Raw genomic sequence first — 288,358 nt, 5'->3', positions numbered from 1 at the left:
CAGTGCTTGCTTTCCTTTTGCCAGTCACCAGAAGTGGCTGTTTTTTATTTGAGTTATCATCCCAGCTCAATTTCTAGTTCAAACCGGTCACCGCTACAGCAGCCATGCTGGATGGGTGTACTCAGACGCTCTCTCTATGTTGACGCTGTGAGTGTGTGTCAGCAACTTTCTGACAGTTGACCTCCTGTCCAGCAGCAGCCACCAGGCCTTCCTTCTGCGGTGATTGGGTTGTCCCAGACTCAAAGGGGTCACCCCTTTTTTCCAAGTAGAAGGAGCTGTATTCTGCTTGATTCTATGAAAAGTCTCTTTTCCCCCTCTATTATCTCCCTTAATATAATGGGAGTACCCTGAAAATGAAGTACCATACATACAAATGACAGATGTTACACCAGTAAATTGTAGTGCATACACAATTAGTTGGAAATTGTAGCTTGACCTAATTTCTAAAGCAAGTGCACGTGCACAGAACATACACACACATGTGTCTTAAGTTGTGACGATTTTAAGCTTCTAACACTCAGGGATCAGAACACACAGAAGAAATGTATGTGTAGTAAATAGATATGATGAAAAAGGGGTTAGGGTCCCATAAAAAATTATAATATTTTAAACATAGTTTTCAAAATAAGCCACCCAATTCCATACAGTGTTAATTGTTTTAAAACAATTTAAATTCTGGGGAATTTATCTCACTCTGTCCTACTTATATTTGCTGATTCAAATCTAGTGCCTCTTTAAACAAGTATTTACTTTGTGCAAGAAGAATACAGCAGAATTCCTATATCAATATCTAAATAAATACCTATTTTGCATATCTCCTCTGGAAACAGAGAACAGAGTTTCTTTAATTTATTAATTAGGTGCCTTATTAATCATCAATGTGCAAAACAAAATGTATTCTGAATATCTGTAACATGACATTAAATTTTAAAAATGCTTAACAACTTCAGACTTCAGGAGCAATGCTCCTTGACAAATCTGAAATAAGCCTCATTTTAAATATTGGCATCTTAAAATTTTCAGTGAAGGAAGGTGCAACAGCATACTCTGAAGCTCATTCATCTTCTTTTCCAGCTTTTAAAACTTCCACCCAGCTTCTCCTTCTGAAAATAAAACATGACAAAGTTTCTTTCTTATCTAATTGCACGTGGAAAATCCATTCATCCAGGTGTGAGAAAGCTTGGCCCCAAAGGGACGGATCTTAAAGCACCGAGGAATTTGTGCTGTGGATCTCTTTCCTGTCCGTTGCCCCAGGGAACTTGCTCAGGACCAGATGGAAGAAGCGTCTGGTGCTTCACAGGGACCAGGGACTTCCTGGTCTTCCTCTCCTTCCACACGTGTTTTACCAATGCCACTTCCATCAAGCATAGCAGGTGTTGCCTACCATGACCTTGGGGAAAATTGCATTAGTGATTCAAAAGGAATATTTTTTTAAAAAAGACAAAGCACACACAGAGAGAACAGAGGAAGCAAGAAGGAAAAAAAAGTAAGAAAAGGGTGAAAAAAGGTTAAAAATAGAGACATGGAGGGAAAAGGATGGAAAAAAGAAAAATACTTTGCAAAGGCTGGCATACTTCGCCATTTCCTCATGAAAATTACAGCTGCATATCTTTTCCAATCTTTTCTAATAATTTAACTTTCAAAATGTTACTCAGAGAAGCAAACGCATTATTTTAGACAAGTATCTAGTTCTTTCAACATATGTATAAAAATGGAATAATTCTCTTCTCTCTCTCTCCCTCTCTATTTCTCATCGCACTTGACTTCTAACTTCATTGCAAATAGCAGCACTGATTTAAAAAAAAAGACAGCCTCTCCTTCCTGTGTGAACACAAGAGTCCTGCGTTGCACTGTGTTTCCTCTAAACCCCTGTTGCTAATAGTAAATCTTTTTGACAGTTGTTCTGGTGCTGCTGATAAGACTTGCTATTAGGTCTTTAGTTTCTTTGTGTATTGAATTTATTGGGGCGACACTGGTTAATAAGGTTATTAATTGTATACAGTTTAGATGATTATATAACAAGTCATCTGCATATTGTTTCATGTGTTCATCACCCCAACTCAAGTCTCCTGCTGTCACCATTTATTCCCCTTTTACCTTCTTCTACCTCCCCACACCCCCTTTTCCCTCAGGTCATCATGGTCATCACTGTACTGTTATCTGTGTCTAGGAGGCTTTTTTTTTTTTTTTGCTTAATCTCTTCACCTTTTTCACCCAACCGCACAATCTCTCTCCCCTCTGACACTTGTCAATCTGTCCTCTATGAGTCTGTTTCTATTTTGTTTGTTACTTTATTTTGTTCATTAGATTCCATACACGAGTGAAATCATATGGTACTTGTTTTTCTCTGACTGGCTTATTTCACTTAGTATAATGCTCTTTGGGTCCATTCTTGTTGTCACAAAGGATAAGATTCCTTAATTTTTACTGCCGAATAGTATTCCACTGTGTAAGTGTACCATAGCTTTTTACCCACTCACCTACTGATGGAAACTTGGGCTGTTTCCAAATCCAAAGTATTGTAAATAACGCTGCAATGGACCTAGAGGTGCATATGTGCTTTCAAATTAATGTTTCCAGGTTCTTGGAATATATTTCCAGAAGTGGAATTGCTGAGTCAAAAGGCAGTTTCATTTTTTATATTTTTGAGGGCCCGTTTTATATTTTTGAAAGCGTACTCCTTTCCACAGTGGCTGCGCCCGTCTGCATTCCCACAAACAGTGCAGAAAGGTTCCCTTTCTCCACATCCTCGCCAGCGCTTGTTGTTCATTGACTTATTGGCGAGGGCTATTCTGACAGGTGCGAGGTGGTAGCTCATTGTGCTTTTAATTGGCATCTCTCTGATGATTAGCAACACTGAGCACCTATTGGCTACCTGTATGTCCTCTTTGGAAAAGTGTCTATTCAATTCCTCTGCCCTTTTTGAATTAAATTGGGGGGGGGGGGTGTTGAGTTTTATAAGTTCTTTTTATATTTTGGATATCACCCCTTATCAGGTGTCTGTTTGGTGAACGTGGTCCCCCATTCGGTGTGCTGTCTTTTCACTTTGTTGGCGGTCTCTTTTGCTGTGCAAAAACGTTTCAGTCTGATGCAGTCCCGTTGTTTGGTGTCGCTGTTGTTCTTCTTGTTGTTCCTTCTTCCTTTCCTTTGTCCCCAAATGGCAGGAAAACGTCAGCCTGCCTTCAAAGGAGTTAAATAAGTTAGAGCAGTTTCTTGCCTTTCAGCCTATTAAGAAGTGTTTACTTTTTTCTACCCCTGTTATTCTGTAGAACTGGAGATTTTGCAAGAGATCCTACATAGAATATGATATCCATTCACTTAGTATTTCGTTTATTTGTTTGTTTAGTCAATGCACATTTATAATATTATATTCTAAGTGTGGTTTTCTTTATTCCGGAGGCTTTCCAATAGAAATACAAAGGCACTCTCATGTATGTTATAAATAGTGCTTTCTACAGTAGTCCCAATTATCTGTGTGGTGTATATCGATAAAACTAAATCACGAAGATAAAAATGCATAGTATATCTTTATTGTATTTAGTCATTTGGAAACAAGAACTGTGAACATTGAAATATTATTTTTTTAGCTTTAAACAACTGAAAGTTCTCGCCTGAAGCAAAGCAGGACGGCGTTTCTGGTCTGCAAAGGGTTAGCTCCACTCTTTGGTGGGGAGACATTTTTTACCAGCACTATTTCCAAGTCACTTCACCTTTCTGAACCTCTGAGAAACGAGGATTCCTGACGCGATGAGGGTTAGAACCAATGCTTTAATCACTGAATCAGTGCTGTCTGTTTTGAGAGTGACAGCCTGGACGGTGGTCTCTGGAGCCAGACTGGCCACTCAAGAAGTGTGTCACCTGGCGCAGTTTTACCACTATCTCCAGGTCTCGATTTCTTTATTAGGAAAGCGCCCAGCGAAACACGTGGCATCAGAGACGTGAGGTAAATCAGCAGTACAGCAGAGAAAGTTTTGTTTCTTAAAAATCACTTTGTGTCAAATTGAGGAATCTGAGTTTAGTTGCCTCAAGTTATATATATGACTTCATATGTTGAAATTCCCCTTTAAGATTTTTCTCTCGTGTTTCAGTACTACATACTTTTCCTTACAGCTCTTCAATTTCTTTCTTTATTCTTTTTCTATTGGCTTACTTGCTCCTTTTCAGTAATTTGTTTCCCTCTCTCATGTAGAAAAACATTGCTCAGTAAACTATGAATTAATTGAAACCAGGAATTATAACTTTTTTCACCTTTGTAGTTCAGTTATCCAATATCATCTTATTAATATTAAATATTTCTTATATGCTAAATGATTCAATGAATGAATGAGTGATTGTGCAATTCTGAATAGATGTGAATTAAATAGTGTCTTTCAGAAGAAGTCACATGTGAACAGAAAGCTACACCACTGTGCTATGCCAAGGGTTAATCCTCAAATTGCAGAATTTCAGAGATAGTTGGGAGGAATGGTTTGGAGGGAAAGCACACAAAGTGTATTTTCTGTTAGGCAAAATAAGTGACAGAATTAGTTTTAATACTGTTTTGTGGATACAACTATAATTTTTCCTTTATCAGTGTCTAGGATTTAATTAGCTTACACATAGGATATTAGAAAAGTGTATAATTTCAGTTTGCTTTGTTTCATGCATGTGTTCCTTCCTTTTCATTCCTTTCATCAGTCCACCTATCTCTTGTTAATGCACATGAGTGGAATACTCACTACACAGGAGTGCTCTTCTGGTTCTGGGTTGACAAGGGTGAAAAATAATAACTTATATTCTAATCATTGTCACTGAGAGATTTTTGAATATGACAGGGTATCTTAGCATCTAAGAAAATTAAATATAATACTAATGCCTTGATAAATAATTTGAAGAAAAGCAATAAATTTTATAAAATACCATAAATCAAATACAGATTGTTTATTTACTAATAAGTGCATTAGTATGATGCTTAAATATTAAAATATTCAATATCATAATAGGTGGAAATACTTCTGGAATTTACTGATACAGGCTATACATTTCTAAGTTCTTAAATAAACTCTGAGGCAGTTGTACAAACAAAAGATACAAGTATCTCTTAATGGAATTATAGAGTTTATTAGAAAAGGGAAATGATTATGAATCTTTAGATAGATCAGAATTAGGAGATGAATTAGGGAATATTTATTCCATAGAAAATAGTATTCATACTACACCACTAAAACTTAACTGCCTGAACTAGCAGTAAATATATCTACATAGGTAACTCTCAGCCAATGACTGATGAGAAAAAAACAATAATTAAATAAAGTATAATATGATGTGTAAAATTTAAATTCGCTGTATACAATCCTGTACGCATTCTTTATTATTTATTTTCATACATTTCTTTTATTATTTTTGTGGAAGTAGCAAGTAAAAAACATTTAAAAAATTGTTTAGAAACATTTGCACCAAGTTTATAGAATAATAGTTGGAAGGTTATATATGATGGATTTCTAGGCATTAAGGATGATGGGGTGACCAGTTTCAGTAACTCACTGATTTACAAAGGAAATAATAAATACTGCAGAATATTAACCTGTGCTTAACCTGGGGTTATTACGTAGTATGTGTTATTCAATATGCTATTTTAATATGTCTGATAACTCATATTTATATAAAAAGTGAATAGAAGGTAGAGAGGAAAAGAAGAAAGTGAAGGCAAATATTTTCATTTTTCTGAGAACAGGATTAGCTAAGAGTAACACAGAGTCAGGGCAGGTTTCGTGTATCATGTTTCACGTTTACTCCCCTAAGAGTAGGTAGAACAATAGGCCATGTGTGCTAGGTGTCTTTACCATATTTTGGAAAGTGAATAATTGAAGAGGAAGTCCACCAGTAAAACTCACACCAAGTTGCAATTTCCCAACTTGTGACGTACACAGCGCAAGAGAGCTGCCCGGAAAAGTTTCCCTTTCAAATTAGCACAAAAAATGCTATAAACACCAGTGTATATCACTAGTGAGTCTTTCCTACTAGTGTATAGCATTAAGGAATTTAGGGGGGGCAGGGGCTGGGGCTGGATGGAGATGGATAAAGGTGGGGGAAATCTGTACCAGTGCCAACAGTAAAAGAGAATACAGAATGGTAAATTGAACTGTTTGATAAAGATGCCCGTTAGTTTGGCTTAAGCCAATTAAATAAAGTTTTAACGCACAAAATTGTTTCCAGGTTTGTAGATGCCAAGTTCTCTCAGACCTTTATTATTTCATACGAATTGTCCTTCTGCTTACATCATCTTTCTGATTTGTGACCAAGTAAATTGTAAGTCATTGCTAACTATTTAACCCAACTTCTTTTTCTCTGTTTAGTCTCTCCTTTTCTGTGACAGAACAACCATTTCTTTTCAGTCTTCCCATAATACTTAGTGCTTTCTAAATCATTATCACACAGAATTTGAATTGTCAATTTATTGACAACTTATTTATTTGACTTATAACTCTGGTATATTTGCTATTTTAATTTATTTTCTCCTGATGATGTAGTGCAGGTTTGAATACACCTCAGACACCAATTAATGTTTTGTAAGAGTCAGTACATGATTTTTGGATGGCTCTGAATGCAAGTGGTGGGTGAAGCAATTGCTGGAGAACCCATTACACAAGGAGAGCATCTCAAGAGAAAGGAGAAGTCCAAGGGAGGAATTTTAATAGTCTACCCTTGAAGTAATTCAGAAGAGGTATCAATGGAGAATATTTAAAAGACACAGACTGAAGACAGTATGAGAAGATCGCTATTGTAAAGAATAAGTTTGAAAATGCTTCTAGAATGGAAGCTAAAATTATAATAGAATGGTACAGAGTATCAGTGTGTTCTTTATTTCAATGTCTCTGGTTCTATTTTGTTTGTTTGTTTGTTTTGTTGATTAGGTTCCACTTATAGATGAGATCATGTAGTATTTGCCTTTCACTGCCTGGCTTATTTCACTTAGCATAATGCTCTCCAGATCCATCCATGCAGAGGGAAGGGTAGAGGGAATTATAGGAGGAAAAAATAAAATAATTAAGTGATAAGAAAAACTTTAATGAAATAAACACAGTGAACACTGCACATTATGACACTGTTGTGAAAGTAAAATAATTCAAAGAAAAAGAAATATCTTAAAAGCAGCCAGGGCGGTTGGGCAAGGGGGACCCGTTACCTTAAAAGGAACCAGGAGAAATTAAAAGATAGTAAAGATTGCACCATCCAAATACCAGCCAAAAAGCAGTGGGTTTGGTAATGCAATTTACACAAGAAGAGAGAACAGAGACAAAAACACACAAATTATTTTAAAATCAGAAAAATATTTTAGTGCTGTCTCATTAACAGAATGGATAAGACCTAATCATTGATTAAATAATTTACCTGAGATAGAAAGGAGAGCTTTAGCTTTCTGTTTTGTTTAGTGAGATAGAGATAAGAAAGGAAAACCAGATTTTTAGATGTTTTGAGATGATAAGAGATGATTATAATGAGTTCAGGTAAGGATATATACATGGAGGGACCCCCAAAATACTGAAATCATCTTCTGGAGGGCGGGCCCCTTATGGGACAGGCTTCCCCCACTAGGTGAGTGTTCTAGGAACCCGTCTGCCTCATGTACCAGCTGGCATTGCTATGAGAGGCCATGTTTGGCCTCAGTGAATTTTTTTGAAGACTCTTTCAAGGTGCTTGCCTATTTCATGATGAGTGATTTATCAGCACACCTGCCCACACCATGCTGAGTGTTCAGCAGTTTTTCACCAAAAAGCAGCAAGACCCTTGTGCGCCACCCTCCCTATTCACCTGACCTTGACCCTGAGTGACTTGTTTGTTTGTTTGTTTGTTTGTTTCCCGGGATTTTAGAAGGCTTCAAAAGGAAGCATTTTGCCAGCGTGGAAGATGTGAACTAAAAAAATGGCAGACGCGCTTAAAAGGCATGTAAATCAACAAGTTCAAAAACTGTTTTGAGCAGTGGAAATAGTGCCTCTTTAGGTGTATTGCACCAAATGGAGAGTACTTTGAAGGTGACTGAAGTTTAAACATGTCAGAATAAATACACAAATTTTAATGAATTCTGGTTTGGGGGTACTCCCTTGTGTATTGAATTGAGCTTTCCTGGGGTTCACGATAGAAGTCTGGCCTGGAAATGTAATCTGGGGGTTCCCTGTGTGTACTATGTACAACTGAAAGACAGGGACTAGCTTCTTGGGTTCGTAGGAGCAGAAAAGGGAGAGAGAGCAGAGTCCCAGAAATGTTTTGACTAATTTATAACCATGGCTACAGCCAATCTTATTAGTGTACACTGTCAAGTTTGCTCAAAAAATAAGTCATGTAATACAAACACACTCAACTTCTTATTTAAAAGGCAATATAATGCATTTTTAGGAGTAAGGGAATATCTTTGCCTATATATCTTGCTATTACTTTTTAAACAGCTAAAGATACAATCAGTATGCAAACAGATTTGGGCAAATCTTGCTATTTGCCCATACACAGATTGGGCAAATTAGCATTTTAACACATTATGAAAATATTTGATAAATAATAACAAATGTTTCTTAGTATTTTTAATGAGATTTAATTTGACTTACATTTTCACCAAATATATATATATATATTCGTATAACAAGGAATAAGAGAATATCTTGATATATATATATATCATATATATATATTTCACCAAATATATATATATTGGTATAACAAGGAATAAAATGTGGATAGCTGCCTAGCTGATTTCTAGTTGTTCCAACAAGCCAGTGGATGGAGAAAGGAAGAAATTTAAAATATAAGCTTGAAAGTTCTGCAAATTCTCTGTTTTCTGTATGTATTTCACTAGGCTTAGCATAAACACAGTCCATTCTGAAGACAGACTCAGGAAAGCTCAGTTTACATCACAGAAAATGCTACTCTCAACCGTGCTGAACAATAATACCACTTCCCCTCATTGAGTTTTTGCTTAAGGCCTTCCCTAACTCACTGAATATATTATGTTCACATTTTTACAAGTATCAACCCTTGAAAATAACTAAAATCTACAGGGGTGCCTCCACTTATTAACTATTTAGTTAAATACAAATAGGGTACTACTTTCAAAATTAGGTCATTATTAGGACATCATTAGAATTTCCCCATCTCCCATTTTCATGGAGTTTTTCCCATTTCTAATATCTGATATTGTTCATTTGGAACATGAAAGTATGTCTAATATTTTGAAATAATGTCATTGGCTGTACAATATTACTACTCCACAGTTAATGTTTTCATAAAGTCACAAACACTTAATCATGAGAAAAAATGAAGTATCGCCATGTTAACTTTCCATACCTAAAAGGGAAGGTAGAGAAAATAAATGAAGGTTAGAAGATTTGAGTTATATGAATAACGACTTAGTCTTCGGGAAATCCAAGTTTGAATTGAGGAGTCTTTTCTTCCATATCAGGAAATGACATGTTTGTGGTTAAGACACCGGCCATTATTTTGATTTTATTAGTTATATCGAATCTCTTTTCCTCATGACGCTGTCTCGTAACAGTTAAGGGAAAATAAATTAAGCCCCTTCTCTCTAAGGCCATTAAAACATTTCAGCTCAGAAGGAAGTGAGATGGGCCTTCAAGAATTAACTTCAGCCGTATCTGCTGGAACCTTCTCTCGGGCCGGCGAAAGTGCATTCCTGTGCATTTCCACTTAAGCCCTCTGCCAATCTCAACGCTTACTCCTGAGGGAGGAAAAACTTCCAGAGCTATTTTTCATTTAATTTGCAAGGACATCCTGTTTAGGTACTTATCAAAAGAACAGAAGAGTCGATGCCAAATACCACAAGCCCTAGTTTAGAAAACGTAATGGGTTAGACTGAAGTAATAACCTGCATTGAAAGGAACTGGCGCTCACTTCCTTTATATTTAGAAAATAGTCAGAAAGTATGGCTTTTAGGCCTACATGCTTTTTAAAAATAAAAGCACTTTGTTCTATATACATGAAGGGATTTCAGGGGGAAAAGCTGTTAACCTTTCTCAGGACGGTGGCTGAATATTTTAATGCACTAGCAACGTGACCCTTTGCGTGCCAAGACAACGCAATGAAATTTAAACACCGATTTCCTTGGAAAAGAAATGATCTACTCTAAAGGTTTTTTAATCAGCTAGGATGAGTATCAAAAAAGCTATTACAGGAAGATCACCGTACCTATCTTTTTTCACTGTGTTCTATTCTTTGTCATAGTGAATAGTTAATTTAACTCTATTTAATTTTACGATTTAACTAAAAATTACATTGATTGACTCTTAATATTACTGTTGGAAAAAATGCCATATAGGATAAAAGTAGCTCTGGCTGGTGTGGCTCAGTGGATTGAGTGCTGGCCTGTGAACCAAAGGGTCACTGGTTTGATTCCCAGTCAGAGCACGTGCCTGGGTTGTGGGCCAGGTCCCGAGTTGGAGGCAGATGAGAGGCAGCCACACATCGATGTTTCTCTCCCTCTCTTCCTCCCTCCCTTCCCCTCTCTCTGAAAAATAAATAAATAATGCATTTTAAAAAATGAAAGTAGGCATATTTTGATTTTAAATAATTTTGTATTTGAGTCACAAAAAGATCAGGCACGATGTCTTTGCTTTTTATTACACCGGAACAATAAATTATAACCGGAATATAAAACCTATTTTAATTCAACAACCCAACAGCACACAATCCTTTCTCCTGTGTGTAATACATAGGAATGTGTGCTGGGGAGGTTCATGGGAGCCAACATTAGATAACATGTAAAAAACATCTGCTCAGACTGGGCGGACTTCATAACTCATTTTGATTATCACCATACAAATAAGACAGCAGGTTAATTTGCTTAAAAGTTTTTATTATTTTGGTAATGTCATTTGAGTATTGAGATACCCAAGAAGCTTTTACTGAACATTTCTTCAAGTTACATTTCATTCACAAGTTGAATCTGTAGCTATACAAATGACAAGATTACAATAATCATTCAAGGCAAATGGTTCCTACTAAATATTACACCACTATTGCTCATCGCCTTGATTCTAAAGTCTTAAAGAATTTTTAGGCTTTAAAATTTACCAAAGCACCCCTTACATTTTTTTAAAGCTACAGCAATATTGCTCTCCTTTTTTACTAAATAAAGACTCAGAGAAGCTCTATCCTAATTAAATAAGTAAAACTTAGACTAAGGGTAATTAACTCCCCAGTCCAGGGCCTTTTTCTTGTTATACCTCTCGCAATTAACATAGCGATGGTTTCGTTTTGCTTCCTTCTCAGTGAGATTGACTAGAATGGACCTTGTAGGTCGAAATATGGACTCTCCGGTGAGTCTGGCTCACGCAAAACAAAAGAAAGAAACTCAGAAATAAATTCTATCGAAGCACACAAGTTCTAGGAAGAAGTACTTCTGTTCAGAAGCAAATCACACATGTAAGAGAGGATAAATCTAAAAACCGTCAATTTCAGAGGGTTTACTGGTCAAAAGCCAGGAAAAGTATAGGTGGCAAAGTGCGAATAAAGAACAGTCTAGCATCAGATTAGGTGTCATTTTACAGCGAGCTACGACTTGCTCCCTGTCTCCAGTCTGCGTTCAATGCATCCAAACCTGGTGCAGCAAAGGTACGCTATGGCTCACACATAGGATAATCTGGGCCTAGGGGAATAGAATTAAGATGGTTTAATGAAGGAGGAAGGCAAGTGGCATGGGTGGCGCTCAAGAAAAATTTCCTACTTTTCAATAATATTCATACAGAAAAAGGAAGCACCTTGAATGCTTAAAAGATCTGCCAATTATATTGGGGTTTTTTTGTCTGACTCTACCATTAAAGCATCCCTTTTCATTGCAGCACTAATGAATGGATAAAGAAATAGTGTAAATAAATAGCACGGAATGCTACTCATCCTTTAAAAAGAAGGAAATACTAAAACATGCAACAACATGCATAAATCTTGAGAATGCTATATGTGAAATAACCCAGTCACAGAAAACGAAGTACCACATGAATCCAATTACCTAAAATAGACAAATCACACACTCACTCTCCCTCTTTCTCCTTCTCTCTCTCTCTCTCTGCATGAGAGATTCTGATTTCCACTCTGCTCACTCTGTAGCTGCAGACCTTGGAGGGGTGCCCCGCTTTTTCTTACCCTTCTTTACCTTTTACATTCGAGTATTATGTCATTTCTCATTCTAGGTGATAACTATGCATATACATTTCATTCTCCCAGACTGTGACATTTTGGAGACAAAGATTATATCTTTTCCATTTTCATGTTCTTTACCTTACACAGCATGAGAAAAATAGCAAATGCTTAATATAAGTATGTTTAATGAATGAAGATTTAAAATAATCGAGTTATTTTATTTGTCTTGACAAACACCTCACAGCTAGATATTTTCAAAGCTATAGTGATCTGACTTGTTACTTATTTTGTTCCACTAATCGTTTGGCCATGTTCAGTAAAGAAATTAAATATTTAAAGTTCTTTGTTCTGAAGATATGCAGTGGAAGTTCATGAAGATTTTAGTGCATTGACAAATGTACTGAATGAGTTTTCAAATGCCGCCCAGTTCATTTCGACCTATTTCAGGTCACGACCTTCCTTGCATTTCTATGTTAAGCAACTAACTCCAGCCAGAGCCCTAGTACAGGTTATGCCACGGTGGTTCACAGACCGTCCCCTCTACTTTGAGTTTCTCTCACTTTAGTCCCATTCGGTATCCAAAGCCAAATGAAATAAAATGGCTTAAGAAACTTAATATTGTCACAATTTCACTCAAAACTCTTTGGTAACTTATGCTTTCCTAAATTAAATAGTAATTCTCAATCCTTTATTTTCAACTCCAAGATATCAATAGCTGTGAAAAGAGAAGAAAATATATGTTTGGGACAAGTCATTTGAAGCAATGCCTGATTTAAATTGAATTAAGACTCTTTAGTCATGTGTTGCACTTAGCGTGAATATCAGTACGTTTTATGGTAGGGATAGAAATATATGTGTTTATAATGTTCTGCCTCTGGTGTTTCACACATTTGGTACACCTAAAATGCATCATATTAACAACAACTTTCAAAAAATGGAAACAAAGATAGCTATGATGTGTTAAAAATGATTACTACCTCTGTGATTTTCCTCCTCCAAATTCATACACAAGCATAATAATTAAAGACAGATCAGACAAATTTTATTTGAGTGGCGTTACCCAAAATAGTTGACTAGCACTCCTAAAAATGTTCATGGTCCTTATAAATGTGGGGTGTCTGACCAATCATCACAGCCAAGAGAAGCCTACGGACATGTGGAATCTCAATGTAACGTGATATTTTGGATGGGGTCCTGGAGCATGAATAAACATTAGGTAAAATCTAAGGAAGCCTGAATAAATTATGGACTTTACTTAGTAGTAATAAATCAACATTGGTTCTTTAAATGTGGCAAACATACCATACTAATGAACAATATTAATAACATTGGAAATGGTATAAACTATATGGAAGTTCTCTCTACTATCTCCACAATTTTTCTGTGAATCCAAAATTGTTCTAGGAAATAGAGCCTAAAGAAGTAAAAATGTACTCACAAACGACCATAATACACATTAATTAGTCTTCAAAAGTATTTTGTTTTTTGATAAAATCTGTACTAAGTTAGAAAATACTTTTATATGGTACAAATAATTTTTGTCTATGGAAGGGAAACAGGGCATAACTGGATTAAACATCCAAACAAATATTTTAAAATAACAAAAGGAAAATATTTGTCATTCTGCAACAGTTAGGGGCAATGTACAAACTAAGCTTGTTTTCAGATAATTTAACACAGCTGTCTCTAACTAAGCCAGTGTTCTGGGCAAGTTTCAGAACTTTTTAAATTGTTTATAAATTGAGCAAACAAAGCTGCCCCAGCCCATTCACAATTGATTCCTCAGTCTTTTTTCGGTACTGAAGTACTGCAGCTCCTTCAGAAATGCTGCTGAGGTGGGTGTCTACACGGTAGGTTTCCAAAGTTCTGGTGAATCCGCCTTGGATATTCAAACGTTAAATGAATATTGTTTATAGACACTATGGAGAAAGGAGAATTCAGTTCAACTAAAAAGATAGGTGTGAAAAGTGATTTTTATTTCCTCTGCTCTTATTCAATTTCCACTTTAGTTTTTGAAGATTGGCCCTAATATTTATTTAAGAAGCTGCAGAACTAACTATATAAAAGGATGATCTGATTTTTATATCGTTTCTTCTATTTTTATTTTATTTATTGTTTTTCAGTTACAGTTGTCTTGCTTTTTCCCCGTTGCTCATCCCTACACCATTCCCCCCACTCCCACAGTCAACCCCCCCCATTGTCAGTGCCCATGAGTCCTCTATTCCCGTTCCTTTGCTTGCCCCTTCCCTTACTTCCCCCCATTATCCTCTTCCCCACTCCCCTCTGGTCACTGTCATTTTGTTCTTTATTTCCAAGTGTCTGGTTCTATTTTGCTCATTTGTTATACTCAAAATGGATAAAAGACTTAAATATGAGTAGTGACACCATAAAAGTCCTAGAGATAACCATAGACAGGAAATTTTCAGATATTTCACACAGTAATATTTTCACCAATGTATCTCCTTGGGCACAGATGACAAACACAAGGCCTGCCAGCCGAATCCAGCCAGCCCTCCACCTTGTTTTATCAAACCAGCTCCTTGTTTCTACCCTACAGCAGCACTGAGTTCCTTGTCCCTTAAGGAGCAGTTACATTTATACAGTCCTAAAATTACATTCAGCCCTTTGAATGCAACTGCGATGCTATTGTGGTCCCCAGTGAAAATGAGTTTGGTACTCCTGCTAGGGCAAGGGACATAAAGGAAAGAATGAACAAGCGGGACTACACCACACTAAAAAACTTCTGCACAGCTAAACTTTCTTCTGTTTTTACATTTGAAATAAGAGTTAAGCCTTGTGAAATTATGATTAGAGTTTACCTGCCTCGTGCCTCACCTTTATTCCAATAGCTTAGAACACAGGTGGGAAGTTGTGTGTGATTGCCTTCTTTCCAGCAAAGGTCTGTTTCAATCGTACGGAATGTTGGTCATACATGCAAAGAAGGGCTGAGCGGTGCTCTGCTTTCTTAGGAAAAGAACAAAAGCCAACTCCCCACTATTACATTTTGAGTTCCCTCTGAAAACGAGTGATTATAGTATTATCAGAAAGAAAAAATATCCATATAGTATAATCCAGAAAGGAAAAATAGCCACACCTTGATAAGCCACAAAAATTTTATCTCATTTTTGTTTTATCTAGTCCCTTAGCTTCTCTCCATCCCTCCAGTAGTCCAAAGTTGTGTAAGAAAGCTGCTGATGTTGCATTGCCTTAATATGCACACAGTGTAAAATATACACAAAATTCATAGTATGCAGATACATCTACCTTTCTGTACAGTATTCACAAATATATTGTTATATATTTATGTGTGATAAAAACAATATATAGCATGTATAAGGTACTACATAACTATATATTAAATATAGCTATATGTTATAAATAACTATATAACACTATATTAAAATATTTATATAAACATGTATTATAGATATTTATATATCTAAATCTGTAAGATTCTTACATTTGCTCTGCTCTTAATAATTTTTATTTTACTTATATTGTATTGCTTTTTGTTTATTGAAATCAATGTTTTTCCTAGGAGTATAAGTTATACTTATAATGTTTATTGACATGTAAGATACTAAGTCGATAAAAACAAAAATGACTAAAAGTCACAAAAACCTATTCAAAAATTTAAAAAACATATATTAGGGGACACCCCCAAAATGGAATTTATTTATAACACATTGTGTATTTAGTCTTACATGTTTAAACTTCAGTCACCTTCAAAGTATTCTCCATTTGATGCAATACACCTATCAAGATGGTTTTCCATGGCTGAAAACAGTTTTTGAACTCGTCACTTTTGGTGCCTTTTAGTGCTTCTGCCTTTTTTTGTTTCACCTCTTCCACATCGACAAAGCATTTCCCTTTATGAACTATTTTCATCTGGGGAAACTAACAAAAAAAAGTTGGGGAGGGTGAGATCGGGTGAATATGGAGTGAGGGTCACGGGGCTCATACCATCTTAGTCAAAGGCTGCTGAACACTTACAGCAGTGTGGAAAGGTGCACTCATAAATCACCCATCATGAAATGGGAAAATGCATTCAAAGAGTCTTCAGAAATAATTCTCTGAGGCCAAATACAGCCTCTCACATCAGCACGCAAGCTGGCACACTGATGCAGATGGGTTTCTAGAACACTCACCTAACAGGGGAAGCCTGTACTACAAGGGGTGCACCCTGCGAAAGAGAATTGTTTCTTGGAGATCCCCCTCATAAAATAATTTAATTTAAAATTAGCATAAGCACATATTTCCCCATGAGAGGTTAAAAAAGTAACTCTGTCCAAGTCCAATTTCTGGCTCCACTATGAGGTCGCCTTGGACAGACTTCATAACTACCCTTAGGTCCAATTCTTCTCAGTAAACTAGAGGTAATAGTGTATACACTCTCTCAAATTATTCAGGATTAGTGTGATAAGACATCAATATACTCAACCAGAGTGTGTTAAGGAACCCTATCAAAAATGTGGTAAAATCAAGGTTGTGAATAAATTATTCTGATTCTTGCCAATTACTAACAATTGAAGAATATGTCAGTTTTTTGCAAAAGCCTAGTGTTACAAAGGCCAAATAACAATACAAAGTCTTTCTATACAAATAACATTTTACTGAGCAGAATATGTTATTTTCTAATGTCTCTAACTTTCTGTTATAGATATTTTCCCCATAATTGAATGGTTATAAATTAACACATACTGACTTAATTTATTTATGTACATATATACAAAGTAACTTTCTTGCTTTGCTTCTTGTTCCTCTTAATTTCTCTCTTGCATCAACCATTTGCTTCATAATGCCTCTTATTTCCTGCATTACTCTAATAGGAACTATTTCAACTTACATAAATTTTTAAATAACGTCAAATATTGAAAGCTCTGTGCTGATTGTACTCATCTTGTAGCAGGTCATTAAATATCAAGGGAATTAATGCTCATGAACAAGTTAGCAACAAAGCCATCGTCCATATACATTTTGTATTTCAAGATGATGTGGGATAAGGAAGGAGTCCAAGCTAAAATTTGTGAATGTGAGCGCTTATTGGCTTCTTATGAATTATAAATTGTTTTCCTTCTAGAATCAGGCTTAAACATGACATCTGTGATGAGGTAAACTGCAAATAATCAACAAATTCCAAAAGGATTTGCAGGTTAAGAATATTTTTCTTTGTTTTACACTCATTTAAATTATCCTATAAACTCAAAAGGATCTATTTTTATTTCTTTAATTTAAATGTTTAATATTCACTTGAAATATTTGTAAATGCACTGACAAGGTGCAAGAGTAGTACAAAGAATTCTCATATATCCCTCATCAAGAGGACTCACCGAAATTTTACCAACTGTGCAATTACATACTTTTTAGCAGGAGGATTCAATCCTGTATCACTGCACTCAGCTGTCATTCCTCTTCAGTGTTGTTCACTTGGAATAATAGTTCTTGATCTTCATGAATTCAACAATTTTGAAAATTACAGGCCAATCTCTCTGTAGTATTTCTCTCAATAAGGATTAATCTGTTTTCTCAAGTATCATTTAGGTTAGGCAGTTTCTGGTGGAAATACTACAGGGTGATGCCCTATCCTTAAGACTCCTGTGAGGCAGTAGAGGATACAAACTTGTCCATCAAAGTTGTCTGAACTTCGATCACTTGAAGAAGGTTGCCAGTCTTCTCCAGTGTGAACTAACTCTTTTCACCTTTGTAATGTTTAAGTATTTTGGAGGACCGAATTTGAGATTGTGTGAATATTGCCATCCTCATCAGAAGCGTATATCTCAGTTTTAGACTCCCTTACTGGTCGTTATTTGCATTCGTTATTAATACGATAGTCACCACCTTTTCTATTTATATTTTCTCTAACCCATGATGACTAGGTGATTTTCTAATTATATTATCCCTGCAAAAGTTGCTAGTTGACATTGTATTTTCAGGAAGTCGTTCCTCTTCACATTTATTTATTAGTGTGTTCTAGATTTGACCCTTCGCCTGTCTTGGACTCCCCCTTTCGAAGAACAAGAAACCTGACCTTGCTGCAGGCCCCAGCTCTCAGCTCTCTTTCAACCGCCCCTCCACAGTAGGTGGCTGCTTCGCCCACAGCGGTGCCTCCTTCTTAGGGGCAGCCCGTACCCAGGGACTGGTCAATGTGGGAGTGTACAAGTCTCCTTGTCATATCTTTTTTAAAAAAAGATTTTATTTATTTATCTTTAGAGGGGAAGGGAAAGAGAGAAGGAGAGAAACATCAATGTATGGTTGCCTCTCATGAGTCCCCTGCTGGGAACTGGCCTGCAACCCAGGCATGTGCCCTGACTGGGAATCGAACCACGATAGTGTGGTTCTCAGGCCTGAGCTCAATCCACTGAGCTACACCAGCCAGGGCCTTGCCGTATCTAAAGGATCCATCCTAGCTTGAGTGTTCCCCTCAAAACAGCTGAACTCTTTGTTGTGACTGCATCAGAGTGCAGAGCCTTCCTCTCAGCAAGTCTGCTTCCACAGGTGCTATCTGTGACTTGGAGCAGGCTCCCCGGGGAATCCCAATCTACTAGGGAGAGTGTTTGTATCTTAAAAGTTAATCATTACATCTTTCAGTATCAAGAAGATGTAGAGGTAAGTTAGCAGTAAATACCTATATAAGCAAAGCTGTATCTAAAGTTTCTTATCTGGATTTAGCAGAATTACTTTTGGAGTCTATCCGCCCTCACAGTTACAGAGTATAATTGAATACATCAATTTTAAAATTAACTCCAATCTTTTCTAATGAAATTGACAATTATTTTATTCATGAGTTGGGTAAAAATAATTGTACATAGAACACATATTACAATGCACAAAATAGTGCGATATTTTTTGAAACGTGAGAAGGCAGACCAGGGACATTTTTTACATTATCCTTTGATGTACAGCTTAATGTTTAACAGCAAGTGTTCTGCAACCAGACTGCCTGTGTCGGACACTACCTTAGACATAAGTTTGTGCCCCTGTCAAATTACTGAGCCATCCTTAGCCTTATTTGTGATAGGATACAAATAGTGCACTGCACTCGGAGTCTAGAGAACATGTTGAGGATTTTGGATTTTCACATGCCTTGTGATCTTCACTACCTTTTCTTCAATTCTCTGATATCAAATATGCAGGAAATTTTACATATGCAGAATGCATGGGACGAGCTCATGGGAGACCTCCTAATATTCGATACAGCAGGCATTCAACAAGCGGCACAAAGAAAGAGTGGAGAGATGCAGCGTGGTCTTGGCGTTTGTCTCACAGGGATACTGGAGCATCGTGCAGGTAACAATGGTGATGCGCATGTCTTCGTTCCCATCTGAGTCACGCAAATTAGTGACTTCTGCCTCGTCTTTGGGTCTGTTTCCATTACTCACAGCAGCCCTCGTCGAGCTCAGCACTACTCGTGTCTGTGCCAGTGGGACAGTCACGAAGAAGATTTCGTCTCTCTGTCAGAAATTACTCTAAGCATAGAAATTAAAGTGCATAGTTTTCCTAAAAACATGTTCCAAGCCCTCAGGATATTTCTATTTCTATGAACTGCTTCATAAATCTACAGACAGCTGAAAGTGCTGTCTCCTCCAAGACGAACATCCTGCCTAGGATTCCACCGAATCCCCAGCTGCAAAAGGCCTGCAAAGACGAGTTAATGCCTTCTGTGGCTGAGTGGAAATTTTATAATCCTCAGTGGCTTTAGGCTGGCAACAAAACACTTTCAACTTATATGTGCAAGAAAACGTGTCTTGAAGTACTAATTATATCATGTCTGCTTTTTTTCATCCTCATCTTGTAGTTCTTCAGCATCATCAGTGGTGTCTGTACAAGAAACAGTATTATTAGCCCAGATATGGGGAGGAAAATCCCCAAAAGCAAACAAACAAACAAATAAGAGACTTTTATATTTCATAAATACACTTTTTATAACTTTTATTTTTATTTAATTCTTGTTCAAGTACAGTTTTCTGTCTTATATTCCCAGCCCTGCCCCCCCAGTGCTCCCCACCTCCCTCCCATTTCTGCCCCCACCTTAGTTATTGTCCATGTGTCCTTTATACTTGTTCATGTGAGTCCTTCCCCTTTTCCCCTATGATTCTCTCCCCTCTCCCCTCTGGTCCCTGTCAGCCTGTTTCATATTTGAGTGTCATTGGTCATATTTTGCTTGCTTGTTTGTTTTGTGGTTTAGATTCCTGTTAACGGTGATATCATATAGTATTTGTCTTTCACCGCCTGGCTTATTTCGCTCAGCATAATGCTCTCCAGTTCCACCCATGATGTTGCAAAGGGTAGGAGGTCCTTCTTCCTTTCTGCAGCATAGAATTCCATTGTGTAAATGTACCATAGCTTTTTAATCCAGTCTTGGAGAAAGCTGAGGATTCAGCTTAATAATAGATTTAAAAAAATTAGGGTAGTAAAGCCACTTGTATCTGCTCTTTGGGGAGATGAGTTGAAGTTCACAGAGAGGAAGAGAAACTGTGCCCTTAGGGTGTTCTAGAGGCAATGAAATTTAACTACTGACCCTGGTTAAGTCCTGGCAAGAGGAATGGGGGGAGAATGAAGAACTTCTGAGCACCTCCTCTGCTTACCCAAAACAAGAAAGTCTGATGGTAGCAGAATAAAGTCCACAGACCAGCTCTCACCATCCAGTGCAGAGCAACTTCAGGCCCCCTTCGTGGAGGCCACTTGTCCATTCGTAGCCTCCCATGTTGTACCTCAATTGTTCAGCAAAAACAGAACTTGTCTTTCTAACATTCTCCTGAGCCCCATCTAACTCTCTCACACCAACCACGTCTCCCTTTCCCTTCACTGTCCTCACTCTGGTTTAGAATAAAAGATCCAGAAAGAAAATATCATTCACATCACCTGAGTGGTTGCAGCTGGGACATAAAGGGAAAACTAGTGCTGGCTCCTGAGCAGGACAGTGGGGAAATCCATTTGGGTTTCAAATGCGTCTGTATGGTGCTCTATCTCGTTACTCAGCCTTAACCACAAAAAGTAGTTTCAAAAAATCACTCGTGCTTTGCTTTTCAGTCTTGCTATGCAAAATTATCTCTGATGCATTTGTATGTAAGAAGAGATGGCAATACATTTAAAAATATGTGTATTTCACCCTGGCTGGTGTAGCTCAGTGGCTTGAGCATGGGCTGAGAACCAAAGGGTCGCTAGTTCAATTCTCAGTCAGGGCACGTGCCTGGGTTGACGGCCAGGCCCCAAATATGGGGTGTGCAAGAGGCAACCACACATTGATGTTTCTTTCTCCCCTTTCCCCACTCTCTAAAAGTAAATAAATAAAATCTTTAAAAAAAATTTGTATATCTAGATATACATGCATCATAATTGTGGCATACTTAAAAAATTGCTAATCAACACAAAATATGTGTAACCTCAGTTACATGCCTTAGCTAATTATTTGAATATTGCTGAGGTTGTCAGGGAAAGGAAGGAATATGATAAGCTGCAAGATCCTTTCAATTTCTAAACCTCCATCTTTGATTTAGGATGCAGGCTCTTTTGGGAACTCACAAAGTTTTAAATTATATTTTCATCACGTAAATTTAACAAAGCAAAAGAATATACCTGCTTTATTTTAAGGAATCTTAGAATGTAGGAACCTTGAGTAGTATTCTTAAAACACGTGAAACAATAGAGGCCATTTTTCTTTAATAATTTGACACAAAAACGTTGCTTATACAAACAACACATTGCTATATTGGTGCGTTTAGCTGCTTTAAGTAAACAGCATAAAGTGTATCCTGTGCAATAATTCTTGATTTAGTCGAGGAATTACAATGGAATGTTTAGTCTTCCCATATGTCCTGAACTGTTCATTTCCTGTTGCTTTGCTGGAGGCAAAGCCAAGGAATTTCAGTTTTCCTGACTTTATTGTACATCTGCTGGTTATTGCGTCTTAATCGGACTTGGTTTGTGCTGACCACACAGTGACCTACTAGAGCTGTTTTCCTAGCATTTCCCGACATTAGCAGCAACACCTGTTGTTAAATACATTCAATGCTCTTTGGAGACTTTTCAAATATCTCGAAACCAATCTAATGTAGACTATTAGTAAATAGTCGTAAGTTAGTGTGAACTGCATTAGAGAAAAGGATGTGGTGGGCTCCAATCTATTCATTGATTTCAGTTTTTTAAATTAAAGTTGTATCTCCACATGGCTTTTGGATTTATGTACAATTTGGCTTACTGTATATACTTATCAGTCTATATACTTATTTCACATATCAACTATGCAGTGTATCAAAACATTATGCAGAAAACCTTTAATAAACTATGCACATATAATCTAGATTACTTCCTTATCTGGGTTTCCTACAGAGATCACTCACAAATGTATAATGAGAACAGCCCAATTTTATATTCAGGGAAGAATTAATTTACATGGCATCTGGAATTCAATTATATTTTAGTGTATAAGGTTTGATGATAAAAAAACAGAATAGTTGGAGGTTTTTCAACATAATGAGCTCATTCAGGATTTAGTTAAAATTTCTATCCTTTTAGTTATAATCATCTTTTAAAATGCATCTTCTTTTGTATACACATGTATAATTTTTGTAGCTATAATATGAACTCTGTGGCCACTAATTTTCAGCTGTGCATCAGTATCTGGTCAGCAGCGTGAGATCCAGGCTTTTTTGGAGTTTTTTTTTCAGAGCATATTATCCCTCAAGCCACATTAATAATTAAGGGATTTATTTGATGGGACCAGAGATAGATTTGAGATAAAGGGCTCATTAGTGACTGCCATGCACACACACAGACACACACATACAACCGCTGTCTTTTCTACCATTGAGAACTGGACAGAGAATGGGGAAGCTATTCCTCCCACTGCCAACTGCTGAATCCCGAGGCCACTGCTACAACCAGGAATCCCAGAAAAGCTGACAGTCACCACGACCAGCTCTTGTCACCAGCTTCAGATCATGGAGACTTTCGCATACGCGGTCAACAGCTGCAGCTCTGCCTCTTGGTAGATACAAACCCAGCGACTTTTTACCGCTCTTCCGCTAGGACTGCCTCAGGAAAGTCAAGTATCTCAGGAGAGTGGGCAGCCGATATGTCACCTGCAGCGGAAGTGTGACCTCTGGCCACTTTGGCTTGCCAACTATTGAGCAAGTGCGTCCAGGTTAGCCAAATTGGGATGATACCCAGAATGTCAGGAGTGACTGAGAAATAGTTTTAACTTCCCAGACTTTGCAAGGCAACACACAATGGAAAGAATTGGGAAGACCATCTCTTGTGTGTGGTCTTAAAGACACAGGTATTTAAGTATATGGTCATATCCACATAAAAACACTAAAATCAAATTACTGTGTTTTGTCCCTGAGGAAACCAATACTAAAGGAGTTTAAATAGTTGTAATACAACCAAACCTCCGTGATTTCCACTGCACTTTATTTTTGCCCCTACCTCCTCCTGTTCAAATGGCTGGCATTTTTCCTTTGCTCATCTCAAACAGATAACTTTTTGCAGACACTGTAAATAGCAACTGAGATTTCTCCGTATCAGAATTGAATGAACAGAAGTTAATGCATAGAAATCAATTTTCCAGCTTTTAATATTTGCTCTATCTTTTTATTTAACAAATTCAAAAGACAACATAATACATTTATGGGAATGTGATAAGTTAGTGAATTAAATTGTGTCAGTTACTCTTGTTATAAACATAGGTATATTTACACTTATGAAACAATGAACAATTATTGGTTTTACTTTATTTTAGAATCCTATTTTTGGCCTATAGATATAGGCATAAAAATAAACAACATCTTTGTAGTGGTAAAATTAAGAAACAAATATCTGTGAACTTGAAGAAACTAAAGGACCACAAGATGACAGGCAAAAACCATGAATGGCTTAAGGGATTATAATTTCATGAAATTTATTCTGGAAAAGATAACGTTTTCTCCTATTCCATTTAGGTAAAAGTTAACAAAGGAAAAAATATTTGGTTTACTTATGTAACATCATCCTTATTCCTGACATGTGTCTTTAATAAACTGAAGGTGTTAGTTAAGGAGAAGATTCAACAAGTCTGGTTATAGGTACCAACCCCACTGTACTTCAAAATCTCTCCCCAAATTGCTTCAGAGTAAAGACTCTGAATCCAAAATTAAGTATGATTATGAGTTTTGTTAGCATTTAAATTGTTTAATGTCTCTTCTTCCCTTTTATTTACTATCTCAATACTTTTATTTGAATTAGTCCAATTTCTGCTTTAAATGTAACATTATGAGTTTTCCATGAGGATTTTTTATTGGCTTTTCAAAGCTGAAAGAGTGAGCAGGGCTATCTTATTTATTTGGGCTTACATGTAAGTAGACTATAGAGATTATAAGAAAAAGAAGAAAAGGAAAAAGTGAAAGTATGACAGAATAACAGTATATAAAATTCTATACATATATAGCAATGATTCCATTTATTAACATGATAATAGTTTTATTAATGAATAGCCTGGCAGGACCCGTTTTCTTTCTTTGGAAACAGTAACACAGACTATAACATACTGACACATCGCGGAATGGCACTTTTACTTGTTTTATAAACTTTGCTATGAGTAAGATTGTCTTAAATTTTTCCAGATCTTTTCAACTATGGTTTCTTTTGACCTTTTCTTCTTTAGTTTCTATTTTTAAAAAAAGATATCTGTTCATTCTCTTAGAGGTAAAATTTCAAGTATTAAGAAGGAAGTATAACATTTATGAGGAAATACTCAACCAGCAAGTTTAAAATGATCATTTTAATGGAAGCCATGCAGCATTTGGTAAGCCTATGTTAAGTAGGGCCTCATGGCAGGTCTCTGATACCTTTTGATCATCCTTACTTCATGTCATCCCCTCTGGAAGCGAGCACGTTGCCTTTGGTGTAATCCCTTCCTCCTTTTGTGTGACGTGGTAAATCCTTCCATATAGATGCCAAAGGGCCAAACAGATGCTTTCTTTAACTTGGGTCAGAGCCAGAGGTTTATCTCATGAAGAGGCTGAACCATGTGAATGCTCTTGCTTGAGTCTTTGAATACCGAGCACACTTTCTTTTTACAAAGATGTAACCTTAACACGTTTTCTACTCTGAAACCATTCTGAACTTTCCCTCATTCTCTTCACTTTGTCCTTATTCTTGCCCATTTCCGAACCTGGTTTTAGGGTCTTTGGTTGACTTGTTTTAGACCTCTGATAATATCCCCTCCCCCTGCCCCAAGTAGCCAGACTCACCTTAACCTTGCAGCTGAAGAATCCTAAATCAATCAGAAATGAGTGGCAGGAAAAATGAAATATTACCAACAGATCCATAGGACATATACAATATTTGGAGTTATCCATTCAAGAATGGATGAAAGAATGCTTCATTCATTTTCTAGAATGGAAAGTAATAGCATAAAGCACAGCAGTGAAATAATTTATGTATTATTTACTTGAGCCAGAAGTTTTTGCCACCACAGAAAGTGATAAAGAATATTACAGACCAGAGGACCACAGGATAATCACTGATAGTACACTGGGTGAAGAACTTAAATCAAAGACAAACAAGTTCTTCAGGGAGCAGATAAAAGGAGAACTTCTGTGAACATGTAAAACTCTCTTAAGCCTTGTAGTGCAGAGTTGGGATTGAGAAAACAAAAGGAAATCTATGTATCATGATATGGGTTGCCACGTCACAATGCTAGTGAAATTTACAGCCTACTGAATTACAGTCTTGACTGAGAAAGAATGAAGTGGCTGAAATGAGGACATCTTTGAACATATAAAATACCAGAAATGGCACAAGTTTTTAACCCTTTGGAGACACCCACCAACAAAGTTCTCTGGAATGGGGTAAGAGAGACAGAGAACTCTAGGAAGTGATATGACAGAGATCATGAAAACACAGTATCTTACAGGTTCGTAAGTATTTGCAAGTATTTTGACTGTTACTCTGAAAGGTTGTGAGTAGAGAAATGACATGACTAATTTACTCTTTATATGATTTCCTTGTGTCGCTCTATTATAATACATAGGAGGGACAGACTGGAAGTGCAGAGGCCAGTTATGAGATTTTTAAATAATTCTTGAAAGCAAGGATAGTGGTTTGGATCAAAGGGATAGCAATGGAAGTCATAAATGGTTATACCAGAATATATTTTAGAGGGCAGGTGAGTTGTTTTCTGAGGAGGTGTTTTGAATAGATGAGTTGTTTTTGAAGAAGTGTTTTGAATAAAGCTGGTGAAGGGTGATTTGAAGGTATGTGGCCTGCACAACAGCACACATGGAGTAGTAGACCATGTCTAGAAATGGGGAGCCCAACAGGGTGAACAGTGTCTGCCGCTGGGAAGTCAAAACTATGAGGTTCCATATTGGGCTTGTTAACGTGAGGTTTCTAGACCATCATATGACCATGGCATATAGGTAATTGAAATTACCTATAGAGTTATAGGTACTTACCTATAGAGTTATAGGTAAGACTGGAATAGAGTTAAAGGTTTCAAAATGGAGATATCAGTGTAGGAGGCATTAGCATATAGATCGTTTGTTATACATAATGAAACACTTTGGAACTCGGTCTCCACATCTGTAAACATGTAGCAGTGAACTATGTAACGGAAATATCTACATCTGCATAGTGTAGAAAACCTTCTATGGTCAGAAACCAGTTATTTATTACAAATAACAACAAGCCTCCAAAAGGGCCATGCAGCATGGATTTGGCTGTCTGAGAAAATCTGAAGGACCCAGACTTCTTCTTGATTCAAAAAAGTTACCTTTGTCATGCAACATCTGTCCTCGTGGTCACCCAACCTCGTGCTGAATTCCACTGAAGAGAAAAAGAAAGAAGTGTATGAGCAAATACAAGAAAAGCATAACTCTTTAGAAATATCCACCAATCACTGACAGGTCTTATTCACTACGAATAGGTGATTTGTCTACCCACAGCAAAAAGAGAGGCGAGAAAATGGCGTAGTTCAGCTGGAGTCGACACATTGAGGAAAAGGGGGGACTGGATGCTGCCTGAACATCCAGTGATACTGCCACAAGCCACCGTCGTGAAGTTTAATGGTAAGTCAGAGGCAGTTGTGATCCCCCGCAAGTGGGAATCATAATCATTTGGAGTAGTTTTTCATAGTACGTCCATATACGGACTCGCTGACATTTACTTATTGTTCTACGTGGCATGCTTCCTTTTTGAATCATTTATTACTCAGGTACATGGAGGCGTGAGATACATTATCAGCCATTTTTTGATCAGCCATTATCAGACATTTTAAATCACCCACTAGGTGATCTAAAAATCAGGACAATATAAACACAAAAATATATACACTTTGGACCATACAGAATAAGTAAATAGTGCCTTTCAGGTGCTTTTAGTATAATAAATATCCAAAAGAACAAATTTCTACCAGTTGTTAAACACGTCTTCTGCTCCATCTCTGATGTTCTTGCTGGAAGCACATTTCCACATTGTCATTACGTGCCCTGTGGTTATATGATGTATATTCTTACAGCTGCAGGAAGATTTCTCAACAGGCAATGCCCTGTTTCTCAGGAGAGAAAAATCAAAGCATCTATTCTTCCAAATTCCATGACCTTCTTCAATTTGCTTCCTTAAAACACTCACACGCCCATGCACAAATGTACACAGAAGCTGGAAATATTCTTCGGATTCCAAAGAAAGGGGTTATCATAATTATAAATGAAATGTACCTTGTAGAAACTTGCATTGATGGACCAAAAAATAGAATATTGTATTTTTAAATCATTTTTGATTGATGTCCGAATACAGTTGTCTCCATTTTCTCATCATCACTTTCCCCTGCCCCTCCCCACCCTGAACTTGTCTGTGCTCAGAATTTATCTTCTGAGTAAAGGAAACAGGCAAATGTAAAGGTGATTGAGATATAATTCCTCAGAGTATGTAGTTCTACAAGCACATAGACAGACACAAAACCCAGACTTGGACAGGTCAAGGAAGGTTTAATGGAGAAACAATGTCTAAGGGAAAGACATAAGAGAAAAGTTAGCATTTTCCAGAACTCCTACTTATCCATTCATGCGGACACCGGCCCTCAGTGTCCTCAGCATTATGGATGAGATGAAATAAATTCACAGGGACTACTGAGTCCTGTGGAGGAAAAGGGACAGTGTGACCTCTCTCAAGGGGAGAGCAAGCCTCAGAGTGCCTCGGCCATCCTCTCAAAAGGAGAGGGCCCCAACCCTTGCCTTGAGAGGATTTTATTGGATTCAATTTGCATAGGAATACAGGGTGTATACCTAAAGCTCATTAATCATTTTCAGGCAACAAGGATGAAACAATAGATAATATACAAAGAACTCTGAGGGCCTATTTTGTGTCAGGGTCAGATAGCTAAATGGCCATAAAACTTTGGGGAACACACTCACTTCCCACTTGGACCCTTATCACTTAATTGAGAGCATTATAAACAAAGCACGTTTCACAAGATTTTACATATTCTTTCTTAGGCCTGATCGCCCTAGGGAACCTGCCCTTTCTAGCACAGGGCTGCACCCACCACCGGCATTGTTTCAAGCTTAAGTCAGGCAGGGGAAGTAAGGCAGCCAGGAGATCAGAAGACTTCTTGCAGACAGAATGAGGATTCATGCTATGTCAAAGCCAAGGGGCAAGGGTCCATCGCCCCTTTTCTGTGGCCCCCAAGTCCTTCCCTGTTGGCCCCTCATGATCATGCCTGTCTTAGGTCATCCCTCTCTTGAGGACTCTTACCTGTCATTGGCTGATGGATCAAGCATTGGGGGCCAGGCAGGGTGAAGTAAAAGAGGCAGAGGCAGCGCTCCTGCCAGGGAGATAAGCTTTGTCTCCTTAGTGGCTTATGGTCTGAAGGGCACCCACTCAGCCTTAGCCATGGAGAGGTTACAGCTCCTGAAACCAGGCAGGGCCGTTCCCAACAATCCATCATACAAAACATTCCACTCCACACATAAAACCTGTCTAATTAACTATTTCATTTCATTTCTTGTTACCCTGATAAATATGTGATCTGCTACAAGTCTTGATTTCTGAAAGTCTGTGTTATTTTTGTTGTCCTTAAAGATAAAACTACCAGTTATTTTCACCAGAAAAATAGGTCTATTTGGGAATAGCAGGGAATTGCAATTTGCAACACAAATGCTACAGCCCAAATTATAGGCAAGTTCAAGTGAAGGAGAGGAGGAACTTGAGAGAGAAAAAGAAGGGAGTTGTGACGGGTTGTTTTGAATAAAAGTCCACTCGAGGAAAGCGAGAGTTCAAGGTAGTGACAGTTTCTCCCTGACTGAGTTGCCAGGCCAGGAAGGAAACCTTCCTTCCTCCACCTGGAGAAGGAAATTAGTGTGGATTTGACAGTGCTTCCTGTCGTGGGCCATAACTGAGGCGCAGTGGCGGTGCATCGGGGCTTCCCCTCCTGCCTTCCCGTCTCCATTTTACAGAGGTTTCCTCTGACTAAATGTCACATGCTCAACTCTTGTTCTCCCAAAATTTCAAAACTTGAGTCTGCCACAGGTGCTGTAATAAGAGTTTAATAAAGAGCGAGTGAACACAACCCCTTTCCTCCCTCCAGCTCCCACCCACACCCCAGCAGTTTCCCCTAACTTTTCTTTCTTCCTCTCTTTTTTGCCCTAAACACTAGTCCTCCCCCTCCTAATAAGGTTCAACATTCTGTTTCATATGTCCACGTAGACATATTCGAAGCCTAAAATGATTGGCCATATCTTTTTTTCTCATTACTGAAACATGTTTTATTAACATCAGATGGCTCAGGCCCCATATTTATATGTGTAATATTACCAAAATAATATATTAAAATGTAGGTGTTTTAATGTCAAATCAATTATTTGCGCACTCACTAAAAACTAGTTTTAGAGACACATTTTATCCCTTCACTTTTTCTTGTAATCCTAGGTGAAGATTCCATTTACCAAAGGCTCTCCTGGAATATTCAAATATAAAATACTTCATATTCTTTCCTTATTTTCTTTGTGATTATTGACTATTTCCTTCAAATTTTAAATAGATAGGGATAAAAGAGTTTAACTGCTCAAAGAATTGTTTTATTCTAGCTTCCATCCCTTTAAATTGACATCTAAAATAATTTATCTGTACACTTCAATACAATAAAGCACCCCTAAGTGCTTTGTACTATTTTCTTTTTTTAACTTCCTTGGAAGTTGCTAATTACACAGAAATGTTTTGCAGTAAATCCAATAATTTATTTTTCATCTAACTCTTTCTAACATTTTATTTTAGTGAGTTATTTCATTACCTCTAAATAATGTTAAAACTCCTCTGCAGCTTCCTATAAATTTAAAACTAATAAGGATCTTAAAACATATCTAGTCTAATGGTTTTACTTTGTAGATGTGAATAATGTTGTTGAGAGATGAAATAATTTATTCAAAGTTATGAAGCTTTTTTTCAGAACTAGGACTGAAAATAAACACTGCATTTTCTTCTTTAGTATAGCATCAGCAATGCCACCTGCCCACTTACGATTGGATCTCCTCTCCAGCATGCAAATGAGGGAGGGATGCAAGGTTCTCACATGGAGTCCCTGGATTTGTATCTCACTGACGGTATTTCAGAATGTGATACTCTTGGCGCTGCATTCAAGATCTCTTTGGAGAAGATCCAGTCAGCCAAAACATGGAATGAAAAAGAAGAGAATAAATAATCTCTGCCATTTATGATAACACTTTAAAACAACATGGAACTTAAATATATGTTTTGTTGAGATTTTTGGAGGGTTTGGACTCTACTTAGTGAGTTAAAAGAAACTGTGTATATGTTATACATTTCTTAGACTCTGTTAAAATCCATAAATCTTGTCTTTATTTCCTTTTGAGTGACTTATATTGATGTTTCTAAATGTACTATAAATCACTCTCAGTTTAACTCTTAAAATCATATGTTTAAAACACTCAGAATTATAAAGAAAAGGATTTGAGCTGTGTTAGCTGTATGTGCTTGGGTAAGTCACCTTCAGTCTGAGTTACATTATCTATTAAAAATACAATAATTTACAAAGATTCTGGAGGATTAAATGATATAATGTATGTACATGCAATTTTAATTTGTAAAAATGCATAGGAAATATCAGACTTTATTACTGTACATCCATCTTTCCCAAGATTCTGTGTCCACATATCTAACTATATGACTCCATATGTTTCTCTTTTCCACTATGTAATATCAGCCTCCAGAAAGCACTAAGATCACCTCCACGGGGAAGCTTCTTGTCACATTCTCCGCCCTACCTTCTGGGAGAGAACATAGAAGTTCCATACACCTTAGTCCAATAGTGCATTATCCAGTCCTTTGTTTAGGCAATTCTTTTATTATTTAAAAATGCAACTCCTTGAATTGAAAGTTTCCTAGTGATTTCATTTTTTTCTTCCATTTTTTAACCTAAAACTTTGTGAAGACTGAAGCAGACATTGGGAATCAACAATACATTCATATCCCTTTCTTTCTAACAACTATAACCTTGAATGCAGTGCACTTTCCATTCTTTTGTAGTTTTAAAACTCGTGATTTTTTTAAATATTCATTTTATGTAATCCAATTGCATCTCTATTTCACCCGCTGAAACAAGTAAAAACGATACCAAAACTAGAGGGGAAAGCACACAAATCTCTCTCCAATTTTCCCCTTCAGATTCAAAACTATTTTTCACTTTTTGTATTAGTACCTTCTCCAGTCTTACCTTCAGTTCTTCCCCAAATCATCTAAGCAATGAGAAAACCATTGAAGAATGGTCAATGCAAGTTAGTATAGCAACATATAAGACTGGAATAGAGTTGATTAAAAGAAGCTGTCATAGTTTTCATTAACATGCTATTGACTTTGGAGTGTCTATGAAGAAATCTCCAAGTTTCTTACCTTTATATTTGTTAATATTAAATTAATACCAGTTCAATTATCATTAATCTTACTAATAGTTGTATTTTCATCATATTTTGTATTTTAATACATATTTTGTATACCTTTACCAAGCTCTTCATATACAGTCTCATTTAATGTTGGTAACTGCCCTACAAAGTTAGTTGCCACACTATTCTTTTGCAGACGAGAAACTGAGGGTCAAAAACTGGAAAAGTTGACCATAACCACCTAACTCACACAACCGTGAGGGTGGACATGGGGGGGCCAAGACCTCACTCCAATCTTTCTGACTCCAGATGTCAAGCTCTCACTTACTATTCTATATTTTTATCAAGTGTCAAGAGAAAACAAAGTATAAGTATTTATGTTCTGAGCTAATTCCAATATATTTATGGTCTTCAGAAATTAACTTCCCTTGATATGACTTTCTATATACCTATTTGTAATTAAAGTATCCTTCACATTAATTAATTTAATTTCCAAAAATCTGCAGCATAAAGTAACTCATTTCCTGCCTCATTTTCTTTGGTACCAACATTTTTCTATGGACTTTTTTAGCCACGTCCCCAAATTCTTGACTCAGCATCACTAGTTCTTTTCTTACTAGGGATTACAGAAGCATTGGAATTGGGTGCCTGCAATGCTCAGCTAGTTCAGCCTTCCAGGGAGAAGTGGCGAGTGCTCTGGCCAGGAGGGCAGCTGAGCCCCGGGACAGTGTGGCCTGGGAAAGCCCTCGCTCTGCCAGCTTCCCCTAACCGATGAGTGCTGAGCACTCCATGAGAGCACATGTTCAGTGTTTCGGATAACTTCCCATGCTGCGGTTTCACTTAGGAGCCTCAGATATGAGATTTTAGACTCTGTAGAATTATATAAACGTTGGAGGCAGAAGGAATATGAAGTGACGTTGATAATACTGACTGAAAAAATTGAAGAACACATTTTATTTGTAGCGAACTTTAAATTTTGCAATGAACTTTCTTTAACATGGTAATGTAAGCTCATTCCAAGCCAATGAAGTAAATAAAACGTGTTTTCGTACTTTTTTTTACAAATGGAAAAACTAAGGGGTTAGCTGATTTTTCTGAGGTAATATTCAGTAAGTTGCCTGAGCCTTAAAACATATGTTTACTTCCTGTTCACCTCATAAATCACTTGTACTTCATATTCAAATGCTCGAGAAATAGAAATTCGGTGATCTCCTCTGAACCCTGAACCTCCGAGGGGGCACGGAAATGTTACCCCCAACGGTTGTTAGGCAGGTGCTCCATGAAGTCAAACACAGCATTTCACAATCGCTGTCTCCTGGGTCCATTTTACTACTTACTGTCTCCTCTCAGAATACTTCAGCCAGGTCCACGTTTCTTCCAAGTATGCCTTTCAGATGATGGCGGAAAACAAAAATAAAATTACTAAGGAAAGACAGAAGAAAAGAGCATTAAAAAATGAGTTCTGTGTAACTTAGGATATAGATGAAATTCCACACTTTATGCTAATTGACAAATAGAGGGCTCTTATTGAATGGCGTGGTCTTTCTCAGTTTAGCAAGGTACTTTATGATGGAAAGAGAAGGAATAAATCACTTTCTGACTATCTTTTATCTTCGGTGCTCCTAGCAGAGTGGGTATACATAAAGGAACCATCTGTATGACTTTAGGAGTTCAGCTGAATCTTTTCAATTCTTAAGGGAAGGTGGAAATAGAAACAGTTATGCTTTCTATTTAGTTCATGAGATTTTGCTTCAAGCTTAGTTTTTTTCAATAAGTGATAGTTAAAATTAATAGTATTCAATATCTCACCCCTCCCTGGGGAAAGTTCAAACTACTCTCGATGCCTTTTCAGTCCACATTACCTGGTCTCACATCTATAAAAACTCCCTTGGATCCTAGTGTTCTTACTATTCCAAAAACATTTTTATATCTGGGCCTTTCTATTCTTGCTCAGCTCATATTAAGTGCTGCCAGCTCCAGCCGTACAACTGTCATAAAGACACCCTGACTCAGCTCCTTATTCTTTAAATCTTTGCATCTGCCATGTGTCCATGGCATTAACTGGCACTCCTCTATCATTCAGCTTGGGGTTTATACATTTTCTGCTGTAGGTAGCTTTTTTTCCCCTAGGAGCTATGCCATGTCTTTTTTGTCCATTTGAGACAACAGAATTCCTTTCAAACAAGGTGTGGTTGTAAGTAAAACTGCTACCACCGTGTCCACTTCCCCCACCACAGTCCACTGTGGAGCCCGGTTGGATTTCCCACATCACCGATGACAGCGCTTAGCCCATAACAAGCTCCTGATAAATATGCAATTGAATGGGATTCAATTTCTCCATGAAAGAATAAATATGTATTTTTAGCTATCCTGATACTACTGAAAAAGTATTAAAGGCATTCACGAGAAATCAAAATTAATCTCCTAGCCTAGGCAGCAATGAGTTAGCTTATCATACTATTATGCATATAGATACCTGAAGCTTATTTTACAAAATTGAAATTCATTTGGGGAAAAAAAAGCTAAGCTCATAAAACCTACACAGCAGACACTACACCACATTCCTGGGTAAAGCAAGTGTCCTTTTCTCTTATTTACAGCAAGTAATTCTAGACTAAACTCCATTAAGCAGAGACACTTTGATGGGGTCTTGCTGTGCACAAAGTGCTCACCGTAAACACAGAGATGGAGGCAGGAAGTGGACATCAGCAAAACCACACACAGGGAAGTATATGGGCCACCACAGTTTCAACAAAAGTGATAACTACATCTAAAACGGTAAAGACTCTGTACAGGCTTGTGTAATATAGGCTCTCTTGGTAACATAGGCTCAATTAAAAATGATACCACCTCATTTTTGATGGTGCCACGTTGAATGATAGACACAGACTTCATTTTCAACCAGAAACAGAAGCTCATTTACAAGTGCTACTTTAAAAAAAATCAGTGTTTGCATATGTAATTGATAAATGATCTACGGTACTACCAAAAGTCATTTGAGTTTTAACTTCATTCTCCATGTTTATAAAACTTTCAGACTATTTTCTACCCACTAGAAAAGCATCGCTATACTTCATAGTTTCCTGTTATACGGTCCTGATATCTTTGCTGGACTAGGAAGCATATGGGTGTGTGATTTATAACCTTTTGAGACACACTAAAATGACTCCCTAAAGCGAGTCGAATGATTTAACTTCAAATTTCACTGGGTGTTCTTCAAAAATATTTTCAAAAACGTATCCATTACTTATGTTTTAAGCTAAATGACCTGTTTTTAAGGACCACTTTAGTATGTGAGAAATATCTCATTTTATGATTACAATTTAACTGACACATCTGGGTTGCCTCTTTTTACTTTCAGGTTAGTACAGAGAAATGTTCTTGACGGATCAGGGACATCAACGCTATGCGCTGGTACAGCGTCATTAAATGAACAGACCCTAGACAAGAGCATTAGTCTATCAAATAGACTCCTGTAAATAACATTTTGGTTAAAAAAGCTTCTTCCGGGATATCATAAGACTTTTTAAAAAATAAAAAAATAAGTGGGAAAGGAAGGTGGGAAGGGAAGGAACGGGAGATGATCTTTGATTTTTTTTCACCAGCTTGAGGAGAAAAGAATAGATGATGGATGTCGATTCCATAGCAACCTCAGTCAGGCCCGAGCTTCTGTCCTTTTTCCAAGATTGAACACAAGCAGAGGGGAACAAGCAAGAAAGTGCACAAATTTCATATAAGTGAACCTGTGTTTTCTGCTTCTGAAGGAGAGTATTTAACTTACATACATATTACCAAGCCCACTATATTTTATGTTAATTTCTTCAGGAAAGACATCATGCATATTGTAAATATGCATTCAAATGGTTGAATTAACCTTGGTATGTTGTTGCTTTCATTTTGCCAAAGAAAAGTAAATATTCTGATTAGTAATAACATTAAAAGTTACTTTTCAGTACTTAACATTCTCCTAAGTTAAATACACAGAAGAATCAACTTTAACTTCATTCTATGTCCCAATCTCCATTACTCAGGATAATATTTTGGAGCTAAAAGAAAGAGTTGGTTTGTAGAAGTTTGAGCTGACAGAATGGGGAAATAAAGAATAATATCGTGAAATTCAGACATCTGTTTAGATGAAGTACAAATTATAAGGGCAAATTAGAAAAAAAGATATTCAGGCCTTTATACATTAAAAGCATTTACTTTACAAAAAGTAACATGCCGTTTCTCCATATCTATTAGAAAAAAACTAAAAATATAATTTACTATGTTGCTTAGTATGAAACATACTTTACTATGAACAATATTATATAGAAGTATTCTAGGTAAACACAGATGTGGAACAAATAAATCTAGATAATTTCCAGTGTATTAAAATGAAACAAAAATTCAAACCCCTCAAAAGTGCCCAGTGCATTAATTTTTTTCATTCTTACCGGAGGACAACATTTCATTGTCTTTAGAGAGGGAGAAAGGAAGAGAGAAACACCGATTATTTGCCTCCCATACATGCCTGGGCCAGGGATCCTAGGTACCCAGACCAGGACTTGAACTCACAACCTTTCAGTTTTGTCACAACACTCCAACCAACTGAGCCACACTGGCCAGGGCCCAAAATATTAACATTTTTGAATTTAGGCCTTAGAGCTGTGTCGGTAATGAAGTTACTTCCAAATTATTCATGACTGTTGAAGTATATATCAAAATATTGAATCGCTTGATTTAAAAAAATTTGTTGTGATCATTGGTATCAACACCATTTTAAAAAATAAATTTGGGGTATCTAAAATATCCTTTGTGAATCCTTACTTCCCTTAGTCCATACTGCCTTGCTCCCAGATGCAGGGGTGGGCATATGGTCTAGGTCTGTCTATTAGAACATCTAGACTACAGTGAGGAGTTCATACTAGACGTGTGATTGGACCACATGGATTAGAATAATCCCAGGATTACTGGCAGCCTTCTGCCTGCACCAAGAGAGAGCCTACATTAAAATGAAGCAGTGTTTCTCTAAGAGCGTTCTTTGGACCACAGTATCCTAGTCAAATGGATACTTGTGAGACATGCAAATCCAGAGGCTTTGCTCCAGACAGATTGAAACAAAAGCAATCTACTCATACTGTCCACATTTTTGCCTACATGATTTTATTCACTAGCTTCTCTATGACTTCATGTAATTATACATTTGCTGTGTGTTTGAGTTTGGTTCTTTTCCAAGGACTAATTCAAAAGTTTTCTCTCTCGTTAAGCCATTCTTATTTTTTTAATTATCTTCTTTGAATTTTGTTTTCACTTTCTTGGTGCCACTATGAGCATTTAAGATGACTCAGATTGTGTTGTTGTTATTTATGTGCCTATCTCATTTACTCCATTAACTTAAAATCACTGAAGGAACACAAGACAAGCTTATCCACAACTGTAACTCCAGACATAGGTGTTGATGAATGGATATCCAGATATGCAAAGTTTAAAAGAAACTAAGGTAGATGGATGGATTCGGAGGGCCAGAAATAATTCTTTTAGGCACAAACTAATTCTAAATCCTTTTAAACATACATCAGTATTCCTTTCCGATGCTCTTTACAGATTAAAAATTCATGAGATTAGTTACTGCATTTATCTTTTTCTGAAAGATATTTTCTGTTCTAGATGATCAGATAATGGATTTTAACTTGCCACGCATTTCCCATGAATGGTGACTATACCCCTGGCCTTTCACAAGCTGAAACAGAAAGAACCTTGGACAAAAGTGGAGGTCACTTCTAGGAATAAGCTGCTTTATCTATGAGCAAGGCTCCTAACCCCTAGATGTACCTGAGTTTCCCCCTCAGTGTAATGAACGCATTTCTCCTAGACTTAAAAAGCTGTGATTTATGTGTGTTATCCTGTGGCTAATGAACAAGGCAAGTAAACATATGTGTTGAAATTTAGAATACAAAGTTTATATTTTAATACATTTATAAATATATCCAGTGATTTCGTGAGTTCCTTACAATTTGGAAATGTCTGGGACTGTGTTAATATTGTAATTGAATTCAACTAATAATTGAATAACTATCTCCCAGACCTGAAGTAGGTAGGGTAGCTCATGTAACATGGAGCAGTTAAGAGAGACTATTAGATGGGAAGTCTTTTTTTTGAACACCCAAACTATTAAAAACAACAGGAATCATACAATAAAAGGGCCTGAAAGCCATTAAAAGGCAAAATATTACATGGGTTGTATAGCTAAAATTTGACTCTGTCGAATTATAAAAAAGGGATCTTGAACAACTTCCTCTGTACAACACTGGACTAATCATAATGTAAATTTAACTTCATATATGTTCATACAGGTTAGGACACAAAGAATGTTTGGAAATTAGTTACATATTACAGACACCAGTGAATATGGGATGTGAACCTTGAACAATGATGTTGACAAATTAAACACTGGGGATTTAAAAACATGAGAAGACTTTAAGGATATACTCTAAGTGAAGACATTGTCAAATCCCATGATGTGAAAACTTAGGAAGAGGGGTGAGGTGTCTAATACTGACTAGTTGCCTGAAAATGAATACATTGGGTTTAGGAAAAGAAAAAATAACGTCTGCTTCATTTTCTCCTTTCACCATCATGTGTTATTCATTCCTAAGTGTTTAGGACCAATACCACGTCAGGCACAGCGCTAAGAACCAGGAAAAGAGCAATGAAGGATGTGGAAAGAGATTCTGTGTCTACATGAAGTTAGTACAGGTTGGGGCAAAAGTAGGTTTGTAATTGTGAGTATACAGACACAGTTTATTCTTGCATTATTATTTATTAATTATTGTATTATATATTATTTTTCTATATGAACTGTAAACCTATTTTTCCCTACTCTGCATGCTATTGAATGTTTACTTTTTAAAGATTCTAGCTTATTAAAGTTCAGAGAGATAGTGGAACTATTAAAACCAAGAGTGTAGACTGTGAGTATAGACAAATTATCCTACACTTGCTAAGGGAGCTGAATTAGTTGTTTCTATCACTCAAATCCAGGATTATTTTCAACAAAATCTAGAGAAAATACAACTCAATTTTCCCGACTCCTCAATGCCACACCTGTGTTAAGAACACCAAGCATACAGACTGCAAGCTTCTTCGTGACGTTTTGCCTACCCCGGCTCAGCCTCCTCTTTCTGCCCTCCCCTAAACTGTAGGCAACAGGCTAGTTACAACGAACTATTTACATTTTTCTCAAACTATTTTATTTTCTATGACTTTACCTAAGTTGTTCCATTTTTTAAAAATGCTTTTCATTTTTACAAAATTAGAAAATCCTTTCTTTGACATGTTTCTGGTGAGGATAATAATGAAATAAAAGGGAACATCATTATTTTAATAAAGGGTGAAAACAAAATGCCTACAGCCAACTTCTATTCGAATGGTGAAGTATTGCAATCTTTTCGACTCTGAGACTGGGAAAGACACTGTATGGGATATCTATCTAGTGCAATAAAATAAGAAAAATAAACTAATTCACATCTACTTGTACATAGAAAAGTATAGTTAATATAAAGATAACTTATTAGAATTAATAAGTAAAATTGACAGAGTGAATCAATATAAGACAATTGCATCTCAAAATATCTGCCTTTAAAAATCAGAAAATTATCCCTGGCTAGTGTAGCTCAGTGGATTGAGCACAGGCCTGAGAACCAAACAACTGTGGTTCGATTCCCAGTCAGGGCACATGCCTGGGTTGCAGGCCAGTTCCCAGCAGGAGAAGCACAAGAGGCAACCATACACTGATATTTCTCTCCCTCACTCCTTCCCTTCCCCTCTAAAGATAAATAAATAAAATATTTTTAAAAATTAGAAAATGAAATTTTTTAAAATTTCATTTGAAATCAAAAATACCTAGACACTAGGTACCAAATCACTATCTAATAAACAATATTCCAAATCCTTCATGAAAAATTAAAATCTTCTTTTTTAAAGAAAATTTAAAGAAGAGTTCAATAAAAAGACGCACAATGTTTATGAATTGGAAGACTCAATGATGAATGTCAATTACACCCATATTGCTTAATAGAATTAACACAATTCAATAGTCACAGCAGATTTGTGTATGTGTGTGTGTGTGTGTGTGTGTGTGTGAAAACTGACCAGTTTCTTGGTGTGTTCACTCTGAAGATTCATTAAACTTTACACATAAGTTTTGTATACTTTTCTACATTTACATTATACTTCAGTATTTAAAAATCTAAAACACACATACTTCTGAGGAACAAATATTTATTTCATTCATTCAATTTTTTTCTAAGAATACCTTTTTTTTCTGAACACCTGAGAATGGGGTTTCAACTTTTTGTATCTTTATTGCAGCAACTTTTAAATAAGGTGTGGAATGCAGGCTTCTTTTTTAGCTCTGCTCTGAAATGAGGTTAGGTGAAGTATGCTCTTTGGCATTTATGAATGGCAAACAAGAGGAACTTTTAATACAAATGTGTTCTGAATGTGTCTTTGATCTGTTGAAAGCTTTTAAGATAGATGCTCTCATTTTATATATTTCTCCCATTTTTTAACCTGTTCTCCCCATAAATTTTCAAAGTTAATTATAGCATTTGCAACCTGATGTTGTAAGATAACTTTAGGCAAGTGACCAGAGAAATTCCCATTTAAACAAATGAATTATTCAAAACATAACCCAGATATCAGCTGAGATTAACTGGCGCTGCGAGATTTCGGGCGAGCTGGCTCCAGTCCTCACGGCAAGAGTTACCGTGTATTCAAACACCCCGAAAAGCTTTCCGTCAGTTTTCCAAGCAATCCTGCCTTCACACTGTTTTCTCCTTCCTTTGGCTCAGCCTTTCTAGTATCTTGAGTAATGACTGTCCTCTCTTAGGTTGTCTGAGTTTTTCAATCTCCTTGTTAATTGCATGAATTCGCACTTCAGTAATGTGCTCAGGTTATTCATAATCATCAACTGTGATCTCCTGTTAACATTTGTCTTGAGCTTTGAAAATTATCTATGTCCGTTTGCCTCCTCCAAGGGAATGTTGGGGCTCAGATTGGGTCAGTCACATAATTCGATGCCCCAAGACAAAGGCCCTGTTAGTAATGCTGACTATGCTTTTTATCTCCACCTAGCATTTCTAATGAGGATCAATAATCACGTGAAAAATATTATCTAACTATACATTTTCCTCTTCAAAATACCACACTGCAGTGATCATATGGTTGACAATAAAGACTAAAAAAAATGACGAAAGTTTGAAATAATACAGAATTTCCTTTGATCATGATGTATTATATTTGAAATAATAAGCAAAAATGCATTAGGAAATGCCCACATTTACTGAATGTAAAAGTAACTTTCTAAAGAGCCCACATATACAAGAAGACATCATAGTAGAAAATATTATATCAAAGTTTTGAAATAAATGACAATAAAATACTCCTACCAAGAGCGGTTCAATGTACTGAAACAACAGAAGAACTTTTACATTTTTAATGCATATATTAGAAAAGGAGAAAGGTACTAAGCATCTACCTAAATATATTGTAGAATGGAGAACAAAATAAAATTTAAAAAGGAAATAATATAACAGTAGAAATTCATAAACCAAATAGAACCAAGATAGAAAATCTGTTTCTTAGAACATAACAAAATTGATAAATCTGTCTGAGAATGATTTTTTAATATTATAAATTTAAAACATATAGAGAAATTTTTTAAAAAGACAAGTCAAAATAGCCAATATCAGATTATCAGATATTTAAAAGATACTGGGAGCATGTTGTAAACAACAACATGTAAAATATAAAATAGATGAATCACTAAAAAAATACAACTTAAAAACTGAAAGAAAACAGAAAACTTCAAAAATGCTGTAAACCCCATGTTAACCATTCTTCCATTTGGCTGTATAATTCTTCTCTTTAAGCTTTCTGGAACCGTTACACATTTTTCAGCCTTACTATTGAGTAAAATATGTGACTATAAATAGTTCATGCAATTTTAATTTAATGGAAGAAAAAAAAAGAAGAGTAAAGGCTAAGGAAACCCATGAAAAGGATGCGAATGATACTTAGTCAACAAGAGAAATGACACAATGGGATGTGTGTTGCACAGGTTTTTACCACTATAAATTTATAAACTGTAAAGCTTTGACCGGAAAACTCCCCACAGCATTAACTGTAACATTGTGTGGGTCCCTCTCCTGCAGTGGTGCCCATATGGTCCTAAAGCAAACAAGATCTTTAAGAATCCTTTTAAATAATATAAAACCTTTGCAAGACAAATAGGAGTAGTAAATGAAACTCCTTGTAAAGTTGAATCTTAGAACCTGATTTATCTGAATTCAAGTTAAAAATCTACAAGTTTTGGAGGGTACAAAGGCATGTAGAAGACTTTGGTGTGTGTGTGTGTGCGCGTGTGTGTGTAGTAGTGTTGCTGTATGCAGTGGTACAGAAAAAAGAGGGGAATAAACTAAAGAGAAAAACAAACCTTTAGAACTAATCAAACAGGTATGGGAAATCACACTGAGCTAAAATAATAAATGCACCTAAACTAAGCTAAAGATAGAATTTGATGTGTGATATATTGTTATCAAAAACCGTGTCAAAGCATTATAATTTGTAGATTATGATTATGAATCTATAAATAAATACCCAAGTTGTCTACATATGTATATAAGTTTTATAACAGCAAGGGAAACCTTGTGACTATATGAAAAAGAACCTACTTGTTTTAGATTAGGCAGAGATGGGAAATTGAAAGGGGGAATACGATAGAAGGCGATCTAACTATGGGCACTCATGTTTATTTTTTAATAGTGCTTTTCTCACTTAATACAAAAAATCATATGTTAAATTAATCATGTCGTATCACATCATGTTTTTCACATGATATATAATTTTTGAAAAATAGTCTTTAAAATGGACAGATCTGAATTTTACCTGAAACTTTGCCACTTATTAGTGATGTCCTTTGGCCTGTAACTAATGTCTTTGTGTCTCAGTTTCTTAGTCATTATATTATGTTCATCCCAATCAGTGAACATAAGAGGAGCCGCCCTATCAGAGAGGAGTTTACGTCAAAGTCGTGTGAAATAGACTGCAGCACCCGGTAACGGATCACTAGCTGGCAGCAAACTTTCTTCTCTTTGCGCAAAGGAGAAACCACTGGAACATCATTTAATCAGGTGGGTCTGGGAAGCAACCACCATTGGAATTCTCAGGCCAGATTTTGATTAATTTAGGAAATTTAACAAAGAAGATGGCAGCCCATCGTATCTCATTCAATCCAGATAAAATCTGGGGACATAACTTGTCATTACAGCCAGGTAAGTGAAACCAAGGAGGCCGCGCCAGACTCAACCTTGTGGCCACCCCTCGCTGGAAATGTTGTCTTCAGATTCAGCACATGTATTTGAGTCTGAAGGGAGAAAGAAGGTGTGAGGTGATCAAATCTCATGAAATGGACTTCTGAGAGCTTAGCCTTTCTCACCGAGAATTGTGCACCAATTTTGGCACCTATTGGCCAAATAACTCCAGGCATCTAGATAGCTCCAGGGTAGAAGGAGGGGTGGGAGGGAGCTAACAGTACGTTTAGGGAAAGAAAATCTTTCTCAAGAAAACCAGAGTTAGGAGAAGGGTGTTCTCTTTTACACCATCCAGTAGTTTTTAAGCATAAAGTTAGAAAAACTCTTTTAAAACAAATAAATCTCAAGGCAACTTTAATACATAAAACTACTTTACTTAAAGGAGTGGCTGAGGAGACACAGTTTACTCTGGACCAAAAAATGTCATTGATCAATGATAATTAATCAACCATAGTTTCAACTTTTGTTCTTTTAAAATCATGCTTATACTTTAAAAAAGTAAACAATGCTTTTAAAATGCAAATACATGCTTTTAATTATTAAACCTATTCAATATATCTGACTTCTTTCTTATTTGTTTAACGTGTATTAATCTTATTCTGGAAACTGCAGTGAAAGTGTATTCCAATTAAAGTTAACAGACAACACTCTGGTTATTTTTATTACATCACTTACTCCCCTGTAATATTGACTTTCCAGGCAGAGATTTTGTCATTTGTTTTGATGTAATATAACCCATCACAGAAACTGGGCTATTGGGTGCATATGGTTACAATCGTATGCATATGTGGAAAAATCATTTTACCTTTAATCCATATAGCTAAGAATCATTCATTTACTTAAAAGAAAGGCTTTCAGGGGAAAAGAATATAGTATTACTGAAAAAAACTTATAATACATTTCTAAAAGGGGCTGTTAAAAAATAAAATTCTCTTCTATTTACTTTAACAGGTTGTAGATATGCAAAATTTACCTATGAAATTATTTAAACTCATGCTTGGGATTCTACAACGTGTATTTTAATGTAACTTCAGTTTCAAATTCACCCTGAGAAAGCATCCTAGAAGCATCCTTTGTCTCTGCAAAGTCATAAAAAAGGAATTATTTTTTTTAAAGATTTTATTTATTTATCTTAGAGGGGAAGGGAAGGAGAGAGAGAGAGAGAGAGAAATATCAATGTATGGTTGCTTCTTGTGAGTCCCCTGCTGGGAACTGGCCTGCAACCCAGGCATGTGCCCTGACTGGGAATCGAACCGCGATCGTGTGGTTCACAGGCCCGCGCTCAATCCACTGAGCTACACCAGCCAGGGCAAAAAGGAATTATTTTTAAATAACTATTTCTAGAGATACCTGACCTCAGCATTAAAGAGTCAATGCTTAATAGGTTATTGGAATTTTTCTCCATTTTTTTAAAGAATCACTACATTGGCTATTTAGTTTTAAACATCCCTCCATAGTTAGCCATTGTCATATAGTGACTATTTCAATCAACATTTATTATATGTAAAACCATGCGTGCACATGAGTATATGAATATGTATTTTATTTATATATCTAAAAAATTATGTTAGCATAAACATACATGTCCCTGGAAAAATATATCTGTGCATACACACCTGGGGGACCCCAAGAAAAATGGAGTGGTCTTCTGGAGGGCTGGGCCGTTGTAGTGCCAGCTTCCTCAGCTAGGTGAGTGTTTAGGAACCCGTGTGTATCAACATAGCAGTTGGTGGTGTTGTGAACGGCTTCAGTGAATTTTTTTTTGAAGACTCTCTGAAGGTGTTACCCATCTCATAATGGGTGATTTAACAGAGCCCCTGCCCACACCGTGCTGAGGGTTCAGCAGTCTTTGACCAAAAATGACTCCATGCCCCACCCTGCCTATTCATCCCATCTCACCCAGAATCACTTTTTTTCCCCCTCTGATAAAAAAAGTCCTCGAAGGCAAAAGTTTTGCTGATGTGGAAGAGGTGAAACAAAAAACCTGAGAAGCACTAAAAGGCATCAATATTGAAGAGCTCAAAAGCTGTTTTGGGCAGTGGGAACAACATGTCGATGGGTGTATTGCATCAAATGGAGAGTCGTTTGAAGGTTTACACATGTAAGGGTATAATAAATACAAAATTTTTATAAATAAACTCTGGTCTTGGGGATCTTCCTTCATATACATGTTTCTTTTGTTGAGTTTCCTCCATTATATTTCACTAGTGAAGAAAATTATGACACTATTTGATGTGGCTCTAAATGTTTACAGAAGAATTATTTAAGAAAATGATACATGGTGAAGGTAACAGCCGTTTAAAGGAGGCCAGGGTTTCTACACTCCACGAAAACCGGTAACTATACTATGGGTCACAAAAGCCACGTTTCTTGCTGTCAGAGACAGGTATTAAAAATAAGGAAACGTGAGAGACAAGAATTAACCTGTGGTGGTGTACTGAAATCAGAAATATTAAGATAGGTATAATTTTTAAAAAAATTAAATATGTACAGATACTTAGACATTAATGTAAATGCATGGGAATATGTGTGCATAAATATATTTCCTAGCTCAGATTATTCTAAAACGAATCACACCTTAATAGTAATCGAGTTCAATGCTCAGATATCCACTTCTAAATACCATTTTCTAGTAAAAAAATGAATGCTTCTAGATCTGAGGCAACGGATGTAGAAGAGAAACTGGAAACATCAGTCATATGATTGTGGAAAGTAAGAAAATTCTCAAAAGAGATAATGCCATGTGACAAGAACTCAGGGGCCATAATCAAAATGCTACCAGCGGCCAAAGTTGGGACATTTTTAGCCACAAAATAATAATGCTAAGTAATGCATCAAATCCCATGAGCTAAAGTAAATATCCATGAGTTTACATTGCTATAATAAATAAATGGATGATGGACAGATAAAATGAGAAGGGACAACTTTTTCATGTAGCACAATTTGAATGTATAGGGAAAGATTCTAGAAATACTACATCGCCATTTTTCGGACACACTGAAATAATTATCCTAAGCGAGAATATTAACAATGTATGCTAAACTTAGCTCAGGAAAGTTGCAAAGTATCTCCCCATAAGATACATACTATTAATTAAAAGTAGAGAACAGTAGTTGTGGGAGCAGAAATTTGGCAGACACTACCTTATCAAACTTATCAAGTTGAATATCACTACTAATGAGGCATGTTGTCATTAGATACCTGGTGTGATAGGACGCACTGAAAAAGGTGCAACTAATTTCTGTGTTACTCTTGCCAAAAAACATGTGAGTCAGATGTAAGAAGTGTAAACTAAATGCAATGAGTCTCTATTGCTTATTAGGACAGTAAAAATGAGTCAGTGGAACTCCTGGCAAGTTTGAATAAAGAATCTAGGTTAGTATTGTTTCAATATTAATTCCTTAAGTTTTGTCATTTTACTATGGTTATGCAATTTTTAGCATGTGGAGAAGCTGGGAAAGAATTTTCAGGAAATCTTACTATATTTGCAAATTTCTGTGAGTCTGAAATTACTTCTAAATAAAACGTTTTTAAAAAGCAAAAATAAATCAAATCACTAGCATGACTTCCGTCTCTTGGTTGGGACCTGACTGCTCGCCAGCTATGGTTTCAAATGTGTTGGTTTAAAGATACTAAAATATTAGGAGTTTTATATAAAGAAAAAAAGAATTTAATGCACAAAATAAGTTCAATATTCTATGCTTTTATTTGGTCGAAAGTATTTTAAGTTAAAATATTTTAAGGAAATTTATTACCACAGTTGCATGGTTAATTTTTAAGTTCATGTTTAGATTTATCTGTAGCTTATAATTTTAAACTTTGTTACTTCTTCCTGTCTTTTATGTAAACTTTTCATAGTTGAATAAAAACCCAGGACAGATTAGGAAATACTAAAATAGAACAAGTTCTTGTCATTGTATCCTTTCCAAATAAAGTTATCCCAGTATACGATCTTTACAGGCAAGCCCGATTTGGCAAAGAAACTAAGTATAAATGTTTGTGTTTCAGACATAGAGTAAATTATAAACAGTGTAGCAATTTCTTATGATTGGCAAAGAACAAAGCATACCCAGGTCTTGAACGTTCCATATAGTTTTATTCATATTTATCTTCAGTTAAGCATTTGCTACATGTGAAGGCAATATTGGAATTGAGATACAATACTTACACTCAAGGTTTTGTGTAAAGCTAAAAAGAAGATAACATCTTATTTGATAGCTTGAACTGGTTGGAATTTGACGAGTTAGAATGAATAGCTTCACTTGAAAATCTTAATCTAGACAGTCAAAATTTAGATGGGTAAACTTCCTGATTAATTCCAGATTTCAACTATTTTCATTCCAAATTACCTCCCTGCCAAGATAATGATAAAGCACAATATAGATCCGTACAGGCTTGGTTTTGGAAAACTTTCTGTTGTTTAAGGTTAAAAATAAGTTCACGATGCTTAAACTTCAGTTGTACTTGGTAAATGTATCTTTTGTCAGTTTCTAATTGCCAAACATCTTGGGAAATAATCCTCGCAAGGTTTTGTCATTCACAGTGTTGTTTGTAAGATGAATTCCAGTTGGCTGTATTTCACAGCACCTGCAGCTTTTGGAAATAACTAAAATTTTCAGTTGACATGTCCTAGTTATCAATTTATGTTGCAAGTTAAAGTCCGTACACTTGTGAGGCATGCTGCCCTTGTTCAGAAGACTATCCAATGATGAAGGGCAAATAAAGTCAGCCAGTGATTTACATCTTGGCTCAAGAGGGAAAAATATATAAAAGTAATGCTTGAAACTTGACCTCAGCTGTTAAAGAGAAAATGAATTACAAGACTATGTAGAAGCATGTATCTTAGCTTTTTTTTCGTGTTGTTGACGTTTCACTGGGGATTTGCAATGAGATAAGAATACAGGAAAATATATTTGGGGATTGTGTCAAGTATTAAGTTTATCTGGATTGAAATACTTTCAGGAAATAACAATCGACTCTACAGTCAGTTTGGAGGCAAAAAAAAAAAAAAAAAAAAACGCTTTAAAGCTGTAGACATTTTGGACTCCAGATCTTTCTTAAACTACAGCAAAGGACAGTCAAAGGGGCAATTGTAGGTGCCAAGTTCTGGGCTTTGGTGGCTTGTTTCCCTAGTGCAAACCTAGAAACGTATAAAAGAAGTTTGCTGAAAAAGAGGGCTGGAAGCACGGGTTACAAAGAATGGCTAATGTGCATGTGAAAAAGGGGAACATTTGTCTTCAGAATGTGTCAGTGACGAGACACACCTTGAGAAACCATGAGGAATACTGGTGGAAATATGTACTTCCAGGGAGGTGTGAACTATTTCTGTCTTGATTCCATGCCATGAGGGATTGCTTGACACTTAGAAGGCATGTAGCAAAAACGTCTTTAAGAGGAAGAAATGTAGTCCCATCCTCTGATTTTTCTTTACATTTTGGATCTAACTTTAACCATAGTACTTATGACAAATGTTGAGTTGTCATACAGCATGCTACATGTTGAGAGAGAATAGAATTTTGAATGGGACAGATACGGCTTTCAATCAAATTCTATTCACTGGTAGTTTAAGAATTTAGGAGTTTCACTGAAGTTCATTGAGCTTGAGGAAATTCCTGATCTCTGAACTGATATTTTTTTAAAAAAACAAACTACAAACAAGAAGTAGCATACAATACTTAATATAAACTGGGATGAGTAGATTGAATAACATGAACTATGAATTCAGAGTAGAGATATAGAATAGAATAATTACAAATTTGGAGAGAGAGATTTGCTGAAGAAACTCACCTAAATGAAGATGTTGTTGTAGAAATACAGCAAACGCAAATTCACTTGTGATTTAGGCAATAGTACTAGGGTTTCCAATGCATGAGAAAGGCAAACTATTATGATCTGAAATGGTGATAAATATTTAGGATTTATTTGGGCAACTTTCTAGCACAGAACAAGGTAGATCATGGCTGGCTCTTAGTATTCTATTCCTGGAGCAATGCGGGGCTGTTAGACATGAAAACTAGGCTGATGGGGAGCTAAGCAGAATCTCTGTCCTTCTGACTCTCCACAGAGAGTAAGAGAAAGAAAGGTGGTAGGAGCAGTTTTGGAGTCCAGCATATCACTGCAGGGACCACAACCCAAAGACTGATGGATAGAGAGAGACTTAGAAAGCGTTGTGAGCATCCAGCAGTTATGGGACCAACCAACAGAAGTTGGAGCAAACCTTTTATCTCTACCCACCAAGTAGAGGACAGAGATGGCGGGGGGTGGGCTAAGGTTGTTGCTATGGTTTCCTCTTGGGTTGTGTTGGGTTCTGTCTGTTAGGGACAAAAATGAGAAGAGGCCTATGGTCACAGGAAGAAGAAATGGTCATAGTGTGTAATTCAAATTTCAGCAGAAACCAAGGAAAAAGCAAATGTCTAAACACATATAGAATGTCTTCTACTTTAGACCCCCATTTCTAAGACATGCAGCAGAAAGTTTTCAGAAGAAAGAGGAAGCTTAAAGATATACAAAAATCAGAGAAGAACATTTAATGTTCAGAGAGATATTTCAAAATATGGCTGGCCTTAAGTTGTGACAGGCCCATTGAACTGAATTTGACCTTCTTGGCAATTTATAACAAAAGATAAATACTCTCAAAAAGTAGAACTTTTGTTTATCTAAATTCGATCATCAACATTATTCTTCCTGAAGTCAGCATCAGTTTTCAACAACGGAGAATGTACTCAGATATCTCTATCCGGAGACTTGCCTGCGTGCTTCTGGGTACCCGTTCTCTCCCTCGTGCTCTAAGGGAACTCAATGGAGTGGGACTGACTCCCTCCGTGAAACAGCTCAGTCGTACTCGGATGAGCGTGTTTGCAATCTCGCTTCATTACGGCCTTTATGACTTACATACATATTATCTCACAACTCACACGAGATATAACTTATGTTTTCTTGGTGAATCTTTTCTTGTTTTCATTATGAATAAAACTATGTTCCAAATTACAAAATTAAAGCTGTACTTATGTAGAAAAAAACTATTCTATGCCAAGCTCTGTCTTCCCATCACCCAGCAACGCTTTTTTTACATTAACAATGGGTGAGTCTCATGTTAAGACTCATTAACAAATTTAGACTGAAGTTCCAGTTCTTAGAAACTCTCCAAAAGATTCAGTTTATCTATAATTATATGTGCTTTATAGCACTTGTTGTAGACCTGGAGATACAGACAGTAATTCTACTATTCCTTAAGAAGTCTCTGTGACTTGATGAATTATTTGGAACCCAATATACATAAGGAACATAAAAGTAAACCTTTTTGACAAGTTACATGACAAAGAATGATATCCCTACAGTTCTCACAACCTATTTCTCTCAGCTCTTAGTCCAAACTTCAGCGTTAATTTTTAAAAGAAACCTAATGGTGAATTTTAGCCAAAATTTCAAAGGGGACAGGTGAGCAGGAAAGTTCTTCTGATTCCCAACTAAGGCCTAGTCTGTTTGCTTTCCTTTTCAGTTAGTTGGTCCAAAGGCTTGCTGTGGTAGGGTATTTTGGATTCTCTTGATGATAGAGGTACGACCTTAAGTCAAATAGTTCCTGAGCGTATGAGGTAAAATATAAATCCAGGCCTGCAGACTCCAATTCTGTAGCCAAAACATATACTAAAGAGCTTAAATGACTAATCCTTCGCAGGAGAGTTATGTAAATCTGGGTTTGACTCAATAACCAAAAAGGCACCCAAGTGAGGTTCCCTTAGAGAAGAGCTCCTTCTGACGTCAGTGGAAACGGGACTCTGTTGAATTCAGGGTAGGGTTCTAAATGTACATTCCTACTGCCTGATCATATTTCTTTGTAATCTCTTAATATTTATACATAGAATGCCAAAAAAGTTGAGTGTGTGTTAATCAGTTCCTAAAAGGATTAGACCTTGACTTTAAGTATTAAGCCTTTTCTTATCTTAAGCCTGCAGTTCTCCTGGAATCCTAATTACTAACATAGCCCCCTGTGCACGCAGATGGTCACAGGGAGGAAGTTCCTCCTTCCTTGACCAAAGTAATTTATTAGTTTGTTGGCAGATTACACTGGGCTGCTCTCTCTGCTTATCACAGTTCATGTCTTCAATCTGCCTGAGGAGTGTGTATTTTGTACTTGTAAGGTCATCGTTTTACCACAAGCTCTAGCCTGTTTGTTTGAACAAGGGCAAGTACGTGCTCATAGATCATTCAGCAAACTTATTAGTTACAGGGTTGGTGGTTAATAAAGGTAAACAGGCCATCTACACAGTACCTGAGGAAACAACCTCAGAATTCCTAGCCTGTCTTCACGTCCTACCACCAACACAAATTTTATACAAACTTATTCATCATCAGGTTTATATACATGCTGATAGTTGGTTATCTTATTAACGTATCTGCATCGCAATAGATTAAATTCATGCAGAATTGTTTGTTAGAAGTTAAACGATAACTATGACCAACATACCTACTATTCATGAAATGTTTCTAATTTTATCTTAACATTATATATACTATTTTAATGCAGGAGTATAAATTGATGGGTTTCTTCAATTTGTTACCTATTAAAAAGGTATCTGCTTTTATATGTCCTGAGTCAGTTAATATTTCTGTGGTCTTCCACATAATTTTAACATTTGACATTTAATATCCAGTCTAGTCATACCTATCCTTACAAAAATTGAAAGATGGAAAAGTGATGAAAAATTCCTTCTAATAGTTAAATCAATTCTGATCAAAATTCTATTATGACTTGGTGTGTTTCTAAAAGCAATCAATTGCTGTGTCCACAACTCAAGAACATTAGAGCTGTGGAGACATGACATAAGCAAATGAATGAGAGATAATGTGGATTGAGGAAACAGCTCAAGGTGAAAAAATACTAATTTCCCTTTCCTTTGATTTTTTTTCCTCAAATGCAAAAATCGCAATTCACTATTGCCAGAGCTCATTGAAGAGTGGCAAGTTACTAGTTGCCAGGGACTGAGGTAATGAAACCGGAAATGCCGGTGCTCCTGCTGCCTGCCACCTACCCGACCCAATAAGCAGAGACAGGGGTTGTATCCTTATGGTCACCTTACTCAGATCCTTGGTGATCTGAGAAGATGGCAGGTTTGTAGCCTAACAGACTGTCTTAAATTTCATTTGAAAATGGCCCTTTTTATAAGGAAAACAAACTGTTGGTAAGGGGTTTGGAATTCAGGGAAAAGTTAATTGGATTAAAAACCAGCAGCATTCTCCCTCTGGGTGGTGGTCCTCTCACCCAGAAGGACCCTGGCTATCATTTTGATTGCTCAAAGTCCTCCTGGTGCACAAAGTTGGGACTGCTTATGGTTTCAGGAGTCAGGGTGGGTCACATCTTCAGCTCCTGGAACAATAGCTTTTACATGCATTGAGTACTAAACTTACCAGCTATTAAACTAAAATTTTCCAACTTTGGAGTCCCCCATCAAGTAGTAGAAGGAATTGCTTCCTTCTTTGGTTGAATAATATGACCTACTTTTACCTACTTTTCAAAGACCATGTGGTCTACAAGGCATTCAGGAGACTAACTTAGTGACCAGAGCAAAACGGTTTTTATGATTCTGCCTTGGGACTCTTTATCTTGAATACATTCCCAAGATCATGTCACCCGCTCTTCCTTTTGTCCAGTCTTATTTTTTTCATATTTATTTTTAAAAAGTTTTGCTTTGTAGTTTAGTATTTTAAATGATTTCAATTCATTACCATGAGAAATTCTATTTATTGTTAATTTTATTTATATTTTTAATAGCAAAGCATTTGGATTTCTTACTTCTTGTGTTTTATAGCTTTAAGTTTTCTACCTGGAAAGTTTTATTTTTCCTTATTATCACTTTATTTTGTTACATTTATTCTACATTGTTATTTATTTAATTACCTCTTGTTCACTGCTTTATTTTTACCTTTTAATTTCATCAAAATATCCCTTCAGAGTATTTAACTTTCTGTTTTCATTTCTCAATTTTTTATTTTAATTTTGTTGCCTCATTTTATAATAGCTTTAACAGAGTAGTAACAGATGAAAGAAGTAGTATAGAACATTATACCATTGTTTATTCATTGAGAAAAATAATATTATATGACCACAAGGTATTAGGCACAATATTCTGGAGAAATAAGTGAAGCATCATTTATTCAAGCTTTCGAATTTCTATCATCATCTCAATATCGTGGATTGGGTGCAGTTTCTCCCAGCCACTTTTTCGAGACTGAGAGCCCCCATAACACCGAATGGGATGTCAAGTCGATGTCCTAGACCAGAGTCTTGGTGACGCACATGCAGCTTCAGGAAATGCACTCCCCTGATTCTCTCCCAACAAGAGCGCCCAGGCAGGGCCATAGGCGGACCTGCTGGTGAGCATGCGTTGGCCAGTTCATGCTGTGTTCTTTTCACGAGGATCTCTAGGACAAATGTCTCGCAGTGGGTGGCCAAGCTGGCAGTCGTTGTTCTTCTGAGTAACTTACTGTATGTGCATTGTGAATGACAAAACTGACTACACTTCCCTTTTTGCCTGGACTATGGAAAATAAATTTGTGCCTCACTTCTTGTAATTTTGTAACATGAATTTATAGTATAAACTTGATGTACTAAAATTTACCCTTGGCTGCCTCTTTCTCATTTTTTTTTAATCCTTAAACTCAATATGCTATTATTTCTTTAGTGATTAGTATCCTTTATATGCTATTTTATCTCTCTTATGCATTTCGAAACATGCTTTAAAATAATTTTAAGAGTGAGGGAGGGGCCTCACTCTTTTTTTTTATACTATAAAAATTTTTAATGGAATGTGTATTTTTGAGCATAAACTGCTTCGTCTACCACCACTGGCATGAATAGCATACTACCTCATACTAAAATATGGTGGCATTTTAGTTTAATTGATTCTAGAGCAATTCTGTGTTGCTACAGTCATAGCAACTAAGTGTTTAGGATTCATGTGAGTCTTCATTTCTAACTTTAAAAAATGATGTAATGAATATTGTTCCTAACATTCATCTACATGGGATGGTGTACTCAGGGCAGTAATTTAAAACAGCTTCTGCTTCCTATTTTTGTACCTCTTCTATTTCAATACCCACTAATCCAAGGCATTTTCCCCCAAAGCACTGTTTTTCAGAACTCAATTGACATTCACAGACTTTTTGCCAGTTTACTATTGTGAGGTTTGCCTACACCTTTCTCTGTCACCTTGGAAAGCAATATTAAGTATTTTTGCTACAACTAAACATTTCTAGATATGTGTAGTGAGGAACAGACTGCTATGAAGTTAACAGGGAGAGACAAGCAGAGGGAAGTTTTCAGGGAAATCTGCATCAAACCATTTCAATTTAAACTTTTCAAATTAATTTCTGCTGAAATGAATGGAGTAAAATTATATCTCTATTATCTTGCATATCTCTAAATGCCAGGCTGTACCTAGGAAAAGATTCGATTAGACCTGAAAGGCCAATTTCTTCAGGGAAATGCCTGGAGCACAACCTCCTGTAATCGCTCAACCTGACCGTACAGGGAGATTATTCCCAAATGTTCAGCTTGGGTGAGAAGATTCCTCCCTTCTTCCTTTGAGCTCAAAGACACAGAGACTTCCACTGATCACACAACCCCCAACCCCTGAGAATCCCAGCGAATGAGCAGGTCAAAGCTTCTCCTCCTCCTAAGGAGAGTTAGATATATATCTGTATTATTTAAAATGCATTTAAAATTTAAGTTTAAATGCATCCGTGTTCACAACAGTCTGGAAAGTTGTGTAAATTTTTTTTCTGGAAGATCTCAGAACTTCACGTGGAGGGGTGTAGAAGGTAAATTTACAAAGCTTTTAAATATAAGAAATTCTTGTCTTGTGAATTTCAATTCACATCAGTTTGAATGCAGTCACCACAAATTATTTCATCCTAAAATCATTCTTTTTCAGCATAAAAATGGCATCCTGTGTTGAAACCAAGTATTTCATTGGAATAAAATTAAATGGTTGAAAATATAATATTAGCACTTTAGCTACACAAATTAATTGCTTTCCACAGTATAGTCTGCTGAGTCACATTTGACATTTACTACAGATTCTCTATAAAATTATTAACTTCATTCCATCATATATAGATGGCTTGGGTACTATCTTTTGGATACTTGCATGTTCATGCTGATGAAGACAGCTATTTCCTGCCCCTTCATATACACGCTGAAGACCAAACTCTAGAGCTGTGCATGCCGGGTCCTTCCAAGAGCCCCACTGACCCCCTTTCTGCCCACACTGGCAGTCCCATCACTGTGGTTTGCAGTCTATCTGGGACGTCCTTGTTCCTTGTGCATGTCAAATACCAAAGAAGCAAAATGCCTTGATCACCCTTGTTACCTGGATTTCCATTCGTAACATCTCTCTTTTGTCATACAATATACATGAGGGGGGACCCAGAAAATGGAATTCATTTATAAAAAATTGTGTATTTATTCTTACATGTGTAAACTTCAGTCACTATTAAAGCACTCCCCCTTTGATGCAATACACCTAGCCAGACTTTTTTCCACTGCTCAAAACAGTTTTTGAACTCGTCAATGTTGATAGCTTTTAGTGCTTCTATGGTTTGTTTCACCTCTTTCGCGTGGTAGAACATTTCCCTTTCAGGACATTTTTCATCCAGGGAAACAAACAAAAAAAAATTGCTCCAGGTGAGATGAAGTGAACTGGGAGGGTGGGGCCACTGGTCCGAACTCTAAGAACAGTGTGGGCCGGTGTGCTCATAAATCACCCGTCATGAAATGGGCAAACACATTGAAAGAGTCTTCAAAAGAAACTCTCTGGAGCCGAATGCAGCCTCTCACAAAAACGCCAGCTGATAAACTGATACAGTTGGGTTCCCAGAACACTCACCCACTGGGGGAAGCCTGTGCTACAAGGGGCCTGCCCTCTAGGAAATAATTCCAGTTTTTTGAGGTGCCCCCTCATATGTGCGTGTTTTTATTTTTTCTGTTTTTCTTTCTTCCTTTTCCATGTTCCAGGGTTTCGTCTTTCAGCATTTCCTTTCCTTTATATAACTTCTTTTAATATTGTTTCTGAACTGCCAATAATAAACTTTCTTAGTTTTTCTGCATCCGGAATAACCTTGACTATTTCCTGAAGACTATTTCCCCAGGATGTAGGATTTGAAAATTGAGGCGTTTATTTTAAATTGAAAAATGTTGAACACTTCTGTCTGTTTTCAGTGGTTTCCAATGAGAAGACCACTGTCATCCAAATTGTTCTTCCTCTGCAGATAAGGTGACTTCTCTCTTTCACTGCTTCAAGTTTTTCTTTTTTTCCAGAAGTTTGAATATGAAGTTTCCTGATGTGGACTTGTTTGGGTTTATCCTGTTTGGAATTCTTCAGCTTTTAAAACATCTATGTTTCTGTCTTTTGGCAAATTTGGAAGGTCTTCTACCATTGTCACTTTGAATACTTTTTCCACCCATTTTTCTTTCTCCTCTTTCCTGGAAATCCAATAACAAAAATCTGAGATCTCTTGTTATAGTTTCAGAGATCAATTGTTGTATTTTCTTCTCTCTGTTTTTCAGATTGGGTCACTTCTAACATTCTATCTTCAAGTTCACTGATTCTTTTCTTTATCTTTTTCATTTTACTTCGAGTTCATTCATGGTGGGTTTTATTAATTACTATTATTTTTCATTGTATTTGTTTCTAAAATTTCCATTTGGTTACTCTTTATCTTCCACTTTTTGCTTACACTTCTATCATTTTACTTGTGTCTATAATTGCTACTGTTGCCTCTTAACGTAATTACTTTGATATCTTTATCAGATCATCTTGGTGTTGACTTCCAATGAAAGTTTTTTATCATCTTATTTGAGATCTTCCTGGTTCTTGATATGATGGGTGATTTTAAATTAAATCAGACACTTAGGGTATTATTTTGTGAGTCTCTGCATCTTATTTATCCTTCTGTTTCAGAGGACTTCCTTTGCTACCACTCTACCAGTGGGAATGAGAGGTGCCTTTTTGCTAGGTTAGAAGTTTTGATTCCCTGATAGGTCTTCATTGACACGTGAGCTAATAAGGGCTCCTTCTCACCAGTGGGTGTAAGGAACGATTCTGGCTCCCAGCTGGGCCTCCACTGATCCCTCTTAGGCTTGGTGCAGAAGCAGCTCCTCATGACTGCTACCTGCCCTCCATCTGCTGGTGGCTTTCAGTGACACCATGGAGGGTAGCCTCAGTGCTGTTGGGGGGGGGGGTGATGACAGCATCCTCTGACACGCCCCCAGCAGGAGGAGGGTAGGGTGCTCCATTACTGCTGGATGGGAGTGAAAGTAAACCTTTCAGGAGTATTTTAAAGTTTATCTTACATAGAGTTGCACATTTCTTACTTTGTTTAGCCTAAATTTTTTATCTTGTTTCTTGCTAATGTAAATGGAGTTTTGCTTACCACTATCTTATCAAGTGAGTTATTTTCTTGTGCATATGAAGACTATTTATATGTGTACATTACATTTATATCCTGCTACTTTATTGGAGGTTGAGGGCATCCTTGTCTTGTTTCTTATATTAGTGGAAATGTCTGTTGATTCTACATTAAGTAAGGAACTGACTTTAGGACTAAAATGTATGCATTATATTATGCTAAGAGTCTCTGAAAACCTCTGTTTTCTCAAGTCATTTTCACAACCAGGGAAAAATATTGAATTTCTCAAAACCTTTTTAAGTACCTAAAGAGATTTTTTTTAATTTATTTATTTTAATTGTTGTTCAAGTACAATTTTCTGTCTTTTACTCCCATCCCAGCCCACGCACCAGTGTTCCCCACCTCCCTCCCATTTCCACCTGCCTTAGTTTTTGTCCATGTGTCCTTTATACTTGTTCCTGTAAACCCTTCTTCCCCTTTTCCCCTGAAATTCCCTCCCCTCTCCCCTCTGGACACTGTCAGCCTGTTCTCTATTTCAGTGTCTTTGGTTATATTTTGCTTGCTTGTTTTGTTGTTGTTGTTGTTTAGGTTCCTGTTTTAATATACTTTATTATGTAGATTTACTAATATTGAGCTGACCTTAAAATTCTGGAATAGATTCAACTTTGTCATAGCTTATGCTTTTCTTAATGTGACCTTGAATTCTGTTTGCTAATACTGTATTTAGTACTTTGCACCAATATTAACAGGTTATATTGGTCTGCAGTATTCCTTTATCAGATTTAGGCATCAATTATATATATGTGTGTGTGTGTGTGTGTGTGTGTGTGTGTGTGTGATATATATCTTATACAAATGATATATGTGATATATATATATATATGTATATATATATATATATCTTATACAAATAAATAGAAAGTGTACATTCATTTGGAAATTGAAGATGGTTCTTTAGGGGAATCTGGCCAAGGAAAAATGGCCTGCAGATACCACCAGTAAGTGTGGCTTTTGCAATAAAATCGCCACATCCACACTTGCTTATCCTACTATATGGCCATGAAAACCTCTTGCTGAAATGCATTGCCCTACTTTAAACGAATCTTCCAACTAACATTTGAGTGGATGCACAGGGGTCAATGCAAGTGCATAAAAGACAGATATCAGTGCCAATAAACAGGAAAAAAAGTGGAAATCAAAGAAAATAGAAGTAATCCTAAGAGCAAAATAAAATTACAAACAAAATTATTATTAACACTCTCAGAAAAATAAGAACAATTTTCAATTGAATAAAAAAATCAGGATGCAATAAAAATTCAGAGAACAAAGAAAAATAAATTCTAAAACCTAGAATTGTTGAAAGATTAAATCAAAGAATTATTCAGAAAGTAGATAATATGCTAAGGAAATTTAAAATAGAAGAGAAAATATAATAACATTAAAGATGCAGTAGAGGACATGCAAAATTGAACCAGTAGGAAAACTCAAACATAAAAAAGAGGAAAAAAATAGAAAATTACCAAAGGAATAGTCAAGGCAATTTTTTCAAACTGAGAATATCCATTTGTAAATTTCAAGGACTCACTAAATACTCAGAAAAAATACATTTAAACAATAACTACACCAAGGCAAATCATCAGGAAGTGTAAAAAATAAAAAAAAATAAAAAAAAACAAGAAAAAAGAACAGATCCCAAAGACTTCTGGAAAGGAGAAAAATAATTAACACAGAAAAGAGTAGATTGAGCATGATATTAGATGTGATTCTTCTCAATCACAACACTAGATGGCAAGCATAAATGAAGAAACTTCATCAACATTCTGTAGAAAAAGTCTCCAATCCCAGTGTCAATACTCCATCAAGCTATTAATCAATTCTAAGCATAGATCAAGGTTACATGTCAACTTAACAAAACTCCTTTCCCTTGCACTATTTTAAAGAAAGCTAATAGGAGATATGCTCCCAAGAGAAACACACTAAGAATGAAGAGAAGTCACAGCTGTCAGGAAACAGGAGATCCAGTCGGATCAGAGGAAGATTTACAGGCAGGACGCTCCAGGATGAGAGCTGTGCACTATGCTCAGAAGCCAGTGCAGACCAGAAGAGCAGAGAGGAGAATTCACAAATGATCTCTCCAGCAAAAATTACAAACTAAATAATGGCCTGCTGTGGAACTCAATTTTATACTTGAGATGTAGAGTTGGTTGAAAATTAGTGATAGGTACAAGAAAAACCAAACAGAGAAAGAAAGAAAAAAAATGTTGTTTACTCCAGAGGAAACAAAAAAGTTGTGTAAAAGTTAGGAAACCCTGTTATAAGACTTCATTTTTAAATCCAATAATAGCTTTTAAGTATGAAAAATAAATATTGATTAAAATTGTTACAGGATAATATTGAAAGCATTGGTATTGGGTTATGTGGCTAAGGAAGAAGTCAGGTAAAATGACTTGAATGTAGAATTTTTATAATAGGAATTTAATAGAAAATGTGTAAAGTGAACACTCCAAATGTAACAGCTTTGATATGTAATATATAGAGGTAAATTCTAAAAGAAATAGCTAAAATAATATAATAGACTCCAGAGTGGCTGAAATCAGGACACTCGGGGACAAGGCAAGAGCCTTGCCATTGTTCATCTGTGATTTATTGGATCATTTAAATATTGAAACTGAGCACATATGACTTAGATTAAAATAAAATTTCAATTTTTAAATAGTATACAAGAGAAAAATACATGCACTTTCAGGTTTGCAAAAGGGAAGATAAAATTAAAAACTAAAAAAGAAAATGGCAAATACGCGTGTAAAAATTATCCAGTCTGTGGACCATCATATTCTTTTTAAAACAAAATGTTTTGATTATTGATCTGAATACATTTCTTGCTGTAGTGCTTTCAATTGTTCACTTTTGTTTCTGTGGCTAATCTAATTTGGTCTGGAGTTTTGCAACTTCATGTGCAGGTTTGACCTGGAAGAAAGGATTTTGGAAAAGACAGCTAAAGTCCTTTCCTCCAGTGCTTTTCAGGGGGAAAAAATGCACATAGACACACATGAATTTATTTATATAAAATTACATATAAATGATAAATATAAATAAATTCTATATATAACTGCTTAATTATACAAATATATACATGCATATTTTGCTTATTGGCCTTCCTCTGTTGCCAACCTGGTTCTTATTCACTCTTATTCTTTTCCCTTCACATCTTTCAGCTAACCCCCAATCCATGAAATTTATATTAGCAACTTAGTATATACTGTTTCTGTTTTCCCCTGTGCACATGCAACATTGTACAGCAGGTACATATGAATATATATAGTCTTGAACCTATATACATATAGACACATAAGGAAGGGTTTGTCATTAATTTATAGATTCTTACTGTACATATATTTTTTTAATTTCTTTCCCCACTTATTAAATCATGAAATTTATAAATCAGATAAATTATTCCTTTAGTAGCTGAATAACCTATCACTATACAAAAAACTATCTTTACAGTAACCATTTTCCTAGTGATGGTAATTTATTTATTTTACTATTTTGCCTTTAAAACAAGACTAAAACAAAACAGCAACCTTTTTTAAGCAACTTAACATGCTATGTTAATAAAATTAAATTGAACAAACTAAGTGTTTAATTCAATAATAAACAATCTTTTTATTGTATGTCACTGGCTAAGTTGTTTTTCTCTTAAGTTTGTGGTAGAAAAGCAGATACACCTTACTCTGTGATGAGAAATGCAGCTTTCAGAAATGCAGCTGAACGAAAGGGTCAATAGTACTACAGGGGTCTCCGAACAAGGAGGAAAAAAGTATAGCTGTTGAGCAACTGCCAACAAGCCGGCCACAGAAAGGGGAAAGGAGATGCATCGTATGGGCCTTCCATTGAAGCTCTTCTCCAGCTCTGCTCCTATAGAATAAGAATTTCAACCCCTTTGTCACATAACCTATCCCATGACTGTGTTCCTCTCACAATGGCAGGACTGAAGCTAATGCCACTCCCACTTCCGTTCCCCTTCCCTCCTTTCCGCTGCCATCTTGTCTGCTCTTCTCTCCTGTCCTCTCCTCTCCTCTTCACTCCTGTCTTCTCCTCTTTTACTTCCTTCTGTTCTCCTTTTAATTTTCCCCCCTTCTCCGAATATTCCTTTCAGATCCTTTTCTCCATCCCTCTTCATACAACCTTCATTTAACCTTGCCCTTTCAGCAAAAGGAAAGGATATTATCAGCTTTCTCACAAATGTTTTAGAGATTAAGATTTGTGTCAGACAGATTCCACATGACACATACTTAATTCATTCCCAGATGTATAAATTGCTGAGCAGCTATATCTGAATAATGACTTATGTGATGACTAAACCCTTCTCAAATTAAATGTGGATTACATTTCCCTCCTTTCTGCAGGAAAAACGAGCCATTATTTATCTACCGATACAAAATGAAGTTGGTGAACGCTAATGTAGACCCAGGCCAGAAGTAGTCTGACCAGATCTGTAGTAATGGTACTATTAGTCCGTACCAGAGATGACCCCAGAAGTGGTGGTGGGTGGAAATAAGAAAAATCTATGACTAAGAGAAAGGATCCAAATGACAAAAAGTCTAGCTTGTGGGGAATAGGAAGGAAGTGACACCAAAGGGAAAGCAAGTAAATATATCTGGAATGTAACAAATCAAGGAAATACAGATATCAAATGTAATCAGGAAGAGCCGAGGAGAAACCACGTTAGAAAGAGTTCTAAGCTGGAAGTGGAGGCCATTATGTCAAAAAACCTGAGTTAATGAACCCGAGTAGTCAGAGCAGCTTTGAGTTTCAAGATAAGATGGCAAGTGAGTCAACAGTTTTAACTCCAACTTTGGAGGTGTGTGTGCAACCCAGACTGAATAACCTTGCATGTTTACACGGCCAGAAGTGGAGAACGTCATTGAGGCAGCCTGGGTATGAATCCATTTGAAAGTCCATACACTTGGATTAATTAGAATGTCTTCCAAATCTGTATGAAATGGGTTCTCCGTTCAAAATGCAGTCACCCTCATACAATTTACACCAAGTCCCTTTTGTGCCCATGGCATTTTATGGGAGGTGACTGGCATGCTGCATTTCAGAATGTTGATTTGTCTATGATTTGCATGGTGATAGTGTGAATGAGAGCCACAGCCCACCTAAATACCTTTTTGTTGGACACTAGCTCTGATTAAAAAAAAATATGTTGACCGTTACTGCTTTCTAAAAAAAGCGATATTATTATAAAATGCAACATTAACACAAAAATTGTAACATTTTTTATAAAATTTCAAATTAGAAACATTGGTCACTAGCTAAGTAAGAATGGGAATTTATGGCCTGAAGGCGTGCTTTAGAAAGCTGTTTTCTGTGTGGGTAATACTACTGATGGGGTCATTTAGCTAATAATGGGCACTTGAAGGGTCCATGCGTGAGTCAATAAGACTTCTTAATGCGCTCTCTTAATGGACCATTTACTTTCTATTTTGAGGGTTATCAAGGCTGCATTATTTATTTAGCTACACATTGGATTTAGAAAGTAAGCTCTCAAAGCCTAGCTGTGCGTGGTGTTTATTGAGTACCTACTCTTCTAAACTCTTAAATATAATGCACTCGTGACATGCCCCTTCCCTTCTAATAGCATGATTATATACTGTTTTTAATATACTTATTATTTTTCTATTTGATAATATAATTCTTTAGCAGCCATATGGGAACCTCCGCGCAGCTAGTTAAACCTGGAAAAACTCTTAAAGGGAGCAATGTGGGTGAGCTTTTTCTCCCTTGAGCCACAGGAGACTGTTAACTACTTTTCTTTCTGTTAAAACTCATTTCCCTTCCTGGTTCCCACTTTGTCTAACATTTTATTGTAATGTTCCTGGAATCTATTTTGTAGAGGCTTTTTTTGGCCATAACTGTGTGTTGCAGTTTCCATTAATATTGTTTTCTCTTAATGAATTCTATGCCTTTCAGAAAATGATTATACTTAAATCTTTTACGTTGTGCATCCTTCTGTATGTAACAGAGTATTAGAAAAACATAAAGGACACAAAAGGTTAAAGCATCACAGCCTTGAGACTAAATAATGTTTACATTTTTAGTTGTTTGTGTAAAACTCTCATTGGGGCCAGTTTTCAGTTTTATCATAGAACGTCATCTCTGAGAAGCTATTTCCACTAGCTTCCATCTCCCACCCAGTTCTTGCTTATAACCATCTGAATCTTATGGACTCTGGGCCCTGGCAGGATTTGTTTGGTTCTTAGTATTTCCCCCAACACTTTTCCGAGTCTTCTGCTCTGCTGCCATTAATCAAACAATTAACAAATACTCAGTCCCCTTGGCTAAGCTGGAAATGCTACACAAGACAGTAAAATTTGAGTAAGTGCTTTAAAGGAGCATGGAGACTAATTAAGGAGATAAAAATATCTTAAATGAATCATTAAGAACTAATTACCACCATTATATAATAATACCCTACTTTCAGCCCACTTGCTTTAACTAACTGCTTTGTACACATCATCTCAATTAATGAGTCTGAGCCTGGGGACTCCTCCCACCTAGAGCTCAGAGGCCTTTCTGAGGCCTTTCTGCTTACACAATCGAGGCATCTTTTTGCTGAATGTTCCAGCACACACCCCAAACTAATTATGCAAAGGGAGATGTTAGTGTTGGATATAATAGCCGGGAAGGGCTCTGTGGAAGACACACGATATGAATTATTATCAAACATTTCATAAAAATCTGCTATTAAATATGGGAGAAAGTAGTGCAGCATAAACACATGTGTATATCTATGCGTGTGCTTTAAAGACTGACCTGCAGAAGAGCTGTTTTTGCCACGCAGAAATCAAGTTCCCGAGAATGCTGGACGACATCCGAAAAAGCAGTAGAGGCTGCAGTAAAGACCACACGACCACACGCCAGGCCAAGAAAACACGCCGTGGTTCTTCAGAGACAATGGCCACAGGATACCGAACCCATCCAATGACCGAGTGGAATTCCACGAAGGTGCTAGAACGGGCCCCAAGCACACACAAGATGTGTGGGACAGGAATATACTGAGCACATAATCCAAACCAGCAGCGGCTGGACAGAGCTTCGTAAAATGAGTGATGAGGCTGTCCGTCACAGAAAGAGCGTGATCACGGGAGGCATGACAAAGAAGATGGCTTTGAGCAGCGTGTTAAGAAGAGATGACAAAAATCGCTCCATGGGGAACACGTGGGCACAGAGGCGGAGGTTGTGCCAATGTGTACGGCCCACGCCGCCCGCCATCATCACTGGATATGAGAAATGAAGATGCTTAATCCTTTCTGCGGCCCACCAGGGTTCATGAACATGGTGACTTTAACACTCACTTTTAAAAACATTGTACAGACGTTCAGTTAAACATTGTCAAGTTAAAGGATGATTTAAATATGAGTTGCATTTCCAGCCAACATGTCGGTTTGGTCTGAGTTGTATCTTGGTCTGAGCTTTCTCATTTGACTTTGCTGTGCCATTTTATCAACTAGTTTACGAAGTCCGCGATCGTCATAACTTTCGCCCTCCAGACACAGCCCACGGTCAGCGGGCTCCATCCGGCGTCCCTCTCCTCCCTCCCGGAGCGCCCTTGCCGCTGGTCTTCCTTTGCAGGCGGCCTCCGCTGCTGCTCCGGACCCCTCTGCGTTTTCTCGGAGCCAAAGGAAAGGGGGACCATAACAATGACTTTTATTCACTCTTATTTGATTTTGAATTATTTGGTGGACTTCGCATATCTCATAATGATAACTCGAAAAAAAAGAAAAGAAAGAGAAAACAATTGGGATACAGCACCCTCAATACAAGCACTAAGAACTCAAAATATATTCTATCAAAAAAAGAACTTTTGAAGAACCCCACAGCTGATTTGGGTAGTTCCCTTATTCGGTGAGGCTGTGGAAATAGACACACTAATAGTAACCACACAGTAGTATAATAGCGTGAAGTGTTTTTTAACATGTTAAATAAATATTTTTGTTTATTTCTAATTACACACTTATATTTGGATGGTATCTGTGTGTTTATGTATACTAAGACACTAATAATTAGACATGCATAAAGTTTGGAATTCATTTAAGAAACATCTAATATTTAAACCTTATTATATTTTAGGTTTGTTTACTTTTTAAATGATTTTTGAGCCATTCATGAATTTCAGTTAACCTAAGTGTTTGGGTAAAATATCTCAATATATTGTGATAATTTTATTATTATCATTAGTATTCTTATTGGTAAATCTGGGTCCAGAATACTTTTGATACATTTGCTTATATAAGTTATTCTTAAAAAAAGATTTAAAAAAACTTTGGTTTCTTCTATTTCAAGATGAATAAGCCCAGAAACGAACCATACACTTTCTCCGCATCTGCCATCACCCAGGTAGGAATATCTGCGTTCCAGGGCGGGGTAGGAACCACAGCTGCTCTCCACGGCCCAAGGCTGTTTTTCTTTCTCTTTTGGAAATCAGAAATCTCTATCTATTCCTTTCTTATAACTACTAAATAACAAAGATGATGTAGCCACACATACAAAGGTAACACAAGAGTAGAATTCTGAATTTCATGACAACAGATAAAAAATTAAGATTAGTCATGAATAGATATGAAACGATGTCTCTGCTAACTTAGTATAAAATAAACATAAGATAAAAAACCTACAGTATTGTTAAAGTAAATATTTTTTTAGATTAAAGAAAAATAAGAAGAGTTTTTCATTGTGAAACTTCATTAAATACACAGGCAAAAAGAAGAAAAATGTGAAGTAGTGTGCTGAAAGCAAAGGGGACAACAGGGTACAAGCAAAAGGCAGAGTTGAAAATGATTACCTGTAACTTGATCTCGTTGCAGAGATGCATCATCTCACAGATTATATGGATTTAGTAAGTAGTCATTCTTAACATGTTATCATTTACTCAATGGATATTTATCAAAAGCAGTCAGTCCTAAATGTGATGCATCACAAAAATAACCCCACAAGTAAACTCTTGGAGTCAATTTCAATCCTTCTTGAACCCGAGTTCAAACTAAATTAATATATTAAATTAGTATATTTCCAGTAGGGAGTTCTTAAATTTGCACTAGTTCAGGACAAGGTTTTCACAGGTCCACATTAAACAAACTCAAACAAAGTAAAACACAAAAGAAATTTGGACGAATTTTTATACATGCTTTCATTGAATTTTTAAGCAGGTGGAACAATTTTATTTCACAGTTGTCTTTAAAACCACAAAGTCACTGTGTTCTGCATATAAAGACATTAGTACAAATAACTATCTAGAGAAATATTATATAGGCCCTTCAAAGAAAAGTGCTTCCCATTACATGGGTTCAGTAAAACTATTTGGAAAACCACCTAGACTGATTCCTGAGGGTACATTCTTCCAACTTTTGGTGTAAAACAGCCTTTATTTTATAACATATGGTGATAATAAATGGTAGAATTTAAATTTTCTTATTTCCAGAAAAGATCAAAAGTCTATAAATTTAAAGAAAAATGTTAATATTCAGACAAAAATCCTGCCTGTTGCAGTTCAGTGCTAGAAAATACAATTTCAACAGAGCGCAGTAACCCTACAAGTAGGAGTGAGTATACGACACTGTTGGAACAGAGGCAGAAGGAATCGTCTGTCTTAAGGTGCCAAGGGAGAATTGGAAAAGGATATGGCACTAATCTGGTTCGTGAACGATGAGTGGAATTCGATGTTTAAAGAAGAGAAGACTATGCCAGGCAGAGGGTACAATGCAAAGTCGTGAAGTCACAGAAGGTCATGGGCTCTTTCCAAGAATGGCTAGCAGTTTGATGGGGCAGAAGAATAGGCAGGAGTATAGGCAGGGGAGGAAAGTACATCAGAGGGGAGGGGACGGGCCAGCGGGAAAGAAAGAGGACAGAGTAAGGCCAAGACGGCAGGCAATAAAACCTCTTACAGTATGCTGAGGAATTTAAACTTTACTCTGTAGCCACTGGCGGTGCTGATACACGGCAAGTTTGCTAGTCAAAGAGGTCATACTGGCACTGTGACGGGCAGATTTGAGATAAGACCGAAGTGTGAGAGAAGAAGTACATAACTATTGTAAAATTTTGGTACAAAGGATGATGAGGGCCTTGAATCAGGGCATCGGGAGGGAAATCATAAAAATAATAAATTAGCTCTTTTTATTCAAGAGCTAATTGAGGGGCTCGAAGTAAAGGTAAAGAATGGAATCCTTACAGGTAAAAGACAATCGTCATTGTTGAAGATAATGTTTAAAATTGCAAAATCTAGCAATGCCATGGTAGACAAACTTTAAAAAGGAAAGTTTGTGCCCTGGCTAGTGTAGCTCAGTGGATTGAGTGTGGGCCTGCGAACCACACGATCGCGGTTCAATTCCCAGTCAGGGTACATGCCTGGGTGGCAGGCCAGTTCCCAGCAGGGGACTCATGAGAGGCAACCATACATTGATATTTCTCTCCTTCCTTTCCTCTCTAAAGATAGATAAATAAAATCTTTAAAAAAAAGGAAAGTTTGTGAGTGTTTCTGGACATACTGTGATTAAGCTCTGTGGAAGAACTAAAGCATATTACTGTAATAGGTCTCGCATGATATATGTCTTACATAAAGTAAAGGAAAATAGCAGAAAGACCCTGAACAGCTTATAAAACTCCATAATAGAAGTAGGGGAGTTGACTATCACTCTGTTGTATACACTTGCATTTTTCTGATATTATAAAACAAAAACAAACATTTGCTACCTCTTGCTATAGTACATGTAGTGAGTGAGTTAATTGGTATAATTCATCAGCATTATGCTTACATTTTGCCCTTGACAAACTCGTTCAAATTCAAAATCAAAGAACATCTTTTCTCATACAGACATTTTTATATTAACCAAATACTGTTATGTGTTCTTTCTATTATTATGTACTGCAAAGATCACGGTTTATCAGTAAAGTGTGGTAATCTGGTTGTCAGTTTTAACTTCTGTATCCTTGAAAATGCCACAATGCACAGTCTAATTTGCATTGAAACCAACACAGATCCAACTAATGAGACACTAAGTTTGGCTTCTTGTCCAAACGTTGTTAAAATTGGATGCCTCACTAAAAATCATGCCTCATCTCACACAAATGAATCTAACTGTGAAATACTACACCAAGGAATAAAATGTCTTCTTGAAATATTAAATTTGGGGGGTGACATTGGTTAGTCAGATTATCTAGGTGTAAAATGTACGTTTCTGTGACACGTGATCTGTGTGTTATACTCTGTGCCAGTCACCAAAGTCAAATCATCTTCTACAAAAGTGTATTTTAATTACTAACCATAAATTATAACAGAAAATGCTTCAGAGTGTACAAGGAAATTTTCTATATTTTATCTCCTGAGAGCAAATATATTTTATCTTCTGAGAAACCCATGAAATATGAAACAAGAGCAACATCATCAATAACTGACAAATAGCTCTTGATATAAGCCAGCACTTGACTTCTGTTAAATAATTTCATCTCATAAATCTATGAGGTGAGAGGTAATATTGTACCCATTTTACAGGTGACCAAACTGGCACAGATTGTTTAAGAAAGTTTGTTCTGGGTCACACAGCTTGTTCTTAATCACTTGGCATGTGGTAGTCACTCTATAAAAAAAGAATATTTGTCCCATTTTACAGATATGGAAACTCAGGTGCAAATATTTTTTCAATTGCTAATCTATGAATTTCAGGCAAAAGATTTATATTCTGCATGAAATTTCTGCAAAGCGAATGGCATTACAAACAGTTTTTAATACAATTATTAAAATAAGGACAATAATGACTTACCATTTCCATCATATAATTTTGCTATTGCCAATTCTGAGTTTGAAATGGACTAACATCAATGTAATATGATTTAATATTACAACTTAATAATTGTATTACTTTATATCGTTCAATTGTACTTCTTTTAACAACAAACATAAATTCTGTTTTTTAATGTGTGCTTTTATGTACAAGTGACAGTGTATGATTATTTTCCACTTCAAGCATTCAATCCGAGTCATACCTTCTAACATGGACTTAGCCTTTGTGACAAAGGCTTTCCTCCAGTAATTTCAGAAATTTAAATTCTAGTAACAGAAAAGTTCAATAGGATGCAGCAGTTTTTATTGTTTCAAAAATATTTGTGTTGGAAATCTAAAAGACTGTGCTTGGAAGAACGTACCCTAAAGAAAAGGAAAAAGCAGTTGGAAGATTTGGAACTACTATATAGGTATCTCCATGATTATTTGTTTCTAAGTAAAAAAAGAATTCATCTTCCAAATCTTAATATAATTTGTCGTCCAAACCTGGATGAGAAACCTGATCAGCAATCTCAAATATTTCACAGTATCATTGATAATCCAATTTTTGTTAAATCTAACTTAATTTTAGTCTTTTAAGAAAAAAATAGACCCTTAATATGTATAAATTAAATGTTTACTATATCAGGAACTTTTATTCTGAGAGTTCACACATATCAGCTAACTGTATTTTCATCACAATCACTCATTCCCAAAAATGCACCTGTATTGTAAATACCAAACTTATAGAAAAACTTCTGTTTCATCTTGGGTGGTCCCTCTGCCCAGGTTTGATTAAATATGTCTTTTCACAACAGGTGACTTTTTAATTGTTTTCTTATGGCAACCCATTTATTCTTCAGGCTTTGTTTGGCTTGCATTAGTTTTCAGAGTTAATGACCATGTGTGAGAACATGCTGAGTACAGGTGGCCAATGGTTATGCTGAGAACGTGGGTGTTACAGCAAATGCAGCAGGCAAGTGATTTAACTTCACCAATTAATAGAGTGGTGAACGGTTCCCTAACCCTCAAGGCCTTTCAAACAGAAAACAAGCTCGGAATAAGCACTTGGTAATGCAAGTATGAAATAAAGAATAAAGAACCTTGTTCTTTGTATTTTCGGGCTTGCTTTCTTTAGTGGGTTAAGTCTTTTTCCCTTGCACGGCTTAAGGGCTCAAATCGACTTTTTCAGAGTGGCTTCTTTATTGTGTGGCCAGTTCTATTAGTGAACTTGATGCTTTCTTCCCTCTGACTTTTGCATCTCGTTGTTCTTCTGGAAGCCTAGGGGGCCGGCAGTTGTTTATTTCCTGGGGCTGCCTCGTTTATTTCCTTTTGGCCAACAGACAGGGGAATGGAATTACGATAATAAGGAGCATGATAATCTCTAACACGCAAAATAAATTCTAGTTATTAGTAATCCTTAAAACCAGTTGAAGAATAGACATTGTATTAGGAGTAAAATAATTATGCCCAGGCAATCCTGACTGAAGAGAACCAAAAAGCAAACTGAGATCTTCAGTCCACATATGCTGGCAGAACCTTGCACCCAACACAGAAAGAGCTTTTCCACTGGGCTCAACTTTTTTTTTTCTTTCCTTTCTGACAAAAGGCACATTTGTTTGCAATTAGCTTAGGTAGAGGAAATAGCATCTGAAGTCTTGTTTTCCCATTGGAATGACCCCTGTGACCTCCTATGAAGACACTGGAAGTATCTGTTCAGTCTTAGCTATGCAATGGGGTGAGGCAGTTTCAACAAGTGCAAACGCATCTGCCAAATATTTGTAGTTGCCGAAATTGTGCAGGGTCCATTCTTTGGAAAAAATCAAGTATGTAAAGGTGTTTTAAGTATAAAGGTACTGAATTCAACTGCAGTACCCGTCTTGGGATACAGTAAAAACTCTTGATGTGTACTAAACTGAGAACAATTATGTTCAGTACCAATGAACATAACAGGTTTCTACAGCGTCACTAGGATGATCTGTCAAAAAAGGTCGGATGATGGGAGTTGCAGACATGCCTGCAAGGAGCTGAACTTTATTTTAACCCGATGAGGAACCATATAACCTATGCAAAATCTATGCAAGCTGTTCTACAACCACTTTCCTTTCATCACATCAACTAATTCCTGTATTACTATCTGACAGAGAAAGGGGGGGTAAAATTTTATCGACCTTTCTAATAAATAGTCAAATATCTGAAATAATTGTAAAATGTTAGATTTTTAGATATGGCAATTCAGATTCTCCATATTGTTGTGGTCACACTTTAAAATTTTGAACACAGATAGTATTTATGCTATTTTCCTCACATTTTTTAATACAACCTAGAATTCTGACTTCTATTGATGAACTTCAGCGATTTTGTTTCTGTAAAACTCAACCAACAGGACTTCATGGGGGAAAGAAAGCTTGAGGCGGAAATACTTTAGGAAAAACAAACTTTTGTCCCACCTTCCAGAGCCTCGTTCCCAGTTAATTCAGTGTTGCATGAAACATACCTGTTCTTCCCAGTATCCTCATTTGAGAAATTTAGGGAGAAAATAATAAAATGAGGACAGGAAGAAGGTGGTTCTCCTCTCCCAGTTTTCCAATATGGAGATTTCTCTAAAGGTAAAGTTATAACATTGTCGCATTGAGGCAGGAGCCAAGATCTCTATTTAGGCTTGGACATGTTCACTAATGCGACCTCACAAGTTCAAAGTAAAAAGAAAGTTTTCCTCCCATCTTGTTAAGAAATCTATGTTAACCTTTCAATGTCCTTGAGAATTCACTCGAGTAAATTGGTAGCCAAAAAAAATTCTTTGTTAAATATAGCTGGTAAAAATGTAGGTATCTACCAGAAATTAAAGAAGGAATGGATGGCCGGGAAGGTTTAGTGGCTGAATTAAACACCTGAGACAAATGTCTTTTAAGTATATTTTGCCAGTCTTGCCCTATACCTTTCTTCCTGAATTCAACAATTCCTCTGATATTTATTTGCCTTATAAAATGTCACCGTCCCTTCCAAGTCAAATGAGAAGACCCTCCAAAACTTTTCCTTTTCTTGCAGGAATGATTTAGTCCTTTTTATCTCCTTGTTCTCTCACATACGTTAAATAGTTAACCGGGGCCCTGTGGACCATTTTGAAGAGATTGGTTATCTTTAGAATACTGAGTTTTCACAGGTAATAAATAGTATGGTATAGCTGTCCATTAATTTGTTATCATTAACTTTCAGTAAAGTTTTCATGGTTTTCATAAAAGGCTTCCACATCTTTTGTTAGATTTATTCTGATGTTCCTTAGGTTTTGCTACCATTTTAAAGAATATTTTCTAGTTATAGTTATTTCAGATGATATATGGAACTCCAATTGATTTTCAGTATAGATTTGCATCCATAAATTTCACCAAAACCTCTTTTTAATTCTAAGAACATACCTGTTTATATTGGAGCTTTGTTTTTTTCTTGTTGCATAACAAATTACGCCGAAATACAGTGGCTCAAAGCAACAATCATTTCATTACATCTCTCACTTTTTTAGGCCACATGGGCTTTGAAGTGTCCTTCCTTATACAGTTAGTGTGTTTTGATGTCAAAGTTAAATGAGGATCTCCAAAACGCTCTCTGGGAGAGCACCAGTTTTGGCTGCAATATGGAAAGAGCTTCGAGGTCATAACTCCTTTGTCCCAATAATGAAAACGATGGAAAAACTCTAAATCAATGATTTTCCATATACCCATCAGAGAACTGAGATCACAAGGTAAACGACGGCCTCAAGATCTGCAAAGAGAAGTGAATATGTGTTGTCAGAGCCGAGGTCACGTTAACAGCAGCAGTAGCCATGGAAGACAGTGATTGGGCTACAGTGCAGTGAGAGCTGACTACAACAGAGAGCTGTAAGACACACATTCCATGTCAGAAGGAATTCTTAGGAAAACTCAAAACCAACAGGGAAACTGAGAAGCTGAAATCCCTGGCGCCTACAGAAATAGCACACACGAACACTGCTCAGTCTCTAGGCAGAGGAACTTCAAACCTGATAAAAAACCCCAACTACCTCAGTTTCTATTACCTGACACTTCATGTCTAGCTTCCAACAAAAAGGTGCAAGACCTGAGAAAAGGCAAGAGAAAACGCAATCTGTAGACACAAAAAATAGTATCTTTGAATCAATTAAAACCAAGTGTTTCCTTTTAGATTCTCAAATAGGAAATCTTTGAAACTATGATATGTTACAGCTCTCGTGGAAAAGAATACAACATGTAAGAACATATATCCCGTAGGCAGAAGGGTGGAAATTCTAAGAAAAAATAAAAAATAAATGCCAGAAATAAAAAAATATGTAAGAGAACTGAAGAATGCCTTTGATCTCTCATCAGTAGCTAGGGCATAGATGAATAAAGGATCAATGTGCTGAAATATATGTCAACAGAAACTTTCCAAACTAAAATGTATACAAAATGAAAAAAATAATATTCAAGATCTGTGTGACAATTACAAAAGCTCAATATATCTGTCTAAGAGTAACAGGAGAAAAAGAGAGAAAGGAGCACAAAAGGTATTTGAAGTGGTAATAAGCAAGTTTTCCAAAATTAATGACAGACACCAAACAACAGATCTAGGGCCCTGAGAACGCCAAGCAAGATGAATACACACCAAAAATCGACACGTGAGTACATCTCATTCAGATGGCAGAAAATACTGAAAAGAGTTGGGGAGTAAGGAGAGGCACTTCTTGGAGGAACAAAGAAAAGAAATACATGAGCACTCTCATCAGAAATCATGCCAGTAAGAAGAAAGTAGAAGAAAATAAAATGTTGAAAAAAAATAACTCGAACCTGGAAATCTGCATTTAGTGACATTATTTTTCAAAAGTGAAGGAGAGGGGAAGATAGTCTCAGACAAACATCAATCAGGAGAACTTTCTGCCAGCAGGCCTGTCTTGCAAAATATAGTAAAAATAGTTCTTCCGGGAGAAGGAAAATTATATATGTCAGAAACTTGGATCCACATAAAGGAAGAAAGAGCATAAGAAAAAAGAACAAATGAAATTAAAATGAAATATTTTATGTTTCTTATTCTTAGTTACTCTAATCTGTAACTTCAAAAATAATAGCAAAAATGTATTAGGTATAAGTAAAATAAATAATAGAATGTGTTAAGATGGAGCTGCAAATATTATAAGGTAATAACACAACATGTTATTGCATTAACTCTAAATATATTTGGAAAATTCTAAAGCAAAAAAACTGTTTAAAAATTGTGGAACTTATATAATTGATCCACAGGGAAATGAAAGAAATGGAATCACATCAAATGACCAAATATAACCAAATAACACTGACTGCTGTGAGTGCAATTATAACCAATAACGCCGAATGCTGGTGAGGATGGGGAGCAGCACTGAAACTTTGGAAGACAGTTTGGCAACTTTTCCAAAACTAAAAATACTCTTACCATATGATCCAGAATCATGCTTTTTGGTGTTTATCCAAAGGAGTTGAAAACTGATGCTCATTGTGCTAAGATAGTTATAGAAGTTCTAGCCACAATTGTCAAAACTAGGAAGATGCCCAGATGTCCCTTTGGTAGCTGAATAGATAAATAGATGGTGGTATGTCCATACAAAGAGATATTATTCATCACTAAAGAAAATGAACTATCAAACTATGAAAAAATATGGACTTTTGTGTATTACTAAGTGAAAGAAATAAATCTGAAATTGTAACATACTGTATGCTTCCAACTACATGACTTTCTGGAAAAGGTAAAACAATGCAGACAATTAAAAATTAGTGGTTGCCAGTGGCCTGGGGCCCAGGGCATGCTGAACAGGCAGAGCACAGGGAATTTTCAGGGTGGTGAAACTACTCAGTATAATGGCAGATGTGTGCCATTATATGGTTGTCCATACCCATAGAATGCACAAAGCCGAGGGTAAATCCCAAGGTACTATGGACTTTGGATGATGCTGTGTCAGTATAGATTTATCAAACATAGCAAATTTATTACTCTGGTCAGTGATGCTGTAGTGGGGAGGTGAGGTAGGTGTGGGGGCAGGAATGTACAAAGAATCTCCGTTGCTTCTGTTCTGTGGACTAAAACTGCCTTAAAAATAAAATATTTGAAAGGCAGAAAATAAGGAGATAAGAACAAGTACAATTAACAGAAAACAGTTACAAACATAACAGATATTAATCCAACTACATAAATAATCATATTAAACAAAATGATCTAAATATATCAATTAAATATGCCAACAAACTGGACAACCTAGACAAAATGGGTAAATTCCCAGAAACATATAGTCTTCTAAAAATATATCAGGAAGAATCAGAAAATCTGAATAGACAGGTTACACATGGTGAAACTGAAGCAGTAATGAAAAAAAACTCCCAACAAACAAAAGCCCTGGACCAGATGGCTTCGCAGATGAATTTTACGAAACATTCCAAGAATGCGACAGAACCAAACAACTAAGGGACATTTATACAATGAAATACTACTCGGCCATTAAAAAGAAGAAAATTTTATCTTTTCTGACAGTATGGATGGACCTGTAGAACATTATGCCAAGTGAAAAAAGCCAGTCAGAGAAAGACAAATACTATATGATTTTACTCATATGTGGAATCTAATGAACAAACTGAACTAACAAACAAAATAGAGACAGACTCATAGAGAGAGAGCAGGATGACAGGTAAGGTGTGGCAGACTAGCAGGGGGAGGAATTGAGCAAAAATGAAAAATGGAGTCGTGGACATGAACAACAGTGTGGTGATTGTTAGGGGCAGGGAGGTATAAGGGAAATAATTGGTAATAGAAAAAATACAACAACAACAAAACAGAAAAAGACAGAATAACACCTAACAATGTAGTCTACAAATGATGAACATGGTTAATTAAAAGTCAAAGGATGAAAAATGATATTCCATGCCTGACTTGACCAGTGTGGGCTAGTTGGTTGGGGCATTGTCCCATAAACTGAAGAGTCCTGGATTTAGTTCCTGGTCAGGGCACATGCCTGGGTATAGGCTCATTCACCTGCGCAGGGTGCGTGCAAGAGGCAACCAATGTTTCTTTCCCTTTGTCTCTCCTTCTATTCCTTCTCCTCTCTCGAAAAATTAAATAAATAAATACATTTTTAAAAATATATAAAAGAATGATATGTCTATATTATTTTCAGGGAAAGCGGACTTCAGGACAAGAAATATTATTAGAGAGGTAATCCATAATGATAATGAGGTCATACTAAAATAGGTGGGTCCCAAATCCAATATTACTAATATCGTTATAAGAAAAAAGACACGTGAATACAGAAAGAGAGCAAGAAAGAGAGAGAAAAGAAAAAGAGAGAGAGAGAAGGAGAGACTGTCATATAATGATAAAGGAAGGCATTGACTGGAATTATGCAAATAGAAGCCAATGAACACCAAAAATTGTTGGCTAATTGTCAGAAGCTAGGGAGGTACAAAGGACAATTATCCTATAGCAGGATTACTTCCATACCAAATCAAAATAAAATATTTTTAAAAAACAAAGGACTAATATCTGCCAAGAATTTATAACAACGATATTCTTTAAGACAATATTAGCAAATTGAATTCAATGATGTACCAAAAATAAAAATAAAAAACAAGCTACTATACATCATGGACAAGCAGAATTTATTCTAGATGTGTAAGTTTGGTTTGACATTTGAAAATCAACTCATGTAATTCATCACATCAACAGGCTAAACAAAAAATTATATAGTTGTATTTAGAAGTACAGAAAAGCATCTGACAAACTGTAGCCCCCATTTATGATGGGAAAAACTCAGCAAATTAGGAATAGAGGAGAAATTTCTCAACATAATTTTTTAAAATTTTACACCTAACATCACACATAATGAGAAACTAGATACCTCCCTCTGAAGCTGTAAATCAAGAAAATAATCTCATATTCAGTATTGTACTGAACCTCCTAGTTAGTGCACTAAGACAAGAAAAGAAAATGAAAGGCATACAAATTGAAAAGAAGAAATTAAAGCTACCTGTGTTTTATTTACATAAAATAATTATCTACTAACTGTCTATGTAGAAAATTCCAACCAATCAACAACAAAAAAAATCCCAAAATTAGTAATTATAATATAGTTACAGAATATGAGGTTATTATATTAAAAACAATTGCATTCATATACCAGCAATGAATAATTGAACTTTGAAATTAACAACATAATACTATTAGCATTAGCATGCACAAAGAGAAATAGGAATAAATCTTAAAATTATGCACAAGATCTTCATAAAAAAACTACAAGACTCCAATCAAAGAAATTAAATATCCAAATAAATGAAGAAATAGTCCATGTTCATAAATATCAAGACCCAATACAGTTAAGAGGTCAGTTCTTCCCCAAATGATTATAGATTGAACAGGATCCCAGGATGTTATTTTGTGAATATTGACAAGCCATTTCAAAGTTTATGTGGAAAGGCAAAAGATTCGGAATAGCCAACATAATGTAAGAGAGAAAAACAATGTCAGAGGACTGATATTACTCAACTTCAAGACTTACTGTAAAGCTATAGTGATCAAAACTGCATGGTATTAGTGAAAGATAGGCTGATTAATGGAATAGGATACAGAACCCAGAACTAGACCCACACAAAGATACCTGACTGACTGACAAATTAGTAAAGGTAATTCAATGGAGAAAGAATTGTCTTTTTAACAAATGGTTCTGGGACAATTGGACAAATACATGAAAAACAAATGTTTTAAGGAATCTAGACATTGACCTTAAACCTTTTACAAAATAAACTGAAAATAAGCCATAGTCTAAAGTGCAATTTCACAAATTAACCTTTATTAAATTATTTTTATGACAAAAAGATACTATTAAAAGAATAAAAAGACAAAGTACAGACTGGGAAAAATATTTACAAAACACATCTAATAAAAGACATACATCCAACACATACAAGTAAGTCCTACAATTTAACAATAAGAAAACAAGTAATTTAATTTACATATGGGCACACTAATAAACAAACACCTCACCAGAGAAGATAAACAGATGACAAACATATGAAAAGATACTTAGTATAGTGTGTCATTGGAAAATTTCAAACTCAAACAATGAGAGATGTCTACAAACCTATTAAAATAGCTGAAATGCAAACCACTGAAAACATCTAAAACATTAAAACAAAGCAATGCCAAACTGGTGAAGATGCAGAGCAAGATGGAATATCCTTCATTGCTGGTAGGAGTTCAAGACAGTCCAGTGTTTGCAAAGCCCTGTGGCAGTTTCTTGCAAAGCTAAACATAGTTTTACCATATGTTTACCTGATCGAATTGAAAATTGATGTCCACACAAAAATCATTAAACAGTGTTTATAGCTGTATTTATAATGATTCAATCTAGAATCAATGAAAATGTTCTTCAATAGGTGAAATGATATACTGTGATATGTCCACACAATGGATACAATTCCATGATCAAAAGAGCTATCAGTCCATGAGAAGACATGGAGAAAGCTTAAATGCATATTGCTACATAAAAGCAGTCGGTCTGATAATTCCACGTGCTGCATTATCCCCATGATATATGACATTCTGGAAAAGACAAAACTAAGATGGTAGGAAAAAAATTAGTGGTTGCCAGGAGCTGGGAAGTGAAGGGATGAATAGAATACACAAGGTCAGTCTGGAAAAAAGTCAAGCCATTGTTCATATAATGAGAATGGTTTGTTCAACATTGATGTATCCTGGCAGCCAAGGAGAGTGGACTGGAATGTGCATGTGTGAACAATGACGACTTCACTGTACTGGTCAGTGGGGGCAGGATGCTACTGAGTGAGCATGTGTACTGTGTGGTGGTCACATTCAAATGACCGAGTGAGCAGAGCAACAAATCTGCATCAGATTTTACATTAAGCTTGAACATTGCTCCTCAGAAAGTATTCAGATGATTATTACACCTGTCTTCACCTGTTTCACTCATTTTCCCACAATCCCTTTGCTCTGCCATCATCAGTCCATTCCCTATATCTACAAGTCTGTTTCTGTTTTGTTTGCTTACTTATATTGCTCTGTAGATTCCACTTATAAGTAAAATCATATGTCATTTTTCTTTCTCTGACTAACTTATTTTGTTTAATAATACCCTCTAGGTGAGGGGTGTCAAACTCATTTTCATCGGGGGCCACATCAGCTTTGCAATTGCCTTTGAAGGGCTAAATGTAATTTCAACTCCTTAACAGTTAAGGAGTAGTTACATTTATACAGTCCTAAAATTATTTTGGCCCTTTAAAAGCAACCGCAAGGCTGATGGGGCCCCCGGTGAAAATGAGTTTGACATCCCTGCTCTAGGTCATTCATTCTGTCACAGATGGTAAAATTTTGTTATTTTTTATAGCTGTTTATTATTCATATTTTGATATTATTCTTAAAGAAGACCTTTGAACAATTCTTGTAATACTGGTTTGGTGGTGATAAAGTCCTTTGGCTTTTTTTTTTTTTTTTTGGCTGGGAAAGTCTTCCTTTAAAAATCCTCCCATTCTAAATAACAGCTTTGCTTGGTAGAGTAATCTTTGTTGTCAGTCCTTGCTTTTCATCATTTTGAATATTTTATGCAAGTCCCTTCTGACCTATATAATATTTCCATTGAGAAATCAGCGGACAGTCTCACGGGAACTCCCTTGTAGGTGACTAACTGCCTTTCCCTTGCTGTTTTTAAGATTCCCTTTATGTATTTAACCTTTGGGATTTTAATTATGATGAGTCTTGGTGTGGGCCTCTTTATGTTCATCTTGTCTGGGACTCTCTGTGCTTCCTAGAGTTGCACTCGTATTTCCTTCACCAAGTTAGAAAATTTTTCTGTCATGATTTTTCCACATAAGTTTCTAACTCCTTGCTCTCTCTCTTCTCTTTCTGGCATCCCCAGGATGCAAATGCTGGTGCATTTAAAGTTGTCCTAGAGGCTCCTTACACTATCCTTATTTTGTTTTGGATTCTTTTTTCCTTTTGTTGATCTGATTGGGTCTTTTCTTCTCTCTTATATTTCAAATGTCTGAATTCATTTTCTGCTTCATTTTCTTTACTGTTGAATCATCATAATGTATTCTTCATTTCAGTTCATACATCCTGCATGACTGACTGGTTCTATTTTATTGTTTTCATGTCCTTTTGTATGCTGTCAAAGTTCTCACTAAGTTCCTTAAGTACCCTGATAACCACTATTTTGAACTCTGTGTCTGATAGATTGCTCATCTTCATTTCATATAGTTCTTTTTCTGGAGATTTTTCCTGTTCTTTCATTTGGGATCTGTTTCTTATCTCCTTATTTTGACTGCTTCCCTATGTTTGTTTCTATTTATTAAGTAGAGCTGCTACATCTCTCAGACTCAATACAGTAGTCTAATGTAGTAGGTGTCTTGTAGAGCCTAGTGGCACAGCCTCCCCAGTCACTCAAGCTGAACACTCCAGAAGCACCCCTGTGTGGGCTGTGTGCACTGTCCTATTGTAGTTGAGCTTTGATTGCTGTTGGAAGGCCACTGGGAAAAATTGATTCTCTGTCCAATCAGCTCTGAGGACTAGCTGGGACTACAGCAGAGAAGTTACCGTGCATGAGCCAACCTTATGGAGCAGAACTTGCTTCAATGGGGCTTTGGTGCTTGCTGAATCCACTTCTTGAGTATAGCACTCATGGAGTGGGTAGAGTTGCAGTTCAGTGTGATCTGCAGCTGTCCACCAGGTGCTCTGAGGCTACCAAAGAGGTGCAAGGTCAGCCACTGACTAGGGCAACCTAACACAAGCTACAGAGCAGTGGGTAGATGACTCCTGCTTGTGCTGGACTTAGAGGTGACCAGGAGAGGACGAGCTGAGAACCATGCCAGCTGCCACTAGTGCTGGCCCTTAGCAAGAGGCACAGGGGTACACAGAGGCCAAATGCCACATTTTTTTAAAGATTTTAGGAAAGTCCAAAGTGTAAGGCAAGAGATTAAATTTGTACAGAAAAACCATTGGAAATAGCTTGGGTGGGCCTTCAAGGTGGGCAGGAAAGCGTCTCAGGAAATCACTAGGGCGGGGCATTGTTCCTTTCCTAAAAGGAACAATGGCCTTTGCCAGCACTTCTGTCTGAGAGAAAGCTGCCTCTCCAGCTCTCCAGCTCAATATGGCTTTTCTTCTTTATGAAATCAATGTAGTATATTACTTAGTATCCAGATTTAGTAACTATAAAAGAGTCTCAAGTAAAAATAACTTAAAGATGATAAAAGTTCATTTCTTTCTCATTTGTAGACCAGGCATGAGGAGTATGACTCTGGTATCGAATCTGTTCCTAGTTCTTTCTGCCTCATTGTACCTCCATTCTTAAATTATACCTAAGGGTACAATATTGATATCAACACTTCTGCATGTAGAAAAAGGGTAAGAGGTGAAACCAGATATACTTCTTTTTACTTAAGAGAACTGACTAGCAATTAAACACATCACACCATCTCACATCCTTTTGGCCAGAATTCAGTCCCACGGAGGCATATATTTGCAAAGTACCCTGGGAAATTAGCTGTTCTGGGAAAGCACGTGCCTATGTTTAAAATTTGGGGGGGGGAAATTTATCAAAATACTCTTTCTGGGAAGACATATTTCTAGGCAAAAATTGTATTTCTATGGCAGAAGGAGAAAATACATACTGGGACAATATATAGTCCTGACACATGTGGCAAATTATAAAAATCAAGTTGCTACTGTTAACTAAGGTGCGCATGTCTAGAGTGAATGCAGTTAGCTCACGTTGGATCACCACTTTTTAAAACAATCCTAATAAGTTGCTTTGCTACTTATTTGGTTAAAGAGTGTTTTCATGAGAAATATGGGCCTATAAGGTTCATTTCTCATACTATCCCACTCCGTTTTAGTATCAAAGTTATACCAGTTTCAAAAAATTGACTATGGAATGAAACTCTCCTTAATTTTTTTAATATTATTCATTGTCAGAGAAAGAGAAATCAACATGGATTTGTTGTCCACCTGTTTATGCACTCATCGGTTGCTTCCAGTATGTGCCCTAACCAGAGATGGAAACCACAAACTTGGCATTTGGGGCCAGTGCTCTGCCCAACTGAGCTACGTGGCCAGGGCCTGAAACCATTTTTTTAAAATTCCTCTCTTATTTGTGTATTTTTTATTGAATTTATTGGGGCAGCATTGGTTAATAAAATTATATAGGTTTCAGGTGTATAATTTTATAATAAATCATCTGTATATTGTATTATGTACTCACTGCCCCTAAATTCCATGTCTACATATATATCTATATAATTCTAACATCTATATAATTCTAATATATTGGAATTATTTCCTTAAGGCTGAGTCTCTTTGTTTTATGGATATCCTACCAATTTAAAATTACTTCAGTTACTTTTTCTGACCACATAGGAAACCTGAATAAACACAAACTAAAACGAGGGTTAACTGTTTTTCTTCTCCAGCTGCCAAGTTGAAGACAGGTTTTAGTTGTTTTGCTGTTGATTTAGTTTTATTTTGCAGTCACTTTCTGCTTAGCAGTTTTATTTCCCTTCCACCCTCAGGATGGCAGCGACATCGTTTCCTAGCTTGACACGAGGAGCCCTTCATTTGGGCTCCAGCCCCAGGTTAGACATCGCCTCCTCACTCTCACTCCCATAGAACTATCAGAACACGCATTCAAGGTATTCAGGGTTTTTTTCAAGTAATGATTAAGGTAAGGCAGACTTGGTTGTTCATCTTCCAGCTAGATACTCTCCATTTCACATTTGTCCTCAGCGGGATCTTTCCTGATTGCCACCTCAGCAATACAGCTACCAATACGTTTAGTCTTCCGGCCGTACGCACATGCGCACACCCACACACCCTCATGATAGCCGTTTCAAGGGGAGAAGTCGGTCAAGGCGTCAGGTCTAGTTTACAGCCACGAAGAAGTGGCAGACAGCATCTAGTACATTACTCCTCTTGCTCCTTCACTCCAAGTTTCTGCCGTTAGATAGGATTAATTATGTAACGTACATGTATCTGTATAATTAAATCATATACTACTTTAACCAAAATGTTTAAGTGAACAATAAAAAGTAAATGAGAGTAAATTTCCAGGTAATTACTTCATTTGTATATTTTAAGTGAATATGTTGCGTAAATAACACACCTAATTGCATGACCTAGTTTTACATAAATCTTTCAATTCTCACTGTCGGATATAGAAAGCGCCTTCTACTCCTGAACTTGCATTCAACGAACCTCAAAAATGTCCCCAGTTGACCCTTCTCTAGTTGTCTCTGCAAATCTCTCCCTCGGTTCCTGTTTCTCGGCATACAGTTTGGTCTACTGCCCAGAGCAGTCCCTACCACTTCATGAAAATGCACCTCTCTCACGCTTTGTTGCCTGTGATACTGAGATACTATCTGCATGGACTGGTTTTTATTTTTATATCCAACTACCAAAATCTTACTTACCCTGGGTGTCTCTATAGCCACTCCCTCATCTATATTACCAAAACTCGCTTCAAATACCTTTCAAAATCATCTCGTGATTCACATTGTAATCATTGTTCCACATGCCTGTCTCTCTAAACCATGCCATTTCTGACAACAGAGACCATAGATAGATCTCACTGGACTCTCTCCCTAGGAATCTAGGACTTTACTCAATGTATTTGTCATTATATGTATCTATATAGACAAATATATATATATATATATCAACTATATTTTCCTTTCTGTTTCTTTTTAAACCAAAGAACAATAAATATAGATTCCTGAAGTTGTCCATATCAAGTATTGGATATATTTTTCATTGAGACTTCACTTAATAAGATAAAATAAAGCAAAGGAAGACAAATACAATAAAAAAGCACAGAGGACACTCAGAAAACCACAAGGGGATTTTTACGAGTGGAAGGATTTAGGCTGAAAGGCAGGAATCTCTCTGGGCCTCTCAGAGCTATGCAGCTGTACTGCTGGCTGAGGTCTGTAGTTTAAGAGATATTTTCTAGGTCTGTTGTTGTTATTAATTTGAGGAGAAGAGGTCTCTGTAGAGGAAAAAAATCCAGGATTTTTTGTTTCCTTTTCCATCACTCACAGTCGCTGTAATGTCAACACCATTTAGGTCAAATTTCAGGCATTCAAAATGTGCAGCTTCGTCCAGCTGCAAGAACTAAAAGTCTTCTACAGCAGTATGGCCTGACCAATAAAATATGTCTGAGGGTGTTAGTAACAATTAACAGGTGTGGACCTTCCCCAGAAAGCTTTCATATGACTTGAAATGTATAAAGTACTATACTTGGATTTCATAACAATTGCATGCAAGCAAATATGTATTTTTTACTAATGGATCTCAAAGAATTGAAGCTATTCTGCCACATATATTAAACCATGTAAATACATGTTAGAAAAGGGCACCTCGGCACCTCATCAAATACTGTGCTCACTGGACAAGGTCATGGACTATGCTGCCCAACAGCCTGTCTCTGAATCTCTTTTCTTCCGTTACCAGGCAGGTTAAAATCCTCTTCAAATTACTTAGTCCATCTAACTTTTGGTTTCATCATATATAGTGGAGATGAAAATATCACTGAAGTTGATATTGTGAAAATTCACCATGGCAACCGAGGTATCAGTTCTGGCCCAAGATGAGCAATCATTAAATGTCAGCAATTGTTTTTAAAAATCATTTTATTATTATTAAATCACAGACAACCCCGTGTTTCCACCACATGTGTTTTCTGCTGTCTTCATCTTCATCATGCTCACTAGTAGCTCATTCATTTGCTCTTTTTCCTGGCTGGGAGCCACACCCTTCCCTTCCAGTCTGCCAAAATCCACACAATGAATCAGGTCAATCATGCATTTACAACCTGCCTACGTTTTCCTCCCCTTTGTTCTTCTGTTATTTCCACTTTACCAATCCCCACATTTCAGATACTTCTATTGCCCAATTTCCCTTCCCATATTTGTAAACTGAAGCAAGTCACCAAACAACAATGACCGAGTCAACTGTTGTATCTCAGAAATTCTTTTATTTATCACTTGTTGACTCCCTGTTGCATTCCTAACTGCAGCTGTTCTGAATGTTTCCGCTCTGCTCAAATCCCTAATCCCAGCCCTCCTCCCTTCCTTCTTAGCACATAACCTCACCTCCTACTGAGAAAATTGAAACCATCCCAACCTAGGTTTACACAATTTCCCTCCTCTTTCACTCCAAAAGTCTGTGTGTCTTTCTCTCTTTGCCTTTGCATTGACATCAGGAAATGATTCCCTCTGCAGGGAAACAAGATCATGCCCTGGTGGAGTGCTTTGGGTCAGACTAAGTTAGGTGCTCTGTGTTGACATGGTAGGGCATTGACAAGTTTTCCAATTTCACAGCTTCCGTGTCTTCATCTCTGAAATGGAGGTGATAATTTCTACATGTAGGGTAGCAAGAATAATTAGCAGATTTTGGCAGATAATAAACATTTAAAAATTATTGCTATTAGTATTTGAAAAGCCAAGGCTCTTAAACCTGCATTTTTGAAGTTATCTGTCTTAATAAAGATGATAACAATGATGGTGATGGTGATGGTGATGGTGACAAAGGTAAATAACATTTCCTATAGAGTTACTATCTCAATGATCTCTTTTCTTTCTTAATTATTTAACTCAATCCAGTCCATTGGACATTTCTGTCTTCCTTACACATGGTCAAGTGTTTCTTTTTCTTTAAAAGAAAAATAAAAGGCCTGCCTTCTTTTCAACCAATAATCCCATTATCCAACTTTTGGCCAGTATTCTTCAGAAATGTTTCTACATTAAATGCCTTTCCATCTTTTCCAAATAGTTCTTATAACCCTTTAATATAACTTCCTCATTCTACTTAAAGTACTCCTTTAAAAGCATCATTGAGCTCAAGCCAGCATGGCTTAGTTGGTTGGAGTGCTGTCCCACAAACTGAAAGGTGGTGCGTTCAATTCCAGGTCAGGGCAAATGCCTATGTTGTCAGTTTGGTTGCCGGCTGGGCACGTGCAAGAGGCAACTGATTGACGGTTTTTTCCCCTCTCTCTCTCCTTCTCTTTCCCACCTCTAAAATCAATAAGCATGTCCTCCTCGGGTGAGGATTTCAAAACAATTAATTATTAAAAGCAGCATTGAATTTATGCTTATCCAGTATCATTTCCTCAATCGTCAGCCTCAGCCTCTCTTGTAGCTCTTATCCTGACTCACCCACTTCCTTCTTTGGTTGCTATAACTTTATACAAAGCTTATTCTCTTCTTCCTTCTCTATATTCTTTACTTGTTATTACTTTTACTATTACAAAAAGTTAGGCATTTTTTAAATGTTTTTCCTCGGCTTTATTTCTGTATTTTTCCAGAGCAATCTCATTTATTCTAGAAATTTAATGATTAGACTGCCATAGTTAAACAATTTTATATTCTGTACAACATGATTTTTAAATTTTTTTTTGCCAATACAGGACTAGTTGTAAGTATTTTCAATTTGGTATTCACCACAGTGTCTCTTTTTTCACTTTTTAAGTTTCATTGTCCTAATTACCTCAAAATACCTGAACCTGAAAGTCCTCTGTAAATTGAGCATTAAAAAAACAGAAATTTATCTTATGTCATGGAAAAAAATCTCTTCTTTGAGTTCTTTATTTCACATTCAAGTACCGTAAGCTTGAAATAGTAAATATCTAGAGGGTTCTGGTCAAGAATGTGATGTAGGTAAATGTGGTTCTCGAATCCTCCCACAACCACATCAAAATTTCAACTAAACTACAAAGCAGCCATCAACTAGGGCCACATGAAACCAGCTAAACAGAAAACCTACCACTAAGGATGGGAAGAAAAAGCCACCTCAAGAATGGTAGGAGTGGCAAAGACACAATGGGCTGGTCCGACACCCATGTAAGATGGATATAATTCAGAGGAGATATCTCAACTGTGGACTTTCTCCCTAAGGACTGAGGGATCCAAGCCCCACACCAGACCCACCAACCCAGGGTTTCGATGCTGGGAAGAGAAGTCTCAATAACTTTTGGCTATAAAAACCAGCAAGGATTGCGGCTGAGTAAGATGGAGGTCTTCTTAAGACTCAGGCGTGTATCTTAAAGGGCCCATGCATGGACCTATTTGGATTCATTAGCTCTGAGGCCAGCACTGGAACACCAGGGACATATGGGAAGGAACTGAACTGTCTGGCATGGGAGTGAAAGCTGGAGTAGCAGCTTTGTCCCAGAGAGAAGTGCTGGCACAGGCCATTGTTCCTTTTCTGGGTGCTCCTTCCACAGATTTGACAGACAGGCCTCATATCTGAGTTTCCACATCTGAGTCTCCAAAAATCTGACTCACACTGCCCTCCCCCCACTATACTGATTCTCTGAGACCCCATACAACCAAACTTTCAAACCCAACCCAAATCATTTCCAGCAGCTTTTCAATACTAATAGCCTGTCTTGGCCCATGCTTCACTTTCCTAAAAATCTCTCAGATAAGCAGCATCTGCCTCAGTGTGCAATCTACCTCCCACTAAGTGGCCCCAAGCCCAACACTAGTGGCAGCTAGTCTTAGTTTGCATCTTAGTTTCTCCTGGGCACCTCTAAGCCAAACACATGTACTAGCCATGCTGGGCGGCCCCAGGTAGAACACAGGTGGAAGTTGACCTTGGCCTGTACCTTCTAGAAGGCCCAAAGCTACCTCCACAAGCAATACACTCAAGGGTCAGACTCAGTAGGCACCAGAGATCCCTGCCGCATGGGCTTGGCCTTGCACAGCTGATCCTCCAAGGTGATCCCACGTAGTTCTTCCTGCCAGTAAGCCTAGGAGAAATCCTTCCCATTACCATGGGTCCTCCTCCCACATATTTGGCCAATAGGCAATCAATGCTCAACAACAGAAGAGTGTACACAGCCCACATAGGGATGCACCTGGATTGCCCAAATTGTCTGGTCAGCGAAGCTGTGCCACTTGACCCTACAGAATAACTACTATATCAGACCACTCTACCAAGCTCAGGAGACATAGAAGCTCTGTTTCATACACAGAAACCAACACAGACAGACTGCCGAAATCAGGAAACAAACAAACTTGTCCCAAATGAAAGAAGATAACAAAGTTGAGGAAAAGAACCAAATAAAATGGAGATAAGCCATCTACCAGATGCAGAGTTCAAGACACTGATTAAAAGAATCCTCAGTAGCCTCAGTGAGAAATTTAACAATGAGAAAGGAAACATAAAAATGGAACTTGAAAACGTAAAAAAATAACCAGTCAGAAATGAAGGCTACATTAATTGAAATGAAGAATACATTATAGGGAATCAACAGTGGAATAGATGAAGCAGATCGGATCAGAGATTTGGAACATAAGGAAGCAGAAAACACCCAAACAGAACAGCATTTACAAATTAAAAATTCAAAAAAGGATGGTATAAGGAGTATCTGAGACAACTTCAAGCATACCAACATTCACATCTTAGGGGCGCCAGCTGGAGAAGAGAGAAAGCAAAGAATTAAAAGTCTATGCGTAAAAAATAATGACAGCAAACTTCCCTAACCTGATGTAAGAAATAAATGTACAAGGCCAGGAAGCACAGAGAGCCCCAAACAAGATGAATCCAAAGAGGCCTGGACCAAGACACATCATAATTAAAATGACAAAGTTTCAAGACAAAGAGAGATTCCTGAAAACAGCAAGAGAAAAGCAGTTAGTTACCTACAAGGGAATTCCTGTAAGACTATCAGCTGATTTCTTGCAAAAAAATTTCAGGCCAGAGGGAGTGGTATGAAATATTCAAAGTGGTAAAAAGCAAAGATCTAAAGTCAAGATTACTCTATCCAACAAAGCTATCATTTAGAAATGAAGGAGAGCTAAAGGGTTTCTCAAGCAAGAAGAAGTAAAGTTCATTACCACCAAACCAGTATTACAAGAAATGTTAAAGGGTATTCTTTGAGATGGGAGGGAGGTTTGAGGGATGGGTGGAAAAGGTGAAGAGGTTAAGAAGTAGAAATTAGTAGTTCCAGAATAGTCATGGAAAAAGTACTGTGAAGTACAGCATGAGAAATATAGTCAATAATATTGTAATAACTGTGTATGGTGTTAGATGGGCACTAAATTTATCAGGGTAATAATTTAGTAAGTCATATAATGTTTAATCACTGGGTTATACACCTGAAGCTAATACAATATTGTATGCCAATTGTAATTGAAAAATAAAAAATGATTTAAAGTAAAAAATAAGGATATTGTATCAGCAAGAAATGTTTATCGGCCTGTACTCTAACAAATCTTCGTTCATGGCTATGAGCAGGAAAGAGTGGTTCATGAATTCTTAGAAATTACAGTCTAATACGAAGGCACACATTGAACAATTAACATGAGTGTTATCAATATCAGAAAGGGAGAGTACAAGAGATCATGAAACTTTGTATAGCAATGAGATTAGATTGGAGAGCCAGTAAAAAAGGCTGTCCCTTAAAGTAACCTAAAGTTATGTATGGCAGGGAAGCAGAAGAAGAGGAAGAACACAAGCAGAGAGAAGAGTATGTATGGGTGTCCTAGCATGAGAACAACATGGGGAACAGAATAACATGAGGAGAGTGATTTCAAAGGAAGTGAGAAGAAATATAATGTTAGAGAGTTACTAAGCCATGTTTAATTTTGGCAATTTGTCCTGAAAAGCAAGAAAACCCATTAAGACTTTTAAGTGAAGAACTAAAAAAGACCCATTTGTATTTTTAAATGTTTTCCCCAGTTTTATTGAGATATAAGTGACATATAGCATTATCAAATTTAAAGTGTACAATGTGTTGATCTGAATATACTTATATATTGCAATCTGATTACAACCCTAGTGTTGGCTGACACCTCCATCACATCACATAATTATCACTTTATTTTGGTGGTAAAAACATGTAAACTCTACCTTCTTAGTACTTTTAAGTATATAATACAATACTGTTAAATATACTTACCATCCATAGTATGCATTAAATTTCCAGAATGTTCATGCTATAACTGGAAGTGGGTACCATTTTCCCAAGCATCCTCCACCCCAAGCACCACCATTCTACTATCTATTTCCACAAATTTGGCTTTTTGGAACTCCACATGTAGGTAATATCATGCTGCATTTGTCTATATCTAACATATCACTTAGCATAACATCCTCAAGGTCTATTCATATTATCATTAAAGTAAGGGTTTCCTTCTTTCCCATGATTGCATAATTTTCAATTTTGTGTATAATCTTTTTCATGTATTGATCTTGACAGACACTTAGGTTGTTTCATATTTTGACTATTATGAACAATGCTGTAGTAAACACGAGAGTGCAGCTATCTCTCCAATATTTATTTTATTTCTTTTGTATATATACCCAGAAGTGAGATTCCTGGATCATAATGTAGTTCTATTTTGTAACTTTTTAAGGAAACTTTGTGCACTTATTTCTGCATTTTTCACAACCTCCACAATACATTGTTTTTATGATTGTATTACTCTATCAACAAGTGCTTCCTTATCTCCACATCCTTGCCAACACTTACCTCTTGCGTTTTTGATGATAGCCATTCTAGCAGGAGTGATGTAATATCTCATTGTGATTTAGATTAGCTTTTCTTAACGATTATTGATTTTGAGCACCTTTTCAAGTACCTGCTGGCTATTTGTATTTCCTCTTTAGGAAACATCTATTCAAGACCTACACCCACTGTAAAATTGGATTATTTATTTTCTCATTATTGAGTTGTATGAGGTTTTATATATTTTGGATATTAACCCCTTATCAGATATACATATGTTTTGTAAATATTTCCTCCCACTCTATAAGTTGTCTTTCATGTGTTAATAGTTTCTTTTGCTGTGCAGACATTTTTTGGTTTGGGGACGTTGTGGCGGGAAATGCAGACAACTGTAGTTGAACAATAAAATAATTTTTTAAAATTCAATTATTTATTTTTGCATTTGTTGCTTGTGTGTTTGATGTTAAATCCCCCAAAATGGACTAGCCAAATATCAAGAAGCTTTTCCCCTATGTTTTCTTCTAGTTTTATGGCTTCAGATCTTATGTTTAAGTCTTTAATACATTTTGACTTAATTTTTGTGAATGGCATAAGATAGGGGTTCAATTTCATTTTTCTGCACATGGTATACAGCTTTCCCAAAACTATTTATTGAAAAGACTATCCTTTCCCCATTAAGTATTCTTGGCTCTCTTATCAAATATTAGTTGACTTTATATTCATGAGTTTATTTCTGGGCTCTCCTTTCCACTTCATTTATCTATATGTCTATTTTTATGCCAGTACTATGCTATTTTAATTACTATAGTTTTGTAACCTCGTAAAATATCAACAGCATAATTTCTCTAGTTCTGTTCTTTATCATAATTTCTTTGGCTATTTGAAGTCTTCTGTGGCTCCATACAAATTTTAGGAGTTTATTCTTAAAATATTTTATTAAGTTTATTGGGGTGACATTGGTTAATAAAATTATATAGGTTTCAGGTAGACAGTTCTATAATACATCATCTGTATATTGAGTTGTGTATTCGCCATCCTAAGGCAAACTTTTTGTCACCGTTTATCCTCTTCTATCTGCGCCACGTCCACTTTCTTTCTGGTCGTACCAAACTGTTGTTTGTGTCTCCTAGATACAGAGAACAGATGGACGATGGTCAGAGGGGAGGGAGGTTGTGGAACTGGGGAAAATAAATGAAAGGATTAAGCAAAAATAATCATAGACAAGGACTGTTTTTTTTTAAATTTCTGTGAAAAGTACCATTGAAATTTTTATAGGGATTGCATTGAATCTGAACTGAGACATTGTCTTTGTTCTCCTAACCATGACCTGTGTTTTCCTGTGTGTACGTCTAAGATCTTCTTTCTAGCCCTGAATGAATGTGGAAATTTTCATGTCACTATTTTTCAAATATTTTTCAGCCACACCCCTTCCCCTGCCTTAGCCAATCATCATAGCCAATTGCATTTTCTAATTGCAATTATAATTAGATTTTTTTAAGTCATCCCAAAGCTCTCTGATATCCTGTTTATTTATCTTATTGTATATTTTCCTTGTGTGTTTCATTTTGCATAATTTCTGTTGCTGTATCTTCAAGTTCACTAATCACTTCTCCTGCAATTTACAGTCTGCTGTTAATAATATTCGATGCATTTTTCATCTTAGACATTGCAGCTTCCACCCCTAGAAGTTTGGTTGTGTTTTGATAGTTTGTCCACAACTGCTTACATATTCATTTTTTTCTCTAGCCTCTTGAACATATGGAATATAATTGTAATAACTATTTTAATGTCCTCGTCCACCAGTCTGGGTTCCTTTCAGTTGTTTAATTTTCTCCTCATTATGGGTTATATTTTCCTGCTTGTTTGCATGACTGATAATTTTTTATTGGGATCAGACATTGTTCATTTTACCTTGTTAGGTCCTGGATATTTTTGTAATTCTATATTCTCAACCTTTGTTCTGGGACACATTTACGGTACTTACTGAAAAATAATTTGGGAGTTTTGAGACTTACACATAAGATTTGTTAGGTGGGTCTGGAGCAGTGCTCAGTCTATGGCTAATTATTCACCACTATGGAGGCAAGATTCTCCTGAATACACTACCAAATGTTCAATGAATTATGAGGGTTTTCAGTCTGGCTGATGGAAATAGTGCTTATTCCCAGCCCTCAGTGAGCTCGAGTTACTCTAGTCTAACCCTTCCAGGTGGTTCACTTCCAAGTCTCAGGTAGTTTTTCACATACTTCCACTGATCGGTGCTCTGATGAACACAGGAGGGACTCCTCTACAGATCTCCAGAGTTTTTTGGTTCATTTTTTTTTTCAACCCATGTAGCTCTGTTATCTCCATACTGTTTTGTAAACTCCAGCTACCAGGTTCTCCATGGGCTATTAGTCAGATGTGCCTCCACAACTCAGGGACTCTCCCAGGCTCTGCCTGTGATGCTTCTCTTTGCTCTGTGGCCTAGAAACTCCCTCAAGTCAGTAAACTTAGTCAATCATAGGCCTCACCTCATTTGTTTTCATTCTCTAAAGAGTCGCTAATCCTCTGTTGCCGATGTGAGATATCTTGAAAAACATGACTTCATTTATTTTGCCCAGTTATTTGTTTCTCTGCCCTAGAAGGATAAAAACAGTCTTTGTTACACATTGGCCAGGAACAAAAACTTCTCTAAAACATATTTTAAAAAACTGGCACAATTTTCATATTGCCTTTCCCATTCATGGCGTGAGAACAATTTTGACCATTGAAAGTTGCTTGGATTAACCCTCCATTTCCAAATTTTAAGCTAAAAACTATATTAAACTCCTTGGAAAATAAGTAATGTGTACCTTCCTAAAAATTTTAAAAGATGCAAAGCATGAGATTCCTGTTACATTCTCATTTAAATTACCTATTGGTTGGTGTATGTGATGATTCTCCTTCTGTTTGAGAGTCATCATAAACTTACTCAGCTGTTTACTTGAATTAAAAGTCAACACATATCCCACAACCTGTCATGAATTTATAGATCTTTCAAACACAGTTTCAATGATATCATTCTCATAAGACCTGGAGACCATGAATTACCAGTTACGCATGATTTTGTCAGTTATATTGATGGATAGGAAGATAAATCTTGGAGCTCAGTACTTCTTTCTATAAAGTTGCTAGTATTCTAATAGTTTAGAAATGTAGGTTAGTTGATTAGGGGTAAAAAAAATTACTGCACTTGAAAATTTCACCCTAGTTATAACTCTTGTGATTTTAGAGGTTATATATATATATAACCTCTAGGTTATATATATATATAACCTTTTAGAGGTTATATATATATATCACTTTGGATATGGGGTTCAAAACAAACCTATTTATCCAACTGACCCTAAAATCTGCCACTCTTAAGTAGGCCCAGAGCAAGAAGAGGCCCTCCAGCTTGTTCAGGTGCCACTGTTCTGCCATCTGGACTTTTAAAAGTCCAGCAGCACGTTTACATGTATAAAAAGAAGAAGCACTTCGGCTTGTACATATATATTTTTTTAAAAAAAGAAGTTGTGTAATCAAGCCCATGATTCAGTGCAAAATTGTTGTTTAAAAAAAGCAGCCCAAAGAAATGGTAAGGAGTAAAACAAAAAACAAGGCACACAGAAAACAAAGTTAAGGATGAATCAGAAAAATAAAAAATAAAGGGAGAGTGGATTTTTCTGGATGCACATTCCAGTCGAAGTCATGCTCCAAACCCAAACTGCATCTGTCCATCTCAGTTTTCTGGAACAAACTCCCACTCACTCAGACCCACCCAGCCTTGACAAACAATTCCTTTTCCCCAGACATTCTTATCTCCCACGCTTAGAACAGCATCACATATCACTTGGAATCTGTGGTGCTTTTTATTTTGAACATCACTAAAACATGTGCCTCTTAAGCAAGAGGATAATCACTTTTCTCTCTGCTAAAGTATGTGCTTCTATTCTACAGCTCATCCTGCAGGAAATAAAATCTGGGACAGGAAACTAGTCAGCACTTGCATCATCTCCACGTAGCACGTCCAAAGTGCAATGTCTTCCTAAGGGAAGGACAGCATGATGGGGGTCTTTAATGGAAGCCAAGAAATAGAAAGTGTGAACATAAGAACCATTTACTTTAGGTGATATTCTATGAGAACTAATTGAAAGAAGACAACAAACCTCCCTGTCTTAAAGAATGCTCTTTGGAAAAGTAAACTTCTTAAAGAGATCTCAGCTCTATTTTTTCAATATATGGTTAAATACATACTTAATACACCTAACAGTGTATAAGTAAACAAAACTTTATAATGGCTTGCTCCACATTATTTTTCTAATTTAAATAATCACTATTTTTTAAATGAAGATAATCATTTAATGATGGGTAATATGGATACTATTTTCATTATGAACTTTAAATTATAATGCTTTTTGGAGGTGCAGACTGGTTAAAGGAAGGTGAAGGGATTAGCCAAAGAATATATATGCATGACATATGGACATGGACAATGGTGTGGAGATTGCATGAAGTGGAGCTGCTGAATGGAGGGGGAAGGCAGAAAATGGGACAACTATAATAGCATAAACAACAAAATAGCCTTTGAAAGAAATAAATTATAATGCCTTCTGATACAACAAGATGAGATCTTGGTCTCCTAGTCTTGTTTGGAGGGTAAACACTTCCCATATTACAGGATAAAAAAACAAAACATAAATCTGTTTTTATTCTTGTGATAAATATTTCAATAGACATGCAATTATTCTTCTGAAAATGCAGTTAAATGAGTATTTACTATTGCTATCAGTGTACTTTGTCATAAAATGCCATGGAAGGAGAACATGTTTGCAGATACCTAGAATTTCTTTACGTGAACAGAGACCTGAACTAAGTGCTCTATGAATTTATTCAAACTAGACTCTCCCTCTGCTTCTATTCATAAATTTTCCCAAAAGTATAGTTCTCATAAGCTTTTTCTAGAGAACTGGAAAGATTTGAGTTTGAGATCTAGCATCTGCATTTTTATTTTGTGATTAGAAAAAAATGCATGAATGGTTCTGCACACGATACTGGCAGTAACGAGGCACCTCTCTGATAGATTACATGAAATGCTTGGTTTTGAACCTGGCTCGTAAGGACCGATTGAAAAATAAAAGTTCTCAGATTGTGCTCCTCTTCTCTTCATCTTCTCCATCATCGCCAATTTCTCTCCATTCCTCTCTCCCTGTCCCTTTTTCAGTCACTGTCATTGTCATCATCCTTTTTCTCATGACTTATCTTTGGGGGAATATTATGAAAATAAATAACACAATGGCAAATGCATCTACCTACACTTTTTAAACATAAGACATATAGGTCGTTATGTGCAGTAATCCTATTGGAACTACTCAGGAGAGATAATAAGAACCATTTCAAAATACTTGGGATTTCTAAGGGATGGAAGGAAACAGGTGGGAATGCAATCGCACTAGGGGACACTAAGGCGTCTGTCCGTAGGAATGCAGCCCACTGACTTGGTAATGGGCACTGTTCAGAAACTGCTTTGTAGGAAACATGCTTATTGGCTTCTCTGTATCTGTACACGTTTGAAATGCCAGAGACATTCCCTAGAGTGAGATAACTCTTTAATAATGACCTGCTGGGGCCCCTAACAATTTGGAGGTTAAGCAGATCCAGTACCAGAAAATAACTATTTAGAACTAATGTAAGAATGTGAAAACTGTAAAAGATGCACTGGAATTCTACAATGGTGTTCTGTTGTTAACTAGTATCTCAGTAATAGAGTGGAGAAGAAAATGAGGTCCTTAACCAAGAATAGCTAAGTTAGTAGTTTTTATTTGGACTAATCCAGATTCTCTTTTGCTCTTTTCTGCACTTGCTGCATGGCCAAGTCTGAGCCCTGAGGCTCTTTTGAGTGTATTATTCGCTCAAGATAAACACTCCATGAATGCCAATGCTATTATTGTTATTGAACTGTTATATTTATTGCTGATACATTTTTACTTTCTGTGGTTGGAAAATCTTTTTAAATACAAAAATACCACTATTTTTCTAATTATTACAATTTTGGACCTCAACCATACCAGAAATCTAGAAGGTTTAACTGCTGTAGTACAAAACGTATTTGTCACAGGCATGTCTGCAACTGACTTCTAGGAAATTTCTTCTAGCACTGAGATGAGAGCTAATTTTTTACTCTCTGGTTTTGGTGAAAATAAGATAATCATCCACATTCAGTATTTGACCAGTGGGTTCCCAAATTTGGCCATGCATCAAAATTGTACCACTTTCTGCTTCTCAACTTCAGAGATTCTGATTCTGTAAGTCTTGGGTGGTGCCCATATTCACTGAATTTTTAAAAACATTTTCTATAATTTTACTACATGATAGGTATAAAGGTCAAAAACATTATCTGAAAGTCAGTTATCTTTTAGAAATAGGCCCTTTCCTACATGACTGCTTCTCATGCCCTGCATTCAAACAATCCCTATTCCAAAAATTGTCTGTGTGCCCTTTGACGCTTTTTGTTTATTTCACACACTGTAGTCTGGCAACTGTATATTACACCTGAAATCTGATTTTTAATATCTACCCTATTTCTTCCTGCGTGGCTATGAATTTAATGGGGAGTATTCTCCGAATGAAGGGTAGAGACAGCATTCTGATGCTTCCTTGGATAGATTAGGAAGAATTGCATATCACAAAAATAAACATGCAAGTGACTTAACTTCATCCCAAGGTGCACAAAGCTACTCAAATGGTCTACAACACTAAGTGAATGTGATTTAAATACATACATATGTAGTTTACAACAGCAATAACAAAAATATTGTTACGGTTGATTTACCCAGAGGGATGTTCTGGGAAACCTGAAAACAGTACCCAAGGAAGCAAGCAGTTCATGGCTTTGTGTAGCTTTTTTCTTAGAGTGTCAAGGTTTTAAAAGGGCCAGGATATCAGTCTGACATTGTGAGTGGTTTGCTCATGACATCAGGAATTAGACTTGGGGTTATCTGTAGGGCTCTGTTTCCTGCCAGAGGACACTGTTTGAATTTTAACTGGGTGGGAAGATAAGGAGACAGACAAAGCCCACATGTGGATTTTACAGTGACACAGACAACAGCATAGACCTCCTACTCACAGGCCAATGTCATTGATGGCCTGGAGACAAAAATCCTGGGCGAAAGTAAAGAAAACATTTTTATTTGAAAACAGCATGGTGCTCGCTGCTATATTAGCTCTTTCCCTAAATCTCAGGATTCCAGAAAGCAGATTCTATCTAGCTCCACCAGGGACACATTTCACCAGGGGACCATGTTCCCTTAGTATGCTGAAGACTTTCTTGGGTAATACTTATCCCCCCACATCTTGGAATTTCTTAGGTAGTTTACCTAGATTTTTTGCAATTTGCTATTCTTATGTTTTATCACCTAGGGTAAGCTAGAGGGTTTGTTCAGATATTGAATTGACAGCCTCTAGACTATGCCTTAAAACCAAGATAAGCCTAGAAGAGTATAAAACTGCCAGATAAATCACACTGAAATAAAATGATTCATTTGAATGTACATTGTTTAACATGATCATTGCTTTTGTTCCCAGCACAAGACTTCATGTAACTCTGGGCATTAGCACCTAAAGGTGGATCATAACTTGTGGGTTGTTTTGATGCCACAAAAGCAACTCAATTCTCACATCAAGTTCTTCAAAGCTACAAATATTTTAGTAACAAAAACCAAATGAAACATTATAAAGGCTCTTAATATGTACATAGGTGCTCTCAATGGCCTCTTCAGGACAGCCATAGAAGATAGGATTCTAAAAAGCATGACTCAGGAAGAAAGTAACAAGTAAGAAAAGTAAATGTTCTACCTTTGTTTTTCTACTACCACAGTTGACCATTTTCCTCTCAGAATTGTCTGTCTGAGATGGGTGGGTATTATTTTCTCTGCAGAATGTGTATATATACATGAACATAGACATACATAAACATACATATATAATATGTGTGTATACCTATAGTATTTATATACAACTGTTTTCACATTATTTGCAATTTTTAAAATAATGAAATTAATTTTTATGTGCCAGAAATATATCATGAGCATTTCTAAGGCTTCACAGTTATAAATAATTTCCAAATTATGACTTCTCTCATGAGCGTTAACTCACTGGGATTCACTTTTACTTGATGGAAAATTAACATACATATAACGGCAGAAGGTCTCGATTGAAAAGCACCCAGACGTAAAGTAGATTCCCTTTCATTTCCTCTCCCGTGGCACTGACTTTGATTTTGGAACACAAGGTATGAATTTATAACACGATGTGTGATTGAGCAACAGCTGTCAGTAATTCAACGCAGCAAAAGTTGTAATGAAACTTCACATCGTGAAAAATGTGCTTGATTATTTTTCACCGCACACACCCAAATCGATCTAGGTTATTGAAACACCTGGCTCAAGTTTTCGAGTTTTTGCCATCCTGAAACCTTATCTCACATAGTTGTTTTTACAACGGGAGACTACTCAGTAGTTTTGTTCATGAAATTATAGATTAGTTTCTCCGGTGAGAGACTGTTCTGTTACTATGTTTTTTATATTGAGATATTTGCTGCTCCCTGAAATATAGACCCAAGTGATTAAAATTATTTTTTTCATTGAATGAGTCTTTGTGAATGAAATGGCACATCAGTTTTTAAGAGTTGATATATATATATATATATATATATATATATATATATATATCAAATTAGTCTAGTTTTAAGCTGTATGTGTTACTATTAAATGAAAAGTCAAGAGAGCTAAATTCTTCAATGCATGCCTGGACAGCACTTCTGCATTCCTGCTTGATTTCTGCTTTAAAAAAAGGATTATTACTGTGAGATTCATAATCAGAGATATCAAAATGCCACAAAGCTTTCTGAGATCAGGTAAATATTCAGTATTGCTGTCCCCAGCTTAAAATGAAAAGTACCAGAAAAAAGAAACAAATAGAATATTAAAACCCAGGTGCTGAACTTCTAAAGAAATGATGGAATCACTGGGTATCAAATGAAATAAGTATAGCAACCTGACATTTTGTTAAAAGTCATTGTTACATTCTTCAACTCATTCACATTAATAATTCTTTTCACAAGTGAATAAACGTATATAACATACACATTCCACATGGATTCATTATCTTTTGGCTTCTGGATTAGGAACTTCCCCCAAATTATTTTTATGGTGAAGACAACATTTAGATAAAAGTGCTTTTACAGCATAAGAGTGTCCTTCCATCTCAGCACGGAAGTTATTAAGATATAACAGTATCTTGGTTCAGATAAAGACAGATCCACAGAAGACTGTTTCTAAGGGATAGCCAAATAATTGTCAATAAGTCATCCACATGTAACAGGTTCCCTTGTCTCAGGTGGCAAGGGGGTAGGGGGAAGCCTACAGGGTAAAGCAAGGCTTAGAACTGTTATCTAAGAGGGGGCTAAACTCAATACAAATGGAGAGGGGTCACTGGCAAAAGGTGGTGACCTTTTACAAAGAATGACTTAAATTTAACATAATCAGATTTAGTGCTTTGTTCTCATGGGCTATGATTTTACAATTGGGCAACTCTCAGTGTGACCTCCTTCATTTAACAGTAAAGTAATAGATTAGGTAAGAATAGGTGTAACCACCGTGTAACACTGTTGACTGTAGTTGTAAACTGTGATGAATTACATTGTTACCAAAATAAGGTTTAAAAAGCCAGCCCTTAAGCTAGTTGATAAAAACAAGAGCAGTTTCTCTTCAATATGGTCTATTGTATCATTAAATAGTTCAAACACACTGAAACATGTAAAAAAATATATTAAAACTTTATTTTACAAATTCACTTAGGTTCGGGATATTTTAATATTTGCCCTATGTGTTTTGGATCTTATATAATCTTTTTATTGTTTTCCTTCCTGATTTACGTACCTCCATCTATTTTCTGAGGTATTCAGTAACCTAAGTTTGATGACTCTCATTTTGATGAAAATTGTATACTTTTACTATATATCTATGCAGCCATAAATAATGTTCAGTTTTATTTTGAACATTTTAAAACTTATAGAGTGTCATACTTAATATATTCTTTTAATCTTGCTTTTAGACACTAAAAATTATACCTCTAAAATTTGTCCATATTGATATACATATTGTTAGTTCATTTATTTAATTGCTGTTCACTGATATACTGCATTAATATTTCTCACATCAGTTATTCTACTGTTGATAGACATCTAAATTATTACACATTTTTATTATTAAAACCAAACTAAAGTTTCAATAAATGATTTTGCATTTTCATCATCATTGTTTGTCTGTTTTTTTTTGCAAATATACTGCAGCTTTAGGATCTAGTGCTTATATCTAAAAGTAGAAAATGAAAATAGATAGTATAAATAACTTCAGCATTAACAAGAAACTAATGATCATTCTGAATCAATAATTCATGAGTTACTATTGTTTCACAACATGCCAGATTTATTTTTCTTTATTAAATGAGTACAAGTTTTCTCACTGTTTCAATCTGCACTATTTACATTTATTGAATGTTTATTGGTCTTGTTTATTTAATTTTCTAGGAATTGCCTGTTCATATCCTCTCCCCAACTTTGCATTGTTTTTTGTTTCTTTTCTTCTATTGATTTGTATGCATTTGTCTCTGTGTATTTGTGTGCACCTATATATTTTAGCTATTCCTCATTGCAGGTATGAAAACCTTTTGAAAATCAGTTTTTGCTTTTTAACTTTTACAGTGTCTATTCATATGTAAATGATCCTTTTCATAAATTATCTCTTCTATCCCCAAAATATAGAATATATCTATTCAAGTTAAAACTTTCACTGATTATGCCTCTGTTTTCAATTTTTAAGCTATCTTTATTATTTAGTTATTTTTTCATTTTTCAGTATTTTATTACTTTAAACATTTTTTAATCTCAAATTGTTCATTATTATTCCCAGTAAATTTTGTATATTAACTTGTTTTCTGTAGTCTTGCTACATTAGCTTATTACTTCTGTAAGCACATCATTTAGGATTTTAGCATGGATGATTATGTCATCTGTGAAAAAATCATAGATTTTTTGTTTGTTTTTCCATTTTTTGCACTGTCTAGGATCAGCCTAGTTTGCTTCACTGCTCACTTACATAAACTCTTAAAATTTTTTAAATGTATTATTTTTATGGATGTTGTATTGCCTCGCCCAACAAAAAATACCCACTGGTTAAGAAAAGATACATTCTAGGAACTAATTTTTTCAAGGTTATGCTTCAGTACTTTAAAAGATAGAAATACACACAAGAACAGATGTTACTGCCACGTCGAGATACTAAATAGCTGAGCTAGTTGCTCCTAATTATTGATAGTTTGTGACAGCACTAGCCTTGGCTTCTCCGAGAGCAGAGTGGACAGCAGGAACACACGTGATTTATTCACTAAGCATGATCCATCGCTTCCTGCGTTTAAGCTGCAGGCACTCACACTGCACAGCGCCATGTCATTCAGCAAGAACGGGTCTGAGACAGGAAGCACTTTAGCATGTTTACAGAAATATCTTTTAAAACAGACGGAACTACCAGACAACCCCCTTGTACAGTCCTCACTCTAAGAAACTTGGGTAAAAGATTATCACTCCACACTCACGAGAATCGATTTCGGAGACTGACAGTTGTTGCAGACTGATGTTGAACTTCCTTTTTTTTTACATTGAATTGAATTTCCTGTGGGCTGTGAATACACTAACATTCACCAGGTGCTTTTTCCTGACTCTAACTAATGATTTTTCAAAAGCTACACAATATTCCCCTTATGTTTTTATCAAGTATTCTGTATATACAATGGAGAATATTGTGATTGATAGTTGTTTAAGAAACCAGCAATTGAGGAAAGGCCAGCCTGATAACTTTTATACATAAAGTAGTAATAATATTAATGATGATATTGACGACATTTGTTTGAGTACATAGTAAATGTCAATCATCTTTCCAGCATTTTGGATGCATTATACCGTTTAATGCTCAACAGAAATTCTCTGAAATAATTATTTCCATGTCACCAATGATTATGCTGGCACTAAGAAATTTTTAGTACACTGCCCAAAGTGACATGGAAATTCCTGGAGCAGTAATTTGACATTAAACTATGGGAATCCAAGACATGAGTTCTCAATCACTTTGTTAAACTGTGTTTTTATTTCTCGCATACCTCCCATTCCAGGAAATAGCACATGGATCCATCACCAGAATGACAAAGATCATTTCTACAGGAACAATTTCTAAACTCAGTTCCAAATTTTAGCACCTTTCTAAGCTGCTAATCTGCATTTCCTGATGCCTAGAAATGCTCGCCACACTAACACCTGTCTACGCATACGGTGCCATCCCCTTCATAGACTCTCAAATGCTTCTTCACCTTTTCTTCAAACACATTCCAACTCCAAACATAACTTATAATTCATCTTCCTCCAGCCTCAGACAGAACTCTTTTCTTTATCTGAGAAGCCACCATCTAGAAAAGAGAGGAAATGTGGCTGTCGGGGGAAGTGACAGGACGTGGCTTGGGTAGTAACGATGCAGGCAAAATCGTGCGGGCAAAGTCTTTGTCCACTCCCAGGTGTCTTTGTCCTCATCTCCCAGTCCCAGTGCACAGACAGGTGCTTTGCTCTGGTGCACCATACTCTCCTCCTTTCTCCATTGTAAGCATGTGCTCTTGGGAAAAGATCTAATAACAAAAACAAACAAACAATGGCACAAACAGCAGTTAGCTTTTTACTTGCAAGTCTATTCTACTGTGTTTGAATTGTAAGACTAAAATACAGTTCTAATGACAGAATTTTATTAACCACAATGCCAATGGGTAGAGATGTGACTGAACCAAAGAGCTCTTTGCTTATTTGATTTTACACTCATAAGACATTGCTTGATATTCCCACATTAGCACATTCTCAATCAAAGATCGGGACAAGAGCAGAGAGATTTAGAAGTAAGAGTTCTCCGAGGGGTATTGTACACAGTGATGACGGAGGCTATTTGAACAATGACTGAAAGAGTCCCTGGAATGTCAATAGTGTTGTTCTCTTGAGAATCACCAAATGGATGAATGGATTTGAAGTGGTTGGTGAAGGAGCAAGTGAAAAAAAATCGAATTCTCACTTCATATTAACATCATTACCAACAAAAACCATTGATTACCAGGAATCTTAAAGAAGTTGGGAATACAATTGTGCATAGCATGACTTATTAAAGTTAGAATTTTATTACTACCATGCCTCAGCCTCTGAGCACTTCTTACGGAATTTTCTTGAGTATACAATTTTGTGTGAAAATATGTTTGTGTATGTGTGTGTGTGTCTGTGTGTGTCAACTCACCTGGAGATTTAATGCTTCTCAATAATCTTTGATTTCCCTGAAGCAGTCTTCTTTTCTACTTTCTCAAAAATTATTTCAAATGTTAAAATTTTTCCACAAGTCTCCTGTTCAAATCTCTTCCTCTAACCTATTCAACGAAAATCATCTTGAAGAAAACTTAGGTGATCACTGTTGGAACTATTTCAAATTTCTACCCCAATTTTACAAATGCATCTACACTTACAGCTATCATGCATTTTCTTTTCCTTTTTTGCCTGAATTATAAGTTATATCAATTTTTATTTATTTAATTATTTTTCAAGTACAGTTTTCTGTCTATTACTCCCATCCCATCCCACCCCCCTGCTCCCCCTCCCTCCCATGTCCACCCTTCTCAGTTGTTATCCATGTGTCCTTTATATTTGTTCCTCTAAATCCCTCCCCTATTTCCCCTGAAATTCCCTCCCCTCTCGCATCTGGTCACTGTCAGCCTGTTCTCTATTTCATTGTCTTTGGTTATATTTTGCTTGCTTGTTTGTTTTGTTGTTTAGCATGCATTTTCTTTACAGTCTTAGAGAATGAGATCTCCCTCTTGTTGTTTGAAATTGCCCATAAGTGTGGTTTATCTTACACTTTCTCATCTGCTGTATTATTTGGCTTCATCAATTTTTCCCAGTCACTATCACAACTGCAACCTACTGTATTCTTGCTTGTCCTCTCTGAAGTCTATAAATATAAAAAAATCTTTATCCTAAAGAAATCCTCCTTGACACATCACATGTCAGTCCTAACCTTCAGTACCTCAGAATCTGACTTTACTTGGAAATGGGGATATTCCAGATATAATAGTTCAGTTAAAATGAGGTTATACTGAACCCGGGTGGTCCTCTCATCCTGGGTGACTGATGCTATGGAAACAAGACAGCCATTGAGAAGACAGCACCCAGGAAGCACATCATGTGATGACAAGGTACAGACTAGGGTCATGCGAATGCAAACCACGGAATGCAAAGGACCATCCAGAGAAACATTACCAAGGGTACATAGGTGGATAGAGAGAAAGGTAATACATCATGACAATATTATATATTAGATGTGTGACATAAACATGCCATCTGTTTTATTATGTCTTTTATACAGAATCAGCTTGTGTGATTGTGGGAGCTGAGAATTCCCAAGATGTGCAGAGAGCATGCTGGAGACACAGGACCACCCGTGGTGTAGTTCCAGTCCATGAGCAGGCAGGCTTAAGACCCAAGAAGAGCCAATGCTTCAGTTCAAATCCAAAGGCAGGACAAGGTCGATCTGCCAGCTCAGTCAGTCCATCAGGAGGAGCTCCTCTTGCTTTCAGGAGGGTCAGCCTTTGCAATCTATTTAGGTCTTCAGTTGACTGAATGAGGACCACCACATCAGAGAGGGCAGTCTACTTCATTCAGTCTTCCAATTCAAATGTTAATCTCACCCAAAGAACCCCTCACAGACAACTTAGAGCAATGTTCCCCAATATTTGGGCACCCCATAGCCTAATTAAGTTGACACACAAATTTTTCCTAGTCATATACAAAGGACATATTGTGTAATAAATGGTTGTCTACTGCTGAGATTATATAATTAAAAACCCTGAAAATCAACTTCATGAATCTACTTCTTAAAAAAATAGGAAAAGATTGTTTAGAACAAAAAGTAGTATTCCATATGCCATCCAACATCTGATACCACACACTTTCTTCTTGCCACAGTATTTCAGTTCAGTTGTTCACACCCCGGGTTTAGCTGGGAAGTGAAAGTGCTGGACTAATAAGCCCATTTGACACATCGCTTAACTTGCCAGTGTTGGCTCACAACCAGGAACACCCCATCCTGGGTACAAAAATACATTATCTGCACCTGAGATCTTTGATGTTGAGAACATCCTGGTCTCAGTCATATTAGAACCTGTAATAAATAGAATGGCCCAAGATTTTTGAACAATGAAGACTTCTCTACCTTTGCATTTTGTTATAAACACAATGATGTTTGCTGTGAAAGCATGTGAATTAGCAAAGGGGCAGTAGAGTGCTGGTTATATCTTTCACCATCTTCGAGACCCCAAGTGAGTGAGCTACTTCCCAGCAACCTCCGTGTCCTGCAGAGTACGGTAGTTCTTCCCTCCCGGCTCCCAGTGCTGTTGTGAAAATTAAATGAGTTGAGGTATGTGGTTCTACTCTGCAAATTCTAAGCACTATGTAAGTCATGAGCTCATTCAACCCACAAGGTCTCAGAGTCTTCTAAATGGAGGCATTGCGAGGGCTGCTGAAGGGAACAGAAGGATGATAATGTGGTCTCTGACCTTTAGGGATTCATAAATGTACATGGAGGAATAAGTGGGTTTGGTGTGGAGCTGCAAAGACTTCAGTGTGGGTGGAACTTGGCAGGTAGCTGGGAGTGTGGTAGGAAGTAAAATTATAAATGTAATTACAGTCCAATCTGAGAAGGATCTTACACATCCTGAGTGGGAGTTTAGACGTTTCTATTATGCGAGGGAGAGCCATTAAAGTATTTGTAACATGGAAATGACATGACGCGTCTTATGTTCCCAGGCACTCCACTTGGCAGCTCGATGAGCGATTACACTACAGAAGACTTCAAGTTCAATGGATTTACGAATGTTAACCCAAACCTGTAACAAAGATACTGTTCATTATGAACATGTATTTTTTTTATAAAAAGAGGTCGTAATAAAGCCATCCAGCCAAAGTTTTAAACCCAGTAATATTTTATCTTCACGCTTGTCTTTACACCTGTGTTTTCTTTTTACTGCCCTTTGTGAGGGAGTGCTCTTTAGTCAACAGGTGAGGAAAATAAATCAGAAAGGTGTCGAGTAACACAACAGGAGATCGCTGCTAGCCCTTTTCAGGGTCAGCAGTAGAACACAGTGTAGTTATTTTCCTGCATCTCAAAAATCAGGAACAGCAGAGTGTCTGCCCTGCCTGTACACACGTAGAAGTGTGTTACTGGTGTCAGGCTTCGGATCTCTGAGGTAGCAAGCCAGCCTCCTTCTCCTGCTTCACACCTGACTCGGAGAGCAAAAGAAATGCCTCTAATGACATCACTAAACTGGGCTCCCATCTCAGGAACACTGTGCTACTTCGTCTGTATCTCTTCTGTAGGAAAGGAGCGCATCTTGGCATTGGAGCAAATGGCCACAGAGGCCAGTGGAGGCGAATTCCTACTAAGGGAAGACACTCTGTCCTTGTAGATCTTGGAGGTATATTGTCATAGCTTTGCAGCGTTGACAGGGAGAAATTGTGGTTCTTACAAGTGATGTATGTGGTAAATACTCAATAATAATAGGCTATATTCTAGTCATGAGTCACATGACTAGAACTAGCTATGCCTTAGGAGAAATCTGTACATAAATAATTATAAAACAAAGACAGTAGTCATAAGTGAATCACATTTAAAAAGGCCAATTAAGATGCTTTGAAAACTATATGTATGTATTATATAAAACCTGATTTAGAAGTAATAAAGTACATTTTGTATCTCTAAGATCAGGAACACAGGAATATGAATAAGTCTATGGTCCATGTATTGCCTTGGTTGACTCAAAGGAGAATATGTAACTGAACAAGGATAAGCCTTGTTTATGTCTTAATTATAGAGTTAGTCAGGCTAGTAAGTCTTTCGTCCCCATTCGTCACGGTGCCAAGTCGGTGCTCACTGTCATGAAGTCACCCAGAATCATCCTACACAGAATGTGCACTGCTGGTTGAATTTAGATTCTTAAAAAGTAAATAAATAAACACACACTCACCTACATACATACAAGCAGTCTGACATAGTGGCAAGATTGACAATGAAGGAACTTGATAAAATTTGCCTCTCATTCTACTACTTCCTGACAAATCTCAGATACCTGATTAATTCACCTAACTATCAGTTTCTATCAACACCTTCGAGTGCAATTATTTTGGAACTGACAACCCACTGCATAAAATTTACCATCTGATAATGTATTATCAGGTATCATTCTGTTTATTGATTCTGCCTAGCACTGTGCTCCTCAGTGAGACTGCAACTTCTCCGTGTTTCTTAGAGTAAATAGCACGCTCTTAGACGCATGGATACCTGACTTAAAGAAATTGCTTTGATGTTAGCTTTGTGCTCCATCTTTGCGATGACAGTTGCTAAGTCAATACAGTCTAATAACACTTCCGGTTAGATTTCTGGTGACAGCATTTCTGAAATAAAGTCCAGCTTTTTTCATAAGTTAGAAGATTCACCCTGAGATTTTCATGAGTTCCCTCTGATTTTTTAATGCTATATACTAACTGCTTTTTTAAAATACATGTTAACTGTTTGGATTCTTGACTGTATTATATGTAGATGTCATTGCAAAATAAGGATATAGAATGTCCGATGCTTGTGGATTTAGTTTCTACAACTCCAAGGAAAACTTCCTCTACAGAACTATTCTCCTGTAACTATAGCTCGTAACAGGTTGTAATGAGATTATAAAACAAAAGGGAGCCCTGGCTGGTATAGCTCGGTGGATTGAGCGTGGGCCTGTGAAGCAGACAATCGTGGTTCAATTCCCAGTCAGGGCACATGCCTGGGTTGCAGGCCAGCTCCCGGTAGGGGACCCACGAGAGGCAACCATACATTGATATTTCTCTCCCTCTCTCCTTCCCTTCCCTCTAAAAATAAATGAATAAAATCTTTAAAAAAAAACAGAAGGGACAACTATGCACTCATACCCCACAGGCAGTGTGAGGGACACTGTACATACGAAACCCTAGCTTTGAGGCAAGATCGTGTGTGTAGCGCACTCTATTATAGGTGGATATTCCTGCTCACAAGGCTCAATGAAGCGTTGATCCGGAGGCCTCTGGGCATTCCATGCCATTTTACTAGGGCACTGATGTATGCCCCATCCTTGAAAACAAGGATGGCAGGGGTACTCTGCCCCTGATTTTCAGAAAGATTATAAAATACTATGAAAATACATATGACAAAACAAGAACAGAGCCTGAAAGGCATGTAACATATAACAAAACAGACTGAAAACTTTTCTGTCATATCATTTTGGTTGGATTTTTTGATTGATAATCTTACTCTTTACAATTCACGGGAATAGACCCAGCCAGTGCAGCTCAGTCCGTTGGGCGTGGTCCGGCACACAGAGGGGTCACCTCCGGGTCAGGACGGGAGTCTGGTTGCAGTTTCGGTCCTCTGGGGAGCTTATGGGAGGCAACCAGTTGATGTTTCTCTCTCGCATAGATGTTTCTCACACTCTCTCCCTCCTTCCCTTCCCCTCTCTCTAAAGAGTAAGTAAGTAAACAAAATGTACGAGAATAATATGTTGCCATATGTGAACTCAGCTGTTTTCCTGCCCTAGGCAATGAGTGGAACAGAACCTACAGCACTAGAATGAACTGCCGCAGCAGGTCAGACCATGGGTCTGGTGAGTAAGTCTGCGTGGTGGCTCTGAAAGGCGCAGTTGAAAAAGAGCGAGAAGCTGGGAAGACTGTATCCACCCAAGTACCTCGAGGACACAAGAAAAGGGGAGTGGCAGCTGCACTTTTGTCCCCACAGAGGGACACTTAATTTGCATGTTACGGAGAGGTATTTTGTAAACACAATCTAAATAATGAAGTTAGAGACAAAAAAAGTATACTTTTAAATAAACTTAACCAGAGTATTTTTTTAGAGCTTCTTGGTAAACTGATGCATTTAACAAAATCCTCTCCAATAAAAATATATAAAATAGATTCACTTTGAATTTTAAAAAAGCAGTAAAAATCAGCTTTTTTACAAACCTAATTTAATTTCAGAGCCTAGAAAAAAAATTTAAATATGAATGTGTAATTCATGATATATGCATGGGAAAGATAAAAACTTAGGCATAATAAAAACTGCACAGTAGATTTATATATTCATTTTAGTGATTTCTGGACAGTTTATTATCCAGTTTTCACTAACCTTGAAAGAAAACAATATCCGTAGGAAACATCAATTTTTAATATTAAATCAGAACAATAAACAACTCAGAGATAAAGATAACTTCATTAATGAGAATAGGAAGCTGGCTCGGATGTAAGTAATTTCCTATTCTTATCTTTTGTCTCAGTCTCAACTTCAAAAGAATAATGAGAATCAGCTTTTCCCTCTGTTATTTCTTCTTAAGGCTCCTTGTGAATGTGCTGGGGAGTTTCTGAGCACTCTGTAATGCTAAAGTGACACTTGGGAAAGAAGTAATGCTGCTACATTTTAAAACAGTGTTTACACTACGTCTTAACAACATTAAATCCTTGCCTCTAAAAGGAAGCTGTGACCTGCCTCACTGTTCAGAAATTAAAAGTAAATATGGGTTTGTGATTTTCTGTTGCTCCCGTACATGTTTTAACCAAAAGAATTAAGAGTACAAAAACCTAGGTTGCTACTTAGTAACTGTTAAGTGTAAAATAATTGTTTTTTCACAATATTGCATTTGAAATGATTTGTATGCTCTTGAGAATTTAGTTGCCAAATGTGTAATAAATTTAGACAGATTTAATATTAACAGAGAAAAATATTTTTGCTGAAATGGTTAAAGTAGAATGAAATTGTAAAATTGAGTTTTGTTAAAAAGTTAAAATTACATTTTTCTCTTTTTCCCTTCTTCTTCATCTCCTTCCTCTCTTGCCTCTCCTTCCTCTTCCTCTTCTTCTTTCTCCTCCTCTTCTTCTTCTTCTCCTTCTCCTTCATCTGCTCTCTTTTTCCAAGATCCCTTCCAACTCTGAAGACCTAGGAATGACCTAGAGAACAGAAACCCAATTCTTTACCCAGATTCTACTTCCCGGTGCCATTTTCTCTCATAATAAATGTGCCCTCTTCACTTTGCAATCCATGTCTCCCCTCAGCTCGTGCCATCTTTCAGTCCTAGCTCCCTACACCTCTGTCCCAACACACTTGCACCCCATCTTCCTCCACCTTTCAGGGTCCAGCTCTCCTTTAGCAGTCACTCCAAACATCACTCCCTTCATCAGATATCTCCAGATTCTCCCAAACAACATGGTGAATGCAAGAAACAAAAAAGATGTACATCTTCATGTTCAGAGTATTGAGGGTGACGTTAAGGCCGGATGTGCAGGCAGGAACCATGTCAACAACAATTTGGGTGGCTAAACCAACTAATCTGAATTTTATCATGAAAGTCACAGAGAGCACGGAGGACTTTAAGCAAGAACATAGTATACCTTTACAGAGCAGTTCCTCCAATGAAAATAAAGGATGCCTTGGAAACAAGAAAGACTGGAGCCAGGGGAAGTCATTTATCCCTTTCAATAATTACATATCTCAAGATAGAATATAATTTTTATTGAATTTGTTAGAGTGACACTGGTTAATATTAATATATAAAGTTTCAGGTGTACAGTTCTATAACACATCATTTGTATATTTTGTCGTGTGTTCCCCACCTCAAGGGAAGTCTCCTTCCATCACCATTTAGCCTCCCTACACCTTCTTCTACCTCCCCCTTTGGTAATCACCATGTTAGACTATAATTTTTGATGGCACAGCCTCTACCATATACATAAGGATTTTATTATCAAGCAACACTGTCTACAATTTATAATTGTAAAGATACTAAACTTGGATGGCCTATGTAAAATTTTATTACATTTTAAAGTAGAGAGAAACTAAACTGTTGTGGGTTTTTCAACAATTAATTTAATTAGACAACTTTTCTTCTTAAAGACCTTAGTCTTTTTTGTTTACAAGGAATGTGGCTCAATGCATATTGCAAACATGTCTCATCTAAACTCTATTAAAGTAATTCATGAAAAATCTTAAAGATAAAAAAAATGGAAAAACATTTTACTAACCAAATACTAACAAGGTGAAAGGCATTTAACAGGTAAAATTTCAGATTTATTTTAACAAGAAAACTAGCATAAAGAATTCTGTAAATGAAAGAAACTATGAGTGAACGGTGTTAAAAAGAATAAATTGGGCCTGGCTGGTGTGATTCAATGGATAGAGTGCTATCTGTGAAGCAAAGGATCACTGGTTCGATTCCCAGTCAGGGCACATGCCTGGATTGTGGGCCAGGTACCCAGTGGGGAGCATGGTCGAGGCAACAGTATATTGATGTTTCTCTCCCTCTCTTTCTCCCTCCCTTCCCCTCTCTAAAAACAGATAAATAAAATCTTTAAAAGTTTTTTTAAAAATTCTAAATTGCCATTTATCTGAAAATCAGTGCATGATTATACACACACCCATACATGTACACATAAACCTTATACCTGAGTGTTTTGTGCAAGCATACATATATATGAATTGCTATCTCATACATCACAATTGTAAAATTTGAGACAAATGTATAAACAATGCCAATGATAGTTTTACTTACGATTTTTCCTTCAATGATGAAGGTCTTGCAAATTGATTTTGAGTAAAATTGATTAGCAACACCAGCACTCAACTAGATACACTGAAGTGTAGAATGAAGATCAGGCCCTGAAGTTGGTGCCTGTCTGTTAAAACATCCACTGAACAAAAGCAGAGAAAAAGAAAATTGGGCCTTTTAATCAGGCACATTTGGGTTCCAATTCCAGTGTAGCCACTCAGCACGGGGTAACCCTGAGCAAGTGTCTTAGCCTTTCCAGTCCCAAGAAACTTAGTTCAAGTTTCTTGAACTGTTTCCCTATTTGTAAGTAGAGATAATAATACTAAGCCAACGAAGTGGTGGTAAAATAGAATGAGGTCACATGTGTAGTATGGTGAGCACCGAACACAAAAGCAGTGTGTGTGCAAGGAAACGTAGCTATCATGTACTTGAAAGCACAGTTGTCAAAAAAAATGAGAGAGAAATTCTATTCAGAATACAAAATAATTAGTTAACATGGGATTATTCCTGGAGGGGTGGGTTGGAAAGAAATAATGAAAGACGGAAGATTTAGAAAAATTAGTAAAAGTGTCCTCTGTAGCTAGTTAGAATTTTAATACACAAGATTGATGGAAAAAGAGATTTCAGATAGAGATAACTGTGGAAAGGATGTTAGAATATTTGGATATTTTCATACGAGCAAGGGCTATTGTTTGGAGTGGGCTTGGGTATATTCATGACATGCCTGGAACACCCCAGAAAGTATAATTTGATTCTTGAAGCACCAGAGAGCAATTGACAGGTTTGCACAAGTCAATATATTTAAATAACATTTTTTCCTTTACCAAATTATTTTTTCCTTATTTCAATTTTAAATCTGATGATCCTGGTAAAAACATCGAACAACTCCACTTTCTACTCAAATGTGCAAATTAAGCAATCATATGTACACTTAATATGTATCACGAATCCAGTGATACATTACAAAATGCTTGTGAAAATTATTTTTGTACCCTTACCATGTTATTTTAACAATCTTGTCACGAACATGTGATGATGAGAAGTAGAGCCATAAAACCTTTTTTAAATGCTTTATGAAAATATGCTCCCTGATTTGAGGATGCGATATTATCAGAGCCCCCAAATTTGTTTGAAGTTACAGTCAACTGCCCTTCCTAACTTCCATCCTACTGCATAATAAACACAGGCCGATCCCCCACCCAGTAAACATTCAACGGAAAGAAAACAGCTGGTATGTGAAAGAGAAGCTTGCTCGCACATTTCAAGATAACTTCCGATTAGACTCATCCCTAGATTATTCCAACCCACAATGTTTCTGGCCTGACTGTGAAACATGTTGAGGATTCAGGAAGAAATATTTGTTTCTGAAAGCCAGGCTCATTGTTCAGCCTAGCAGAAAGGCATCTTATCTCCTCGGGCTCCCACGGGCTCCTACGGGCTCGTGGAATAAAAGTGAGTTGTGCATCCTTGGTTTGCTGTGGCCTCTCAAGCCATATCAAACTGCCTGTGTCATGCTCTTCATTCAGCAGATGGAAAATATTGCCTTGCAGCTCAGTGCCAGGAAGGGAGGCTCATTGGGAGAGGTGAATAGAGGCCCAGAGAGGCGTACAAGCCGTGTGCATTCCACGGGGGGTGGTTAATGGTCAAGCACAGTCAGAGTTTACTGAGGCAAGACAGAGAGAAATGGCCAAGCTGCTTTTGTGATTGATGAGCAGTGGAATGCAAAGGAAGAGAAAGTAAGCATTTCAGGATGGGACATAAGCATTAGTAGCGACTATCACAACTAATTCTGATGATGATTTATAGCGTGGCTCTGAGGCAAAGCCATCCATCTGGGGTTGCTAATAATTTGCAAGCCATGAGAAACCTCACAAAAATAAAGCAGGACATTACAACCATGAAAGTTCTTTTGGAATTTTGTTTCCTCTTTCAGTATTTCATGGGCTCACTCAGTATCTAAAGTCATCCATCTGGATGCCATTGCACGGTGCCTGTGTGGAATGATAGTTACTCTTGAGTGGCACCAGGCAGAAACATCTGCCCACTTATCTCTCTCTCTCTGAAGTTCATTGGGCTTATACCTCTTTCTTGAGCTACGCTTTCATGGGCTTGCTTTTGTATTGTCTGATTGTACTTCCCTCCCTTCGCATACCAGCCCTCCCAAAACTATAGCAAGAAGTGCAGACCTAATGAAAGAAAGAGTTTGTTTGATATCTTCCCAATAGGGCTGGCGATGCTCAATAAACAAAGGCAACCCCACCGAAGAAAGAGCTGCAGACTCTGTGCAGGGAGAGACGGTGGTGACTCGCTCAGTTCACCGAGAGGTATTTCTATCTCAGGATGGCCTCAAGATCGAGGCACGCACAACCCATTTTCAGGGCAAAGTGCAGGCCAGGGAGCATCAAATTCAGGTGGCTGCTTAAAATCTCTGAGTGCCTTAGTAATGCCCAGGGAGACATATATGGGCTTTTTTGGGGGGGGTAGACTGGTTTTGTTCCCTTTGAATACCTTTTGCATTCAAAAGCATAAGTTAGATGAATGATGAATAGATAGATACATAGATAGATATGGAGATGGAACATGGATATAGCTAGGTGGATGGGCAGGAATAAAGATGATAGATGGATAGACAGGTAGACAGACAAAGATCATTTCTCTCATAATACTGCAAGTTAACATTCAGGAAATGTTTACTATGGGTCAAATACCTTACATTTATGTTTCCATCTTTATACAATAGACTCCTTTCTTGGCTGCTTGTTTTTTGATATGGAAACGGAGACAGTTTCGAAGCCACACAATCATTATGTGGCCAGACTGATCAATCCGTTCAAGGAGAAGCCGTAAACCCATGGTCTAACTGCTGTGCCAGGCAGCTCTCATTGGGTAAATGGACTCAGCATGTGAATCTAAGGGGGAAAAAGAGGGTGGAGGACTGGCTGGAAAAGGTGAAGGAATTGAGAAGTACACATTAGTAGTTACAAAAAAATCATGGGGATGTGAAGTACAATGTGGGAAATATAGTCAATAGTATTGTAATAACAAAGTATGGTGCCAGCTGGAAATATCTGGAGCAACACTTTGTAAAGCATGTGATTATAGAACCAATATACCTGTATGCCTGAAACTCATACTGCATAATATTGAATGTAAACTGTAATCAAAAAATTTTTAATTAAAAAATAAGAATACGAATCTAAGTCCAATCACACTAAAGCCTCATGGAAGGGGGCAAGAAGGACTTTTGCTCCCTCCTGACCCGAAGAATACATATTGTTGTTTTTCTACAGGACACAATTAACAAGATGTGGCCACAGAGTCTGAGAGAGGGGAAAACTTTACCTTTTAGTGAGAGTTGCTCAGCCAGGCCCTCAAGGTTCAAGTCAACCAACTCTGGATTCACTCCCCCACTGCAATGACTATCCGGCCAAATCTTTCCTCTTCAAGGTGAATGGTTGCTTTCTCTGTGGGTAGTTGCTGGCTTGCTCCACCTCATCACAGTCAGTGCAAACAATTCAGTCTTTCATCACAAGACATTTCAATCAAATTGAAAACGTGTGTACAGGCTTACAGGAGAATATTTACAAGTCCAGCCCAATGTTGTAATTGGTAACTATTTTATTTTAAATTTGACAAACAATTCAAAATGCATTCAGAACTAGAATTTTTAAAAAGATCTGGATTTGCCTTTGGTACACTCACCTATTCGTGGTACCCCACCATGCGGGGTGAGAATATGCACTCAGCCGTACACTGACCCTGGCAACAAAAAAAGGTAAACATGACCATCGCTATGATTGCAAGGAAGAATCTCAATTGCTTCAGTTCAAGTAACAGCTAATTCTTCATCAGAAGCTTCATGGATAGAAGGAAAACAGTAATTGCCACGGGGTGGGGGGCTGGATCTCAAAGAAACCCAGAGCTTCAGAACATGACACAAGAGGAAGATGATGTACAGGGGTTAAACCGGGATTCCAGGTGTCCTTGCCTAGGTGGAGAACTTCTCTCGCGGCCAAGAGCAGGGATTTGCTGTAGTCGACCATTCTGCCAAGTTCTACCAAGGCCAGGTCCTCTCCACCTTCATCTTGTTTCTGCTCCTGTGCTTCAATGTTCGAGGTAGCTTGAGTGCAAATTCCTTTCCTCTCCTAGTGTATCTCTTTAACTCCAGGTTATTTTCATATTTTATAAGTAGACAGTGTCCCCAGCTTTATGTTAGAGATAGAGAGTAAATATTATCAACTCCCATCTTTCTGAAATTGTCTGGATCTTGCCTTTCCAACAAGCAACAGGAGAGACCTGTCTTTTTTAAAGTGCATTTTGGAGACAGTGACTCACCCAGAGGTAGGTAACACTAGAGCAGGTTAATTCAAAGTTTCAACCATGCCTTGGTCCTTGCTTGGTGTCACTGTGACTGTCTCAGTTTTCCTCACCTAGTCACAGCATCCATTCTCTCACAGCAACTGATAAAGCAGAAAAAAAGAAAAAGGTATCCAAATAGTTAGGTATTCAGCCCTGACCAGGGTGGCTCAGTTGGTTGGAAGTCATTCTGCAAAGGGAAAGGCCACAGGTTCAATCCCCCATCAGGGCACACGCTGCTTGTGGGTTGGGTCCCCGGTTGGGGTGGGTACAGTAGGCAATTGATCGATGTTTCTCTCTCACCTTGGTGTTTCCCACCCTCTCACCCTTTCTTCCCGTTTCTCAAATCAATAGATAAATAAATAAATTTCTAAAAAACAACATATTCAAGCCTTAGTGAGCAATCTTTCAGAATATTACATAAGAACAATAATAATAAATATGCTTCCTATTTAGGCCTATTTTACTTTCTCAGCTTAATTTTGAAAAGTGAAATCCATGCTTGGATTGCTGATTTATGAAAGGGTCTTAAATTTCAAATCTCTCCTACTCATTCACAGGAAGCTTCTTTAGTAGAAAATACTATGTCAAGCTGTGTGTTAGATAAAAGTGATTTCCTATTTTGTCTCAGAAACGCTCAACTTGAAAATCATTACCATACTTTTAAATCAGTTTTAACAGCAACCTTCCAGTTTTGAAAAAAGGTCTCCATCTGCTGAGATGTCTGGAAGCAGGAAGGTGGGTGAAACAAGAGAAAAATTTCATGGTGTGAATATAGTCAAATATTACATTTAACATTATTCCTTATATGTATTTTTTGTCTGAGAACATCTAGTTATCTGATACCAAACCCTATGTACCACTCCTTTAGAGAATACAACAGTGATGTTGAAATGGGCCAATAATTCACTTGGTCAGAATCTGTTGTCTAGGACCCACATGTATAATAATGGATTTATTGCTTTTCAAAAATAAAGGAGTCAAGCTTTGTATTCCAATAAAGAAAAAAACTCACTTAGCAGTAGTAAAAGAAGTTATTATATGAACAATGGAGCATATTTAAATTAAGCACTGATACCTAGTATTAACCCATCAGCAACTGTACATATTATGAATAAAATTTTGTCACAGGTTTTCAGGGAAGAGCTTACCATAAGACAAATTCTCTTACAAGCTACCCTTTCCTGACCCGTCTTGTTGGAGTTTACCTCCTCACACACTCAAACACACACACACACACTTTTGTATATAACTTCCATTTCGCTCTCCCTACTCACTTATGTTTTGAATTGCTTCACTTAGAAAGAACTTTTTTGACACTCTAGATAAGTTTAAACTAGAAATCATTTGGGGGAGGAAGTTAATAAATAAATTCACTGTCATGGTAGTAGTGAAGAGGAAAATTTAAGATATATGGAAATATTATTTGCAACTTTAAAGAAATGTCAATGGATTTTTTCACACTCTGTTGTACACCGCAGTGGGATTTCACCTACAATTCTTGATTGAATGGATAAGAGTCTGAGTGAGAGGAGAGTGAGAATGAGCGAACTGTGTACTCGCTGTAAGTGCATTCTTCTTTAGTTGTTTGGGACAGCATTTTCAAAAGAAAATAAGGAAAAGAATAATGTTTCTGAAATTTCTTTTTATTTTGTTTTGTTTTTACTTCTTATGCCTTTGTCGTACATAATGCTTTGTGTATATTGTCTCTCATATATTTAAGCTAAAGATATATTTTTAAATATATATATGTTTAAGCTAAAAATAAAAATCAGTNGTGCATTCTTCTTTAGGGTTAGTTGTTTGGGACAGCATTTTCAAAAGAAAATAAGGAAAAGAATAATGTTTCTGAAATTTCTTTTTATTTTGTTTTGTTTTTACTTCTTATGCCTTTGTCCTACATAATGCTTTGTGTATATTGTCTCTCATATATTTAAGCTAAAGATATATTTTTAAATATATATATGTTTAAGCTAAAAATAAAAATCAGTTTGAAAATTTAAAAACAGATGTCATACCTATGTTTACTTGAGTTGTTAAATAACGAAGTAAACCGCAATGTATTGTTAGCATGTGTTTTTCACATTGACCATATTGTTACACTTGTCTGCTCCTAATACTTTCCTATTTCTTTTTCTAAACTGAAAACTCTATGTGGTATTTGTGCATATGCATAAATAGAAATCTAAAAGAAGTTAGCAAATCAGGATCCTATGCATGAATATGTATTGAAATAATAGCTAATAACTATCATTATAATCTACAAGGGGGTATGGTGAGAATTAGAATTAATGACTATAAATTTAAAAATTATGGACAGAAAACTATCACTTATTTCCCTCTATCTCTCTTCCCTTTTAGTGCATTTAGAAAATGACATAATTAAAGGTGGACTAAAAGATAAAATTCTGCCCTAGTAAAGCAGTAGCGATGCCCACTGCAGCATTTTTATATGATACTCAGGGTGGAGTGGTTCTTTCGCATCCTGTATTCCTGGGTCCTCACTTCTTTGTGTCCATCTCTTTGCATAGAGCAACATTAATCAGCTCTGGTACAGAAAGTCTGTTATTGAATAGATGTATAGAACAGAGTCAATATATCTCAACTCTGCTAAAGTGAATGTGAAAAATAGGAGGTTGAGGCACAGTTTCTCCAAGACTTTCCCATATTATATGTTAAAACTAGTAACCTGGGACTAGGTAAAGAAATGGTAAAATCTATGTTACAAGTGTTTTGCCCTCTGGAAGAAAAAGAAAAGCAGGCAATAACTAATATAAAATGAAGGAATTAGGGCAAGAGGTGACAACCACTTCTGATTAAAAAAAGGGTCACACATAGCAAAATTCTGGAAAGAGCAATTCATCTGTAAGACTACAAGCAGACAAACACAGTTTAGTTTAGAAAATGAATGGTGAGTTTTTTTTTCTTCCTGGTAGAAACAGAATCAACATTATCTGTGATGTCAGAGCACAATAACAACAGTAATGATAACAAATTTAGCAGGATTCAAAAAGATCAATTAATTTAAGATTCTTTTAAAATAGTTTTTAGCTATTCTAAGAGTCTGCTGAAGAAGACAATGTTGGTGGAGATACCTAAGCTAGAAAGAAGGACAGATCGTTTGATAAAACATTCAGGTAAATGCAGAAACTAAAAAAGTAGTACTATTAAATCGACAAGATATAAAATATTGATGTGTTTAAACATACACGTGTTTCTTAAGAGAATTGTCTCATGTTTCCTATTGAGATGATGATGCATTGTTTGGGTGAGTGGTCGCCAGACCAGCAGTACAAACGTCCTTCAGGAACTTGTCAGAAACTCCAGGTCCCAAACCCCACGTGGACCTAGTGACTACAAAACTCAGGGGTGCAGCCTGGGAATCTGGGTTTTAACCAGCCCTCCCCCGATAGTGATGTGATCATTTAAACCGTTGGTTTACAAAAAGCCACAAAGGAAACTAAGTTGTTATTTTCAAGTTGTAAAAGAATGTCAAAATAGGGAGAGGCATATTACAACACACACTTATTTTATGAGCACATTTTATCAAAGGGTTCAGTAGAAATAAGAAGATACTGTGTTAAGCAACAACAGCATCTTAGTTTCAGAGTGTTGTTTACAATACTCACAAAATACTTTTCCATGTGTTAGCTGTTTAATTGACCTGCTCACACCCCAAGATTACTTATCAAACTATGTCTTTATAACAGGTCAATTTTCTAAAGATATTAAACTGTAAAAAGTGCTGCATATCAGGAAATAATGTACCCAGATTACAAATAAAATGACACAACAAAGGAAAAATATGCAGTAATGTGAAAAAACGCTAAAAAGGCAATGAATGCTACTTTTCAGAGAAGGGCAAGTGTAACTGTTGCTTTTTGCCTGTTTTTTTTTATTTTTTTTTCTAGTCTCCATACCAGGTGACCTGTGATTACACCCAGGGATATTGTGCAGAGAATAATTTTTCAACAATGGAAAAAAAGTGTTGTAACCATATTGCTAATCTTCTATGACCCACATCCTTCACGGGGAGATTTCTGAATGAAGCTTTAATGTTTGCAAATACTTTTAGCTCCATGGCCTATGCATTATCCCTAGGAGGTGGGTATTTAATCTGTCAAACATTTGTAAAACACCAAAAGCAGTATGGCCTTTGACCTGGGTCACTAAAATGGTACTCCATTCTGGTGACTTTTTGATTTCACCCAGCAGGGCCCATACATTTGTACTGTGCCTTTCGAAGCACTCAGGCCGAGGATGAACTTTGACTTCTCACCACCTGTGTCCCATACTTTTTGTGTGAAAGAAATAAATGACAGGGCTGGAGATTAAGTCCAGCTTTCCTTTTTTATTCAGGTGTATTGCTAGCTGAGTCGAATGACCCATGTGGGTGCTTTAATTTATAGTATTTTTTTTACTGTTATAACTTGTAGCAGTGCATGTGTTACTGACAAATTATTGTAACATTCTGTGTTACAAATGAATGCTGTTCTCCGGGAAGTACGTATATCAACCCCCCAAAATCTAACATATTGTATGCACACATACATATGCATCCTTAATTTCTGCATGTGTTTTCCATATTAATGTCATCGTCATTGTTTTTAAATCCAGAGCCTTTGACATTTTGGAATGTTTTCCATGGGCTTATGAATGGGTTTTATATATTTACTAACCCAGAACCTATCCTGGGGATAACATTTGGAGATCCTATCATGAACATTTCCTTTTAACAGTTTTATGAAAATCAACTATAAAGGACCCCACTCACAAAGCATAAAATCTAAGTTCTCTTCCGTTGCCTAACACACATGCAAGCGATAATTATCGAATCTCTACTATGGACCAAGAATTTCGCCAGGCACTGCAGAAAATGTGAAGATGAGTTTCTTCCCTCCAAGTGGCTGGTAAAGGAGCTAAGACAGAATCATAAATAACTAGAGCATAGGGTCGGGTTGCCCAAGTTCCAAACCAGAATACCAAATGATACTTTCTGAAGGCTTGGCTAAACTAAAGAGGGGGGAAAGTGTTGGGGTTGGGGGTGGCATCTCTTCTAGGACTTGAAGGATACATAGGATTTCAACAAATGTAAGTAGGCAAAACAACCCAGGGAAGAATAAACAGCATGAATGATTAAACAGTAAAGAGAAAATCGGGCCTAAGGAAATATCATGTTGTCTGTACTGAACTGATAATAAGAAGGGAACCAAGTGGTGGAAACTATGGAGGGAGCTGGGTGATGGAGAATATTGAAGGCCATGCTCAGAAATCTTAATGTTATAGCAATAAGAGGTTGGGAGTCATCATAGTTTTTATTCAAGGGAATAAATTTTGACTAGAAACTTTAAAATTAGATGGTACAAAGGGGAGCAGAAAAGACTCACTGTTTCAGTCATGTAGCACTGATTTCTGTTTCCAAATCTGAAACTTGTTAAGGGGTGTGAATAAGTGTATTTCTTCTTTTGAGCTTCAGTTTCCTTACCTGGAAAAATTGGGAATAATTACCATACTCTCAGGTGAGACAACGGATTTAGGAAATGCACACAGTGCATCCTATTAGAGCTTTTAGACTATACCAGGGGCAAGGAAACAGCTATTTTCTCCAAGGGTTTAAGGAATAGGGAATTGAAGACTGGAAGTAAGCAAGTAAAATATGAGTCAAGGTGGTAACAAAATCTCAATACTTTATTTTTAATGCAAGTTTTCATAAATATAATATGTATCTCTTGTAGACTCAGTTCATGTTTACAATATATAGATGTAGAATTAGCTGGTCTAATTGGCCTCTTTCCCCCATATGGATGAAAAGTTTAAAGTTTCAATTTATATTTTAAGTCATAAACCTTAACCATGTAGATAATGTGCTATAATATTCAATTATACAGTCAAATAAATCTGCTCATTAACTACTGGGTTTGTATTTACAGTTGACAACAGCCATTCTACTTTCTCAGAATTCTTTTTATTTTGGTGGGAAAATTTTTTTAAATAAATTTTAAATTTGTTTTATTTGTTGATCATTTTAATGAAATTTACTGCGGTGACATTAGTTAATAAGGTTATGTAGATTTCAAGTGTACATTTCCGTGATACTAGAACACGATATTGCACTGTGTGCCCACCACCTAAAGTCATACCATCTTCTGTCACCATACATTAGGTCCCCTCCACTTTGCACCCCAATCCCCTTCTCTCTGGCAACCACCACACTGCTGTCTGGGTCTACGAGTTTCAGTTTTGTTTCCCACATATGAGTGAAGTCCTATGGTTCTCAGCTTTTCTGACTGACTTATTTCACAGAGCATAAGTGACTCAAGGTTCATCCATGCAGTCGCAAATGGCACCTTTTCTCATGGCTGAGTGTGTTCCATTGTGTGTATGTTCCACGTCCTCTTTATCCAGTCCTCTATCAAAGGACACTTTGGTTGTCTGCATGTCTTGGCCACCATGAATCATGCTGAAATGAACGTAGGGGTGCATATATCTTTGCATGTACATGTTTTGAGTTTTTTGGGTAGACACTCAGAAGAGGGATTGCTGGGTTGTATAATAAGTCTAGTCTTACTGTCTTGAGGAACCACCAGACTGTTTTCCGTAGTGGCTGCACCAGTCTACATCCCCACCAGCAGTGAGTTAGAGTCCACTTTCTCCACAACCTCTCCAACACCTGTTATCACTTGTCTTGTTGATAATAGCCATTCTGACAGATGTGAGGCAGTAGCTCACTGTAGTTTTGATTTGCATTTCCCTATAGCTAGTGAGGTGGAACATCTATTCATGTATGTGTTGGCTGTTTGTATGTCTTCATGGGAGAGGTGACTGTTCAGGTCCTCGGCCCCCTTTTTAATTGGGTTGTTTGTTTGTTTTGGTGTTGAGTTGTATGAGTTGTTTATATATTTTGGATATTAAACTTTTGGTGGAGCTGTAGCTTGCAGATATCATCTCCTATTTGGTCAGGTGCCTCAATATTTTGTTGATGGTTTCTTTTGCTGTGCAGAAGCTTTTTAGTTTAACACGGTCCCATTCCCTCATTTTTGCCTTTACTTCCTTTGCCTTTGCTGTTAAATTCATAAAATTTTTGCCATGACCAAGGTACATAAGTTTAGTAGCTATGTTTTCCTCAATATAATTTATTGTTTCAGATCTTACATTTAGGTCTTTGATCCCCTTTGAATTAACTTTTGTAGCAGAATTCTAAATAAGGTTTTGCCCTTTAAAAAAATCTATCTCCTCTCACACAGATATACATATCTGTAACATGGTATTTTACATATTTTCCACATACATCTTTAATAGCATAGCTAATGAAATCAATTTGTTAGTTTGTTGTTAAATGTTATACTTCCCAACTCAAATGTGAACAGTTTGAAACACATACATAACTTTTTTTTCATTTCTTGCTTCTCAATTCAAGAAATGCATACGAGTATTGAAATGGGTCAACAGTTGGATCGTTCATTCATATGAGTGAATAAATGTCTCCTGTCACAGAATCTGATTTAGCATTTCAATTATAGCAGCGGCACCAAATTCCTTTTTAGTAAATCATGCTCTCATTTGGAAGACTATGTCGGTAACAAGTAATGTGACTTCAGATTCTACCAGTTTCATTGCGTTTACAGAGGCCACCAGCCCCATCAGAAGATACTACCCAGAAGTTGTTTTGGGAGGGACAAGTGATGCGAAAATTTTAAAACACATATGTGAATAGATAAGATTTTGAAACCTAAGACATTTATGTTTTGGACATGACCAAACTTTTCCCTACCCATAGCCCTTTCGACCACGCCCAAATCTTCTCTTGTGAATGTCCAAGATTGCAAAATTGAGCTGTGAGGGCCTGAGACCAGAACCTGAACCACAGAAGACAGTAGAGCAGGGGACGGTGAGGGCAGCGAACACTATTGAGGGACGGCAACGCTGCAGGGAGAGCTCTCCACGCTTCCTATCAGGAGAAACATGAGCTCACCTGGGCCCTCAGAGTAATGGCTCTCACACTGGATTGTAAGAATGCTGTTATTAAATGCACAAATAATGTTTGCCTCATTGAAGGAGAAAAATAGATAAGCTCCAGTCTACAGACATACCACCCTGAACACGCCCAATCTAGTCTGATAAGCTCTGCTAAACTATGTTTGTATGAAGAAGCAAGAATGCTTCTTTGGAACAGTTACTTCAGCTTCCATTAGTGTATAAGTAAGAACTAGAGAATTCTATACAAACTGCAGGACTTGATTTATAATAATACTATAAAATTGCTTGCAACATAATCCGGGCTTAATGTCTGTTACCATTAAAAAGAAATGTCAGTAAGAGGGAATTAAGGCATTTTTCTAAAAATATCTTATTTGGTGCAAGAAATAGCATTGTGTCTCTGAGGCTAAATGCATTGGTGAAATGATACAAAGTGAATTCAGGAAGAGAGCTAAGTAAAACTCTGTTGCAAGATCATACTGATGGTTCTCAGAGGGGAGGGGTTGGGGTGGGTGAAAAAGGGGAAGGGATTAAGAAGTACGAATCATCGATAGTCACAAAATAGTCACAAGAATGTAAGTATAGAATAGGGAACATAGTCAATGATATTGTAATAACTATGTACGGTGCCCGGTGGGTACTTGAAATACTGGGGAATTGATACTTTCTAAAATATATGATTGTCTAACCATTATTCGGTACACCTAAAACTAGTACAAAATAATACTAAATATCAACTGTGATTGAAAAAATTAAATTAGAATAGAAACATAAACAATAGATTAAAGATGGAAAAAAGTGTTGAAAGGCGTGTGGTATAGTGGGGGAGAAGATAGATTTCGGAATTGAACAGAACCAGGGTTACACTGATTCAGAAGCTTACTGAATTTCTCTGATACTTACTTATCTTTATCATCTGAGGAAGAATGAAATGAAAAATATGTAAAAATGAAAGCAATTGCTAACATTTATTATTTGATATAACAGTATTATACTAAGTAATTTAGATGTTTTACCTCATCCATTTATATCGCTATCACCCAATGAAGTGAGTGCTGTTATTTCTCTAGTTTACACATGAGAATATAATTACACGGCAGGGTTAACCATCTCTTTCAAGGTCAGCAACTTTTTAGGGGAGAGCTCTGGATATAAACCCAGTCCCTTTAGGTCCAGAGCCCAAATTATACTCCACAAACATGGAAGGAAAAACATCTTTTAAGAATGAACTACCAAACAGACTGGCAGTTGTAGGAGGGGAGAAGGCAGGTGGGGACTGATTGAAAGAAGCTGAAGGGATTAGTCCAAGAATGCGCATGAAGGAATCTTGGACATGGATAATGGTGTGGGGATTGACTATGGAAGTGGTGGGTGGGTTGCATAGAAGGGAGCAGAGGGGAAAATTAGGGAAAGTTTGAGAAACTGAGGTTCCAAAGACACATCCAAGCAGGTTGGTGTGATTGTAAATTATTGTAAATTAATTTACTTGGACTCTGTATTCCATATCACTCTTGAGTGCTTAGTTGGTGGCAAGGTAGGACAAAAAATGTATCTTCCTTCTGTGTCAGAACCTTCAGCTGATGGCCATACTCTGGATGGCCATCTAAACTTCATTAAGATGACAAAAGTCACCTAGTGAAATCTCCTGAAAAATAATTCTGTACAGTGTCTACACTGTACAGTGTACAGTGTCTACCATGGGGGTCTGACATCAATAATAAGTATGCTTTGTTTTTGTAATTACATCCAGCCTTATTTTGACTTATATTTATCATTGATCAGTGTATATCTATGATAAAGTATTTTGTATTGACACGACTTATTTTGCATTTGCCTAAAATATATATTAAGACTATTATGATAAAATAGAATTTATTGATATAACATTCTATTGCTCACTGTGAAAACATAAAAGCTGAGAAAATCTTTACCAAATACCTTTAAAATTTGTGCTTCTAAATGAAAAGAACTTTAAGCAAGATTTTTTATCATCTTATCTATAGTAATAGTGCATACCAAATAAACTTGTATGTATTTTTTTTGTTATAAAGCTGAATGAATTTAGATAGTTCCATGCATGAGGCAGAGTTCTGGGTGCTATGGCGAGTGCCTAAAAGAATGAGACAGTCCAGTGTGGGAGGTGGGGCATGATAAAAAGTAATCATCCTCATACCATTGGTAGGACAAATCACTGGTAAGAAAGAGTAAATCCAAATGGGCTCAAGAAAGGATGGAGGTGGTGTTTAGACCAACCATTGAAGGATGACAATTACTTTTTAAGTCAAGTTCTTAGATACATCTGTGTCATCTATCTGATAAAACATTCTTCTACATTGTATTAGTTAATAGATCTGAACCATGGTTTCAGCATCCCTGATTCTGCCTAGTTTAGTCAACACTACACAGCTTCACTTTATAGAACAGGGTATAAGACTGGTATTTCTTTGTCTCTGCTGACCATCATCAACAGATATTCACAGGCCCACCTCTCTCTGAAAGGGCAGTTACATCTTCCATTAAGTGAATATTAAGGGTGACTAGTAGTGTCTGATTTTAAAAATCGATCTAGTATTACTACTAAATATTGATTAATATTTACATTATAGTATGTACAAGTAAAATTTTATTAAAATTCCACAATGCTTATTGAACTCCTCAAATCAATTGGAAATTAACTTGGTAGCATAATTTTAGGTATATGTTCTTTTAAAGTAATACTTAAGATTACAGAACAATGCCTACCACATGGTTGAGACTCAATTATTAGCTGTCGGATTAATTAAAAACTACTTAATTACATACTTGATTAGACTCTTTTTGGAACCATTATCTTCACACCACTTGCACAAGAATGGCAGTAGACTCAAGTAAAAGGCTTTGCCAGGAGAATCAATGAATTGATCAGATTTATGGTTGAAAGAGATGGAGTTGTCAAACACGATCCCTATTCTTATAGCTCCAAAAAGTCTGGATATGTATTAAAATCCAGAAAAGAGACCCAAGAACAGGTGGATGAGAGAAGATAAATAAAGTCTTTAAAATTTTCACTATGACATATGGATAGGGCCATGGCAATGTAAACTAATTATCTGAAATCCATAGGAAGATACATGTTGGAGACATTCATTTGGAGATTGTCAATAGTTAGTGGCAACAAAGCTATGGTGGAGACCGAAGATAGCCACCCATCCTGAATGCTGTAATCGGATGACTTTGTAAAATGTCAGAATGTCTAAGATGACTCCTAGCCGTGCCTTTACGCCTAAACAATATAAAAACGGCACCACTAGCTCAGAAATGATTGACTACCTACCATTTCCAGGCATGTTAATCATGACTAGAAACAGACTGAATCTGCTAAAAAGACAAATGTTATTGGCTTTGTAGGCATAACGAGGGAAATACAACAACTGGTGGCAAATGCAGAAGCTCTGTCCGTGGAAATGGCGTGAGCCACATGATACAGTCACGTTCAGTGAGCTGTTTACCATGAAATCCCAGGATTCTTACTTAGTAATTATAGGCTAGCTTCTTGAATTTTTCTATCAATTGCCTTCTCTCTACCTCTCCACTGGCCAGTTCATTGTATTATTTGTATAAATATCTGTTTCATCCTCTTGAATCGACGCTGCAGAACATGGTGGATTTCCTTGAAGCTTAATACCTAACACAATGCCATGTTAGTCACTTGAGAAATATTTTCCAAAATCTTTTCATTTTAGTTGTTTTACCTATGTGTTATTTTATATTACAATATATAATATAGACTTCATTCATAGTTTTTGGAGTGCAAAAGAGAAAGGAAGCCATTTTTATATGGTACAGATCTGCCCTGGCTGAGTAGTTCAGTTGGTTAGAGCATCATACCCATATGTGAGAGCTGTGGGTTTGATCCCTGGTCAGGGCACATACAGGAATCAACCAGCGAATCCATGAATAAGCAGATTAGCAAGTTGATCTCTCTCTCTCTCTCTGTCTCTCTCTCTCTCTCTCTCTTTCTTTCTGTCATTAATAAAAATACTTTAAAAAATTCTTTGGCCCTGGCTGGTGTAGCTCAGTGGATTGAGTGCAGGCCTTCGAACCACATGATCGCGGTTCAATTCCCAGTCAGGGCACATGCCTGGGTTGCAGGCCAGTTCCCGGCAGGGGACTCAAGAGAGGCAACCATACATTGATATTTCTCTCCTTCTCTCCTTCCCTTCCTCTCTAAAGATAAATAAATAAAATCTTTAAAAAATTATTTGTATAGTACAGAGCTGATTGTCAGGGGTTAAGCTACTGATTTGATTGCTACCACTCTAGATGAGCAGAAAGACTGTGATCCGATTCTCAGACCCATTAGAATTGGCCTCCACATCTTTGTAATTGCAACAATAACCTGTCTGACATAGTCTAGTGTTGGTATACCTACAATTTATCCTGCCTATTTGTCCTTCAAAACTTGCTTAAGAAACTGACTCTGGATTAAGATATTCTTTACCTAATTTTATTACTTATTTACAATTCTTACTTCTATATCTACCATTCTAAACATTTCACCCTGATCCAACATTTGGATAATGAATCCAGCTTTGTCAATTTTACATTGCATGCTGTACTGTTTTTGCTATCCTAATTTAATTTTTTATTTTCTGATTCTGTACCTGCCCTTGTACTTAACCTGAAAGTTCTTCAAAAACTTTTACAACATCCTGGTTTGAGTTCTTTCCCCTCATTTTGAAGCAGGTCCCTATGTTTTTATCCCTTACACATAGTCCTGTCCGAGGGGGTCCCCTGTAGCCCCCTGGTACATCCTCACTCCCAACGTTGTTTTGATTGGAGATCGAAGGAAGCAGCAGCACACCTGTCTAAACTCTGATCTCCATCCATCCAGGTATCTTCAGATTAGCATATTAACCCATTCTAGTGACTAGTAAGACTTGAGTATTTTAAAACTAGCGCAACTATTCCAGCAAAATAAAAACATTAGGTACAACAGATGAAGTGAAAATTGGTCTAAGATATAGAAATAATTTTCGTGTTCCCGTAACTTACTTTAAATGCTTCAATATTGTATATATTATCTTAACGCCAAGGACATATTAATTTCAAATACATTGCAGAAAAGCTATAATAATGAAACTATGGAGAATAGACTACTTGAGTGTACTGACAGATGTACCTACAGGTTTTCAACACCATGCAGTGAAAATTCTACTCTTTCTCATCATGAAGGTCATGCCACGAAATGAGTGGATAAGGGCCAAATTCTGCCTGTGCTGCACAATGATGCCTCCATGACAGAGCACGTACTTTGCTCACTTTCATAGTTGATAAAAATCTCAGTGGACACAAGTTTTCTGGACAATTCCTCCCCTGTGTCATTAATAGTCACAGTCCCTGGTTTTCTCTCTTTGATTCAGCTGTAGCACTAAAAGCAAGGCCACAGACTCCGAAATCCCTTTATTGCAGGCAGCGTGACTTGGGTTCCACAGCTTTTTCCATGAGACAGGAAGCAATTGAATGTCTCCGTGGCTTTATTGAAAGTTTTTATAAGTCTAGACAAAAACCTACACAAAAACAGCTTGCAACCTTGCAACTACTGAATGAATGCGTATGGAATGACTCTCCACGGAGAGTCAATAACTCCAGTTAGACTCCTGATCTCTAAAAGTAGGCCATTTATTTGTTTGTAACTTAGTTATAATTCCAAATATTTTTAGGTCTTGATTTAAACCTCACTAAACTGGAAATTTTATAAACTATTAAAAAAACATGATATTATTACTTTATTTTATACTTTACTCCACTTGTAAAACTGTTTCATAAATTAACATTTTGATGTTTTCATGTTTCGGTTTTTTACCTACATGCAAACACATTTTATTAACATTTAAATAGGATAACTATGCATAGAAATACATAATATTTGAAATGCTTTTCATAAAATGAGAATATTCGTTTTTTTAAAAAGTCAGCGGAAAAACCAGGACAGAGTGCTAGGCAATATCTAAGATGTCTTCATAAATTATCAGTGCTATTGTTATAATTAATTGTCCGTTTACATGTTTGAAATTGCCTCTTATAAAGATGCAATAAGTCAAATTTCTTTGGCTTCCAATAAAGTGTGGTTCAATCCTGTGTGTTTTATCTATATTGCTCAGCGTGATAATGTTTGAATGGATTATTGAAAGAATGGAAAGTTAGGTTAACTAGAACAAGTAACAGAAAGCACCAGATCCAGCTTAGGTAGAAAGTGGTAATTCAATACAAGGACACAAAATATTCCTTTGAAATAAAGTCAATCTCTTTGAAGTTTCTACAAACAACATTGTTAGAAGTCCAAACTCTTCATTTCCCTACACATCTCCCAGGTATTTTCCTAACAGATTAATTCCTTTGCTTCTCTCATCCAAAGGGCAGGTATATCACTATCTTTAATGTTGCAGGCCCAGTCTGTCTGAATTCTCAATATGAGGGAGGGACGTTGGTTGACCCTTCACTGCTCCCTCTTGCCCCAATTATTGGTAAAGAGTGGCCAAGGTCACATTCTGCCCAAACATAAGGGGGCAGTGTGACATGCAGTGGAACATCCCCACAGATTGGAGGTAGTTTTGGAAAAAAGGAGAATCCCGGTAAATTGGGAAGGTACCCAGTAAAAACTGAGTCATTATGATTATAATTATAATAATTTACGAGCTCATTAATGAAAGGGTTTTCCTCGAACTATTCTGAAAGGCGCTCTTGTGGGACACAGGAGCTTTCCTGTAGATAGAGAGGTGTGAAGATTACGTAAATATGGTCCCCACACACCAAGCACTTACCAATGAATATCAATACTTGAGAATTTTTCTAACTACCTCACTGTCTGCTATGAGGTTCCCATATATTCACTGTGCAGAGTGAATATTTACTAACTTAGAAAGTATTTACTTCACTTTTTAAGTGTATGTGTAATGCACACCTAGATATGTGTGAATATTTGCTAATAATGGTGTCAGTGGACCAAGCAAAGAGCAAGAAGAAGTGAAATATTTAAAGACAGGGAATCATTAATTTAGTGGGTAGTGTGAGTCCTGTTTTACAGATCCAGGTTATCCCTAAGATTTAAAAAAAAAAAAAGGAGTTGATCCAATAATCCTTTTAAAAGGTCATGAAGGCTAGCTTTTGGTAGTTCACCAGCTATTTTGTTTTTATTGCTTTGCACAATGCTTAGAAAACAAAGTCCATATATAAAGGGTCGAAGGCGTGGGGCAAGTCACCTCCGCAAGGCAGTGGCCTCCTGCTGTTGACCCTTGCTCTCACCTTTTAAAGCGTAAGTCAGGTCACACCAGCCTCAACCCCAAATGTCCCCGAGACTTCACATCTGGGAGTGAAAGACAAAAGCTTTCTCATGGTCTCAGGACCCCACATAATTGGCTCCTCCTTCTTGACTCTCTGGACTGACCTAAAACCCCGCCTCACCCTTTTCCCTCCAACACTCTGCTCTCCCCACCGCCCTTCAAACCTCCTCTGAGCTTGTACGCTTGCTGCTCTGTTCCGCAGCGTTGCCCCTTTCTCAGGGTTTTGCACGACTTCTTCCCTCCCTTTTTCAAGTCCAAAATAGCCATGCTTTCCCAGTATCCCAGCCTCTCCTGTGCTACCTGCTTTGACTCTAAATCTGGCCTACTCTGTATGCACTGGAACTGGAGAAGGAGAGATGTAGTTTAATTACAACTTTCGTGATAGAGAGCATTTTGAGGCATTTTATAAAAACATAAGGTAGCTATGAATTCGTACTGGGAGATCATTCAAAAGTGTTAGCGTTGGGGAAGCTGTCGGGGGCAGGGAACAGAGATGACTGTACTTGAACAACAATAAAAAATATGTTTTAAAAGAATCATAAAATAAAATAAAAAATAAAAGTGTTAGGTTCTCACCTTTCTGGAGAGTATATGAGCAATGTAGCCTAAACTTAGCAAATGTATCCAGATTACTTCAGACAGGCAGAACATGACAGGCAAGTTTTGAGGAATCCAAAGTGTTATTCAACAGGCAGTGAATGGGGTGTATGTGGTTTGGAACCAGAAGAACAGGGTTCAGACATGGTGTTGCCACTTTCTCTGCTTGCAATGTTTGGAAAGGTCATAAAATAGAACAAAAGATATTAATATCAGAAGTTTAAAAATACAGAGTTGGTTTATAGTTATATGTGAAACACAGAGTTTATTCTTGTATTATTGTTTATTAATTATTGTATAATTTTCCACACTGAGGACAGTAAACCTACTTTTGCTCCACCCTGTATATGAATAAGTGAATTACCTTTTAAAGTCATGTATACTTCTTTTTTAGAGGGGACCAGAACCTGTACAGCCTAGCTCATTCAGTTGTAGTGAAGATAAAATAAAATATGAAAATGCTCTAGAAGCTGATAATAAAATAATTTATATTACCTATTGTTACACTTGGTAATCAGAAAACTAATAAAGTGAACACATAACTGAAAAATATACACGACCTGGTGTGGATAGAGATGCTGGTCAACAGCTTGATATGCACGAGTCTAGTCACAACATAATTGTAAAAGTATAATAAAGAAGAATTAATAGTAGTAATTCCTACCAAAGACTACTATGTGCTAGCTACTGAACTATGAATCCTATAGCAACGTCTCTCTGAATAATTACAGCAATCCTATGAGTCAAGTGACTATTATTGTAATTTTACAAATGAGGAAACAAAGAGTGAGCAGCCAAATTTCACAAATCTAGTAAATACTTAAGCAGTCACTGGAATTGGGAAGTTTATTAGCCATTTGTTATTTTACATGCTCATATTGATATTATTAGTCTGAACCTGTAACAATACATACCCTTAATACAGCCCATTCATATTTCTTCTTTGTAAATGGAAATATAAAAGGTAAACAAAGTTAATTAACATTTAGATTTTTAAAAATGCACATTCCGTCACTCATGAAAAAAAGAAAACTGTTAAAGGTGAGTCAGACACACACAGGGTTGGGACTGTCTGTATAAGTGTGGAGTAACCATATACAATAGGATACACCCTCAGTGGCTCTTGTAGATTTTATTGTAGGATGCACATCTTAAGGAATTTGGGGGAAAAAAGTTTTCAGCAGTTCCAGGCCAGCTGTCCCGTAGGGAGCGTGATGGCCCTTTGGCCCTTTGCTCCACCAGAGGTCACTGCACCACCTGCCAGGCAAGGCCCTAAGGTTAACTGGGGGTGGGTCTTTCCTTTCCCAGGGGGCACCTTCATGCCCACAGTGACTCTGTGGGTCCTAAGGGAGGATGACCTATCAATATAAGTGAGGCTTCTACGACCACGGAATTCACAGAACATGAAAGGAGGTGACTAACTATCCAGGCCCTAGAAATTACAATGCATTTCTCCTCATGCTCGATTATATGAAAGAGGGCAGTAGGAAAATTGAAAACCTGTGCTTTGAATGTGGTGGAAACCCAAGGTCTAGAATATAAGAGAATTGCCATTATCTTTGATTTCTTTCATCACCTGAAAGGTCAGCTCTGCTATGAAACACTTTCAGGTACTACATACCTGCTTTTTTCCCCCGATGTTATTTTAAAATTCAACATCGATGGCAAAGAAGATTTCAACAGTTTAAGGAAGGTGAAGAAAACGTATTTAGTGGGGAAACAGCGGTCTGATTGTGAACTAGCTCTGACATACTAAGCAGGATCGTTTTGTCCCTTGTCTCATAATTATGGAAAAGCAGGAAGCAGTTTTGGGACAGGAAAAATCAGAGCTGGCCTCCCAGGAAGGGATGGGAAGGTCTGGTTTGTCTATGTGCCATGCTTCTTACCAGCACCATGCTCAGAAAACTGTCCACGCCCCTTTGAAAGGCAGAGGCTGTGTGAAAAGCTCTAAAAATGTCTAAGTTCTGGACAGAGAGGTGAGAAACAGGATAGTCTGAGCAAGTCATAAGACTAGATCAAACCTGATGGTGAACTCAGATCAGGGCTGCAGGCAAGTCCAGGAGAAAGAAGTAGATGATGTTCAGAGGAGGCACTGACCATAAGGTTCTTGGAGAACTTGGCGAGGGGAGGGGAGGCAGGAGGCACAAATGGAAAAGTCTCATTTACAAAGTGAGGGCAGGCAGAACAGTAGGGAAAACACCTGTTGCTTTCAGCTAGTGATTAACGATCCCAAGGAACGGAAGATTTGGAGATTGAAAATAAACGTGGTAATTTACCATATGGAAACAATAAAGTAGACATGAACATTCAAGTATTAGCACTATTTATAATAGTAAACATTTAAAAATAATCTGTGTGTCTGTATATCAGAAAGTAATCTGTATATCAAAAGTAACCTATATGATACATCGTACACACTACATGTAATGTGTGTGAGTGTGTATATATCCTAGAAAAATGTATAGTAATTTAAATGCATTTCTTACAAAATTTTAAATCTGAAAAAAGTTTATTTATAAAGCAGCACCTACCCATATACTCACATATGTATATATACATACGTAAATTACACATGTGCACATGTGTACAGATACAAAAGCAGAGAAGAGAATGAAAAAAGTATGTCAAAAATGTTAACAATGATTTTCCTCTGGGTAATAGAAATGTACATGATTTTAATTTACTTTATATTTTTTGATATTTTTTAGATTCTTTACAACACTAGATTGCTCCTCCATATTTTATATTTTCTTCAATTTAAATGTCATTCATTGACATTTTCAAAGTTTCCAGTAACATTAAATACTATGAAATGAAGCAGAGCGTTCCCCCGCGCGAGTGTCTCTCCAGCCCTCGCACCTCTTTGAGTCACGGTCTCTCAGCTGCACCGCATTGACTCATATCGAGAGAACGTGAGGAATCCGTAAATCGCTGTGGAGTCGCTAAAAACACATGCCCATGCCCTGGGTTCATCTCTTCCACAGAAAAGGGAAATTTCGAGGTAAACTCCAAAATCTGAGTAAGCAATGGGAGCCCACAGTATGCAAAGCATCTGGATCCTAATAAATTGACAATAAATATTAGGAAGTGATGTCACAGCAGATGTTTAAGGCAGTGAAAATTAGAGACAGTCGGCCTGGTTTACCCAGCTCCTTCTTAGGTATGTCACCCAGTCTTTGTCCATGAAACTACTGAGCAAATAGTCATAGGCTCAGGCATGTGGCAACCTGAGGACAAAGGGTTTTCCAGAGTCAAATCGAAAAACTGAAGGATTCTATGTGACCTTAGTGGTTAAATTCTGCAATAAAAAAAGGGGTCTCAAAGCTCAGATTTTGCTGGAAAAGAGAAGTATGCAAATGCTACAGAGTTTATGATACAAACTGCCTGAAAAATTTGATGAAAAATTCCATACTACCAACTTACACAGGCATGAGAAAGCTCGTCCTGGAAATTTAAAATATCTGTGTTGTTTCACCAAAGATAATATTAGGCAAACCTATCTTACTAGTTCTACAATGATGCGTGATTCCAGCTCCAATATTCTCCATATGGGTGATAATAGAACATAATATATCACAACAGAATCTAAACTGTTAAAGGACGGGGGTCCATGGAAGATGCAAATGTCTCCAAGGACAGCAAGTCCTTGGGCACCAACACACAGTGATGAGGGGCCATTCGGGCCGTGCTGACACCTCACGTACAGTATATGGACAAATATTTTGGAAGGTGAGAAGTCATGGGCTGCTCGATGTGGTTTTTCTATGCTAATGAAGTCTAAATTTTGCCCAAATTATCTGGGGACAAGAAAGAGTGGAAACACGAATTTAGCCTACTACAATTCTTGTTATCACAGAGGTTAGAGAAAAATGGCCCAACTCTCAGGTTTTTGACGAGTGAGGGCACTGGCCTGTCCGCCAATCTCAGTATTGTTTGCCACAGAGCAAATAATATGGCCCGGAATCTTTCTACTACAAGTTTAGGAGTCTGCAGGGGAAGCTTTCCTATTAAATGAGAGAAAGGTTTTGACCTCCAGTTAGAACAGTAGGGACCCTCTGTGCCAGGACCCAGTAAGAGATGATGGCCCAGAAGAAAGAGTAGAGTGAAGCAAAAGAAAGCTTTCAGAGTTTAAGGTAACAACTTCACTCGGGCTGTTAATGTGTCTTTGTGACCAAAGAATCAACTGAAGCTGTTACAGAGGCTTCACGTTTAGCTAAGAGTATTCTACTCAGAAAACAACTCCTGCCAGAAACCCCTCGGTTTGCCAGCTGAAGACTCACAGAGAGTGAAACAATGCACTTACAGGCTGGAACTCTTGGTTTCAGTTCACAGAAGAGGTTCAAGCACATTTTTAAGGCTCGCTCATTCACCATGGACATACAGCGTCACACTAGCATACGTGCCACTACGTTATGGTTAGATGCTCTGCCAACTTTAAGTTCAATGGCCTGGAGAAAAAAATAGGGATTCTGATGCTCTGTCCATGGGTCCCAAGCTTCCTACAGAACGGATAATATAAACTGTAATCAATCAGATAATTGAATTTAATGGCCCCATAGGGAGTGCAAAAATAACCTGGAACATTTTCTGAAGGTTGTAACGCTAATGGCAACAAACCAGTCCTCTGGGCTACATTGAACAAAGTCGGTTAATGAGTGAAACTGACAGATAGACAATTCTGCTGTCTAACAGACGAGAGGGTCTCCAAGAGGACAGAGCAGCTAACAAAGTAACATTATTCTTACAGGAATAACACAAATCCCAAGTGAATGCAGGGTAAACTTCCTAAAACTAACTCACGCTGCCTAGAGATGCTGTTACCTGTTTATGAGAGCTCTTCAAGGTGACTCTGATTCTTGAGACTGGACTCTGAATTGTGTGCTCAGCAAACACTATAGACCCTCCAAAGGAGCATATAAGAATAAAACATTAAAGCGCGGGGCTGCGAACCAGAGGATCGCGGTTCGATTCCCAGTCAGGGCATATGCCTGGGTTGCAGGCCGGTTCCCTGCAGGCCAACTCCCAGCAGGGGACCCACGAAAGGCAACCATACATTGATGTTTCTCTCCCTCTCTCCTTCCCCTCTAAAGATAAATAAATGAATAAAATCTTTTAAAAAAAGAATAAAACATTAAGGCATTTTGCAGATACAATTAAGATATAAGTGGTATAGGCAGCTCATCTGGAAAACATGATGTGTATTGCAAATCTCCATGACACTCGAGTGACAAGAATGTAACCTAAATACCCTCTAGCAAAAAAAAAAGGCAGAAGAAAAGGAAGAAAAAAAGGAGAAAAAAAGAAGGTAAGGAAAATAATTGTTTTCTTAATTAAACTGAAAAACCCAGGGATAATATATTTTTTCCCTGCTTGGTTCTGTTCTCAGGCAGATTTCCACAACGACAAAATGGCTCCCAGCAGTTTCAAAAACTCTGGGAGTTTAAAATATGACTTCTTTCTTAAGGACTCTAAAGAAAGTTCCCAAACTGAGACTCCTTGGTTCTCCTCAGGTNAAAAAAGGCAGAAGAAAAGGAAGAAAAAAAGGAGAAAAAAGAAGGTAAGGAAAATAATTGTTTTCTTAATTAAACTGAAAAACCCAGGGATAATATATTTTTTCTCTGCTTGGTTCTGTTCTCAGGCAGATTTCCACAACGACAAAATGGCTCCCAGCAGTTTCAAAAACTCTGGGAGTTTAAAATATGACTTCTTTCTTAAGGACTCTAAAGAAAGTTCCCAAACTGAGACTCCTTGGTTCTCCTCAGGTTTCATTGCCATCTCTGAACTGCTGTGGCTGGAGGGATGTAATACTCTGTTCAGTCTGAGCCTGGAACATATTCCACCACCTGAGTGCAAAAGGGTTAGGGTTAACATAAAATCAAAACGAGAAAGGAAAATCAGGGAATAAAAGGGAGAATGCATGCTATGCAGGCAAAAAGGATATAGATTCCATTCTCAACAAGCGAACAGAAATAACATGAATACATCTTAGCTGTGGCCTCTTCCAGGAAGCTCATGCTCTTGCCCTATTCCCCGCACACCTACCAACCAAATGAGCTGGCTCCAGCCTCCTCCTCATTCATCTCTCTTCTATCAAGAATGGGTCATTGTCAAAGGCAGGAAACGTTTTTTGGCCTCAGTCCTAATGGGTGGAGAGTTTTTGGTGCAAAGTTAAAACCTGAATCAGTAGTAGTGGGATTTGCTCCCACACATTTGGCAGGTGAAACCAGTCTGGGGCCAGTTTTATTTGGTTACTGCCCGAGGAGGTGATATTACATTGGGATTCAGGGCAAAAGCCACACAGTGTTGAATAATAGGCCTTAGCCTGGCCTTGCCCTCCGTGCACATATCTCTCGGGCATATTGCATTTGGAGCAGTGTGGGTTGAAGGAGGGATTCAAGTCGTTGGTATCCTGGGTCCTGGCCCAAATACCGTCTCCTTTCACGCTTTAACATGATTTACATGGGGCTCGGTTTCTGGAGGTTGTTTATGTGCAGGGAACTTGAAATTGGGAGGAAAGTGCTCCAAACGAGAGAGTGAGACTCATGCTCTAGGAAAGGCCTCGGATGTTTATATAAAACTGCAAGTGCAGCTGTGCCTGCTGAGTAACATCCCACATGCAGCAAGCAGGGCCTGGTGTTCGCGGGGATAGGGGTTTATTTCTCCTCCCAGACGGGCTCTCCTGGGAGCTCTAAATGGTAAAAGCAGTGAACTTCCATATGGGCCGGGGTAGGCCATAAGTAGTCTCTGCATATGGGATTTTTTTTGGCCATGAGCCTCCTCACCTCACTTTGAACTCTGTATTTCCTTTCCTTTGCCAGCCGTAGCCTGCATCCTGGATCAACGACGGATTTGTGGTGGGGCTGAACGGGGCGATGCTCGTAGCCCGCTCGAAATATCTCCAAAGAACCCGTTCTGTCACTGGTCAGTCCATTAGATAAACGTTCATCTCTGCAGCCTTGCAGGGGAAGGTCAGAGAGAGATGGGAAGAGAAAACGTTTTGTTAATATGCATGACTTGACCACAGCACAGCTAGAGCCAGCCCCGCTTCATTCTTTTCTGTTAGAGAGCCTTGCAAGGGCATCCAGTAATCCTCCGCCTGGTGGCGGATTTCAGACACCTCTTTTGTGCCTTCAGCCAAACTGAGTGAAAGATTTCATCACTTGACATGCGTTTCTTCTTCTTCTTGGACTTGGATTGTGGACTGAAGCTGGGGCAAGGTGCGGGTGTTGGAATCAGAAGTGATTAATGCAGATGGTATTTAACCAAAAAATCAAAGTAGGACTAGCTGAAGCATTTGTATGTATCGCTCGCATAACATATCTCAGGAGGAACCCAGTCTAGGGCAGATCTGGTGACCTCTTGTCCATCGGGCACCCAGTCTCTTCATTCTGATCTATCACCCAACAACATGACACCCGTGCTTGAGATTTCCTTTGCTGTTGAAAAGGGCCGCCGGCGCTCCAAGAATGCAAGAATAAAAATGCCAGCGATCCGTATCCTTCGAGAGCTTTTCCTATTTTTGTGAGTGTGTCATCCCGCCTCCACGTGCTGCCAGCCAGCTGAAAATGTGTCTTCCCATGAGTTGCCATGTCAATTCTGACAAAATGTTTTCAGCCCAGCAGTCCTTGCCACTCACCTCTTACACTGGAGCAAGATCGGCATTCCTAGTTCACTGAGGCATTGCCATGAAGTCTGTCAGGTTAAAAGAGGAAAACAAAAGCTGAAGAAGATACTGCCTTCTGGAAAGATTTTGAGATATTATTTCCCTTCGTTCTCCTTATTCCAATATTTTTTCCATCTCCTCCAGAAATTTGTCTGAATCGAGGGAAAAAGTATTTTGGGCCACACGACTCACACTGACCCTCTCATTTTGACAAAAAGAAGAATGACTCTATTAGAGGTGAAGGGTGCACACTTTCTCCGTGCTCTCTCCCACAGAGTCAATGTACTCACTAGAGTAGGATAAGCTATGGTGCCAATGAGCAATTTGCTTTAAGGTTCATACTCTCGTTCCCCGGACTTGCTACATGTTACAGGAACTACATTCTTCAACTCCCTTCACCTCTGGATCTTTGATAGGAGCAGACAGATGACTAGGGGAAGAGAAGCAGGAAGAGTGGTGGATATCCCATCACCTTTGATTTCTGTTGCTTCTCTTTCTAGCTCCCACCAAATAGCCTTTCTGTGTATTGTTCCAGTTTCCATCAGGAAGGCCTCCCTGGAGTTGTAGCTTTCGTTGTATGGCCTCAGCTTCTGGGTTAACACTATCTACTCCCATTGTCCTTCTATTCCATAGGCATTGCCTTCTTATACCTAACCTCCAGGTTGCCTTATGTCTTTGACGTACTTTCATATCACCTATGCAACCAACTTTCTATATTAAATGTACTGCATTTGAACAATCTGAACTGCTTTCTGGCAAGTTCTCGACTAATAAAAATTNGTAGTTCTCGTTGTAGCTCCCACCAAATAGCCTTTCTGTGTATTGTTCCAGTTTCCATCAGGAAGGCCTCCCTGGAGTTGTAGCTTTCGTTGTAGCCTCAGCTTCTGGGTTAACACTATCTACTCCCATTGTCCTTCTATTCCATAGGCATTGCCTTCTTATACCTAACCTCCAGGTTGCCTTATGTCTTTGACGTACTTTCATATCACCTATGCAACCAACTTTCTATATTAAATGTACTGCATTTGAACAATCTGAACTGCTTTCTGGCAAGTTCTCGACTAATAAAAATTATTCCTCAATAATCAACAAGTTCCCAAATCTCAGTAGCTTAACACACAAAATCTTGTTTCTTATCCACATGGTACTAACGCAGGGTAGCCACCTTCCAAATGATGAGTCAAGGGGTCAGGTGGCTTTTAGTTTTAGTTATGACATTTGTGGTATTTGGTTTTTACATAATTGTGGCAAAGGAAGATAATGAATAAAGAATTCAAATCTACAATGGCGTGCTTTATCCACGAGCGATGCACAGTAATCCCACTTTAGCCCATTGGCCAGGACTAATCATAAGGCTCAGCACCATTACTAGAGACTATTGGAAGTGACCCTTTGTGTTGTGTGTGTGTGTGTATGTTTGTATATACATACATGTACCCACACGCATATATACATGTTTAAACATATATATACACATCTATGCACATATACACACAGAGATAAGCTAAGAAAGGTACAAGATTTGAGCAACCGGGATTGTGAATTCAAAGCAAATATGATCACCTGTATCTCTTTCTAAAAAACACATTTTTACATGTGACAACCATTAACCCATTCAACTGATTTTTTTGCATCTTTCTTCCTCAACATCCAAAGTCGTCTTCTGTAAAAATGTCAATGTCAATGTCTCAGTGTATGGAAAAATGGCACCTATCTTCTTATTACAGCTTCTGTCTTTCCCTCTCTCAGCGCTACTCCAACTCGTTGAAAGTCAATGTGAAATCTGAGCAACCAACATTTGCCCCTGGAAATATGTCATGATTTTTCTTACGAGAAAGCAAATAGCCCTATCCAAGCTCATAATATAATTACAGGTCCAAGTTTTTAAGAAGTTTAAAACTACAAAAACATAATAGAAAAATAAATGTTAATGGGAAATAATTAGTGCACAGAGTTGAATAAATTCCAGACACACCCAAATAAAAAATCCCCTAGAGTTCCACTCATGATAACTTTTCACTGGCTTCATCCAAAGATGCAGAGTTTTCTCATGAAGCCCTTGAGATGCAGTATTTCCCCTCTATATTTATGGGCCAGATTTCTTCTGTAACTTTTTTTTCAAGTTTATTGAAGAGCGATGATCCATGATGGATTTTCAGGTCTTGTTGAATGGAAGCAGCCACATCCAGAGACTACATGTAGATCTCAAAAGCAGTGACCTTCTCCTCTAGCATATATGCTCCAACTTTATCTTCTTCTACTACACATTGTATTTGAAGTTTTTTTTTAATTCCATACCCAGCGGAACTAGTTTAGAGAGCCCCAGCCCGAGCCAGCTGCTTGAATGCTCCTGACACACTCCTCGAATTTTACCAATCTGTCTAGTCCCCCCAAGCTTTCACATCTAATCAGCTGGAAGACATCTTATTAGGCAACAAGAGCAGGATTCCTAGCTTTCATACTAGGCAAGGCATTCTTCTCTTAATCTCTTCACTTCTTTGCTTCCCTCCTCCCTCCTCATCACGTCCGGAGAGATCAATGCCATCATCGTCTTTACTCTCTGTAGCTCTACGTGCTGTGCTGTCTTCCACATTAGCAGGGCCATACATGCCCAAGCTTTCTTCACTCCCAGCAGGCTGGCCTATTCCTGTTCATAACACCTGATGCCATTTTATTGACTTAGGGCATAATACCAGTTGGCAGGTGGTGGGCTGGAGTCTGCTTCAAATACTACCACACATGCTTAAGGTGGCATACAACCCTCCATGTACGTCTTGTCTGCCAGGTAGTCTCTGAGCACTGGAGGCTGGGTGGCAGGCTTTGTCAGGCCTGCAAAACCCGTGCTGTTGCCTGGTCCTGGAGCTGTGTTGCTGCAGAGGAAAGAGGAGTGCAGGTCGGAGCTGAGTGCTCAGTGGAAGAACAAAAAGGCTTTCTTCCATAAGTTTTCTTTTGTGTATTATTCCATTGATATTTAGGGGTTTCATTTTACATATGAATGAGATACGAGAAGCACAGCAAATGTTAATATCGCATCGTCTGATGCAAATCAAATCACAACAAATGTTAACCCTCGTACAAGGTTGGAACTACCCCCATTAAAGATAGTTGGGGATTTTAATGAATGAATATATTACATGGAGATTAACATATAAATCTCATAAGTACTGGAGCTTATTTTTTGGTCTTTCTATTCTGAGAGTAGCCGATGTGCGCACTGAAAGCAGGTTCACCTGATACTTCCTTATTTAGTATCTACTGTGAGCCAGCCACTGTCACCGGTACTCAGAGTTCAGCAGGAAAAAAGACAAGCGTGCTTCCATCTCTCAGGAACCTTATATTTCAGTGAAGGATCTAGACAATGAATAATAATTAACATGAGAATAAAAGGAGACCCAAGATCTTTTTGAGAGGAAAGGAAAATAAAAAAGCCAGTGTTTCCGGAGCAAAGACTGAAATGGTAAGCTTGAAAATGGAGACACACACCAGATTACATGTGGCCCTGAGACTTTAGAAAGAATTTAGAATTTTATTCTCAGTGGAAAGGCTGTGGAGAGTTTTAAGTGTGACCTGCGTTTTTAAAAATCCCCTTGATTGTGAAGAACAGTGGTTTTGAGTTAGCAGAGAGGCAATGGGACCGTGAGGAAAACTAGTAGGTGTTGTACAAGTGAAAGATGACTGGAAATGTCCTAGATGACAATATCTTTTCATATTTGAATATCACTAAGAAATTTTTAAAAGAAAAATAGGTAAGGTAAATATTGTGATCTCCTTTAACAGGTAGAAATACTGCCCTATGGAAAGGTAAAAGTTAAGTCAAGGGTCAAGTTTCTTTTGCTTCCAACTTTAGAGGGTTTTTTTTTATCCATTTTATTCTGAGGAAAATAATTCAGGAAAAGAGCAAATAGGGTTACATATAAGTCAAGTCAAAGCATATTGTACAAGTTGAGTAGTATTTGTATGGGCTTAACCGATTTGAATATTTCACAAATCATAATACATTGTATACAAAGCAGTACGAGACAAGGGTGAGGCTTCCATAATCACTGGGGCAAAGACTTCCACCGAAAGTTTTCAGACTGATGCCACCCGGTGTGGTTATGGGCTTCTGTGGGGCTCCGGCTGAGTGAGGCCCTCGCCCCTGCCCTGCTCATGGCACTTTCCCCTTCTCCTGGGCCATCCAGGGTGGATGGGGGTCTGCTCTCGCCCCACTACATTTGTTGAGGAAAGAATCATATCCTCTATTTCCAATGCCATTCTCGATTCAGAGTGGCCTTGAAATGGGGAGAACGTTCTCGTAGGATTGCTTATTTAAAAGCTAACATTTTTGCCCAGGACTAGGGATTAACTGTAAAAGAATATGAAGAATCTTATTGGGGTGATGAGACATTCTAAAACTGGATATGGTGATAACTTCGCAAGTTGACATACTTACTAAAAATTATTAAATTCTGTACTTAAAGTGGGAGAATTTAAGTGTATAAATTAGATTTCAATAAGATGGTTAAAAAAGAGAGAAACCTAACAGAGACAAAGGTACCTCAATTCATCTGAAAATGTGGAAATCAAATGAGAGGCAAATACTTACAAATTGAGAATATTTTTTCAAAATTCAGAAAATAGCCCTCAAGGCAGATTAGTTTTAAAAAGAAAAAAATGCTTTTAAACGAACATCAAACTATGTGTGGAAAGCTAAATATTTATTTGTGAATAGATACAAAGTGTTTACTTCTGTTTCTAAAATTTTCTGTGTCACTTTTTATTAATTCAACTGTAGAGCTTACTTTTTTAGATCAAAAATTGTCTTTAGATCATAGAAATAGTGAATAAAATTGTCAGGTTCATTTAAATAGGGAAATTCATTTTCTACTTGAGCCATATGCAACACACCCACTACCTGATTAATACTGAAGGGTACTTCTCGACAGAAGATAATAAAGTGACCAATTATTAAACCTTACTTCTACTTTGTGTCATAAATAATGTTAATCATTTTATAAAGTGCCAAATTTAACCGTCATGAGAATTTTATTAAGTTCATTTATGAGAGTGTTTTCATTTCAAGGATAAATAGAGAGTCAAAAATAGTTATTAAAAATATGTTCTGAACTTCACACAATTTTTAACCAGAGCTGAGAATTGAACCAAGATACCATTGTATCTAATGCTCATACTTTATTCATTACTCTGTTCTGTTGTGTTTAGCAGATAAAAATAGGGGAGAAGTTCTCTCACATCTACCTTAAAATCAATCATAGACACGTGACAGTCATACTTTTGAGAAATTATGTTAGAGCAAGGAGTTCATATCTTTTCTCTAATTGGATTGCATCATTGTGAACTCAGAAAAGTTGAAGGTGAGACTGATAAACTGCTTTTAAGAATCCCTCAGAGATAATAAGAAATAAATGTGCTGCTAATAGATAGGATGATCGCATAATTTATTGTACAAGCTAGGACTCTATCAATATTTTTTGGACAAAAGGCATAAACAAAGACTAGCTTGAGCAAACTGGGACATCTGGTTGCCTTTCTCAAAACTAGAGGACAATAATATACCCGAAATAGAAAAGAGTGATGATATTATTTCTTAAACTACAACACAGGCAATGTTGATGTAAAATTACCCGATAATTAGTACAAAAAAGATTATTAACTAGATCATTAGTAAAGATAAGCATAAGTTTCCAAAGACCAAGTTGTGCAATTTCAACTATAATTCAGATATCAGCTGAGATGACACTTCCTCTTAATATAAAGATACATTTCCTTCAGTCCACGTCTTATGGAAAATCTCAAGCACCCGACAAGGTTTCAGGGAACCCCAGAGTTTACAGTACCTCAGTCACCTCTGCTTTCAGGTTTCTGACTGCAAACTTCTGCCTGCTAGGATCCTTTTTTCTTTTATTACTTCTCCAAGTCACTCTTGATCTCTGCACTGGATACATGCAAATAGAGAACTCGACATTTGCCTTAGTTTTTTTTAAAAAGATTTTATTTATTCATTTTTAGAGAGGGGAAGGAGAAAGCGAGGGAAAGAAACTAGTGTGTGATTGCCTCTTGAGCGCCCCCCACTGGGGACCTGGCTCGCAACCCAGGCATTCACCTTAACTGGGAATCAAACTGAGACCCTTTGGTTCTCAATCCACTGAACTATGCCAGCCAGGACCATTTGCCTTAGTTTTCACAAAAATAAGCTAGCAAACCCAAAAATCGAGAATGCCAACACACTACTACTACTGCTACTATTACTACTGATTGTTTGTAGAACAGACACTGAGAGCAGACAAGCTAGAAGGGGGTTACAGAAGAATAGGACTGAAAAAATGGATAAGAACACAAATCTAGACTTAGGTTATGCTACTTACTGCTTGTATGATCTTAGTCACATCCTTGTAAAACGATAGCACTACCTCGAATAATTATAACAGAATGAATGTGACAACACGTTTCATTAACACAATGAATGGGTACATGGTAAGAAGCCAAGAAATATTGGTTACCAACATTGTTACATTATAGTTGAGAAAACAAACAAATTATAGTTTGTTGTCTGTTCTGAGGAATCCTTTGGCCTGTCTGCAATGATATTAATCCACTATTTTTTTTACTTAATCTAATCTACTTTCTTCTTTTCCTTCACTGCATAAGAGAAGAAAAAGAAAAGCTCTCTGTTTTCTTCAGCATCTACTGGGAAATCAAATTGTGAAATTTCCGTTGCTCCTTCTGAGATTTAACTAAGGCTAACAGTGATATAAATACCCATGAGCACCTGACTCAGTGTTGACACAGCACACCACCCTGCTCTAGCTATAGATGAGGTAGAAAAGGGTTTTTTCTTTTAGTTACATAATGTCAATTCTAAGATTCACAGATTGATATGAGCAAATGTTACGTTCACATAAAGATTTCAAGTGTCAACTATTACACTAGTTTATTCTAAGATTTCACATAAAGAAGAAAAAGACAACTAAATAATAATATACTTTACTAAATTCATTGCTGCTTGACTATGTCTAAAGAACGTAATGACGTAATTGATTTATACTCAATAGTGGGTGTTTGGAGATGGAGCTATTGACCCCGAGCCTATTGGAGAACTCAGGTCACTTTGGGATTTGTTGGACTATATCAAGAAAAGAATAAACTAATATTAATACATATTCACATAGACAAGTGAATATGTCTATAAATACATCTATTAAAATTCACATGTGATACACATGCATGCACATATATGCAGACATTTTAAGGTGATTCAAAGAACATGTAAAACCCATGAAGACTCATAAATTCTGACCTAAAAACTTAGACCAAAAGCAAATCAAGAAATGAGCAATGATCCGCTTGGGTTCTGTCAGTATAATGGACACTTTTGGTTATTAATAAATATTGTTAACAGGATTTTCTAACAGCTACCTAACAATCCAGCCAAAAGATACAGGAATGGACTCTAGCTAGCAAAGCTCGCTAATGTAATGCTCTCAAAGAAGGCCAAATAACTGGGTATAGATTAGCCCAGTGAGATTAGGCCCAAATTTAAGTGGGTGGTGTACCGCAATACTGTGTAATAGCAAAAAATAACTTTTGAGTCCAGTGCACTTGCATTTAAATCCTAGCTCTGTTACTCAATGCCTGAGAACTAACTCAAACAGTTTAATCTCCCCCTGCCCCACTTCAGTGTTCTAATTTGAAATATTTGGGTAATGACAACCAGAAGTCATAATGCCAATCACGATGAAAAGAAATGACATGTAAAAAAGTTTTACTGTGTTTGGCCCATAATAAGTGCTCAGTAAATGCCTGCCATTTTCAAGAAACAAGCTGCTGATTTCACAGGCCATTGGTACACTATTGCAACGTATATTATTATGATTATGAAATACAAATACATATATAATATAATGTATATTACTACAATTTTAAGGAATTGAAATATTTTTCTCCAATTCCATTGATAGTATGATCTTTTTAATAGCTAGTAAGCATTCTATTATCTTCTTTCTTGCCTTAAAATACTTCCTCACTTATCCAGGGAGGACATACAGAGGGCATATGAAAGGATGCTCAGCATCACTAGCCATCAGAGAGATGCAAATTAAAACCACAATGAGATACCACTTCACATTGGACAGAATGGCCATCACAAACAAATCAACAAACACATGCTGGTGAGGATGTGGAGAAAAGGGAACCCTAGTACACTGTTGGTGGGAATGCAGACTGGTGCAGCCACTGTGGAAACAGTATTGAATTTCCTCAAAAAACTAAAAATGGAACTGCCTTTTTGACCCGGCAATTCCACTACTGGAGTTATGCCCTAAGAACCCTGAAACACCAATGCAAAAGAACCTATGTACCCAATATTCATAGCAGCACAATTTACAGTAACCAGGTGCTGAAAACAGCCTAAGTGCCCACCAGTTAAATCAGTGGATCAAAAAACTGCGGTACATTTACACAATGGAATTCTACACAGTAGAAAGAAAGAAGGAACTCCTACCCTTTGCAACAGCATGGAGGGAAATGGAGAGTATTATGCTAAGTGAAATAAGCCAGATGATGAAAGAAAAATACCATATGATCTTACTTATAAGTGAAATCTAATCAACAAAACAAACAAGGGAGCAAAACAGAACCAGAGACATGGAAATAAAGAACAAACTGACAGTAACCAGAGGGGAAGAGGGAGGGGGATAACCATGGAAAGAAGGAGAAGGATCATCAAGGAACATATATGAAGGGCCCAGGGACAAAAATAAGGTAGAGGGGAGGATTGAATGCAGGAGGTGGAAGGTGGGTAGGCAGGGAGAGTGGTGGGGAAACAATGAGGACAACTGTCATTGAACAACAATAAAAAATACTTCCTCAAAAACTCTTCACTCCTAAAGGCATTTCTTTTCTTTACCTTCTTACTTTATGGCCAGTTTAGAGTATCAATGTTGAAGCGTTGAAATAACCATTCTACTTTTTGTTTTAATCAACACTCAAGAATGAATGGGATATATATTTTGAATTTTCCAGTGTGTGGTGATACAGATTAGGATAGATACCTAAGCATGACAAAAGGCTACACTTGATTCAAAATAAAAATAAATCAAAATATCTCACTTTCAATCAATCAAAATAAACCACACTTTCTCTAGTACTTGGTAGGGACATCTAGGTAATTTGAATATATTTTGAAATTATAAAAGCAAACAGAATAAGTCACATGAAACCGACTACTGTATATGAGAAATAAAATATGTTAAATTTATTTTTAAATTATAGTTGGCATAAGACAGTATATTGGTTTCATGTTCTCAAGAGAGTAAATAGATGTTTGTATTTTATTTTTTTAAGTACCAAAGTATATCACTGTTTGGCGTTTTATACCCATCGCCTCAATTGTTTTATTTTTTCTGACTACTATTTCACTAACTTTTTCAGAGAACTCATTTATGCCACCCTAGCATGCGGTAAGGTCTTGAAATGAAGCGGTGGGAAGGGCACTTACCTTGAAGTCAGGAGAACTGTTTTCAATGGCAGCTTTACTGTTTGTCAATATATAACCATAAAAAATTCACTTACTCTTTATGCTTTCCAGTTTTTCACATACAAAATAAGGGGAAATCTTGTTTTTGAAGTTTTAGATCCTTCCTAGCAAAAAAAAAAAAAGAAAGAAATAAAGAAGGGGAGGAGGAGGAGAAAAGAAAGGAAGACTTGGTTGACATTTTCTAAATCATTTCATTGCCTGCCTACAAAGCGTACTCTAACCGCTAACATTTTTAACCATTCTTCCTTTTCCTCAGAAAGGGGATCTTTGTTTTCTTCCATATACAGCAGCCTCTCTTTTCAAGTTTTCTTCTCTAAAAATCATGATGGAGTTGGACATTCTAATTTTATGGCTGATAAAAACTGAGTTCCAAGATATAAAATAATTCATGAAAAACGGCATGGTTACATCTCATCAATGGTTACATCTATGTGAGTGTGTGTGTGTAATTATACAGCCTCTGCATTAATTATTACAAATAGCCCCCTCAAGATGTCTAATATTTTGAACGAAAGATATTTAAAACACAGATGTAGTTCTACATATTTCACTGTAATTTCAAAACAGGCTATTTATTATGCTAAAGAAAGTACTTGGACAGCGAGCATTTGCTATAGCATGATTTTCCCTGTAAAGTCAGAAGATTGAATGCAGGAAATAAATTATCAGCCGGTTAGTGTGTATTTTTTTCCAAGTCTTACTCATAACTTCCTTGGCTGTCATTTCATATAACCGTACTTTACCTGTAAATTAAGCTCTCCTTTTATCAAACTCAGCTGGGGGTTATTATATCAACTTTAATGCCCCTCTAAAATTGGTACTAAATGTGGATTTATATCACAAATGGAAAATCTGAGAGTGAAGAACATTTTCCATGTGGCCGTCTCATAAAACTATCACTTTTAACAAACAACCTGAATTCAAGAGAAATCTGCAAAAATCTTGCAAGCACATGCATGGTCTTAGGAGGAAATGCTAATATGGAGTCTGTCTGCTCTGCTGCAGCTGCTTGATTTATGAAAGCATAAACAACCCTGACTCATTCCAGGGAAGTCATAATTACCATATGGAGTGTTAAATGTACAGACACTTCGTAAGGACTAAGGCAGTAGCTTAAATTATAGTCATTATGCTATCCCCACTCCCAAATCTTGCTGTAATCCTTGCTGAGGAAAAAAAGTCCTCTATTCAGTACCCTTCACAATCCATTCCATTGCACCTTGAAGACATGTTACAGAACAGGTAAGGTAAGCAAAAACTGGTCGACAGGGTAAGACAACGGGCTGCTTCCTCAGATGTTTGCTGATGGCATTCCCAGCACCCTTAGTCTGCATGAGTTTTGCTAGAGAGGAGCTCTGTTAATAGGAATAGGATTTAACCAGGCCCTTTAAGGTTGCACAGTGCAGTGGGAGATGCAAGCTACTAAACATTGGAAATGACTGTGATGTAACCATCTGAAATGCAAGGTCTGTCCAGAAAAAGTCCACCCGTTGTGAACATAATGAGAATGGTTTGTGCAACATGGATGTAACCTGGCAGCCAAGGAGAGTGGGCTGGAATGTGCATGTGTGAACAATGGTGACTTCACTGTACTAGTCAGTAGGGGCAAAGGCCGTTGAGTGAGCATGCGTACTGTGTGGCTGGTACAGTCAAAATGCCCGAGCAAGTAGAGCAACGAATCGGCACCAAATTCTGTGTTAAACTTGAACATTCCTCCACAGGAACTACTCAGAGGATTCAGAAGGCCGCAGCTATGGGCAACTTCATCACAAAAATGCACCCATTCATGCCTCACATGTCATGGAGAGTTTTTTGGCAAAACATAAAAATCGCCCAGGTGACTCATCCCCTCTGCAGCCCAGATTTGGTGCCCTGCAACTTCTGTCTTTCCCTAACACCAAAATCACCTCTGAAAGAGAAAAGATTTTAGACCATTAATGAGATTCAGGAAATATGATGGGACAGCAGATAATGATTAGGTGAACTGTGTGAGGTCCCAAGGTACCTACTTTGAAGAGGACTGAGGCATCATTGACCTGTGTACAATGTTTCTTGTCTTGTGCATCTGTTTCAATAAACATTCCTATTTTTCATATTACATGGCTGGACACCTTCTGGACAGACTGGGTATGTCTCAGTGAAATCTTAAGTGCTATGCTGCTAACAAAATCAATAGTAAAAGCACTACTATACATACAAGGAGCAAAAAAGAAACTAGCAAGCAAGCTTTTTCTTATCTATATTCCAGAGAAGTACTTATTAACATATTTTTCCATCAGTTGTACATATTGGCCATTTGGTATCTTACATGGCAATGAATGTTTAGTCAGCATCTTCCCTCATCCAGACTCTAACTTGTGTATGTTGCATCACCATGTGTGTACAAGTCTCAAAGAATCTTCACTATTAAAGCGTCCTAGAGTCGATGGGATCCCACCAATAGTTTTCATGCAATGCTAGAAAAGACTTATCTAGTGCTGAGTGAGTGATAGGCACCATTCTAAAGACTCTACAGGTACCAGCCCGTTTAACCCTAACAAACTGTATTGAGTCACTGTTATCACTATTTTTCAGGCGGTTCAGCTGAAACAAAGAGTTTAAGTTGCCTAAAGTCACACATAATGGAATCAGAACTCAAATCCCCGGACTCTCTGGTTGGCACTACTGTAATTTTCAAACAATGAAAATGATATCAGAATTAAACCTTGAGGTGATAGTGTAGCATCAAAGTATATAAATACATATGTCATATGTACTTAATAGGTACAAAACTGGACAGAGGACTACGAATTAAAGAAACAGTCATATTCCGTAAAAGCAATACATATAACAAAGGTTATGAATAGGATTTCAAAAATTTGGTGACTAATTGGATCTGGAGAACAGAGGAGAAAAGATTCAAGCTTTGTAAAGTGGGAAGAGATCTTAACAGAAACTAACATGATTAAAAGAAATTAAGAGTGGAAGAAAGACAAAATCACATTCAAACTTCCTGTCGCTGGGGAAAGGAAAGCTCGTGGTGTGTGTACAGAGCAAAATTAGCCATGCTGTATACACATCAACTATCTCCCTAGTTTCCTAGTTCTATTCTTTGGTGCTTGGACACATTAGAAACAAATTGCACAATGCATTGTCAGAGATATACTGCTCCTTCGGAACATTTTACACTTGCCTCTGTAAATATATATTTAACCTTAGGGAACTTACTGACATATAAGTATTTAACGTTCTTCAGGCTAAATGCTCAATAGAGAAGGGTCAATACAGCGTGTTGTCCTGTGACATAATCCATCCTATCCCTCTTTAATTCCTCTGCGCAAAGTCCATTGGTTTTGGCTTTTGGAAATTATTACAGGGCTGAATAAGAAGCAGAGTGGAGTGAATCGCAAAAGTGGAAAAAGCAGCCATCAGAGCAGAAAACCCTGTCCAGGTAGCCAGGTGGTCTGCAAATGCCTGCTAGCACTGTTTCTTCCAGTTGGCACGTAACATCTGTTTCTGAAGTGAAAGGGTGTGAAGAAAATGACACAAGTGGTAAGCACTGACATATGCAGGGGAAAGGAAGTGATTTATTTTATATGAAGATTGTTACTGTTGCAAAAATAAAAGCGCAACCTGAATATGTCTCTGTAAGACTTGTATAATATGTGTGTGTTTAAGAGAAAGATTGTATATTTTTATTAAATCATAACACCAAAATACAGGACTCTGAAAATCTAATTAGCACAATGAATAAAAACAGGAGGCCTGTAAAAAATTATTTTCTGAAATAAGGGCAAGATCCTACCAAGAGTTTAGAAATAAGAAGGGTAGGAGTGGGACCTAAGGAATTATGAACTATTCATGGGCATCAGCTAGAAACTGCATAAGTGAAAGAATAAATCAATATTTGCTAAGAAAAAATAAAGTAAAAATATTTTATAAGAAATATTAGTTATAAATTATCAGTGTGTTAAAAGTAGGTAATGAAATAATTACCTTTTGGGATTGCTGCAAATGAGAGCATTTCTGACTGAAGTCAGTATGAATTATAGAGTCTTATAGAATGAGTTTGTAGAAAATAAGGAAGGGCAGTTAACAGACTCTAAGTATCATTCCCACTCACACCCGGGTTTTATAAATAAAAACTGCAGTGCCATGGAGGTGAAGTGACCCTCCCAACATTAGTTTGGAGGATTTTTTTAGCAATAATACATGAAGACCGTTTTGGGGGATGGTCTTTTTTTTTAACGTTTTTGTGGTAAGAAGGGTGCGGTACTGTCCTAGTCCCAGAATGAAAGGTGTCTGGGTGAAGAATTAAGCACAAGTGGAGGAGGAGGCAATGGTTCATTTACAATAAGGCATGGGGAGTGTACTGGGTCACAGAAAATAAGAAAGGACCAAATTAGAAAGTGAACAAAATCACATTAAATTATCAGAAAGCAAATGTGAACCTGGCTGGTGTAGCTCAGTGGATTGAGCACGGGCCTGTGAAGCAAAGGGTCGCTGGTTTGGTTCCCAGTCAGGGCACAGGCCTGGGTTGCGGGCTGGGTCCCTGGTGGGGGACACGTGAGAGGCAGCCACACGTTGATGTTTCTCTCCCACTCTTTCGACTTCCCTTCCCCTCTCTCTAAAAAATAAATAAATAAAATATTTAAAGAAAGAAAGCAAATGTGATAAATTAGTGAATAATCTGTGAAATTTCCTCTGATAAGAAATTAGCATTTCTAAAGTCCGAGGAAACGCTGACTTTGTCTGTACCACTTAATTGTGGAGAAACAAGCCAGGTTGACAAGGAGATCCTTACAGGGTTCCTTCCCTTTCAGAATGAAAAAGGCCATGAAGAAATTTGAGTATCTGAAATGAAGTATTGTTGATATGTTATTTTTAGGTATATTCAAAATATTTATCTGGCAGAGAGGGAAGAGATGCAGGGAGAAGGGAAAACCTTTGAAAGTGTCATTTCAATATTAGAAAAAACAAGGAAACGAGAAATAAGTATTGTGTGAAAAAAGGTATCAGAAGTATTTCTTCTTTACATAATTTCTCTTATGACTAGGGAAAAACATGAAACAAAAATCTTCTTGTTAGACTCAGGTTGGAACATTTTTGAATACCCGCTCTGGGGTCCCAGGTCTCCCTCGGGGCTCCAGGTCATCGGGTGGGTTCTGGTCCACGAGTGCGCCTCTTGTGGAGCCCTCATCCCAAGTCCCTCGCCTGACTCCTGCCCCGACAGGACCGCATTTCTGTCACCATGGTGCACGACTTATAGTGAGTACCTCCCCATGTTAAATTATGAAACTTAAGAGTACCTTTTTGTCACGGGAATAATACGCATCTGATAATAACCAGCGTCACGCATTTGTGATGAGTGGGGTGAGGCGCTCTTATCCCACCAGGAGACAGATGCAACGGGGAAGAGTTTTTAAGTACTGTCTTCAGAAGTAGCGTTGCCAGAGCTTATGGAACTGCTTTCAAGGTAGGGAAAAATAAATGAAAAGCAGATTTTTCTCCCTAATAAAAATTGCCAGTGGGTAAGGCAAAGGTTCAGAAAAACAGGAGGTTTCTAATATACTAACCACCCGTTCAATGTCTGGCAGTAATTAGGAAAATAAACAGGATCCTGAGTCAAATTAACAGCACCAATTAAACTCTCTTGCAAACGCATTTACACTGATAACCGCTGGGGCAACATCTGGAGCACTACCCACAAAAACGATGTCTGATATTTCTGATGTTCTCAAAGGAACCGAATAAAAATCAAAAAATTAAAAGTGAGCAGGAGGTATGACCTGTGTATCAAAAGATAAACACATTCTGATTTTTGCCAGAATTTTAAACAGATAGCAGATCAAACGTGTTTAAATGCTTAGAAGATATAATTACCTTATTAGTTTATCTCTGTAAGCAAAGAGCTGTTTCTAAATATGGCCTAAGACATAGAAGTTTTAAAATTATACTTAAGGTGGATACTAGAACCTTACAAAACTGAAAGTGAGGTAAGGGCATGGCACTTAATATAACACGTAGTTGGAAAACTTGACAGAAACAGTATTTATGACATCACATAAAATCTTTAATATTTTCAGCAACTTTTTTGTTTATAGAAGCTTTTGATGAGTTTTTAAATAAAGAATCCACTGTAATAAAATAATTCCCCTTTTATTTATCGCAACTGCATGTCAGGAATCCAAGTTGTGAATATGTTTTACTAAAAAGATATTGTAAATCATTTTTTGAAGTTTGCAGAGCATATCTCCAGAGAAATCACAGTAATGGTAGTTTTGATTCCAGAGCCTGGAGTCCTCAATTATCTTTTTTAATCTTATGTGCCCATAAATATAGTATAAATTGCATTATTCCAACTGTGCCTAACCAATGTATGCATTTTTCCTTACTTGAAAAATGTGTTCCAAATTCTAATTTAAGAAATTAGGAAGACCTTTCCTTCTCACAAAAGACTCCCACTCACCTCCCAGAAGAGAAATACCTTTAATTAAAGATTTTATCACTAAACTTATTTTCAAAAAAGAAGACACTTCTTTAAGACACTCTTTTCTTGAGGGGAAGAGGGAAAGGATGCAAGAGAAGGTGGAGCTTCTAACTGGGTCGAACTTTCCAATGCAATTGTTCATTCAACAAATATGTATTGAGCTCCTACTAGGTAAACAATTGCAAGGAAAGCATTATGTGACTCAGGAAAAAAATGATGATTAATTAAAATGCAATGTGACTTCCAGGAATCTATTCTCGTTGGGAATAGATCAGACGTGTGCATAAATACTATGATGTAACATAACACATCACGGGTTTTGGCTAGACAATGAAACACCTTAAATGCAGTGCCAAACAGACTGAAGTTTATTCTGTGGGCATCAGGAAGACATCATAAGTCTGACCAGGGTTTGTTTGGAGGAAGTGAAGTGACTGGAGATAGTTTTTTTTTTGTAAGTATTTTAAAAGTCCATGCAAGATGAATGGCAAACAATGGGTGTGGTCAATGGGAGAAATTGATGTTGAGAGACGAGTTCTAAAATATCAAAATAATATAGCATAAACAAAACTGCAGAACAGTGGGTTTTGGGAATGAGTAGAATGTTTAAAATAATGGAATGGGAAAAGATGGACTAATTCTGCTGGGGAGCCAAACAGAGCAATAAGTTAAATAAGACTCTCAAGTTGAACACACATAAATAGAAGAATGCAGATAGAGTGGGTTTGATGGGTATTTGATTATGGAAGTATTTCACTTGAGATGCTGGTGAAATGGAGCTGATCATAATTACAGTAGCTTTAGTTACATCCTTAACACTGAGAGTAAAGAGAGAGAGAAGTTTGGAGAAATGCATATATTTAAGGAGTTATGAAAGGAAAGGTAAGGTGGATACAAAATGTCAAAGGAGAACACAAAGAGAGTTTCTTCTAGGAAGCTAAGACAAAAGAGCTCATCCCAGAAGGTTTTGACCTATTAAATAAGATGCTGCTAGGCTGGTGTGGCTCAGTGGATTGAGTGCTGGCCTGCAAACCAAAGGGTTCTGGGTTTGATTCCCAGTCAGGACACATTCCTGGGTTGCAGGCCAGGTACCCAGTAGGGAGTGTGTGAGAGGCAACCACACATTGAGAGGCAACTATACATTGATGTTTATTCCTGTCTCTCTCTCCCTCCCTTCCCCTCTGTTTAAAAATAAAATAAATAAAATCTTAAATAAAGTGCTGCTAAATAATGGAGGAAGATAAGACAGAAAAAAAAGAAAAGAACCCTTGGAATCTTCAAATATGGGCCCATTCATATGTCAGGTATTACTCCCAAGCTTGTCCACATCTAATTTATTTTTTAAACAGGATTTATTTCTACCACCCATTTCACAAGAAAATATCAGTTTCATTTTGTTGATGAAATAATAACTCACTACTTTTATTAAGTCAGCATTTATTTTATTAGAATCCATATTTCACAAGTTTCTCCAGCAAATTTTCCAGTGTCTAGCACAGTGCTTGGCTTCTAGGAATCACTGAATAATAGCATGCTGGATAAAAGTGTGATATGGGTGTAGCTGATATGCAGGTATGTTTGGAACTAGAAATGGAAGGGTTTGGGGGAACATTTATAAAAATAGGTGAAAGAGTCAATTTGAATGATCTGGACATTATGTAGCTACACTGCTTATTATTTATAATAGTGATGATTAAGAAATGGGAGTGGGTGAATGGAAGGTGCTTTGGAAAGAAATATCACATTTGCTCAATTTTATCTCCAAATTCACTAGATTCCATTGTGCTCTTTATGTCTCTTTGTTAGGTATGTTCACCTTGTCCTATTTCATAATTTTTTCTGAAGTCTGGAATTCCATTTCATCAAAGTATCAATGTAAAAAGTCAATAATTTCTTTCAATATTACTGTGTTTTCAAATACAGCTTGTAACTCTAAAAACCTTTTGCTAATGAAAAGCCACATACAGTAATTTTGAAATCCTACCAAAAAAATTCATGCCAATATATGCAAAATATTTCTACAGGTTACTAAAGCCACATTTAATAAAAAATGTAAATACAGTAAAAGTTTCTAATAATTTGGCTTAATTAAAATTTTATTCATGTGTAATAAATTATTAGGAAATATTCCCTTATTTCTCCTTACCAGCACCCACATGGCATGCCTCTCTCCTCACCTCTGCCCCATTATTACCTTATTAATAATTTATTTGTGTTTCTGACAAAGTAAATTAAAGCCAACTTTTTGTGTTATTCTGCCCTCCTTCTCACCCTTAACCTGAACTAGTGGTATTATGACAGTTGGGGCAGAGGGAGATGATGTCAGCTTCTTTGTGAGCTTTTGAGTCCCTTCCTTTCGATTTCCTTCAGCGTTTCATCCATCTTTGCTCACTTTCTTTGCCTCTTGGATGGAAGGTAACCAGCGTGATAAGATAAACAATTTATATAAGTGGTTTAACTTTGAATCATTAAAACTCACACTCCGGCTTCTCAGGCAAATTTCAGAGCACCACAGGGACTTCCAGCGCTCACCACCAGTGATGTGGATGTAAGGAGTGAAAACATTACATATTTGGAATCTTCACAGTGTATATGAGTGTGCTTGTATGTGCATGTGCATGTGTGTGTGCATGTGTGGCTTTTCTTTTGGGTTAATCGCCTTTCTGTACACCTTCCCACATGGCGAATCCCTTAGAACAGATATTTGAAGTGGAAATTTGTGCTGCTGACCTTCAGTGTGATTTGCGTTTCCCAAGATGGTGGTCAAAGTCCTGTGTGGATCAACATGGACCAACTGTGCTTCTCCCTAAAATCTTGGATTTCCTCAAAATTTAAATATTGTAGGTCCTGAGGAAATGTTGTCATTTTAATGGCAAATGTTTTTCCTGCAAACCATAACATGTACAAAAAAACTTGACTGCCCTTACTTTGAGATTCTCCTAACTTCCTTAACATGGTTTTTACCTTGGTCCTATTTATCTTTCACTTAGAAGGCAAATAAACACATTTTCTCTTGATCTTTGTTGGTGTTTTTTTGAAAAAAGATTATCATTGCACAGCCATATCAAATCCTGTGTGTAAAGATGTTGTTGTGCCTCGATGATAGTTTTTCCACTTTCCAAAACCTTAGCAATGGTTTTTGGTTCAGCTACGAAGTTGTGAAGTTTATTTGCTAACTGTAGTTTTCCCTCTTTATTAAATCTGACTTCCAGATTAAGATGGAGGATGAGCCCTTGCTGGTAATAATTTGATTAAGTTTTTCCCCCACCTGATATTGGTAGGATGGGAAATCTTACGGAATGTGGGTCTGAGCTTCCATTTACGTTTGTATCTTAACTAACTCCACTCACTTCTTGTGTTTAATTCATTCTCTAAAACTAAAATCTTAATCTTTACCGACCCAACATTCATAGAGAATCCTCAGTCATGATAGACAGCCACACAAAAAAGGTGGCTCTGGATGTTCTGAAAGCAAACCAAGTGAATTCTTATGGTTGCAGTTTAATTTTTTCCCCATTTACCTTCTTCTTCACCCTCTCCACACCCCCAGTTCCCAAAACTCACAAAGAGACCAGCAAGAGTTTATGTGAAAGGACATTACAGGATCAGTTATCAGAGAAGTGTCGCTTTAAACCCTGTAAATTAATCTTGATAAAATTGTCTCCTTGCTCCTGTATGTTGGAGAAGATAGTGATAAAAAAATAGAAGAAAGGTGAAATAAAACAAAAACAAAACCACAATAAGGAATAGAACTAGGGCAGCCAGTGGTGCACCATTCAGATCTGTGTGGTACAATCAATCTGAAACCCATGAACAACCACATTGCAGCTATGGCCATTTTCATGTGAATTTATGTGGACCCTAGGAGAACAAATAGAAGAACAAATCTTCTATAATCACCCAAATCAGACTCTTATTAATTAGACACCCTGAATTTAATCTATGTCTAGTACAAGGATCTAACTTCTCATGGGTAAGGTATTGGTTTGAGCCTCCAGAGTAAGTCTCTTTTATAAACGTTCTGAAGGCAAGCCAAAGATAGAAATAATCAGGGTTATAAATCGGAGCCCACTGTATCTTCTAATAATTCATGTGTGAAAGTCCAGGCAAATCACTGTATATTTGATAGCTTTGTGACTCACATGCAAACAGCACACAATGTTCTTTACTGTCATTTCCAAGAATTTCATCCTTGAGTTTTCCATCCTTGAGCCCCCAGGACAATAGGAGAGAAGAGGTAAATAATGCTTAAATGAAATCCCACCTGACCTCACCACTTTGGTAGACTCATATTATATGGAGATAGAATGATAAAAATCATAGAAATGTTTATGCAAATTAATATCTTTTGTTTCTTCCTAAATTCTAATGACTCATTGAAGATAATGGCATTTCTTCTTGGGTATTGTGAATATCTATGAAATAAATTAATATACATAAATATGTCAAATAAAAAGTATTCTTTTGTATTTATCAACCTGGTAAGATCAACACAGGGATGATGCAAGTATATTAATTTTAGTATTAATTTAACCCTTTCAATTACCAGGACAATTACCTCTGCTTATTAATAACAAGCAGAGGGGTCAATGTACAGGTAAGACCTTTCTCGGAGATCACAGAAACTGGCAGGAAGTGTACATGACTGTCAGGTTAAAGTAGAATTAATAGCAAGTAGGAAACTAAAAGGTTATGCTCTTCAATGTCATTTTATAATAATAAAAAGGGTTCCAAATAATGAAACTAGTCATAAACACAAAGGAAGTGACAGAGCCTAAGTTTAATTTTTTTTTACTTATTTTAAAAACAATGCTATAACCCCCCGTTACCATCTTGGGCTGTATTTTGCTGTGTCTAGGGAATCCACCATCTAATCAGACAAAGAACATCCCCCATAATTAAGGTAGAAAATGCCAGACATTTCTGTAACCTTCCATTCAGCAAAGGCATGGATGTGTAAAGTCAGCAGTCAATCAGATGCTCTCAGAACAGACTCCAAAATAGAAGCAAGTCCAGGAAACCAAGGGTTTGCAGAACTCAGTCTGGCGGAGGTAATGGCAACAGTAGCAGCTCTGGTCTGAGTCCTGCCATACCTGTCACATGGTACCGAAAGCAATGTCCAGAGCTGTCTAATGACAATGGATTCATGGTAAAAGCTGTCAAACTTTTGTCCACCTGTGATGGTAGTGGTGTCTTCTTCACAGGGCCCAGGTGAAGATGTAATTTTGGGTGTATATAAGATACAGAACAAGCAGAAAAGCTGAGGAATAGCCCAAGAATTTTTTTAAAAAGTCACATAGGTCATACAAACTTCCTGTTTCAGCCCAGATGCAGTGGGTTTTCCTTTCCAACCAAGCTTTAAGAGGCCTTCAATCTTAGATCTCCCACAAGCTCGGGATTGGGCTGGAGTGTGAGATGAACAGCCATCAACTCTATCAATCCTTGCCATGTGGGACTTCGTAAGGAAGATAAAGTCAATTAGTATGTCATGTTTTTCTTTATTTCTGTTGTTCATGCTTGTTTTCTTTTTAAAATAGGGGTTAAAAACTAGTAAAAGTATGATGAGTTCATATGAGTTCATTTCCCTATATGAAAGAATAGGGGAAGGAAACATGGATCGAGTAATATCTATCTGACCACACGGTAAAAATCCAGATAAGACAAGGAATACCAAACTACCTTAAGAGATTTCGTAGTTTAGGGCCCAACCACTAAGATTCAGCAGCTCAAATGAGTACTGATCATTTGTTTGCCATTTACAAAACTATTCCAAATAAGGAAAACCAGCTTGTTTAAAATAGCAGTTTAAAAGGCATGGGCATTGACTCAATCTCCCTGCTTTTTGTTGTGTTTTCTTCCCGTCCACCTGATAAACAGTTGTCATGTTTCATGCATAGGTATTGATGCAACATCTCGTGGGAATTAAGACTGTCCTCTGTGACAGTAACTTCTGGAGCTTCCAAAATAACAACACTGTCTCTGACTTCTCTGAGCTCTCTGAGAAAGTGATCTGTGATGTTGTGATCTGTAATAAATAGGTATTTAGTCTTCATTCCTTTTCTGACGCAGAGTTCAAAACCCTTAGCATTTCCTAAATGATGAGAGCCCTAAAGCTGTCATTTGTTAGGTCAAGAAGGTGACTTTGGGGTGACGACTAAAGATGGAAGATGGTAACCAGAGCCAACCAATAATCCATTAGAAGGTGGGAACTTTCAGCCCCACCCCTGACCTCTGGGAAGGGGAGAGAGGCTGGAGATTGACTTCAATTACTACTGAATCAATCATGCATGCCTCTGCAATGCAGCCTCCATAACCATCCAAAAGGATGGGGTGCAGAGACTTTTCGGGTTGGTGACGCTTCACACCATTTCTCCATACCTTGACCTATGCTTCTCTTTCTGAGTTATATTCTTGTAGAAAAAAAAACAGAATCAAGTAGGTTTAAGTTTATCTGAGTTCTGTGAGCCATGCTAGCAAATTAATCAAACCCAAGGAGGGGTCGATGGCACCTACGATAGCTGTTTGGTCAGAACCTTAGGTGACACCCTGGTCTGGCAGCTGCCACCTGAAGTCAGGAAGGGGAGGGTCAGTCTTGTGGGGCTGAGCCCTTAACTTGTGGAATCTGACAGTACCTTGGGTTAGGTGGTATCGGGATTCAGGTGAATTAGAAGATATCCTGATGATGTCCAAGAACTGCTAGTTGGGGTGGGTGAACCGCCACTACTCCATGTTGGAATTGGATGTAAACCTTTCCCATCTTTTGTCTGAAATGTGTGGCCCTCCTGCTCCACAAAACTAAAGGCCAATGAACTTCTCTATGGGGAGTAAATTTGTATATTGGCCTTAACAGAGCTTATCTCCAGGAACACAAAACAAAAGAAAATCAGATTATGGCATCAAAAACTGTATTAAATATATATGCGATTACAATTGCCCTCCTGTTTCTACAAACCCAGTAACTTTCCTTTTATTCTTGATTTTTGCTGATTTCAATTTTTAAGAATGTCTTAAACTTATTTTTCATATTCTCCAGAGTTGCTAATATAGTATCTTGTACGTAGGTGTTTAATTATCAGCTAGTGTCAATCAAGTCTTGATGCAAAATATCAATCCATTACCAAAATTCTATTCAACTACCCTTTCAATTTAACAAATTTCCATTTATAAAATGCCAAAACAAGGAATACAATCAATGCTTGACAAATTATATATTCAAATTTTCTCTGTTAGCAAGTCTAGAATGTAAAATAGGACAAATCATGAATATTTGCTTTTTTTACTCAAAAAGAATTTCATCTGGAATTATCTTGCATAAATTCTGATGTTATATAATTTACTGCTCATCTTAACAATATTCTCCTTTATCTTAATATTCTGGCTTTATTTTACTTATTTACAAGTCACTGCTGTAGTGGTGTCTATTAGATAAGTCAAAGAATATATGAAATGAAAATTATTTCAACATTAGAAAAGAATATGTCTTATTAAATATATTAAGAATTTTACATATCTTGATATGATAATTTCACATATTATACTTAGCATAATAGAAGGTAAATGATATTGTAGAATAAAAATGAATACAATTATATTAAGTATATTATCAAACAAAAATGGAAGTTAGAAGAGAGTATCCTCATTTATTTATGAAACAACCACTATTTCAAGGCAGTTTTCTTATAGGGGCAAACCATTCCTAAGAGTTAGATATCAACAACTTCCCTTAGACTAGAGATATTAAGACTGTGTAATATTTAAGCCTCACAACAGTAGGGAGTTGGGTAAGTATTCAAATAATCTTATTTTCTGTCACTTTGACTATGACAGTGGTTTTGTTGCAGAATTTAATGAAAATTATATATATGGACAGTTAATGCAAAAGTTGTTTATTTTCATCCCATTAACACTTTTCACCATCTTGAATTATGTTATTTATTCTAAGTAGAACAGAATATCTCACCTCTTAATCATTTAACAAGGTCAAAGAAAATTATGTATGCCCACAAGGACTGTAAGGTAAACATAATAATATCAATGGTGTGAGTTTCAATGAAGAACACTCTATACCTAAATTTTTGGAAGAACAGCACTTCATCCAGGAAAACAGTTCCCTTAGCATAATGCTCTCTGAGCTCACCCACAAACCAGTCCCATGAAGACAAATATAAGTCCATGTACGTGAGGAACCCACGTATATGAGGAATCTATAATAGTCAAACTTATAGAAACAATGGTGGCCAGGGCTGAGGGTGGAAACATGGGGAGTTTTTACTCACTGAATATCAAGTTTCCCTTATGTTGATGAGTAAGTCCTAGGGATCCACAGTAGAATGCATTGCCTATAGTTAACAATATGATATTGTGCACTTCAAAATTCATGAAGAAGCAGATCTCATGTTATATGTTCTCACCAAAAATCAAGAGAGACAGAGAGGGTGGTAATGAAAGAGAAAGAGAGAGACAGAGAAGGAAACATTGGGAGGCGTTGGGTACATCTAATACCTTGATGGTGCTATTTGCATATGTACAAGTTGACCATGTGCAGTTCTTTACATACCAACTATTCCTCAATAAAGCTGTTTTTTTTTTAAAGAAAGACACTTCCCCCTTTGCTGAATGTATACTGTTTTAAGTTCAGATGAATTATCTATTTCATGCTTTCTTCCCATTTGCTAAGAACAAAAAGACACAGACGTCCTGGGTCCAAGTCTGCTGGTAGTCCATGAGCGGCCATGGCCATGAGTCTTGACTGACAAGGTGGCTGTGTATTCAAGGAGCGACACGAGGAAGGCAGGGGTCCATTCACTGAACGCATAGGATATTTTAGTAATTTATTTCATGTACATACCACACATGTCTTTTATCAGTAACTTAGCCAAATACAGCTACCACGAACAAAGTGAGCAACTATATATTAGACACTATGCTAACAATTTTCATCTAATCTTTCATATCTATTTGGTCTAGCAACTGGCTGTTGAGGAGCTGGCGTGGAGAACTAAGACAAAGAAACATGATAATGAAAGCAGTATTTGTAACTACAAATCAGAACGGCTTAACGTATCTTAGCAGTTCGTTGCCTGTCACTTCTGGTTTTCAACAGCGGTCCGTGACGGTACTGAACTCTTCTCCTGAATCCTGAAGCCCTTTCCCACAATGCTCTGCCCCATCCTTATCCTTGCCTCTTTGTCTTGAGCTCTGCTCCAAACCTCATCGCTTTAATTCTTCGTTTCAACTTTCAACTTCTAAAAGCCCCATGCATAATGGCTTTAGCATAAGTTGGACAATCCTCCTTTGTCTAGGAAAATAAAATCATCTCAGAAACTCACAGCAGTACAAATTCCAAAGTTTGAGTTTTGGACTCTGAAATGGTAACACATGGTGGCCTTGGCAAACGTGGGTGGAGCCGCCCAGTCCTCGATTCTTGGGGCCCCTCTACCACTGTGCGACAGAAAAGCCCCACACCCCCCATGGCCTAAAGTTCTCAGCATCCTTGGTCGCACACATAATTTACATCTACATCTCTAGAGAAGCTTTTTGAAGATATTATAATCAAATTAAGGTAGAAATCTAAGTTTCCCCAGAAGCTACACGAGGCTCTGAGATTTTTCTTGCCACAGAAATGTAGGTACACTAGTTACATCATTTTCCAGGATGGGTTTGTCTTCTCTTTGTGTTGATAGCTCCCTTCAGGTACTGTCCCAGTGATGTATCAGTGCATGTAAAGCCAGCCCATTAATGCGCCTGCTCTGAAGTCTTTAATCCAGCTACTCTCACCCCTCCAGAATGCCAGGTAAAGTGTGAATAAAAAATAGCTCTCTATTTCATTTTGTTCTATTGTAAAGGAAAATGAAGTAAACAAGGTTAGCACATAATTCAGCTTAAATATCTGTCTTCAGTTGAAATACTTTAGGATCACAGAATCCACTAATTTGCTTATTACATTCTACCAAAACCTTAAAATACATTTGATGATCTACCTCCTAATTACCTTTCTAGGTTCCCCTAGTTAGTCTTAGAAAATTATTTGAAGTTCCTAAAACAAGCCTACAAGACTATTTTATATTCTGATTTTTCTATGACTGGATTCTCTACTCTTTTCTTGCTCCACAGTCTAGCAAATTATAATCATTTAAGCCTCAATTTCTACTATGTAGTCTCTACAGCACCTAAATGCTCTTTTTTCTACCTCATAGAAAAAGCCATTATATCCCATATGCCTCCAATGTCCCTAAAATGTTATTTCTCTTACTTGGTTTCATGTTTTCCCATTGGAGTGCATTTCCAGGATTTATTGCAGGACCTGGCACATAGTAGGTGTTCGATATATATTTGATGAATAAGTGATTAGAGCATAAATATTATATAACAAGGTTTGTGAAATTTCCATGTTAGTTTGAGTTCACTCAAGTGCAGAATGGAAAACATGCAGGTCCTTTATGTGGACGTGACCCCAGAAATCAAAAACGAGGGAGGAGTCGCAGGTCTGGAGGAAAAGGCATGAGGTTGAATTCTTCAGATACAGTCTACAGGAAGCACACAAAACACGTCAGAGAATTGGCTCTCCAGTCTTTCAGGTTGCATCTCAGGCTGAGCGGACTCCAGCAGGCTCAACTTCAGAGAAGGACCTGAGGTAGAAAATTAGAGAAATATGCAATGACCATTTGAAGAGCAATGCTGTCAGTGAACATGGAGTTGTTCACCACAGCTTCAGTCTCAATCAGAGGTGAACCTATGGATGTGACATAGGGTATCAAAAACACCTGCTACCACTTCATAAAAATGCTCTTCAGATGTCCTGTGCAAATAATCAATGACATGTAAGTGCCAGGTACCAAACCATTGTTTCTATCTTCAGGTTTACTCCCAACATTTTTGAGATGTTACAGAGGAGAGTGCTTTCACAATGTTAAAATGCTAATGAATTCAAAGTAACATTTATGCAGTCCTTTTAAAAAAGCAATTTTACTAAACTATATTGATTCTATAAATTATTTTCTGTTCAACCAGTTGCGATGCATTATAGAATCTGGACCAGAGGATGAGAAGTTAATATGACCTACTTAAAGCAACTAGTCTGAACCTGGTTTTAAAGACTCTGGAATATTCTATTGCTAGTGGAATTAAATGGTTCAAATGTCCATGTTAGATTCTTATCAAAGTGTCAGCCAATCTTTTATTTAATGATTGCCCAATATTCTTCATAAAAATAAGAAAGTAATGGTAATCTATGTTAATTTCTGTTCATATTAACCACATTCTTGCTTGATTAAACAGAAATTTGAAGCTCTACATTCTTCAGGTTTTGTTCTGCATGAGTAAAATAAACCATATTCTATGAATTGAAAACTGTTCAAATTGGGTTAAATTGTTCTCAATCCTAATTACATTGATTACAGGTAATAATATGCATTGGGCACCTGAAAGAATGTCCTAAATGATGACGGACATATAAACGGCAATGGTATAATTGGCTCATAACATCCTATGAAAATCAAAGATTTCATCTAAACTTCAAGGAATCATACTCTCTTTTGCAATTCCAGAATTACCTGTAATTAGTTTCTCTGAACATGTGATGTTTATTTGCAGGAAAGTACAGTTACACTCCTGTTACATGTCTTCCCATACAGAACGTGGTCTCTGGACCAGCTAAGTAGACACATCTGGAAGAATGTGAGAATGTAGAAATCTAGGCTGCCTCTCAGATAGACTAAACCATGATCCACACTTCTAAATGATCTTCATGTAATTTATATTCACTTGAAATTTGAGAAACATAGCTCTAGATGATCGGTTTTTCTTTTTCCTTTTTCTTTCTTGTACTTCTGGATAAACTTTTTTTCTATCTTATTTATGGAATTGGAGATGGGTGCTGATAATGCTTTGCTTTATACTATGTAGGCCACAGGCTTTCTTTCCTTGGCTTGTGCAACTGAGACACAAACCTATTCAGTAGCTACCCAACCACTATTCCCAAGTTCTTCTTTTCCCAACAAGGCTAATGTCTCCATAAAAATGACACTATCCCTGGTCCCATGGAGTGAACCATGGCTATTTTAAACCAATTTTATTATTTCCTTATTTACCTGAGATTGATTTAGGCTGGGGCATATGAAAATATCCTAAGCAGATTTATATTAATCTTGTCATTGTGTGAAACTTATAGAAGGAATCTAGAGAGAAGTATAGTTCAGATAATTCTAAACCAGAAGAAATCAGCAAAGACCAAAAAAATAATAGAATTTGGGGAGAGGAAGATATTCAACTGTAAATTACTGGTACTCTTTTCTATATTATTAATGTATATGACTATTTTCTGTTTATGTAAGAATGTTGGAAATCTAATTGACAGCATTCAGATTATTAGGTGGATGTAATTTATGTAGTATGAAAAGCAGAGATCTTTATTGCAATTAGAAGATAGAAGAGACAAGAAACATTATATGCAGGAAAATGACACTTCAGTCTCCTTCAAAGTAGCACCTTGGGACCTCATACAGTTCTCCCAATAGCCATCAGCTGTCCCCTCATATTTTTCTGAACTTCATCATTTTGAAATCTCTTCTCTTTCAAAGGTGATTTTAGTTTTGGGAAAGTCCAGAAGTCAGAGGGCGCCGAATGTGAGCTGTAAGGGGACTGAGGAGTCACCTGGGTGGTTGGATGTTTTGCCAAGAAACTCTGCATAAAATGTGATGCACGAGCAGACGCAGTGTCATGATGAAGCTGCCAATCAGTAGGTGCCACAGCTGTGACCATATATTACAGCTGTGACTAATAATCACCCAAATATTATTCTGTAGAGGAATGTTCAAACTTCATGAAAATTTTGATGCTCTACTCTCTCAGTCATTTTAATTGCGATTGTCACACAGTACACATGTTCACTCAACGGTATCTACTTACTAGTACAGTGAGGTTGGCCTTGTTCACACACGCACATTCCAGTCCATTCTCCTTCACCACCAGGTTACACTGATACCATGCAAACTGTTCTCAGTACATTAACAATGGCAGGGAGTATATTGAACATTATTATATTATAAATTTAAGAGTTGCTAAGTGTCTAGGTCTTCATTTTTCACCACAAAAAAGTAATAATTATGTGAGGTAATGGAGCTGTTAGCTAATGTGAAGGCGGTAATCATATTGCAATATACAAATATACCAAATCAACATGTTGTACACCTTAACAATAGTGTACACATGTTGTACACTATTTACATAGTGTTCTACGCAAATTATGTCTCAATTTTTAAAAAATGCTTCCACCTAATGTCTCTGTTACCCATAGAAAAAAATGTGTTATGAGGAAATTTATGTCACAATCTTTCTTTTCATTTAAAAAATATTTTTCAATTACAGCCTTTATTCGATATTATTAAACCTAGGGATAATATTTAGATTATGTTGAAAAATGTCTTCTCTCATATGAACTTGTGTATTTTGGAAACATTCACAAGATCTGGAATTGGTTAAATGAGAAATGTTCCCTTAAGTGTAAGACTCGGACGGCTCCATATCTGAGAAGGGACTTCAGAGAAGTCCACAGTCAAGGCCACGCTGCTGTATGGCAGCCCTGGGGGAAGAGACAGTGCTGACTTGCTCTGTGAATCTTCTTGTTCTATTGGCATAACCCGGGGAAATTGAGGTAAACATTTTAGAGCAGCGAATTTCTAACCAAACTACCTGGGTTCTAGAATCCTTAGACTCTCAACCCCAAACAGAATTATCTTTCTCAAGATATTATTCCTAAAAATCAAAAAAACCCTAGTGGACTTAGTAGGGAAAAGCAACACAGTATTTTTTAAATTGAAAATTAATTTTCAGCCAGTCTTCCAGGCCCCATCTCTCTACCAATAAATTACAATTCGTAGCAGTTAATCCTAGACAGACTAATGAATTATATGGAAGAATTTATTCTTTTACAATTTAGAAAATCGTCTAGCCTGAAGAGAACGTTAGCGCTTTTTCAGAGCCACGCTACCATTTTACGAGAGGAGAAATTGCAGTCAGGGACTTCGGACGGCTTTCCCAAAGTCACAGCTAGTTAGCACTGGCATGCGACTAAAGCCCGTGTTTCTCCCCACTTACCTCTTGCGCTCCCCCCAGCCTCCAGCTCTCATCCTCATCCCATCCCAAAGAATCAGTTGATGGTTCACAGCACAGTGTTACTCCTGTCTTAGTTAAATGAAAGCAGTGTGATTCACTTCAGACTCCAGACATACATGTAGAAATAAACCACACTAATACCCGCTGGCTGTTTCCTAACAACAGGATGAGAAACATCTTGTGTTTGATTCTGTACATTTTTGTTAGCTGAGAAGATGTTACCTAAGGTTTTGATTGGTCATGGTGTAAATGTGCTGATTATTTGACTTCTATTTACTATCAAACCTGTTCATTTCATGGACAGTTTTTTGAAAGAACTAGATTACAGTCTTTCCCCATGTACAAGAATTAATTCAAAGTGGATCAAAGAATTAAATATAAAATCTGAAACAGTAAATTACATAGAAGAAAACGTAGCTACTCAACTTATGGATCTTGGTCATGTGGAACATTTTGTGAATTTGATCCCCAAAGCAAAGGAAATAAGGCAAAAATAAGTGAAGAAGAGTATTTTAAAATAAAAGGCTTCTGCACAGCAAAAGAAACTAAAAAGACAAAACTGGGGCTACTGACCAAATGAGAGATGATATTTGCGAACCACAGCTCCAACAAAAATGTAATATCCAAAATATATAAATAACTCATAAAACTTAACACCAGATAAACCATGCAATTTTTTTAAAGGGGGGACAGAGAACCTGAACAGACACCTCTCTCAAGAAGACAAAAAAATGGCAAACAGATATATGAAAACCTGTTCCACCTCACTAGCTAGGGAAGTGTAAATCAAAACTGTGATGAGACACCACCTCACACCCGTTAGAATGGCTCTATCAACAAGACAAGTGATAACGAGTGTTGGAGAGGTTGTGAAGAAAGGAACGCTCATTCACTGCTGGTGGGAATGTAGACTGGTACAAGCCCTATGGGAAACAGTCCGGCAGTTCCTCAAAAATGAAGAATAGAGTTACCACATGACCCTGTAACCTCTCCCCTGCGTATCTACCCCCCAAACTCAAAAACATGTATTTGCAGAGATATATGCATCCCCATGTTCATTGCGGCCTTACTCACGGTAGCCAAGACATGGAGACAACCAAAGTGTCCTTCGGCAGAATCTTGTTCATAAAAAAAAATGAAATCTTACCTTTTACAACAGCATGTATGGATCTAGAAAAACAAATATCCTATGATTTCACTTCCATGTGCCATCTACAGAAAAAATAAACAAAAATAAACACAGATTCATAGATACAGAGAACATACTGATGGCTACCAGAAGGGAAGGGTGTTGGAGAGCTGGGTGAAAAAGGTCAAGTAAAGAAGAGGTACAAATTAGTAGTTACAGAATAGTCAAGGGAATATAAATTGCAGCATAGGTAATATGATTAATAATGTTGTAATAACTATGTGTGGGGCCAGGAGAGTACCTGAAATATTGGATGGCCACTTTATCAAGTATACAAGATCTGTCCAGAAAAAGTCCAGCCATTGTTAACGTCGTGAGAATGGTTGGCCCAATATCAATGTAACTTGGCAGCCAAGGAGAGTGGACTGGAATGCACATGGGAAACAATGACCACTTCACTGTACTAGTCAATGGGGGTGGTAGACGCCATTGAGCGAGCATGTGTACTGTGTGGCTGGTTCATTCAAAATGACTGAGCACGTAGAACAACGAATCTGCATCAGAGTTTGTGTTAACACTGAACATTCCTCCATGGAAACTATTCCGACGATTTAGGAGGCCTCTTGATTAGCAGCTTCATCACGACCACATGCCCACTCATGCAGATAGGGTGGATGCCAGCGGGATGAGGATGGGCGTGTGGGGTTGGGGGTGGTACAGACCTAGCATATGAGGACAGAAGATGGTGGGACTTTAGGTGGAGGGCACACAGTGCAACATACAGTTCTCATGTTATAGAAATGTGCACTTGAAACCTATATAATATTATTAATCAAGGTCACCCCAATAAGTTTAATAAAAAAGAGAAAAAAGAACTACACTTCTTAAAACTCCACTGACACAAAATTGTGAAAGTCATAATTGACCAATGTTCAAAGGTCATAATTTGTTTTCAACAAAAATTAATCCTTCCTTTATAGTCTGAAAATTATATAATCTCTAGGTTGCACTGTTATTTATTCATCTATTTTATAGCTGAATACTCTTACTTGCTACTGTAACTGGTCATTTCAGAGGATGTCAAATTATAATACTTTGTATCCAAAATATTTTCAGTCTCTATGTATTGTACTCCTGTGTTAATTTTATTTCTGATAAAGTTTTATATGTGTACCCCTGGTTAGTGTAGCTCAGTGGATTGAGCGTGAGCCTGCAAACCACATGATCACAGTTCGATTCCCCATCAGGGCACACACCTGGGTTGCAGGCCAGCTCCCAGCAGGGGACTCATGAGAGGCAACCATACATTGATATTTCTCTCCCTCTCTCCTTCCCTTCTCTTCTAAAGATAAATAAATAAATATTTTTTTAAGTTTTATGGGTGTAGTATTTTGTCAGTGTTATATGGTTGCCAGTTTTATAATTATTGGAATTTTACCCCCTCACAATTTCAGAGAGTCGACCTATCTCTAGATATCTTTTTAGCTTAATGAGAAATATTGTAAGTCTGATAGAAACTCTAGGCCCACGTGACCTCATTGTAGGCATCACCCTCTCTAAACATCCGAGAGGAGGCCATCTCAGTCAGGCCGCTTAGTGGTTCTATTCCATTCAAATTATTAGAGAACTACTTGCTTATATGGAGTTAAAGTTTCCTCATTATAATTTCAATGCATTGGATTTAGTTTAGCCTGTTGGAGTAACACAGAATAAGTCTACAGTTTTTTCAAAGTGTTGGGGTTTTTGTTTGTTTTTAATACTAGGCATTAGGTATCATGTTATAGTTCCTTTTCCTCTTTCCCAGGCCCTGAAATGATGATGATAATAATATCTGGTATTTACTGAGCACCTACCATGGGCCAGATTCATCGTCTTTCACACGCATTAGCATAAGTCCCCCAGTGACCCACAAAGCTGACACAAGTATCCCCACTTACCGTATGAGAAAACTGAGGCTCAGAGAGATTACACTGCTTCTTCAAAGCAAACCAGCCAAAGACCGCAAGCAAGACGTACACTAGTTCTCTGACATCAAATCCAAGTTTTTCCCCCTACATATCATACTTTTTACAATATTTCATGTTTCCTTGTCCAGTCTTCTTATGACATGATTATTAAACTCATGATCAGTCTTTCTACTTCCAATGAGTCTATTTGTTGAAATTATTTGTACTCTTCCCATGTAACCCATGTTTATCATATTAATATTTCTAATTAAATAAAGGATTCCATTTTAGTGAAACTTTCAACTTTCCACACAAAGTTGTCACAAAATGTGAATTGCTGGGTCCTGTTTTTTGATCTAGCTAAAAAATTGTTTAAATTTAGTCATCGTTTCATAATGGATATATTTAAGTAGTACTTACCAGCAAGAACTCCCATCTTCCTCTAAATGCCAATGGGTTACCGTGGAGACATAAATGTAAACTAGAAAGTGATCAGGCCACTAATTGATATAGACAGTCAATTAGTGCTTCAAAGGAGCTGGCTCAGTAATTTACACCCAGCAAACGTGGGAGAAACATCGTAGTTTGTTGCGGTGTGGCTCTCGCTTCATTGTGGACTAAAGCTCTATGTGCTACTGGACGGTTTCTACAGACATTGAGCAAGCTTCTCAGTGGTTGCTAATACGTGGTCATGTCATGGAAAACACCGCTATCGTGTGATTTGAACCCACTAGCTTTCCCTTTTTCGAGTTCCAGTCTGAGCCGATTTCAACTCTGTTCAGGTCTAAAGTCTTCTTAATCTCTGTGTTGTGCTGATCAAACCTCCAACTGTCGGGTCAAATTATTTCCATTGGGCCAGTTCTATTTGTGATTAATTAAAATTTCTTCTTGATTGCATACAGTTCTTTTACATGTATAATCCCTTTATTGTGTATCGAATTGAGAATATGGTCCTAATTTAAAAACAAATACTCCTGAGGGCCTCTCAGTGTGATGTAAGCCACCAGCTTCAGTAAAGTGAGGAAAGAAAAATAAAAAGTTTTACTGTTTTTGCATGAGTATGTGAGTACAGTAACCAAGAGAAAATTATACCTGACTTGCTGATAATTACAGATTGTAAGAATTGATTTCAGAGAGAAAATGCTTTATATAAATGGAATGTATATGCAGAAAGTCTTGATTCCAGATTTTTATGCAGAGGTATTTTAGTTTTAGGAAAAAAGAGTCAAAAGCTGAACTACATGGAAAACTTTAAAAGGTGATAAACCGCCTCATTGGATTACTGAAATTTGAAAATTCAGGCTAATTTTTCTTAAGGATATTCTGTAATTTAAATGAAAAATTGGTCTGAAGTTTCATTGTCTCTCGGTATAAATTTATGGTTATTAACCACATAATCTTTTATGTTGTGCTTATTATGAGGAAACAAGGTGCCTTTTTGTTATGTTACTCATTTTCTACCTGCTAAGAAAACATGAGTTTCGTGGGATTGAAAGCCTAGCACACAAATGTTAGTACCACGAAGGTTGTGAAACACCAACCCTTTCCAAAAAGAAACTCTGCTTTTCTCACCATTAACGGCTTTCCCTCAGACGTGTAAATAAAGTTGTTAAGTAAACTGTGCAGAGGACTGAAGAGTAGCCCTGAGAACAAGGCCCCCAGTGGACCAAGTGCTGAATAACTACCCCATGGTCAAGGTCAGCGAGGAAAGAAAGGAAAAGGGGAGAAAGAAAAAAGGCCAAAAAGAGGTTGGGCAAGAATTTCTCAGAGAGGGCCTGGCAGACAAAGAAATATAGGTCAGAGAAAAGGAGGGCTTGTGAAAGGCGGGAGAGCTTCAAAACAAAAGAATGGCAGGGGTCTCCTGGGAACAGGTGCCCTATCGAATCTCCTGCCTGCAGCTGCAACAGAGGCCCAAAGCCGAGGTCACCTGGTCCTCTGCAAAGAGCCCGACCTCGGGGCTGGACAGGGCGGTCACCAGTTGGGAGGAAGGTGGTTAGAGGATATGAAAAGAATGTCCAGTGCATTTGTCATAAGACATATCAAAGAACACAATCTGGTGTGTTAACTAATGTAGGTGCCCCTTAACTAAGCTGCTTGGTCTTGCAGCCAGCAGGGAGCCATGTTTACTCACAGCCTTGCAGAAAGGGTACCAATGTACTCATAATCTTTGTATCAAAACAGCACAGGGCTTGATAAGGAAGCATATATTATATAAGAAATTGTGTGGGGGTAGGGGATTGGTTTGGCTAATGGAAACGAAGAGGGCTCTGCCACTTGTTAGCTGGGAGGCCGTGGAGAAGTTATGTACCCTCTCTGTGCTTTTCTAGGCTCCTCCGTGAAACGTGTATGTATGATAGTACTTACTTCCTAGGGTTAGTAAGATGGTAGGATGAGTTAATATTTATAAGCCATTTAGAGAGTAGCATGGCACACAGTATATCATTCAAATTCTTACTCAATTAAATAATAATTTTTATAGAATTAACTTCCCTCTTATTTCTCTATCATTTACGTACTTGTGGAAGAAAATAACTTTCTATGAGAGCATTATGTCTCTCTGTCTCTCTCTCTCTCTGCCAAATTATTATGCAAGGGAACTTTCTGGCCCTGCCCTACCCATTCTTAAGAAAGAAAATCATTAAACAGAAAAGTATCCCAAAATATAAAGTATTAAGAAATCAGCCTGGATGGCAGATTTCAGCCTGATACCAGCATAAAAACATTTTTTAATAAATGAAAAAATCACTTCATTCTTTCTCCCAGGTGGGAGTTCTTCTACATCTCTTTTTGCTGCTGTCCATCTCTAATATCTTTGGATAGTTTCAAAAATATTCTGTCCAGAGTTTATAGTTACTACACCAGTGGGAGCCTGGTCCATGGAAATGTCTCTGACCTCAACTGGAAGCAGAGTCTCAACATTATATTCCAATGTGATGGGTTGGAAGGGGAGGAATCGAGCTCCTTCTTTCATGCAGAGCTTTTTCTCAAATGGCTGGGCCTCTTTCTCGTTCATTTATATACCAGAATTAGACATTAAACCTGAGTACAAGTTCTAAGTGCATGGAGACGTTGTCAGTGGGCTAGAAAGTGATGCATTTCCTGCCAAACCCAGTTGTGAAAACTTCCAGACATCAGAGTCTGCAAGTATTTCTCCAGAGAATAAAGGATTTTTTTTTCAGAGAATCACCATTTAGTTTCCTGCCTGGGATGTTGCTCAACTACAGCAAACTTGACACTGATAGGGAAAGCGAGATGGAAGTCTTATTCATGCATGTTGCCATGCATGACCCCTTATTTGTACTTGAACCTCCATGTCTATCTTTGTGTTTGTCAAAGGAAAGTGAGCCTGTACTATGAGGAATTAAGTTGCTCTGGAGAACATGCACGTTCTCTCCCAAGGAAGGAGCAGCAATAATCTCAGTGCACATGGTAATGGTGTGACCCTGGCCGTCCAACCATTCACACAAACTTTCAAGCCATTCACCTGTCTCCAGACCTTCCCCCTGGCTTTATATTCCAAGCCCACTTTGCTTACTATTTCATTTTCTCTGGTTTGGAAGGGAATCAGCTGCTGCTTTGCTTCTCCCTCTGTTAAGCATTTGATATTGACCCTCCTTCAGTTGGCCAGATCGTGGGCTGTTTTCTGGTCTGATTGCTTTTTTCACAAATTTGGGAAGAATTACAGATTTTGGCAAATTATAACAATAATGCTATTTGTGATTGTTCTTTTTTGCAACGGGGGATTTTTGAAGAAGATGACGGATAGATTTTCACCCTTTTTTATGAGTGTTGAAAATCTCTTTCCGGCATGCTTTTTTAATCAACAAAGTAGTTGATTTAATAACCTGAAGTACCTTGAAATGTTAAATGAATAAAATCCTAATGCATCATTATTGAAAAAGTTTTCAATGAATATCAAGTTTTTCCAGCATGAGCATCTTACTATATTTAGTATTTATACACTACATTTTCCAGCCCAGGAATATTTATGGATATTTTTCACCCACAAACATATGCTGGTTATGATTTCAGGAAGACATCAATTTAAATGGGAAGAGCAAACATGGTAAACTGCAAAACAATGTATGATTTTTTTTTGACAAGAGCAAAAATGATATAAAATTTTACCTCTTGGAAATGCTTATTTCTTACATTAAAAATGGAAGATCTGTACATAGTTTTAATCATTGACAATTTAGAAAAATGACAGTGTTTCACATTTAAGCATCTTGACTTGATCTTGCTTGAAATATCAGAAGATCGGTCACACTAACTCCACACTCACAGATAACAGCAGTCAGTGGGCACGGAGGATAGCAAACGGTCTCATCTCTCACCGGAACTTGCGATTTTCATTCCAGCACAGTCTCCATCTCTCCCTGTAGAATCTCTGAAACCCAGCCCACCTCAGATGTTACACTATTTGCTTCCTCCTTATAGAGTATAACCAGCATCCTAAAGCTAGTTCTATAATTGAACTTTGTACTTAGGATAGATTTTCCCAAGAGTAAATCAAGCAGCAAACATTGCAATAGAATTGCATTACTGCGACAACTATTATGTTAGCAGTTTTCAAAATATGGTGGACAGAAAATGAGTATTAAAACTCCTCCTAATTTTTTAGCTCATCTTGGAGATTAGGTATTTACACGATAACAAGAATTGCATTCTTCTTTCTGGTATGAATTAATAATTATTTGTATATGTACCACATTGTATATCGTACCATTGTATTCCATTGTATAGGTACCACACCATCTTTATTCAACCACTTGGATTGTTTCCATGTCTTGGTTACTTTCAATAATGCTACAATGAACATAGGAGTATACATAATCTTAACAAATACATGTTTCAAAATTTTGGGGGTTGATACCCAGATAGGAGTGCTGGGTGGTAGGGTAATTCTAATAAGTGTATATTTTAGAAAAATCATATATCACAAGTTTAGTGTTATATCAAAAAGAATATAGTTAAATTAAGTTAGGTCATTTATTTGACCACCTTAACAGAAGAAAACTAAAGCACATAAACCAAGCAAATGTAGAGAAATACCAAAAATTAATTACAAAGGGAAAAAGAGAAACCAGTTATCCAGGTAAGGAGTAGTCTAATAAGTAGTATATGTGAATACAAGTGTTTCTGAGGGGAAAAAAAGATGAACAGATTGCCAGAAGGATTCTAAAGCTGAGTAAACCTTCAAATACATGTCATTGATCTTTATTTCACTTCCCAGACACATGGGCTTCCTTCTCAATTCTGCCACACGCTGAACATGTGAACAGTGACACTTGCTGGTTCAGTGTTGTGATCAGTACAATGCACCTAAACGAAATGCATCTCATTAATAGAACAGCACGGGAAAAGTGCCTGGGACAGTGGCCAGCACATACTTGGTTTTCAAAAGATATCCATTCCTTTCTCAAGCCTTCTAATTCTCCGGATGTTTTCTCAAAGCTGAATCCACTCCTCCTTGAGCCATATTCAAATCATTCCAGTCCAACATTCTACCAGTATGAGAAGGGTCTCAGCGCTGTCCTTCCTCGTTTGGTGATCTGATCCGGGATGTGGTGCGAAGTGTGGGTACAGGAGTTCTGTGGTCATCCTGAGCTGAGTCTCTGTGCCCCCCTTTCTGCGAGGGAGCTATCGAATCTGAGATTTTTCCATGCCGAAACCCACCCCCCACCTCACCTCGCTCTTTTATTTTTCTTTATCTATCTCCGATTCAACTCCTGAAATTAGATCTCCCCACTCTCATTTCCAATTATCAAAGGCTTGAGTGACTCCCGCAAAGGATAAATGTCTAAAATTCTCTAACTATTTAGGGAGAATTCTACTCAAGAGGCATTTCTCTCCAACCCATAAAGTGATCATCAGTTTTAAGTAATATCTGAAAAGCTTAGGCTTCCCAGTGTCCTTAAGGTCTTGGCAACCATCACTGGTATAAAATTTCTAAAACCAGCCAAGCATATTGTATTAACAAACAATATGCTTTTTTATTGAATATTTCATAGTTTCAAACACAATTGATGCAACTATGCTTCTTATCTCTCTCAGGCTTGGTCACATGCCAAAATGCCCTTGTTTATTGCTATCTATCACTCTGCACTGAAGTCATCAACTTAAAAATTCAGCTAATTTTTAAAAGCTAATATCACTTATGAGGCTAAAGATCCAAGTAATTTTTTCTCTGTCTTGTTGGCATTATTGAGTTATAAAATATTGAAACCTCTTTCGTCCTTGGGCCCTCAGCCCGAGTGGCGTCCGAAGACCACTCCCAAACAAGCGATGCCTCCTCCTGATTTGCCCTCCCGGGAGGCCCTTGCTCCAAACCACACTCACTTTGCTCTCTCACACCTCCTGCCAGTTCAAACAGCTTGTACCTCTGGGCTCAACCTTCTCGGCGAGTTCACATGCCCTCCTTGTCTTTAGAAAACGGTAAGCCCTTGTTCAACATGTGTCTTTCTCAAGTGGGCACTGCTTGTTCTCATGCACTCCCCGAGCCACAGGGTTCAGATTTTGGCATTAAATGTGTTTAACTTTTGCATTGAAACAACCAATGCAAATGCAGTTTTTGTCCTAAAGGACCTCTGCAAGTTTTGATGCCAACTTACTGGAATCAAACTCCTTCACATTTGCTACTGACACCTATTGATTTTCTGTCCCCCTCCCAGTGCCCTTTGGCTTTTTTAAGGTTCCTGTCATTCCACAACATGCCACTCATGATAAGGAGTCTGAATTTACTTCACCTTTTTGCCAATCTGTAAAACTAAAAATCTACATAAAGCAATTACAAGCTTCTCAAGGCTACTTCGTAGAGCAGGTCTCTCCACAGTGACTCTATTACCATTTGAATGAGATGATCCTTTGATGTAGGAGACTGTTCCGTGCATTGCAGGAGGCTCAGCAGCATCCCAGCCCTTTTAGCCACTGGACTGCCAGAAGCATCTTCTCCCCAAGTTTCAGTGAGAATTAACGATGTCTCCAAACATTACTCAGTGTTCCCTGTGGGAAACTTGCCCTGGGGTTGACAACTACTGTCACAGAGGAAACGATAAAAATATTCAATTCATCATGGAACCCATACACCTGAACTGACACATTAATTCATAGTGCAGCTGCAGAGAGGAAGGACAAGAAGCTATTGAGGAAGCAAATGTAAACACATAAGCCTGGAAATTTGCTCTCAATAAAATTCTGAGAACAATAGATGCATTAAAAATTTTTAGAAGTCTCTATTCAAGTCAGTGTGTCTGAATCTGAGGAATAAAGTCATTTCATAATTATATGTTCATTTCATTTATGCTTGGGATTACAAAAGAATTTGATTTGGTTATAATCATTTTTTAAGATACTGGAGTGGAGGAAAAAATAACAGAAAAAGCAGAGACTTTTTAAATAGCTTCAAACATAATGGATTCAGAGAGAAATAATTGCATTCAACTGCAAAAGTAGATTTAAAATGTCATAAGTATCTTCAATTGCACCATTATCTTTTCTTACTATGCCATTTATACTTTTAAAAATAGCTATTTATAGTAATATACTTATTTCATGAAAACTAACAATCCAAAAATCAAGATTTGAATCCTAATTGAATGTAGTGTAATTCCAGGTACATCATGAAAAAAAAACCCACAAATGTCAGTTGATGAATTGTAAAAGTAGCTAAATTGGTACCAAAAACATAATTATTCTTTTCTTTTATTATAAAAGTTTTCAAAGAAATAATAGCTATTATACTTGAATTGTAAGGCTTACCATGAAGTTTGAATTTTGGACTGCCGAAATCAATTTCTCAGATATATTCATAATTTACAAAGCATGTTAGAATTACTTTAAAAATCACATATTCTGAAGTATATTAATGATGCTGACTGAGTCTGCAGCTGCTTCAGCTTGAAGATTGAGACCCTCTCTTTGGTTTTCAGTTTTCTTTTGTGTAGGAAGGTGGGTAGGCTCTCCTGCTTATGGTGGTATTGCAAGATAACAAAATATCAAGAAAACTGATTTTTTAAAAGTTATGCATATATTATTTTCTTTCCATCACAAAATATACACACGGCTAAAAACATTGTAATCTTTAAATTCATAATTTGATTGACATAGGGCCAAATACATGAGTTTCATATTCACTACAAAGTTATATAAATGCATCTTAAATTACACTGCATTGGTTTTATTTTATTACACCGCAATAGTTATGATTTATAACTCACTCGGCACATATCAGGAAGCTGTTTTTTAATCATTAGACTATTTCTCCATAGTTTTAAATTGTTTTGTTTTTAATTAACCATAACTGATTGGCCTGATATTTAAGTGATTTTTGCAAAGATAAATAAGTCTTCTAAAGAACATACTTCCTTTTCACTTTAGAAGCTAATAGAAATGATTCAGTGTTTAATTCTTCTTGAACAAGCAATCACTCCATCACACAGTGAATTCCTATTTATACTAAGAAACTCAATTTACCTAAAATTTTAATTTGACCACATGAAGATATTACTTGGGTTAAAGTCTTCACCATTAGACATCTTCAATGCTAAAGGAAATGCTTCATGGTAATTTAGAACTTAACTTTTGAGTTAAATCTGTATTTGAATGTTGTTTCCACCATTTTCCAGATGTGTAGACTGAGGCAACTTTCATAACCCCGATATTCTCATTTGTAAGAGGAAACGGCATCTTGGGTCATGGAGAGAATTAAAACAAAATAACTTTTTAATTTGCCTAGCATGATGACTAGCCTGGAATAAATGATCAAAAATCACACAACAATAAAATAATTTTACAAAATTATTTCTATTATTGCAAATAATTATTTTTATAAAAATCAATTCAACTTGTTATTTGGGTATTCTATAAAAACAAAAACGTAGCTGCTCTACGTGCCTTAAGTAACAAAAACATTGTTACATGTATGTGTTATTTTTCTAATGGAGGTACAGAGAAAAATACCCAAATGACAGTGTTTCTAGCGGGAAAAAAAGCCTATCACTCCATAAGGACTTGAGGATATAGTTCCTATTTTTTTCTGAAATGCCTCATTATTTACTTTATTATGTTAATTTTTTATTACAGTTAACATATAATGGTATATTAGTGTCAGGGGTACACATAATGATTGGACATTTGATATACCTTATGATGTGATCACCACAACCCCAACAACCACGCCTAGTTATTAACAATATAATTGACTACCTTCCTTGAGCTGTACATTGCATCCTCAAGACTTATTTTATAAATGGAAATTTGTAATTCTTATTACCCTTTCCATTTTCTGCCCATAGCCTTACTCCCATCCCTCTGACAACCATTAGTTCTCTGTACCTATGAGTTTGTTTCTGTTCTTTCTTCTTTTTCATTTGTTTGTCCCATACATTCCACATGTAAATGAAATTATCTAGTATTTTTCTTTCTCTGTCTGACTTATTTTACTTAGCATAATACTCTTTAGGTCTATCATATTGTTTCAAATGGTAAGATTTCATTCTTTTTTATGGCTATATACATTTCATTATATATGTATGTATACACACACACACACACACATATATATATATATATATTCATATCTCAATGGACACTTGGACTGCTTCCATGTTTTGACTATTATAAAAACTGCTGCAATGAACATAAGGGTGCATATATCTTTTTGAATTAGTTTTTGCTTTCTTTAGATAATTTCCCAGAAGTGGAATTGCTAGGCTACAGGATAGTTCTATACTTAATTTTTGGAGGAATTGCCATAATGTTTGCTGTGGTGGCTGCACTGAGTGTACAAGCCCAGCAACGGTGCATGAGGGTTCCCTTCGCCCCTCACCCTGCGAACACTTGTTCTTTGCTGCATTTTTTGATAATAACCATTCTGACAGGTTTGAAGTGTTATCTCACTTTGGTTTTAATTTGCATTTATCTGATGATTAGTGATGTTGAGCATCTTTCCATGTGTCTGTTGACCATCTGTAGGTCCTCTTTGGAGAAATGCCTATTCAGGTCCTCTGCCCATTTTTAATTGGATTGTTTGGGGGTTTTGATGTTGAATTGTATGAGTTTTTTATATAGTTTGGATATTTACCCCCTACCAGATAGATCATTAGCAAATATTATCTCCCATTCAGTAGGTTGCCTTTTTTCTTGGTTGATGGTTTCCTTCACTATGAAACTTCAGAGTAAAATCTGTTCAAAACTAAACATTTCTGGAGGTTATACTGTGAACCCTTAAGAGTTAATTTTGAATATGTATTCATATGTAATTTTGATTACATGGATTTTTCCTTTCATAATCAACTGGATTTTTTCTATATTCAATGGTCCAGGTTCTATTTTTTTTAATCGATGTCTCACTCAAGAACTTGAGGATTTTCAGATATTTGGGAGAAATGAGGGAAGATATTAATCATATGTATAAATTTATCTGCAGTTAGCATCTTTTTTTTAAAAGATTTTAATTATTTATTTTTAGACAGAGGCGAAAGAAGGGAGAAAGAGAGGTAGAGAAACATCAATGTGTGGTTGCCTCTCACACAACCCCCACTGGGGACCTGGCCCACAACCCAGGCATGTGTCCTGACTGGGAATCAAACCAGCAACCCTTTAGTTCACAGGCTGGCATTCAATCCACTGAGCCACACCAGCCAGTGTGCAGTTAATGTCTTTAAGAGGTCTATTTCTCTGTCTAAAAGACTGCAGAAACAGATACTAAAATAGTCAGGATCTATTTTTAGAATACATTTATTGGATTTGTTACTTAATTAACATTATGGCAAATATTCCAACTATTCCGATCTGTTTTATCAACAACAAATATCTATGAGTTTTCTGTCCCTTAAATTTCAGCTAAATTTCACAAAAATATATCATATTTAAGACCCTCATTTTTTGCATAGACCAATAAAGGCATTTATTTCTGTGCTGTGCTTCCCACCACCCAGGATCCCTTAGTAGTATTTGTATGTTAGTTATATTAGTCAGTGTATTAATTATATTGCTCAATGGACATTCACCTGTATTCTAAGACTCCAAGATGTTTTAGAACGATGTTATATTTAAAGCTATAAAAAGGAACCCCAAGAAGTTGAATTCTATATAAATTCATTCTGATGAAGAATGTATTTTGTTGTAACAATTTAAACAAAATTTAAATAATTGCACCCTGGCTGGTGTAGCTCAGTGGACTGAGCACGGGCCTGCGAACCAGACGCTCGCAGTTCGAATCCCAGTCAGGGCACATGCCTGGGTTGCAGGCCAGTAACCAGCAGGGGACCTACAAGAGGCAACCATACATTGATGTTTCTCTCCCTCTCTCCTTTCCTTCCCCTCTAAATATAAGTAAATAAAATATNAATTTAAACAAAATTTAAATAATTGCACCCTGGCTGGTGTAGCTCAGTGGACTGAGCACGGGCCTGCGAACCAGACGCTCGAATCCCAGTCAGGGCACATGCCTGGGTTGCAGGCCAGTAACCAGCAGGGGACCTACAAGAGGCAACCATACATTGATGTTTCTCTCCCTCTCTCCTTTCCTTCCCCTCTAAATATAAGTAAATAAAATATTTTAAAAATAATTGCAACAATTTTCATTTTAGCAAGATGGTTGGAAAATACATTGTTTCTTTTTTTCTGAGAGTTTAGTTACTTTTTGCCCAGTGCCCTAAGCATACTTGATAACATCTTACCCAATGTAACTGTTAGCTTTTGTTATGATGTTTAATTTTTTTTGTTTTTCACTGTGTGTTGGTTGTTACCATAAAGGGAGGTTATCATTTTGTATGTATTTATTATATGACGAGGTCTGTCCAGAAGGTATCCAGCCATGTAATAGGAAAAATAGAGATATTTATTGAAGAAGATACAAGAAGTTTGTGCATAGGACAATGATGCCTCAGTCCCCTTCAAAGTTGGCACTTTGGGACCTCACACAGTTCTCCCAGTTGCTATCAGCTGCCTCGTTGTATATTCTTGAATCTCTTCAACTGTCTGAAATTTCTTCCCTTTCAAAGGTGATTTTAGTTTGGGGAAAAGTCAAGTTTCAGGACTCCAAATCTGGTCTATAGGGAGCTGAGTCATCTGAGTGATTAGATGTTTTGATAAAAAAACTTCACAAGATGTGATGCATAAGTGGGTGCATTGTGATGAAGCTGCCAATCAGCAGTTGCCCATAGCTGCACCTTCTAAATTACCAGAATAGTTTCCACAGAGGAATGTTCAAACTTAATGCAAAATTTAATGCAAATTTGTTGCTCAGTCATTTTGAATGTGACAGCCACACAGTACACATGCTCACTCAGTGGCATCTACCACCCCCACTGACTAGTACTGTGAAGTCATCATTGTACACACATGTGCATTCCAGTCCATTCTCCCTGACTGCCAGGTTACACGGATGCCATGCAAACTTTTCTTGTTATATTAATAATGACTGGACTTTTCCTGGACAGACTTTGTATATACTGTCATAAGAACCTCTTACAAATTTTAAATATGAGTAGCAGTTTTTCCTCTGAAATATTTTAAAACACTTTATAAGAGGTTTTTCTAGGCATATAACTATATATATGAAATTTAAAATAATCTTATTTCTCTTCATTATGTTATTTCATTTTCTTCACTCAAAGCCAGTTGAATTTATAGAGCTGACTTTATAACAATATTTATTGTGCTAATTGCCCTTGGTTTGTTGTAATCTTTACGTAATATTTGTGGTCTATTATATTTTTCTTTACATAGTCTCTTCTTAAAAAATTAGGAATAGGTTACTAATTTTACCAAATCCTGCTTCAGTTTCAAGTTATGTGAACATACTGACTTGCTGTAAACTGTTCCTGAAATAAATTATGTTAGTAAATTGTTAATATTAGATAAATATTGAAAATTTGTGAACATTTTAAAAATTTTGTTCACTTCTTCATTAAATTTTAGGTAACATAATATTGATTTTGAGATTTTTATTGCTCCTTAGGTTTTTTAAAGTATGCTTTGTAATTTTAAGTTGCTAAAGATTTGGTATGTGTGTATTTAATATTATTTTACTTAATTTCAAGTGATATTGGCTTATGCTGACTCAATGTAGCCCGCACTTAATAAAATTGTTGAAGTTTTTTTTGGGGGGGGAGGGGAGATCAATACATGACCAATTTAACGCATTTTAAAGAAATAAAAGATCGATGTTTCATCTCTTCTTTAGATCTTTACATCACAAAACTTATTTACTTATTTTTCATGCATAACCCTATACATGTAACATAGGGCTTGTTGATTTTGTTATGTGACATTTCAATTTTTTTTTTGTTTTATTTTCTATATAATTCATTAGTACTGACGGATATATATCAAATCTCTCTTTATAACTGTATTTTGAAAGAACTTGTATTTCTAGGCTTTTTTCTTTATGAATACGCGGCTATAAAACTTTATGGAAAAATTTTATTTTATATACCGTGTGAATTATATTTTATTATTTTGATCTTTAATTCATCTACTAATATTGCATTTTCTTTCATTTTATTTGGAATTTCATGATAATACATTGATTTATCTCTATTTTAGTGCATTTGTTGTATTGTATATTCTAAAATACACTTTTAACATTTGCATGGTATTAAGTAGGAATAAAATCTTATTTTTCCCTCTGTGGGCAGGCAGTGATACTAGCACCACTTTTTAAAAATGACCTTTCAGCCCTGGCTGGTGTAGCTCAGTGGATTGAGCGTGGGCCTGTGAACCACATGATCGCAGTTCGATTCCCAGTTAGGGCACATGGCTGGGTTGCGGGCCAGTTCCCAGCAGGGGACTCATGAGAGGCAACCATACATTGATATTTCTCTCCCTCTCTCCTTCCCTTCCCCTCTAAAGATAAATAATAATAAATTTAAAAAAAATAAATAAATAAAATCTTTTAAAAAATTAAAAATAAAAATAAAAATGACCTTTCACTCACTGTTTCAAAATTTTTTCTTGCTCAGTTATCGAGGTTCCACAAGTGTGTAGGCTGTGTCTGGGTACTCTGTGTTATTCGTGTTTGACTACCCCCTGTGCACACATAACATTTCAAATACAGCACATTTTGAAAGCTTGGAAACCCAGGGCCTCTCTGCAGTGGCCTACAGATGGACGCGATGTTTCTCCTCTCCTCCGGTAGAGTGACAGGACTTCTCCTGAATCGGAATGGCCAGAGAGAAGTGACTGATCAATGAAGTGCAGAGGAAATACAAATTCTGCTTCTCCAGAATTGGGCATAAAAACCTTGTGGTTTCCCCTGAGTCTCTTGAAATACTATCTCTTAGAGAGCTCACCGTCAGAACACAGGTGTCATATTAAGAGAAAGCCAAGCTGGGAGGAGAAGCCTTGTGAAGGCATACAGCTAGGCTTTAGGGGAACTTCTAGCCTTCTTTCAGCATCAGCTGACAACAAGGTGACCAAACCAAAAGGACTTCCAGCCTAGGTGAGATTTCAGATTATTGCCACCCTGGGAAACACTTAACTGCAGCTACATAAAAACCCCCAGACAAAAACCACCCTTCCAAACCCACTCAGTCCACAACAGTGAAATAACATTAATAAATTATTCTTGGACACCAGTGAACTTTGAGGTAGTTTTGTCATACATCAATAATTCTTTTCATATCAGAGTCTGGATAATCCAGATACCTTTTTTTATATCGTAAATTCTTTTCTATTGCTGGGTTTTTAGTCTTAACTATTAATTTTAGAGTCAGCTTATTTTATTTTTAAAAATTAAGAATGTGAATGAAACTGATGTGCAAATCAATCTTTAAAAAGTTGTCTTTGTAAAATAAATAGAAAAGAAACAAATTACAAGACTCTAGGTTTGGAAGTAAGTCAACAAATAAAACTAAAATAGAATCACACATTTATTTTCCTGTCATGCAAGTTTGTTGTTGAGGAACCCAACTTTACAACAGGACCCAAACTAAAATAAAATTTTAGAAATAAATACTATAAAATTCTAGTACTTCTAAATATATGAGTTTTTAAAGATTTATGTCTTTAATTTAAGAAAAATTTTAAAGCTCTACCCCACTACCATGATTTCATAAAACTTAATGCACAAATACATGTGCATCCCAACATGTCAAAAGATTATTTTCATATGTCGGAAGATTTGATCCATGCCTCTCTTAAAAATTTAGAACTCATTCTTTTCTAAAGCTGAATGGCTTTTGGAATAAGTTTGTGTTAGCTACAAATAACAATCTTTTCCAGCCCTAGCAACCAGGCTCTGCTTTTAGCAAAGGTCTTTGAAGAGTTTCTTTCACTGTCTTTGCCCCTCCTCCTACACACACCCAGATCCCTACCATCCCAATTAAAGTGAGAGGGAGGGAGGAAGAAAGGGAGAAAAGGAGGAAGGAAAGGAGGGAGGGACGAGGGAAAGAAGGAGGAAATTTTTGTTTAAAATGGGGTAGTTCAGTGTTTCCTAGTTTAAAATTACATGAAAGTCAAATGTACACTTATTTTTCTTCTTAACATGCAAGTTTGGGGATATAATCCTTCAGCAAACAACAAGTTTATTGATTATAAAGATTCCAGCAGGGCTTTCTTGCCAATGTGTGCTTTTTTGTGTGAAGAAAAAGAAAAAACAGTGATTTGGAAATGAGCCACCTTTATTTTAAGTTCCCCAGTCAACTTGTTGCCACAGCAACCCAAGTTCTTGCTATCAGGGAAGGGACAGATGCCTTTGCTTCAATCGGGATGCAAAGCCTAGAAAAGGAAAAAGGGAAAAGGCAATGAAAATTCATCATTTCATTACTTTCAGTGTAAATTGTTCGAAGCTGGCTTTGGGCCATAGTTTTTAACCACAGTATCCTTCAACATGAATTCACACCCGTCAATATTGCAATACTTCATTTCCATTAATTAAGTAATTATAACCAACACTGTCTCGTGATGCAGTTGAATTCATTCATTGCCCAAAACAGTCATTTTTCAATTTAAAGTAGTTCGTATCATTGTGCAATGTATTGACCAAGATGATACTTAACTGTACATAATAGGAGTAGTTGTATCCAGAGAAGAAAAAGATGGGAGCTATGAAAGGCAACTAGAGAGAGAACCAGAAAGCCATCTGCATTTCTAATGAAACACGGGTGTTTGCTCCATGTGCTTATTCCTTCTCACCCCTGAAGCTTTGCTAAGGGGAAGGTAAGCCATTTTATGGATGTTTAAACTAACAAGGACAGAAATAAGAGACAAGAATAGATAATATATCACAAAAAGTTTTGAAGGTGGAAAAGAAATATAACAGTAAAAAAAACTAACAGAATAGAGGAAGGTTCAATCAAGCTGTCTGGCCAGAAGGGTACTGAAGAAGAGTGAGCAAATTTAGATAGAAATACTGACAAACTTAGGCTCAGTGTCTGCAGAAGGTGTTGTTTTAAAACAAAACAATGTCAAGAAATTAGTTTTTAAAAATCCCCTTGAAGAAAAATCGGAGCTTTCAGACCCTTCCTCTTCTTGAGACTACGATGCCAACCAAGTTGAGAGAGAGGGTCATACCCAGCCCTCAAAGTAGAAAAGTGAATAAAAAGTTTACAGGTTATACATCACTCTACAATTTCATTTAACTTAGTGTTTGCATGTTTAAACTACTAGGTTTCATGTTTTGGAACAGATTTGGGTGTAGACAAAACTTGAGCAGATAATGCAGAGAGTTTCAATACATTCCCTCTCCCCTAAACACTATTTTCCCCTTTACTAACATTTTGCTTTATGTGGTACATTTGTTAAAATGGCTAAACCAACGGTGATACCTTCCTATTAGCTAAAAGCCATAGTTTACGCTGTCGTATTCTTTGTGTTGTACTGTACTGAGTTTGCCAAATGTGTACTGTCATGTGTCTGCAAATAAAATACCATGCAGAATAGTTTCCTGGCTCTAAAAATTCCTGTATTCATCTACCTCCCTTGCCATTCTGCATGAGCTGCTGCCAACCCCAGACCTACCTACCCCCTCTATACTGTGGCTTCACCAGAAAATGTCATACTGTTGCAACAGTGCAGTGTGGAGCTTTTCACACTGGCTTTGTTCACCTAACAACCTGCCTTGTCAAAGTCAAGCTGCCTGGGTCAAGTGAAAATACACATGTTGGTACTGAAAGGAAGATAATCTTACAATTTGGGGTCCTGATGTAAGCCAGTAGTAACCCGCACAAATGAACACATCCTGGGAGCAGATGCCCACAACAGATCAACACCATGAGCTTTACTAATTACTCTATCAATTCTGTCATTGAATTTACCACTTACACATGCTCAGCTTCTCCATTTAATCAGTTAAATTGTTCCCACAGTGAAAAATAATAATTATGTTGATTCGACATCAGGCTAAATGCTGTAGATTGTCCAGTTATTCAAATGTATTTTCTCATTTGGTTTCCACAAGCTGCACTGGCCAAGGGACAGACCCAGATGCAAGTGTCTTCGTAAATGCAAAGTAGATGAATGAATGGCTCAAGGGCACCGAAGGGGTGGGTTTCATTGTGAACCCCGTATTCTCAACAGCTGAGCTACACCGTGCAAATGTTCGGCTCGGCATGGCAGAGTATGCTTCTTGGAAATAGTTTTTTGGATGGCTGGTTTCTTCACATAAAAAGCACAGCTCCTTTCCAGACTATCTGAATACTTGTTGACTTTTTCATTATTGATTATGCATAATAACCTGAGAAGTTTATCACAATTCACCGTAATTTGTATAGCCTCGAAGTTCACAATGTGGTAGATCATCTGCTTTTTACACATTGGAATAATCTGTATCTTTATGGAAATAATTTAATAACTTGCCATCTGGCTATATTTTATCACATATGGTACACTTAACTAGTTAAGCAATATTAGTCACCTGTTTTCCATTAGGCTTGTATTACTTATTATACAAAATATGTTACATAGATCATACTTTATTTTGACTATTGAAAAACTATGCTTACTATGTTTACTATTGTAATTTAGTAATTCCATGAGAGTTCCAGAGCCCCCTCGGGAATTCCTCGTATTGACATGACATCCCAAACTGCCAGAATCTACATTTGGATACCTATTTATAATTTTGCTTAAAAAATATGTTGAAACTCAAACAACTATCCCTTTCGCTATTCATCAGAGGAGTCTCAGGAGACTGAGCATTTTTATTTTAAGGCTGGAATGATTTACCATTTGAAATGTAAGCAGGCCCTGGTCAGGTAGCTCAGTTGGATAGAACATCACCCCAATACACCGACGTTGAGGGTTCCATCCCTGGTCAAAGTACATATAAGTTTCAACCAATGAATGCTTAAATAAGTGGAACAACAAAAAATGGTTCTCTGTCTCTCAAATCAAAAAAATTTATCTACATAGACTTTTAGTGAAACAACCAAATGCCTCTTTTAACATCTACAACATGTGAGGAGCCATATTATTACCTACATAAATAAATAGTTGAAAGACATATCATCAGACTCCTTTGAGTCACAATGCCATCTTTCAGCAGAATCCAATGAAAGCCATTTTGTTTTAAAGCATTGTTCCAAGAAAATTATTCAAGAAATTCCTCTTAAGACACTGGTCAGATAATTGTTATGATCTAGACTCTGACTCTGAATCTGGTTTCGATCATTCTTAATGAAAATGAGTGTGGATGATTACTAACCTGCACAGACTTCGGATTGGCTGGAAGACCACTATCGGGTAACTTGCAAACCTTCTGATTTTCCATGAATCCATCTCAAATCATTTCCTCATAGTTATCTTCTGAAAATCCATCATGTGGGAAAGTCCATCTTTTCCTTATTTCTCCCACTTTGTAGAATACAATAAAAACCCCTAGCCTTATTATATAAAGCAAACATAAGACTACTCTGAGAAACAAAGAGAAGAAGGAAGAACATGCCGGACATTGGGACCCAAGGAATGACATGATAACATGTCCCCTGGGTTTTCTCTTTACCTTACACACCCCAGACCTGGAACTGAGGAAGCTGGTGACCCAGCAATGCAAATGAACACAAGCCAAAAAAAGGAGGCAGCCTAGTGAGACATACACTTTGACAATAACTGCTTTGGTGAAGATAAACACCATAGAAAAAATGGCAGCCTAATGCCCACATGCACTAGCAAAGGTAGAATGGAAAGCCTAAATATGCACTGCACCTGGGAGTAATAAGGTGTCCCTCCCTACACCTGGGGAGTGGCATCAGACAAGCCTAATGGTGACTCAGGATTTTAGGCGGCTGCTACAAATAACGGGCCCACCCGCTCCATGGCATCAGGAGAGGGGTGTGGGAGCACTAAGGAGGCGTTCCTAGGCCTTCCCGCCAGGAGGGTATGAGGGGACGCCTCATCAGGAGCTGGACATCCCACTCTGTCCAGCAGTGAAGATGAACCCTTTCCTCACATCAATAGGCTGAGTAGGAAGCCTAGATTTCTATTCTAACCAGGCAATGAAGAGACTGCCCTGATTCCCTCTCTCCCTCCATCTCTGCCAGAATAATGTCAAGAAGAAGTCAGCTAAAACAGAGGTTAGTTAAGATCTGGAATTTCATGATATAGACCAGAAATTTGCAAGTTTCGATCACAAACTGCTCGTTACACCAAGAAGAAGATCTCACGCCTGAAGAAAAACAACAATCAATAAAGAAAAATACTGAAAACCTAGAGTTGTTAGAATTATCTGACAAGACTCAAAAGCTACCATACTAAAATCACTTCAAAAAGCAATTATGAAGATGTTTAAACCAACTAAAAATATAAGTACTCATGAACACCAATTCAAATGAACCTATGAGCCCCAGATGTTCATAGCAGTGCAATTTACAATAACCAAGTGCTGGAAACAGCTTAAGTGCCCATCAGTAAATGAGCAGATCAAAAAACTGTGGTACATTTCCACAGAAGAAGGGAAAAAGGAGCTCTTACCCCCCGCATTAGCATGCATGGAACTGGAGAGCATTACACTAAGTAAAATAAGCCAGGTGGTGAAAGCCTGGTTATATCATATGCATCATATCATATGATCTCACTTATAAGTGGAACCTAATCAACAAGACAAACAAGGGAGCAAAACGGAACCAGAGACATGGGAATAAAGAACAAACTGACAGTAACCAGAGGGGAGGGGAGAGGGGAATAATGGGACAAAGAAGGGGGAAGGTCATCAAGGAACATGTATAAAGGACCCATGGACAAAGACAACAGAGGGGGTGGGGAGGATTGAATGTGGAAGGTGGGGGTGGGGAGGGTGCGGAAGAGTAATGGGGGTGAATGGGGCTAATTGTGATTGAACAACAATAAAAATATTTTAAAAATAAAAATGTAAGTACTCAACAAAGAAATAGGAAATCTCAGAAAATGAATTTAAAAATTTTTTTAAGCAAATAGTGCCCTGGCCATATGGTTTGGTTGGTTAGAGGATGGTCCTGATACACCAAGGCTGTGGGTTCGATCCCCAGTCAGGGTGCATACAAGAAGCAACCAATGAATGCATAAACAAATGGAACAACAAATCAACATTTCTCTCTTTCTCTCCTTCTCTCTAAAAGTCTATTTAAAAGCTTACAAAATAACAACTGGAAATTTTAGAGCAGAAAACTATAATAAGGGCTGAACTAAAAATACTCCATGGGTGGGCTCAGGACCAAATGAAGAGGGAAGATGAAAAAACCAGTGAGCTTGAAGGTCAAAAGTACAAATTAGCAAATCTGAACAATGAAAACTAGATAAAAAGAAAAAATGGGCAGAAGTGCAAGGACTGATGGGACCATAACAAAAGATCTAACGTTTGTGTCGCCAGAGTCCCAGAAGGAGAGGATAACGAGGGAGGAGCTAAAAAATATACTCCAAGAAATGTGTCAGAAAGATTCTCATATTTGGCAGAAGAAGTAAACCTACATATTCATTAAAAAGCTGAATGAAGCACAAATACAGTAACCCCAAAGAAGCCCCCACCAAGACATACTGTATTCAAACTTTTAAAAAGAAAAACCTCGAAAACAGTCAAAGAAACACCCCACATCTATAGAGAAATCATCACCATAAGGTCTACTTTGTACATCAAACTTTACTCATCTGACTCAGGGGTACTCTCCACATCCAGACCCAAGGAGAGCCCCCTAAACAAAAGGAAAAGTTTGTCACCTAGATAATGGAAAGGCCCAGAAACTTTAAATAGTTTGTGCATCACCTGTAAAGTTGATTGTATACACTTACGTTTAAATTGACAATAACACTTTTAAATGTTGGTTTTATCACTCTCAGTTAATCCTTTATTAGACCCATGAAGTTTAATGCTAAGTAGCCCTTACTGATACTGTTACAGATGGCTTCCCACATAACTCTTTTGATCTATGGCAAATTACAAATTCTCAGACCCAGAGCGGCCAAACAAGTTACATCTTAAACAGTGTGTTCCCAAATGTCAGGATGCAACACCTGTTCTGTAGATTCAAAATTAGAATTAAAAAACACACAAACTATTAGCAAAGTTTAATCTGGGCTTGAGGTCATAGAATTTCTTTCTTTCTAATTTTTCCCATTATCTTTAAAGTGAGCATTTCAATCTTGTAAAGAAAAAACTATTAAAATATTTTCAAATCTGATAAATATGTTCCCCATCTCAGACTCAGAGTCTGGTGCACAAAATACGTGATGTGTAAGTAAGCATTTGGCAGTGCAGGATATGATTTTGGGAAATCTGCCTACATTATGATAATCTACTTAGGATGACTCTTCTTCTTCACGGAGACTCAACTCTTTATTCTTTAATTTGTTCTTTCAAATCATCTTCCATCTGTTATTTGTGTGTCCTTCTAATACCATTTTCCTGATGATACTGTGAGTTTTGTCTATGTTTCCTGTAACACAGTCCTAATATTTATTACCTCTCACAAACATATATGTGGATGCATGGGGGTGTCTGTGTGTATCTGTGTTTGTGACTGTGTACATGTATATGTATGACCATATGTGTGCTTGTGTGGTTACATCTATGTGTATGCCTATGTATGTGTGTGTATGGTTAGGTGTGCATACATATCGTGCATGTGTTTGTGTGTGTGTAATAGTTGCTCTTTGTCTTTCCATCTGCCGACCTTTAAACTTTTATTATTTATCTACCTACCTAGTTACATTCCTCTTATCCACCTATAGTCCAAAACAAAAATTACTTCATACCATTTAGAATATTCTTTCCCTTAAAACATTCAAATGATAACCTAACCAAAAGTATATGTTCAATAGCTAAAATGTATTAGTGGCAATGCCAATTCCTGGGATTATAAAGTTAAAAAAGGAAAGTTTCATAAAGAGAAGGATGACAACCAAGCTGGGGGAGAGGGAAGGAGGGATTGAGCAAAAGGAAAAGGGACTCTCGTGGACACGGATGACAGTGTGGAGATTGTGGGGGAGGCTGGAATAGAGGGGCTAAACGGCAATAAAATACATACATACATACATGCATACATACATAAATGGAAATGGAAATGGAAAAAAGTACAGTTTCTGCACTTAAAAAACTTTCCTTCCCTTAAGAATTTCTAGAAAATCCAGATTATGGAAAGGTAACTAAAATGTAACTCATTTTCATCATTGATCTAAAGTTATAGAATCCTACCTAAAATTTTTCAACATTGCATTGAATGAAAGCTCAATTTCCTCGGTTTTGTATGCTGAATCCTGGCTCAGGTGTTCTTTCCAATGTTCCTGCCCCACGTCCTGACATCCGACTGGTCCTCGACCTGAGTAATTCACCACTCCATAGATACTCACTCTGCCCCGAAACGTCAAACATGCACTTTCCTTTTGAGCTACCTCTTCTCTCTCTCCCAGTTTCGACACATTGAACGAGAACCACTTCTCCAAAGGAGCGCAGATTCTGTAGTAACTTATAACACCTCCACGGCAGCCTTTCTTCCGACTGTATCTCTCTCGTAGCAATTTCCATCATCTACACAAACCAGTCAAAAATATACAGGTAGTGTGTCAGCAATGTGCCCACTACTGTGTTCGGCACTAGGGATTCAGCCACTAACAAAAGAGACCAAAAAAAAAAAAAAAAACAACCCCACAAGGAGTTTAGGGCCAGCAACCTAGGTGGACTTTTATCAAATTGTTTAAAATAAGTACACAGTGAAGGGTGGGTTCTGTGAAAGCATATATAGAACACTGTGGAAGTGCGCAATAAGCAGGTGGGTGTCGTTCCAGAGGCCGGACATTGCTGGATGGCAGAAAGACCTCCGGGGTGGCTTGCACACATACAAGACATTCAAATACTTACTAACAAGCTAACTAGTTTTGAAACTACATTTGTTCACTTCATAGTAATAACTGAAAAGCCTAGTTGTACATGGAGGCTGCTTTTCATTCCTTTTGTTTAAACCATATTATTGCAAGCAGATGATAAGGTTCTAAGAGAATGTTGCCACATCTTTATTTCAGTCACATGGATGTTCTTCGTAGACCATACAAATCGCTTAGAAATCAAACTGTGGTGTTTGATAACCACAGTTGCTGTTTCGTGACTTCAGAAGTAAAATAACAGATCCTCAGACCCTCTAAATAACAGATTCTCAGGGAATAAAAAAACCTGACAAGCACCCATAAAGCACTGAAATTGTTCTGGGATTAGAGTAAGTCACACTAATTAAACAAATATCACAACCTTACCAGTGCCTGAGTGCTCATTAGACCAGAAATCTCTCTGGATTCAATCTCAACAGAAAGATCAGCCACGGGAAAGCACTGCTACTTGGAGACCTCATTAGACACTACCATTTCTAAAAAATGTACTTCAAGTTTCAGTTAATTATATTGCGTTTCATATTTGCCTTAATATTAATTCAGAAAAAAATGTGGTTCAAGCATTCATTTTTTAAAAATATTTTATACTACCACTGCCTGAATGTCATGAAAGTGTTTTTTTAGGCTCAAACAATAGTGACAATATACTAGCAGATGGGTAGAAAACATTAATCACCAGACTAGTAATAATTCGATTTCCTGAACCCAATGATTTAAAATATGGATGTATTCACTGATAAATTAGGTGTGAAGTGAAGAACGCAAAGTCTTAGAGAATAATTACTTTCAAGGCCTGAGTTACTATGTGGCTTCAGGCAAATAAGTGCTTTTGCCCACTTCCCCAAGCTCTTCTATTATTTCCATGTGTTCTACTACACAATTAAAACGCTGAATCTGCCCCCTACCCAGCAGATTCTATGACTTTGCCTCAAAGTCTTTTTTCCTCAGCATTTTAAAATCATTGAAGAGAAAAGGATTTTAATGGGAAATGAAATCAAAAAGGAACTTTTGGTTGTATGTTACCTAAGTGAGGTTCTTGAAGTATTTGAGGCAAGAGATTTTTCTTTTTTAATTTTTTTATGATTTATGAATTTATGATTTTGAAAAAATGATAAAAAGAAGATATTTAATAAACAAAATTACAAAATGTATGGGAAAATATCTTACTATCTACAAATTACTGTGATTACCTCACCAGGGATAGCGTTTCAGATATACATCTACACTACTATGTACAGATAGAAGAATATATAAAATAGCAGGCTGCATGAATGAATAGCAGCTGGATGGATGGGTACATAGCTGGATGGGTCGATATAATTTTTAAAAACCTATCATATATTGTATTTGCCGTTATAATGAAGAATGAAATTAAACTTTATTCAAATATATTTAAATGAACAGGAACTTAGTGGCAATTTTATTTCATTGGACATCTTCCATCATAGAAATATTAGTGCTTTATCCTCATTAAGAGACACTGAGCACAAGAATTTGACTGTTATGTTTGCAGTGCTTCTGCTAACACAGTCATCCAGGCGTTGGCCACATGCTTCTTTACGGTCTCCATGGTTTCAGTATTGAACCTCACATCAGACCAAAGGCAGTGAGGCAATACGTTTATGGCACATAGTCTATTTGCCCAATAGCTAGCCTGAAAAAAGTGCTGAGTGGTCTATTGAACATTCTATCATGGTGCACTCTTGGTGGTACCAGTTTGAGGGTGTGGTCCTTCAAGATGGCATGTATGCTTTGAAATAGCATATAACATACAGTATTATTCTGCGTATTGATCAAAACTCATTGCTCTCAGGATTTCTGTAGGCTTAAATCAAAAGACCCTTTCATAAGCCATTTCTTCCCCTCATTGAACTTTGTCTTCATTTGGTGGTGAAGATACCAAGGAAAATACTTGTGAGAGGAGATTTAATGGCCACAACACCGAGCCTGGGTCTGAGACTACCACCTGGTCATTTCAAGCTTACCATGAACTGAGTCAACAAGAAAAGAAGGAGGTCACTGTGTTGGCTGAGGCTTCCAGTCCTGATTATTCTGGAAAGTGCTGTGGCCAAAAACAGAACACAAAGAAGCATGTCAGAAAACCTCAGATATCCTATTTTGTGTTTACTTTATTCAGTTTACCTTAAATAATTTCAAATCTACATAAAATGCTACAATAAACAATTTATATCTATCAATTATTAATATTTTGTCACACTTAATTATCTCTCCACAGATGATAAGTAGATGATAGTCACATGATAAATTAGAAACAGGTAGATAGATATATTTTCTGCCAAAATACCTGGAAGTTGCAGACCTCTTTGCTTCCTAACACTAAATACTTCAGCATGTATCACCTAAGAAGTAGAACATTGTCCTACATAGACATAATCCCTAATATAGCCTCCACATTCAAATTTTTCAATTGGCCCCAAAATAAAACAATAGAAGAGTAAATAGCCTTAAGCTGTGCACCTACTGTATTCTACATCTGAAGAAAAGCAGGCGAGGCTGGGAGCAGACTCCTACAAGGTCACAGAAATTTATCTTTAGATCCCCAGTCCAGGGCGAGATCTTAAAATGAAAAGCATGGTCTCTTCTGTCATGCAGTGACATTATACATTTTGCAGATACCAAGTCACGGAACTGAGAGCAAATTAAGTTTCCGATCCTGCTGGTGATTCTGTCTTATTTCCTCTCCTGTCCCTAGGCTCACCATTTTTTAAAACCCGTAGAAGCAGAAAGCAACCAGAAAAAAAAATGTTCAGGTTCCTTTCCCAGGCGGGAGGTGGGAGCAGCGCCAATCAAACACCTATATTCACGCGGTGAACTTGGCTCGCCGTCTCCACAGAACACTTACTTCATATGACCCTGCCGAGGTAACTTCCTGACTACCACAGGATTCTGGCCGCGCAGCACACCCGTGAATTCATCTTGTGCGTGTGCATTTCTGTTGAATTTACGGCCACGGAGATTTTTATGTTGTGCTTGATCCTACCTGAGACTTTTCAGTTTTCCTTTCCATACTTCATGTGTTATCATTATGGGTCTGCCCCAGAAAATACAACATTGAAGCATAAACTATTTGTAATATTACTACTCACTGGAAGCAATTACCAGGACCACTGCATATGGTTGTGTGGTTTCTTTAAAGCACAAGAGGGCCTAGCCTGAGAGTGAGCAGGGGCAGAGTCGAGCCTGATGTCTGACACCACGTTGTCTGTCAGGCACAGGGCTGCAGGCACCTACAGGTCAAGACATTTTTCTGGTTCACACAGAGAAATTGTTTACCGAGATATAGGTCATCAATGTGTACCCAGGGAGACAGGACACCTTTTTTCTAATCCACACAAAGGCAGCCTATGGGCTGACAATATCTTTGGACCTTTTATTCATTTAAAAAACTATTCCTGAGGACTCTGGAAAGGTAGTGGTAGAGTTTTTCAAACCCTACATAAGATAGATAGAGAAACTAAATGGCAAAACCCAAAGCCCAAATGATAAACGGATCAATTTAATGACAAGTTAAAATGATTCTAAACATGTACACATTTAACATTACGATGCTGATTGCGCAATTACAGTTGGAGACTTCAACACTCCTCTCTCAGGAATCGATTAAATAAGCAGACAAGAAATTGAACTAATTGACATTAGGTCCCCCGACCCAACAGCAAAATACACAACCTTTTCAAGTGCATGCAAAGTAATCACCAAGGTAGACTTTATGTTCTGCAAAAAAGAAGAAAAGAAAAATGCAACTAATTTCTAAAAACTGAAATCATACAAAGCATGTTCTCTGATCACAATGAAATGAATGTTAAAATCAACAACAAAAAAGTCTTAAGAAGTGCAAACTGACAGTTACATAATAGTCATGGTATGTAAATTTCAGCATAGGGAATGGAGTTAATAACATTGTAATAACCATGTGTGGTGTCTAATGGGTACTACACTTAAGGGGGTCACTTCAAAAGTTATTGAGTTAATTATGGTAAACAAGAGGGCTTCAGGCAGGCCCAGCTAGTTAGATATCCCCTGTGTCCCATTGTTTCTGAGTTTTCTAGAAGAATTGGCCTGCCTTGTATGTTCCTCTTTTCCTCAATTACCTATAAATCGCCCATTTTCATTCTGAAACCTAATACCCAGTCCTCCCCTTTTCTCCTTTGTCCAAAGTGTTTTATATATCTAATGATGAAGACTGATGCTTAAATATGCACAAGAATTATTTATGCTAGAAGAGTAAGAAAAAACATGACTAATAGGGAGAGTAAAGAAAGTTTAAGTCAGAGGTATAAATTCATTGTGATGTTAAAAGTAAGTGTTATAAGAGAACTATTGTTTTAGTAGGGTACTATTTTCTTTATAATGGATGAAGGCAATATTCATTTTTTATCTCACAGCAAAGTAACATATAAAAATCATATCATAAAAGGGATATTAGACAAAGCTACATAATTCTTATTCTTGTATTATTTATTCATTTGTGCAGGCCCTTTTTCCCCTCCTCTAAACATTTACTAAACAGAGCTGTTGTGCTTATAATTGATTTTGCTGTCTCAGCCACATTAGACTGAGATGCTTTTTGGCTTTCATCTGAATGAACAATTTTCTCATTAGACACAGTGGGTTTGGAGTTGGGTCAATAAAAGCTTTACTGTGTCCCTTCTCTTTCCTCTTAGAGCTCACAAAAGAGACCTAAATTCCATTCATCTTTTCACTGGCCACAGTGGAATCTTTAGCAATGCAATTATGGCTTGAATGAAGAAACATAGCGAGAAATGGGCAGAGAAACAAACAGGAATTCTCTCTGTTTCTTACTTGCACCCCTGAAGATCAGTTACTTCTGGGTGTGCATGTAAATTTGCCCACTTTAACCATTTGTCTTTGCTATCCTTTGAGAGTACACTTACTCCCAAATACACATACAAAGTGCCATAATATACAAAGGTTTAGTGTATTCTTCCTGAACCTCCTATGGCTAACTCTAATGGTAGTTGCAAGGAATCTAAGTTGATTGGATCTGGTATTTAAATTTAACATATTTAGAATGGGTTGAACCAAGGAGTTTTCTTCCCAACTTTGGATGATATCACACAAATGTACCAAGTATTAAATAGTCTGAATTTTTAATATTCATAATCATTTATACAAATTATTTGGAGATGCCTACCCGTATTTTATGGTCTGTGACATAAGAACCATAACATACGACATTGTTTTTATCTGACACATGGAAGCTGAAAATAACCAGTCCTAAACTCTCAGCAGTGAATGAGAAACATGCTGTGGAATGAATATAACTACGGAAAAGTTGATAGTTCCTAAAAAGAACGTGTAGCTGTTGTGTCACTAAGCCAAACAGTAACTCCACAGCTTGAGGCCCAGCTGATTCTCCAGCCTCCTCCACTTTGCTCCACAGAACTGCCAGGGTCACGCTGGCTCCCTTCTGAGATAGACAACGCTTTTGGGCTCATAGATTTATTGAATCTTATCAGATGCTTTCTCTGAATGAGACATGGGTAAAAGATTGATTTATTTTCTCTGTTCCAAGTTCCTTAAAATTTTTTTCTGGTGCCATAAATAATGAAAAAGCTCTGGAATACCCAACACAGAGAAAGAAGAATCTGTTAGAAGCATGGCAGGGGAATATGGAAACAAATACAAAAATTTAGTTCATCAATGGGAGAAAGTGATAGTGGCATTTAATGATTAATATACAAACATGCTCAGAAAGAGATGGAAGTAACAAAAAACTAAGTTAATTTATTCATTCAGCAGTTGTTTGTTGTAGAGCTATTCTATGTCAAGTGCTGTTCTAGATTCTAAGATATAACAATGTAATAATTAATGAACAAAACCATCTCGCCCTGGCTGGTGTAGCTCAGTGGATTGAGCACAGGCCTGTGAACCAGAGGATCACAGTTCGATTCCCAGTCAGGGCACACGCCTGGGTTGCAGGCCAGTTCCCTGCAGGGGACTCTCGAAAGGCAACCATACATTGATGTTTCTCTCCCTCTCTCCTTTCCCTCTAAAGATAAATAAATAAATAAAATCTTAAAAAAAAAAAAACCAATCTCATGCCCCAGACTCCATGCCCCTTACATGACAACGAGGACAGTCAGAGAGTAAACAAAAATAAGTAACTGTTCAGCATACCAGACACTGGAGTACATCGCAGCGGAGGAGGCACAGACAGGAGCTGGGCTGGGAGGGACTGCTGCTAAGCGGCATGTTCTGGTCTTCATGGAGGAAATCGCCTGACTCGTGTTTATGCCTAAATACTGACTAGAGGTTGAAAAACGGCACCTGGTACAAATTTTAGCTCGTGAGTCAGTGTACTGTACCAACATTGGGTTGTATCTATGAAAGGGATTGAAAACTACAACTAGGAGAATGTGGAACCCTTGGCTGAGAGAAAAAATGTCATATTTCACTTTCTACCATACTCTAGGACTATAAAAGATTGCTAATATGAATGAACTCCCCCCCAACCTGAAAAAAGACCATAAATGTAAGGGTGAAAATTATAGACCAATGAATATCAATTTTTATTTAAAAATTTTGTGGAGGTTATATCAATGGATGGGCAATGAAACAAACATAAGAGGTGTGACAAAGACACATAGTTTCTGGGAAAAAAAGTAAAGTATGCATAACCTACGTAAATTTATTCAGAAAGAACTAAACACGTGAGTCTCGAGAAATCACTGAATAGGACTTAGATCTATAACATGATTCTATACAAAAGATAACCTTACAATGAGAAGATGTAAGAGGGAAATACTTTTTCAGATTAAGAATTGACTTGGAAGCAGATTGAGGTGAGAAGAAAGATAGATTTTTCTTCTGAAATAAATAAATAAACAGTGAAAGACCCTAAAGCTATACAACTAATGAAGAGAGACGGTGCAACACAGTCCACATGTAGTCAGGACACATGGCTGTTCTAGGAAGTGAAACGTCAAGTGGATGGAAATAAAGCCATCGGTTCATAATCAGTCACAGATATTGAGTACCTCCTGCATGCAGGGCAATATACTAAGACGAAATTACAAATATATTTTTAAAATAGGGCCCCAGTATCGATACGGTCATCAGCCAGGTGATTAGGACTATAGTTTAAAGAAAGAATTATAATGTCAAGTGCTAAGCACATAATATAGGTTGCCTTGAAAACATGTGACAGGCTGGGAAGAGAGGGATGGCGCTCACACCAGACACTGCTTCAGTTCAAAGGCCATGCGTTCTCTTATAGGAGCCGCTGAAAGCTCACGGGGAGGGGGAGTCTAAGGGCATTGTGTTGAAAGAAAATGGCTTTAAAAATGGGGCAGATTTTTTAAATGCCTAGGAATAAAAAATATTTGCATAGCCCACATTAATCTTCTGAGACCCTACTGTGTGCCAGGAACTCTGCCAAGGCCGTGAGATTTACAAAGATGAATGAAAAGAGTGTTCTGGCTTTCAAGAAGCTCGTCAGTCTAGGAGAGCAAAAAGAGAACAGGAAAAATATTAGCAAAGTTTATTGCCATAAGCATGTTTATAAAGAATTGCCCTGAATATAGGGATGGGCAAAAGGATGAAATGGTCATTTCTGCTTGGATAATATATGGCTCGGTCCCCAGGGTGTTCTTGACTTAGGTTTGGAGAAATGACTTTGAATTCATACACAGGAAGGCAAGGGCATATTTAGGGAAGCAACATTTTGCAAAAGGACAAGCAAATGAATCATCCAATAGCATTAGAGGAAGAATAGATGCTTTTGCACAGTCAGGACAGAGGGCACCTGTGCTACAACTGAACAGCGGGACCAGTGAAAGACAGGTCCTGCCACGATCAGCATCCCAATTTGCCTGGGACATAAATTTTACGTGAAGGAAGTATAGAGGATACCCCTGGAAAATAGATTGGTATCGAATTTCAGAAAACCTTAAATACTAGAATAATTATTCAAAGACATGATTTGGAAATCCAGGAGAATTCATTGTACCACTTCGATACAGAACGTTTAGAGTGTTGCTTTAAGTACGGTTTGTTGATGACAGTGTCCAGAATAGTTTGTAGGAATAAAAATGGTTGCACCTGTCAGGAAAGAACCAAAGGAAACTTAAAGGGATAAAGAATCAAAATTAAAATGTTTGAGGAAGGTGTCCAAGATGATAGGTCTAAGTTTTGATCTTTGTGTAAACTGTAGAGGAAAAAAATAACTGTTCTCATCAACTTAGATTATGAGAACTAATATTAGAGAAGAAGATATTACAAATACCATGAACAAAATCCGGCGTATACACTATTTGGCAAACATTTATAAAACACAAGAATTTCACCTTTTCTTCTCATTATGAAGTAACTTTTATTTTATATTTTTATAACTTTATTTTCTGCTTCGATGATTTCTCCCGGGAAGGCTCTGGAAGTTCAAGTCTTTAAGCAGCTTTTACATAACCACTTTTGTGCATTTGGTCATAAAAGTCATGGAAACAGACTCCTTGCAGCTGGTGCTGGTACCTTCACAGCTGTCCCTTCTCCTCTCACACCTCAGGATGTGGTACTGGGCAACAGACCAGCCTCGGAAATAGTCCTTACTTCCGGTGATATTAGCTCTCCTGATTTTAAGAGAAGAACAGATGTTCATTGGGGGAAAAAAGTTTAAGCATGGAAGCGTTGTTCTTCACATGCTGTCCTTTGCACTGACCTCCACCACAGACAAATTTTGCCTGCTCCAGACAGAAGCTCCATTCTAGGGCGCTCACAGGCAACACACACTCACACACACACAGGAGCTGGGCTTCTTCTGTTGATCAATAACAGGTAAGTAAAATCACAAGCTGGCTCTCTGAAGAGTCTAATGCACTAGAGAATTTTTTTCTGTCAGATTGGAGAGTAACATAAATACAGACAGAAAAGATTTCTTCTGCTAAAGAAACGTAATTTTATCTGGAGCTTAGAATAAACACTCCGGCAGAATAATTACATTCATGAAACAGTTAAAGATAAGACAAAAACTATTTAAAAGATCTGTAATGAGTAGTTACAAAAATTTTGATAAGATTTAGCATCCTTAGAAAGATGGTCATTAAGAAAAGAAGTAATCAAAAAATTAGAATTACAAAAATCACTGCTAAAGTGAAAATATTATAGAATAAATAGAATGCATTCAACTAAGAACTGAAATAGTGAACTAATGCTAATGCCAAAATATGCCCTCAGAGGGCAGTCAAAAAGAATCAAAAGTCAAATAACAGGAGAAATGGAGGATAGGCTCAATTTGAACATTAATAACAGTTCCTGAAAATAAGAACAAAGAAAATGGAAGAAAGAAAATAAAACAATAGTTCAAATAATGTACTAGAATGCTAAAGGCATAATCAATAAAATATATTTAATAAAAAAAAGAAAGCTGAAGAAGACGGATTATTTAAACCAGACCCATTCATGCTTTGAACATTGCCAGAATATGAGTTGATGGAAAATAAAAACAAAGAAGATCCAGAATAAATTTATCCTTTTTAACTTATAAAACACAATTTTACATAACAGTAGGGTTACAGAGAATAACAATTTTAAAATTAGAGATTACTTTCGTGCCAAAAATCTGCAGAACAGGGCTAAAGTGTCACTTAGTAAATTGCGTAGTCCAAAACACATTAGAAAACAGTCAAAAATTTTTTCTGAAAAATTAAACATTCACTTCAAGGATCAAGAAAAAAATAACAAGAACACCTCACTCACAAAGGAAGGAATTAATAAAGATAGAAATAGAAATAAAAATAAAACAAGGAGAGGACCAGTAAGAGATTCATCAAAGCGATAGCTGGTTCTTTGAAGAGTCTAGCACAACAAACCGGAACTAGCTTGAACAGCTTTAAGAAGGGAGAAGTATCGATAACATGACTATGACACTTTTATCTATAAATTCAAAAAACAAAAAAGAAAGAGTTGTAAGGAAAATATGCAATGACCAGGTTGATCTGAAAGGAGTAGAAACTCAGACATTTGAAAGATTCTGTCCCTGTAAAATGCATCAAACCCCAACCGCCTTATTTGCAAGTCTTTCAAAACCATCAAAGGAGAGTTAAGTCCTAAAATGTAAATCTTTTTTTTAGAAAGCAGAAAAATAAAGAAGCTGTCTCGCCCTGGCTGGTGTAGCTCAGTGGATTGAGCACGGGCCTGTGAACCACACCATCGCGGTTCGATTCCCAGTCAGGGCACATACCTGGGTTGCAGGCCAATTCCAGGTTCCCGGTTCCCGGCAGGGGACTCATGAGAGGCAACCATACATTGATATTTCTCTTTCCCTCTCTCTCTCTCTCCTTCCCTTCTCCTCTAAGATAAATAAATAAAATCTTTAAAAAAAAAGTTGTCTAAGAGTAGCAAAGTCTTTCTGGCAAAATGCAAGTGGTTAGCATTACACAAAGTTCTAGTCTGATCTATTTAATTAAAAAAAAGACAAAAGTATAAATGCAATTTAAAGTAGAGTTCAGTTACAGATTGGAACACTACTTGTCACGAAGAACATTTTTCCCCAGAGATTCAAAATTGCTCATCTCTAGAGCATCTCTGAATATTATCAAGTAGTTTAAAAGATGTAACTAGAGAGGACAGGCTTTATTCAGTCGATGCACCTCCCAGTATGTGAAGACCTTGTAACTGCCTGAGTGGCTGGCCGCAAGTCTGGAGTGTCACAGGTCGAGGTGGGATGGACACCTGAGTTCCCTGTGGTCCAGTCAGGGTTTTGCCCCCTTCATCTTTGCCTGATGCTGAACTTGTGTTTGGGACAGTTGAAGATTACTCTTTGGTTTGGGATCCCTGGTGCGATGCAACCTGAAGAACGGGTGCAGTTCTTCTGAGAACTGCTTTCCCAAATCTTATAACTTTGGTCAAGGTTCAGGACAGGGAAGGAGGGAGGGAGAAAGGGAAAAAGGAAAGGAGAAAGGGAGAGAGGGGCAAAATAAATAAATAACTAAGACGGGGTGTCGGGGAGAAGAATAGGGAAGAAAGAAAAGAAATGAGAAAAAAGCAAAGGAGGCGTGAGTTGAATCAGGAATATTCAAGTATTTTTCAACGTTTTAAACTCTCAATGACATGAACAGATATTAAGATGCAACCCACGACATCATCTAGAGAAATACTGAAAACACATTACAAACATAAACTTTAAAAGCAATTCTTAGCTTGTTAAAATGTATCTACCAGAAAATTATAGCATTTATCACATATCAAACTTCACAGGTGAACATTTTTTTCTAATACAACCCCATTAAAGTTACTCGTAAGATTAGGTCGCCCACTGTCTTTCGGGCAACTTTTTGTGTGTGCTCAGCACTGTTCATCGCCTCTAGGAGAAACGGTCCCCTTCTCAGGGGGCTGCTTCCCACGGCCGCTCTGCACTATGGTGCCCACGAAGGAGGCCATGACTCCCAGTTCGGTGTTTAATGTTGAGCAAGTGAGCCAGCCCAAGCCAATCACGCTTCTTCAGGTTTTGCTTACATTTTTGTTTTTCAATCTGAAGCTGAAGAAAGGGATTCTATTTCAACTAATGATGGAAGATTCGAGATACAAAACATAAAGCTCTCTGCATCCAGGGCTGCTCTCAGTGGGGAGGCATCGATCGCAGCAGAACATGAGGCCCAAATGAAGGGAAAATATTAAAAGAGTTAGAGAGAGAACGAGTCCTGGCTGCACTTCAGTTACTGGTTTAAAGTGTCCTTCAGGCCAAGCTGCACTGACGTCAGGCCAGCTGCAAGCTGTTTGAATCTCCTAAAATGTCCTCTTCTTACCCAAAGTGTCTTCAAGTTAAATGTATTGCTATTTGCAATAACAGTAAGATAACAAAATGTTATTTGCAACAAAAACATCCTGATGAAATATCATCACAACTACTCAATATTGATCTCAGGGAGTATGAGGGGGGACCCTCAAAAAACCAGAATCATCTTCTGGAGGGTGGGCCCCTTGTTATACAGCCTTCCCCATTGTGTTCTGTATTAGTGTACCAGCTGGTGCTGTTGTGAGAGGCTGCATCCAGCTTCAGTACATTTTTTTTTTTGTAAGACTCTTCCAAGCACTTGCCCATTTCGTGATGGGTGATTTACCAATGCATGATGTTTTTGAGCAAATACAGCATGACCTCCATTCTTATTCTTCCTATTCACCCAATCTCACCCCCAAGGGACTTGTTTTGTTTCTTCAGACAGAAAACGTTCTCAAAGGGAAATGTTTTGCCAATGTGCAAGAGGTAAAACAAAAAATTGCAGAAGTACTAAAAGGCATCAAAATCAACGAGTTCAAAAACCGTTTTGAGCCGTGGGGAAAAAATCTTGATGGATGTGTTGCATCAAATGGAGATTTTGAAGGTGACTGAAGTTTAAACATGTAAAAATAAATACATAATTTTTTTGTAAATAAATCCTGGTTTGTGCGGGGCCCCCTCTTGTACAGTAAGAGAAAGAAAGTTAATAGAAGGACTAAACATTGAATATAATGATAATGTAATTATGTGTAAGTGGCATTTGTATCCATCTAGAACACAGAAAGATTCCATTTAGAAATATTTTTAGAATATGAACAGCTGATAATACTGTTCCAGGTAAAATTATAAACAAATTTTAAATAACTTTTTTCATGATTAGCAACAAGAAATTAGAAAACATAATAGAAAATGATTCATTTGCAGCTCAAACTCTCTGTTTCTGGATGGGAATACACATACTGAGATGTTTATTCCTTTTTAACAAATTTTGCAAATGAAACATCCTAAACTTCCTTTGCCTTTGAGCAAAAAAAAAGTTAGAGAAAAAGGGAAAGGAAAGTGAGATCTTTGTCCTTTCACTGGTATTTTTTAAAATTAATTATAAACACGTGTTCACACAGAACTTTGTAATCAAAGAAAGCAATGGTATAAAAATGTTTTTAGCTCTAATGTTACAAATAATGTAATTATTTTACAAGTTGAGTAGTCAGAGAAGTGGGTGGATGGTCCGGCATGAATCCTTAAACAATATTAATCAGTTTATATAAATTATTGTTTCCTTCTCCCCTTCCTCAAACTGGAGGTCCATCAGATGGTAAGTTTCTTGAGAGCAAGAAAATGATTCATCTCTGTACCCTAATCCTCACCACTGTGCTGCTATTCAGTGGTGTGCGGTAAGCGCTACAGCATTTTTAAGTGGATCATGGTGAGTGTGAACACAGCTGTTCTGGAGACGGGGCACCCTCACCATGGGGCCATCTACTTTCATCATGCAAAGAATCACCTAGAAGGAAATGGAAAAGTCTTTTCTATAGAAAAATGAAAGTCTTTAAAGTCTTCTTCTTATCCCTTCTCAGTTGACCTTTTGCTGTCATCTAAAGAAATACAGCCATTGGGACAAAGATGATTTTGGCACCTGATACAATTGCTTTGAGAGGCAGGGCTCTTGAAGGCCACATAGGCGGGGCTCTCACAGGCGAAGTATGCGAGGGCACGTTCCAGGTGCCAACAACAAGGGAAACACAGCTCACTTCTCAGATTCCCAAAGCATATATGTATTTTTAAATATCATAGATAAATTAATTACTAAAGGACAAAGTTATTCCTTTATTAAGCAGAATGCCCCGCAGTGTTCCTAGGAGAAGGATGCAGCGCTGAGTAATGAAGTGTGCCAGTCCAGGCCAGTTCCAGGTGCACTGCGTGTCAGAGCAGGGAGCACGGCGTAAGGTACAAGGTCCCATGTTATCGAGAATGGCAGCATTTCTTCTTATGGCTGAGTAGTATCCCACTGTGTATGTATACCACATCCTCTTTATCCAGTCATCTATGGAAGGACACTTCAGTTGTCTCCATGTTTGGCAACCATAAATAATGCTGCAACGAACATAAGTGTGCATTTATCTTTGCAAATGTATGTTTTCAAGTTTGTTGGGGAGGGATTATTGGGTCATATGGTAACTACTTTTAATTTTCTGAGGAGCCTCCAGACTATTTTCCATAGTGGTTACCCTAGTCTACTCTCCCACCACCAGTGAATGGGGGTTCTCTTCTCTCCACAACCTCTCCAACACTTGCTATGACTTGTCCTGTTGGCCATTCTAACAGGCGTGAAAGGGTGTCTCATTGTAGTTTTGGTTTTCATTTCCCTAACAGCTAGTGAGGTTGAGCATCTTTTCATGTATCTGTTGGCTATTTGTCTTCTTGGGTCAGGTGACTGTTCTGGTCCTCTGCCCCGTTTTTATTTGGATTTTTTTTTGGTGTTGAGTTTTATGAGTTATTTATATATTTTGGATATTACACCTTTGTTGGAACTGTTGTTTGCAAATAGCATCTCTCATTCAGTCCTTTGCCTCTTTGTTGTCAGTTTCTTTTGCTGTACAGAAGTTTTTTAGTTTGATTCAGCCCATTCATCTATTTTTGCCTTTACTTCCCTTGCCTTTGGGGACAAATTCATAAAATATTCTCTACAACCAAGGGCCATATGTTTGGTTCTATGTTGTCTTCTATGTAATTTATTGTTTTATATTTTATAATGGAGTCTTTGATCCACTTTAAATTAATTTTTGTACATGGAAACAAACTGTTATGTAGTTTCTTTCTTTCTTTCTTTTTTTTTGCATGTGGCTTTCCTGTTCTTCTAGCACCATTTGTTGAAGAGCCTTTTTTCCCCACTGTGTGCTTCTAGCTTCTTTGTCAAAAATTATCATCCCATATACATACATGTGTGTTTAATCTGGACTCTCAATTCTGTTTTATTGATCTGTATGTCTGCTTTCTGCCAATGCCATGCTATTTTGATGATCATAGCCCTGTAGTATAATCTGAAGTCAGGTTGTCATACTACTTTTTAACAATTAAAAGCTTTCAAAAGTGAATTTCCTCCAAGAGCCACACTGGCTCAGAGATCTAGTATAACCCTCGTCATTTTCCTCCCTACCATAATTCAGAGAGACTCCTAAAGTCACATAGATGACTCTTCGAAAACCCAATGCTCTCAACTGGAATGACTTCACTTTCACTTCACTTCTGTGACCATTGTCATCTTCCGCATCTAGAAAGAACCTTTCCTATTGTCTCCACTTCAACCCCCTAAAATCCAGCATTTGGCTCCATTTCATAACAATGACCTTCAAGTGACTACATCTCATCCCTCCTCATCCTTGGCTTTCCCTGATGTCCTTGAGCTTGACTAAGTTCATCTGCTCTGAACTCTCATAATGTCCTGTGCTTAATTTGTATCATTAAATTTAATACAGCCCCTTATAGTTATCTTTTCAGATATTATTCTCGTGTACTTTATTTCTTGCATGTGACACACCAACAATATCTGCTGACATTTTTTCTAAATATTACCTCTGTACATTCCCTCATTTTCATCCCAGTCCAGTTCAAGCCATCAGCATCCTTACCAAAAAAATTGATTTATTATAACAGTTTATTTCTCCTTCTACTCTTACAGCACAAAATAAACTTTCCCTCCAGAATAAACTTTCTTCCAAGTAAAGTAATCACATTGAGTGATTGAACATATACATCTGAATTTACTCCAAGTTTGCCAGTGTTCTCAGAAAAACTAAGGTAATACTGGGTAGGTCCCAGAAACCAGAGAAAAGAGGGTTTGAGAAAGGAAGGCACTATGAAACGCCTGTCCCTGGGAAGGCGCTATGAAACGTGCTGTCCACTTGCCAGGGAGGGGGCATTGGTAGGTCCTCAGAGGCTTCTTCAGTGAGCCGCGGCCGCCTGAAAACACGGCACACAGCACAGAGAGAGAATGTGTCATCACCAGTTTTCCAGACGTGTCAGGAACCTAAAAAAATGGTTGTTTTTGAAATCTCTGACATAAAAACCAGTCCTAAAATATATTTTTGTTGTCTTTCTGGAAAAAAATTACAAAGCAACCACAGCACGGTGTTGCTTTGATGAGTCCTGAGTATAGCAAGCATATGCCAAGTGAATTAGCATGTGGTAAAGGGTACGATCTTCTCCCCTCCGATCAAGACCTGCACCAAGTCTTATGAGGGCAATTTCAGACCTTCATTTATATCTTCTAGGAATTAGGACATCAAGACAGTGCAGTTACAACGTCCCTGACAATGCATTATTTTGTTAGATTTAATTTATATTTAAATTCATGAGCTTAGCTAAAAGAGATGGTCTCATAAGTTTGCTTTTTTAAAGGTAAGCTATTATTGTGTACGACACTAGAGATCTTAAATGCCCTGAATTATAAAAAGCTATTATTCTAATGATTTTTATTCCAGATTCCACAGGTTTTTTTAATGTTCTGTATTTTGGGCCACAGGCCTGAGATTACTTTAAAATGGTTGCCACATAATATGGTAAGTTTTTTTTAAGGCGGAGGAAGTTTCATTGTGGCAATGGAAGTCATACTGCTGCCGGAAGAACCATCTGAACGTGAGCAGTGAACTCCTGATTGTGCAACTTGAATTTCCAACTGCAGGTGCAGGGGAGAGGGCGTTGTTCTGCACAAACACCATCTGACAGCACAGAACTGACGGATAGAAGGATCAAGTCACAGTTGGCACCAGCCCCGACCGCTGGGACCGCTAAAATGAGGTTCCACCAACTGAAGGGACCACCTTCACCGCATGACACTCTCATGACAGAATCACAGCTGGCCGAGACCTCAGGGACATAGAGGCCAGGCTGTGACCCCATATAAGAATGTCTTACCCTCCATCCCTGACAGATGGCCTGCCCAGCTCCAGCCTTGGGGGAAAAAAAAAATAACCCTGCTCACTTTCAGACATTTACAGGGGTCAAAAGGTCTCCCTTAACATTGTATCAAAATTTCTGTCATTGGACCTTCATTTGCTGTTGCTTTGTCATTCAGCAGAGACCTGAAAACTTCATCCTTTGACAGGGTAACTCGTCACGTATTTTGTCACATCCATGATTCCAAGCCTTCCCTTCTTTGGACTAAACAGTCCCAATTTTTAAAGCTTTTTCCTCTTTGGCATGCTTTTCAAAATCTTCGCAATCTTTATCTTCCTTTGCCAGATCAGTTTAACTTTCTGAAGAGTGTCTTAAATTGTAGCAACTTTATCTACACATAATGCTCAGATGTAGTCCGATGTAAAAATGTGGAGAAACTATTCATTTTTATATTTTGACGCGTGTAGCTACAGGAAACTAAAAATAGAAAGGACAGTCTTCAATGCTTTTAGTTATTGTTGGTTCATTTTAACTTACAAAAAAAAAGCAAAATCTTTTGCACAGAAATGATTCCAAGTACAACTGATTTTTAAAACATGTTTGCTCTATGAATTTAAATTTCATGCATTTAACTCATATTTGCTATAAAAATAATAAAATAGTTTAACTTAAATAGCAAGCATGCCTGAGTACATGAAAAAATACAAATTTTTATTAAGATTGTTTAGCAAAGCAAGCATAAACTTATCGATTTGGAAATGCTAAATATTGTAAATATATTAAATTTCTAAAAATATATGTATGAAATCAGTACACCCCATATAATATTTCCTATGGAACTCTTTAAGGACCTTACCAAGTGTTTCTAAGGTTCATGAAAAGAGCATTTAGCTAGAAGCAAATAGGCATTTCAGAAAAAGAAACAAGTGGATATTCATACCAGTAAATATTAAGAGATATAATAAAATTTCAATAACATAAACTGTGCAATCAATGTCTAGTGTACACAGAAGTCAGAATTCATGTCCTTGAAGAAATATATTGCATTAGAAAAAATTATATACAACATTTTCATCACATATCCATTGAAAGAGAGAATTGTTAGTCCAAATAATAATTTTTAACTACTTATTTATTTCTAGTATAATTATAAGATTGGCATAAGTTTTCTAGAAAAAAATTTGCCAATATTTATCAAATCTTTAAAAATATTTTACATCTTTATATGGCAAAATCCTGTCTAGAAACCCTAAGTAAATGATCAGATATTTGGACAAAGAACAGTACAGAGTAAGCTATTAATGCAAGGGGAAAAAGGCAAAAAGAATACATTTTTAATAATAAAAGAAATAAAGAAGTCGTGAACCCTATAATGATGAGTGAACATTAGTTTCTATAAGAAGCAACCTCCAGGTATAAAAGAATCTGATTTGTATAAGTCCAAACCAAGTGTTTCTGGTTACTGGTGTTTTTCCTCTAATTCGTAATTCAAGTACCTCTGCTCTTTGCAGCGTGTGGCTCTGCCTTTTTTAATTCAAGGTTGCCAGTGGAGCCAGTCTCATTCTGGAAAAAGCAAAAGGCCTTGGATCAACACATGTATGACACGTTACTTTCTGTTCACATTCCATTTGCGAGAACTCATTCACAGGGTGGCAGATAACGTCCAGGGAAATTGGGAAGGAGAGCTGAGCTGCGTGCACTGGATGGAAAGAAACCATGTTTAGTGAATAACTGAGCTGCAACATCAGAACCTCCCCTTGAAGTTCCAAATTGCATCTTTCTCTCCAAAGAGTACAATCACCACCCCATCCTCCAGGGAACGAACCAAATGCCCATCTCAAATTTCATGATCTCTAAATGGAGCAGGGCAGGGTGGGGGCGCACAGTTCTCTCTATCAGATCTGGAATGAGGTTCCTTGTGGTCCAGTGACCTGTGAGCTAAAAGGACTAATTACTTCTTGTTCCACAGATAACAGTGGGGGCAGGGGATGGGGACAACTTTTGGAAGAATTTAGGAGAGAAACAGAACAGTCGCTTGTCTGAAGCAATGATGAGTCTTCCTGATTGGACATTTGAAAGACCCAGAGATTATTTTAAGGCTTAAGCAATGAAACATAGTTTTCATTTTGTCCAACGAGGTTCGTACTTATTCATGAAATTCTCGTGAGGCTTCTGTTCCTTCTTTCTCATCCTTCTTCTCCTTCCCCTTCTTCTTCCTTTTCCCCTTCTTCCCCTCTTTCCCCTCCTCCTCCTCCACTTCCTTCTCCTTTTTTATTGAGGATATACTTATTACCCCATTCAAAGTTCGTATCTACTGATGGATACTTGGGTTGCTTCTAATGCTTGGCTATTGTAAATAATGTGGCAATGAACAAAGGGGTACGGATATTCTTTCAAATTGGTGTTTTGGGGGGTGGGGAGGGGTGGATATATTCCTAGAAGTGGAATTTACTTGGTCATAAGGGAATCCATGTTTAATTTTCTGAGGTAACTCCGCTCTGCTTTCCACAGTGGCTGCAGCATCTGCATTCTCACCAACAGGGCATGAGGATTCCCTTTTCTCCACATCTTCTCCAGCGCTTGCTGTGTGTTGATTTCCTCGTGATAGCTATTGGGACAGGTGTAAGGTGATATCTCATTGTGGTTTTAATTTGCATTTCTCTGACGATTAGTGACATTGAACATCTTTTCATATGTCTATTGGCCATCTCTATGTCCTCTTTGGAGAAGTCCTCTATTCAGGTTCTTTGCCCATCATTTAATTGGATTGTTTGTTTTGTGGTACATTTAAACAATGAAATACTTCTCAGCCATAAAAAAGAAGGAAATCTTCCCCTCATGACAGCATGGATGGACCTGGAGAGCATTACGCTAAGTGAAAAAGCCAGTGAGAGAAAGACAAGTACCATACGTTTTCACTCACATGTAGAATCTAATGAACAAAATAAACTAACAAACCAAACAGAAACAGACTCATAAAAAACAAACTTACAGTTGTCAAAGGGAAGGGATATCACAGGGCTGGGTGAGAAAGTGAAGAAATTAAGCAAAAAAAAAAAGGAAAACCTCCTAGACACAGAGTGGGAGGTAGAAGAAAGACAGAGGAATAAATGGTGATGGAAGGAGACTTGACTGGGGTGGTGAACACACAATACCGAATATACAGATGTTATGTTGTAGAATCGTACACCTGAAACCTATGTAACTTTAACCAATGTTGCCCCAATAAGTTTAATTCTTAAAAATTATTTTCTAGATGCTGTCCTCAATTAAGTTCATTGTAGCTGCCTAGCGACCACCCAAAAAGAAGGAAGTGTGGCCCAGAGATAATGCGCCATTCGATGCTGGATGATTCAGTGGGGTGAGAAATCTATTATGCCTGTTGTTCAAAGCCTTTTTTAGTTTTTCTTTACTATTTGGATGCAGAGACAATAACTTTCCAATCCTGTAAACCCTCCATACCTGAATCTCTGTTTTTGTGATCTCCACTTACATCCTAGTCTAAACTCACTTCTATGACCATACCTTTTACTGCTCCTTACACTGTGTTTTTCTCTCTCTTTGAAAAACATCTCCTGTCTCCAGTGCCTAATTAAATTCCACTCTTTGTCCTTCAATTCTCTGACTGTTCACTGCTATGAGGTTTATCTCTGTAAATCTAAATCTGTGGGATATATTTTTTATAATTAGTATGCTATCATTTTTAACTTTCTGAATGTTTTAACAGAGAAGAAATCAAAAACAAAACACTTAAACATGTGCAAGTGATTAGATATTCCTTTACTTCGAATTTTGCTTTTATTTTCCAGCTTTATCACAATTTACTCACCTTCATTTTTATTATTTCAATTTTAAATGTATTTATTCTTTTATTTTTGGCTGTTTTAAGTTCATTATCTCTGCAAATTGAACAAAAGCACTTGCGAAGCAGATGCACTCTCTGTGGAATACAATATTTACTACCAGTCTTTATATAAAGCTATTTCACTCATGTTTGTCTTTCCGTCAACTGGACTCTGGCTCTAAGTGATTTTTCAGAAGGTCTATAGATGTTATAAGTTATTGACTAATGATAAGTACATTTCCACTTCCTTTACATGTACATGATTTGTGCTGCTTCAAACTTTTGTGGTCATACAAAACAGTCTACAGACACTGCTTCGTGTAATTATGAATGTGGTAATGGCTTCAGTGACCAGCTTCTTCTGGTTGGACATTAATGCAATTATTTCTACATCATAGGGATCTAAAAATGTCATCATGATACAAGTCCTTTTGTGCCTTCCTCCATGTATCTATTATTTTCTATCCCATCATATTTATCTTGTTATTCTTATTGTATATAGTTACACAGGGTTTCTCTCTTACGACTGTCTTTAATATCAGTGAATCTGATTTCAAAAATATTTTTCTATATCCAACTGCTCTTCATATGGATTTTCATTTCCATAATGGTTTTCTTACTTTCTACTTTTTCTTTCCTAATTTAGCTCCTTGAAAATTTGATTCTACTTTATCACATCACCTTTTTATATTTGTTTCAATTATATGTCTTTATATAACTCATTTCATTGATTTTTTAGTCGCGTAAAAAGGTGTCTTGTTCAAGCTTTTCTTGTCTCCTGATGCCACTGCTGGTTTTGTACCATCTTTCCTTTTTGAAAGCCTTTTTCAGTTTTTTTAAGTATCCAGGCACAGATCTCTTGTTGGGTTTATTCTATTTATAGTTCATCATCCAATTACCATGAATCTTTCTAAAGTTTTCACTCACATAAGCGTAGTCAGGCCGTCTCTGTCTCAGGTCTTGTTCATTTATTTAACTGTTTGCTTTATTATTTCCATAGAACTTAATTTACAGATTAGATTATTGATAGTTTTAAGTCATTCAGTTCTTTGGCTACTTGGGGACAACTGGGGCCAGTGGGTTCGAGAATAACTGAGCAGCCTGATGCAGTTATTCCATGTAGACAAATGTGTTCTGCCAAATTCAGTAAATTCATCTTTAGGCTGAAGCTATTGCTCCTTACCAAGCCACTCTCTCTGATGGAACAGCCTTCAATGGTACAGCCCCAGACCTCAGAGCAAAGACTTGGAACACACTCATTTCTATTTTATATTTGCATGTTAACTTATCTCTCGTTACAAACATCCTTCAGTAGCTATAAAGCTGATTTCTATATTGAAGCTTCCCCTGAAATGTTTTTGCATCAGCACAGGTCTTGACCATTTTTTTCAGCTCAAAGCAAGTAAAAATGGTATGTCCTTCACTGAGCCTTCTTTTCCATGATGTCTTAAGTGAGGAATTGGTGTCTTAAGTGAGGATATAATTACTATACCCTCCTGATCATGTCCAAATCCTCATCTTCCCAAATGAAGGTTTCTTGACTAGGGCCCTTGGAGATCTTCTGACTTAATGAAAGAAATTTACCATTTGTTTTGTTTCTGCAAAGACATACATTAGTTCTTGTTGCCCTGTTTCATTTAGGTTCATGTTATCACTCTTCAAAGATATTATTTGCTTTGGTAGTGTGGTTCTTTCTTAGTTTACAGTTAAGGTTAATTTTCATTATTTCTGATCATTTGGGTAATTTCAGGCAGAAATGTATGTAAAAACAACTTCAATCTCTTTTACCCAAACTACACAGTGTGCTCTCTAAGGCTTGGCTTATCTAAAAATACCTTTTTTCTTGCTTTCAGGCATAAAAGATTGTAATCATCCTTCCAGATTTGAATGTGGGCAGAGAATTCGATGGGTATGTTTGCTGTGTGAAACCTCTTTTTTTTCTTTCTGAAGTTCCAGAGATCCAGGTACTTTCAAAGTTTGTAGTTCATGAATCATAAGGACATATTGCAACTCGAGGACATGTGGCTAAGCATCTCCTTCTCTCCTCTGAAACACAGAGTAAGAGAGAACTTGCACTTATGAATAAGATCATGGGCATCACCAAGTTGGCAGTCACTCCGAGAATCCGGGCCACATACAGAATGTGTAGATCAGGGTAAGGAAAGGCACTCAAGGCCAACGTGCCAATTAAACATTGTGTCTTAGGTGACCACGCAAGGGGAGCCATCTCAGCACTGGTGCTCATACTCCACGAGGGATGGTTTATCAAGTTGGCAGGTGACAGTACAATAAACTGGGCTGTTTTGTAATAGGAAACAGCTCTTTTCCATGACAAGACGTAGCCTAGATGTCAAGGGAGTGGCTGAAGTACACTCTTGCACGGTAAGTTCCATCTCAGAGGGGACAATGCTATTCCCACACCAGGAAAGAGAACTGAGGATGTGAACTCCGAAATCTGGCATAATGCTTCACAAATTAAACAGGCAAGTGCACACCTAAAAACAAGAGAAAAGAGGCCATGAAAACATGTAATTTTCTGTCTGGAGTTACCTGTATTTCCAACACCTTTTCTCAAAAGATTGTTTTTTTAAATCAATTCAATCTTGGAATCCTCAGAATGAAATAGTTCACCAGGAACCAGGAAAACAAAACTCAGGAAAGAAAAGATAAAAGCAAAGATTTATCCTCCTGAAGGGGTTGTAGAGGCTTATCACTCCTCTCTCTGCCGTCCTTGATTTCTGAAACGAATAGGCCAGTGCCAAGTGGGTGCTGAAACATTGCATAATGTGTTTCTTGATTGGAGCTTAGTCTCACACTGGGGGTGTTACAATTTCTCAAAATGAATTCTTCCAGCCAGTTATAAATGAATAGCTGGAGACAGCAGACCTTCCCGCAATGCAATGGAAATAGAGAAAACAAATTTCACCTTTATGGGTGGGTACTTACAAGAGAGGAAAAGCAGCAGGACACAGGATCATGGGTAGGCAACGATTTTCCATATATTTCTAGATCCCAATAGAGGACAAAAGGGACTCCAGACGGTTATTGGTCTTTATAGCTTCCCTTTTATTGAAGAAGAGGGAAAAGGGACATAGTGAATGGCAGAAGCTATTTCAAAGTGCTTCACTAAGATACCGTATGATCTCACCTTTAAGTAGAACCTAATTGACAAAACAAACAAGCAAGCAAAATATAACCAAAGACATTGAAATTAAGAGCAATCTGACAGTAACCAGAGGAGAGGTGGGAGGGGACAGTGAGGGGATAAAAGGAAAGAAGGGTTTTCAGGAACAACTATAAAGGACACATGGGCAAAACCAAGAGGCAGGTGGTATCAGGGGAGGGAGGTGGGGATGGCTGGGTGGGCAAGGGGAGGTGGGGGGTAAATGCAGACAACTGTACTTGAACAACAATAAAATATTTTAAAAAATAAAATCTGATTCTCGCATTGAAAAAAAAACGACAGCAGTGTTGGTTGCTGTTCTTGTTTTATGGAACCATTCAGAAATATGATGACTGGAGCTGGTGTATTTCTCTCTACCATCTTGAGAGAGTCTTGAATTTCAAGTACTCAAGCACATAAAAATAACAGATCACATACAAAGAGGGCAAATCTGCTTTCCCATCCAATGCGCAAATGAATTGTCTGTGTTTCTATAATACATGGCTCAGTTAAATTAATCTATGTATCAAATCCTTGGGAAGGAGGAAAGAAACAGCAAGTAGACTGCTCTTCTATCAATGAATATTATGCTTGTCTCATTTCCCTTCGTGAAGAAAAGCAAGGTAAGGTCATTTAAGCCTGAGTGGTATCCTCACTTCCCAAAAGGTATAGTAAACTTATATATCTTACATTATTTTATGTAGCATCTTTTTGTCAAGTTAAAGGTAAACGAACATTGATTTGACTAATTTTACTAACAGTTCTCAGCATTGAACAGCATCTGCATTGCCAGTCACTATTTTGATTACAGAAGTTCATACCAACAACATGTATTGGTTCTCAACACCAGACAGGTAATAAGTCACTCAGTTCAAAGATATTGGACACTCTACACATGGAATAAGTGGGGCCCAAAACACTGGCAGTATCTGAAATAGGCTTTTCATTAATGATTTGTGATAAGAGGTCCTAGGTATTCATAAGTGAAATACGAAAACTCAGCAAAATATAAACGAACGCTAAACAAACATCTCTCTTTCCAGCAACCCACTAGGACATGGCTAAGAAGGCATTTTTCATATTTATAGATGGAAGTAAATTAGCTATAATAAGCTGCTAACTGGGCATCACCTAGAGGCTGGAAGTGCTACCACCACTGAGTAGTAAAAGGGTATTTAAACAGGTATCTCCGGATCCACTACAGCAACTCTCAGCCCAAGGACCATCTGTATTTCTTGTTGTACATGTTGATGTGAAAGAAAATAACATAATGAACTGAAATGTGCCCCCCAACAGGAACTTGACCTCCTTAGTGGTAAAGGAAAGAAAAAGAAGAAGAAAAAAATAAAATAAACAACAGCTGTTTGGCCTAAAGGAAGAAAAGGATTCCCCAATGACAAATTTACAATCAAGAGGAAATCAGGTCCAAAGAAATGAAATGAAGGCAGCCAATGTGATTATCTCTAAATTTTTAAAAAATACTTTGGGTATCAAAGGACAGGAAAGAAAAAATGTCTTCAAAGAATCGCACTTCACAGTAAATCTCCCAAAGGAATAAGGGGGGACAAACTATAGTACATATATATATGAATACTATGCATTTCTGATTTTTCTTTAAAGCTGTTACAAAGTTCAAGCTTATCTTTAGCGTATACTTATCATAACTACATCAAAGATGGGCTGAGGCTAAGCCCTAACTCCAGTCACATGACAATCTGCATTTCAAATCACGTATGTCCTGTAGCAAGAAATAAACATTTCTGGGATGACTGGTTAATGGAATAAAAAAACATAGATTAATAATATAAATCTTATTTCTTTAGCAATTAAATTAAAACCAAAGCATATGGAGGAACTAGAATCAGAAGTGTTCCTGAAACCTAGGTCTGCGTGGATCAGCTCAATCCATGCAAAACCTGCAAACTGACTCTCTTCAGACCCACACAAAATTACCCCACATGAGTGACACAGATATTTTCAATGTGCTGCTCTTTGCTGCTGCAAGGCACAGCCTAAAATCCTCGTAACATGTGCCAGGTGCCTGTGCTATGCTTGCAATCCTGTCATTAACTTGTCCCTTCACCTGCCACAACTTGTGCTTCCTTCTCAACCAAAAGGAAATTTCGCCAAACTATGCTGTCAAAGGAGTAGCTTGAAGGCATCCGTAAGTCATAGGATAAAAACTTTTGAGATTATTTTCTCTAAAAAAATATTCAATTTTTTTTAGGCAGAAAAGAGTTCCAACTTGCTAAGATTTCCTTTAGTTACCTCTTCGTGCTTTAATAGTATAACCAGTGCTTGATGCTCCATAAAGATATTCACAAATATACAATAAAAAGCTCATACTTAGCAAATTAATAAATAACAGGAAAAATCGCTTTCAAATATTTATGCTATTGCCCATGGCCATAATAACGCACACACACACAAAATGGAAAATAACTGGGCCCTTTTTTTCCCCACCTATCATACTCAAAATAAAAGAAAAAAGAACGATGACCACATCCCAACTCAATAGAAAAACAGAATTGCAGATGTTGTGGCTCCGAACCAGCAGAGGCTGGACCTCTGAGCAAGGGAAGTCTCTGGTGGCCAGAATCACTGAACACACATCCTGAAACCAAGAGACACTAAAGCTTAATGAGAACTCTGGAATGCCCGGAGAAGCCAAACACAGCTTTCCAAATTGAAAAGTCACAGAATTTTCTCCACTTGCTTTACTGAAAAATTATTATGTATTACAGAATTGGGAGTCTTTCAGGGTACATTGGGGAAAAACTAGCAAATAATTTTTAAGACAACTGAAACAAAGTTGCTTTTCTTTCAGAGCATTGCCTGGAATGAATGTGCATAAACAAACCCAGGGAGAGAGCTTCCTAGGGGCTGTTGCAGATGGTGCATACAGGAGAGATTTTATCTAAATGAGAATCTCAAAGGAAAACTGGATCACACTCATAACAGACTAGCCACAAAAGCAATAAACTCTATAGACAGTTCTTCTGGCCCATGTTCTGCCAGCCACAGAGGATGAGGAACACTTTCTGAAATTTATGAAAGAGTTTTCACCTACAACTAGGGGCTTTACTAAATGTTCTTACATATATTCAGATTTTCTGCCTTTGGAAGACACCAGTTCCAAAGTGTTTCCAACTGAATTTATGTTGCATTGTTTCGAGAATAATTTATTTATTTGCCTATGCTTATTAAGCAAATATATTACATATATATATGTATATATGTATGTCTACAAATACAACCTCAGACCTCCACAAAATGAGCAGCTTCATAACACTCATTTGATAGGATTCCAGCTAAATGTGAAAACACTTGATATGACATTTTAGTTTTTCCACTCATCATCAATAAACACCAAATGTTCCTTATGTATTTCTTAGTCCCGGAAATACCTTGCAAGGACTTCTCCTCTTCGTGATTGTTTCCTCACACATCACCTCAAATTCTGGGAGTGCAAGTTTGGATGTAATTATAACAAATCTTTAACAGGCTCAAAAGGATTTCATTATATTGTTAACTGAACTGATTTTAAGAGGACTCTAATTGGCCTCCCATCCCTGAGGTAATGTAAGGAGATTTTTACAAAGACTTGAGTATTTTGCTTTAACCAAGTCAAAGAGTTGTTTGGACAGAAGCTAATCAAATCTTGAGCTCTGTCCATCAAATGTGCTTTTTGAAACGAGGACGCTGAGGACCCTTCGCTACTCTGCTAAGATCACTGTTGAAACCAATGCCCATTCTGGGAACTTGCCTTCAGAAGGACACCAATGAGTGGGAATTTTCCAGAAAAGAGTGATATATTGGATAAGGGAATTAAAATCATGTTCAAGGGGAGCCACAGGATCAGTCATCCCAAAGAATCTGGTAGGCACAACTATTCTATATATCTGTGAATAAATTCAAGTAAGATTATTCATAACATGCTTATATCATGTATGTAAAGTACACGGAAGTAAAAAGTTCCATTTTTAAAAAAATTTTAAATTGATTTTAGACAAAGAGGAAGAGGAGAAGGAAAAAGAAAGAGAGGGGGAGGGAGAGAGAAAGAGAGAGATTTGTTTTTCCACTTACTTATACATTTATTGGTTGATGCTTGTATGTGCCCTGACCAGGATTGAACCTGCAACCTCGGCGTATTAGATGATGTTCTAACCAACTGAGCTACCTGGCCAAGGCCCCATGATTTGTCATGTAAGTTTATAAGTCAAAATCCAATGACTTAGTAAATCAAATCTGAATTCATAATCAATTTATTTATATTCCATATAAATAAATGCATGTTATAGTATCTTTATTTTGGGTAGAAATTTTTTTCTCCGTCAAACATAATTTTAACATTCTTATTATAGAAAATTTAACTTTTTACAGGAGCTCAGGCTTTCTATAGTCTATTAGTGCCTAGATTTTACAAAGCAAAATCTACTTTAATATAACTAAAAAAAGGGATTTTATCATATGGGAAAAAATAAATATTTCATGCAAGGAATATGACAGTACAGTTGGAATGATGGTAGGTTTCAGGATCTTATCCAGAAAAAGACAGACAGGAGATACAGATATAGATAGATAAAGATATAGCTAAACACATACACGCATATACATATATGTAGATATATAGGTAGATACAGATAGATATAGATATATCTATGTATTCTATATATCTACATGTAGACATATATCTATATATAATACATAAAGAGAGGGAGATTAATGAAAACACTTCTCCCCAATTTAAAAATCTAAGGTGAATGACCCAATGTTTTCAGAATTATGCTATTCTGCTAGAACCTCTTAATATATACAGTTGGAACATCCCCTAAAGTCTTCCAGGAAGGACTTGTCATTCCAAGAAAACACATTTTCTCCCCTGGGTCCCAAACTTACCATGCTTTTTCCCAAACAGAACAGCCAGTCCCTTTTCTCCAATATTGACCTTTTGTCCCTCAGCTGGAGTCCTACCATCCCACGAAGACACACCTCAGTCATTGAAGAGAAGCGCATATTTTCATGCAAGGAAAAGGGGAAGGTACTACTTCCTTTGGAAATAAGAAATGTTACATTACCAGAACAAAAAGATTATAAAAGATGATGATAATGGAGAGTTCAAGGCCAAGCTCTATGTTTCGCCTTCTTCCTAGCTTGCCTAGCAGAAGAACTCTTTCCTCTTGGTAACACAAATTCACTCAGAACTGACTGCCTAAGCTCTGAGGGTAGCAAAAAACTTCCTCTGGTCACATTTGCTAATGTCTACGTGCAAGCTATTTGTACCATAACTTCTTTAAAGTAAAACACAAATGACAGTCTCTTACTGGATGCATTCACTGTAAAGGCAGAATCCAGTGACGGTTTGAATGACATGTTCTATTGTCATTGCAAACATGAATTGATTATGTCTTTATGAATTTATTTCCTAAGAATGAAAGGTCTTTGGGCTCCTTTCATTCAAAAACCACAGGGTAGTAAGCTTTCTATACAGAGCAAGCTGCAAAAGGAGAAAAAATGTTCTGGAATTGAAAACCAGTACAGATATTTGGAAATACTTAAATGTATAATGAGCCATGGGAAATCATCTCTAAAGTGAAAAAATGAATGAAGAAATTAATTAACGAGTGAGTACTTTTGGAAATGCATCATTATAGATGACTTCTTAGAGCGCTCTTATACAAGTTATAAATCAAAGTGTAGCAAACCCAAAAATCTTGTCTGTAGTTTATTAAAAGTCATGAGGCCCATCAGAGACCAATTAGCATTTCCAGGACATTTCTAGTTGTATCTCTAAGGAGAAACAGAGAATTCATTGTTCCTTCATGTATAAAACACTATTTTGAAGGGAGAGGGCTCTGTTTGATCAAGGTTCTCGCTAGAAAAATTATCACTTCATTGTTAAGTGTGTGGTCTAGGTTCTTGGTTTTAAATATGTTTTCACATTGGTATTCTCCCAAATTTTCTTTTAAATAACTTAAAGCATTGTGTGCTTGTCCCCATTGTGAATCTTGCCATCATCCACATTGAAGAGGAGCATGATGAAAAGGAGACTGAGTCACTGAGACATGACCCTGATGTTACTGCCCTAAATATTAGTGCTTCTCACCCCATACCCTCCGCCTTCCAGACTTCCCGACCACTCCTAGGGTGGGAAAACCATCTATTTGCTGATAATTCATAAATCTACATCCACAGCCCCAGATTTTCTCCTGAGCTCCCAACCCTTCCTTTCAACTAAACACAACCCATCCATTCCACAGGCATCTCAAAATTACCTTGTCTAAAAACACACCCATTACCTTTTCCCATTGATTATTCTACTACAGTAATCTCTGCACCAGAAAGTAGCATCAGCTTCTATCCCATGGCAGAGTTTGCTGATCTGGGTACATTAGTAACCACCACCACCACTGCCACCACCCCCCACACAAGTCATCCACTTAGTTTTCACTACTGTTGCTTCCCTAATCCTTTTGCCTAAACTTTTATTTTCACAGGTCCCTAAATATCCACCCTGTTTCCTTCCAATCTGTCATCCACATTACAGTATAATCTTTCTAGAACTATTTCTCAATAGGTTATGATGCTTCAGAAACATCTCTTTGCCATTTGAGAAATTTCAAACTCCTTAACCTGATTTAACAACAATGGATGGATGTTAAATCAGGTCAAGGAGTTTGAAATTTCTCAAATGGCAAAGAGATGTTTCTGAAGCATCATCATCTATCCCACTCAGGGGAAGGCAGAACGCATGCAAGTTCATGATCAGGGCAGCCCACCAGCCTGGGGCAAGGATCAAGTGTCTGCGATGGCTTTGTGGAGGGTGTGATGTTGGACTGGGTCTTTAGGAACTGACACTGTGTTCCTTTCAAGCTGCTTTGGGTTTGAGAGTCTGGTGAGCTGGCCACAAGATCACAGAGTCCTCACATCTTCAGGAATGCCCCACAGCTTCAACACGACAACTGTGCCGTGGCTTTGCTAGGAGATGTGGAACGCCAGAGGAGCGAAGCAGAGCGCTCTCTTCCTGCCCCATATCGTAGCAGGTGAAATGTGGCTAAAACTGAGAGAACACCCCGAGTGTCTGCTGGGGCTCTCCTCAGCAGTTTGGGTGGAAGGAGTTAGGAGAGCAGTTACGGAATATTGTTGAAGTCACAGTTTTTGGTCTTTTAAAGGATAAACTAGTTAAAAAATAAAACAAAACCTCTAATTTAAAAAAAAAAAACAATGGGTTTATGATCAGAGCCCAGACTTCCTTTGTCACTTGATCTCCACAACCTTCTCCCTACAAAATTTGACCCCACCACATGGACCTTTCTCCAGTTCCTTGGAATTACCACACAGCCTCCAACTCTGTTTCTCCATATTGCCCCCTGATGAAATATTTATGGCCCATTGCTTATGCAACTAATTCTGATACAGGGTCCAGCCAAGGGGGCGCCCAGAAAAAGGATTTGGAATGGTGTCCAGAACTCAAAGTGCATAGGAATATTGAAGAGACATATTATTAAGATGTCCTCACACCCCCCCCCCCCCCGTGTCAGTTAGGGGAAGGGACACATGGAGCAGGGCCATTGAGAGCTGTTTCGCATAGGAACACTTTTGCAGCTAACCTCTGGAATGATCATTTAACATATCTATAACCTTTAACTGGTTTCATAGATATGTTAAATAGCTGTGGCCAAGTTTTGGGCAGGGGAGAAGCGAGTGGCTTCTACCCAGGATGTAACTGGGGGCTGACTTTCAGAGACAGGGCCTGAGTTGAGAGCTGGGAATGGATTGTCTCTAGGACATGGGGCCATACTTGCCCAGGTGAAAAGGGAGAGCCACGCTGTTTTGGAAGAGGGCAGACGCAGCAGCCATTGGAGGGAGAGGCATGTGGCTTTAGCAGAGTTAGGACCCCCTCTTGCAGTCATGAAAGAGAGAGCCACGCGGTTTCAACAGAGTTAGGACCCCCTCTTTCTCGGGTGAAAGGGAAGACCACGCAGTTTTGCCAGAATGGAGATCCCTGTGGCTAGGTGAAGAAGAAAGACACACGCTTTTGGTAGAGTGCAGACCCCTGCAGCTTTGGTAGAAGAGGCCCACGCAGCTTTGGGACGCTCCCTTTGGCCTAGTGGCCTGGAAAGCAGGAGAGACTTTGACTGGAACTTGGTACAAAGAACTCTTGTCAGTAGAAGGTGCCACATGACTTTAGATTAACTGGAGATCCTGCCTTGGACGGTCAACACAGCTGACAATACCAGCAGCCTGGAAAAATGGACGTGTGCTCTTTTCCTGATTTACGGTACCCGGAGTTGGGACGGTGGGAAAAGGGAGCACTGTGTGTATGTGTGTGTGTGTGTGTGTGTGTGTGTGTGTGTAGGTGTATACCCTTAAAGACTTTGGCATTTTAATGAAGGCTTTAGGCCTGAATAGCGTTAAATAAACATTTCATTTCCTTTTCACAAATCTCTGGCATTGAGAGATGTCTTTCCAATTGGCAGCGGCAGACAGACGAGCCCAGTAGGTATTAGTATACCGTCCTTGGGAGGGGCCCCTGTTGTTCTGTAGCAGTTTTGGGCATCTCTCTGTGGGCCAAGTATTGCCCCGCCTTGGACCTCTGTTCGGTAACAATTGCAATTCATCCTCCAAGTTTCAATTTCGTAGTTTTCCTGCCAGAATCTTACCTGATGCCCCTTAGATTTTCATACATACAACATACATACAACATACATACAACATACAACACGCTGTTAGAATTGAATTTATTTATCCAAAAGTAGCCTCTAGGCTCAGAAAGGACAGGGAACATGTCTGCCTTCCAGCTCCTGGAAGCCAAAGTTCTTGTTCCTTGGTAGTTGTTCAATGCATTAGGGCCAAATAGATGAAATTTTTAGAGCAGACAAAATCCATACTATGCATTTTAGTTCTGACTATTATATTAGTAGGTTAATTAAATCGAGGATAAAATAAGACCGTTTTTAAAGATATAGACGACGGATTTTCAAAATAGGTTTACACGGTTTTGGTTTTGTTTCTTTCTCTTTCTGGAGAGAAATATCAATGTATGGTTGCCCCTCACATGTCCCCCAATGGGGACCTGGCCCACAGCCCAAGCACCTGCCCTGACTGGGAATTGAACCAGTGACTCTTTGATTCACAGGCAGACGCTAAATCCACTGGGCCACACCAGCCAGGGTAGTGTGGTTTTGAATCACCATATTTCCTTGACAACTTGCCAGATAGCAGTTGGTAGAAGGCTCTTCCACCCCAGAACTGAGAATATCTCAAAGAAATATCTATCATCTCCTTAGCTGTCATTGTTCCCTATCTTAGCAGAGACACTAAATTGCATTTTAGTTAAATATACATTTCTTTCTGTTAATTAACTGGTTGGTTTGCTATTGTTATTCGTGCTTAGACTCTTTGCCTGATAAAGACGGACTGACTCAGCGCTCCACCTCTGGAGATCTGGGGCCAGTTTACTGGCCGTTTACTGGGGCAGAGCCAGAGTTATCCGTGAGCAGGGGAGAGAAGCAGCAGTAGCTATATGACTTATAGTTGTGTTCATGCTAATTTACTGATGGCACGGTAGGGCGGACTGAGCTTGATCTAACAGTCAAGCCCGCTAGAATCGCGTATCCTTACGCCATATTTCAAGCCCTTTTACTAACATCAAAATCTGGATAAAGCTATTCAGAGCAACACACTGAAGTGAATGACTGGAACAGCGGCCTCTGGTAATAAGGGGACTTTAACTTTGTTTTTCCTCTCTGGTTATTACAGATTCATTTATAGGATGTTTATAACTGATTATAAGCTGATTTTCAGTGTATCTTTCTTCTCAGACAGAGAGATATGGGTATGTAGATTTGATGCTGAGAAATGGAGATAGACATAAATACAGAAATAGGTATAGAAATAGAGATATAGCAGAGACCTAGATGTAGACATAGATATCCATATAGAATGTTGTTTTTTCTTTATTTTCCTGAATTTCCCTAAACTGTCAGAGTTCTTAATGGTATGCTTTACTGATATTTACTGGTGTACTTCAAGTTTTTCTTTCCAAGTCAATATTAATATTAAAAAACATTACCCCTTTGAGAATTTGTATATCTTTCATTCATCATAGATACAAATTTTTAAAAAATGGTTTAGAAAATCTCAGTGCGAGACTTTATGTAACATTTTTGCTTTTGAGCTAACAGTTTCCATAAATAACACTTTTTTCAAAATGTGGCCTAGGCCCCTAATTTGCAGTGTTGAGGTTGTTTGGGTTTTCCTTCCGAAATAGCACGGAAAACCTGCAGTTCCTTTCCGTACTGTTCACTTACACAGAAAGCGAGGCAAATATATATTTTAGTGACCTGGACTTTTAAAACAGCTCATTAGCGCCAGTTAGCATGTAATAGATATTTTGGCTAAAGAAGTTTATGGGTTTTACAAATAATTTCTTCCTCCCACACACCAAATTTAACAGTTTTATAGTCCTTTACAACTTCCACCCCATTCATGCACCTCGTCATTATACCAAGAGCCAAATTTTAATGATTTTTGTTGCCTCTAGCACAGAATGCATGTTCAGAAATGATGCACCCCAAACTCTGATTAAATGCCAAACGTTACTGATGAAAACCAGGCCCACTGAGTAAGCAATAATGATGAGTGAGATTTCATGCTGTTTTACTGCCAACAGACCATCAGAAAGGGAGTTCAGTTCATATAAAAACAGTCTCCTACCAAACAAGGCAGGATGGCTGGGAGCCTTGGTAAACATGTAAATGAACTTGATAACCCTCTCTCTTTGGAGAATTCATGTAAAATACTCTCCTGCTTGCTTTATTTGGCTGGATTTAAAATGTCGGGGGATTTGCAATGAGACCAATGGCATCTAAACTCTTAAATGAACTAAATGTGCATTATGATGGCTGACTAGGACCTGGAGTAGGATATGCATTGACTCTTGAGGAAACCTGAGAAACATACAAGAGACTCTAATGTTTTACTAAGAATAATGTGTAAGGTAGCTGAAAGGAAAGATTTTAGGTTTCCGCAACTACTGGGCAGAACCATTCTAAAAACAAAGAATTGGCACCATGAAGAATTTTTGTATCTTATCACAATTAACAAGGTCTGATGATGTGGTATTAATAATAAATGATATTTGTTCACCACCTAGTATTTGCTGGACCCAGTACTAGTGTATTCTTTACACATACAAATTCATATAACTTTTATGATATTTTAGTGGAAAGAATATTGTTCACATTTTACAGACATGAAGACTAAAGACAAGATTAAATTCCTTGGACAAGGTCAGTCACATGAGCTTTGGATATAGAGCCAAAGTTCAAACTTTGACATATTGCATCCAAGTTCTCACTACACAGCCTATAACATACCTGTGCACACACACAATTTTTATTGTATTCATTTCTTTTCAAACTCAAACCATTGCTTACATAATCCATCTGAGTCTTTTCGGAACCCCCTTCCTGCATTCCGTTACATATGAAATAATGAAGTGCAATGCTGCATGATTTGTAAGTCAGTTAATGAAAGGTAACTATGCCATCCACACTTAATTGTCTGCTTCATGGCTGAGATAGTTTTAGAGGAAATGAGACAACAAAGCTCTGAATTTTAACCCCTCCACACTTCATTTTATACCTGGACATTCACCACTCATCCTCCAAAATGTGCTTGTCCTTCTTCAGTCTTCCGTCAAGATGTCCTTCAGGGAGACTCATCTTCACCGGGTTGCACAATGGCCAAACCCTATTGACATTTTTGTGTAACTTTCCAACAAGGCACTGTATGTCTCATTCTCTGTCTGTCATTTGCTCATGTCTTCATGAAAAATGTCCTGTCTATTAAAACTCATGTGTATTCTATTTTTCCAGTGAGAGGAAGGCGTACTGCCTTCCAACAGTGGGAGTAACAACCAACAGTGCTAGTAATAACTACAAATTCCTTGAGTCGGTACTCTCCCTTGTCAAAATCCTACTCTTTTTTCTGCCATCTAATGTAGTCTCCAATTTCCACATTTTGTCTATCCTTCCTTCTTCTAACCGGTTCGTACATTCAATGCCTGACTGACTCGGACTCAGCTCTACCTCTAACATTGGGAATGTTGGCTTACGGAACATGTGCATGCATGTGACTGCACACACGTGTCTCTGGATGCTTCTTGTATGAATAGCCTCTGCCCACTTTCTTGTGCTCCTTGGATGCTACACTTAGTCTGACAGCCAGTCTCACACTTCCATGACAACGCAGCTCACTCTAGAATCTATTTCTGCTACATTTCATTATACCTTGATAGAACAGTGAAAAACAAGTTAATATTTTTATTAAATAGCTGTGTGAAATACTATCATATTCTTGAAATGCTTATCTTGATTTGTATCATTTCACAAATGTAAATAAACAATGACATCAAATGCTGAGTCTGAGACCCAGGAAAAAATATTTGTAATTTGACTGATTGGTCTTCAGGTCCAGAATAAAGGAGATACTTGAGTCACTTGATTTCTGTTATTTGACTCTGTGCTTTAAATATACACCTACAAGAAGTTATTGGAACATGAACTGTTTTTAAAAATGCTAAAGCTGTGAACAAACTTGATCATCACTGTTAATAAAGTGAATAAAAGATAATAGCACTACAAAAAAGCAGTTTATTAAATCAGAATTTCTAGTGGAAGCCAAGTACATAGTAATGTACATACTTTCAATCTGAAGGAAAATCTTTAGGTGAATACGCTCAAAAATGGAATAGCAAAATACATAAATTTTAACTTCCTGAAGAAATCAGAAAGAAAATTAAAAGATAAGAATAATTGCAGTAAACAATTATTTAAAAAAGGTATCATTGTTATTTGAGGGGAAAAAATTAAAATAGGATGGAATGGAAGTAAATAAAATAATATCAATACCAGTATTAGATTAAAATAAAGAGTGTTAACATTAAAAACATAACATTTAAGGCAAATATTTGAAACACTCCAGGAAGTACTATTTTTTTTTGCTTTCAAAAATTGCTAGGAAATAAATACAGCATAAATATTTTTAAAGCAAAATGATCAAAGAATGACTTTTTTGCAGAATATAGGGTTTGAGCTCAACTTTGAAAATATGCATAAATGAGATAGAAAAGGGTAAAAGAAAACCAGGAGAGAGGGATAAAAAGTGTAATGGTTCCAATATAGCAACGTCCATTCTCCTAGGGTAGCAGACTAGAACCAAGAGTTCATTTCAGTAGCAAATAGAGTGATCCTAAGATGGATAATGGAGTGTTTGGAAAAGAAATATGGCACAATGTCAGAGTTTTATATGAAGTCAGGAAATGCTTTAGTATTTGTGTTTATTAATTTTATCCTGAAAGCAAATGCAAGGTATCTGGATTAGGGACTGATATTACTAACAGCGATGACTACCTTGGTTTCCCCACGCCCATTTTTCTCCCTTTCAAGGTGGTGGGGAAGAACCAGATAGATCCCATGTGTGTACAAAGGGGGTTTCTTACACCACGGAAGAGGACGTCCAACATTATCAATCAGAAAACTTCCACAAGCCGTCTAGTGCCCCTCCCCCTCCTAAGAGCGGGAAAGAAACCTTTGTTCCCAAATGTTTTACAATTCTTTGGAATGTGAACAGATGGCTTCGTGACTCCAGGTTTTATCCCCCTTTAAAAAGCAAACACATTTAGAAATAAATCCTAAGGCTCTTTAAAGGTTTCTCATGATCTATTCAGTCATCTTTTATTTCCATTAACTGGGGCTTGACCCTTAACCCCAGTTCCCGGTTTCTTTGCTCAGAAATCCCTAACTGTATCACGGATTGAGTTTGAATCACAAATCCCTAATTTACCAACTGAGTGTTTTTGCATAGTGATTCAATATCTTTGGAGCTCAGTTTCTTCAATTGTAAAATTTAAAACAAAACTAAACCTGACAAACGTTATCTTGTAGTGAAAATTGGATAATGCATGCAAAGAAGAAAAACACTGCCTGGCTCTAGATTAGGGGCTTAATTCCTGTGAGTCACAATTGTTCGTGTTTTGAAATCCAGGGGGAAGAAAAAAAACTCTGAATTTTCTATAATTTAAACATGAGGGTATGCAAAACTGTTCAAACTGAGGATGAAAATGGTGTTTAAGTCCAGTCATTAAAAGCAGTCTCTGAGCCCTAGCCGGTGTAGCTCAGTGAATTGAGCACGGATCTGTGAAGCAAAAGGTGGTTCGATTCCCCAGTCGGGACACATGCCTGGGTTGCGGGCCAGGTTCCCAGTGAGAAGCATAGGAGAGGCAACCACACATTGATGTTTCTCTCCCACTCTTTCTCCTTCCCGTCCCCTCTCTAAAAATAAATAAAATATTTTTTAAAAAGCAGTCTCAAATGATCCAACCTTGTTTTGGGGCTTGAATTCTGGCCCATTTTACTGATATAAGCTCGGATGCATCTAAGCCTTACTTTGCTCATGCTTAAATGGTTGTTAATTATATTAATTCACCATATTTTTACAAGAACTAAAGGAGTTGGTGTACAAAATACATAAAATCTGGTGTACATTACACTTTCAGTATATGACAATCATTTATTGTTAGTACTGTAGTAATTCCAGGATTTAAAAATAAAATTTAGTCAAGAGGGTGGTCGGTGCACTTGGAGTGGTGACGCGGAGAGTTTGGAGTTTAAGAAAAGAGGGCACCAAGCTTGTCTAAAGCTATACCAGAAATTTCTGATGGTCTCTACTTACATTTGTTTCAGGAAACAGCCTTGGTTTTTATAAGGAACGTGCTCATTTGTGTTTTCCCAGATGGAAATGATCTGAGCTTAGTCAGGGTAGAAGGTGGACCAGTAGGTCAATCCCTCTTTAGGTATGTTATATTTCCAAAATAATGCTAATGATGGCAAAGGGGAGAGTAGCCTGTTTACTTTGAGGGGATCAGAGTGAGCAAAGAGAAAGCTGAAGAGGAATTTTGTATCCTATCTTATGAAGTGATCATATACTTTGCTCTTTTCTAAACACAAAGAAGTGAACCAAACATCGTGAGGGTATAACCTAGAGGAAATTGCTTTATACTGTAGAAAATAAAAGAAATAGAACACATCTGGCTTTTCAAAAAGTAAAATGGGTATCATACATTCAATTGCTTAGTTATGAATATAAGTCTCAAAGTCCACACAAGTGAAAAATTATATTAAATGCAAAAAAATGCAAAGGACAAAAAAGTTGTCAAAGCTGGGGAAGGGTGGCAAGAGAGGACTTTAAGGCGGCAATGGGAAGGAAAACAATTCCACTTATTATAATTACTTCTACTTATTATCAAAGATGCTGCTTTGAAAATCATTATTCCTGGTGGAGTGTGCTTTTTTATCTGTGCGTTGGTAAACAGGAACACACAAACAGATGATTTTACACGGCACTCTCCACCATGACTCCTGGAGAACCCTTTTGTAATCGCTAGAATGCTGCTTTTGTCTCAGAGCCTTTTACGTTAAATTAAATCGAGAACAAATTGCACATTACCTCTTCGTGGTATCTGTACACAATGCACAGCAGGAAATTCTGTGATATGATTCATTTTCAAGACAATTAAACAGAGCCCTTGTTTCAACATTCATATCAATTTCTGTACCATTGTGAAACTGATTCTGACCTTACCAACCTCAATTGGTCTTCTTCCGATCTGGATCAGCAAATTCAATTCTTAATGTTGAAGGGTGTAAACTAGACTTTCAAAAACCCTATCATTCATTTGCTTTGGCTTTTATAATGAAGGGGAAAGATACATATACATATGTGTGTATGTATATACATATATACATATATGTGTATGTATATACACATATACGTATACACATATACATATATATGTATATACGTATATGTGTATATACATACACACATACGTATACTTGTATGGCCTTAGTATATATAATTTGTATAAAACTTACCTCTGACCTCTCTTATTATTCTACTCTGTTTTCTCTTTTACTACATCTTAATTGATTGTTTTATATGTGTGTTTGAAAGTCACTTTATTTTGGGTCAAGGTAGACTCTAAACAAATAAATAACAAAGATGTAAGATCATTAAAAGAATAAAATCAAAACATTCACCTTGTTTTTCAAATATACACATAGACACATGGCCTTGCTGCTTTGTGAAATCAATAATTAGTTGCTCATGGGATTTAAAACATGTATAGTTTATAATTGTATAATGTGGACATATGTTTACATGTGAATTTACACATGAAGATATTACTGTATGTAAGTTATGTTCATGTCACCCTTTTTAAATTGTTTGTTTAGATTATACTTTGCTCTGAAAGACTCTACTAGACACTAAAACAGAATTCATAACTCAGATATGTCTACTTAAAGATGTGTAACTCTCCAAAGATTCTGTGTTTAGAAAATATTTCAGCATTGTACTAAAGCAGTGGCAATAAAAAACACTTACCAATATTGGTTGTACCAATGCAAACAGGCTAAACCATGGCTTCCAAACTCCTATAAGTTCTGGCACAAGATGTGCATTCCAACTTCATATTCTACCCCTTCTCTTTCTCTGCCTGTGCTTAGGCTATCCTGATCTGAGCAGACAGGTCACTTTGGGGTCTCTGCACTTGCTGTCTCCTTTACTGGGAAGATTACATTGTACACTGCGTCATTTAACAAGTTCTGTGTTCAAAGGGAGGACACCTCCTCAGGGAGGACCCCTCTGACCTCCTGAATGAAGGAACATCTTCTCTTTGGTCTATGCCCTCATCTGGCTTTGTTTTTCTTCATGGCCCTTACCACTTCCTGAAATCATTTAATGCTCTTCCTTGTTTCTGTGCCTCTCCCACTAAACTGTGAAGTCAGAGACTTGGTGCATCTTGCTTACCAGGGAATTATTACCACCTAGGATTGGTCTTGTCTGTACTGGTGTATAATGGGTAGAAACTTGAAAAACACTTGAAGAGTGGTGTGACAGTCACACGTTGCACCAGCCATATACAGGTAGACCACCTTATCAATGCAGGAGACAGTGATTCCTTTGAAACAAAGCTTCACGCAAGGCACAGAGGGAGAAGCTCAGAGCCACAAAGACTAGCTGTAGAACCAGCAACCAAGATCCAAACCAAGGCAGTTATGAAGAAACTGGCTCCACAATCATACTACGTTTTTGAGAAATCTAATAAAAAACATTTGGAAACTCCTAGACGCTCTTGTGAAATAACCTTTTAAAATTGTGTGTTGAAGATGAATGCATAAAATATATTTATAACTGATGTTAAATATATGGTTTATAGGGTTGCAAAATAATAGATTGAGGACAAAATTTCTAGCATATGTCTAACACAGACATTTTAATATGTACATTTTAAAATTCTCTTCCTCTGTTATTAATTTTAGAAAAGAGTAAAACTGGGATTCAATATATTAAGTAGGAGACATTTAAACATAATATGGTGTAGCCTTGTAAATTTGCTAAACAATTTCCCCAGCTTGCTAATATATACTCCTACTTCCCCCAAGAAAGCATTATACAATTTTTAAAAGAAATAACCCCTTTACAATTCAGTAAGCCTGAACTAGTACTGAAAATTCCTGGTTTAGATACATCTTGTAGAAATCTCCTAGTAAAATGATATAATACTAAGTAGGAACTATCAATTATCAAAATTAAATTTTATAAGGTTTTCAGGTCTTAGCCATTGTGAATCTGCATGCTTAGATCGAATGAGCTTAAGAATATCAATCATTAAGATTAACGGACTGAGCCCTGACTGGTGTAGCTCAGTGGATTGAGCTCGGGCCTGCGAACCACATGATCGCCGTTCGATTCCCACTCAGGGCAAATGCCTGGGTGGCAGGCCAGTTCCCAGCAGGGGACTCGTGAGAGGCAACCATACATTGATATTTCTCTCCTTCTCTCCTTCCTTTCCCCTCTAAAGATAAATAAATAAATCTTTTAAAAAAAAAACATTAACGGACTGACAGATCTCAGGGGGGAAAGGCATGGGGAGACTGGAAGAGATTAGCCAAAGAACACACATCCATGTATGCATGGCCATGGACACAGATGACAATGTGGTAAAGGTGGGGGGACAGGGGCTCAGTGGAGGGGAGCAAAGGGGGCAAATGGGAGACATCTGTAATAGTGTCAACTATAAAAAATGATTAAGAGCAGGGTTGATTGAATTTCTGGCATGGATACTAAATTTATGACTGATTTATCTGAAGGTATATAAAATATTTTTAAACCAACTTAATAAAGTATTATGCAGTTGTTTCCCCTATTGTAGTTTCAAAAATAATGTCAGATTTTATGCTTTTAGTGCCATGATTATTTGGAAACTATAACAAGAAAAATTGTCATATGGATAGAGAACATTTCTAAACCTGACGAGAGAGTAAGCACTTCTCCATTTTAGAAACAGCTCTTACTATTCAAAAGTTGGACCTAAACAGAGAACACAATGTGTCTGCAGTTTATCACAGTCTACAAAGCAGGAGCATGCAAAGTTTAATGGGGAGCACAGAGGCTGAGGAAGGTTATCCACTGAGTCCTCACTCTGAGCCAAAGATGGAGTGAAAGGCCCTTCAAAGGATTAAACCTCTTCCAGTAAATACCAGTAGATCCCTCATATCTAACAGGAGACATCTCACAATATCCTGGCATTCGGAAAACTGTTTCTCAAAGAAGAAGGAAGTGCCCCACCCCAAAATATCTCAGTTTTTTAAGTGCACAAACATTTATGAAAGGGAAAACTGAAATGACTAGAGAACAGTATACACCAAGATAATTGAGTGGTTATTTCTGGTTTACCTGTGTGTATACCTTCTCTGCACCTTTCTGATATTTTCCAAATACTTCATATTAAAATGAATGTTGTTTCAAACAAGTGTTTTAGTAGGCGATACACAATACTTAGACAATCTAATGCTTTTTAAAAAATGGCCACTTGTATATTTTTTTCTGAATTGTTCATTCTCCTCTGATTTGTAACTTTGAAGAAAATATCTTGGAAATTCAGGAAAAAATATTTTTATTGTTTTATGTAGATTTTCAAATATAAATATATATTCTTTTAGAAAAACCCTTTACCTTTGCCCTCATGGCCCTCTGGCTTGTTTTCTATAAACCTTTTAAATCATATTGTTTTACTTAGTGCAGCACGTTGTGTGCATTCCTGGAAATAACTGTATTTGTCTCATAAAAACACTGTGTTTTCCTTCATGCAGGTGGCATTGTGCTTGTGCCAGGTGTCCCTGGGTGGCCACCTTGCCTATTTAAATGTAAATTATGTATGTATGTACGAGACTAGAACTGCAGGCACTGTTACAACTCGTATTAAATAATGCACGGATGTCTAGACACAGAGTCCAGGAATTTTTCATTGTTCTGGGATTGAAGTGAGCATTAGCGTGGGCAAAGTGTCATTAATGATGGTGAGGCCGATCGACAGAGTGGGGACCAATTCAGAGAACTAGTCTGTTCACAGCCAGAGCGCCGAAGTGCGGACTGAGAAATCACTGTGGTAGACCCACAGTGGACAGCAGTCTCCCGTCGCCCCTTTCTCTCTCCAATGGTATCCTACACTAGGTAAGTGAAATAAGTCCTCTTATGCTTCAGTTGAGTCCAAGCTTTATAGTATTTTGATTCAAACAATACAAAAAAATCTCCAAATTCCATCGCCATTTGCCCGCTGAGTTTTAGTGTCGCTCCTGTCCTTTTCTTTATAACTTCCGGAAGAATCTGATACCATCTTAGCTACCTGTGAGATTTCCTCTTAAAAGAACAGCAACAACAACAACAAAAACATATTGCTCCCTTAAACTTCTTATGGTTCTTTTCCTTCACATCACTGAATTTCCTGCTCACCAACCACAGCCTTGACTCATTGTATTGGGTTGACCAAAAAGTCTGTTCAGTTTTTTCCATAAAATAAAAGACGCATTTTTCATTTTCACCAATAACTTTACTGATTTGGATGTGTTGAGTATGTCGGCTATCTCCCACTATTGGCTTCTAGTGGGTAGAGGCCTAGAGTGTGGCTGAACACCTTCCAATGCATAAGACAGCCCCACAGCACAGAATTCTTTGGCCAAAATGTAAACAGTACCAAGAAACTTTGCAAACCACTTTTGATTCCTTTGATCAGTCACGGCGCCTTCTCCATACACTACACAAATCTTTTTTTTTCATTTTTACCTTTCTTGAAATAATAAAGCATAATATGCCAAAAATATTATATACCTTCTTCCATCTTCAATATGAAAATGGCTACACAAAAATTGACCAATTTTAATAAGTTTTTTAAATACATGCTGATAGGACAGCTGTCACAATACAATCTGACAAAATTGTTTCAAATGAAGTTAACAATGACTAAGCACTATTAGAGCCATCATACAGAAAAAAGCTGAACGAACTTTTTGGCCAACCCAGTACACCTGCTTTGCAGTTTGGCCATCAGCATGTCTCCTTGTGGGTAATCGTGAAACCAAAGGACGTATGCAAAGTTGAGATTTCATTTATTTTTATACTAACATCCTTTTGAGAAATTAGGAAAAAAGCATGGAGACACACTAAAAAAAACAATAAATACGTGAATCTATACATATTATGTGGTGGGAGTTAAATCCCATATACAATTTGTTGTATGTTAATGACAAATTAAAGTATGGAGATTAAAGTAAAGGTAGTTGTCTTAAGTGCATTGCTAAGCAGAGAGAAATAAGCTTCTGCTATGACCTCTATTTTTCCACAAGATTTGTGGATTTGTTTGACCGGACTGGGCAGCTGTCATGAACACTGTCGATGATGACGGTTAGACCGCTGACACCAGTTTTTTCCTGAGAAGGTGAAGTTCCTGACTAGATGTCACACCGTGTTTGTGTTTTCTTTCCTTCCAAATTTTCCTACATTATGTCTAAAAGATTCCTAGTTTCCAAAATGTAAAGTTTGAAATTGACAAGCAATTGTGATTTCTTGGTGTGACAAAATTCCTACTTTCTTATCGCATTTTGATTATTAGTTAGTCAAGGAGCATGTGGTCATTTTACCAAACTAACAGGTTATTTGTTGGTCATGAAGCTACTAGATAAATAGAAGATGCTAGCACAAAATTATGAGAAATCTGAGTCTTGAATCACTTACACTGCAGTGGGGACCATGCCATCAAAAATATATATGTTAGGGCAAGAAGTTAATATTCTGTGTGTTAAATTCTTTTTTTCAGTTGAAAGACTGGAACAATAATTTTATCTTACGTGCTGTTTTCCCTCATATAGGGTTTGAGGGAATATATACAGTTTGAGTGAAAGTAATTCAAACAATTGTCTCAGTTCCATAGAAACTCACATACCTTGACCATAATTATGAATTAACTACATTTGCTCCATACTCTAGTACACACTTGTCTGATGATAATCTCAAAGCTTTGTCTTCTTGTAGCCTTCATAAGAATATTTATCCAGAAACCTATTATAGCCAGTGTTTCAATTTGAACTTTGCAAAAAGAGGTGGTGGTTTTACCTAAAAGAGTTTCCCTAGACTGAGAAAATTAAGCTTCATTTTTTTTCTAAACCTATCTTTTCCACCCTGTAACCTAAAGGTAAATGTGTAAGTCCTAAGAACAGAATGTCTGGTTGATTTTTTTAACCTATACAGGATAAAGAGAGAACATTTCAAAGTGTGCTACATTGGTTACATAAATGACTAATCACCCATTCCAAATTGGATTAAACTAGTTCTGTATGTGTACTGTAGGCAATCACAGCAGTTAGGTATAATTAAACAGAAACCTCTGGGATTCATGTAAATAAAATATTATGAATGTCTGCACTTCAGTGTTTTGTGGGACAGTCACTATAAATGTGCCTTTGTGCCCAGATGATTGGCATTTCTAAGCCTACAGGGGGAGGACCCCCCCAAAATCATAAATTATTTATAAAAATTGTGTATTTATTCTTACATGTTTGAACTCAGTCACCTTCCAAGTACTGTCCATTTGATGCAATACACCTATCAAGACGTTTTTTTCCACTGCTTAAAACAGTTTTTGAACTCATCAATTGTGAGAGGCCTTTACTGCTTCTGATGTTTTAGGTTTCACCTCTTTCACATCGGCAAAGCATTTCCCTTTGAGGACTTTTTTCACTGGGGAAACAAAAAAAATGTTGCTTGGGGTGAGATCTGGTGAATAGGGATGGTGGGGCACAGGGGTCATACAATTTTTTATCAAAAATTGCAGAACACTCAGCACAGTGTGGGCAGGTGTAACCAACCATTGTGAAAGGGACAAATGCATTGAAAGAGTCTTCAAAATAATTTCACTGAAGCTGAATGCAGCCTCTCACAACAATGCCAGCTGGTACAGTGATACAGATGGGATCCTAGAACATTCCTCTACAGGGGGGACGCCTGTTCTACAAGAGGCCTGCCCTCCAGAAGGTACTTCTGCTTTTTTTGGAGGGGAGGTCTGTCCTTATATTACTTACAAGCAGTTCCTGGTGACTCGATCTTCTGTGTACCAACAGAATCATATGCCCCTTGAGCTTCCCCTTCCGAAATGTGCTCCTTGTACACCATATACCCCAGCCCCTCACCTATTTCCATTTCAACATCTAGCATATTTCCCTGAAGGCAATATGAAATTTGGCTTTCTAAAACTAATATGCAGTGGCAGCAAAAAGTCATTAGCCAGTGCACATTTGGCTGGAGATCAGCAATGTTGGTTACAATCCACATTTTGCTTACAACTTGGATTCCATTAAAACTGAGAGGAGCCAAAAATCATCAGATGGTCCCATAAGCAAAAGGCAGGTGGGTAGGATTAATACAAAGTACCCTTCCTGCTCTAACCCTGCACCTATTTAGAAAGCCCATTGTTCAATCTTGGATTGCCCAAGGCTTCAGACAGTAGGCAGAGTTTATTAAGGAGCCCACTTCCAGTTTGTAATATCCTCTTTATACAGGGTAGAATTCTTTCTGTCACAGGGAGATTTCTAGGCAGAAGGTCAGGAGGCCTAAAAGCCCCTAAGGCACTACAAACCCACAAGCCTTTACTGAGCTGTGACTACATAAAGATACATGTGCTCCATTTTGTAAAGTATATGATTGTCTAACCATGCTGTACACCTGAAGCTAAGACAAAATAATATTGAATGTAGCTTGTAAGTGACAAAAATTTTAAACATTTTTTAAAGATACACATGTTCAAGAAAGTAGGCTATTATAAGACATGAACTCTGACCCAAGGAACTTGCAATCTGTCCCTAGGAACTCACATAGCTTTCCTAAGCCTTCAGTGCCTCAGTTTCCAACTTGAAAATAGAAATAATGAAATTTACTTCAACATGCCCCATGTGTGCGTTACAATGTTCATCCAGCTTACAAATGAGAGCAAAATGATCTAGTCTAGAGAGATCACATTCCACAAAAATAAAACCCCAGTTTATGTCGATGTGTATTTTAGGGCACGTATTTTTTTTGTCCTCAAATATTGCTAGAATGACAATAATTAAAATAAGCAGGCCATTGACTGAGGTTTACTGATTTTATTTTCTATGACTAGTGTGTTGGACACATTTGTTTACAATAATTTTGTCCTCATGAAACATATTGGGTGCCCATTGTATATAGGAATAGAAAAAAAGGTAGAAGGATTATATGAAAACCACAATGAAGTACCCTTTACAGAGAAGTCTGGCTCACTTTAGGACACAGAGAGAAATCAAGGTGAATTATTTAGGATGTAAATGTTGTGAAACAAAAATAAAATTTGCGGAAAATTAAGGAAAGTAAGAAGAAAATGTGACAACAAAGTGAAGAAAGGAATTCATTACGCAGACAACTTTTTGTCTACTTTTCTTCAGTCCTTTTTCCCAGAACTTCTTTCCCCAAACCCAAACCACCAAAAATTTCTGTCATTAGTCTACCATAGAATCTTTATGGTGGTACTAAATAATAATAATAATAAATAATAGCAATGATGGTGTTGAAATTAGGGCTCTTTCCCTAAAAAGATAAAACTCCCTTTTAATTAAAATCTTGTTCTCCAGCCTGGCTGGTGTAGCTCAGTGGATTGAGCACAGGCCTGTGAACCAGAGGATCATGGTTCGATTCCCAGTGAGGGCACACGCGTGGGTTGCAGGCCAGTTTCCAGCAGGGGACACACGAGAGGCAACCATACATTGATATTTCTCTCCCTCTTTCCATCCCCTCTAGAGATAAATAAATAAAATCTTTTAAAAATAAAGGTTCTTTAGAAAATAAATAAATAAATCCAATCTTCTTCTCCGCAAGGCACAGCACATACAGCCACTCTCAACACCAATGTAAGTAGGCCTTTGTAAGAGCGGGCCAGTAACCTTGTAAAGATGATGAGAGCAAGCGGACAGCAGATTTTGATAGTGGAGAGGGGTTGGGGGAGGCAGCAGCAGAGTATGAGACTCTTGATTACTCAAAATTACTGCGTTACTCAATACGGGAACTAGACCATCAAGGGGCACCATAAGGCAATTGATACTCTGGGTTCTAAAATGCCAAATCGAAGAGCAATTATAAGCAACAGATGAGGGAACTTGTCGGGACGTTACTAGTTTACAAAATTCCTTAAAGCCAATCTTCCCATAAATGCCTACTTTGAGAAAAATAGTTGCTAAAGCAGTCCTTCTTAGAGAAGCGAAGTAGACAGGCAGTGGAGTATAGTTAAGGGGAGTTACTTCCGCAAGAGCTGAGGACATAAAAGAAAATAAGAAGGTAGGTGAGAGTAATGACTTAAACAAGGGTAGGTGTGTATGTCGCAAACAATAGAAAATAATTCGGTGAGTTTATAGGCTAAAATAAGATTCCGGAATAATGATCTGGAGGAAAGAGAGGGGATACTCTCAACTAGGACAAAGAGATTTTCTTCCTTTGAGATTTGGAGAAAACCATGTAGGGTTAATAAGGATTATTGGGAGGGGTGGGCCGTGGGAGTGTGCACTTTCGTGATGTGCTTCTCTTGTCTCTAAGAACTAAAAGACAGGGTAACTAAGCAAAATTGAAAGGTTTAGAGTGTAGTTTGACAAAAGTGGTAGAATTTTCAGGATCTGCTTTGAAAAATCAAAAGTTGATTAGAATGGGAAAGAAAAGTCTTGCCAAGAATATTTGTGGTACAGTTCAGGTTGGAAATCCAGTGTCCAAGGCTGGATCCTCTCAGGAAAGGGCAGATCCTGAAAACAAACCCGCCTGAGTCCAACCACAGGAAACGTTTACAAAACGCAGTCCTGGGGCCCAGCCAAGGTATTCAGAATATTAGCTAACCAGCAGGAACATGGCAACCCATGGAAACTGGCTTGAAGCCAGAAGGTAAAGCAGGTAAAAATAAGCCAAGATGCCCAAACTGAAAGTGGGTAAAACAGAAGGAATGAGGAGGTCAGAGCCTGAGCATGAGCAGGAAGGAAGACAGCAAACCACATTGGCAGTGCAGGTTTGGTTCGGGAGAATGCATTTTGCAAGCACATTTATTTGGCTGCTTCAATTCATTTATTTTGCCTGTGGTTAGGTGGGTTCCAACAAGGTCCAGACAGGACATTTACAAGGGTGGGCATGGATACAGGATGCATAATTTTCTCCAACAATCTCCACAGCCCTGGAGTAGGAACAAAGAAATCAGATAGGTAGAATAACTCAGGGCTTAATAGTCATTGGCTAGGAATGTTGAAAAATCAACAAATAATGATTCAGGCAAGATGTTGTCAAAAGTCTGCTGGTAGACCAGAGAATGGGGGCCTGGATGGCTATAGAACAGGTGAGTGGGGGAAAAGGGAGTGAAAATATGGCTATTATCTAAAGAAAAGGCAACCCTATATCCAAACACAATTTTCCAAATCAATTCTGGAAATGGGTAACTTGTGACCCACAGTGAAAGTTCTGCTGACCATGAGTAGTTAGACTAAAAAAGAGAATGAAGAAAGAATATGATGCTACTTCGGATACTTTAGAATTTATCGAACAGGAAAAGAATGCCAGGCTATGAGAAATACCAGATTGTGTATACTTGAGTGAGCATCGGAAAGAGTGTGACTAGGGGAGAACAGGAGAGCTTCTCAAATAAAACAGAGACATCCTAATTTAGCTCCTTTTACATAAATGGTTGTCCTTCCCTAGCCCCTGTGGTGCCATAAACTTGAGATGCAAGTCAGCAATTAGCTGTCATTTTTATAGTACTCTACGGTTTACGACTCACTTTGCCTTCTCCTCTGTTAGGTGACCCTCAGGATAACTAACTCTGTAACAGGAATAATGCTGCCTCATCCCTATGACACAGGAGCAGAAACTGGTACTGAGGAGCTCTCTTAAGCAGATGGCTCTATAAAGCCCTATGGAGAGCAGGACCAATAGACATGATAGAGCAGGTACCGAAGGCTCTCTTATCGGAAAGACTACATCAGGAAACACACTCTTGTAACAAGCCCAACCTCCTCCTCAAAGGCCACAGAACGTGAGTAACACAAGCCTCCACCTCCATAACGAGATGGAGAAAAACACTGAGAGTTCCTGCAGAGTGGAAATGTCAGTGGCTGAGTTTAGACCCCAGGAGAATAAGTGGAGAGAATATCTGGGTGTCATATATGACTAAATCTATAGTGTTTAATAAGTTATGAAACTACACTGCCGTTATGAGAAGATGTTATCTCTTTCATCACTCAGTAATTTGCGTAGGCATAAATCTATAGCCTCGGCAGAATTCATAATGGCTCCGTATGCCCACAACTAAGGCTCAATTGCTCTTTATTACTGACGAGAGCTTCCTTGCTGCTTCTCTATTACATCATTTAAAATATTGATCTGAAGTTATTATGCACACGATCATGAATCAAGTCCTGTGTGTTTACATGCTGCAGCTGAAGACACTGATCCAATGGTATTGTAATATGAACTTTAAAGTATTGCAACTCCCTAAAGAAATTTACTGAAGCTGGTTGAACATACTTTGAATTATTTGTTTGGTTAATTATCAATGGCTCCAAAGTGGGCCACTGTAAAAGCTTTCTCAGTAAATTGCTTTCAAAGCCCCAGGCAGTTTGTAGGCATTATGCATTTTTTATACTCCACACAAGGTTCTCTTTGTTTATTGCCCTGTGTGTTACATGTATCCTTGCACCGTGCACTAATGGTGTGTATGCAGCCCTGGTTCATTATCAGGCTGCTCTGACAACTTAAATAGTCTTCCTGTCCTCTCAGGTGGGGTTTGCACTTGAATGTAAGATCTTTGCCATCATAATAAACACACCCATCGGGTCACTGTGCGTGAAGACATTAAACATGCAAGTCTGTGAGTCCTTACTACCCTATGTCTTTCTTAAAGCTTCCAGATCCCAGACTGATAATTACCACATCATATGGCTGTTGCCTCCCTTGTTATCTTACGATCTTCTCCTAATATCCGTAGTAATTAAGATCATATCCAGTGCATCTGGAGGAAAGGTAACCTGGATGAGACTTCCTGAGATATTATCTGATGCAGACACAGAAGCTGTGATGAGAATCCTGATGAAAACATAACATAGACCAAAAGGTATTCATGTCTGTTCCAGGGAAAAAATGGAGATGCTTGGATTTTTATTTCATTTTTTGTTTGTTTTTAACATCTGCAAGGTGATTTACATTGTGTCAGCTCATCCACATTGGAACTGTGATCCTCAGAATTCCATTTTCTGTGTAGTTCTCAGTACCTGTGGGCCACAAGAGACCAGCTACCATCATGAGGTCTCCCTTTTAGTTTCTTTGACTCTTGGGCCATCTACGAGTTCAGCTCCATGGTGAAGGGCACCCAGGCTCACTCAAGTCACCAGCAGTGTTGATGTTGAGGCTTGGCCATGTCAGGAGACTTACATGAGTTTCAGTTTTACTTGGGTACAAATGTACCCTGTCCCTCATCAACTTCGCCAGTTTTCCTCTCCAATGGCCTGTCCTGCTGACTTCAGGCCCAGCATCCAATGTAGAAAAACAAGCTAATACAAACGTCTAACCACCTCCTGCAAATGACTAGGGCCAAATACCTATGATAAACCCCTTGGTCTTTATCACTCCTACTGGCTCCGTTTTTCTGACCCAGACTTGACTAATAAACTAGGCATACCTGTTACACCCAGGGGGAATAATATTTAGTGAAATTTGCTTCCACAACCTGTTTCATGGAAGCCATTAAAATTTGGAGTGGTAAAGAAGAAAAAGTCCGCATTTATTTAGGTTGCTATTTTGAAGCTTCTGTCCTTTCAAGTGATTGTATTTTTATACAGCATTCCATGGGTAGAATGTAAATGATATAAAAGTATCAGAAACTTAGGAGTAGCCCCACAGACCATTCGGAAAGCTACACTCATACAGAAGTGAATGTAGTCATGAGAGAACAATGTCCTTTATAAGGGCACGGATGAGTTTTGCAACCCCAACCACTGAAACAATTTCCCAAGTTTGACATCATGAAGAATTAATTCTTCTTAAACTTGGGAAAATAAGAGAACTCGTTTCAAGACATGGAAAATGTTTTGTAGTGAAGACACTTGCTATAGGTAACGGAAACCAGGAACTCAACTAATAAAATTATTTATGAATATAAATTGTTCTCCCCTAATATATTTTTCCATACAGGCTATGAATCTAATTTATATCATGTACTTAGTTCTCTTCCACTTTTCCCTACCCCACAGAGAAAGGAATGCACTGGTATAAATTCACAGAGGGGCATGTCCATAACAGCTAGAACCCTGTGGTTTAAAAGGCAGAGCTGAAACTAATATGTGTTCTACAATTCTCTGGTTCTGTTTCTGTCCCTGTATTACTTGTATGTGCTGAAGCAACGGGACTCTTAACATCTGAGTCACTGAGTGCCACTTAGCAATTCAAGTATATGCATAAGGTATGGCTGCTGACTCTGCAGAAGATACAAAGATGATAAAAGCCAGCCTTTGCCTGCAATTCAGTGAAGTACACAAGAAGAATGTGGCCTGTGCCAAGGCTTCAGAGAGAGAACTTACTCTAGAGAAGAAAGAAAGAAAGAAAGAAAGAAAGAAAGAAAGAAAGAAAGAAAGAAAGAAAGAAAGAAAGAAAGAAAGAAAGAAAGAAAGGTGGGGGGTGTTACTATTTTGCTCTTGTTAAAGACTAACAGAGCAGAAGAGAAATGGATGTTAAAAAGCAGAGTCCACAAGATGGANCAGAGAAGGGAATGCACTGGTATAAATTCACAGAGGGGCATGTCCATAACAGCTAGAACCCTGTGGTTTAAAAGGCAGAGCTGAAACTAATATGTGTTCCACAATTCTCTGGTTCTGTTTCTGTCCCTGTATTACTTGTATGTGCTGAAGCAACGGGACTCTTAACATCTGAGTCACTGAGTGCCACTTAGCAATTCAAGTATATGCATAAGGCATGGCTGCTGACTCTGCAGAAGATACAAAGATGATAAAAGCCAGCCTTTGCCTGCAATTCAGTGAAGTACACAAGAAGAATGTGGCCTGTGCCAAGGCTTCAGAGAGAGAACTTACTCTAGAGAAGAAAGAAAGAAAGAAAGAAAGGAAGAAAGGAAGGAAGGAAGGAAGGAAGGAAAGAAGGAAGGAAGGAAGGAAGGAAGGAAGGAAGGAAGGAAGGAAGGAAGGAAGGAAGGAAGGAGAAAGAAAGAAAGAAAGAAAGAAAGAAAGAAAGAAAGAAAGAAAGGAAGGAAGGAAGGAAGGAAGGAAGGAAGGAAGGAAGGAAGGAAGGAAGGAAGGAAGAAAGAAAGAAAGAAAGAAAGAAAGAAAGAAAGAAAGAAAGAAAGAAAGAAAAGAAAGAAAGAAAAGAAAGAAAGAAAGAAAGGTGGGGGTGTTACTATTTTGCTCTTGTTAAAGACTAACAGAGCAGAAGAGAAATGGATGTTAAAAAGCAGAGTCCACAAGATGGAGAAAGGATGCTATGGTAAAAACATACTACCTATGTGAACATTTCAACGTAAGCCGCTCAACTAAAGCCCATAAGCAAACTTCAGTGAATTCTACATTTGTGGCAAATATACTGTATAAATGGGTTTTACCAGGGAAAATTTGAAAAGGCATTTATTTCCTTTTGGATCACATAGAGTCTATGGATGTCGATTGTACATAAACCTAACTTTCTGAAGGCAAAGAGGATTCTGGGTAATGTATTGATCAGAAGTTTAAATTAATGGGTGGACTAGCACAAATATGTCAGCTACCACAACATGAAACAGAGTACAAAATACAGTGGGCTTTGTAAAAAGATGAAATTATTTTGGTGGAGAGATGAAGAAAAGCATTTTGGAAGATTTGGTTAATCATATGAATCTTAAAACGTGAATGAAGTTTCAAAATGTATAATGAAAATTACAGATTTGGGCAATGAAAGAAGAAAGCCACTGAATGAGAAAATGCATATTCTGTTAAGGCAGCACCTAAGGTATAATACACACATGTAAGAGAGTAATAAGAGATAAAACCGAGGAAGTAGGTTATAACTTATTGCAGACTAGAGAATTCTGAATGCCAAACCAAATAGTTTTTTTCTACTTTTATTGGAATAAAGATCCCAAAAAGGTACCTTCTTAAGAGAACAATTATAAAGAGAACTGTTGATGCAGGAAGTTTATCTGGAAGTTACGAGGTTTGAAGGAGACAGTGTAAAGGCAAGAGTTGTAGGAACCAAGTCGGGGACGTGGCAGACCGTAAATAATAAGGACCTAGAACTTCGCCATAAGCGTGGGGTGCACCTATTTTATTCTAAAAAGAGGTAGCAGAAGAGAGAACAAATGAAGTTTTCCATATATGTCCACATCATTTTCATGAAATAAAAAGTAAGGTCATTTTTGGAGAGGAATGAGATGGTGAGGTGATAATTCAACAAAAGTAGAATGGTTCGTTAATTAATATTTAGGGTAGTATTTGTCACCCTCACAGGACAGTAACTGTCCTGTCTACTCTGCTCCATCCATTATCATTCCCACTGGGACTGCCCAACTATTTTATCACAAACGTGACTCTTGGGCCAGAGTTGGTGAGCCCAGGCTGAAGAGCAGCCAACCAGAGTGTTCACCTAGGATTTCAGGAGCCAAGCTGTAAAAATCACAGTCTTCCCAGTAATCTGGGTTTTAAGACAGAAACCTGAATGCCATATCCTATCGTCTTTTTATTGAGTTTCCCACATGTTTACCACCATATGAAAGGTAGAGCAGATGTGACCTGCACAGGATAACATAAAGTTGATTCACCAAAAAATACTAAGAATGAACATAAGTTGGAGAGAGATAAAATTGAATCTCCTTGTCCCAGCTGTAACAGAGGACCAGTCTCATTCCCATTTCTGTGACTTGGAGAGACATCCCAGAAAGATGTGGCTGACTTCTCCCCATTGTTTAAAGTAGTTCGAGTTGGTTATCTGAGACTTGCAACGAAAGGTTGTAATTCATAAAAACTGTCTTGGAAAATTAGCAATAGAGCTTACTACGGCGACATCTAACCATTACCAGACACTGTTTGGGAGTCCAGATAAAGTTTGAGACAATATGTGGCAGTAGACTTCACCCATTTAGCGTGTCCGTTTCTGCAGAAGCGTTGTATAGCCCAGGGAAAGATGAAGCAAAGGGGGCTATTGGGCCGATCAGAAACTGAGCTGTGGTTTGAATGATAAAGAAACTCGGTGGCAGCGCAATAGGATGTGAGAGTTAGTGATACTGACAAACAGGCTTGAGGATCAGGGCCAAGCATCTCTCAAAGGGAGTGATGTAATCCATTAGTGATCTCTGCCCTGACCTAAGTAAGGGACAGCAGGCACCAGGATGACTTGTAATACACTCCCTTTTTTCCTCTTCAGGATCTAGATTTAGACTCTGCGATTCTTTTAGCAGACCCAAATTAATGGAATTGTCTGAATAAGATCGGTGGTAAAGGAACGGATAGAAGATCATTAAAACAAACCTAAAGAGGCTTTAAAATAAAAAACATAAAACCGTGTGCTATATCTTAAGGATGGGATACTAGAAGAAACGGTCAAATGAAAAAAAATAAACATTTTAGTTGTGGTGTGATAGGAATAAAAATTAAGCTCAAAGGAGCATGGGTACGTATGATTATAAAATAAATAATTGGACATGCCAACATTTTATGCCTTTCCATTTCTCTGCTTCCTATTATTCTGTAAGATTTTGAAGCGGGACACTATCACTGTTTGCGCCCACTCAAATCCCATCAAACCATTCTGATACCTGCTTTCCGTATCTTCGGCTGCCTACACCTGCATTTGAGTGCCTGTGAATTTTACCTGGCTACCAAAGCCACTGTGTCCTAGAAATGCCTAAGAATTAACATCCCGTGGGAGCACCCCACAGCCAATAAGGACGGAAGGAAGTTTGGTGTATAAAAAGCCTGCCTGTTTTCCCCAGCTTGGTGTAATGCTGAAATGCACCCAGACTTTCTCAGTGGGAGGGAAATGTGGTGTTTGTTGCTCAGTAACAATCCGCTTCCTAATGCATTTGGTATCGGCTGCCTTCTCTCCCCATTTGAGTTTCCTATTCCTTACTGGCATTTTCTAAAATTATCTTTCAAATAAGTAACTTGAACTTGAATACTTGTTTTAGAGTTTGTTTCTGGGGAAATACAAACAGCAAAAAGATTGGGATAGAATCAGGAGAATGGTGTTGAATCAGCATTCTAGGATCTTTTTTCTAAGAGTCAAGATTTGGAGAGTTTTATGTTACTCCCTGAACTAACAAATGTGTCACTTCTTTAATTTTAAGTAGCACAGAGGTAAGTAAGATGTTTGAGATATTAAACTTAACATGCAATTACTCATGAACAGGATTTGAGAAGAGAAACTAAAAATTAATATTTTATTAAGAAACAGGGTATGGGGCAGACAAAATGGGTGAAGTAGGTCAAATACATGGAGATAGAAGGAGACCAGACTTTGTCACAATGGGCGCACAATGGAGCACACAGATGTCGTGTTATAAAGATGTACACCTGGAAGTTACATAGTGTAATTAGTAAGCAATATCACCCAGTAGATTTAGTTAATAATGATAATAGATAAAAAAACTTTAAAAAGAATTTCTAAACAACAAAAAATCAAATCTATGAATGCAGGTTCCTGATTACTGGCATGAAACTCCCTTGCTGTTCAACTCTTGTGTTATATTGAGTGTTAGCCAAATCAAACCATTTTTAAGAACTGGGAAAGATGTTTGAATACAACAGAAATGCATATATGTATACCTGTGTGTTAAAATAATCATTATTAAATTTCGTCTCCCTAAAACTTCTGCCAAAAGCATGTAAGTGCTCAGTTTTCTGAAGTGGAAGGCACTATTTCAATCACTTCTTACAAATCCATGCCACACAGTATCACTACTATAGTTAGGAGTGCTGTACGGCATACTTGAAAGCTGAGAAGATTACAAATCTTAAAAGTCTTCAGCACAAGAAAAAAATCAATAATTAGGTACGGTGGTGGATGGGAACGAGTTTTATTGGTGTGACCATTTCCCAATATATGCAAATATCACATCATTATGCTTTGCACCTGAAACTATCAGAATACATGTCAATTATACTTCAAATAACCCATAATTGAAACATTTACTCATATTAGTCTTCTCCTATGCCACTTAATTAAATTTACATACTTTACACACAATGAAGTCTGAGGAATTCTTACCTCATCTTTGCCACATGTGTGTAATAGAATTTTCATTACTGCCATTTTTTTCTGCAAAAAAACTATTTATTTTCTCTGGCCCAAAGAGATAAATGCAGGAAGGATGAAATTCTAGCAAATTTAAAGATCAGCATTAGGGTACAGAAGACAGAAGCATATTGTCACATCACACTGCCAGGAGCTAGAATAAATGGTTTACAAAACCAGGTAACCTCTTATAAAGTTCACTGCTTTTTCCAGTGAACTGAATTATTCATTTTGATTTATTGATTTAGCAGCAATCATCTGTATTAACATGAAAACTTCATTACAAATATCCACATGTAGAAAAGAGAAAACTAAATGCAACATACATGAATGTTTTCATTCCTTTCTTTAAATGAAACTCTACATTTGTGCTTTGAAGTAATTCAGAAAATGTACTAACTTTATTCTATAAAGCAGAGTTACGCTGCATACGTAAGTGATGGAAGGATACTATTTGTAAAAATTTTAAGGAGAGAAAACAGCTACATTCCCGACTGAGATTAGGGTGCTTATTAGCAGAACTGTTGACTTGCAGCAGTCAGGGTGGATCGAATACTTATGACCATGTGCCAGGTCCACGCTTTCAATGCTGTCTCACGTTATCATCATTGCTAATTTACAGAAGGAACTTCAATACGCCAAGTCAGGCCACCTTGCCTCAGAGCATGCCGATGGGAAGCAGGAGAGCTCAGATATAAGCCCCAATCAGCTTGACTAGATGCTGTGCTCTCAGCCATGATGCTTTGTGATTGTCCCCAAGGGTACATCATTCTCCCTGCTCCGAGACAAGCCCAGGTGTAAACACAAAGCTCTAATTTAATGAAACTGAACACAGACTAGCGTACAGGTATAGGACAGAACATAATAATGGTTATTAGGCACTTTCCTTTTATAACCCTATTTGAATGTCAACACAAAAAACTCATGGAGCTGAATAAACATTTTCCCTTTTGCACGAGACAATTGAGACTTAAAGAAGTTGGGAGACTATGAACCAGTCAGGGCACATGCCTGGGTTGCAGGCCAGTTCCCGGCAGGGGATGCACGAGAAGCAACCATACATTGATGTTTCTCTTCCTCTCTCCTTCCCTTCCCCTCTAAAGATAAATAAATAAAATATTTTTAAAAAAGAACTTGGGAGATGTGTCCAGCAGCAAGCAGGAGGCAGGGCTAAGATGGACCCAGTGCTTCTGACTGTATGCTCCTTGCTCCACTAGGGGGGAGTTTTAGGACACAGGCTTCACACTGAGTGTTTTCGTCTTGTTTCATAGTACCTAAGTTTACCAAGATTTCCACTCTTGCCATGCATTAAGTATTACTTTATATTCCCCTCTGAAACAAGCAAGTGATACAATTTAGTGCAACTTTCTTAGCAAAGGATGAAGGTACTAGTCAAAATCCAAGTCTTTGTCTATTGAGCAATGGCCTTTATTAATATAATCCAAAACAAAGGGAGAGGGGAAAGAAGGCCTGCAGAACACTGGAGGTTCATCTCCCCCACTCTGCTGAATGATAGATTCATTTCTCCCACTCTGCTGAATTATAGGTTCATTTCCCCCACTCTGCTGAATTATAGAAATTGTCATCCTATTGTACAAGGAAGAGAACACAAACATGAAAAATGAACCTACAAATGGGAAATACATGCAACAATTGCAAAAAACAGTAGCAATGTCAGGTTTTATAACTGGGGCTAAAAGTAACTATATGTGCATGTATTTAAAGAAAAAGGGTGCAAAAGGGTGCAATCCAAGTGTAATTTGGGGTGGATTTTGAAGACCCCCAATGTTATTATAGTGTGAAAGCCTTGAGGAAACACTAAGGGTGTAGTACGGATTGCCCAACAGTGACAAAAAATATCAAGAAAAATTATATTTGATGATGGAGAAGAATCTGGAACTATGTGAAGAATTTTCAAAAGATGTGGAATCCCACATAAGAGAAAACGCTGGCAAAATAAAGCTTCTTTAACTGTTTGAGGGGAGAGCTTAAAAGCTGAGCGTAGAGCTCATCATTGCAAGGAGACTCGTGACAGAACTAACATAAAAATGTGCTCGATTTTCCAATTGCAGTTTCTATTCCGTATTCTTCTGTAACAGTTTCAGGTATACAGCAGAATGGTTAGATAATCAGATACTTTACAAAGTGATCCCCTGGTAAATCGAGGACCGCCCCCCCTTCCGCGGCCCCATATATAGTTATTACAGTGTAACTGACTACACTCCCTATGCCCTACTTTACATTCCTGTGACTATTCTGCAACTACCAATTTGTACTTCTCCATCCCTGTATTTTTTTACCCAATTCCCCAACCCTCTCTCCTCCAGCAACCGTGTCCATTTTCTGCATCTTTGAGTCCGCCTCTATCCTGTCTGCCTACTCCAACAAATAAAATTTAGCCTGAATTTTCTATGAGAATGATAAAAAAATCAGAATATAAGAAAAATAACTCAAGAAGTGAGTGAAAAAGAAAGGTCGTTTTAGAAATTTTATTTCTCTTCTGCCATTCTAATTTGAAATGAGACATGTAAGAAAATCAAATGTATAGAGAAGTACTGCCAGGAAAAATTAAACTGCATAAGACAAATGCATTTTTATCTTCTCAGCTACATCACTGTGTGATGCGGAAGCCCATGTGGGGCCCATGCACTCACACTGTGACATGAGGGATATGTTCACACCCAGATGACAAGAGTAGTGCTGCAGAAGACTACCTTTCCAAGGCTTTCCTACAACATTCTCTATTAATGTACAAACATAAAGTTCGTAAAACTGTATCTCGGTTAGTACACGCTTTGTCATTTTTCCAGACAATCGGGCAACAGAAATGTCATTTGATCCACACTTAGGTTCTTGAGAGAACCAGAAACATAATGGGCTCCAGCACACCTTGAACTGCTGGCATTGCGAACGCTTCCTGCCTAATTCTGTCGGACAACAGAGACAAAGCAAGCCCTGTAATTACATCCCAGCCTGATCTATGCTTGCAGTCATGTAATTAATACTTCCTCTGTAAAGCAGTGGAATAATTTAAAGAGCAGATATTTTTCAACCAGGGTCTGAAAAAAAATCCTCTAAGAGGAGAATACATGTGCATTTTAGCTATGTGCAAACACTTCTGGGATTCCATTTGCTTCGAGAAATTGTAACTAGATTCTCAGAGCTTTCATTGTACCAAGAGATGAAAACGATACTTCCTTCCTGCTCACAGCTATAGTGGGGGGTCGAATGGAGAGTGACTGAAGCCTACATTTATTCCATGAGGGTTTATGAAAATGGTAAACATAGTCTCAGCCCTGGTTACCTGAGCCACCCTAGGATGGTGCCAACTGCATTTGCAGGGCCGCAGCCAGGAAACGGGTGCAGAGATCTGGCCCCAGAGGTTAGACCTTAACTTACACTGCGGAAATGAAACGCTGCCCTCCAGCAAATCCATACCGACTTCCCAATCCGTTCACAGTTTCTGGTGTCCACTTGGAGAGAGCCTTTCACAACCGTGAATGTGAAATCCTACAAAAATCAGAGACGCATAAACTTGTTCTGCAACACCAAAGTGAAAGGAAGAGTAAGAGGATGTAAACTAACAATATAGGTTTTACCCACAAGCCTCCTTTTCAACAATTGTTAGTATTTTAAATACTTTTTGTTATTTCCCTTTAAATAATTTGCATACACGCCCAGAAAGAAAGTCTTCTATTATTTTCAAAGTCTCTCGCCATCCCCGTCCAAATCCGGAACGAATTTCATCTTTGTCTACTTCTCGTCAATGGTTTCTCTTTAAGGTTTAGGCGACATAAAGAATGGTGCCGGGGTACACTGAGAACCAGTGAGAGGCTGTTCCCTCTTTCTGAAACGTTCTCTCCCCTTCCTCTTCACAGCCCCAAACAATCTTGTTCTTGACAACAAAACATCTCCACTAAGAGGTCTTCCCTGGTCACCATTCTTTCTCTGTCACATCGCCCTGTTTATATTCTATACAATAAGTTCTTTGCAGTCTCTGAACTTTTTGTTGTTGATTCGTCTGGGCTTCTATCACACAATGCCATGATCTGGGTGACCTAAATGGTAGGGATTTGTGTCCTCACAGTTCTCGAGGCTGGGAAGGGCAATATCAAGAGGCAAGTAAATTTTGATTTTTGGTTTTTTCTTTTCCTTCTTTCATTCTTTTTTTTTCTTTTTTGTGAGAATGCTCTACCTGATTCGCTGTTTCCTGGCTGTATTTTCACTTCCTCTTCTCTGTAAGACTGCTAATTCTAAGACTCTCACCCTCATGACTTAGTCTAACTTTAATTATCTTCCAAAGTTGCCATCTCCAAATACCATCCCATTGTGGGTTTTGAGTTTTCAACACATGAGTTTTAGTGCCACAAAAACAGTCAGTACAGAGTTACAGTATTCCACATTTGCGTCCCCTCAACAGAGTAGAAATAACAACAAGAAGAAACCACTTGATTGTTTGATTCAAGTACCCTACAGCTCTCATAGAGGTAATTCATTTTGTTGTAGCAACAAAATGTAGTTCTCAGATAATAGTAATTAATAATAGTTTTCATGGAACTTGACTCATGCATCTTCATTCTGGTGGCGTGATTGGTTACATTTTATATTCACAAACTCAATTGATTGGCTCATAAATTACAGAAACTCTTAATTCTACTCTAAGAATTATGCCAAGAAAAACATAAAATTTTAAAGATAATGTATGACTTTGTATAAATATTTAAAGGCAATAAGCCAGATTTATATTCTGTGAAACACAAAATAAAGTTCTTAACAAAAGAACAGAATGATTGATAGGGTACATCACAACACACCACCTTCTTGGCACAATGATTCCGAGCTCATGTATAAATAGTGCCCTACTTATTCTTCAGGCAAGCCTACTGAAGAGGGAGTCCCTCGCTATTGGAGATCACTACACTTTTCCATTAGGAAAGAGCAAATCGAGATTTTAGTACACTTTGGCTTAGGTACTCTGAAATTATTCAATTTCAGATTTGTTCCAATTTGCAAGCACTGGAAACACAAAATAGACCAATGGACCAAGTCCAAGTAGACTCAATTTTCCAGAAATCAAAAACTAAAGCATAAAAATGGCAAGAAAACTCTCTCAAAAGTTACCAAGAGTAAGGAATATATGATTTGAATGTTATTCACCTAACTCATCACTTTTCACTTCCTTGAATTCCCGGTCTTATCTCACATATTGAATCCACTTTTAAAACGACCAAAACAGATTTTTTCAATGTGTTCGATTGTGCCCATACACATATTGTAAATCAGCGTCGTGCGTGCCTCATGAACACGTTAGTAAATACAGGCCTGAACAGAGACATCATTGAGTCACTTGATATTTTCTGGAAGGACATGAGCTGTGCACAAAGCACTATCCCACCAACCACATTCAAATACTACTTAGGAAACAACTACAGGTTAAAGTGTGATTATTTTGAGGACTCAGAAGTTAAGTTCTTTGCCTTAAAATAAAAGACAGTCTTCTCAAGTGTGCAAGCAAACGTTTTCCAGTTAGAGAAAGAGAAATACCCAGTCTTCAGGAGGCTCTGCAGCCCACTCTGTAGAGGCAGGTTTGGAGTGAGGGTCCCTGCCATGGTGGTAAGGTTCTCACCGATGACTGCATAGGGCATCTTGTTCTACAGCTCCCATCTGGCTGGGTCAAATCATAGGACTGACACGGGAAACATACTTATGCCCTATCATAACATCCAATATTTCCTCTCCTCTAAATTTTCAAATTAACATTCTTTTGTTTACCTTTCTAGTTTTTAGGCCAGTTTATTTGACTTCCGCCATAGCATATGCTTGCAGTTCAGTTTAGAAATGCCAAGGCTCCCTACTCTAAGAATCCTATCCTGTCTCTGGCTGGCGTGGCTCTGTGGGTTGAGTGCCAGCCTGCAAACCAAAGAATCCCACAGTGATGCCCAGATCTCCAGCCTCTACATCTCCTCTGGGTTCCAGATCCAAATATCTAACTTCTCACTGGACAGGTACTTTGGCGTGCTCCGAAGTCACAGTCTGTGCCTTCAGCACACGCTAACTGCTCTATTTGGGCTGCTCTGTCAGTCGCAGCTTCAACCACTCAGAACACTTTAACCTGACCTCTGGGAGAGCCTGGACTTTTTCCTTCCCTTCATTTCCCAAACAGACGTCAGGTACTATTGATTATAACTTCTCTTTTATCTCCCAGAGGCCTTGGTTTAAACTCTCACAATTATTTTTATCTACTTTTGAAACATTATTAGTTTGCCATCAATTACTTGTCAGACATTGTGCCAACTGAACAGTTTTTCGAAAGAGTTTATACTGGGAGAAACAGACAAGCAATGTGAAATCATATAATAACCCTACTTTAAGTAATATTTCTTTCTTAATTCTCCCTAGCTTTCTATTCTTTCCTTGACATTGTCACTGTTTTCTCACCATGACTTTCTCCAACCCAGCGAAAACCTCCATTCATCCCTTACAACCTATAAATTGGCAATAGAGTTCAGAAAAGAATTTAAATGAATTTAAGTTTTTTTTCTAAGAAAACTAAGGCACAGGAGAATTGAAGTTCCTTTGAGACTTTAAGCTTTAAAACTAGAATAGCAGGGATGGCAAAGCTGGGTGGGAACTAATATCAGAAAATAGAGAGAATGGAATGCATCAGAGAAGGAACGCTGAGTAAGAGTAAAAGTAAGCAAGCAAAGCCACATTCTGGGGGCAATCAGAGACTGAGAATGGTTGCGCGCTTGATGAAGTAATAAGTCCAGAAAGCGGGGCAATGATTATGAGGGGCTAGAGTGACAGCATCAGTGTTCAGCAGCTGCTCAAGTCTCTCTTTAGAAGAATGGCAATCGGTCCAGCATGCATGTTCCTCAGCCTAATCTAAAGAGACAGAGCTTGTCCGGAGCCACACACCTCACAAAACATTCTGCTCTGCCATTATATTAAAAGAAATCTTGACTGAGCCCTGGCTGGTTTAGCTCAGTGGATTGAGCGCGGGCCTGCGGACCAAATAACCATGGTTCGATTCCCAGTCAGGGCACATTCCTAGGTTGCAGGCCAGTTCCCAGCAGGGGACCCATGAGAAGCAACCATACATTGATATTTCTCTCTCTCTCTCCTTCCCTTCCCCTCTAAAAAATAAATAAATAAAATATTTAAAAAAAAAATCCTGACTGTAGAATTACAGATAGGGGTTGCTACCCAAGAGATTGTATTTCTCATTTTCTAGGTAGTGACAAAAGCCAAGGAGTTAGTGAGGAACTTCAAGAAGGTAACACAGGTCCTCAGAACTCTAAGTATTCTTAAACCCTTACAGTAAGAATCTGTACCTTCTATAGGTCATTCAGTACCATATTGACATATTTTATTTACCTCCTCCATTAAATATAGGTTATACTATATCAAAGATCTTACACCTACACCAAAGGGCTTTGAAAAGGTGATAAAATGAGAGTATGTTTGAAATTGGATTATAAGAGCTTATTTTACAGATAATAGTCAACTGGATTTATGTAGGAAAACAGGCAAAATTCATTTCACAGCTTGGTAATTCTATGAAGACATTCGAAATCACTGGGATCATTTAGGTCTACATGAGATAAACTGAGTAATCAAGCCCTATAAGTAAACTTGTTTCATCCACCACCATTCTGACTCATCAAAGAAAGCCTAAGTTTCAAAATCTAAAAGACTTCTAAGTATCTCAATAAATTCAACAGTTTTACTTTGGCTATTTGCTTTCTTTAAAAGTAAACCATAATTGGTACATTTATGGGATGGGATACCACACAGCAGAAAAAAGGAAGGAGCTCCTAGACTCTGCAACAGCATGGATGGAACTGGAGAGTATTATGCTAAGTGAAATAAGCCAGGCAGGGAAAGACAAATACCATATGATCTCACCTATAAGTGGAATCTAGTCAACAAAACAAACAAGCAAGTAAAATAGAACCAGAGACATTGAAATTAAGAACAAACTGACACTGACCAGAGGGGAGGTGGGAGAGGGTAATGCAGAGAAAAGGAGGAAGGGTTTCCAAAATGATTATAAAGGACACGTGGATAAAGACGAAGGGCAAGGTGGGCTCAGGGGCGGGAGGTGGGGATGGCTGGTGTGGGGGGAAGTGAGGGGGAATGAAGACAACTGTACTTGAAGAACAATAAAAAGTAAATTTTAACAAAGAAGAAGAGGAGGCAAGAGATGTTTAGAGATACACACACGTGTGGAATTGTGTGTATGTACATATGTGTAAAAATAAATAAAGAAAAGTTAACCATAATTGATATTAAATAGTTGCATAAAGATCTCTGGATTTGGACCATATATGCAAGCTTGCCTTTATTGACACAGATATCTCTCTGACTGAGACCTGTGAAATACGTTAAAATTTGCATTTATAGGAAATATGTGTGTGGCAGTGAAGGATACTCAGTAAGAACACATTTTAAAGGATTTTTATTGGAAGGAATATCTTGCAGAACAAACAAGCAACACGTAAAGTAGAGGCCCAAGAATCCAAATCATTTGAATGCTGGCAGGACTGTTGATTTCTCACTTGACCCTGTGGGTCAACTTAATAGCTCTTTCTCTCCTTCTCTCCCCACCTCCTTCCCCACATTTCATTCTTCTTTTCTCATTTTCTTCCTCTTTCTCATTTTTTCTACTGTCCTTCTCTTGCCTTCTCCTGCCTTCTCCCCAGACGACTCACCTCGCTCTTCTACCTGACGAAGCATAGAAAATCTCTATTTACAACTGTTGATCTCTTTATATATTAAAACTATAGCTATTATAAATGCACATGGTAACAATAAAATACTACAGAAGGAATGCATTGGCCAACTCTAACCATGTACCCATAACTAGACCAACCAGAGGTCATGGGAATGCAATGTCATAAATCTTCCAGTTGGAAATCAATCAACTGGTGTGTACTAAATAGCATCTATAGGACAACAAAGTGGGGGCGAGATACTGTCTCCAACAAAAGTGCCGTGTCTCAGAAGGAATTTATCAAGTATTTGTCCAATTAATGGTTTTTTAAAGCAGATTTTTTAAAGAATTAAATGTGGTACCCACATGTTCAGATGTTATATACATTGGTATTCAGTAACTTGAGCATAAATTTCAACAGTCTCTCATGTGACTAAAGTCCAGGCTGCTTTACAGCCTTTCTGTCCTGTTTTATTTCCATTGTTATTTTTTTAATGTTCCCAGCACTGTAATAAAACCTTAAACAGTGGTATTTCATTTTCTTTGTGTGAAGTAGTTTTGTGTTAAAATGTTGTTAGTAAGTAGTGCTTTTCTTTAAATTAAATGGGATGTTCACACCGTTAAATTTATATTGGCCTTCATGAATGAAAGTGATTTTCTCCATTTATTGTTTAGAACAATGCTTCAAAGACGTAGTCATGTGCAGCTATGTACTCAATATGGTAATGGCCTCATTTAAGAATGATTTTGAAAGTACATTCTTGTTAAAACTCATCCAAATTTTGTAGAATTTATATTAACCACATCATAAGAACTGCAAATAAAATAATATATATTGAAATAAGATTTTTTAAAAATTCATACGAAGAAAAATTGCATTTCCCCATCATATTAACATGGATTTTAGCATAATCATTATAATACCCAAATATTCAAATATTAAGAAAGGCATCCCCATAAAAACAAGGTTGTAAACAAGTCAAATATTGAGTTAAAAGTAACATTTCCTATTGTGTTCAGAAAGCTCACACTAAAAAAATTATAGTACTTTCAATGGTTTTCCTTAATTATCCTGAATGAGGAAAAGCAAGCTATTTGCTTCAACTCCACTGGCTTCTCATTGGACTTTTGGGCGGGGGAAGTCATGAAATCCTTTGATTTTCTATCAGAAGAAAACTCCTTTCTACAGTACACTCCATCCCAAGGTGGTCTACCTAAGAAGAAGAGGGACTCAGAATGAGGCAGGAATTTCCTACATAGGTCTTTGAGACAGAGTCCAGTTCAAGGGCTGTCATCTGATGATTCTCAACATAATACACAGATCAAAGACCTCCGTGCAAGCTGCCCACCACACATTCTGCAGGTTGTCAGACACCTTTGCCCGATAGACTCATAGACATTGTCAATCAAAAGGCTCTTTACAAAAATGTGAATATAGGGTCAAAGAGTTTTAACCTCTCCGTCTTTCTTCTCAAATTTTGTACGGGATAGGAAGTAGGAGGAAACAAACGAATGTGCAAGAGAAAACTTCATTGCAATCATCAAAACCATGTCAGTGTGTATTTTTGAAATATTGAGATGAAGGCAGAAAAGAATGATGATGAAGATAGATAGATAGATGATGATAGATAGATAGATAGATGATAGATGATAGATAGATAGATAGATAGATAGATAGATAGATAGATAGATAGATAATTGAAACAAAAATAGGAAGGGCAGGCACAGCATAGGGAATAAAAGTAAAAACAAAGTTCACTCATCAAGGAAAATAAGGGAGAAGGCAATGTGCAGATTAAGGCAAACTAATATATTCACGAGCCCATGTGTGGCATTCTGATCCAGGTCATAAATGCCACAAGGAAAGAACAGGAGTAAATGGTACATAATTTAGCTGGTTATTGGTTAAAAATAAAAAGTATTGGCTTCTAAAAATAATTATATTGTCTATCTCTTGTGGGGAGATTTTGACAGTTGTGGTTTTTACATTTGATTTCAGATTAGTTTTTAGTACCAAATGGACCCTCTTTATGTCTATCAACTTACAAAGTTTAGTAATCCATTATCTTGTCAGTTGTACCCTGTGTCATTGTAATGCATATATAACTATGGAACAAAAAGACTAAAGCTAGTTAAGTTTAAAATGTGAACATGAATTATGATTTTCTTTTTTCAAGTAAAATTGTGATGAGGAACTCTGTCAAAACAATACATCGACACACAAAGAACACTGTCAAATTAAAAGCAGATTGGTGTAGTAAATGAAGAAAATAGACTATGACATGAATACTTCTGAGAAGAATAAAAAGCAATAAAGATAAATTTCAACACATCATCCCCTTAATTTTAACAACAAAGAAAACTGATTAGAAAATATATATGGGAATAAGAAAATTCCTTTTAAGGTACCCATAAAAGCTCTCCTGAAAAATAGTTTTAAATTTTTATACACGATTCTTTAAATGAGTATTGACATCCTTTAGGAAACAAATTCTCACCCACAAAGGTAAATTATTTTTACTAGGCAATTAAATCTCACCTTTTTCACAAAAGACTATTTTCTCTTTTTTTTTTGCTTTCTTTTTTTATTTAATTATTTTTCAAGTACAGTTTTTCTGTCAATCACTCCCATTCCATTCCATCCCACTCCCCATGCTCCCCCCACCCCAGTTCCACCCCCCTTAGTTGTTGTCCATGTATCCTTTATATTTGTTCCTCTAAATCCCTCCCCTATTTCCCCTGAAATTCCATCCCTTCTCCCCTCTGGTCACTGTCCCCCTGTTCTCTATTTCCGTGTCTTTGGTTATATTTTGCTTGCTTGTTTGTTTTGTTGTTTAGCTTCCTGTTAAAGGTGAGATCATATGGTATTTGTCCTTCAACAGAAAGCTATTTTCAAAATCTCTCTATTTGGGCTAATTTTTCTGCCACATATAATTGTGGATTTGAACCTAGCGAAGTATTTTTACTGGAAAATTTTCTTAATGGAGAGGTAAAGTGTTCATTAGTTTTCACCTTTAAAATATTTCTTCTACGGATATCTTTTTTGCCCCATTCGTTAGAAAAAGTGGATATACATAAATGCTTAACAACTCATTGATACGTATCACTGTTAGTTAGGTAAGTCACTCTGTTTGTAAAAGTACAAATGCATATACACATAATAATAAGTCTTGGTTGTCTAGGAGTTGTATTCTGTTTTTATAGATGAGAGACTCACAGACTCCTTTTCAATAAGTACTTCCTGAGAAACCCAGCCTTGCATATCCACAATTTAAGTGCTTAGTCAAATCATTTCCTCTAATATGAAGAACTGCTGAAGGCAATACAATCCAGCTCAGCAATTCTACCTTTCATAGGAGTCAACATTCTGAATGTATTCGTGACATTAAGAAAGGAAACAGAGACTATCAATCAGACTTTCAGATCCTGTTTTAATCAGAACACATTCAGGAAACAGTCTGAAAAGCCAGAACTTTCAATGCCCCTGTTGAAGAAGGTTTTTGGGGTGTTTTTTTTCTAACTGATTTGCAGCCCACAGAGGAAAGAACAAACACTAGCGATGCTTTCTATTTAATTTGGTATAAGTTCATAAAACAAATTGCCCAGATAATTGGACATGTCTTCAATTCTACACTACATTTTCCATAGATGTAAACCAGATTTATAACTTAGAAGTGCAGCAATAAATGAGCCTCACTTGTAATACACCTGTGCCAAGTCTTATGTCAATGTGAAATAAAAAATGAGACCGACCACTCTGAGTAATCAAACCTGTCAGTTCAGTTAACTCCTTCTAAAGCACTGATGAGAAACACTAAGCTCTGGGGGAAAAAAGAGGTTAATTATTTCTACTTGTACAAATATACACAAGCAAGAAAATAGATGTTTTAAATAGATTCCCTAAAAATAAACTTATCATCTTAACCCTGCAAATGATTTTTTTATGTTATTCCTTTCCCTGCCCCCTCCTCTTTGGAGAATTTAAAATTCACTCACACATGGAAACTACTATCTTGAAGCTAAATTCCCATTTTCCTTTGAGGAGTTTTTCCAGCTTAAATCAGAGTTGGCAATTACGCTTCTCTGGACGGGACCATCTGGTCACCATTTGTCTTGTCCTTGGAAGGATATAAAGGAAGTATAAGGTGGTTTTGAGACACATCTGTTAGTTCTACAATAACTAAATAAATCCAGGTATTATAAGGCAAAGCTCAAACCTAAAGGTGTTCTCTAATTGAATTCTTCCTTTTCATGGTCAAGAAAAGCAAAGGACATTAGTGGTAATAAAGTGGGGAAAGCAGAATTTCCATCTGCAAACCTTTCCTAACTCTACATACTTCTTCGGGCTGTTTGCCAAGGCCATGCTCCAGAGAAAGTCGATTTAAATAATACCTGATTTCTGGAATGGGAAAGGTGGGTGTGTGATATGTGAAGATCAATTGGTGTTAGCAATATACTTCCAGGATTAAAAAGAAAGAAAGGCTTATTTATTTTAGGGGAATAAACTTTTTTTTTTTCCAAAAATCCCAGCTGGTATTTGTTTTCAAGGAAATTATTTTACTCTTCATCATTAAAGTAGCCAGTTTACTCAAAAAAATTTCATTATCTCCCCTCTGCTGTGCCTTTCCTTATCTGAGTAACAGGAACATCATTCTCCATCTGGCTAAGCTAGAAACCAGGTAGCCACTAGTGATTGTTCCTCCCTTCCCTTCGAATCTAGCTAGTGATGAAGAGCTGATTACCTAAAACCATCAGATACTCCTCAAAGCCATTTTTGTCTTTCTTATTGCAATTGCTACTCACTTTTCAGTCTGCCTAAATGCTCAGTCTTTTCCAGTTCACCTTAAAGGTGCTATAAAGAGATCTTAACCAAAGACAAACCTAATTATGCCTGTCTCCCTATTAAGTTCTTAAAGTGACTTAATATTTAATACTCTAATATTTAATATCCAATATCTCCCCAATATCTAAACACTAAAGGACAAATTTCTCTTTATAGCATATTTAAGAGCCATCACGCACTTTTCTCCTATCTCATCTCCTACCACTCTCTGAAATTCTGCCAAGCTCATGTTGCAGTTTCCAGATCAGTCCATGTCTTGTCATGGTCTGGCCTGGCACACATTTTCTTCTACCTAAATTAATTACTCCATTGATTTATTGAGAACTTAGTCATACTTAGATTGAAATCCAGTATGACTTCTGACACCTTCCTTTACTATCCCCACCAGAGCACCTAACACCCCGTCTCTACATAGTAGATGCATGCTTATGTTCACTGAAGCAGTGTTCATGGTGGCCAAGACCAGGAAAAAAACTAAGTGTCTTTTGGGTGATTGGATAAAGATATGGTACATGTGTATAATGGAATACTACTCAGTCATTAAAAAAAAAACAACAAAATATTTCCATTTGCAACAACATGGATAGATCTTGCAAATACCATGCTAAAAGAAATATAGAGAGAAAACAAAGAGCCACGTGATTTCACTCACATGTGGGATATAAAACTGAAAGTAACAAATGAACCAACAAGAAAATCAAACGAACAAAAACTCATAGACACAGACAATAGTCTGGTGGTTACCAGAGGGGAGGGGGTGGGGTGGAGAGTAGAAAAGGAAAGGGAATCAAACTGTGGCGATGAAAGAGGATTTGACTTCGGATGGTGGGCACACAATGCAATAGGCATCATGGAATTGTACACTTAAAACCCACATAATTTTATTAAGCAATGTCATCTCAATGAAATTAATTTTAAAAAACTATAGGCAGAAACTTTGCAAAAACAAAAACATCATACGGCACTTACTTCTATTTATTCATATAACTGCCTTCTCCAAGTGTTTAAGCTCCTAAAAAGTAAAGATCATGTGTTTTTTCTTTAATATCCTCACAACCAGCTGACAATAAACACTAAGTAATTGTTCATAAAGTAAATAAATGGAGCAATGAGGCAGTAAAATCTCTATTTCAGCTCTGGTCAAAATTATGAATTTTCATCTTCTTAGGCCAAATGGAATTGAGCAATTGGACTAATTTTTAAAAATCACAAAAAGCACATTAGATATCTTTTAAAGTTCACTTCGTGGGTCTATACAATAAAATAGTCCCACTGATTTCTCGCTTGGCATAGATTTTTTTCCTTAGAATTGATTGTTTATTGTACTGTTTTCTTAGATTTTTGTGTAATGCTTTTATTTTCCATTTAAATTTGTTTGCTTTTCCTTTTAGCTTTAAAATTCATACTTAGATGTAACTGTAAATATCTTCCACTTGTTTATCATTTATCTACCAGCATCACATGCTGTCAGGCACTAAATATAATGACCTTTCTATGCTAATTTAAGAGTGCATAATTGGAAATAGAACTAAGAGAACAGAAACATGAATATTCTCTATTTTTATTCTGCCTGACTTCCCTGCAGAACATCTTACCACACTTCCTCTCCTGCCCCCAGTCTCCTGGCCGTGTTTTTGCTCTTGTTCTATGCAATAGCAGTAACAAGAATGTTTTTCTTTACAGGGAGACAAGTGGCATAAAAATATATAAACTCTTTGGGGAAAATATTCATGTAAATTATTTTGAAGAAATGAAGGTAATCTGAAGTGCTCATTAGGTGAAAGCCTATTTGGAAAAATGGTACTTTTTTTTCTAACCTTTTTAACATTTTTTTGAAATGTTGACTGAGGCCTTATTCACGCACATATCTCATTAACTTGAATAAGGGTGGTTAGCCCTCAGGGGAACTCTGTTACCTTCTTCAATTTCGCTCACCACATAGAGGTCTGCTATAAAAAGCACTCGCTGACGTAGATTATTTTAATTTGTATAGAAATTACTCAAACCCTACAATTGCAACATACAAGAATGGAGGCCGTTCTTCATTCTAATTTTCATGTTGTTTATTCTTTTCCACTAGCATATAGGTTCGAAGTCAGACTGACATTACCCTATACAGACATTTCCATCATCTTTGCCTTGAATTAACACTTACTGTTATGTCTCCCTCTTTGACAAAACATCTACTGAATCTTTGAAATTATTAAATGTTTAACCAAGTTCTTAAAAATGAGGAACAGTCAGGTTTCAACAGATTTTTACCCTGTCTCCTTTTTTCCCCATTTTTGTTAGTGTTCCCTCTATAGCAACTGCTCCAATTAATTCTCCTCCCAGCTAGCGCACTGTTCCTAATCTGAACTCCCATTACGACTCCAAATCCACTCTTACTGGTGGCAAGATGGATTTTTTCACTCTCTCACCTCACATATGAAGGTTATTACAAAGTTGATGAGGATAATCAAGTCATACTGGAAAGAATGTTTTGGACCGTGAATATGCAGCTGCAATGAGGAGATATTTTGGCATTTGCAGCATTATAAAAGTTAGAATGATTAATAAGATGAAGTATGGAATTGCTCTATTGAGAGTACTGTATTCCCTTCATGGTTATTAAGAGATGTGTGAAGCACATTAAAATAGATGTAGATTATTTGTTACTAAAGGGATTCATGATTCAATTTTATCACCTTTAAAAGCTCAATGTTCAGTTTGGGGTTTTTGTTGTTTTGTTTGCATTTTACAAAACATTAAAAGTTGTGAGTTGCATGCTTAGGTCACTGTTTTTAAATAATGTTATATCTTAAGAGGTTATTATCAAAAAAGTTTATATTTCAAGTTGTCTCAATTGTATAGCTACGCCAACACATGCTTGCCCCTGTTTCCTCAAGACACCCTAATAAAATAGCAAAGTGGATTTAACTGTCAGCTGGTAGAAACACACCAGTTGACAAGCCCCTAGTTTTCTAATCAGATGTTTAGTGACTCATTTTTAAATATTTATGGGCAGCCAAGGATCCCCAGATATTTGAAAAAAATCTCTAGCATGAAATACAGAGACAAAACAAGCAGAAATAAGAAATTTGATGAAAACCAAGGGATGGAAGTCAAAGCAAACTCTGTGTGTGTGTGTGTGTGTATGTGTGTTTAACATTGCTTCTCAGAGACAGGAAATTGTGCTTCAATGAAAATAACACCATATTCAAATAAATGGATACGTAAACAATTTTTAAATACATTTTTAAACTACAAATGATTAAGTGCAGCAAGGAGGGCATGTCAAAAGTTGAGAAATGCCAAAAGTGACGTCCCTGTGGCAAGTTGTGAATGCCAAGGAAAAGTAATAATAAATAAACAAATAAATAAATATCCAGACAAACAAATACAGTGTATGTAAATTAGAAAGGTAATAGCAGAAATTAAGAAAAATCTACTGGAAAATGTTATATTTTAACTGAAAGAAGTCTCTAAGATACTAGAATAAAAAGTCTAAGTGTAGAAAATTAAGTGGGGAGAAATAAGTAGAGTACCCATTTGAGGGGTTAATTATCTGAATAATAGAAAAAGAAGACAAAATAAATTATGGTAAGGAGATTATCAAGGAAATAATTTAACGAAATGATCCCAAACCGAAGCTCTGAGTGAAAAGTCCATGGAACGTCCAACACCGTAGGAGAAAAAGACCCGGACCAATGCCTCCAGCTTACGATGCTGAACCTGGCGGGTGGGGGAAACGTCCAGAGGGGAAAGATCAAAATGGCATCAAACCTGTCAGCAGCAACACTAGACAAGCAAACAAACCAATAAGTAAATCAATGACTTCAAAATGTGAATGAATGTCACTGGTATCTTATCTTTTTACAGCAGCCAAGTGGAATAAAGTATGAGAACAGAATAAAGACATTTCACATTTGCAAAGTACCACACACTTGATCGACCATGAGCGCTTTCTCAGGAAATCAATAGGAAACATGTCACCAACATGAGAATGCAAAGCAAGAAAATGAAAAACGTGAACCCAAACAGAGGAGATCCAATGCAAGTGAAGGACAATGGGAATTTCTAGGGTGATTGTGAAGGGAGATCCCCCAAAACAGCAGCTAAGCAAACGGCCAGTGAAGCAGTAATTCCAGAAGAGATTAGGAGGAGAAAACTATGCTAGAACAGTATCTGCAAGAAGGTAGAGTTCACAAAAACCCCTATATGTTTAAAATATTGAAAAGACATTTACACTTTGCAGTGTTTGGAAATGAATCACAGGCACCTACACGTACATTTTTAATTCAAAGGCAAAACCAAAAGTAAAGTATCTGGGAAAGTAAATATAAACATAATAATTTATATGGGTTAGCTGTGAAAAATATTTATACCTTCTCAATCATACAGAAACTGATTATTGATCAAATAAACAAAAATAAACACATTGAGAAATGAGAGAAAAAAGTGAAAAGAGTGGGATATAAAAGAATTGAGTGTTCATGTTTTATTGTAATAAATAAATACATGATGTCTAAAATTGGGAAGGTACAGCTATGTTAGTAAATTAGTGTTGCATAAGACTTTTTAAAGAAATATTCAGGTAAATGCTCAAATAGATAGCAGATTTGAAATTGATTGAGAGAGGCAGAAAAATAGATAACAGATACTGTTTTTATTTTTAAAATATGCAGAAATATTGAAATATAAATTCATCATCAAAATTACATGCTTATTTCACTTTCCTACTTGCTAACAAGCTTGGAACCAGTTCTGGGCTTGGGGAAGAAGTTCCAACTTAAAATTAACCAGCTCTATGATGGTTGAAGGTTGAAGCTGATGAAGCAGTGGGCAATGAGAGCAATGGGAACCAGAATCTATACCAATAGTTTTTTCAGAGTGAATTTTCCAGTGCCAAGAAAAATGGGGGGGGGGGGGAGGGGAGAATTACAAGATACAACACTGAAAAAGAAACTTGTAAGGTTTGGAGCAAATCAATAACCAGCATTGATCACATCATATGTTGAGCACATTTACATGTGTCACATGTGATGTTCTCAGAAGCTGCAACCTTAAATAGGTTCAGCTTTTTAAAGAGTTTCCATTGACCATTATCACCTGTATTTAATACTAGAGAGAGTTGTTTTCTCCTCCTCAAAGCTAAGCTTTATTCTTTTTTCCTGAACTTTTATTCTTGCTATGAACTTGGTCCAGTAGTTATATCCTCTTTCTGTGTAATTTTTCTCTCTTGATTTTGGTTCCTGGTTTATGGGCCATAAATAAGCTAAGAATGACTCTCCCATCTTATAGACTAATTCAGTAATCAAGAAAAGCAAACTGTTTCTCATCACCTCCATTGCTTCCTACTGCATACATTATACTGCTCTCCTCTTTAAACCAAGTCTTCCAGCCCTAACCAATGTTGCTCCGTTGTTTGGAGGCATGTCCTGTAAAGAGAAAGGTTGCGGGTTCAATCCCAGGTCAGGGGACATACTTACCCAGGTCAGGGGACAAACATACTTAGTGATGTTTCTCTATCACATCTCTCTCTCTCCCCCACCCTCTTCCTCTCTTTCTAAAAGCAATGAAAAAAAATGCCCTCTGGTGAGGATTTTAAAAAGGTAAGTCTTCCAAAGAATGATCTGAAATTGCTGCCTCATTGTCTCACGTTAACTTTCTCAAAAGACTTAAAACTAGTTCTACCCTCCCCATTGCCCTATAAGTGTTCCAGTAAATGTCACTGTTTTCTGATGGGTCTTTCCGTCCCAGTTCCATCTGACCTATGTGCACTCCTTGCCACTATTAACCTGCTTGCTCCGGTCCCTGCATTCTCCACCTACCTCCCTTACTACTTCTTCCTCAGTTGCTTATCCTGGTTCACTTCTTTTTTTTAAAGAGGTCATGGATACATACATGTTATTTGTAACAAGTTCATTCTGTTCAATTTCACCCTATTTTGAATGATGACATGCACAATTACAAAGAAGAATTATTAAAATGACAGTTTAACTAATATCTTTGGCAAATGAGTAGTTATTGTATTTAATAATTGTAATTATTCATAATATACAGATTGAAACTCTAGGAAACTTTCTGTTAGAATACCCAAGAAAATTAAATAGAACAACTTATTCTGATAGGACCTGGTTAACAAAGTGATTTTTTTTTCATTTCAGTCCATACATCTTTTTTATTGAATTTATTGGAGTGACACTGGTTAATAATAATAGGTATCAGGCATACAATTCTGCAGTACATCATCTGTATATTGTATATTTACCACCCAACTCAAGTCTCCTTTCATCATTATTTATCCCCCCTTTACCTCCTACTTCTTCTCCCACCCCTACTTCCCTCCGGCAATGCTATAGTTTGTGTCCATGAGTCTTTTTTTTTTTTTTGCTTAATACCTTCAGCTTTCTCATCCAGCCTCCAACCACCTCCCCTCTGACAGCTGCCAGTCTCTCTCCACTTCAGTCTCTCCTCCTTGAGTCTCTTTGTGTCCATGAGTCTCTCTCCACCTTGTTTGTTAGTTTAGTTTGTTCGTTAGATTCCACACAGACATGAAGTCTTATGGTAGTTGTCTTTCTCTGACTGGCTTATTTCTCTTAGCATAATACTCTCCAGTTCCATCCACACTGTCATAAAAGGTAAGATTTTCTTCTTTTCCTGGCTAAATAGTATTCCACTGTGTAAATGTATAGTGTTTTTTTTTATCACTCATCTACTAATGGACACTTGTGTTCATGGATAGAAATAATTAATATCATTAAAATGTCCGTACTGCCCAAAGCAATCTACGGATTCAATGCAATTCCTATCAAGACATAAATGACATATTTCACAGAAGTGGAACAAATATTCCAAACACTTATATGGAGTCACAAGAGACCACAATGAGCCACAAAAATATTGAGAAAAAAGTTGGAGAAATAATTATACCTGATGTCAAACCATACTATAAAGCCATAGTAATCAAAACAGCATGTTACTGGCATAAAAAACAAGCATATAGATCAATGGAACAGAATAAAGAGCCCAGAAACAAACTCATCTGCCTTTATAATCAGTTCCATTTGAAAAAGGAAGCAGGAATATACAATGGTATAAAGACAGTCTATTCAGTAAATGGTGTTAGGAAAATTGGATAAGACATGTGCAAAAAAACAAAACTAGATCGCTTTCTTACACCTTACACAAAATAGAACTCAAAATGGATTAAAGACTTAAATGTCAGACTTGAAACTATAAAAATCCTAGAAGAAAACATAGGCAGTAGAATCTCAAACATTTCTCGTAACAATATTTTTTCTGATATATAGCCTCAGGCAAGGGAAACAAAAGAAAAATAAATAAATGGGACTAATGAAAAGACATCTCACTGAATGAGAGAACATATTCACTGATACATTTGTTAAGGGCTAAATATCCAAACTTTATAAGAAACTTATAAAACTCAACACCAAAAAAAAAAAGAAAAACCAACCAAAAAAACAATCCCATTAAGAAATGAGCAAAGGACCTGAATAGACACTCCTCCAAAGAGGACATACAGATGGCCAACAGACATACGATAGGATGCTCAATGCCACTAGTCATCAGAGAAATGCAAATTAAAACCACAGTGATATATCACCTCACACCAGTCAGAATGGCTATTGTCAATAAGTCAACAAGCTGCAAGTGTTGGTGAGGATGTGGAGAAGAGGAACCCTAGTGCGTTGTTGGTGGGAATGCAGACGGGCGCAGCCACTGTGGAAAGCATGGAGTTGCTTCAAAAAAATTAACAATGGAACTGCCTTATGACCCAGCAATTCTATTTCTTGGAATATATCCAAAGAAACCTGGAACACTAATTCAAAAGGATGTGTGCATTCTGATGTTCATTGCAGCATTGTTTACAATAGCCAAAGTTTGAAGCTTGTTTACTTCTTAAAGCTTGGAATCTCTAAAACTGTGTCTTTTTTTAAGTATGCTAGCATGCAACACTATGTTGGTTTTATTAGTTTTAGGTGGACAATATAGTGATTTGATATGTTTGTACCTTAAAATGTGATTACTTCACTAATTCTAGTAATCATCTGTCATGGTGTGAACTTATCACATATCACCAACTGTATTTCCTTTCACCTTTTCACCATCCTCCCACCCTCTCCCTTCTGGTAAGCAGGCCTTTAGTCTGGGTTTTTATGAGGATGAAAAAAAAAAGTAAGAAGATTCTTTCAACTTTTTCTTTGGTCTTCTCTTCTTCTCTGTAGACATTCTCTGACATTCTCTTCCACACCTTTAGCTAAAGTAAGATTCCCGACAACTACCATACCTCCTGATTACAGCTCATAAAATGACAAGAGTTGTCCATGGAATTTTGCCAATTCTCTCTGTCCTTCTGAGTTCCCTTTGAATCCTGGTTCAGAATCACCACAATTTATATAGAAATGAAGGATCAAACTTGGGAAGAATCCTAGTCTTCTCCTTTATCCTCAGACCCACATCAGTCCCTCACCTGTATGTTGTTCACCCTTCTTTTCCTTGTTTGCTCTCTCATTTCCATTTACTGCTTTCCTTCCTCTCAAAGCCTTACTTCACCAGCAGTTTCACTGACAGTGGTGATACTCCCACTCCCAGTCTCATTCCTCAGGTCTCTTGCATCTTTAATTCATATTCTATACTGCTATCAAAGTTGGCTAGCCTAAAATACAAATCTTGTCATTTTACTCAGTGGCCTGAAACCTTTCAAAAGCGCCCCACTACCTGTAGGATAAAATCTAAACCCATTAGCACTTCCATAACCAGACCATAGACTGCTCATCTCTTGCTGTACCACTGTTGCTTCCTCCACTTCAACCAGCACCTTTCTCCCAGCTTCTGAATTACTACCTGTACTTCCATGCAGGTTGCCTCACCATTCTGGAATTGCACTCCCTCTCCTCCCCTGTCTCCACACCCAATGGAGAACATCTACAACTGAGACTCTTCTATGAAGCTCTTTGGATTGCCTAAGCAAATTTAATCACTTCGTCATTGCACCTTCACTTAGCTCTCTGCATAACCGTATTTTTAGCAAAGAAAAAAATGGTGCATTTCTCCATTGCGCTGTGAGCTCATTTAGGACAGAGTCTTGTCCTCCCTGTTTTATAACACCAATGTTTCAAAGAGTTTCTAAAGGGCAGTAGGTGCTTGCCCTAGGAAACTCATAAAGCTCTAAATGTCTGCTGTCTACCCAAAAATGTATTAAGAAAAGCAGAGTCGGACAGCTCTTTTCATAAAAGTTGCTATGCTTTGAGTTATATGACAGTAAAACCCCTGCCACAGTTGCATTGTCGAATGATAAGCCATCTGAGATTAGACATAAAGGAAGCTCTCTCCCCACATTGCAGTATGGAAGACGTTAAATGAGAAAGGTGTTCTATACTGGATGTGTAGTATATGATACACTTAGACAAATATAGCAGAGGTAGGCCTAGCTACAGTACTAACAATGAAGACAGTGGAGGGCACTGAATCAAGAGCATTGTAGGTTAGAACAGAAGGGACCTTCTGGGGAATGGCAAGTTGATGGTGTGCTGGTGAGTGGTAAGTGATAGTATTGGTCCAGAAAGGGCTGCTAGATTTATAGACAGGACAGGGTAAGCGATGTTCCAGTTCTTCACAGAGACTGACTCCACTGCAGTTGAGGTGGCACTATATGGCATATTTTGAAAAAAATTCCATGATCAAATGGCTTAAATCACAGACTATAAAATTCAAACTTAATGGCATTTAAACTACTTCATTATCAGAGAATTTCATAATTTGCCCCTTAAAGATAGAGAATCTATTCAATGGTAAAAATAAATTAAATTCTTAACTAAAGTATTTCTCCATTATAGCTCCTTTGAGGTCATCTAGATTAGGCCAACATTTACTACTCACCCTCTGACTGAAATTAAATTTCAGTCTTGAGCTTGGGATCTTATTTCCCCAAGGTCTTCTTCATATTTCCTTCCATATACAAACTTAGGGCCTCTCTCCTATTTATTCCCATAAATATGTGGTCAAAGTTAAAAATATGATAAATTAAACAAATGAACAAACACTAAAGAGAAGCATTATGAGAAATACAATAACACCCTCGAAATTTCTGGAGACAGGATTAGGGTCTAGATGCAGGTGATTGGTAAAGGAAGAACTGATGGAAGACGTAACACAAAGAAAGTCTTTGCTTAGGACATCAATGCACAAAGAAACAGCCCACTGTCATGGGGAAACCGGACATTCAGGGAGCAGCCGCCTTCACAGTGTTGAATCTGACTTGCTAATACGAGTAACCTTGGAGACTCAGACTAGGAGAAGTACAGATGCCCTTTGAGATCATCTGTTAACACTTCCTTGTATCACAGACTTCAAAACCAAGCCGCAGAGATTTTGATTTGCAAAATATCAAATAAGTCCCTCAGGAAAATAGATTGGGGTGAATATTAGAAAGAGTAAATATCTGAATTATCTGCAGGTAAAAAATTTCTAAATTCCTAAGTTAATATTGGATAGTTTCTTATAAAAGAGTAATTTTTTAAAAAACAATAACAAAGAGGTAAGGAGGCACATAAAAATAGCACATGAAAACTTGCACAGGCAAAAAGAGGGGGCCCCATATGTCTTCCTCAAAGTTGATGTGAAAAATTTTACCAAAACGACCAGAAGTTAAAGATGTGATCCTAGAAATATGAAGAAAAAAATAAATGTAGGAATCGAATAAAGAAAACATGTAGCTGTGTCATCTGGCATGGTAGTCATGAGACATATGTAGTTATTAAATACTTTAAAGGTGCCTGGTCTAAATTGAGATATGCTACATGTAAAATCTGTATGTAACAGATTTTGAAGACCTTGTATTAAAAGACTATAAACTATCTCATTTCTAATGTACATATTGAATACATAGTGAAATTATATCACTGAATATATCATCTTAAATAAAATATATTATTAAAACTGATGTAGCATATTTCTTTTTGCTTTTGTTAATGTGCTTACTAAAAAATTTTAAATTTCATAGGCAGTTCATATTTGCAGTTCATGTTACATTTCTATTAGACAGCCTTGGTGTAGAAGATATGTGGGAACAGACAGACAGAAATATTAATTCAAATACTCTGTGCAATCTTGGCATTTTTCATATGCATTGTTTTATCTGAGAGTCGCACAATTCAAGATCATTTTAATATCTATTATTCTTACATCTTCTAGTTCCAGGAACCTCCATGTTTTTTTGTTTTTGTTTTTTTTATTTAATTCATGTTCAAGTACAGTTTTCTGTCTAAATTCTAAAGGTCAGGGAAAAATAAGTTAGAGGAAAAGTTTTTATCTGAGCATTTAATACTAATCTGACACGGGGACACAAACTTTAGGACCTTTTAAATAATAAACATTGTACTATCAGTTGTTCTGGTATATAAAATATGTGTTTTAAAAAACTGTTTTTAAAAGCTGAATTATTGAAGTCATAAAGGAGATACCTGGCATAGTTGCCCTGTTCTGCTAATTTACGCTGAGATCACATGTAGACAGACTACATCCCGCCCTTCCTGGATATTTTTAATTGGTATGCCCTATGCCTTTCACTAATGTATCTTATTTCTTCCATTATCTATAAAAGAAGCAAGTGTTCTTTCACCTTGAAAACTGAAATACCTCTTCCCGATATAATCAGATGCTTTCCAATCCCTTTTAAAGGAAAGGAAATTGCTTCTCTGGCTGCCAGCCATCATGAAGCTGAGAACATGTCTCTTGGTAAAGGTAAGGCACCCTAATGAATGACTCTCTATTGAAAGGAAAGACAATCCCTGCAGTAATTCAGTATAAGCAGCTGTTATTTAGACACTAATGGAAGAAATAAAAATAGATAAATAAGGACACAACTTCCCATGTGTAGCTGTCAGAGGTGACAGTAAGATAGGAAGTCATTTCCAACCAATCAAAACATTGAGTTTCCTTAAAGAAACATGACCAAAAATCCATTTGGCCACTTAGGATTTTTTTTCTTTTATATATAATTAGTTCATCCACTAGAAGAAAAGAGGGAAGGAAGGAAGGAAGGAAGGAAGGAAGGAAGGAAGGAAGGAAGGAAGGAAGGAAGGAAGGAAGGAAGGAAGGAAAGGAAGGAAGGAAAGGAAGGAAGGAAGGAAGGGAGAAGGAAGAAGGAATCAAAGCAGTAAAACCTTTCATCAAAACAGTGGCTGCACATATATGCTTTGAAACATTATACTTAGAGGTTAGTCTTTATTATGTCCTCATGATAAAAGACCACAGATTTTGCGTAGTGTATTGATGCCACATTTTACTACAGCTGTCACTTAATAGTTGTTTCCTCAATTTGTGGTATTTTTCCCAGTTACAGAAAATAGGGAGTTATATAGGAGTCAAAATGTCACTTCTATATTACCTGGTTGTACTTTATTTGATATTATTTATTTTACTCTAAAATTGAAGGCCAAGATACACAATTCAGAACAGATAAACAGCCTTGAAATCTAGCATGATAAAATTAGCTTTTTAAAAATTTCCCTCCATGGCTTTATCTCTACCCATTTTTATTCTCTATTTTATTAGTGGTTCTTACCTGGGGCTGGGCACAGGGCTGTGGTTTCCCAAAGTTTCTTGGAGGTGGGGGTGCCGGGGACTTTGATTAACAGCACCAAGGCCTCGTATAAACTATTGGCTTGCAGCAGGTCATGAATTAAAATATCACATTGTAAGAAAACTGCTTTTCCAAAACACACTAATAGTCACTAAACATTATCAACCTAATCTTCAGAAACTTTCTCCAGGCACATGAAGTGGAATTAATTTAGTCAGTTACAGTTCTTGTGCAATCAATATATTGCTCTGTGGAAAGACACCAGAAAAAAAGGAAAAAGGTACTGGACATGGTTTCTGCCCTGAAAGGCAACATAATATCAAGAGGAAGAAAAGATGGCTCTAGTCATCTATTGCTGCAGAACAATCTACTTCAAACCTTAGTGGCTGAAAACAGTCATTTTTTTGATCGAAATTCTGCAGGTCAAAAACTCAAGCAAGATTCCTAGGAGACAGCTCAGTTCTTGCTCCACACAGCAGGGCCTGGAGCAGGTAACTAGAGCTGGCGATGAGAGGAGATGGTCCCCTCCTACATCTGGGGCGGTGGTGCTGGCAGCTGCACCCCCATGACATGTGTCTGTACTTCGTAGTCTGAGTCTGTTATCGTCTGGCAGTCAAGTCTGAGCATCCCTCCAAGGGTGAAAATGAAAATCTCAAGATGTCTTAAGACTTAGGCCCAGAAGTCACATCTATCACATTCCTTTGGTCACAGCCAATCTCAGCACCAGCACAGATCAAGACAAGGGGAAATGAACTTTACCTCTTGATTAAAAAGAGATAAAGTCACATTACTCAAGGGCTATTGAGAAGAGAGGAATTGCAGCTACCTTTGAAAACAATACGCCAAGCACTTGTGAAACAAATGAGAATAAAAAAGTAAAGGAATAACTACAAAAGATTCACATTTATACACATAAATATGCCATAGGAAAATTTTAAGAAGCTGTTACAATGATTAGAATGATCTAAAAGAGGGCATTCAATCTTTTTCTATTATTATCCACTTCCTTATAAACTTAAAATCACCAGGACATAAGACTATTGATAGTAAAGTCTCTAAAAGGATAACTTGGAGGTGAAATAAATAGATGTATACATGCTGAGAAAATATTCATTACATCAAGGCAAAACGAGGAGGCAAATTGACTACTTCTCCCACTGTTGAACCACTGTTCCTGAAAAAAAAATTAAGGCCACCAAATTTATTAAAATCAGAATTCTATGACCAAAGTCTAATATTTTAGAAATGTTGCCCCCAATACATACACACAATAAATAAATAAATAAGCAAACCCCTAATAACTTTAATTCAAATAAAAATAAATTTTACAATAGTGCAATTAGGACAACTTTAATAACAAACTGTGAAGGTCACTTGTCTATGGAGATTTTTTCAGTGGTACTTATAATGCATAATATCAAATTTCTTCTTTTATAAGTAAGATGCAATAAAAAGACAGAATTCAGCTATAATTAGGAAAGTAAGAATAAAATATCTTAAAATAATGGAAAGCAGAGTGAATAAACTATAGAGCAGAATAACAGTAGAATGAAAAAATAAAATCGTGAGCTGGCTCATCAGAAAGATATGTAAAATAGATGAATTTTCTAACAAAATTAAGAAAAACTAAATGACAAAGTTGTTGTAGGTCTTTAGAAAAATATGTAATTGAAGGCATTTTTCTTAAATATAGAAGAATGTTAATAGAACTCTGTGTTAAAAGATGTTTTCCAAAGAAAAAATATTTTGAAGGAAGTTATGAAAGAGTAGAATTTGTTCAGGAATTATTAGAAAATGTCAACAGAGCAATAACCAGTAAAGTACCTGCAATGAGGCCTTTCCAAAAAGGCCCTGACAGAAACTTTGTTCTTCTCACATATGTTTAGCAGTAAGTTAAATGAGTCAATAATTGCAGTGCTATTAAAATTGGTCAGGCACATAACAATAGATGAAACCATCTCACTTAATTTCTTGAACAACCTAGTATCGTTCAGGTTATCTCCCACAAGAAAAATAGCAAATTAATGTTCCTCCAAGTGAGTTTTACAGAATTCTGGTTAACTAGGATTATACTAAATACCCCTTGGGAAAATTGGGAGTTTCTAATTAAACATAATTTTTAAATGCTAAATTTAAATATAACTAGTTTCTGCTAGATTTAATCATAGTATTTAAGTGATAAGGGATAATCTATGATCATTTTTAAACTACTTTAACTACAGAAAATTTTCTTGTCAGACAAGGGTTCTGAAAAATATGCTACTTGAAATGTAACTATAAGCCTATCTAAATTATACATAAAGAGAGTAAATCTTCAAGAATCCATGAAATCCACTACTGTCTTGAATAACAGCACACAATAGCAAAGTACAGTCAATTCCAGTAATAGAAAAATATTAGACAACCTGCTAATAAAATATATGACATCAAAAATAAGATGAAAATTAGACAATAATGATAGAAATTGAAACACATGTAGTTATACTCTATACCCTCTTATAAAACTTTAATCTTTATCAATAGATAGATAATTATTTAATATAGTAAGGAATATCTAGACAGAACAGATATAAAATAGTATGTATCTTAAATAATAGTTAATGTCACATTTGATTATGACAGAAATATTTCCAATAAAGTAAAAACCAAGATTAGGAGACAAACTATTGCCATTATAACTAATTTAATATTATTCACTACATTAACAGTTTTTGGAAATTCCAAATGATATAAGATAGGAAAAAATTTATCCTTAAAAGGTAAAGATGATAAAGTTATCATTATTTGATAATGACATAATTTATAATTATCTACATCTAAAGAATAAAAGGAAAGGAGATGACATTAAAATATTCATCACAATATAAGCTATAAAACAATTTTCTTCAAAAATAGTATATATATATATATGTGTGTGTGCATGTGTGTGTGTGTGTATTGTTCTTTCATTGTTCACATATGCTATTGTTCTTTGGGAGAGGGGAATAAAATTTAGTAATCTTAATCTTTGACCTTTTCTGAGCTTCTCAAAATTCATGCAATAATATTAAAATAATTCTAGTCAAAAATACATACAATTTTCCTAAGTTAATGGTAATTTTGTAGACAAAGTACTTGGGATTCTTAATCTTAACCCAGCCCCACCCACACAGTATAATTAGAACATGACCGTGGGAAGGACGCATTAACTCTTCTAAAGAACCAACCGTGGGTCAACTATACTGTACAAAATTTTCTGTCTGTTGAGAGGACTCATGATCTCTTTAGTCTTGTAGGGGATTTGAAAAACATATATTGTTACTTTGAGGAATTTTGATGGTATTTTCAGACTATTTTTCCAAATGTCCCTGTAGGGAATCCCAATCACTTACCCTTCACCCCTCATCTGGATCACTAAGGAGCACCAGTCACTCACTGGTGGCTACTTTATGGCAAACTTGATAATGCAGTTAGAGGTTGGGAGGGGCCCGAATTATTCACATCAGCTGAAAACAGAGAGCTGAGGTTATTGTAACTCTATGAACAAGTGAAAAACTCCAGAAAATCCATGAGAATATTGTATCTTGACATGGCAAAATTTTAAACTATTCTCATTAATTAACAGTCATGAATGTTATTTCTAATTGATTGATTAACGTAAATTGTAAAAATACTCTGAATTTTTTTGGAAAGATAATTAAAATCAACATATGCATTGACAATAATAATGAAAGAATTGACTGGATTAGACCAGTGATTCTCAAATGAAGGCAATTTTTCCCACTCTTCCTCCCCAATCACACCAGATAGGACATTTAACCATGTCTGGAGACCTTTTTGGTTATGGATATTCTGAGTAAGGGTGCTGTTGGCCTCTATTGGGTACATAATCTATTTAATAGTGCACACAATAGCCTCCTGCATCAAAGGGTTATCAGACCCAAAATATCCATGCTATCAAGATTGAGTAACCCTGGATTAAATGATGTGCTATACTGTGTTTATAATTCCTTTAGGAAAAATCTTGTATTTTCTTCCCAAAGAAGCAATGCAATGTTTTTGGAAATCAATTGACATGTCATTGGGAATCCATGTATGATTTGTTACTCTGTTTCGAACTTAACTTTGTGAAGCATTGTGGCAGAAAATTAAATGACCTTATTAGCCATTCTCCTCATCTTCCCCAGCCTTGAAGCCAGGTGCATAGTTGCTCATTCAAGGAATATATTTCTCAACATCCCTTGAAACAAGGGGTGACCTGTTAGCAAAGGGTATGCATGTAATAAATGAGCAATTCTCCGGTATTTCCTATAAAACAATTGTTGCGAGACCCCTCCTCCTTTTCTCCTTTTTGCTAGATGGAACTGGTGAAAATTGCAGTAACCACCTTGTACCTACATGTTCCAGCCATGTGTGAGGATTACAGGACCATTTTTCCAGTCTAAATGCTCCCCCATCTTTGCACTGTTATGTGAGTAAGAAACGAATTCCTGTCGTCTTTCATCCTCTATAGTTAGAGATTTTTTTTATAGTAGTATTGAGTTGGCTAAGAAGACTGCTTGGCTTTTCCCATAAAATAAAAGACAAATTTTTCATTTTCATCAATAACTTTATTGATTTGGATATTTTGAGTATGTCAGCTGTCTCCTGCATGGCACAACATTGATTGTTCTCAATTAATCTCAATTTATTGCTAGCTATCAACTTCAACAGGTCTACCCACCCATGGAGCATCATCCAACAAGAAGTCTCCAGCATGAAATTTCACGAACCATTTTTAACATGTTTCGTCAGCCACAGTACCTTCTCCATACACCGCACAGATCTTTTTTGTGTGTTTCAGTTGCGTTTTTACCTTTCTTGAAATAATAAAGCAAATGGGCCAGAAATGTTGTATATTTTCTTCCATCTTCAATATTGAAATGACTGCACAAAAATTCAACAGTTTTGGTGTTTTGAAAAATTCATACTGATATGACAGCTGTCACTATGCATTCTGACAAAATGGTTTTGAATTAAGTTAAAGACACAACTAAGGGCTACTAGAGCCATCTTACAGAGAAAAAAAAAACAAATGAACTTTTTGTCCAATCTGTGTTATCCAATATCCTAGCTATTACAGAGATATTATCCTTGTCACCATTGTTAAATATGTAGGTAAGAGAAATGAAGGAAGTTAATGAAAGCAATGACCCTTAAGTTGTGAAGACTGAGGTCAAACAAAATATGCCTTCAGACTCCGCGATGCTCACCCCCCAATACCACCTCAGTAGCCAGAGCCTGCAAAGTCATTGTGCTGTTGTAACTACATGATTCCGACAAACTCCTCTCAAAGATTTCACACTGTTTTTCAAAGGAAATTGATATTTACAAAAAGGGGGGAGGGGTGGGTAGTAACATTACATCTGAATGAAGCAACTGCCCCAAGTCCATGGAAAACTAGAACTTATCTTTTCCTTGAAGAGGAAAAACTGAACAGCTTTAAACATCTGATTGAACCAGGCTGCTACTGAGGAAGCCGCACAGACCTGGGGGGCTACATTGACAATAGCCTGATGCTCGGGTGGGCCTCCATGCACATGACTATTAGCCTGACAATAAGATAAAGAAGCAATCTAAGGAAGAAGCAGTGGCACGTGCAAAGCAAATAATGTCATTTGAAAAGTAACAAAGACAACATGAAAATCTCTATGCTTCTTCAGGAAAATAATCCTGACCATCTACTACCAAAGAGTAGGATTATTAGTACTACTCAGGAAGTGTCATAATATCTGCTGTAGGCAGGAAATATTTTGCTTCACAAATCTTAGGAGGAAAGTGTGGGCTGTGATAGTGTGTATCCTATATACACGATGTAAAGATCCCAGAAATCTGAGAGCACCAGTGTTCCACAGGAACTACACCAGGAAAGCCATCGGAAGCCAACATCTCCCTGTCTCCCCCTTGAGATCGTGGTTTCATGCATTTCTGCCTTTTTCTCTTAGACTCCTTATTCATCTGCCTCTCTTTCCAGGTCCCATCTGGGTCAGCTTGCACGGGTCTCCGCGGGCAGACTTCAGCTCCCTCTACACAGCAGCAATTCTTCATAAGCCATAGTGATGCCCCTCAGGGTAACTGCCCTTGACAGGTCTGCTAGCTAATTCCAAATTCCTCAGGGATGGATCTGATGAGCTCTTTTTGTGTTTTTTTGAGCCAAGCTGTGCAAACCCTACGTTTCTGCCTTGTTGAAATGGACTTGCTGCCTGGGGCTAGATGCACGTCCATGGTCCAGTTAGTATCAGCCAGATGGTGCGGTTGCGTGGTACATGACCAGAACACACCCTCTCATTAGTGAGCAAGAATGCAGCAGCTTCCCTCAGAAGGCCCCAGGGAAGTAGAAGGTCATTATAAACAAGGCTGGTATAGCTTTGATAATTTTGCTCAACTGAGAAACTATTTTCAACCCAGAACTAATCAAGAAAAGATTTGTTCTGCCAGCTGTAACAGAATGAAATATGTTTGTCCTTGTGGCGGTGGGCAAGAACACAGAGGCAGCTGAGCAGAACACGGAGCAAAACTCCAGAGTCAGCCCAGGATGTGTGGATAGAGAGCAGAGCTGTAGGACCAACCCCCAGAGATGGGATCTACCACATAGGACTCATCAGTTTGGAGTAAAAAGGTTTACTCTAGCCAGCTTGAGGATATAAAAAGATAATGTGTCTAGTAGATACAGGGGCAGCACCCAGAACTAACAGGAAAACTCAGGTAGCAATCAGGTAGCTTGCAAGGGTGTCCAACCTTCTGGTGTCTCTGGGCCACACTGAAAGGAGAAGGGTTGTCTTGAGTCACAGATTAAATACACAAACACTAATGAAAACTGATGAGCAAAAATAAAAGGTTTTAAGTAAATACAGTTTGGGGTCGGGTTGCATTCGTAGCCATCCTGGGCCGCACGTGGCCTATGGGCTGTGGCTTGGACACTCCTGGTCTAGAGTCTAAGTTAGGAGGACCTACTTTAGAAGTCCATCCAGGTGTACTACAGCTGAAAAGAATAGGTCTGACCATTTTTTTTAAAAAAGACATCTAGTTTTTGCTGGATGGGAGGTGGGTATAGGGGAATGAGTAAAGAGGTAAGGGGATAAAGTACAAATAGGTAGTTACAGAATAGCCATGGGGATGTACAGTACAATATAGGAAATGGAGCAGTCAAAGAACATATACGAATGACCCATGGATACGAACAATGATGTGGGGATTGCCTGAGGGAGTGGGGGTGCTAGGAGAGGGTCAAGGGGGAAAACTGGGACAACTGCAATAGCATAATCAATAAAATACAGGGTTCAGCACAAACAGCACCCCCTTTTATTACAAATCATTTATTAGAAAATTATAAGCATGTAACTCTGTAACACAACAATATCACACTCAGGCACACTATATGACGTTTTCAGTGAAATGTTCAAATTGCTGTCCGTCTCGTGTGAGACGCTGATGTACCCTACCAACCACACACAAGTAGGCATTACTTCTGCCAGACTCTGTGCAATTTTACATAACAAGACATCTATTTTTTTTATTCTTATTTTTCATTGCAGTTTACATTCAATATTATTTGGTTTTAGCTCCAGGTGTATACAGTATAGTGAGTAGGGAATCATAAACTCTACAAAATATTCCCTCCCATGTTTCTA

General features: G+C 37.3%; 1 pseudogene; it reads right to left on the bottom strand.

Annotated features, from left to right (window-relative positions):
• Positions 1 to 142,763: 142,763 nt before the first annotated feature.
• LOC118996111 (elongation factor 1-beta-like) lies at positions 142,764 to 248,634 on the bottom strand (annotated as a pseudogene).
• Positions 248,635 to 288,358: the final 39,724 nt, after the last annotated feature.

Source organism: Sturnira hondurensis, unplaced genomic scaffold (genome assembly GCF_014824575.4).
Source record: "Sturnira hondurensis isolate 20B ecotype Veracruz unplaced genomic scaffold, ASM1482457v3 Scaffold0010812, whole genome shotgun sequence".
In the NCBI taxonomy this organism is placed as follows: Eukaryota; Metazoa; Chordata; class Mammalia; order Chiroptera; family Phyllostomidae; genus Sturnira; species Sturnira hondurensis.
Note: the sequence above shows the minus strand (reverse complement) of the source record. Positions and strands in the feature narration are given on the sequence as shown.